Genomic DNA, 288358 nt, shown 5'->3' with positions numbered 1-288358 from the left:
TAAGTGTGAGGTAGAGCATCACTGTAGGAAAGTATCACCAAAGCACTAGTAGGGATTAGTATGCAAACTGGTTTCAGGAAACTAAGTCTGGCCTTAATACTGAGCATAGGTTTGAGGAGGTAACACTGAATGAAAGGGGATCAACTGGTAGTATCTCAGGAGGAAGAGAATGAGAGCCAGGGTGCCGGTGCCTACCTGCAAAGGTACAGATGGATACGTCACTGAAAAGTCACTCTTTTTTCCACTGAAATTAGTAATTGACTTGCTTGAAGTAAAGAATCACAGTTAAAAAGTGTTAGAGTTGAAAAGGTCTCTGAAATTTATACCGTCCGATGTATTCATTTTACAGAGAGACAAATTGTGGCTGAAATTAAGAAGGCATTTTTATTAAAAATATACTGTACTTTTACTTATCCCTTTTAATAAGAAAATCTTGGTGAAGTAGATGATTTTCTAGGATAATGTAACTTAAATATGGACTGAAGATCAAATATAGAAATATAAATGAAACAGTAAGAAGTAAAAATGTATGCCAAGTAATTACTTTCAAGAAAAGGTGCTAAATCCAAATGGTTTTATGGGTAATTACATCAAATTATTTTTTAAAAGATTTTATATGGGGGGACCTGGGTGGCTCAGTTGGTTAAGCGTCCCACTTCAGCTCAGGTCATGATCTTCTGGGTTTGTGAGTTCGAGTCCCATGTCAGGCTCTGCATTGACAGTGTGGAGTCTGCTTGGGCTTCTCTCTTTCTCCCTCTTTCTCTGCCCCTCCCTCGCCCATGCTCTCTCTGTCTATCAAAATACATAAATAAGCTTAAACAAAAAATAAAACATTTAAAAGAAAAGAAAAGAACATCTCAAAACCGAATAAGATTTACCCTAGTCATGTAAAAATAGTTCAACAACACATATTCATTTAATTCAAAACAATATTAAATCAGGCTTATAAAAACATGACATCATACAATAGACACCTATAAGATACTTGATAAAAGCAACACTATTTTGTACAATTTTTTAATTTTTTAACTTAATATAAACAGCATCACCCCCCAAAAAAAGATAGGAGTAAAAATTTACTTTTTTAACAGGATAAATATTATGTATCTCAAGCAGTATCATGTAGCTCATGTTAACAGAAATATTTTTCATCTTTTATAATAACCTAGGAATAAGACAGGCACATTGATGATCATTATTGCTAATATGCTTTTTTCTTGAAGTTTTAACCCATATGATAATATAAGGACTAAGATGAACTTCAGGTATTAGATTCCAATCATTTATTATTGTAATGAAACAAAGTAATAATATAATAATAATAAACATGAAAAGCCAACATAATCTACTGAAAAACCATTAGAAACATACAGAATTTAGTAAATCAGAATCCAGTAGGTATGCAAAAAAAAAAAAAAAAGCAAACACACACACACACACAACCTATTTCTTACATACCTACAAAGCCAATTAGAAAACATGGGGAAACAGGACACCTGGGTGGCTCAGTCAGTTAAGTGTCCAACTCTAGATTTCAGCTCAGGTCATAATCTCGTGATTCATAAGTTCAAGCCCTACATTGGGCTCCTCACTGGCAGTATGGAGCCTGTTTGGGATTCTCTCTCTCTTTCTCTTTGTCCCTCCCCAGCTCACTCTCTCTCTCTCCTCTCTCTCTCCTCTCTCTCTCTCTCTCTCTCTCTCTCTCTCTAAGAGTAAATAAACTTTAAAAAACAGCATTTAAAAAAAAAAGAAAAGATGGGGAAATGACCCTAGTCATAAAATTGACATAAATTAGCAAATATGTTATAATAAATCTAGGAATAATTATAATAATTGTTCCCACTTATTTCATAGCTATTACTATATCAGGCAGTATGATAATTACCTTTACATATATTATCTCATTTAATACTCAATATTCTCTTGTGAGGTAACCACTATTATTAATCTCGTTAAGAAAACTTATATTTCAGAAAAATTTAAGTGACTTCCTTAATAAGTAAATGTACAGAAACTGAAGATAACTTTATTTTTTTTTAATTTTTTTTAACGTTTATTTATTTTTGAGACAGAGAGAGACAGAGCATGAACGGGGGAGGGTCAAAGAGAGGGAGACACAGAATCTGAAACAGGCTCCAGGCTCTGAGCTGTCAGCACAGAGCCTGACGCGGGGCTCGAACTCACGGGCCGCGAGATCATGACCTGAGCTGAAGTCGGCCGCTCAACTGACTGAGCCACCCAGGCGCCCCTGAAGACAATTTTAAAATGTTACTGAGTGGCCTAAAAGAAAGCCTGAATATATTGAGTGGTATGTTATATCTCTGGATGGGAAGATTCAATTATCATACCATATCAGTTTTCCCAATATACATGTATATGTGTTAAATTCTAAAGTTTATTAAAAAATATAAGATAGCATACCTCCAAACGTCTGCAGAAGGGAAAAATGAAGGTGCCTGAGGAGAAGTGTCAATCATGCATATTTGGATGTGTAATGTAAGTTACCGAAAGCTGCAAGACTGGATGGAATGGCTTAGGAAAATATTTACCATACATATTTATGTGAAAAAACCAGACGCAGTATTTTCACTGAGACACCATTTCTTGAGGTGACTGTGTTTGCAGCACAGCCTCATTCTCAGCCTGTCTCTTCTGAGAGCTTCCACCCCTGCTTCAAAGAGACCATGCCTTCCTACGGTATTTTTCCATCTCTTGGATTAAATAATTTTTGTAGGTGGGGTGCCCCAGAGTCTTAAAGTATTGTGAAATTTCCTGACTCAAAGTATTTTCCATAATCTTCATTGCAGGGGTATGTGTGTGCGTGTCCTGGATGTCCATTCAAGACTGAGGAGAGCCCTCTGTAGGCTACGCATTTGTCAGCCAGCCTCACGGAGAGACCAGTATTGGTCCTTGTGTGACCATCTACTCTCTGGTCCCATGACTGGGCTGCATTTCCCAGACTACCCTGTTAGGTGTGGCCATGTGATGAAGTTGGAGCAAGTGAAATGTGAGAAGCAATGTCTGTTATCCGAGGCCTGGCCTATCAAAGGCTCCCTGCTCTTTCCATCTGCAATGGCTTGATATAAACACACATGGAAGACACTTACTTAAGACAGAAGGAGTCTGGGTTCCTAAATCTCTGCCTAGAAAGGAATTGCCCATGACTAGGAACACCTGAGTTGGACTTGAGGCCCATGAGAAATAACCTTCTATTGCCTTAAATCATTGAGGTTTGAGGGTTACCTATTAACAGAGCTGGTAGTATTGCCCTCATACAGCTTTGTAGTAATACAACACGATAAAGATTATACCTTCTCATACCAGAGCACAAATTTGCTACAGTAGCAGACTGAGAAATTCCCCCAGTTTAGATCATATATGAAGGTCAAAGAACATCCTACTCAGCATGTTCACCAGCACAGATTGCTAGAGAATTGATTCCTAACTCCTAGTGATCAGGTTACTAATGTTCGTAAGGACCACATCAACTAGTTTCTACTTTGGTTTCTGAAGGATAGAGAGGGGATCCCGGGCTGCCTGGGTGACTCAGTCGCTTAAGTGTCCAACTCTTGATTTCGGCTCAGGTCATGATCTCACCACTCGTAGGATCGAGCCTCGAGTCGGGTTCTGTGCTGAGAGCATGAAGCCTGCTTGAGATTCTCTCTCTCTCTCTCTCTCTCTCTCTCTCTCTCTCTCTCTCTCTCTGCCCCTCCCCCACTCGTGTTGTCTCTTAAAAAAAAAGAGGGGGGGATCCAAATGATCCCAATCTCCTTTAATGAGAGAGCAAGGATATTTGATAGCTGAACAAAAAGGATATAATGTAATGGAACATAACACCTGCAGGCTGGGTTCAAAGTGGTCCCAGGACCTCCTGCATGCACTTCCTATGTCCCTGCTACTAAGTCATCTTTGGGCCCAGATCTTTCTGCTTCTCACTGATTGCAGGCCAAGCTTCTTTTGGCATGGCCATGTGCATGGCTTGTTCCCAAATGAGGATATTTAGGTCATGACATTTTCAAGGTTTTATGTTATAAAGTGTTTTTATGTGCATGGCATTGTAGTAAGTGTTTTGCATATATTACCGTATTCAATACTCAAAACTAGTCTGTAATACAGTCCCACTATTATATCTACCTTACAACTGAGGGTAAGTTAAATTTATTGGTGGTCAGCTTCTCAACTGGGGAGAAAAAGAACAGAGTTAGGGAAAAAAGGAAAAGTAGCATTTTCTTGGTTGGGCTAGAAAACATCCCAGTAAAAAAAAAGCAGGGAAGATACTGAAGGGAAGGAAAGTTTTAACATTGATAAAGAAGGCCCACCTTATATCAGACTATGGGTTGCTTTATATCATCATTGTTACTGATTTTTAACTTTTTTTTTAAATTTATTTATTTTTGAGACAGACAGAGCACGAATGGGGGAGGGGCAGAGAGAGAGGGAGACACAGAATCTGAAGCAGGCTACAGGCTCTGAGCCATCAGCCCAGAGCCCGATGCGGGGCTCGGACTCACGGACTGAGAGATCGTGACCTGAGCTGAAGTCAGACACTTAACCCACTGAGCCACTCAGGCGCCCAGTGATTTTTAACCTTTAATGTGGTTTCATGGCCCACCTTCCTGATTATTAGGAATCCACTGACAGGAGAAAAGCCCTTTGTGTACCAAAATGAAAAGCCAACTTTTCTCAACCAATCAAAAAGCCTACAATTCATTTTATACCATGCAAATAATAGATGAGCATATTGAACACAGCAGCTGGCAAGTGTGTCCTCAGATGCGAGTGGAATTCACTCTTCAAGTACACAGCAGGACCCAAATTAAAGCGTCGGGCTACTAGCTTATATCTTGTGACCACAGATGCTCTCCACGCACAGAGGGATTGAGATGAGCCACCTTTCCCTAGCTTCTCTCTCTTTGACGTGCAGAAGAGATGAAATATAGGAGCACTACAGTCCCCAGTCTGCACCAGGGCTCCTCCCTGTCTCCACCCCATCCCACAGTTTACTTGTCGAAATTATACCTCCGCAGACCCAGTACTTCACCACCAGCCCCCCATACTTCAGGTCTTTTTCACCTTCTGGACTATATACTGGGTTAGCCTCCATATTTTCTGTTGTTGCAGACCTTGGGTTTCTGTTCAGAGTAGAGGAGAAACAAGGTACTTCATTAAAATTCTTTAGGAAAGAAAGTTTGTTCTCCTTCAAATGTGTGTCAATATTTGCCACCAATCATCACCTCTTTTTGTCACCACAGACCTTCCAAACACCAGGAAAAATTACAGTATATGTGTGTGTTAACTATATCTTTTTTTCCTCTCCTCTCCAAATTTTTATAAGAATTTCAAGGGAGTTGAGAACTGCAAAATCACCATCTCAAATAAGAAACATAATTATTTTGAAAGAGGAATTAAAATGTGTGATATTTTTCAACACAAATTGTTATTAGAGAATTTTAGACCCTTATCATAGTCCTTATTCTATGTTCTTGCCCCTTGATCTGAAGCCCTTAAATCCTACTTAAATAGGGAAATGATTCAGTATTGCTTAAAAACACACTTCTCTTGGCCCAAATAACCTGGCCTCCTATTAAAAGCACTGTGAAAAACTCTAGACACTTGGGTCCTAATGGATAACTTCACATGAAATGATGGGGAGAATTCTCCTGAAAGACTCAGAAGCTCCCATTCAGGGATGGGGTGAATCAAGGTTAATTTACATTTCTGAACCTATTCTCTGCATTGTTGTAGGCTGACACAGTTGAGTTTCTAAGAGACAACCAAAATAATATAGTAAGGCACAACTGTAATGCTATTAAAAGCCAGGAATAGCCATGATTAATTACTACCAAAGCTGAAGGGAAAAAGGGAGGACTCCAGGACTCATTTAAATTATATCTATCATTGGGTTTAGAATAAATAAAATCCTTGCAAACCTGGTAAGAAAGAAAGATTGATAGAGGACAAATGGTGTTTGCTATTTAGGAAATTGATACAAGCTCTTAATCTGGAGAACATCTGAGATGTATTTGAGTCATTTGCCTTTGTTTTGCTTTATTTTAAAAAAGTAAACAAAACTGATTCTGTTCATGTGTTTCTGGCACATGCTGTGCCAGAATAGATGGCAAAGGCTGTGAGCAACTTACATGGTATGCATGCACTGGACCTGTCTTTGATGATCATCAAAATCCCATAGAGACAGACTTGCATATAGTGTATGGGGTGAAAGACAGAATTGTGTAATTATGCAGTGCATTGGAGCAACGGATATAACCGGAGCAGACAGCTCCAACCCCAACTGACCACTTCGGCTTGAATGATCCACTCACCTATCTGGCACCTTGGATTAAGCAGGTGTTGCAAACTCATCTCTTATCATGAGATGGTAGAAACGACCCAAGAGATCAACTCTGAGTTTATTAGGGAAACGATCACATATATTTGTGGCAGCTTTTATTTCTCTAAAGTGAATTGAATCAAAGTGAGAGCCAGAGTATCCACAGATCTACATAGTCCAGCTATATGTACCACAGGCTGTCCCATGGGCTGCCCCACATGCCTCCCACTGAAGCCTTTTGACCTTGGGCTCAGGGAAGAATAACATCAATGAGCACCACTGAAGCAGTAGCTAATGACTGATGAAAGCTTTCTATTTATCACACATGGTATTTTCATGTGTTATGTTATTTGACTTTCTGAGTTGTCAAAATGAACCCCCAAGGTCCCACAGCTAAGAATGGGTAGCTGAATTCAGTCTTAACTGACTTTAGGCAAGATTGCTGGGAGAAAAATAAATCTTTATTTTATAGAGCTATCTATAATATGGTAGTCACCAACAGTTCCTTAATCCAAAGTACAACATAAAAAGAAACAGAATTGATACTATTTATGACCAACCAATGGCTGGTCACTATCTCTCTCATCTGAGGTACCTCAAAATAAAGTTCATCATTAATGCATCCTCCCTCTTCCCAAGTCTTTCACCAAAAACTGAAATTCTCAATCAGTAGTTGCTAAGGAACTATCTTTAGGGTTTCACAATCTAGAATGAAACCATTCAGATAATCAATGAATGAACATGAATACTTTTAGCATCATGGCTATGCATCAAGCAGTATTTCATGGGGGAAGGTTCTTACACAGGACATTCAGGATGAGAGATATTTCTAAGGTGAAACAGGTGTGTATGCAGAGTAGAATAACATTTTACATACAGTTTGGTTTCTAAAGTCATCTCAGAAAACAAAAATCAAATACTCTGAATATTGCCTGCAAAAATTTCCTAGGAAAATGGCATATTGGAAACTACTCCATCTCACACCAGCATTGGCTGAGACAGCTCTGTCTTCATTTGGGCACAGAGGAAGGGGCTTCCTCTGTGTGGGAATGTGTTGTCTAACAAGGGCACACCCTCTAAATACTAGAATGCCACTCAGTGTGGCTAAATAGTGCTTTTCCTGCCCCTAACCCTGAGGCAAATGCTTACTGGGTGGGTTATTTTAGGTCACTACTTAAATTCTCCTATCTCCTCCTTGCTTTCTTCCACTCACACCCCTTCGCTTTCTATCTCCCCCCACCAAGTATATTTAATTGAATTCATTAAAGTTAAAAGTGCATATGACAACCTGATTAAAAATGGGCCGAAGACCTTACCAGACACCTCACTAAAGAAGATATATGCATGGCAAATGAAGATATGAGAAGATGTTCCATATCATATGCCATTAGGGAAATGAAAATTAAAACAATGAGATACCACTACACATCTGTTAGAGGGACTGAAATCCAAAACCCTGACACTGAATGCTGCTGAGTATATAGAGCACAAGGAAGTCTCATTCATTGCTGGTGAGAATGTAAGATGATACAGCCACTTTGGAAGACAGTTTGGCAGTTTCTCACAAAACTAAACATACTCTTCCCACATGATCCAGCAGTTGCCACTCCATGGTATTTACCCAAAGGAGTTGAAAACTTCTGCCCACTTAAAAGGCTGCATGTGGATGTTCATAGCAGATTTATTCATAATTGCCAAAACTTATAAGCAACCAAGAGATGATCTTCAGTAGGTGAATGGATAAAGAAACTGTGGTACCTCCAGACAGTGGCACATCATTTGGCATGAAAAAGAAATGCACCATCAAGTCATGAAAAGACATGGAGCAAACTTAAATGTTTATTCCTACATGACAGAAGCCAATCTGTAAGGTCACGTATTGTATGATTACAACCATATGACATTCTGGAAAAGGAAAAACTATGGAGACAGTAAATCAATCACTGTTCTGGGGGAGGGAAAGATGAATAGGTGGAGTATGGAGCAATGACAATACTCTGTATTACACTACAATTATGGACACATGTTATCACACATTTATCCAAACCCACAGAATGTACACCAAGAGTGAATCCTAATGTAAATTATGGACTTGGGATGATAATAATGTGTCAATGTAGGCTTATCATTTTTAACAAATGAACCACTCTAGCGAGGAATGTCAGTGATGGGAGAGGTTATGGATTATGCATAAGTGGGGACAAGGGGCATATAGGAGAAACCTCTGTATCTTCCTCTCAATTTTCCTGTGAATCTAAAACTTATCTTAAAAAACAAAAGTTATTTTTAAAAAGTACATATAAAGTAAGCTCACTTTACTTTGTTGACTCCTACCTACACAAGCATGAAACTAGCTGGTGAGTGCACTACAGCCTTGTTTTGATAAATGATCAGATTATATTGAAAAGGCTAGAAAATGGTCCTCTGCTGTGCCTCCTACAGTCTTTGTTAAATTAGAAAATAGCTTTACCATATTACCATTTGTGCTGGAATTATTTAGAAATAATAATGATGATGTATTGAAGATATGATGAAAAATAATAAAGAGAAAAAGGAGGAGGAGGAGAGGGAAAAGGAAGGGTAAGGAGAGAGGAAGAAGCAGAGGAGGAAGAGGGACAGGGAAAAGGGAAAGAGGAGCTAATATTCTAATATTTATGGAACCTTGATCACATGCCAGGCACTATGCTAATTGTTTTACTTGGATTGCTGGAGATCCTACGACAACCATATGAAGTTGGAACAGTTTCCATCACTCTCAATTTAAAAATAAGAACAGTGATGCTTAGTAACTTGCCTGAGCTAGTAAGTGATAGAGCCAGTATTCAAACCCAGACAGTCTGGCACTAAAGCCTGTGCTCTGAACAATCATCACAGCGTGTGTCTTAGTCACTTCCAATTTTATCCTCCCGAGTCTATCCTCACTCCTCTCACCACCTTAATTTATGTCAGTCATTAAATCATGAACATTCTGCCTCCCAAAAACTCAGCTCCTCCTGCACATTCCCAATAGCACTGCTAGACTCAGCCTCTCACATGAGTTTTACCAATTGATACCTACCTACCTGGCTTCTTTCCTATTTCTAGTCTTCATCTCTGCAAACTATTCTTCCCAGTGCTGACAGAGTGATACTACTAACCAGCCAATCCCTCTTTATTGTTCCCTGTATTAAACCAGCTCAGTCTCCATCACTGCAGAGATACAGTCAGGTTCTTTAATGTGGCCTATAGAATCTACTGTGATCTTGCTTCAGTCTACACTTTTAATCTCATCCTCTTCCAAATCCTCACACCTACTCCTTGCTTGGTTATATCAAATGACTCTTTTTGCTCCCTTAAGTCACTGTTTAGCCAGTTCCTTCTGCTTAGAGTATCTTCCCATCACCTGTGTTCAGCTCCTTCCCTTCCTAGAAAATTCTTACCCATATTTTAGATCTCAACTTGAATGGTCACCTCTATTGTGATGTTGATCCTGGCTCTACTAGGTGAGGCACACACTTCCTTTTCTTAAACTTTTTTTTTCAACGTTTATTTATTTTTTGGGGGACAGAGAGAGACAGAGCATGAACGGGGGAGGGGCAGAGAGAGAGGGAGACACGGAATCGGAAACAGGCTCCAGGCTCTGAGCCATCAGCCCAGAGCCTGATGCGGGGCTCGAACTCAGTACCGCGAGATCGTGACCTGGCTGAAGTCGGACGCTCAACCGACTGCGCCACCCAGGTGCCCCTGACACTTCCTTTTCTATTCTCTTATAGCTGCTATGCCTTCCTCTGTGATAGAACTTAACCTCTTGTGTGATTATTGTCTGAGTGGAGGCCTATGAGCTCCAAAGAGCAGTCACTATGTAACATTCAGGGCCCCCTGTATCCCAGTCCCCACCTGTATTTGTATCCTTATCCTCACCACACATAACTGATGTGCCTGCTATATTATTCTAACTCACATCCCTCATATGCCTCATGATTTATTGCTTCTGTGTGGTTAATTGGTTAAGCCATCCCTTCTATCTGGATAGATTCCCCCAAATCCTCACCTACCAACACAATGTTTATATTTTTGGGTGCAGCCCAAATATCACCACCTCCTCAAGATTTTCTCTACCCAGAAGTAGTCTCTTTTCTTTGGAACTGCCATAAAGCTCTCTGAACTTTGGCCTCATCTCTCTGGCCTTTTGTAATTTTATACTTTGTATCAAGCTCCTCTGTGTCCATGTCTTAGTTCCCAGTTCTAAATCAGTCCCTTGATTCTTCTATTAGAAATTATGTCTTAGTCATATTAGTTTAAAATTCATAGCCAATCTACTTCTCCTTATTTTCCTCCTGTCCTCAAGCCCAGCCAGGTATAATGAATGATTAAATCCATATTAGTGACTAGCCATGTTGGTCATGCCATTCTCATCCTCATATCCCCCTTTTGCAAAGAAAGGATTAATGGCAGCAATGGTGGGCTAAGAAATGGTTAATATAAAAGCAACTGAAGGGTGCCTTTTGGTGTATGCTTATGGGTCTGGTTTACACCAACACTTAGTTCTGTCTGTTCTCAGTGTATGGAAATGAGAGTTGATAAAACCTTCACTGAAGAATAACAATCATCATAGCTAACATATGCTGTGTTTACTATGGTCTGTGCTGAGCATCTTGGATGAATTTGCTGATTCTTCATAGCAATCCAATAAAGTAATACCATTGCTAATTTCACACCTGAGAAAATCCAATTGTAGAGAGGTTATGCAACATATCTAAGATCACAGATCTGGGAGTAAAATCTATGTCTAACTCAAAGCTCAACCTCTTAACCAGCATACTCCTCTCTTTAGAAGCTTTTATGTCAGACATCAGAACCTAGCTACCTTACCATAGTAGAAGAATGAGAGTGGTAATGTTCCTTTCTGTAGAGATTTATTTAAAACAAAGTTTCTTGGGGCACATGGGTGGTTCAGTCGGTTGAGCTGCCAGTTTAGCTCAGGTCATGATCTCATGGTTCATGAGTTCGAGCCCCGTGTCAGGCTCTGTGCTGCCAGCTCGGAGCCTGGAGCCTGCTTCAGATTCTGTGTCTCCCTTTCTCTCTCTGCCCCCTTCTCTTCTCAGGCTCTGTGTCTCTGCTTTTCAAAAATAAATAACGATTAAAAAAATTTTTAAAAAGTTTCTCAACCTTAGCACTATTGAGATTTTGGGCTGCATTAGTCTTTGTTGTGGGGGTCTGTCTTGTGTATATCAGAATATTTAGCAGTATTGTATTCTAGTCTCTATCCATTATATGTCCACAACTTCTGTACCTTTCTCACACCCCCAGTTTTGGCAACCAAAAATGTTTCCAGATGTTATCAAACCACCCCTGATGAGAATCATTTGATTTAAATGAAAAGAATGGCCCCTTCCCCTTATTAGGATATTATATCCTAATCACAATTTAGGAAAAATGCTAAATAAATGATATTGCAAGAGAAGGAATTTCAACTAGAACAATTAATCTCATCTGAGTGGCCATTAGGGGAGAATTTCCTGAGGTGTTTTCTTTAACATTCATTAACTGTCCATGCGAAGTGTATCAGAACCTTGGACAGCGGTTAGGGCAGCTGAGGCATAATTCTTTCAAGAGATAACTGAGGACCAGAGGCATGCCTAGGACATTTAGTCCACGTGGAGCCAATTTCCAACATTTCTACCCGAATGAAATCCAGTTAAAATGGTCATTGAAAGTATTCTTTCAGAGGAATAGCCAGAAAGAAACCCTTTGAAAGGAAATATGTGGAAAAGGAGAGAGGCCACCTCAAATTTGCCGTGGTAACAGGGCCAGGTGTTTTCATGTATTGCTCAAGTGTGAATTCTAGTTTTTTAACAATTAGTAGTGGGGCGCTCCCTTCCAAACTCCCATCTGCCACCACTACAAGGAATGAAGGCATACCTCTCAGCCTTGGATAATTCTGCTACTGTACCCAACAAAATATTACAGGTAAGTAAAGCCTGAACAAAGGGTGAATTAACTGGATTAACTGAGGGACTTTGCACTTTTAAAAGGGACAAAAGCTGAAAAGCTAAGGAATTTCTTAAAGTTCTAATGTTAGAATCACAGCAGTGACTTTGGAATTCTTAGCTTGGAGTTGGATGTATTGAGGGCATTCTTCTTATCAGCACCTCAGATTTTACCTTGAAGCCATCACCCTAGTCTTCCTGCTCACCAGATGAGATTCCATAATTATAATGTAACTCCGAAGCTGACTTGATCAACAATACAAGGATACCATGAAAAGTACTATTTCTATGGCTTATTGTGAAGACTATATATAAGGAAAGGCATGAGGTATTCTCCTCATGTTAAGGACTTGGTCACATTTTTGAAGAATGTTGATTTTGAAACTTACTGTTGTAATGGGAATATTGGAAATGATATGGAAAAATACTAGCTTCTCCCCTTACCAGCTTTGTGACTTGAGACATGTCACTCAATTTCTTTGAACCTCGGTTTTCTCCTCTATAAGATGAAGCTAATAATACCCATATTGAAGAGTTGCTGAAGGGCAATGTGATTTATTTTCTCCTTTTTTTTTCCTTTTGGGCTTTTCTGTGCTTACCAGGAAGTGTATAAACTGTTTAAGGACATTGCATATGATATTATTCCAGTACAAGGTGGTTTCTCTCCCTTTCTATTTATTCATGGCTGTATTCATTCACCCGGTACATTGATTTTCTCAACAGCTACAGGCAGAAAGAAACCCTGAATACTCAGTCCTATTCACTTTGTACAGCTCTTTCATGCATTCTGTGTTGTCCAAATGTCTTATTTTCTATTATTTATGCTGCTGTCATTTCTATAAGACCCCACATAGGTTATACTTTGTCAAAACAGGGACACCTTTCAGATTTCATCTGCTGGCATGTTTTGGCATCCTCTGAGAAGCTGAGAAGCAATATGCTGAGCTGTCCACAGAGGGCTGGGCAGTTCCCTCATCTTCATCATTCCATTTTCTGCCCTCGTCTCCCAAGGTTCCAGAAAGTAACAGTAAGGATAGATAGAACTGCCCAGAAAAATATGGTAAGAAAAGGAATTGCTTACCAAGATGATATTTTTGAGACCAAAGCACCATTTAAATGGTGTTTGGCTGAATTCAAACTTCACTAGCATCTCTGTTATCTTAAAAATATGTCATTTTGGGGCGCCTGGGTGGCGCAGTCGGTTAAGCGTCCGACTTCAGCCAGGTCACGATCTCGCGGTCTGTGAGTTCGAGCCCCGCGTCAGGCTCTGGGCTGATGGCTCAGAGCCTGGAGCCTGTTTCCGATTCTGTGTCTCCCTCTCTCTCTGCCCCTCCCCTGTTCATGCTCTGTCTCTCTCTGTCCCAAAAATAAATAAACGTTGAAAAAAAAATTTTTAAAAAATCTGTCATTTTGTTCTGTCCTAGGACATGTGCTGACAACAAATGGTATTTCTCAGTAACTATTCAAGAGAAGGCTATGGGAAAAAACTCCAGAACAAGGAGGCCAACAGCATCTTTCAATCCATATAATCTGTGAATTAGGGGTGATTTTAAACATGAGTTCCTTGGATCCGTAGAATTCTTTAGGAATGCCTATGTGGGGCCACCTCAGAAAACCATGTAAAGAACCTCAGTTTGGGGCTCCTGGCCTTCCATATCTCCTTAAATCAGAGTAGATCAGTGTTAATCTATTATAATTATTCATGCATGAGATTTTTAAGGAAACAGCTTTATTACTAAAAAGATATGAAACACATTTGAAGTGGTGCCTTTGGAGCTTTGTGTGGAAGCCTCCAATCCCTCCCTAGACTAGATTTATTTGTGGTTCTTGAAAATCACTGACTTCAATAGTTAGAAAAATGCGAATTATGTTTAGGGGAAAGAATGAAAGTGGTTAGAACCTGGAGGTTCCCTGAACTAGAAAATTTATGAAAACCAATTGCTTTCTGTATTTTTTTAACAATACAGCTCAGAAACATGGTATTCCTCACTATCATCACTTCTCCCCTTCTCATTCGTAACTTAATCCAGTCTTACTTGACTTCCGTCTTCATTGCACTACTAAAATCAAAGTCCACCTTATCATTAAATGAAACAAACATTTTAGTCCTTATCTCACTTGATATCTCATGGCAGCATTGGATATTGATGACCACTTCCCTCTTCTTGAAACCATGCTGATCCATTAGACTTCATGGTCCCAAATAGACCATGTGGCTGTCCTTCTGCCTCTCATCCATTTCCCTTAGGTATTCCTTCTTCTCTCATCCTGTCAATTCTGTCCTGGGTTCTCTTGCATCAGTATTCTGTCTTCTTTGGAGGAACTCATTCACTGCCATGATTTTAATTACACCCAATTGCTAATGACTCTAAAATATTTCTTCCAACCCTGAGCCGTAGACCCACATATCTTCATTTTTATTTCTCACAGACACCTCAATTTCAAAGTGGCCAAAATCTATTTCATCATCTTCCTTATAACCTAACCCTACATTTTTAGCAGAGTCCTCACTACCACCACCTGCATAGTTGCCTAAGCCAGAATCCTGAGCATCATTCTTGACTCCTGAATCCTCAACTGCCATTTCTCTCTCCTCCTCTCTCATGTTGAATTAATCATGGGGGCACCATTTTGATTCCTAAGCATTTCTCATAGCTTTCTGCTTTCCTTCTTCTGCACCTCCAGTTCTTAATATAGCCCACTCTCATCTGAATGGCAGCAATGACTTCCCAGTTGGTCTCCCAGCAGCCATTTGTGCCTTCTTTAATCCAGTCTCCATATTTTAGGAAAACTGATCTTTCTAAAACACAAAGTTAATTACACCTATGCTTTACCACCCTTTAATTGTTCCTCACTTTTCTTTGGTAAACTCAACCACTTTACATGGCTTATAAGATAGTGTATAAGATTAATCCTTCTTAGCTCTAAAGCCTCATCCCTCAGTATTCTGTTGAATTCTGAATTTATACATTCTCCTTGTCCTACGGCCTTTTGATGTTTTACTCTAGGCTTTAGCTGGAATGGACTTCTCCTAGTTCTTTACTTATCTACTTTAACTACTTTAATATCTCATTGTACATATTCCTGCAGGAAGTGTTAACTAATTGCCCGAGCCTTGATGAATTTCCCACTCACGTGTTTCCACAGCCATTCTTCCTTTCTGTATACGAGTATTTATCCCATTGCATTGCCATTGTCTGTTTACCTTTTTTATCCCCCATCTAGACTGTAAGTTGGAAGAAGACAGAAATCTGTTATATCCCTAGCACTTAGCATTGTGCTTGACATTCAATAAATAATCCCCAATAAATGAACAAATGAATGCGCCCTAGAGAACAAAGAAGAATGTGTCTTAGTAATCTTAAGATAGGTGACATTTGAGGTATATAAAAAGAAGGAACTAAAAATAGGCAAACAGTGGGGAATTTGGTTCCAGCATAAAAGGGATCATTTAATATCATTTGAAGTATGAGCCTTGTAAATCATGTAAGACAAGATATGCAAAATTTAAAGAGTTCTGGAATTGACCACATAAATGTGAAACCAGGCTACATTTTTTAACTGGACATCGGGGACTGATATGGAAGAAAAAAATGTTAGAAAGGGAAAACTTAAAAGTAACGAAGACTCCCAAACATAAGCCCTAAGCCTTGAGTGGGGACAGTGCTCAATCAATAAATACTACACAAATACCTTAGACAAGTAAGGGCTATGCTAGGTCCTCAGCATTCAGAAATAGGTGAGCCATATTTCTTGATTCAATGAGTTCAAAACATTGAGAGAGAACCACAAACAATAACAACAATACAGCTAGGAATGAAGAAAATACTGGAGCTGCATACAAAAGGGGCCATGAACTCTATTTGCAGGGAGACTTCCAGATTACAAGTGTACTAAGCCATGAAGGACAGATGTAAGCCATGAAGGACTAGGATTTAAACTGACAAAGAAGAGAGGTAGGGGAACATTAGGAAATTCTGGGTGGGCAAAGCAGCAATCACAAGACAAGAATCGAGGGAAAGCATGGCATGTTTAGGAATGGCAAACATACCCATGAAAACTGTCATAAAGTTCATGGACAGTGGTGGGAGATGATGAAACTGAACAGCCAGTAAAACCCAGACCTTGACTACCATGCTAAGGTGACTAAAGGCATTGAGAAAACACCAACTTTTTAAAGGAAATTAGTAACAAGTCAGTTGTAACTTTTAGAAAATCCCTTTAACTGAATGGAAAGTAGACAGACTAGATGAGACAGTGCTTAGAGAAGGGCTAAAGCCATAATCCAGATGTCCTTGGGTGGCTTCAATCATAACTGGCTGACTCAAGGAAATGACAGAGTCTGTGTGGTGGGGTAGGAGGTGGCTGTGTGTGTAACAGGGGGATATGTGGAAAGATAGGAACTGAGATGCGATTTGCACTTTTCCAAATCCTGGATTTTGTCATGAGTAGAGCCTTAGCAATCTTATTCTTCTGCACAGTTTGAAAAGGTCAAATTCCTGAATTAATTCCATGAGGTGAAGGGCAACTCTAAGAGATGATAATGAAGCATATTACAGGAAATTAAACAAGGTATTTCTTCATCTTTAAAATGACTTTGTGCTACCTAAGTAAATCCATCTGCCAGATTTCATCTTGTCTCTTTAGAGAACTTCCTAGATGCTAAGGCAGTATCTTTCCTCAACATATCATATATGAAATATTAAAATCCCAGGTAAATACAGAATACTAAATCAATGCATTTGTTAAAACATCAATACAACAAGAACAGCTGGTTTGTTCCCTTCCCTGAAAAAAAGAAAAGTCTTCCTGAATGTTCCTGGCAGATCTGTCATCTCTTCCTCAAGCCAAGTGACAAGTGAGTTATACAATGGGGCTTCAAAGGGTTCTAACCATATTGCACAGCAGATGCTCTGAAACTATTATTCAGAGAGTCTGCCCAGGCCCCCTATTGCCCTCTGATTCCCTTGAAGCAATTTATGACCTACTCTCTCTTTGCATCAGTTACATTATGACTACATTAATCTAAAAGACGCATTAACCTCACCTCTACTTCAATTTCCCTGAATCCTCACCCCCCAATACACACACATACTTCACATTGTACCACCCATATATACACATTAGGCTTCCTTTATGGATTGGCTAAAGCAGGATTCTTTCAGAAATATATTAGTACCAAAATGACCCATTTGATATATGCTGAACTTTTACCTAATTCACTAGTTCTGGTCCTTTCTGCTTTTGTTCCACCGTAAATCCAACAGCTCTCATTCTGGAGGATAATGATCTTTCTTCTCATTTCCAGTTAATCTTATTTCTCAATCAATCTCACCTTAAAATTAACCCAGGTTATCACTTCATATGATGTTTGCCATATGTGAAATTTCTATAGACTGTCCTTAGATCCACATTTTGGAGGTACTCAATAGTGTTGGTTATAGTGCTACTTTCAGTGAAATCCTATCTTTGACATATTGAGACTACAAAATACTTTGCATTTATAGATCTTGCTGAATTCATGACTATTACGTACACAGCAGCAAATCATGAAAATTAGAGTTGGGAAAGTCTTATTAGGACTGAAAGTCCATCCCCAGAGGCTATGTGAGAATGCTACTTACAATTCAACATTTATTAAGCTCCAAAATGCACTAGGTCCTTTACAAAGCAAAGAGCTGGACAGAGTCAGAGTCTAAGTTATTTACAATAACACACCATCACTGTGTCCATTTTTCTCTTTAAAGGACTCCAGAAATGAGGCTTCTAATGTTTTCCACAAACGATGCTATGGCCTGATATATTTTTCTGATGAAAAGTCTTCCTGGTATCTAGCCTATGTACTCATGTGAAGAGGAGTTTAATTCACCTTCCACCACTAATAATCAGAAGCAAAATAAACCTAAATAATAGGAACACTGGGAGTAACTTCTTTCAGTGTTTCACTGAATTTCCTTTCTTATCTTCAAGCAGGAGAGAAGAAAACCAATGCTCAGTAAACAGTGCCTACAGATTTTATAAAAACTGAATAATTAAATAATGTCTCTATGTTCTTTCGCTTCTCCTTTAGCTTTCTCCCACTTTTGATAAAAATACATCCATACAGGAGCACCTGAGTGGCTCAGTTAGTTAAGCATTTGACTCTTGGTTTCAGCTCAGGTCATGATCTTGTGGTTCATGAGTTCGAGCCCCACATTGGGCTCTGCACTGACAGTATGGAACATGTTTGGGATTCTCTCTCTCCCTTCTCTCTCTACCCCTACCCTACTTGTGCTCTCATACTCTCTCTCTCTCTCTCTCTCTCTCTCTCTCTCTATCTCTCTCTCAAAATAAATAAACTTTAAAAAATACATCTGTACATATACCTATCACTTAACACAATATCTTGACCACTGCTTGGCACATGAGAAGCATTCGATGAAACTTTTATTAAGTGGATGCACAATAAGAAAAATTTTTTTTTCAATAACATGCAATTGTGGTATGCTTGACTCATCTTTGTATTGTTAGGCTAAAAGTGCTAGGGAAAAATATACTAGGAGTTTCAAGATTCACCATGCTTTTGAAAATCTGCCGGTGCAAATTACACAGCTCCTTACAGTACCTCTAAAATATACAGATTCACACATGGGATTCTACTCCTGAAATCATTATTCCACTATATTCTAATTAACTGGGATGTAAATTTAAATAAGTAAACAAACAAACAAACAAACAAACAAAAATTCACAAATCAGAGTGTAAGTCAACTAACATTCATGCCAGGAATTTTGATTACCATTCAAAAGTTATTTTGACTAAAATAAACCAATGTCTATTAAGTGAGAAGTTTTAAAATAAAATAAAATCAGGGCACTAGAGTAGTGGGAGCTTTCAAGTGAACTAATCTTGGCTCTCTTTTTTTCACTGAGTTGATTGACCTGAGATGGTATAGATCTCAGATGTAGACTATTACTTAAATAAACACACAGCTGCTATAGAAACTATATAGCCAGTTGATGAACTGAATATATTACTACATCTTAGCACTATTTTAGTACCAGGATCTATGTGTTCAATGCAAATTCCTCAGGCTGCAATTTATAACCCATTCTCTCACCTTGGCTCTGGAAAGACAGTGATAATTATATTTAACTCTAGAATGTTTCTTAAATCTCATGATATTTACCATATATTAAGTGAGACATTGATATTCAATTTTCCTGCCAACGGGAAGATGACACTGTTGGAGTATTTCCTTTTCCAAATGCTCTCCATCTATCACACCCTTTCTCCTATCTGCCTTACTTCATCCCCATCCCCAACCAAGCAAGGTACACATGGAGATATATCATTAACCTATTTGCCTAAAAATTGAAAAACAAACAAACAACTATTAGTCATAAAGGAAACTTGATATTCTGAAATCTATAGCCACTGGAGGTGAAGAAACAAAGTGTGAAAATATTTGCAATCAAAAGTGCAAAGATCTTCATTATTTAGATTAAACAGTAAGAAATGGAAATAAACCTTAGCTGCATTTGAAGGCCAGCTTATGTAGATAGCTATGGAAGAAACCTATAATAGCTCTGGTGTGCTGGTCAGAAACATGTGGTCTCAGATCTCCTATGAACTAACCATGCAAACTTCAGAAACAATGCACATGCCTTTTCTTGGTTTTAGTTCACTTACTTGTAAAATAAAAAGAAGGACCTAGATTATTCCCAGGTATTTTGCCGCTAACAAATTGCATGTTTTTTAAAAAAATTTTATTCCTTTTTAAAAGTTTTTTAATATTTATTTTTAAGAGAGAGACAGACAGAGAGCAAGCTGGGAAGGGGCAGAGAGAGAGGGAGACACAGAATCCAAAGCAGGCTCCAGGCTCTGAGCTGTCAGCACAGGGCCCAATGCAGGGCTTGAACCTACGAACTGTGAGGTCATGATCTGAGCCAAAGTCGGCCACTTAACCGACTGAGCCACCCAGGCACCCCTTTAATTTTTATTCTTTAAAAAATGTTCTACAGCTCTTGATATAATATAGAGGATATGATTTGACTCTTGGTTTCATAACTATGTACAATAAAAATTTAATATGACATTAAATATCCATATGAGGAACGGCATTCCTAATGAGCATTTGCAGTTAATCTTTGTCACTTTGTCACATCCCTGCCACGAAGGCATCACTGCCTTCACTTTACAGATGAGGAAACAGAAGCTAAAAAAAATATAAAGAATTTACTTTGTCACATGGTATAGTAAAGAGTGGAGCTGGAGTCAGAACCCAGGTTCTTTACATCATACCAGAATGAATCTTCAGCAATGAGTTAGAGTTTTAGTTTATAACTAAATTATTAGTTACTTACTAACTGGTAGTTATAAATTTATAACATTTATAATTTTCAATGTTTTATTCCAGAAGCCAATGAAACATAATAGTGGTACTTAATATATTTGAGCCTTTTCACTGTACCAAACACTGCTCTAAGCAATTTATGTGGGTTATGTCATTTAAATTTAGTTGAATCCTGGGGTGTCTGGGTGGCTCAGTCGGTTAAGTTTCCAACTTCAGCTCACATCACGCTCTCCCAGTTGGTGAGTTCAAGCCCCACACTGGACTCTACTCTGACAGCTCAGAGCCTGGAGCCTGCTTGATTCTTTCTCTCTCTCTCTTTCTCTCTCTCTCTCTCTCTCTCTGCCCCTCCCTGCTCATGCTCTCTTTCTCTCTCTCTCTCAAGAATAAACATTAAAAATTTTTTCAAATAAAACTAACTAACTAACTAACTAAATAAATAAATAAATAAATTTAGTGCTGTCCTAAGGGGGAACAGAGAAGTGGGCAAAGAGGTCAAATCCCATAGCAAGTGAGTATGAGTTCACATCTGAATACCTATCCCAGGTTTGAGAACTTGCCCCCCTCAAGCTGAAGTTCTTTCTTAAGCAAATGGAGGAAGTGTTTACAAAGCTGAGTCACTGCAATTGTTACCTGAAGGAAAAACATTTACTGGTATTGGTCTCATTATCAGTCCTATTTCCAGGCATATCCGAAAATAGAGTATTTGTTCCAATCACGGTTTTCTTGTACTTCAAGTGCTCAAAAGCATTTTCAGGAACCATTGGTTACTGCTGCTCATCCCCCTGCTTGGCCACCTGTTGTAACTCCAGTCCTCATCTGTAATCTGTCCCCATTCCATATTTAACCTGTGAGGGGTATCTGATCCCTTTAAGATTTGTATAGATCTTGCAACAGTGAAGACTTCATTATTTTCAACAGCTGAGTATTTAACAAGTGACACATAAATTAGATATGTGTCAATATGTACTTCAATGTATGTTAATGTACACAAACCAAGAAGTAAGTGTATGGATAAAAAAGCAGAGACCCTTTTGGTTTTCTTTTCAAGTGCATCTGAACTAGATTTTCAATTTTTCACATGTCAAATTGTTGTAAAGTTTGGCATAGCAGAAAAATTGAATGTTTGGGAAGGACCAGTTTGCTTTTTAAGGAAAAGAGTCACTCCAAACCCTGCTGACATGTTACTCTTTGGTAAGACTTGCATTTATACTAAATATGCCTAACGTATCATCTTCAGAGGGTGGAATTCACAGTCTCCCGTGACCTGGAAACGCTAAGTCGTTCATTTCCTCAGGAGAGTATGCATCTGGCTGTGACATGCTGAATAAATCCATCATATTTCTATCAGAAAATAGTATTCCAATTTAGATTGCTTAACCCAAACAATCATATTGTGCCCACAGATAAAAACTGACATGAAAGAAAACGAACTATTGACTGAATTTAACAAACGTTCCCTTTTACCATCTTCAAACAACGAGTTCATTACATGGGCCCACTTCCCAAGTCAGTCTGTATATGCCAAGAGGGTTGGGAAGTCCAAGAAGATTTTCACCTTACACAGTGAAGAGAACAAGTGGCACTTACCCCAATTTTACATCCTCCATTTAATAAATATTGGCAACTAATTTTGATTGTTCATCCTCCAAAATGGTGAGAATCTGGGACTATCTCAACAGCTCTGCAGAATGTGTTCCTTCTGTTTGGAATGCTCTTCCCCCAGGTATCTGCACAGCTCACTCCCTTTTATCCTTCAGACCTTTGCATAAACTTCATTTTATCTGTGAGGCTTACTCTAATCAGTTCATTTTAACCTACCACTGCACTCCCTATCACTTTCTCAACTTCTGCTTCTCAATAGCACTATTATATTTGATTTTCTACACATCTTTTCTGTTTTTAGTGTCTCCTCACACTAAAATGTAAATTCCAGAAGGGCAGAGAGTTTGACTGTTTAGCTCACTGCTGTATCTGCAGTGCCTAGAAGAGTGCCTGGCTCATAGCAGGTGCTCAATAAATATTTATTTGTTTGATGAATAAGGGAATGATATCCCCCAAATATAGGTTTGCAACACTTATGGTAGATCCTATAACATCCCAGTTTTATATATAAATAGAGCTCCTCGGGGCACCTGGGTGACTCAGTTGGTTAAGCATCCAACTCAGGTCATGATCTCATGTCCGTGAGAGAGCCACACATTAGGCTCTGTGCTGAGCATGGAGCCTGCTTGGGATACTCTCTCTCTCTCTCTCTCTCTCTGTTCCTCCTCTGCTTGTGCTCTCTCTTTCTCTCTCTCAAAAATACAGAAACATTATAAATAAATAAATAAATAAATAAATAAATAAATAAATAAATAAACAAACAAACAAATAAAATAGAGCTCCTTATCAGGGATACAATCTACTAAAAGGCTTATTTTCTTTTCAAAACAATTATAAAAATGTTGGTTGGAACATCCAGCATCTTTTTTTCAAAGACCTCAAAAGTCCAGGAACCTCATAAGTTGCAGTGATTTGTGTCCTAATCTTGATCTATCGCTGTCTCAGCAGGGTGACCTTGTCCAAATCACTTAGAATCTTGGAACCTCAGTTGTACAGGAATGAAAATTAAAGAACACAAAGTAAATGGTGATTGGTTTTGTTCCATACTCTCAAATTCCATGATTCTTAGGGTATATTCTTTCTTCATTTAGTATTTCATGTGTATAGAGCATATACTGGTTAATTAAAAATCCAGACAAAATAGAACACTTGCTCAAAAGATATAGAAAATAAGCAATCAGGAAGATCTGTTATCTGGGCTTTCATATAAAAGTTTATATATGGAATTTATGTGAAAGTTATTTAAAAAGTCAAATGTTTTAGCTCCTTTGTCATTACCTCTGCCATTGACAGCTCTGAATTTGTGAATTACACCCTACATAAGCACAGTTCAAAGTTTCTTTTCTCATCCAGATTACAAAGCCACTGAATTGTCTTTTCATCTTGGATGCTTCATTGAACATACTATACAATTTTTCAACACCATAATTTGATCTGAGAACATCTGCAAAAAATCTGGAATGCATTTTTCCCCTTCTCAGCACTTGACTTCAAGCCTCACATGTCAGACATTCTTCCACAGTTTCTGTGACATATTATTGGGCAAACCATCAGCAATACTTATGTTTTGGAGAGTGCCAATATGAACAGGAAATGAGCCAGGTTAACATCATCATTAACAGAATCTTAACTACCTGTTCAACCTATGGATAAATCTGCTCTTTTAGAAATAATAATCTTGCGGCATTTTCCTCACTGTTATTCTTCATTTGAAATTGTTTCTTAAGCACAATCAAGATTATTTCATTCACATATTTATTTTCTCAAATAATTGAAACTTCCAGGAAAGAACTGCAAGGCATTCCCTGGGGTCACTGTCTTAAAAGGTAAGGAAGTTCAACTAAACATTCACATTTTACCTCAATCATGCACACACAATAGCTAATGTTTCCTTTCTCTTATTGTATTCCTTCACTCTAGGCCTTATTCCCTCCTTTCCACAAAAATTCACCCGGAAATGCCGCCACTTCCTTTGATGGCCCCTCCCTATTTTCCCCCTTCCTTTCATATTTGCATTTGATCACGCCTTTATTTTCATCTTATTTTCTTGTGGATTTCTAGCTATCTGCTACTTTTCTCTGCTCTTCCTATGTATCTTGGAAGATTTTATTTATTTTTGGTTCTGACAGATTAGGTGCATTAAACAGCTGAAATTTACTTTCTCATGATTCTGGAGGCTGGAAATTCAAGATCAAGGTGTCTGTAGGGTTTCTTTGGGGGCCTCTCTCCTGGGCTTGAAGATGGCTGTCTTTCTCTGTCTCTTCACATGGTCTTCCTTCTGTGTGTGTCTGTGTCCTGGTCTTTTATTCTTATAAGGATACCAGTTATATTGGACCAGGGCTTATCCATGTGACCTCATTTTACCTTAATCACTACGTTCAAAGTCCTATCTCCAAATACAGTCACATGTCTTGGGTGTTAGGGGCTAGGATTTCAACATATGAATTTGAGGGAACACAACTCAGCCCATAACTGGTTCCTTCCTTCTCTTTTCTCTTTGATTATTCACCTACTATTTTTCTATGGTCTCCTATTTCATTTTTATGATTTATTTATTTACTCTGGTCTCTATTCATTAGACCGATCCCTTTTTCATGCCCCAGGGACAATCTTATCCCCACTGCTCTCCAGAGACACTCAACCCCAAGAATCCCAGCAACAAAAAAACACTCTGGCTTTTTGTCTTTAGACCAAAGAAAGGAGTTTGAAGATAAGATGTGGAAGTGGTCACATATGGCTCCTCCACTCCAAACCAGATGCTGGGAGATATCATCCAGCCAACATATTGCCACAGACAAAAACGAGAAGGGGACAAAAAGGCCAAGCTGCCAGATTTCAAACTTTGTATTTGTTTCTATGAAGGGTTAGAAGTATATTGTCAATTTTTTTTTCCTTTTAAACTTGCTGCTGACTCATCACACTTAATAACTGAGCAGAAATATATCAGTTCTTTCACTTTCATCATCCTTAAAGAAGGAAAAGCAACTAATCTTATCATTATCCGCTCAAACACTACTCAGTGACTGTGCAGCCACAGAACTCCAGAGAAGCTCTCTGGAGGTCTTCTTACTCAGAGGTGTGGTGGGAGCAACTTGCATTCCTGACTAGCCTTCTCCACTGTAGGAGTCTTAACTCCATTCTTTTGCTCTGAGTGTTTGTTGAATTGGAGCCTTTGTTCTTTTCCCCAGTCTAGCATGTATAGGAGAGATGCTCCTGCCCTGGAGACATACCGTGCTGTGTTCAGTCTGTTCTGAGTTTCCCAACAGGCAGAAAAAGCATATGCTTAGGGCACTCTGCAAGGCAGGATCATCAAAAAGATGTTTGAAAGAGTTTTATATTTAATAATGATATCTCTCCAGAAAAGCATTAAATGGGCCATCTTTGAGGGAAAAAATTCAATCTTAATGGACTTATTTACTTTTATTTTACATCTTGGTATTATTATTTCATAATTTTTAATTACATATCTCAGAAGAATGGGCACAAGATAAGATTCTTGGTACTATTCTTTCTAATTGTCTTAGTCCGACTCATTTTATATTTAAAGTACAATTAGAAATTAGAAGTTATTTATTGTAAGAAGTGTGAATATAACTAGCATTTTAACTACTCTTGAATAGAGTTAGTTTTCAAAAGGTATTAAGTTTAAGGCATTGAAAAAAGGCATGATTCAGAATATTCACTGGCTCTGGTCTTGCAGCATTTTTATTTCATTGTGGATCATCCGTGTATTTTTCAAACTCCCTTAAGTTCTTATTTATTGATGTGTCTCTAAGTATTTAGTTCATGGGAACTGATCCAAAAAGAATTGCAAGGGTGCCTCATTGAGGATTAAAGCCATAGAGTGACAACTCAATCCTTGGCCTACCTCCATCTGGAGGCTTCAGTTCCATGTAGACACCAGCATGTATCCTCTCCCCATTAGAGAGAATTTAAAGAAGTCTAGATTAAGAGTGGAAAAAAACCATCCAATTAGCCTATTTGCCCTCCTTGGTCTCAAGGTCCAGTAACTGAGTCCCAGTACTGGTAAACTGCCAATCTCCCAGTCCCTCTGGGATTGTAGCCTTCCTCCAACTCATACCAAAGGACTTACTTTCAACAACTACACCACAATGTCTCTTCACAACAGAAGCTCATTCAACTTAAAGACAACACTGGGGAGGACTTATGGCAAACGTTAGCCCCATTTTTTGAGGTATCATCTACCAGTTTTTCAAGTGAGGAAATTAGTTCAGTGACTTGCTCCAAATCCCATCTGATTTGGCATATATTGTCATTATCTTAGCTCTACCCTTTCTCCCAAACAACACCCTCTTCCCTGCTTCCTGTTTCCTGCTTTCCACAAAAAATTTGACATCCAATTAAAGCAGTACATTTCAAATGAGATTTAGATACCCAGGAACTATTTAAGAGCAAAAATTGGAAAAAAAAAAAAAAAGAAAAAAGACACAAAGTATCTTGTTTAGACATTAGAGCAGTTCATGCCCCTGTACTCCAATATAGACTCCATGCATCCTTCTGGATAAGAGTGACCTCTTGCCCCACTCTTGCCCTTATCATATCACTTACAAAAGGCCATGGTTGAGAGTCAAATACTGACTCTGGTCTATGCAAATTGAACATGTCTTTTGTTCAACAATTTACAGTACGGTTTTCGTGTTGAGAGCCACAAAGCTCAGAAAGTAAAGTAAACACTAGAAAAATTTAAGAATCGGCATTGCATTTACTGGGATGCTGCTTTTGGTTTATCTAAATATTTTCCACTCAAATGAACTTTAACTTTAAATGACTTGTATATAGTGTATGTCCTCATCTCTACAAGAACCACTTGAATAATGCTGTAATTAATATGCATCATCACACAAATAGGCCCTGTGAATATAAATACACTCTCCACACAGCGTACCTACATTTGTACTTATTCTCTAAAATAAACAGCAATTGATGCAACTGGAGTGATGTGTACAATCTGCAGCAGAGTACTGAGCATGCGGAATGTACTAAAAAAAATGCATTTGTGATGGAGCCAATATTAAGCGCGCAGCAACATGACTGATGGGAGTTCTCTGTAGTAAAAGTCCACAGAGTGGGAAACATCTTGCTGTGTTATTATACAGGGCAACGTGTGAAAGCTAATATATAACAGTTGTAGAAGCAAATGATTTGAATGAGTCTCTATTCAAACCTCCAGAGGGCCATAACTGATTTTCTGTTTTAGTTTTAGTTTTAAATCAGAGCAAAGCAATAACAATTTAAATAATCTTTTAAGGCACGGGCTTCTTTTTGCTGCTGGATATGTCACTTTCTGGGGAAAGAGCTAAATGGTCAGAGTACCAGCATGCTGTCTTTCTTAGCAGAAAAGGAGGAAGAAGGAGGATTTATGAGTGGCCTTGGAGTCTAGTTTTCTGTAGGATGACACCTTTGGCAAATGAAGAGGGGGACTCACGCCTATCCTCACAGTGTGGTGGGGAATAGTGATAGGGAAACTGAGGCAATGTCCTCAAATATCTTCATTTTAGGGAAGTGCAATTTGAGATCCAGAAAAGCAGTGTGACTTACTTACGATCACACAAGTACCTTAATGGCAAAGCCAGGCCCTTAACCAAACCTCTGAATCCCCTGCCTCTGCATGCTTGGTATTTGGAGATGAGGCAGAAATTGAAGATTGTCAACTTAGTGTCAATTTATGAAGCTACAAAAGAATTCATATCTGAAAAATCCTTTTTTTTTTTCTCATACAGACACACCGACCTCCAGAACATGAGGTCGAAAGTGAGCACTGATATCCAAGGGGCGGGCCAATTACCATTAAGAAATCTGTTCTTTCTATGTGCTCCAAGAGCTGTTCACACCCAGCTGCATAACCTCACAGGGCTTTAGTCAATGGTTACAGGTCACTCGTCTGCCATGGTGCTCTGGAAAGTCATAAGGCAGGGCAGAATTTCTGGGTCAGAAAGGATCTGAGAGGCCATCTATTCCAATGTCCCACCATTTCCAGAAATCTTCCCTGTCACGTTACTAATACTAGATGATGGTTCAGCCTTTGTTCTAGAACTCCCAGTGGCAGAAGCTTGCTATATTCTGAGGCCGTGTGACCCATCCCATTGTGCTATTTATCTGGAAATTGGTGACCAGGACTACAAAGTATGGTTGTATAAGCATTTTGAGATGTGTACAGCAATGTCCTGGTGAGTAAAACAGTAGCAATGCCAATCTAGTAGCCTTCTGTTCTAAAGTAATTGCGTCTACCCGGATGGAGGAGGATTCTTTGTACAAAAACATCTGTCTCCCAAGCTGGGTTTCAGTGAAGCTGTCATGGACTGGGAGGAAGAAGGGAGAAGGGAAGTTCAACATTTTCCAGTTTACACAATCACTAGTGGTGGTCTTAGTGGCAATATGTATAATGTTTATAGACATGAGGGGAGAACTGACAAGAAAAGGCCGTAAGAGAAGTGTGCTGATGTGGATACTGAAGCCCGGAAGTGATTTCTCCAGCGCGGTAAGAAGATAAACCAACTGTTTAGTCTTGAGCCACCAGTGAGCTTCTGCGCTCAACAAAAGTCGAAGTCTCCGGGACCTTTTAAAGATGAAGGGAAGCGGTACTTGGGGGTCTTTGACTGCACAACCTCAAGGGTGAAAGTGAAGATTGTGCTGCTAGAAGTCCACTATCCTGAAAGTTCTCCTAATGTCAGACCAGTTCCTTGAGCATCCAGATCCAACCTAACTTTCAGGCTTCATTTCCTGCCATTTTGATACCTCCCTCAACTTAGTCACCACTCTTCACCAAAGTGACACCATCTACATTCCAGCCACACTGTGCTCTTTGCCATTGCACAAACACCTGACTCTTTGGCCTACTATCCCTCCATGCTAAGCTCTTTCCTCTGATTTGTCTAGCCTCTCCCTGGAATTGCCTTGGCATGTTTCCATCCGTAATCCTGGATCCAGCTCAGTAGGTATCCCCTTTGAGAACATGTCTTCCTCCAGCTGTTTCCATAACTCTCGTGTCTCAAAGATGGGTACTGTTTCTTATTTAATTTCAAATATCTCTGGGCCCTTGATATTTAGAATGGAGAAATGAATATCTTGTTATATCCATTTCCAAATCAGGGCCATCTGAAACAGGCTTTCACTGGACTTTGCTTTTATGTGGCTATAACTTTCCTACACTATCTTCCACTAGTTTTATTCTCAAATTCTTGAGATTCCAAATCTGTGCATTCTTTAGATGTTTAGTTTCCTTATTGAAAATAGAAATGATGATGTAAATATCTCATCGGTTTAGAGGATTAAATGAGATAATGTATGTACAATGCTTAGCAACGTGCCTGGTATATTAGCAGGGGCTCGATTATTATTGGTTTATATTCCATTCCCATGGTGCATCTACTTTTGGATCAGACTAAAGCGGGATTTACTAAATCGTAATGACTAACCTTCTAAAACTAAGTTAGAAAACCACTGGCATTAACTAAAAAGAAAATAGATGTAAAATCTTAGAAGAACATGAGCTTTGCTTTAAATTGTGACCCACGTCTATCATAGCAGATGATTGCTCTGTTGATGTTTTGGGGAACTCACTTTCAGGTCGAAACTTTCTGAAACCCACGAATGTTTTTCAAAGACTCAGGACTGTTAATTCGAACTAGAAATGAGATAATAGTGTGTGACTAAATACTTGCCTTACTCTTGGTCCATCTCCTTTTATGGCTTCTTGCATAAGTTAAGTCCCTGCATTATGGAGGAATCTCCCTAATGCATAGTCTAAATATTTCATATGGGATTTAAAATCTATAATCATTGCTCTGAGTTTAGTTGACATCGGAATCAGACTATCTCCGTCTTCCACATAAAATTCACTTTATTATAATTTTAGGTCATAGGTCATGATTTAAGTTTTACCTTCATGAGGCTAACTCATCTCTGTTCCTTGCAGCCCCCAGCTGCATCATGTTTTTTAAATCCACTTGCTTTCATTTAAAATCACTCTAAAGCATATCAGAATGGGGCCCTGAATGTGTTTTTCTAGTTAATGAAAACCAGTATCACTGCCACATCCGTATATCTCAAAGAACACGTTTAATCTCATCCTGATCTGTCACAATTATTTGTCAGGCTGAGAGCTATTGATTATGAATGGTAATTACTTGCTTAAGGAATCCCTCCCCAGGTTCTGAATTTCAAATCACAGCACCTTTGGGCTTGCTGCAGAGGCTGTTCCTTGGACAGAGGAAAGAGGAGGTAACTGAAGTGGCGAGCCTTTCCTCTGGAGGCTGCTGAAGAGATTGATGAAATCACAGATAGTCTTTAACCAAATACCAAGCCTACCTGACAGAAACCACACAGCAATTCAAAGGGTCCAGGAGTAAGAGCAATGCATTTTAAACATACTCCCAGCCGTTGGTCTGTCAGTAACAAATTAGACTTGTCACTTTCTCCAAGCAGATTTAGTAAGGACATTACCAATGTTAATGATCTGTGCTTGCCACTAGAGGAAGAAGCTGGAAGCAGAGTTTGGTAGCGCCAGGGGAAACCTTTCATTTTCCTTCCATTCTTTTCCTCTGGCTGCACGGAAGCAAGACAAGGGCTGCTTTTCCATAGTCGTCCTTCTCTCAAGTTTGGGAAGTGTCAGATGATATGAAAATTTCCTTTACATTCTACTCAACAGACAGGCCAACACTTACCCACTGTTTACTCCTATGTGTGAGTTCAATTTAGGACTGTCAGGGGAACGAACCTCCAAGAGGAGTGTGTGTGTGTAAATGGAGGGCTTGTTGTACAGGATGCGGGCTTTCCCAGGTTGTCCCTGGGGAGGTAATGTTTTAAGAACAGTGTGTTTAAAACAGGATCCAAACTCCCCTGGACCCGGCTTTACTGAATCCCATTTTCTAGAGGGAAGAACTTGAAACTAAAGTGCAAACAGTAGCCCAATGCTGTAATGATGAACTACCCACATGGCACATGTTCACCGTTAGAAAGAAAACTCCTTTCATTTATCCCCAATAATTAAGGATTTTTTTCCTTTAATGCATAGATGCAATGCCAGTGATAAGTCCCCTTTACTTTCTTAAAGCGTATTTTTCAAAACTTATTCAGAAAAGCAAACAATGGTGAAAATGGGATGTCTCTCCAACCCAATTGTGGTCATTTACTTAGTAGTAGATATGTAGTAGATAATGGAAATCAATCCATCTAAAACTACCAAGTTCCATGGGGCGCCTGGGTGGCGCAGTCGGTTAAGCGTCCGACTTCAGCCAGGTCACGATCTCGCGGTCCGTGAGTTCGAGCCCCGCGTCAGGCTCTGGGCTGATAGCTCAGAGCCTGGAGCCTGTTTCTGATTCTGTGTCTCCCTCTCTCTCTGCCCCTCCCCCGTTCATGTTCTGTCTCTCTCTGTCCCAAAAAAAATAAATAAACGTTGAAAAAAAAAATTTTTTTAAAACTACCAAGTTCCAGTAATTATTTCAGGGACCTAAAGTTCAAAATTGAAAAAAAAAAAAAAAAAGAAGAAGAAGAAAAAAAAACTTAATGGCTATGGCTCAGGTTGGAACTGGTTGAAAATTAATTTCATCCAACACCCATAGAGGTTATTAGATATAAGACAGACTAAAATGTTGCATTACATTAAAGGAAAAAATGGGTTTCAGAGAAAAGACTATAAGTCTGGCTATATTAAAAGTGGACTATTTATAAATCAAAGTCTCCTGAGTTTGTCAATAGTTTTGCATTTACTTTTAAGATCAAGCAACAGGTCACGTGACTCACAGGCCTAGGCCCAGAGACCCACAAATGAGTTAATAAAAACCATCATTAAGGGTGATTCAGGAGGGAAATGTATTTCATGTTCTTGATATTCTAAGATCTTTTTTTTTTTTTCTTATGGCTGTGGGGGGAAAAAAGATCAATGACAAAGAGAGCATGGATCAAAGAGACAGACTTTGCTGTGTTCGTTTTCCTATAGACTTGACTGAGTCTGGTTTGCTTTCAAGCTCTGAGTTTGCAGCGGCTGGGTAACCGGAAAACGCCCCAAACAGAGGAAGCAAAACCGCAAAAGTCCAAACAGGCAGCTTGAAGGAAGGCTTTCAGAAACAGCTCTGGTTTACTCCCGCCTCCCCCACCCCTTCTGTATTCCAAGCCAGCACCTGCCCCAGCACCAAAGCAGCAATCAAGCCGTGTGTGCGCTTCTTACCATAAGCTAACACCTTTCTTTGCCTTGATTCCTGGGCTTTGAAGTCTTTTACTGCACACGCACATACATCAGGTTGAATTTCTACATGGCAAACTTCAGGTTTGTTTTTTTTTTCCTAAGATTTTTTTTCTTTTTTTTTTCCCCCTCTCTTGTCTTCTTGTTGCTTTTTTTATATACATTTCTTCAGCATGTACTTCACCCTCAATCCTATTTTCCTTTTTAGAGCTGTCGTCCCTGACTAGCCATTCTTAGTCAAGAGATGACTAAGTTCTGGGAGGCATCTCCCACTGGGAACTCTGCCTCCGTGCAAGCAGGTTTGAATTGCAGGTTGGCTGCATTTTTGATAAGTCCTGAACATAATGTACTATCAACCAGGGATGGAGGAAGCCAGTGGCATTTGGACTGAGCCACTCAAGGAACATATTTTTCAGACATATTGGATTTTGCAAAGTCTGCATCGGATTTTGCCCCACAGGTGTACTACTTATTTATTCCTTTAATTTCCAGGCCTTTGTGGATTTAAGAGGGCCGGAATCCAGAGGAGCAAATTACAATGAAGACTTTTACAGCTCTGCTTAAAACCCAAGATGCAAAGAAAATCTAAATGGATGTCAATTCTGAACTTAGTGACAAATGGTCTATTTCCAACATGCTGTACAACTGTGCTCAAAATCCAGGAGTAAGCAAAGGATAAAAATGAAGTAACACACACCAGTATATGTATTTGCCAGGCTTTGCCGTACTAGCAGCAAACTCAGTATCTTGGTGGATAATAACACAAACATCTACTGCTTACTCACAGGTCTGTGAATTGGGTGTGGCTCTGCCGGGCTCAGCTGGGCTTGGCTCCAGGCTACTATTTGTCTTGAAGTCTGCTCTGCTGGTCATATCCTGGGAACTTCAAGGAGAACTCAGGGAATAGCCACTATTTGGGATGTGCTGCTGACAGAAGACAGAAATTCAAGACAATGAGCAGAAACATAGAATTCCTCTTAAATGCTTCACTTGGAGCAGGTATAATATCACCCTGCTTGTATTTCGTTGTCCCAAGCAGGTCACATGATCAAGCCCAATGTCAATGGGGCATAGGAAATATAGTATAATAATAATAAATAAATATTTGGTCTTTGTTCCTGGTTCCTGGCATAGATTTCCTCAAACTCTCAGAATCTACTATCTTTTATATGCTAATTGGATGACTCATGAGGAAGGGGAGCCCTAGGTAGCTTCAAGATGAGTGATGGTCACATGAAAAACCAACAATGAGAATGCAGAGTAGAACTTTTAGCCTTGTCCCCATGAGGGTAGAGGGACTTGCGACTGAATTCAATCAACAACATCCAGTAATTTAATCATGTGTTCCTATATGATGAAACCTCCACAAAAACTCCCATGATGGGGTTTAGAAAGCTTCTGGGTTGAAGAATGCATTGATGTGCAGTGAGGCACGAAGTTCTGTGTCTCCCCACTCCCACTTTGCCCAATGCCTCTCTTCCAGTTGGCTGTTTCTGAATTGTATCCTTATAAGAAACCAGCAACATAACTGAAGCACCTTCCTGAGTTCTATGACTCATTTTAGCAAACTATTAAAACTTGGGGTTAGGGGTGTTCAACCCCTGAGTTGGTACTCAGCAGGAAGAAGTGCGGGTAGCTTGGGGACCCCATTTTCAGCTGACATCTGAAATGGAGACAGTTTTGAAGGACAGAGCCTTTAACCTGTGGGCTCTACACTATTGATGGGTGGTTATTGTCAGAATTGAATTGTTGGCTACCCAGTCAGTGTTGAAGAATTGGAGACTTGGAATGACATATTTGGTGTCAGAAAACACCACACAGAAGGATATTTTAATCACAGGGAAACAAGGCTTAGTACTTATGAGCAAATAATATAGTCCACCACAAGGTACTTTGGAACAGATTTAAATACATTACAAATACTTAGCACTATTGAAGGTCCTCAAATCCCAATTTCCCAGTCTACTCCCCACCTAAATGCAGCAAACAGTATCATCTCCTATTTCATAAAAACATCAACATCATTCAGCATTAGCCAGAGGAGATCCTTTGTTTCCCAGTGAACATTTCATATAACTTGAAATGATAAAAAATAAGAATTATGGGGACATGGTCTGGGTCCCTAGGTAGGTTTCAAATACTTGAAGGAAAATATTCTATCACTATGCTATCACTATACTCCCTGTACTGACCTACACAAAATCTGACACATACACAGTGCCAGGTATGTTTTGCTCATTGATAACCTATAGTTCTTGGTGGAAGAACTTTTACTCTTATGTGTGGAGTTATAAAGGCATTTACTTAAGAGTGTTTAAAAGACTCTCCCCAAGAATGTCATATATTTGTTTTCTCAAACTCTACACAGATCCCTGGCTTGTCTTCAACTTAATTTACAGAGTCAAAAAAGAAAGACAAAAAAGGTAAAAAATAAATCTAGCATAGTCCTGGGCACTTATCTTTCCTTAGTGCCTTTGATCCTCATGACAGCTCTATAAGGGGGATATTACCACCCTTGTGTTCAGCCCCAGTTTTCCAGATGAGAAAACTGAGACTCGGAGACAAATGTACACAACTAGCATGTAGTAGAACCGACACTTGACCTTAGTTCTATGTAACAAAAGCTTTTCCTTCTACTCAATATTTTTCTATAGCAAAAGTCCCAGGCTCAACCTTGTTGAAGGAAAGACTAAATAAGAAATGTTGTCATCTATATTATGAAATCAATAAAATGTTACCTGAATTTGGAAAAGAAAGGGGGCAAAGTAAGACTATATTAACCTGGATAAAGGAGACTGATGGTAGAGATCTCGAACATAAGTTATTTTTTCATAACTAGGGTTTGTTTGCTCATTTCCCAGACCCCTCTATGTGTCTTACACTCCACAAGTATACAATAAACAACCCCTTACAAGTGGGCAGAAGACCTGAAGAGACAATTCACCAAATAAGCACATGGAAACATACCCAATATCACTACTCATTAGGAAAATGCCAATTAAAACTATAGTGAGATATTACAACATACCCAACAAAATGGCTAAACTAAAAAAAAGAAAAAGAAAAAAGATTCAGACAACAACAAGTATTGAGAACAATGTAGAGTAACTGGAACTCTCATATACTGATACAAAGTAAAATTCTATACCAAATTCCACAACCACTTCATAAAACAGTTTGGTGGTGTTCTAACGTTAAATAAACCATATGATCCAACTATTTGGCTACTAGATATTTTACCAAGAAAAATAAAAATATATGTGTACAAAAATACTTATACACAAATGTTCATAGCAGCCTGATTTGTAACAATCAAAAACTGGAAATGACCCAAAGATCCATGAAAAGATACATGCATAAATAAAGTGTGGTATATCCATACAATGGAGTACTACTCAGTGATAAAAATGATCTGTGGATACCCACAACAACATGGATGAATCTCAAGATATTTATGCTAAGCGAAATAAGCCAGACCATCTAAAAATTATATAATTCATGTGAAATTCTAGAAAATGCAAACTGATTTATAGTGACAGAATGTAGATCAGTGGTTGCACAGGGATGGGAAGTAGGAGACATAATAAGGAAGAATTAGAGCATGAGAAAACTTTTGGAGGTGATCAAAAATAATTTTTTAATTTTGATTGTGATGATATGCTCATGGAGGTATACATGTGTCATAACTTATTAAATTATACCTTTGTGGTATGTGCAATTTACTGTATGCCAATTATATCACAATAGAGCTTATTTTTTTTAAAAGTGCATCATATTGTAAAGGCATGTTGTAAAGAATAAATGATTTCAGACATGAAATCTCAGAACAGCATCTGACACATTGTAAGCACTCAATACACACTAAGATCTTACTATTATTGTTATCGAGAGGGATGCTACAGAATCATTGCTAGCATGAAGTATAATCTGAAAAGATCTACTTTCTACTTCCTGTGGCAATTGCCTTCGTATGTCACTGCTCAATCACAACAGAGTGGACAAAAATCTACGGCAAAGATTTAAAACTAACTCTGACCAAAGAACATTTTCTCATGTCTACATTTCACAATCTGAGAGGTATATTAGGAAAATAGAATCTGTTTTGTGTGAAGTAAATTTTTACTACCAAGGAAGGCTCTTGATAAACTTTAATGAGACACAATAGTTTAGCATTACTGAGCTCAGAAGTTTAAATTCTCTCCCAACCATCTTCCCTTTCCACCTACCCTGAATTCTGAATGAGATTCAAAAGTTCTTGAATATTCTATTCTTTCTTAGGGAACTGAAAGTGAAGTTAGCCCAGCTCTAAGGTTTATCAGAATCCACATGTTTTAGCAATTGTTTCAATTTCCTAGGTATTATAGAAGAGAAAAACTATCTTCTCTTCACTCCTTTACTTGTACACCATGGTGTTCTAGTATCATTGCTAGGTGGTCCACCTTCATGGTGCGTGGATTGCTGCTGAGACCCAGAGATCCTATAAAAGGGGGCCTCAGAAATATAACAATTTCAAGTTTCTCTTTAGGTTGGAGCCATGGTAAGAAAGGATGTGTGCTATGAGTACTGGGGACCGGCCAAGAAAGTCACAAGCAAAGTAGCTGCAGGCTGCGTCTTGGGTGGGAATGTACAAGTGACTGCATTTGAGAGTTCCTCACTGAATGATTTTTAAAAAAACAAGCAAACAAACAAAAAACCCAAAAAAGAAAACAAAACAAAAACCTGGAAGAAAGTATAACTCTACAAAGATTAGGCTTGAAGAATATATTCGTGTTATCAATATTTCTAAGCTTCTTAAATACACTACCTTGATAACTTTCATCTTCACTATTTAATAACAAGATCATTGCTCTCAACTTTGTCCCAGCTACCTCATACATACTCTATCCATTTTATTGGTTAATAGGAGAGGGAAATAATGTGAAATTCGTGTCATCTTTGTCTTCTTCAAGTATGAATTTTACCACTTTTGCCACCTTTTTAAAGCAATGCTCTGTGTGGAAGTTTAAAGAAGATTGAACTCAGGTTAGATCAAATGTGATCCTTGTCTTCATATCTCAGAATAAACAAATTGCAACTTCATTGAAGACAGGGAAACTATCTATCTCACCAATCCTATTCCCAGTACCTAGAACGTAGTGACCAATAGACCACACTGTTCTTAAAAGAGAAAACTTTTAAGAGACACCCCCCCAAAATCCTATTTCATACAGTGTGAAATAGGTATTCATTCCCCTTTATTTTATTTTATTTTATTTATTTTTCAACGTTTATTTATTTTTGGGACAGAGAGAGACAGAGCATGAACGGGGGAGGGGCAGAGAGAGAGGGAGACACAGAATCGGAAACAGGCTCCAGGCTCCGAGCCATCAGCCCAGAGCCTGACGCGGGGCTCGAACTCACGGACCGCGAGATCGTGACCTGGCTGAAGTCAGACGCTTAACCGACTGCGCCACCCAGGCGCCCCAATTCCCCTTTATTTTAGATAGGAGACAGATAAGAATACAGATGATGAGTGATTTTCCAAAGAACAAAAAGCTAGTAGGTCATAGAGCTTACTATTTTTATGTCAACATTTTACTGAAATTTAATAAGCATACATAAATGCCCATGTGTCATAAGTACATGGCTATATAAATTATCACAAATCAAATACCTCTATGTAACTACCACCCAGATCAAAAAATAGAAAATTTTGTGCACCCCAGAAGCCTTCCTCATGTTCCATCTCAGTAAGTTCTTTTCCATAAATTAACTACTATTCTAAGATCTAATATCATAGATTGGTTTAGCTTGCTTTTGAACTTCATTAAAATGGAATGATACAGCATGTTCTTTTTTTGTGACTGGCTTGGTCCACTCAACATGATGTTTGTGAAATTCATGCGTGTTGTCCATGTAATAGCTTGTTCACTCTGCTTGTTGTATTATATTATAAATATACCACCATTTATTTATCGTTTTACTACTGATAGATGTTTAGGTTTTTTGCAGTTTGAATGTATTACAGATCATGCTACTATGAATACTCATACATGTGTGTGTATCTACTGGGTATATACCTAGGTACGAACATGCTAGGTCCTGTGGTATGCATACAGTCAGCTTTAGGAGACGTTGCCAAACAGTTCCTAAAATGATTGTCATACATCTCCACTGGCAGTATATGAGGGTTCTAGTTGTTCCACATTCTTGAAAACACTTGATAATTGCATTTTAGCAATTAGGGTGAGTGTGCTATGGTACTTCATTGTAGTTTTAATCTGCATTCCATGATGGCTAATGAAATTGAACACCTTTAGATATATTTATTCACTATATGGATTACCCTTTTGTGAACTTCCTCTTCAAGAGTGATGTCCATTTTTTCTCCAGTGAATTTGTTTTCTTATTGCTTTGCCAGGGATTTTTGTATATCCTGGATGTTAATTTTTTGATGGAATTCTGTACTGTGAATATCTCTCCCCACTCTGTGGCTTGCCTTTTTATTTTCAAATATATATTTGATAAATAAAAGTTCTTAATTTTAATAAGTTTCCTTTTAAAAATCATTTCTTTTACAATAAGTACTTTTTCTGTTCTGTTTAAGAAGTTGTTGCCTACTCTAAGATCATGAAATCATCCTCCTGTTTTCCTCAAAAGGATTAATCATTTTATCTTTCACATTCAGATGCACAATTCATCTAAAATTTATTTTTGTGTATAGTGTGGAGTAGGGGTTAAGATGCATTTTCTCCATATGAAAATCCAATTAACCTTATACCATTTACTGAAAAAAAAACACCCTACTTTTCTACCATTTCTTTGCAGTGACAAGTTTTTTTTAATAAATCAAGTGTGTATGTATGTATAGGTCTCTTTTTGGACTCTTTAATTTATTCCAACATCTTGATGTCTTTCCTCACACTAATAATATAGTATTTTAATTATGTAGCTTCATGCTAAGTCTTAATATCTATTGGAGCAAGTCCTCTACCTTTTGTCTTTTAAAGTTTGTCTTGTCTCTTCTTAGACTTAGACTTTTCAAAATAAATTTTAGAATCAAATTCTCAGCTTCCAAAACAAAACAAAACAAAACAAAAATCCTTCTGGGATTTTGACTAAGACAGCTCTGAATTTAAATAATTAATTCGTCGGGAATTGACATTTTGAAATACTGAGTCTTCTAATTCATGGATATAATAATTCTTTCCATTAATTTGGGTCTTTTATAATTTATCTCAGCAAGTAGCATTCAGCATAGAATTTGTGTCTATATTTTACCAGATTTATTCCTAGATAATTGATATTATTTATACCACTACATGCAGTATTTTTAAATAAATCTCAAAGAAGATTTATTTTAGATGATTTATCGAATACAATTGATTTTGTATGTTGACCTTGAACCCTCATTAAATTATTACTTCTTTTTTGTTGTAATGAGCACCGGGTGTTGTATGGAAGTGTTGAATCACTATGTCATACACCTGAAAATAATATTGCATTGTATGTTAACTAACTGGAATTTAATAAAAATTAAAAAAAATTATTACTTCTTTTAGTTTTCTATAGATTTATCTGTTTATCCTATTCACACACTAAGACCTTGTATGAATAATACCAATTTAATTAATCTTTCCAGATCCTTACGATTTCATCTTGTTTTCTGACCTCTGTGCATTGCTTAAGATTTTATTAAATATTGAATATAAGTGGGAATAGTATAAATCCTTATCTCATTCTCACTTTTAGTTGTTAGTAAGACATTGTTAAGTACATTATTGTTGGCTATTTTTTGATAAACACTGATCTTATAAGATTAAGAATGTTTGTTTCTATCACCAATTTCTTTTTATTATGAATGGCTATTATCAAATACTTCTTTTTATATCTCTTGAAATGAGTACATTATTTTTGTCTTTGTTGTATTTATGTAGTAAACTCTATTGATTGACATTTTTAATGTTAAATCAAACATGCAATCATAAAATAAGTCCAATTAGTTTGTGTTATAAGAAAACATTCTTAGATATAGTTAAATACAGTTGGATAATATTTTATTTAAGATTTTGCATCCATGCTCATGATTTGCTATCTATAATTTTTTTTGTATTGCTCTTGGTACAATATTTTTGTACCAATATTTTGGTAATAAAATTATCCAGGTTTCATATGAACATTTCCTTTTTATTCAATTCTCTAAAAGAGTCAGTGAAATTTTGGTGTTTTTTAAGCATTCTGTCCACTTCATCTAAATTTTTTAAATTGTCAGCATTACATTCTTAAAAGGATATTTTTTATTAAGTATTTAATTTTAATTCCAGTACAGTTAATATACAGTATCTTATTATTTTTTTAGTATCTGTAGGTTCTGTCGTGATATCCCTCTTTCCAGTCTTGTATTGGTAATATGTGCTTTTTCTCTTTCTTCTTGATCTGCCTTACTCAGGCTTTAGTAATTCTATTAGTCCTTTTTTTTTTTTTTAAGATTTTTATTTTTAAGTAATCTCTACACCCAAAGTTGGGCTCAAACCCACAACCTGAGACCAAGAGTTGCACGCTCCACCAACTGAGTCAGCTTGGCACCCCACCATTAGTTTTTTTTAAGAACCAACATTTTGTTTGTTGATTTTTGTCTTTTGTATATTTGTTTTCAATTTCACTCATTTCTACATTTACTTTGATTCTTTCACTTTTTCTACTTCCTTTGGATTTATTACACTGTCCTTTTCCTAACATCTTGATTTTGATTCTCAGGTAATTGATTTTTAGTCTTTCTTTTACAAGATATATTTCCCACGAATTATGCTCTAAAAGTAGTTTTCATACCTCAAGTATTAGTATGTTGTATTTTCCTTGTCACCCACACAGCAGAATTTAAATTTAAATCCAGAATCTTTTATTCTCATTTAGAATTCTTTAAAAAAGTATAAAGTATACTATTCTTTATTTCTTTGTCACCTATAAATAAGCAGTATTCAAACTTTTACATGAAAATATTCAGATACAAAAGTGAATAAAATCGCCATTTTCAGTTTGCATATTTTGTGCCAATAAATGGTCAAGCTTTTTCTTTTTTTATTTAGGTTTTTGTATTTAATATTCACAACCACCTTGGGAGGTATGCATTATTATCTCCTCTCTACACATGAAGAGACATGCACAAAAATTGTTGAAGGGACTATGTCTATCCCACTTACATGCAGTAGAAGCAGAATTTGAAAATAAACAGCATAGGGGCACCTGGGTGGCTCAGTAGGTTAAGCATCTGACTCTTGGTTTCGGCTCAAGTCATGATCTCATGGTTTCATGAATTCGAGCCTCACATCGGGCTCCACGCTGTCAGTGTGGAGCCTGCTTGGTATTCTTTCTCTCTCTCTCTCTCCTTTTCACTCCTCCCCTCCCCAATTTGTGCTATCTCTGTCTCTCTCAAAATAAATAAATAAGCTTAGAAAAGAAAAGAAAAGAAAAGAAAAGAAAAGAGAAAAACAGGATAAATTTCTCTAGCTCTAAAGTCTGTGTTCTTTTCCTTTCATTCTCTCCCACTCCATGCTGCTTCTATCCATATGCCATGTGTTGGAGGGACAGAATCTAAGAATCACAGAATGAGCAATGTGTCTTAGACCCTTACACTTTTCAGATAAGAAAACTAGATTCCAGAGATGCTGTGTGGCTCATCAAAGGCCATTCTGCTAGTAAATGGTTGAGCCAGAACCAAATCTAAGGTGTCCTATTTCTAAATCGCTTCCCAGTCCACCTGCCAGGAACAGGCAGTAGTGCATACGTAACCGCTCAGTTCACCTGGCTGCAAACCTTAAGAAGAAGTTATTTTGTCAGTATTACTATAAAAGAGTACAGAACATGGATATTATTCCCCATTAGTCCCTCAACAATATTTTAATACCTTCTACAAAAGTTTTCTTGCCTCTTATTGGTAGTCACTGAGGGGAGTTAATATGGAGAGTAGAGAATGAGAATTCCAAAGTTGTCAGTAAGGGCATTTCCAGGAAGTGCCAGAAACTGTAATTTGGGTTTAATTACAGTTTCTTGTCAGTGTTTTCCACTTGTCAGTGTTTTCCATCTTTTGGCCTCTGGAACTTTCAGTAGCTTCCACCCCTGCCCACTGGGGATTCTATGAAGGGTACCCAAACCTTTCATGTGGGGTCCCTGTGGACTGTCACAGGAAAGAGGAGATTGTAGCTGCATGATTTAACCTCTCTTCACTCTCCATACTCCTTGCCAGAGAGAATCTCTGTCACATCAGCCTTAGGCAGAGATGAGGCCAGTAAGAGAAACTATAAACTGTAAAACTCTATTCTGAGAAAACACATCATCCAATGAATGCCTTGTAGCTTTTGCCGAGAGACAATAAATGTTACTGCTCTACCGTAAGGAGAAATGAGAAATCCCATTCCCAAGGGAGAGAAAATACATCTCCACGTATGACAAGTAGTTAACATTATGGATAGCATCTGCCTGTACTCTTATCATGATGTAAATTTGTTTCCTATTCAGTGGCTTGAATAGTAACAATAATATTGAAATATGAATGAAGCACCAGATACAAATTTTATTACAATTTCCATGGTAATCTGATTGGGGGTGGGGGGAAGTTTAGGAGTGAAAAAAAGCAGATAACAGTTAGTCAACTCTAGTATTTATAACCTATATTGGAAAGCCAATCTGTTTATTAATAATGAGCCAAATGCTTCTTGGAATGAATGATTTTTTTAAAGCTTTCCCAACATCATATAATCGAGGTTTACATAAAGTCCCTGAAGTGGTTTGAACTCACATGTTGACAAGATTGTTTATCTTCCCTTTTGGATGAATCATAGAATGAAATTTTGGCTACAGGCTCATAAAACTATCTTATGCCCTTTTTTTCCCCCTAGAAGTAGACATACTGGTTGTGAGGTTCTGGATAAATCTACTTCAGATTTATCCTAGATATTAAGCTGCTCAGAGACAGGACTCATATTTCTTATGAACTCAGGATAGTACATAAGTCTAGGTGTGTTTGAAGGTGTGCATTGACAATACTGAATTGGGGTCTTTTAAGACATATGGGATGATAATGGAACTCCTACTTAAAGTAACTCTAGCATTTCAAGTGGACATAGGAAATTTTGTTAATTATCTTTTTATTCTTTATATCCATGGTTTCCTCGGGCTTATGGCCTGACTTTTAGAGAGCTGCTCAGTTTTACTGTAGGGCTAACTGCTTTTCAGAAATGAAGATATCTGTTTACTCACTGCTAAATTAGACGCTTGTGAATCCTTACTTGAGAAAGGAAAGCATTAGACATGTGGCAGAAGCCTTAGAAGTGAGGTTACTGGATGAAAGCACATGAACATTTGCATGTCGTGGTGAGAGGTAAAATCAAATGTGGTATTTGATTCAATTATGGTGTGGTTAATAACAAAAACCATAATTTTAAGTAATATTTTTTCTAATATAATAAGTTAAACATAGGTGCTTGGAGGGCTACAAAAAATTAACAAAGTGAGAAAGTCAATGCATGTGCTGGAAAAATATATGTTTAAGTCTTGGCATTAAAAAGATCAGTTGTGAGGAAACGTGAGTGATGGTGGCATTGTGCTGCATGGAACATAGGGAGAGATAAGGCTGTAACTCAGGTAAGGACAAAAAGAGTTGAGAGAGAGAGAGAGAGAGAGAGAGAGAGAGAGCAAATGTGCAAGCAAGCCAGCAAATGAGAGGTCTGACATTCTGTATTATTACACTGTCTTGTAACCATCACCTCCAACACTATTTACCCCAATCTTCAACAAAAGATCAAAAAATTTGAAAGAAGTTTTTTTTTAATGTTTATTTATTTACTTTGAGAGAGAAAGCAAGCAGGGAGGAGCAGAGAGAGAGGGAGAGAGTGAATCCTAAGCAAGCTCCATGCTGAGCCTGACACAGGGCTCGATCTCAAGAACCGTGAGATCATGACCTGAGCCGACATCAAGAGTCAGATGTTTAACTGATTTGAGCCACCCAGGCCACCCTGAAAGAAGTTTGTTTTTTTTTCTTTAATAAGATCATATAATTAACTGGGGTTTGTATTCAAGGAGTTGCCAAATTTTGTAAAGACTAAAGGCTAAAATCTTAGAGCTCAAGAGCAGTGAGAAAGAAAGAGAAACAGAGACAGAGAGTGAGAGAGAGAGAAATAGAGAGACAGAAAACTGGGAAAAGCACAGAAATAATAAGTGGTCTTTAAAAGATGGTCAGTCCTGGGGCGCCTGGGTGGCGCAGTCGGTTAAGCGTCCGACTTCAGCCAGGTCACGATCTCGCGGTCCGTGAGTTCGAGCCCCGCGTCAGGCTCTGGGCTGATGGCTCAGAGCCTGGAGCGTGTTTCCGATTCTGTGTCTCCCTCTCTCTCTGCCCCTCCCCCGTTCATGCTCTGTCTCTCTCTGTCCCAAAAATAAATAAACATTGAAAAAAAAAATTTTTAAAAGATGGTCAGTCCTGCTTTGGGAATTTGGGCCCAGTGTCACGGATCTTTGAGTGGTGGCAGGGCAGGGAGCAGCTAAACGTTTGGACCACAGTACAACAAAATTGTACAATTGTGTATGTGTATAAATATAGATATATGTGAATATATACACACACACGAGTGTATATATATATATATATACATATATACATATGAAGGTATTTACATATATATAAACTATATATTTATGTGAACATCTGCGAAAAAATTATTTTTTGTGTGTGAGGAATTATATTAAAGATTGATAATGGTTGTCTCTCTGGGGATGATGTTATATGAGATTTTCATTTCTATCTTTATTTTTTTTATTTTTCCAAATTTTCTACAATTAATTTTATTTTAATACATACATTAACTATAACTTTTCTAATGAAGTCTGAAGTTACTAAGCATGTCTAGCTAACCTCTGTAAAGGAAAGAACATGAGCACACTTTAATGACCTTTAAATCAAATAACACTCCCACTTGCATCATCCTAGTTGTTTAGAGATTCTATTGGTAATTTCTTTTTTTTTTTAATTTTATTTAAATCCAAGTTATTTAACATATAGTTTAATACTGGTTTCAGGAGTAGAATTTAGTGGTTCATCACTTACGTATGACACCCAGTGTTCATCCCAACAAATGCCCTCTTTAAAGCCCATCACCCATGTAACCCATTTCCCCATCCACCTCCCCTCCAGCAACCCTCAGTTTGTTCTTGGTATTTAAGAGTCTCTTATGGTTTGCCTCTCTCTCTGTTTTTATCTTATTTTTCCTTCCCTTACCTTGTGTTCATCTGTTTTGTTTCTTAAATTCCACATGAGTGAAATCCTATGATACTTATCTTTCTCTAACTGACTTATTTTGCTTAGCATAATACACTCTAGTTCCATCCACGTTGTTGCAAATGGCAAGATTTCATTCTTTTTGATCAGAGTAATATTCCATTATATATATTCCAGAGTATATTCATATATATATATATGAATATGAATATATGAATATATATATATATTTATTTCTCACATCTTCTTTATCCATTTGATGTGATATATTGGTACTTTCTAATAAAAGTAACAATTTTTACTATTTAACTACATTAGATTCAATTTTATTTAATGCCTCTGTTACTGTTATTTCTTGCTTCTTGCTTTTTTCCTCAGCATTCACTTTTCCTTATGCATTACTTTTAAAACATCTTTCAGTAAATTATGAATGGTTAACATTCTTAACCTTCTTCTATCTGCAAGTGTCTTTATATTCTCCCCTATTTTTTAATGACAGGTTAGGTGGGTATAGAATTCCATGTTGCCAAGTATATTCCCTTCAAGCTAGAAAGACATTATTTCATTGTCTTCTGCCATTATTACTGCTGAGAAATCTATGGTCAGTCTACTTTTTTGTTTCTAGATAGAAATCTGCCATTTCTGGGGTGCCTGGGTGGCATCTGACTCTTGATTTCTGCTCAGGTCATGATGTTGTGATTCATGGGTTTGAGGCCAACTTGAGATTCTCTTTTCCCTCTCTCTCTGTCCTTCCCTTGCTCACTCTCTGTCTCTGTCTCTGTCTCTCTGTCTCAAAAATAAACTTAAAAAATAGTTTTAAAAATCTGCCATTTTCAGTATCAATTTATTTTTATTTCCACATTAAAAAAAATCAGATATATCACACATACTGAAAAGTGTTTTGTTTGTATACTGTTTAAGGAATAATTGCAAGGTGAAAACTATATCACTACTGTCTGGGGCGTGACTGGGCCATGCCATAAAATATCACCACTATCCTGGAAGCTTATGGTTTGCTCCTTCTCAACCACATCTCTTCTCTTTTCTCTAGATGTAACCAATATCTTTACATTTAGGATGGTCATGCACTGATTGTTTTTTAATTAAGATCAGTTTTATCCATTACATGTACCTCTAAACAATATAGCATGGTTTTGCCTGCTTACAAAAAATACGATTAAATGCTCCAAAACAGATGAAGACCCCTTCCATCTCCACTAAGGACAGAGCCAATTTCCTCTCCTTTCATTCAGTTTTCTGGTAGCTTTTTAAAATATCCTCTTTCTTGCTGGTGTGCAGTTTCACTGCAATGTACCTGCATATTATTTTTATTTATCCTTCTTATCATATAGAGTACAATTTCAATCTGAAACTCAAGTCGTATTTTAATATGGAAAATCCTTACCCATTATGTCTTTGAATACGGTTTCTTGGAAAGCCCCTCCATCCTCATTATTAAAATCATCTTATATACATGTTGGTGTCTCAAAATCTATCAATGCCTCTTAATTACACACTCATATTTAAAAAAAAATCTCTGTCTCTGTGCTGTTCTTTGTAATTTAGTACTTAGTAGTGCCTTTCAATTCATTAGTTTTATACCTGTGCTCAGCTTAGAGTTTAAATATTTTTAAAACAATATTTATTTCAGTTATTACATTTCTTATTTCCAAGATTTCTAATGTTTTAAAAAATATCTTCTATCAGTTCTTGTTTCTGTATTTTTCTTTTTATATTAATAGTTCCTGTACATTTATCTCCTTGATTATATGAACATTTTATGGAAGTTTTCAGAAAGTTTTATTAATTTAATCTCATGTAGAGAAAATTTAAGGAAGAGAATTTCTCCTTTTTTCTCTTCACTAACACCTACTCTCTAGTTGCTGTATTTGTTTGTACTCAGTCTCCACCAGACTCCCGGGTCAGAACAAAGTCTGATATTGGTGATCTGAAGATAGTACAGATCTACCTACTGAGCCCATGAGTGTGTTGGTTCAGATTTGGTCTCAGGTCTACATCCATGTCCCTTCATCCCTTCCCTAGAAATACAGCCCCACAGAAGCCACAGATTCCAGCAACTGCCAGCACTGGCAGTTTTCAGCTTCCTTTCACAAAGGAGTTGGGGAAAAGGGATACCACACCGCAGGCCTGGTTTCAGCTTATAACTTCATGTTTTACCTATCACCATTAAGTGTTTGGATCCACAGAGAAGCTTATTTCTGAAAATCATGTGTTACTTTTACACCAAATAATAATATAATAATAGTATGAATTTGTTTTAAACACAACTGAGGGGCGCCTGGGTGGCGCAGTCGGTTAAGCGTCCGACTTCAGCCAGGTCACGATCTCGCGGTCCGTGAGTTCGAGCCCCGCGTCGGGCTCTGGGCTGATGGCTCAGAGCCTGGAGCCTATTTCCGATTCTGTGTCTCCCTCTCTCTCTGCCCCTCCACCGTTCATGCTCTGTCTCTCTCTGTCCCAAAAATAAATAATAAATGTTGAAAAAATAAATAAATAAATAAATAAAAAAACACAACTGAATGTGAGATGCATTGGCCACTGTAGTGAAAGTCAATTTTAGGATAATCTAAGTACAGAAAGGTGATTTGATCTCAGGAGATAGACGACAATTTCAGAGTGGAGGTGTCCACAATTAAAACTGATTCCAATCTCTTCATTTTAAACATATATATTTTTAATTTTTAATGTTTATTTATCTTTCAGAGAGAGAGATAGAGCATGAGTGGAGATGGGGTAGAGAGAGAGGGAGACACAGGATCTGAAGCAGGCTCCAGGTTCTGGGCTGTCAGCACAGAGCCCAACTCGGGGCTTAAACTCAACTGCAAGATCATGACCTGAGCTGAAGTCGGATGCTTAACCAACTGAGCCATCCAGGCACCCTGTCCAATGTCTTCATTTTAGAAAAGTAGAACTGAGACCCAGATAGGCTGTGGGTTGCTCCTCTAACATTTAGATCCCAAGCATGTAGGAAAGATGGGCAGGGTGATTTCATTCTTGCACCAAGGCAAAGTTTGAAGATAAGTTTTTAAGACGAGATGTTTTCCCCCTCAGAAATGCTATCCCGGGGCCAGGCGAACTTGTCTACATTAGGGAAGGCAGAAACTAAGAAATCAAATTGTTTCTAACCTACACCGTGACTCAAACAGCAAGGCTGAAGGAGTGAGGTCAATCAATACGTGTGTTATTGCATTTAGTCCTGGCTCGAACACTACCACAGACAAGCCTTCATTCTGGTTTCTGCTCCTTGTAACCGCAAAAGTCTGTCCAGGTACCTTGTGCTGAATTCTTATTGGTAATAGTCTTCCCCCCTACTGGAAAGTGTCAGTATTCTGTGTATGAACAAGGCTATTCAGGTCTATAAATTGATTTCCAGGAGCCAAGTGAGAACCTCTTAAAGTGACAAAGTCAAATTAACTTAAAACACACACATTGAGAGAGTAAAGCAATGGGGCGGTGGGGGTGGGGAAACACATGAAGATCTTGCTAAATCCTCTGAGTTCCTGATCCACTTCCCTATGGAAAAAGCCACTGACAGTAACAGTAAACCTTCCAAAAGCACATATCACTTAATAAATTTAGATTTCCTTCCCCTTCCACTGCAGTAACCAAATGTAATATTAAAATCCTAATAATGCTTTCTGGTTCCCACATACCTTACATAACTTAATTCTCAATAAGATGATGGGAATTATAAGATTATAATCATCAATAAGATGATTCTAATGGATCTGGTGGTCTCCACTCAAATCTCCCTGCCAGGACTTATAACCCATCCAGCTGCTGCTGAGGGAATGTTAGCTCTGACTGCTCTTACCTGCCTTCCTCTAAAGGAATTGCCTTTGGCCTCAGGAACTGCCACACCTAAGACTTCTGCCTCCTTCCAGGATGAGGACTACAGCCACCTCCAAAGAGCATTCATGTTATTAATCTGATAAATGTGTTCTTTGACCTCTCTATCAGAAAAGAAGTTCCCAAGGAGTTCTTGCTCACCTGGGACTGGACAACAGAATGCATTCACAGGGGCACCTGGGTGGCTCAGTCGGTTGAATGTCTGACTTCAGTTCAGGTTATGGTCTCAGGGTTCCTGAATTCAAGCCCCCAATCTGCCTTGATGCTGTCAGCATAGAGCCTGCTTTGGATCCTCTGTCCCCCTCTCTCTCTGCCCCTCCCCAGCTCATGCTGTCTCCAAAATGAATAAACATTTATTTTTAAAAAATGCATTTACAGTCACATCTGCTATCTCTTCCAGCCTCCAAGCGGTCCTGGACCATCTGGCCTTTTAACAAAATATTACATTGGTCCCTCCTATTTATAAAACACTAATGATCAAAGTGAACAAAAAATGGCAATTACATTGGAGACCTTGCTAAGTATGTGCTTGGTTGGAAGGAAGACAGACTCTCTGAGCACTCTCAAGCCCTACCATATTAGTAACGTCATGAGGGGGTTGGTAGTCTGCGTGTGCTCAGATATCCTCTCCAAAGTAAAAGAGACACTGCGTCTGGCACCTCCCATCACTAAGAAGTTAAAACTTTTTGTCTCTTGTAGTGCAGACGTTTTTAATTTTTAAGTCCAATTTATCAATCTTGCAATTTTTTTCATGCGTGGGTTATCTATTGGGTGGCTTATTTAAAAGTCATCACCAAATCCAGATAGTCTAGATAGTCTCCAATGTTGTCTTTTAAAAAATTTTTTTAAACATTTATTTATTTTTGAGAGACAGAGAGAGACTAAGCATGAGCAGGGGAGGGGCAGAGAGAGAGAGAGAGGCACAGAATCCGGAGCAGGCTCCAGGCTCTGAGCTGTCAGCACAGAGCCCGACGCGAGGCTTGAACCCACGAACCGTGTGATTGTGACCTGAGCTGAAGTAGGACACTTAACTGACTGAGTCACATAGGTGCCCCTCCAATGTTTTCTTTAAGAAGTTTTATAGGTTTTCATTTTCATTTTAGGCCCATGATCCATCTTGGGTTAATTTTGTGACAGTTGTAAATGTCTGGGTTTAGTTTCTTTTTTTGACAATGGTTCCATATCACTTGTTGAAAAGACTATTCTTTCTCCATTGAATTGCTGCTGTTCCTTTTTCAAGCATCACTTGATTATATTTTGTGGTCCTACTTGTAAGCTCTGTATTCTGTTCCATTGTTCAATGTATCTGTTCTTTTGCCAATACCATGGCGTCTTGATTACGGTAGCTTGACAATAAATCTTGAAATTGAAAAGTATGAGTGAGTCCTCCAGCTTTGTTCTGCTGCTTCAGTATTATACTGGCTATTCCTGCTGGTTTGCTTTCCATATAAACTTTAGAGACAGCTTGTTACTATCTACAAAATAATTTGCTGAGATTTTGATTGGAATTGGGTTGAAGTTATAGATCATGTTGGGAAGGATTGATATCTTAAGTCTTCTAGTTCATTAACATGGAATATCTCTGCATGTGCTTAAAGCTTTTTTGATTTCTTTCACCAGAGTTTGTAGTTTCTCACATACAAATTCTGTATAGGTTTTGTGAGGTTTATCTTGTTTCATTTTTCGAATACTTCAATAAATGACATGTGTTTAATTTTAAATCCAAGGTGTTTATTGCTGGTGTATAGAAAAGCAATTGACCTTTGAATATTAATCTTGTATCCAGCAAAATTGTTATATTCAGTTATTAGTTTCAGGAGTTTTTTTGGTCAGTACTTTGGGATTTTCTACATAGACGATCATGTCATTTGTGAACAGACATTTTATTTCTAAAAGTCTCCAGTGTCTATAACTTTTATTTCCTTTTCTGTCTTCTTGCATTAAATAGGACTTCCAGATTGAATTATAAAAGGAGTTATAAGAGGAGACATCATTGTCTTATTCCTGATCTTGGAGGGAAAGCTTCAAGTTTCTCAGCATTAAGTATGTTGTTAGCTGTAGGGTTTTTGTAGATGTTCTTTATCAAGTTGAGGAAATTCCCCTCTATTCCTAGTGCTGAGAATTTTTAACACAAATGGGTGTTGAATTTTGCCAAATGCTTTTTCAATATCTATTGATATATCATGTGGTTTCTCTTCTTTTTCTTGTTCATGTGATGGATTATGTTACCTGATTTTTGAATGTTACAGCAGCCTGGCATAACTGGATAAATCCCACTTGGTGTAGTGTATAGTTCTTTTTACACATTGCCAGATTTGTATTGCTAATATTTTGTTGAGCATTTTTGCATCTGTTCTCATGAAATATATTGGCCTGTAGTTTTCTTTTATTGCCTTTGAAACCTGGTTTTGGTATCAGGGTAATGCTGGCCTTACAGAATGAGTTAGAAGGTGTTCCCTCTGTTTCTATCCTCTGAAAGAGATTGTAAAGAATTGGTATAATTTCTTCCTTAAGTATTCGGTAGAATTTGCCAGTAAACTCATCTGGGTCTGTTGCTTTCTGCTTTGGAAGGTTATTAATTATTGATTCAATTTTGTTAAATTTAATAGGTGTAGGCCTATTCAGATTATCTATTTCTTGTGTGGGAGTTGGCAGATTGTGTCTGTTAAGTAATTGACCCATTTCAACTTAGTTTTCATATTTGTGGGCATTAGTTATCCAAATATAGTTATCTAACTATATTTTAAATATCTATGAGATCTGGTTTAATGCTCATTTTTTTCATTTCTGACAGTAGTAATTTCTGTCTGCCTTTTTTTCTTTTTTTTTTTTATTGGATCCACACCCAATGTGGGGACTTAAATTCATGACCCTGAGATCAAGAGTTGCATGCTCTACTGACTAAGCCAGCCAGCTACCCCATCCTCTCTTTTTTTACGTAGTTAGCCTGGCTATAGGCATGTCAATTTCATAGATCTTTACAAAGGACCAGCTTTTGGTTTTGTCGATTTTTTCCTATTGATTTCCTGTTTTCAATTTCATTGATTTCTGCTTTCTCATTATTTCTTTTCTACTACTTACTTTGGATTCATATTAGTTTTTTTTGGTAATGTCCTCAGGTGGAAATTTAAGTTATTGATTTTAGATCTCTTTCTTTTCTAATATATTTATTCAATGACACAAATTTCCTTCTAAAGACTGCTTTTGCTGCATACCAAAAATTTTGAATAACTATGCTCCATTTTCTTTAGTTCAAAATGTTCTGGAATTTCTCTTTAAATTTCCTTTTACTTGTGTGCTTTTTAGAAGTGTGTTGTTAAATTACTACATATTTTGGGGGATTTTCCACTTACTTTTAAACTGAGTCTTTATATTTAAAGTGGGTTTCTTGTGGATAACATACAGCTAGTTCTTTTTTTTCGCATTCTGAAAATCTCTTTTACTTGACTCATTTAGACCATTCATATATAAATTGATTACTGATATAATCGTATTAATATCTTTCACAGTTGTAACTTTTCTATTTGTTACATTTGATGTTTTCTTTTTCCTTATTTTTTTTTCCTTCTCTGGTTTTAACTGAACATTTTATGTGATTCCATTTTATCTTCTCTTAGCATATCAATTATAGTTCTTTTTAAAAAAATATTTAGTGGTTTCTCTTGCATTTGCAATATATATTTACAAATGAACCATGTTCACTTCCAAAAACATTATACTGCATCACATGGTGCAAGTACCCAATAACAAAGTACTGTTAATTCTTCCCTCTCACCAGTTACTATATTGCTGTCATTTATTTCACTATCCATATGCTATAATCACTCAATAAATTGCTATTATTTTAGACAAAGTTGTCTTTTAGAGCAATTAAAATAGGAAAAATAAAAGATGTGTTTGACCTTCACTTAAGCCTTCCCTGATGCTCCTACTTTCTTTATATGAATTCAAGTTTCTGACCTATGTTATTTCTCTTCTACTGGAATTTCTTGTAACATTTCTCTCAGGACCAATCTGCTGGTCGTGAATTCTTCAGTTTTTATTTGTGTGAATAAGTCTTTATTTCTCCTTCACATTCAAGAGTCATCTTGCTGAATATAAAATTCTAGATTTATGGCTTTCGTCTTTTAGCACTTGAAATATTTCACTTCACTCTCCTCACTTGCATGGTTTCAGACCAGAAGTTTGCTATGATTCTTATGTTGGTTCTTCAATAGATAAGGTTATTTTTTTCTCTGACTTCTTTGATTATTTTTTTGTTTATTTTCTCATTGAATATCATATGCCTAGGTGTCATCTGGCTAGGCTGCTCTTTATCCTTGGTATAAGGTGTTCTCCTAGCTTTTGGGCTCTGTGGTTTGATATTTGTCATTAGCTCTGAAAATTCTATTATTATTTGAAGTATTTCTTCTGTTCCATTCTCACTTTCTTCTTGTATTCCAATAATGTGGAAGTTATATCTTTGATTTTTCCCAGCTCTTGGATGTTTTTTTCTTTTTTTCATTTCTTTTCTCTTTGCAATACAGTTTGCTAAGTTTCTTTCGGCATAATCAGGCTCATTGATTCTCTTCTTGAATGTGTCTAGTTTACTGAGGTGCCCATCAAAGTCACTCTTCATTTCTGTTACTATAGTTTTGATTTGCAGCATTTCCTTCAGATTTTTCTTAAGAGTTTCCCATTATCCATTTACATTATCCATCTATCTTTGCATGTTGTCTATTTTTTCCATTAGACCCTTTAACATACTATGATAGGTATTTTACATTCCCTGTTTGACAATTTCAAAATATTAATCATATCTGAGTCTGGTTCTGATGCTTGTTTTCCCTCTTCACATTGTATGTTTGCCTTTCTTTTAGCATGCCTTTTAATTTTTGTTGAAAAGCCTGATATGATGCATCAGGCTGAGGAACATGGGCCTTTTGTGTAGTGTTTTATGTTCATTTGGCCTAGTGGTCTCTGTTTCACTTTTGCTATAGTTGTTCTTTCCAGAGGCTTCAGATTCCTCTAGTGACCCTGCTTTTGGTATAGTGGTAAATTGTGAACGAGGAAAATTGTTCTATAATCTATGGTTAAGTCTCAGTCTTTTAATAAGCCTGTGTCCCTGATCTGTGACCTTTACAAATGTTTCTTTCTATCTGCCCCCCCCCAATTCTGCCTATCTTATGTGAGACAGGAAGCCTAGAAAGGACTATAGTTGGATAGATTCCCTTCTTCCAGGTGACATAAGTCTCAGGTAGTATGTTAGAAGGTGGAAGAGGGAGAGTAAAGCACCCTCCAGAAGAAGGCATTTTGAGACTGAAAAAAAAAAATGAAGCAAGCCCATCCATACCATTTGCACAGTTTTATTCAGGGTAACTTACTAACAAGGGGGATCAGGTGGGCAGGCGAACCAGAGGGTAAGCAGATATTCTCTGCCTTATTCTCTGCTAACTCTGGACCTTAATCTCCAACTTTTATAAAACAAGGGGCATGGTGGTGAAGTCACAGGGTAGTTATCTAAAGTGGGACCTTCTGTGAGCCAGTCATCTCTACTAGTTACTGAAACAGGGCCTTCTGTGCATCACTTTAGGGCAGATCAGATCAAGCCTTCCTGCATTCTGGTCAGGGCATACATTAACCTCCACAGGGCCTGGAACTCATAGCCCTGAAAGAGATCATTGCACAGACATGAACAAGAATGCAGGGCCCAAGATGGAATGTGTGTGGTCATCCCTCCTGCAGTAGTTTTTATCCTAGAAAGTAGGCCTTTGGGAAAATAGCCAGAATATGTTTCAAAATGGGAACTTTTCTGCTCCCTCTACCAGAGCTATGAAAGTCTTTCTTGGTTCTTCAGCGTGTGAATCTGCTGGGCGTCTGGAAGGCAAAACCTACTAAAATGTGGTGGTTCCCATAACACTGTGGCCTCCAGCAGCTTCTAATTTTCATGCTAGCCCATATTCAGCCTCCACCAATCTGTCCAAATTACCATTTAAGTATTCCTATCACTTTATTGCTCAAGTGACCACTATCCTACATGAGAAGGTTTTGATTGACTCTCTGGATTTTCCTGTGTCTCCAGATTTTGGTGTGGAATTTCATCCTGAGACCTCAGCTCTGCCATAGGTTAAAACAAAAAAAAGTCATTAGTTTCAAGTTTGTTTAGTTTGTTGTTGTTGTTGTTGTTGTTGTTGTTGTTGTTGTTGTGAGGTTAGGAGTGATGACTTCTAGTTCCTTTTTTTTTTTAAAGTTTATTTATTTTGAAAGAGACAGAGACAATGTGAGGGGGGAGGGGCACAGAGAGAGGGAGAGAGAGAATCCCAAGCAGGCTCTGTGCTGCCAGCGGATGCAGGGCTCACGAAACTGTGAGATCATGACCAGAGCGAAACCAAGAGGTGGACGCTTAACCAACTGAACCACCCAGGCACCCCGACTTCTAGCTCTTTATATGTCAGAGCTGAAACTAGAAGTCTCCCAGTCTCTTTTAAAAGTTAATGTCATACAAAAAAGAGGGAAGGACGCCTGTTCTAAAGGAAGAGATCATCAACATAAATACTATCCAATAAAATTTGTGTTATTTTATTGGATCCTTGTTTAGACAATATGTTTTTTTAATACCACATACTTTGGGTACAAATGGGAACATTTTAATATGAGCTTGATGCTAGATGCTATTTTGGTGCTCTACTGGTACTGTTAATTGTTATTTCAGAAACTAGGCTTATTGTTTAAATGCATTTTGAAGAATTTAGGGAAAATGTCATGATACCTGCAATTGACTGTTAAAAACCTAGAACCAAATGAAATATAGCAAAATGTTAGCAAATTATTCAGTCTAGGTGATGGGTATAAGGATGCTCATAACATTATACTGCCCACTTTTCTAGATGATGAAGTTTTTTCATTCTAAAACTTTAAAATAAATTTAAAATATAATAAAATGAATAAAATTTAAAGATAAATGTAAGATAAATATACCTTGCCATGTTAGTGAGTATAAAATTGTACATATGAGAGAACAAATAAAGTACAATGCAAGGCACATAGAAGGTGCTCAGCAAGTGCTATATAATATTATCCCCTGACTGGGATTTTCTATTCTAAAATAAGGATTTATTTGCTCTTGTAGAATAAATAATTTGGTTTTGGAAATTTGTTTCACTTCACCTAACACTCATCTTTTTAGAGTAATGAAGGGTAAATCAATGGTTATTGTCAAACAAACCCTATTAGTATGAATGTAGCATATGTTGGTGTTATTGCAGCCTAATGATAAATGACAAATAAATGAGGTAGACACGTACAATACCATTCCAGATGTGAATTTCCTGACATTTGGTAGGCATCCATTAGGTGACTAATGCTTACTGAAGGATTGGCAGGTCAGGACATTTCTTGAGCTTCTCAGAATGTTCCAGACTACAAAGATATGCATTACGAGGTGAACATGCACTTAACATATGAACAATTTACAAACATGAAGTTGTGTGTCTTGTTACCACCCCATTAGGATATTTGACAATTTGATATTCTATAAGCTATAAATTGCTTTTGAAATCAGTGGGAACCTAGGAACCATCTGGCAGAACTCTTCATTTCAAAGATGAGGAAACTAAAGCTCAAGGAAATCAAAAAGACTGTCCAGATTAGAAAAAACAAGACTTTCAGTTTGCAGCTCTATGTCCTGATATACACAACACATTTACAGAGGATGCCTTAAAAAAAACATAAAAAAAAAAATAAAAAAAAAAAAAAAAAACACAACTCTGGATGGGACTTCAACATACTTGGAAATTATTTTGTATTGTATTTTCAAGTGATTTTGGTCCCATCAAATATACATTTATTAATTGTTTACCATGTGACAAGCAATCAGAATATTAAGAAAAATGAACCATATTTCTTACTTCCAACAAGCTCACAATATAAGTGTGTAAATTAAATGAACAATAGTAAACAAGTCAACTGAGAACTCTGGAAACACGAATAGAGAGGAATGGATTATGCCAGAGTTGGCCATGTGAAGACAGTAGATGCTATAAAACAAATGGGTTTGATCTGGGTCACAAGGACAAGAAGTATGTATTCATTGGATGAAGTAGGAGAGTCAAGGGACAACATGTGCAATGGCACAAAAATATAAAAGTGTTTGGAACCTTTAGAGAAAGTTAAAGCATGTGGTCCATTTTTGTGTGTGCAGCAGGAAAGCGGGATATCAGGAGATGACTTTACCAGCAATGGTCCTCAACTATGGCTGTGTATTAGAATCCCCACATAACTTTCAAAAAAAATACTCATATCCGGACTCCACTTCCAGACCAAATTATACCTGGAAATCTCAGGGTGGTTGCAGGCATGGGCATTTTAAGAGTTATCTCAGTGGTTTTTGTGTGCAAGGTTGAATACCAGTGTATTTGGATCATATTTATCTATCCAAGATCAGATCCTGAATATTTAATGAGTATTTATTTCTGAGCAGGTAGCCTTACTTTAAGACTTACTTTAAAACAGAAAACTTTATCTGATGACTCAAGAATCTAGCTTTTGCCAAAAGCTATTGTAGTTGTTAAAACACTTCCTGATTCTCTGTAGTAAAATGAACATCAGGGGGCACCTAGGTGGCTTAGTCAGTTAAGCGTCCACCTCTTGATTTTGGCTCAGGTCATGATCTCACGGTTGGTCGGGCTACTGCAGAGCCTGCTTGGGTTTCTCTCTCTTTCCCCCTCTCTCTGCCCTTCCCCACTCACATGCATTCTCATTCTCAAAATAAGTAAAGGTTTAAAAAAAAATAAGGGAAAAAAATACAGTGAACGTCAGAATCAGGATAAGAAATTACTTAAAATTTAAACACACACACACTATTTCCCCAAATCTAGCTCCTACTCAAATATCTAATGACAATAGTAATGAAGAAAGCCCAATGTAGGCCATTCTCAACTTCCCTGGATTTACCAAATCTTCATATACAATCCTAATTTAGAAGTTCTCCAGCAGGGCGCCTGGGTGGCGCAGTCGGTTAAGCGTCCGACTTCAGCCAGGTCACGATCTTGCGGTCCGTGAGTTCAAGCCCCGCATCGGGCTCTGGGCTGATGGCTCAGAGCCTGGAGCCTGTTTCCGATTCTGTGTCTCCCTCTCTCTCTGCCCCTTCCCCGTTCATGCTCTGTCTCTCTCTGTCCCAAAATAAATAAATAAAAATGTTGAAAACAAAATTTAAAAAAAAAAAAAAAAGAAGTTCTCCAGCTTGCTTTAATTTGATCATTTCAATTTTTATTCATTAAAAAAATATTTATTGCATATCAATTTGTGCCAGGCACTGAGGCAAGTTCTGAAGACACAGCTGTGAATAAGCCAACCCATTTCTGCACTCACAGAGCTCACAGAGGACTTCATTCTTTCAGTTCACTTCAGCACTTAATTTCATCCTCTAATTCTCAAGCAATACAAATAACTCACAAAAATGTGGGGTTTGATTAAAATATGTAATTCTTTTACATCCCCCTTCCTATTTCCCCTCTTCCTTTCATCTTCTTGATTAATCTCTTAAAAAATGCCACTGTCACTAGGTGTCTATCCCTGTGCAAAAATCTCCAATAGATCCCCATGGCTTACTGTGGTGAGTTTGTGGTTGTTTTTTAATTTTCTCTTCCATCCCACCCCTTTTTGAGGATTGTTGTTGTGTCAGCTCTTGTTATTGAGATGAGTAGGGCACATTTCCAAGAACTATTAGGATAGATAATAAAATACAGTTTCCTTACACAAACTGCAGCCATGCCTGACCACACAGCCATTCAGCTTTATCAACCCCTGATACAGGAACATTAGTGCACTCAATGTTGTATACAGAGTTTCTACATCACTGCCTCAAGTCTCTTTCTTCACCCTGTTCTCCCACCTAACAGGTCCCAGTGTTTTTGGCCTCTGCCATTCTCCATCAATTAAATTTTTTTTTATTGAAATATTGCTCACATTATTTTCATCTTTATTTACCTCAACTAATCCATTAGCTTCTTGAGGAATCAGGTCTGTATTTCATAAAAATGTGTGCATTATTGGGGCACTCAGTCAGTTAAGCATCTGACTCTTGGTTTTGGTTCAGGTCATGATCTTGTGATTTAGGGATTCAAGCCCCACGTTAGACTCTGCACTGGCAGCGTAGAGCCTGCTTGGGATTCAATCACTCTCCCTCTCTCTCTACCCCTCCCCACTCATGTTGTCTCTGTCTCTCTCAAAATAAATAAATAAAACTAAAAAAAATGTTTACATTATTCAGGGCACCTGTAAGTTGTGGGCAGCATAGGATGAATGCAAGAGCTTTGGGTTTGGAATCTAACAGACCTTGAGTCAAATCCGGTTTAGAATCTGACAGATTTACAACTCTATGTCTACTAACTTTCCACTAAGGGAACATACCGCAGTGAAGAAATTCATGAGTTGTTTACCAGTTAGAAAAAGAAATCAAGGGCTTTTAAATGGTAGAAAAAAGGTATTAATAGAGGCTATGCTACTTAATCATTGAAGACTAGCATTATGTTAGAACAGAATGAATCCATGTGTCTGGCTCAATTAGTTGAAATAAGTCCTGTTGTGCATGGGTAAAAACAGTGTCTTCAGTTAGGTCCGATAGGGTCTAGAGTACTAAGATCATTCAGATTTTGTGTCTTCTATTTGCTTCAGCTGTTTAGAGTGATTTATGAAACATGATAGCGAATTTTGATATCTACTAGGAAAGTGCCACTTTAAGTGGAGAAGAAGAAGAAGCCAAGCTTACTGACACCTTGAACTTGGAAATCTAGCCTCCAGAACTGTGAGAAAATAAATTTTTGTCATTTAAGCCACTCAGTTTGTGGTGGCTTTGTTATGGCGGCCAAACTAATACAGAATTTGGTACTGTGAAGTAGGGTACTGCTGCTGTAACAAATGGTGGAAGTGGCTTGGAACTGAGTAATTAGGGTAGAGGCTGGAAGGGTTAGAAGAGCATGTTAGAAAAAGCTTAGACTGCCTTGAAAAGACTGTTGGTAGAAATGTAAACATTAAAGGTACTTCTGGTAAGAAATAAGGAACATCTTCCTGGAAACCAGAGGAAAGGCGATCCTTATTACAAAGTGGCAAAGAATTTGGCTTATTTGTGTCTTAATGTTTTGTGGAAAGCACAACTTGTAAGTGATGAATTTGTATATTTAGCTGAGGAGATTTCTAAGCAAAGTGTTGAAGGCATGACCTGGTTTCTCCTTGCGGTTTGTAGTAAGATACAAGAGAAAGGAGATAGTTTTTTAAATTTTTTAAAATGTTTATTTAATTTTGAGAGAGAGACAGAGTGTGAATGGGGGTCAGGCAGAGAGAGAGGGAGACACAGAATCCAAAGCAGGCTCCAGTCTCTGAGCTGTCCACACAGAACTCCACGCAGGGCTTGAACTCACAAATGTGAGATCATGACCTGACCCGAAGTTGGATGCTTAACCAAAGGAGCCACCCTAGAAGATAGATTTAGAGCCTAGAGTCCCTAGAAGATAAATCTCAAAGCTAAAAGGAACCAGAACTTGAGATTTAGAAAATTATCAGCCTAATCATTATGGTTTTCATTTGCATTTCCCTAGTGGACAATGATGTTGAATGTCTTTTCATGTGTTTATTTTTCATCAGTTTATCCTCTTAACTGAAATGAAATGTCTATTCATGTCCTTTGCCATGTTCTAATTGGATTTTGTTTGCTGTTTTCTTGTATTTTTTGTTTTATTGTTGCATTTTAAGAGTTATTATCTTAAATATTTGTTCTTTGTTAGACATATGGCTTACAAATATTTTCATCTACTTGAAGGATCTTTCAAGAAGAAAAATGAGTTTAATTTTGATGAAGTCCAATCTAATTTCTCCATAAAGGATCATCGAGACTATGGATCTTCAAGTTACTTTGTGTCAAGTTTATTTTTCCCTAGCCTTAAATCCTAAAGATTTTTCTCGTATACTTTCTTTTCTGAAAGTTTTATATTTTTCTGTTCTCATTTTAGTCCATGATCCATTTTGAGTTAATGTTTGCATGAAGTGTCAGACTTTGGTTGAATTTCATTCCTTTGCCTATGGATGTCCACTTACTGCAATATTATTTGTATTAAACGGCTATCTTTTCTCCATTAAATCACTTTTGCCCCTTTGTGAAAAATCAGTTAGTCATATTTGGGGCTATTTCTTGGTTCACTTTGTGTTCTATTGATCCATGTGTTGGTCCCTATGCCAATCACATACTGACTGGATTAGTGTGACTATCTAATAAGTCTTAAAATCAGGTAGACTGAATCCTTTGACTTTACTCTTCATTTGAAAGCTTATTTTAGCTACACTCAAGTTATTTTGCATTTCCATACACAATTTAGAATAGTCTTACCTAAACCTACAAAATTTTTTTCTGAGATTTTGGTAATAGTTGTATTAAACCTGCTTATCGATTTAAAGAAGCTTGACATCTTTACTATGCTGAGTCTTCCAACACATAACACAGTATGTCTCTTCCTTTATTTAGATATTCTTTAATTTCTTTCATTAGCATTATGTAGTTTTCAGGATACAAGTCTCATACATGGTTTGCTAGAATTATACTAAAGTATTTAGTTGTTTAGGTGACTATAAATGGTATTTCATTTTTAATTCCAGTATCCATGTGTTTGCTACCAGTATATAGAAACACTATTTTTTATGCTTATCTTATATCCTGCAATCTTCCTCAACTTAACCATGTGTAGATATCTTGTTATCTACACATAAAAGGCAGTTTATTTCTTCCTTTCTAATCTCTTGGTTTTTACTTCCTCTTCTTGCTTTATTACACTGGCTAGAACCTCCAATACCATATTTAATAAGAGTGGATATCCTTGGCTTGTTCCTGATCTTAGGGGGATCCTGTATCCCTGGAATAAATCCCACTTGGTCACAGGTATAATTCCTATTATAAACTGCTGGTATCTATTTGTTAATATTCAGTTAAAGATTTTGCTGTTTGTATTTATGACATATGTTGCTCTGTAGTTGTTTTTTTTTTTTTTTTTGTACTTGGGATCTGGTTTCTTCTGGTCAGATTAATCCTAGTTTCATAAAATAAAATGAGAAGTGTTTCTTTCTCTTCTATTTTCTGGAAATGGTTCTTTAATAGTTTGCCACAATTCTCCAGTGAAACCATCTAGCCTAGAGGATATTTGAGGTGGACGGGGTTGGGGGATTATTAAATAATGAATTCAATGTGTTAATAGTTATAGGGCTATTAAAATTATCTATTTTGTATTTGTAAGTTGTGGTAGTTTATGTTTTCTCAGGAATTAGTCCCTTTCATCTAATTTGTTAAATTCATGCATGTAAAATTATTTCTAATAGTTCTTTATTATCATTTGAATGTCTGCAAGTTCTCTAATGACATCCTGTTTCATTCTTGACATTAGAAATTTGTTTTGCTAGAATTTTGTCACTTTTATGGATATTTTCAAAGAGCCAGTTCTTTGTTTCATTGGTTTTATCTATTGCTCCTCTGTTTCAGTTCCATTTATTTTTGCTCTTATCACTATTATTTCTTTCCTTCTACTTGTTTTGGTTTATTTTGATTTCCATTTTCTAGATTCTTCAGGTGAATGCATAGATTATTGATTTGAGACTTCTCTTCTTTTCTAAAGCATTCATTTAATGTTATCGCTCTCCTTCTCTGCACTGCTTTTGCTGTGTCACACATTTTTAATACGCATTTTCATTTTCATGCAGTTCACCATATGTTTTGATTAATCTTCAGACTTGTATTCAGCCCATAGATTATTTAGAAGTGTGTTGTTTAGTTTCCAAATGTTTATAGATTTTTCTGTTATCTTTTTGTTATTGATTTCTACTTTAATTCAATTGTTAGAAAACACTCAATCTGAGGGTTTTTTTTCCTTTAACTTTGATGAGGTTGGATTTATGTTTCAAATATGGTTTATTTTCTATGACAGTGGATTACATCTCTTTCATTCATGGTATTGAGTTCTATATGTATGATGATTTTCTGTCTAATTGTTCTATTAATTATTGAGAGAAGGAGGTTGATTTCTTCAAATATATTTGTGGTTTTTATCTATGCTTGAAGTTCTATCAGCTTTTTAAAAATATACCTTATTTTTTAGAGCAGTTTTAGATTCACAGCAAAATTGAGTAAAAGTACAGAGATTTCCCATCTATCCCCTGTACACACAACATGTACAGCTTCCCCCATTAGCAACATCCCCCACCACAGCAGTGCATTTTTTATAGTCAATGAAACTGCATTGACATATTATAGCCCAAAGTCCATAGTTTACATATAATTACATATAATATCAAACACCTTTAGTTGTACTTAGAAGAAATAGAGAAAAGTATGTCTAATTTATCTTCCCAGAGTGGGAATCCCATGTAATATTTTTAGAACATAAAAATTCATGCAAAAATCCATGGAAACAAAATATAAAAAAAATTTTAATGTATTTATTTATTTTGAAACAGAGTGGGGGAGGTGCAGAAAGAGTGGGAGACAGAGTGAACCTTAAGCAGGCTCCTCACTGTCAGTGCAGAGCCCCAGTGTGGGGCTCAAACTCACAACCCGTGAGGGCATGACCTGAGGCAAAATCAAGAGTTGCCACTTAACCAAAGAGTCACCTCAAAACTTTTAAATAAAGACAAGATTAGTATTACAGTATTCCCTCTTATCTCAGGCTCCAATATAGCCCCATTACAGCACTGTTATTGATCCTATCTATATTTAAAAACTTAGAATTTACTTTCATATAACAAAGAAAACAACAACCAGTGGCTTAAATCAGAAAAAAATTAACTTCTTTCTTGAATAGAGGAAGTCTTGAATCAGCAGCTCTAGGCTGGAAAAGAGCTACATGGCACTATTAGAAATTTGGACTCCTCCCTGTTTATTACACCATTTTCAGCTTATGGCTCCCTTTTCAAGGTCATCTTGCAGGTATGCATAACTGTGTTGAGGAAGAAGGAGGAAGAAAAGCACAGACAGACAGAAAGGCACAGAATTTTCCTGGTAAAGATTCATCCCTTTGCATTTCTAACTGGCAAAGAATGTTGAGAATATAGTCTTTTATTCTACATTGCAATGTGCTCAGCTAAAAGTCAAGGTTCTCTATCTAATGAAGAAGACACCAGATGTTAGGGGAAGGATTAGCAATCTCTACCATACATTGAAGATCTTATTAGATCCCAAAGTCTGAAGGAGGCTGACCCAATCCCTATTTATTTCCTGATTCCATAAATATTAGAATAGCAATAATAATAAATAGCAATAATTTTCTTAGGAGGAAAACTGCAAAGTCAAACGCACCAAGTATACATGCAAAAATTCTATGGTACTTGCATATTGAGAACTGTTGGAAAATACCAGGACTAACCAACAGATCCTTCCTTCCCACCCTCTTCATAAGGCTGACTTGGAAGTTCTCACTTATCATCCTGATCAATATGAATGGGTGATATTTTAGATCTAATTCACTGATACAAAGGGCATAGGCTTTATTTTCCCCCATGTTAGTCCCATTGCTCTGGATATCTAAGAGGGAAGTTCTCAATGGCAGTCAGGATACTATAGTTGATGTCAATATATTCGCATTTCCTGAGCTTAAAGTCCCTCAGTTCTCACAGCTGACAGCTGTATAGAGGTGACTATAAAGTTTTCCAGGGCAGTTCATCAGTCCTGGAGCAGCATAACTATTTGAAGAAGAGCCACATATTGTAAGAATTTTGAACAAGACCAATAGTTTTGTTCTGTTTTGTTTTTTGCGTCACCCAAAACAGTGCAATATCAGTATGGGAGCTCCAAGGGCTGAAAAGAAGCCACATTAAATTGTTAAATGAAAACTCATAAAGCCATAAATGTGCAATAGAGGATTTTTTTGTTTCAAAGCCATAAATAAATAAATAAATAAATAAATAAATAAAACCACATTAAAACTATAAAGCACACATGGAGTAAAACATATCATTTTAGTTTTCCTTACATATATATATATACACACACACACACACACACACACACACAAATATACATATATATACATATATACATACATATATATACATATATGTGTATAATTTATAGATTTCATTTAACAAAGCTTCACTAAAGATAAATCAGAAAATATTTTAGTATACTTCAATTTGTGAGAGGAAGGGCAGAAAAAAAAAAAAGGAAATAAGAGTGGAAGAGACCCTGTCAATTGGAAAACACTATCCAGCTGTTAGGAATAGCACCCTGGTGTCTCCATAACATAAGCGCTAAGCATGTGCTACTATCTCTCAGAGAGATGAAGATATTTCCCTGACATTGTACATTTAAAATGTGTGAGAGTGGGGGCTCAAACAGATCTAAACATTCTAACTGCAGAAAAACATGCTGCTGCCCATGTATGAGGACATAGAAGGCATGAAGAGAAGGAGAGCAAAAGCTACAACTTTTGCTGGTCAGTGCTAGAGACCAGAAGACAGTCAGATATGAGGGCAGCTTAAGGGCCCCAAGTATTCATAAATCACTGATATCAAGCTCTGCTATCCAGTAAGGATCTCAAACTTTCTTTCACCTCCTATCACTTTTTTTTTTTTTGGAACTGTGACATCCCTGTGTACTTACTATTCATAATTCTTCAATTCTGTTTTATGCTTAAGCTGCATTAAATACCCACAGTGGTGAATTAGGAGAAAATTGTCCACAGGATTAAACAAAAATGGCCATATCTATTTAACCTAAGGAGAAAATTAAATGAAGTTAAGGTCTCTTTCCTCCTCAAGGCTGATGGTTTCTCACCCTAATTTATGGGGAAGAAGGAAAAAGCCATTCTGTACCCAACTCCACCCATAATATGACTTACACCATACAGACACTGGAGGGGCCAATAATTGGCCAATTTGCCTTTGGAGAGTTTCCAACTCTCCCTCTCAGACCTGCTCACTTCTATTTACTAAGTGCTCTCAGTGTGTCAGTCACTTGTTCCAGGACACTCCTGAAATGGTATTGCATGCCCCTCCACTCTAATTTTCCCTTTATCTCTGTTTTATAATTTCCAAAATAGTTTTGTAATTCTTTAGCAATTCGTTAGTATTGAATATTCTTATGAGAGATGTCATACTTAACAAGAGAACCTGGGAAAGAAAATCTCTTAATCCAAAGTTAACACCTGCTGGTAAACAAAATATTGTGGAGAAAATAGGTAGAGATGTAGGGACTTCCAGCCACTCCCCAGGGACTTCTGCCAGGATGAACCTGCTTCCAAGGGCAAAATCAGGAGACACCTCACTATCAACAGCTTGCTGACAGTCCTTACAACTTGAAGGAAACACATGGAACATGGTCATAGTCTTTATTCTGAAGCTCTACTGGATTATCTGGATAATCCAAAGACCAAGGGACTGAAGATGAAAAAGGAGGTAATTTTCCAATGGGAAGAAGTGTCACAGCTACAATCCTAGCCTCCTGGACTCCAGGAGATCTCTTTTGTGTTCCACATTGCCATTCAAGATGGCATAAGTAGTAAGAGAATTTATGTGGCATATCAGAAGCTTGAAGTAAAGTATAAAATGCAAAGTAAGGGCACCTGGGTGGCTCAGTCGGTTGAGTGCCCAAATGCAGATTTCAGCTCAGGTCATGATATCACAGTTCATGGGTTCGAGCACCTTGTTGGGCTCTGACAGTATAGAGCCTGCTTGGGATTCTCTCTCTCTCTTCTCTCTCTCTCTCTCTCTCTCTCTCTCTCTCTCTCTCTCCCTCTCTCTCTCTCTCTCTGCCACTTGCCACCCTTTCTCAAAATAAATAAATAAACATTTTTCAAAAATAAATAAAATAGTAAAGCAATTCTAAATTTTTCATGTAACTAGAAAAGACCCTGAATAGCCAAAGTAATATTGAAAAAGAAAAGCAAAGCTGAAGGCATCACAATTCTGGACTTTAAGCTGTATTAATAGGCTATAATCATCAAGACAGTATGGTACTGGAGCAAAATCAGTCACATAGATCAATGGAACAGAATAGAGAACCCAGAATGGGACCCACAAATGTATGGCCAACTAATCTTCAACAAAGCAGGAGTATCCAATGGAGAAAAGACAATCACTTCAGCAAATGGTACTGGGAAAACTGGACAGTGACATGCTGAAGAATGAAATTGGAACATTTTATTACACCATACACAAAAATAAATTCAAAATGGATGAAATACCTAAATGTGTGACAGGAAATAATTAAAATTCTACAGAAGAAAATAGGCAGCAACCTCTTTGACCTTGGTCAGAGCAACTTCTTACTAGACATGTCTCAGGAGGCAAGAGAAACAAAAACAAAAATGAACAATTGGGACCTTATCAAGATAAATAGTTTCTGCACAGCAAAGGAAAACAATCAACAAAACTAAAAGGCAACAAACAAAATGGAAGAAGATATTTGGAAATGACATATCAGATAAAGGGTTAGTATCCAAATGTATAAAGAACTTATCAAACTCAACACCAAAAAAACAAATAATCCAGTGAAGAAATGGGCAAAAGACATGAATAGACACTTTTCCAAAGAAGACATCCAGACGGCCAACAGACACATGAAAAAATGCTCAACATTACTCATCATCAGGGAAAAGCAAATAAAATCCACAATGAGATACCACCTCACACTTGTAAGAATGGCTAAAATTAATTCAGGAAACAGTAGATGCTGGAAAGGATGTGGAGAAAGGGGAACACTTTTGCACTGTTGGTGGGAACACAAACTGGTGCAGCCACTCTGGAAAACAGTATGGAGGTTCCTCAAAAAGTTAAAAATAGAAGTACCCTATGAGCCAGCAATTGCACTACTAGGTATTTATCCAAAGGATACAAAAATGCTGATTTTAAGGGACACATGAACCCCAATGTTGATAGCAGCACTATCAACAATAGCAAAGTATGGAAAGAGCCCAAAAGTCTGTCGACTGATGAACGGATTACGATGTGATATATGTAAACAATAGAATACTACTTGGTGATCAAAAAGAATGCAATGTTACCATTTGCAACAACGTGGATGGAGGTGGAGTGTATTATGCTAAGCAAAATAAGTCAGTCAGAGAAAGACAAATATGATTTCACTTATAGGTGGAATTTAAGAAACACAGCAGATGAACAGCAGGGAAGGGAAGGAAAAATGAGATAAAGCAGAGGGAGACAAACCATAAGAGACTCTTAAATACAAAGAACAACCTGAGGGTTACTAGAAGGGAGGTAGGTGGGTGGGCTATATGGGTGATGGGCATTAAGGAGGGCACTAAGTTTTATATGTAAGTGATGAACCACCAGGTTCTACTCCTGAAACTAATACTACGCTGTATGTAAAGTAACTTGAATTTTAAAAAATAAATTTATAAATAAATAAATAAATAAATAAATAAATAGCAAAGCAATATATTCAGTTACAACACTGTAAGTAATCCAATTTAAGAAACAGTTCTTTCCTTTGTTTGCATTTACTCTCTAAGATGCCATCAGGTATCTGTGGCATGGTCATAAGATTTGGAACCAAGGAGATTAATTCACTATTTTAAAGGGGGGAAAGGTATTTATCTTCAGAAATGTTAATAAAAATAGGTTGAAATGTTGAGTATCATTCTTTCAAGTAAACTAACATTATAAATCTCTTTCAATGTGTCTTATCCTCTTTAAAATAATTCACCGGGAAAGAATGATATCTCCTCATGCTTTGAATGGGTTTAATTCTCCTCATTTGTCTCCTGACTCTCAGCTGCAAAAGATATTAAAGACCAAGGTAGGAAGTGATGTTCTTACATAAAATGGTATTTTTGGTTTATTCAAAATGTTGCCCAATCTAGAAGACACCATAATCCCAGAACAGTTATCAAATTAGGAAACAGTTCTGGGCTGTCCTGTCATTTGATATTTTCTCAACTTCTCTATTTTCCAGCCTTAGAATTCATTTGGGTTTTCATCAAATTTGAAGAATTATCAAGAAGGCAGGATTAAGAAACCTAGTGTAGGTAGATTGTCTGTTCCTCAGAATATGGGCAACCCCTACTAAAAGTTGATTCTCATAACTTTTTGGCGGGGAGGGGGGTGGGGGGAGACCAAATTGAATAATTTCTTCATTAAAAAAAAAGTACTCAAGACTTTGAGATTGTACTGTCTCTGGCTGAATTATAAAGGCTTTTATAATGCAATGTCCTTTAATGTTGACAACATTAACAATTATTTTTACATCTTACTTAAATTTCCTGAATTTTTTTCTAACTTTATCAGATATAATTGCATATAACTTTGTGTAAGCTTGAGGTGTAAAATGTGATTATTTGATACATGTATATATTACTAAATGTTTACCACAATAAGGTTATGTAACACATCCTTCACCTTGCATAATTACCATTTTCTTTTTGTTGTTATGGTGAAAACATTAAATCTCTACTCTCAGGACAACATTAAAATACAGCACAGGGTTAGCTGCAGTTACCATGATGTACCTTAGATCCTGGGAACTTACTCATCCTATAAGTGAAAGTTCATACCCTTTGACCAACATCTCACCATTTCCCCTGTCCCCAGCCCCTGGCAACCACCATTCTACTATTAGTTTCTATGAGCTCGATGTGATTAAATTCCACATATGAGATTATACAGCTGATATTAAGAGTTAGGAACCCCCATGCATAGCCAAAACAAACTCTTAGCTAAAAATACATATATTTGCACAGAAAAAGAGAATATTTACTAAAAGATATTCATTCTTCACTTAAAGTTTAAAGCATTAAATATAAAAAAACCTAAAATTCATGTGCCCTAAGATATGAAATAGATTTTAAAAAGCCAAAAATCCTACTGTATTGAATCATATAAGTCAGTGGAATAATCCAAAAGCAATTACTTTCTCAAATTAGAAACACTACTTTAGCAACATGGTCTCTGATTCAATATTTGGTGGGGATTCATGCCTATATGCATGAGTGCTGCTGAGCCAGTATGATCCAAGCACTTTAAAAACCTCTTATATTTTCAGATGTAGGCTGGCTGTGTGGACTCAAGTAGGAGCCATGAGAATTGCTCTGACAATTAGAAGTAGAAGAACAGAGAAAGTTTGATAAACTAAAGCTCAGAAAATTTTTATGATTCAAAATGATGACATATTTTAAGGTAGAAATCAATCATGTAGATTTCATTTCTAGATTTCTAAGAATAGATGCAGAAGAGGATGCCAGGTGTGGATGGAGGCCCCCTTCTTTCCACGGATTACCAAGCAAAGCAGCTTATTGAAAAGCAGCGGCCAACACAGAGACAGAGAAGAATAGTGTCCTACGGTTCACAAATATGTGTTCAGCAATAGGCACTCTAAGCTAACAAAAAAATGGCTGAAGATTGCTGGAGAAATCTCAGAATACTTCATGGCAAAACTAAGTCTGTGAAGGTTAATAAGAGATGTCACAAAAGAATCAAAAGCGAAGAATCTAGAATTCTGAAAATGCATAAACAGCCAAAGTCACTAAGATGTTACTGACTTCAGTGACTGAAAGGGAATTGACATTTGGGGAGCATCTCTGACGGAAGACAAGATACAAGATGCTTTAAACATTGTTTCTTTTAATTTTAACGGCCCTGAAGTAGGTATTATTAATCCTCGAGGCCACAAAGTTTATTAATAAGTTATAAAGTCAGGATTCAAATCCAAGCCAGTGAGATTCCAAATCCTAAGCATTCTCACTGCATTGCTCTACTTATGTGGAAAAAGCAGCAGGCACTTGAAAGCTGGTAAAATTAAGTTAGGTAAATTACAGATGCATCCATGCTTTCATACATAATTCTGCTCATATAATTTACTTTACACACCTACTTGCAGAAGTCCAAAATATCATTCACAAAGTTATTTAGTATTGCATTATTTGCAATAGTAAATGTCTGGAAAAACACAAAATGTCTTCTGTTAAGGGAGTGATTGAATAAGACATGATGTATTTGTATGTTGAATTAGTATGCAGTAACATAAAAAGAATGCCAAAGACAATGAGAAAGAATGAAATATGGCCCTTTGTAGCAACATGGATGGAACTGGAGAGTGTTATGCTAAGTGAAATAAGCCATACAGAGAAAGACAGATACCATATGGTTTCACTCTTATGTGGATCCTGAGAAACTTAACAGAAACCCATGGGGGAGGGGAAGGAAAAAAAAAAAAGAGGTTAGAGTGGAAGAGAGCCAAAGCATAAGAGACTCTTAAAAACTGAGAACAAACTGAGGGTTGATGGGGGGTGGGAGGGAGGGGAGGGTGGGTGATGGGTATTGAGGAGGGCACCTTTTGGGATGAGCACTGGGTGTTGTATGGAAACCAATTTGACAATAAACTTCATATATTGAAAAAAAAATAAAAATAAAAAAATTAAAATAAAAAATAAATAAATAAAAGGCAAAAAAAAAAAAAAGAATGCCAAAGATAACTATATGCTTACATGGGAAAATCTCTAGGAAAAAAACCATTAATTAAAAATGAGGTGCAGAGCACTGTATATAGCATGCTAACATTTGTGTGAGGAAGGAGAGGAAGTAATAATACACATATATACTATATTATTTATATGTAAATATAAATATATACACTTACAAAGATATTCATCAGAAGAAACAGCCAAAAACTAAAAAATGAAATGGTTATATAGAAGTGGTAAAGGGATATGGGGCTCAGGGACAAAAATAGAAACTAAATTTATTTGATCTTGTAATTTACTTTTTAACTGTAAATCTGGATGCTCAATATCACTAATCATTAGGAAACTGCAAATCAAAACCACAATGAGATATCACCTCATAACGGTTAGGATGACAATAGCTGGCAAAGATGCAGAGAGACTGGAATCCTTGAACACTGTTGATCAGAATGCAAAATAGTTCAACCTCTAAGAAAACCATGGAGGTTCCTCAAAAAATTATAAATGGAATTACCATCTGATCTACCAATCCTACCTCCAACTATATAAGCAAAATAATTGAAATCAGGATTTCAAAAAGATATTGGCACTCTCATGTTCATTGCAGTATTCACAATAGTCAAGATATGGAAACAATTTAAGTGTCTATGGACAGATGAATAAAGAAAATGGAATATATGCATACAATAGAATATTCAACCTTCAAAAAGAAGTCAATCCTATTATATGCAACAACATGGATAAAGCCTGAAGACATTATGTGAAGTAAAATTAGCCAGATACAGAAGGAAAAACACCACATGATTTTACTTATATAATGTATCTAAAATAGAAACACAAAGGAAAATGGTGATTGCCAGGGGGTGGGGGGAAGTAAAATTGGAAGTTGCTATTCAATGGATATAAGATTTCAGTATACAAGATGAATAAATTGTAGAGATCTGCTTTATAAGAGTGTGCCTATAATTAACAATATGACATCATACACTTAAAAATTGGTTGAGAAGATAGATCTCATGTAAAGTGCTCTTGCCACAATTAAAAAAACCCTGATAATCCTATTTTAAAAAATAAGTACAGGGGCGCCTGGGTGGCGCAGTCGGTTAAGCGTCTGACTTCAGCCAGGTCACGATCTCACGGTCTGGGAGTTCGAGCCCCGCGTCAGGCTCTGGGCTGATGGCTCAGAGCCTGGAGCCTGTTTCCGATTCTGTGTCTCCCTCTCTCTCTGCCCCTCCCCCGTTCATGCTCTGTGTCTCTCTGTCCCAAAAATAAATAAACGTTGAAAAAAAAAATTAAAAAAAAAAATAAGTACAATAACAACCTTAAACTTTGTTCTGTAGTTTAATTTCAGTGTTAATATTTATTATTTTGATACTTGTGAACATTGTATTATGCTACAAATAAATAATTATTTCAACATTATATGTGTGATTTCAATGTATGGAAAAAGAGACACAATCATACAAAGTTCATAAATAAGTAAATTTTCTGCTGTGTTGAAGAAAATTATGTAAACTCATGATTTTTAGAAAAATAGTGTATCCATGAAAGGATATGCCATACAGCAAAAGCAACACTAAGAGGGAAATTTATAGCTTATATTTAAAAAGAACATGAGTTATAAATGAAGAATTTAACTTAAAGAACTAGAAAAAGAAGAAAAAACTAAGCTCAAAGCTTGCAGAAGGAAGAACATAATTAAAGTGGAGATTAATAAAATAGAGAATTGAAAAACAATAGAGAAAAACAATGAAAACAAGATCCTTCTTTTTTCAAAAAGATAACAAAATTAACCATCTTTAGCTGAATTCACTAAAAAGACTAGAGTAAATAAAATCAGAAATTAAAGTAGCTTACATTATTACTGACTTACAGAAATAAAAAGGTTTATAACCTAAAAGCAAATGTACAAATTTCTGTACACACACAATCTACTAAGACTGAATCATCAAGAAATGGAAAATCTGAACAGACCAGTAAGGAACAAAAATACTGAGTCAAAACCTCCCAAAAAAGAAAAGTTCAGGACCAGATGCCTTCACTGGTGAATCCTACCAAACACTTAAAGAAGAATTGACACAACCTCAAACTCTTCTAAAAAATTGCAAGGGAGGTAACACTTCCTAATTCTTACTATGAGGTCCACATTATCTGGATTTAAAAGCCAAAGACACTACAAGAAAAGAAAACTACATACTAATATTATCTATGAATATGAATCCAAACATCTTCAAAAAAATACTAGCAACCCAAATGCAACAGCATGTTAAAATGGTATACCATTGACCAATAGGGATTTATACCTGGAATGCATCGTTGGTTCAACATACACAAATCAATGTAAAATGCCACATTAACAGAAAAAAAAATCCCATATGATTATCTCACTTGATGCAGAAAAAGCATTTAAGAAATTCAACAACTTTTCATGATAAAAACTTTCAACAAATGAGAAATCGAAGGAAACTACCCTAATGGAATAAAAGTCTTATATGAAAAACCCATAGCTAACATCATACTCAATGGTGAAAGTCTGCAATTTTTCCCTCTAAGACTGGAAATAACACCAAAAAAAAAAAAATGCGTACTTCTACTTAATGTAGACCTGGAAGCCCTAGCCAGACAAATTAGTCAAGAAAAGTAAAGAAAAGGCATCCAAATTGGGAAGGAAGAAATAAAATCATTTCAGTTCACAGATGCCATGATCTTATGCGTAGAAAACATTAAGATTAAAACAAACACACACAAAACCAAGCAACTGCTAGAACTAATAAACTAGCTCAGCAAAGTTGCAGGATACAAAATCAACATGCAAAAATCAACTGCATTTCTACACACTAACAATGAACAATCTGAAAAGAAAAAACATTTTCAAGGGTATCCAAAATAATTGAAAACAGTGACTCAAACATGTAGTTATATATCCATGTTCATAGCAGCATTATTCACAACATCCAAAAGCTGAAAGCAATCCAAACATATGTTAAAGGATGAATGGATAAACAAAATATGGCATATATATGTGTGTATATATGTATATATTGTAGTATATATACATATATATTATATATAATATAGTACATATTATATATGGTATATATAATGGAATATTATTCAACCCTAAAAAGGAAGAAATTCTGGCACATTCTACAACATGGATGAGTCTAGATGACATTATACTAAGTGAAATAAACCTAGTCACAGAAGGATAAATATTGTAATTTCACATTTATGAGGTTTCTAGAGTAGCCAAATTCTAGGAGCATGGTTGCCAGGGACTTGGGGAAAGGGGAAAGGGAAAGTTAGTGTTTAGTGGTAGGGAGTTTCTGTTTGGAAAAATGAAAACAAGTTCTAGTGATGGATGGTGGTGATGGGTGCATAACAATGTGAATGTACTTAATGCCACTTAACTGCATGCTTTAAAATGGTTAAAATAATCAATTTTATGTTATGTATATTTTACCACAATTTAACAAAATAGCTCATTGGTGATGCTGAGTACTTCATGTTGCATCATATTTGGAGTCATAAAATGACTAGTTGCTTCATTATTCATAATGATGATAATCAGATTTCTCCATTTTTCCCCTTACAGTTGGGAAATAATCCATGTGGTAGTATTTCTAACACCATCAACATTTAATATATGATGCATGTATGTGTGCTTATGTGTATGCATGCATGTATATATATGATACAAATAGAGCAAAATGTTTCCAATTGTTTGATTCAGGTGGTGGGTATATGGGGGAGTAACTGTACTGTTTTTCCCACTTTCATATATTTAAAATTGTTGGAATTAAATGCTGAAAATGCAAGAGGTTATCTAAATTGTATTAAACAATTAAAGAGGGCTTTGATAATCTCCACTACCAATAGCTTTCCATCCACGTTTTCCTAGTATACATGGATTTGACTGTTACAAGCTGGTAATGCTTGTACCTGTAATCTGTGATGAAGGTGATGTTTTTCTTCCCACTAGATTATAAGCAACTTGAATATAGCAACAGAATTTTTTGTTCTTTTTGTCACTCCCTTATAGTACCTATGCATACACATGACTCATGAAAATTGCAGGAGGGAGGTGACAGATTACAAAATATGCCACAGTTCTCCACTCTGTCCTTTATCCATCCCCCTTTGCAATGTGACTTTATAGGACTTCCCAGCAAGAGGCAGAACCTATCCCCTAATCCTTTGTATCTTTGCTGTACTTGCTTTGATCATAGAATGTGGTAGAAATGAAGGTGTACCAGTCCTGAGCCTACTACTCAAGAGGTCTTGCATACTTCATTGTCTTTCAGAACCCTCTCGACTGCCATGGAAACTGACATAGGCTAGCCTGCTGTGTATTAAAAGATAACTTGCTCTAATGTCCTTAATATCTCAGCTAATAGGCAGCCTTAGAAGGAAAGCCTTCTGGCTGACCAGAAGCTGACCACAGCTGCATTACTGAACCAAGCTGGGAGCAGAATTGTCAACCCACAGAACTGCAAGTTAGTGTTTGTAGTTTTAAGTCACTCTGTTTGAGATGGTGTTTTACATAGAAAAAGATAACTAATGCAAGGGACAAAGGGGAGAGATTTAGGAAAAGAAGAGGAAGAAGTGGTCAGGAAGGGAAAAACAAAAGGGTCTGAGCCATGAATAACATTTTTCATGGAAGTCCTGAATGCTGTATTTTTTAATCAGGGCTGCTGTTCCACTGGTAGCATTCTGCAAAGTCACAAAAGTTATGTTGCATTTCTTCTATTTTATTAACCTTCAGATTTGAAATATCCACACAGATAAAAGAGGTAATTATATTTCAGGAGAAATGTCTTCACTTGCTATTAGTTCATATGCACAGAAGCAGCATCCATCTTCCAGCAACGGTAGCTACTTAGTCTTTTCTAGCACTTTTCTCTTTGATTAAGCCCATACCAGAACAGCATTGCTTTCTTGTGCCTATTAGAATACTGGTGCTTTACTTTTTTAAGGCTGTTGACAATATCAACTGAGGTAATTTTTTTTCAGAGAGATAATAATCAGGTTCCTGAAGCCACATGGATTCTGGACTCCAATCTGAAGCTACTAATTTCTTCCTCTACCCTCACCATATACTTCCTCTGAGCATGTGTGTGTGTGTGTGTGTGTGTGTGTGTGTGTGTATTAGGAAATTAATGATGAACATTGTCCAGTGAAAAATACTAACAAAGAACAGGAAAAAAAACTTATTAGTGTCAAAACTTAGAAAAGAGATATTTATGTAACCCGCCATTGGAATGCATTGATACTGTGCAAGAGCCTCAAAGAATATCTATGGACAGAGATTAAGAAAAAAGTAGGGGGCGCCTGGGTGGCGCAGTCGGTTAAGTGTCTGACTTCAGCCAGGTCACGATCTCGCGGTACGTGAGTTCGAGCCCCGCGTCAGTCTCTGGGCTGATGGCTCAGAGCCTGGAGCCTGTTTCCGATTCTGTGTCTCCTTCTCTCTCTGCCCCTCCCCCGTTCATGCTCTGTCTCTCTCTGTCCTAAAAATAAATAAACGTTGAAAAAAAAAATTAAAAAAAAAAAAAGAAAAAAGTAGAAGAGGTAAAATAAAAGAGATGTCAAACCCAAGGATCACTAAATTGCTTGCCCCTCTGCTAAGCATTTTGAAAAACTTGAAGAAGGCTGGGAACGAAGAGGATGTGCAGGGCAGAGATGCTTATGTTATAAGAGAAAAGACTGGAGAGAAACAAGAAAAGTGCGATAGAGACATCTGGCCTGATTTCGCTTCTGACCTCATTTTGGCTTCAGCCACCTTTCTCTTAGATATTGATTTCTGCATTCAGTGGACTGTTCTGATAGATCAAAATAAAATTATTAATGCCAACAAATTTAATTATACTTACCAGTATTCCTCTGACCAATCAAGCAGCCAAGCTTGGGTAGTCAGTGAATGCACTTCCGTGGCCTTCCCCACCCCTCCTTCACTCCAAGGTAAAAAGGGCTGGAGGAGACCAATAGTTCTCAACACACATATACGGGAGAATTTCTCTAGATATTTTCATAAACAAGGTAGACGTGTTTGAGGGTGGGGTCTGACAACCTGGATTCAGAAAACTCCCCCAGTTAATTTTCCTATAGCCATCTAGATTTTAGTTCATGACCAGATTTTTGGAAACTGCTGGACAAGATGAAGTTAAAGTCAAGATTCTATGATAATTGTATTTGTAGAGCTTTTGGTAGAGTAAGTTAATTTCTGTAGAATTCATTAGGGCACTTCCATAAATATACCATTTGAATGAGGCTCCAAAGCAGAGAACACAAATACCAATACCTACAGAATGAAGTGAGCAAGTGGAAAGTGTAAAAAACTGGAGAAGAGTGCCCTCTCTAAAAGTCATAGCATATTACTGCCATTTAGGAAGGAGGGTGTAGTATGACTTTTCAAATACATCCAGAAATCCAGACATTTAAAAGTGGAATTTCCTGATTTTAAAGTGTTAACTCATTTTTTAAAACTTAAAAAAAAATCCTTGGGCCCAACTGTATGTTTCTCTGGTCTTGAACATGACTGTCCTATAAGCTACCTTGAAGTATCTGCAGATGCTATGTTGCTTCTGTGAAATCCCATTCGGTCATAAACATTCGGAAGTATTCTAAGTGTCAAAAGACTTTAAGCACAACAAGGAAATTGCCCTAGACTGAATAGTGATGAATCTTTCTTTACCAAATATAATTTTTCACCTTGGTAAACATTAGTGTATTATGACCTCATCCTAAAGACAGTCTGATAGGGGGCTCAGCAACACCCCTCTCCCCACACATAGACCTAAACATGCACATACTTTTCCCTTTGAGAGTCTATTTGTATGACTTAAATACATGGGAGTTTGCTTCTCGCTGGAGGAGGGCACATTATACAGGGATACTGGGTGTAATAAGGTAATGGAGCAGTGACTACCACTCTCAGTGTCTCCTGAACCACAGTGTTTCAGCTCTTGCAGAGAATAGCATTAAAACCATGGGATGAAACAATTCTTTGAGAGACCTTGGTGAGACTCTGAACCCAAAGAGTGCCCAAGTGAGAAAGTTTTTAACACAGAATCAGGGTGTGAGGTGCATTCTCTTTATTTCTCTTTATTTCTCTTCAGATTATCACATGGTTCCACTACCTGGAAGACTCAGAGAAAGTACAGCTTCATTTGGAACCTCTAAGATGTTGCAGCCCTTAGTGGGTTGGGGTCAGGGATTCAGCACCTTATGGAGAGCAGCAGTAGCAGTGACAAATGTCCTACTTTGAGTCACCTGGCAGCAGCTACCACCTATAAAGAGACCAGAGTCGATATAAGACAACTCATTCCTGCAGACCAGTGAAACCAGCCAGGAAACAACCAGAAAATTGAAACGATATACCTGGCACCATGGCCATCTGTTGCCCTATAGAATGCATTATTCACCCTAATGACATCTACTAAGACTGAACTAAGCCAATATACCCATTCAGAGTCGATAGGTTCTTTTTGGTGAAAATTGGTTGCCTTCAGGAATTAGTGTTGATCGGACACAGTTACTCCCTCTTGCAGTGTCATAATTAGATATTATGTTTTTTTTTTCTAAAAAGCAAGCACCATACCTAATTCTGCCACAAGTACCAACATTTATTAGCAAGCAAAATCAAAACATGCAAGTAACCAATCTTGCAAATTTGAAGTCCTCACTACCCTTCTTCCCACTCTGCCTCTGTAGGCAAGCCCCATGCCTGAAAGGTTCGTCTTGCCATAGCAAATACTTGGATAGTGAAACCAGCTACACGTCTGGTTTGATTAGAGCAAAGAGTTGTCTATAAAGTGGGGAATTCAGAAATAAGTAGAGTTCTAGACTTAGGGAACTACTGAAAAAATATTAGCCTGCTGGGATTGTCAGGCTATTAATCATGCAATGGTAGATTTTTCTGTACAAATCTTTCTGTTTGACATATATTGACACTATTCATTTCTCCAGTGACATAATTTAATATTATTTATGTTAATTAATAAAGTCTCTGATGCCAAGCCAGACTATGATATGTGAAGCACTTTCTATAGTCCCCTCTGAAGAGAGCGTGAATTGTGGAATAAGGTTTCACATTCTAACCAATCACCTGTGAAATATTCTGAAGTGTAAATTACTGAGTAGCACACTTCATGTTATGTGACCACCCCTGAAGTATAGATTCATGTTAATTTAGACATGCATATACACCTCACCCTTCAAACTGAAGTACTTCAAATAAAATTTTAGAGTACTGTTTTTAGCCAAGTAATTCACTTTTCAGTAAACTCACTTTACAGTGAAAGAAACCAAGGCCATGTTACTATCCAATCCATCATCTAGGAGTGGCTAGCTCTGTAAAACTGCAGAATGGCTCAGTAAGATGCAATGTTCACCGATGCTATATAAAACAGACACAATGTTAACTAGCAGAAAACACCAAACAAGACAGGGGTGTTGTACATAGATTCGGTATTCACTCTATACCAGCAACCAACAATGGAGCTCTTCTTCCTGAAGGTACAGGTATGGGATTCAAGAGGTCAGAGTGAAAAGATCCTTTCTTAGTTTTGCACACATGAGCCTCACAAAATTTCATCTTGAGAAGCAGCAAACCTATCCCCCCTTGAAAATCAACATCAATTTCCTTGACCAATATTCCAATATCACAAACCTCCCTTCTTCCTGTTTAATCAGTTCCTGGAGAACCCCAAGATAGCCAGGTGCATATTATAGCTTCAGATTTAATAGAACCACTGTTTAGCTGTTTAGTGGAAGCACTATTCTCCTGCAATACTAAAATCTTCAAACCGCGGGAGTCCAGGGTCTATCTTGGTACTGGACAACAGAAAGAGTGATATACAGCAGTAACAACACTTTGTTTCCTGACCATTATTTGAGCCTCCTTTCAATATTTGGGGAATCACTCACATTAATGATCAAAGAGAGGCAGAGCCTACCACCCGTTTATAGAAGCTCAAGTATTTCCTTTTCAAGATCTTTTGTAATTACCACATGGGCATATGATCAAATAGCAAATAACAAGCATTCATTCTCGAACTTGAATACAGAACTGGTAGAGCAAAAAAGCAAGATCAGAGGAAATTTCTCTGAAAGTAGATGTGGGTGCATCCAGTTTCCAAAAGCACCAGCATCTGGAGTGCCAGAAATAGAGTTCATTCAAAGGCTAGGATCACTATGGCACCTGGAGTTCACATTAGTTTCCTACTACCATATAACAAATTACCACCATCTTTTTAGTTTATTCTCATGCAATTTTGTAGGTCAGAAGTGTGGGTGGTTGACTGATTTCTCCACTCTGAGGGTCATAAGGAAGGAATTGAGGTGGTGGCCCACTTGTGCTGTTATCTGGAGGCTCTGGGGAGAGTCTGGAACGGCTCTGCCACAGCACCCTGTTGATTTTGTATGTATCCATACAGGCCATGCCGGCAAAGGCTTAAACCACAGCTTATCTGAGCCTTGGCAGAATGCCTCCTAGAATAGATGAGGGTAGGAAGATTATAGGAAGCATCTCTGAGGCCATTTCCCACTGGACCTATCTCCCCTGGGAGGCGTTCATAACACAGTTGCTCAGCATCTTCTAGATTATGATGCGGTATGGGACTTTCTTTCCTTCCACCTTCTCCCCTCAAAAACAGAGTTGTAGGATATAAAACTGCTTATCTATACCCTAAAATTTGCTCCTCAGCAATGAGATATTCCACAATTCACATTATAGTCATCTGGTCCCTTTTGCTTAGACATTGTCTTTTTTGGTGTGTGGAAAAAAACACCATGGGAGAACAGATCCTTTGGCTAATCTTCCTTTTGCTGTTTATGCAGGTAATAAACTGCTATCCAAAAGAGGCTCACTGTATCTTTACCAGTAAAAACAGACTGGTCTTAATCTTGACCTTGACTTGTCTTGGGTGTGCTTGAGGATCCACTTCCAAACTCATTCAGGTTGTTAGCCGAGTTCCTTGTAGTAGTAGGTTGAACTCCCCATGTTTTGGCTAGCTGTCATCAGCAACCTCTCTCAGCTTCTTAAGGTCACTTGTACCCATCATCATGTTGCTGCCTCCATCTTCAAACCAACAACGGTGCAGAGTCCTACTCATGGTTCAAATCTCCCTGACTTCTCCCCTGCCACTCTCTTCTGCATCCAGTCAAAAAAAAAAAAAGTTATTTTAGGATTCACATGAGGAAATTGGATCCACCTGGATAAAATTAGTAGACCATATCTTAGGGTCTAACACCTTACATATATCAGCAAAGCCCCTCTTGCTATGTAGAGCAACATATTCACAGGCTCTGGGGGTTAGGATGTAGACATTCTAATGGCTCCATTTTGCCTGCCACAATTGGCAATGATGTCGGTACCCCAACAGATGAGATGTGTGGCACTGTTCTGACTCTTACTTTGGCTATGTGGTCCACAAGCTCCGTTATCCAGCGCTCTCACCTACTCAAGCTACTGTGAGGTCCTCATGTGTAAAGATACACATGACTTCCAGCACTGTTGACAAGTACTGCATGAAATTTCTTAGGGCCTAAAATTCTTTTACAAATAATCACAGCTTATAGACTGGCTTACAAATATCTTTCTTCATAACTCTTTAGCAGAAACGATAGCTTATACCTCCGTCTCCTTGTTGAGACAGCTCCACCTACGACTTGTGGCATCAATGTCTATAACTCTACTTTATGAACTATTTCCTATATTCCTGCCTGCCCATTATAATAGAAAGCAATTGACAAAATATGTACCCAAAGACCAGCACTTTGCTTCTCATTCCCAATGAGAAACTCCCAGCCTGCTTGCCCTCCCCCAGTCCTATCCCCAGTCAAGACTAAGATGAATATCATCCGTAGCTGCAGAGAAGAGTCTCTCCATATCATTTAGTTAATTTATTGGGAGTATGCTGGAACTAGTTGTTCCTCTTCCTCCAGGGGATCCTCAGAGGTAATCCCACGATTAATCCCAGGTAATCCCTGCTTACTTAAAGACCACCTCTACCATACTCTTGTCATTTTACTGCTACCTCCACATCCATTCCCCATACCTTCCTGCCCCTGCAAAGCCTCTACTCTGCACCTTCAATCCCCTCATCTAGGGACAGTAAATCCTCCAACTCTTCACGACTTTGCCTTTACTGAAAACTGACTCTCTGCAAAGAACTCCATTTTCTCTTTGGAGGCCTCTTGTCTCCCTCTTTCATTCCCACACCCTGCAGGGCCAGGAAGCAGTATGAGTGTTCTCCTCACTCACACTGTTGCTCCTTCCTCTTGAGATAGCCCAGCTCCTCGCGTGCTTTGGCCATCAGGATATCCCAGAGGTGCCACTCTCCTCATTGCTGTCATCTACCTTCTCTCATTCCCATTCTGGAAGCCTCTACTCACATTCCACCTTCTTAGTAGAGCTTCCTATGACTGCCACATCAGAAGTCACTCTCCCTCCTCCCCATTTCTTCTCTAACTCCTCATCTTGCTCATTTCCTTCATAGAACTTGTATTGTGAGATGTTTTATTAATTTGTCATTCCATTCATTTAGTGCATGTTCCTCTTGCTAAAATAAGGGAGAGTCCTTGTCTATTTCACAGGTATATCCTCAGTACCTAGAATAGTATCTAACACTTCAAGTAAAACTGCCTATCTGAAATTGGGTTAAATAGCTATACATGTACCTCATAGTTATATGAAGTTCTACCTTAATATTTTACCTAAATAGCCAATTTTTCAGATACTATTCATGGAATAACAGGCTTCCTGTTCCCTAACATGCAGTGTTTTTTCTATTATATATTACATATTTACCTAAGTTCTATTTCATGATTTTCCACTCTGTCACTTGGATGTATACATATGCCTGTTTTGCCAATCTATTTTTAATCACTGTAATTTTATAAACATTGTAATAACGGGATAGGGCAAATTATTAGTTTTCCCCTTTAAACTCTTCATAGGAAGTCTTTTCCAGGTGAACATTAGGGTTCAGACTATTAGGGTACTTTTGATGTTAAATAAAAGTGGAAAAAATCATTTTAAAAACCCTAAATTTGATTACATAAAAATATAAATTTCTATACATGGGAAAACATCAGAAACAAATGTGGGAGAAGTATTTCAACAATATGTAGCAGTATTTGTGTAGGAGTCAGGCAGATGCTATGATCCTCATGACCTTGGGTCATACCATTTCCCTGGAGCTCTCTAGCCCCTACCTGCTGGCAGGCTGCCCAACTGCCACAGAATGCTTAGGAGAGGGAATAGATGTTCAAATCAGTCTCTTACTTGGAAGGATCTGGGAATTGGTCTGAAAGTGAGAATAGGAAGCTTGACGGCATTCAAATGACTGGTAAACTGGACAGAAAGGAGAGCATTAAGGAGTATGTGGGAAAGAAAGTGCCAGAGCCTAAAGATCAGTGAGAAAACTGGTTCCAAGAAAAGTGTGAAGCTGGCCTACTCACTGCCTGCCATAGAAATACCTCCACTCTTGGATCACCGATGCTGTCTGAGGAGGAAAGGCCCGGCCTGTGATATAACTGACAAACTCAACTACTATCTAGTATGGGAAACCTTTTCCGAAGAGCTGGTTAAAAAACATAGAGAAACCTACCTGCTTGCCAACGAGAGAGAAGAACCTCCGTGTTGGTTAGGGAATGTGGGGAATAGCAGTGGGCTCTTTGTCAAGTACTCTGAGCCATAAGGAGTAACCATCATGGAAACATACAAATGTCTGATCTTTATGTTAGTTCCTCCTCTTCCCCATCCAAGTCCCTAAAAAATAATGTGGCAAGAGAAGCCCCAGAAGTGCTTCATCAAGAAGGGTGAAGCTCTGAACATTAAGATTTATAGAATGGCAGAAATTTGCAATTGCTGGTAGGTGAGGCCAGGACATCTATGAGTTACAAAGGAAAGAGTGGAAAGGTTAATACTGTCTTTAATATAAAAGATATTCTTAACACTGAAGCAAAGAAAGGACTGCCTTTCCAATGGGGAAAAAAAATGTCAATGGATAGCCACAGATAATTTCCTAGTGAATGGAGGAAACTGGAGAATGTCACCCCAACACATGCTTCTTTGACACAAAAATTTTAAGCTGAAGGCAATTAAGAAACAGTAAATGCAGAAAAAGCTCCCCTTTTCTAGTTAAAGGCAGGATATAAATTCTTCTTTCACTGGAGATAAACTCTGATCAGCCCAGAGAGGACACCAGAGGAATCTGCAAATAAACCTTAGTTAAACTAACCTTTATCTTCCAGTTACTTCTTCACCATTTACTCCCTGTAGCACAAAACCCTTTCTCTTGTCAATTCCTCACATGTTTACTGTTTATAAAGCTTCCTGTTCTGGTCACTTCTTTGGGTCTTCATTTTTTGTATTGTGAAAGTTCCATGTACTGTAAAAATTCAATAAAATTTGTATGGTTTTCTCCTGTTCACCTGTCTCCACCAGTGTCATTTCCATACCCAGCTAGGGACACTAAGAGGGTGGAGAAAAACTTTTTTCTGCCCTACCCGAAGCATTATGACTTATGAGTGCACATGTACAAATACTCAATTTAAAAATGAAAGAAGAAGGGGCGCCCAGGTGGCTCAGTCGGTTGAGCGTCCGACTTCGGCTCAGGTCATGATCTCACAGTTTATGAGTTCGAGCCCCACATCAGGCTCTGTGCTGACAGCTTGGAGCCTGGAGCCTGGAGTCTGCTTCAGATTCTGTGTCTCCCTCTCTCTGCCCCTCCCCTGCTCATGCTCTGCCTCTGTTTCTCAATAATAAATAAACGTTAATTTTTTTTAAATGAAAGAAGAAATAAAAATTAAAATGATAAAATACACTAAATATTTGAAACATGTTCAACATGACAGTGTGGGTGAAAGAGAGAAGACCCAGGAAATCTAGTAGGAGTGAAACAATACAAGCTGTCCAAGAAGAGATTTGACGATTAATATCCAGCGCTTAAAAATGCTCATATTCTTTGACATAGTCATTTCACTTTTAGGACTCAATCTAAGAAAATCACTAGAGAGGGAAGAAATATTTACAAAGACACTTACTGCAGCACCTTTGTAATAAAAACATTGAAAACCTAAACAGAGAATGACGAAATAATTAAGATAATATAATATGTATTACACAGCCATTGAAACAATGTTTTAAAGTAATTTTAGGGACGTGAAAATATTTAATGTCTAATGTACAATAGAAGGAGGAAATAGGATGCAAAAGTGTATAGTATGATTACCCACAAGCCATAAAATCACTGAACTGTACCTCAGACATCACCCAGGCCCCAGCAATCATTTTATGGATGAAGAAATTAAGGTTCAAAGAAGAAAGTAAGGATGAGAGAGGATAAATGACTTCCCCCAAAGTCAGAGAGGGAGTTCAGAGCAGACAGGGACCGGAAGTTCTAGGTACCCCCACTCCTCATTCATAGTTCATGGAATTTGTTCCCATCAAGTTCTTGACTCGCAGTTTTAGGGATTTCTAACCTCCACCAGCATTGCCACACCTCTCTCTCATTGGCATTTCCCTTATCAGCCAGTTATGACTCAAAATCAGGCTGCCTTATCTCTACATCCATATCTGACTGGAAAAAAGTGAATCCTTTTTTAGCCAGTTTGCATTGTCTCTTCTCTAAATTATTCCGTTCTTATCTGTACCATATCATCAACGCTTTAGGAAATATGCATTCCTGAGGGAAATGCCCCAAAGCCATCTCAAATTCACAAGTTTGAAAATACTGCTATTACATAGCATTTCCTCCATAAAATGTCATAAAGTATAACTTAAAATTTTAAGTGACCCCCTTAGACAATTAATGATTCCATAAATTTAGTACTAAAGTATTTTATATAGCTATTAAAATAAATTCCGGTGGAAGCAATTGCCGAAGTAGTTTCACAGATTTGCTTACTCTTGTTTCTCTGGAGAGTACATCACAGTTCTGAGTTGAACTCACCATTTGACTCCTTAATATTATTTTCTGGCTGAGAAACATAAACTGTGGAGTCACTTAACTTTCATCCCAACCCTAGTTGTTGACTTTCTTTCAAGGTCATTTTTCAAAATATATGAATGTGGGGTTTCAGTTTAGGTTTGTTTGTTTGTTTGTTTTTAACTCAATCACAGGCAGTAGTAAATAGATGGTGCTACGTAGAGAAATGAGTTAGTCAAGATTTAGATACTGGGAAGCCCGCTAAGTTCATCCACTAAGAGACTCGCCATCTTAGCCCATTCTAGAACATTAAGTTCAAATTTACGAGCGCTGTTAAGTTACTAATTACTACTACATGTTCCTAAATAATTGAAATTTAAAATGTTCTCCTTGAATGCCAAGAATCCACTCTATTTCTGTTTTCTTATGGGTTTTGATTCCCAGTAAGACACTTTATAGTCTATTTTTACTATCTTATGCCTAGCTTATTCCCCTTCCAATTAGTGTAGATAGATATTTTGCTTCTCTTCACCCCATTTCCAGCATAAAACAGTTGCTCTGACTTGCCCACTTGGCTGTCTGACATGAGCTCCGCAAACGAAGCTGGCTCAGATTGTTAATGGGACAAGAAAGTAAAGTCTAAAATCCATGTTCTTGGGACCCATGTTCTTAGGTCTTACACAAACAAACCTTCGCTTTCCCACATTATCCCAAAGGGGATGCTTTTCTCTATATTATAAGAGATTAAAATACACCGTGATCTATCAAGTCTTCTCACCAATGAAAACAGAATGAGAAGCATGTCATTTAACATCATGAATGAAAGGGGGTAAATTTCATCTTTAATGTATACTGGAGGCATCAAGTCCCATGGTCCCTTGCAATAAAGTTCAGATGAACACTCTAATCGTCATGTTCTTCCTTCCTTCTGCAGGAAATACCAGTTCACCTCAGAACTATTCGACAGGCATGTCAAAACATAGTCTGGCTTTGTCATGCTGAAGACTGTGAAAGTGTCTACCTTGTGGTCCAATGAGCCAGAAACCTAGACTGCTTACAGGTGACACCAAGCTGGGATCTGTCCATTGCTACTCATATACTTGGGGATTTGAACAAGTTAATTACTTTGATTTGAGTTTACTCTTTAATATTTTTCTGGTATAAATTTGCTTTGGTTAAAGGAATATTTTAAAGGTTGTTTTCAATGATTATAATAAAATTCAGCAACTGTAACTCTTCAAGTCTAGTAAATAAACTTCCACTTTATTTATCTGATACATACTATGCAGGCTTTACCACTGTTCCCATGTGGTAAACAAGTCCTCACAATTTTACCTCTTAAATACACATCCGTCCATTCTTCTCTGACTGTACCAGCATTATTGAATATCACACTGCCATATTCTCTGACATGGACTTTGATGATCATTTTCTTTTTTCTTCTATTTTTAAATGTTTATTTATTTTGAGAGAGAGAGAGAGTATTCAGGGGAGGAACAGAGAGAGAGAGAATCCTGAGCAGGTGGCACATTGTCAGCACAGACCCCGAGGAGGGGGTTGATCTCAAAAACCATGAGATCATGACCTGAGCCAAAACCAAGATTCAGATGCTTAACCGAATGAGTCACCCAGGCGCCCCTGATGATCATTTTCAATTCAGGTCCCCCATCAATTTCTTCAGAGTTTCTCACTGATTTTTTGTATGTTTTCCTCCCCTGTACAACTATCTCCTCCACTAAACTCATGTTTTAAAATATGGACAGATTTTACCAGATGCTATGGAGGAAGCAAAAGAAGATATACAAATTTCAGCTGATTTTTTTTTGATTTATCAAGATAAAATCAATAAAGAAGAGGTTAATCCTTACTGCCAACCAATCAAGGAACTTGCACGTTAAAAACATATGTATGGAAGGGTTAATCTTATTCCAGCCACCGACACCAAACACTGGATGGCAAATGATGTATTTAGGTTCTAACTCCTTCCTGATGCATCTTGAAGCTATGGGGCTATTTCCCTGTTCTGCTCACATTCTCTGGAGTTGAGACCTTCCCGATGACCTGGGCCAACCTTCCACACTCCACTCCTTCCTGTCTTCTAGGGGACAGCAGCATCTTCAAACACCACAACCTCCTAATCCGACTTTTTAGGAGAACTTTCCTCTGTGTTGGCTGCAAAATGCTAATTAGGTGTGGTGACTGGCCTCGTCTCTCCAGTGTGCTCTGTCTTCTCCTCTCTCCATTCCCAGCTCCATTCTTTTCTCCTTAGTCTGAAGGTCTTCCCTTAGATACAATGTAATTTCCAAATTAGAGTGCTGGAGGTGATGGGGTAGTTACACAAGGCCATAAAAGATCCTTCATTAGCATCAAGTCCCCTTTGTAAGGAACCCTGAGGGCCTGAAGGAGGAAGGAGGTTTAACCTTTCTGCAGGGAAGAGCCTCAGATGCTGAAGATTTCACCGCCCAACAGAAAGGTGGCAGCTTGCAACAAACCAGTCTGCAGAGCAGTGTTGCTTAACGGTGATGTAGATGAGGAAAAGAATTTTCCACACTCCTGGGGTCTCTGGCTGGGTATGACAATTAAACTGATAAAACAGATGAACAAGAGAAAAGCATACACAATAAAAATTGAATTTTTTACATTTACAGGGGAGCCCTCACAAGAGAATGAAGGCCCAAAGAAGTGACCAGAGCAGGAATCTTTTATACCTTTTGAACAATGAAAAATACATGTGTGGAGAATTGACAAGATGAAGGAGTTTGGGCTAGAGGTAATAAATAGTGAACTACATGGTGAATTCCCTGTCTCTGGTGATAAGAATATCTTCTTTCCTCCAAATATGGGAAGATAGCTTTCACATAGGAGTTTTATGACCTGTTGCAGGGGAGAAGGGCAAGGGGCATGGGAGGTCAGAGTGACCTTCTTGCTTCTGTCATTTTAAAAAAAAATTCCTAACAGTATTTAATATTTTGAGACAGCATGCCCTGAACCCCACCAGTGAGAACAGATTCTGGAGTCTACTAGACTGCAGACTGGGCTTTGAATCAAAATCACCACTTGTTAGCTCAGAAAACTTGGACAAATTGCTGAATTTCTCTAGACCTCAAGTTTTTAATCTCTGCAGTTGTGACGATTTCGTAAGACAATCTACACAAAATGTTTAATAGGGAACCGTATGCTCAGTAAATGACAGCTATTATTATTGAGTGTTCAAAGTGCTATCCCACTGGAGGCTTAATACTTTAATTTACAAACTGCTTTCTTCATAGCAATCTTGACCCTCATGCAATCTATGAGACAGACAGGGTAGATATATTATCTCCCAGGAGACTGGTGGGTGTTTCTGTTTTTGTTTTTTTTCCCCCAGATGCAGTAAGTATCAAAATCAAGACTCAAAGCCATCCCTTGAGGGTCCAGGGCACTTGCCCCTGGCCACAAAAGACCTCTTGATTCTCCAGGGGAGGAGACACCATCTACAGAGGCCATGATTCCCTTGTGAATAATGTTTCTAAATAATGTGTAGTAGTGTGTTTCGGTTGTTTTAATTCCAGCTACTTGATTCAGCCAGGCAGTATTACAGCTAAGAAGTCCACCTATTATGTGCTGTCGGTTTAATGATTCTAGAAGCAGGTGATTTCTATTAGAAGGCTAGTGATAGGGGCTCCTGGGTGGCTCAGTTGGTTGAGCGACTGACTTCAGCTCAGGTCATGATCTTGCAGTTTGTGGGTTTGAGCCCTGTGTTGGGCTCTGTGCTGATGGCTCAGAGCCTGGAGCCTGCCTCGGATTCTATGTCTCCCTCTCTCTGCCCCTTCCCTGCTCATGCTCTGTCTCTGTCTCTCAAAAATGAATAAATGTAAAAAAAAAAAAAATAGAAGGCTAGTGATAGACTGACCATTAAGTAGAAATGCATGTTTTTCAAACTAGGAACTCTCAGCAAATAGGGAAGCAGAGCAGGCTTGTCCCCAACTCCATACCCAATAGAAAGGCTAGTGATGTGATGATCTGGTGTTGCCTGGCCAGGCTAGGGTACTAAACTCTGCACACCTCCACTACCTACTGTTGCCTTGTTCCAGAAGTGAGACATATATGGAATAGTAGGATGAGGGAGACTGACAACCAGTGTCTGACAGGGTCAGAAAGAAGAGTCTAGAAATCAAAAGGGCTCCCAGAAGCTAATTTTTCTGCTACAGCGGGGATCAGGAGGAACCCAAAAGGCAAGTAAGAGGGTCCATCTTTCCTACAGAACCACTGCCTTTCTGGAAGAAATGAGTTCAATTGTTCCTATCTTTCTGTGCTTTGGTCTGCGTCATAAAATTAAACGGGAAACATTCTTAAGATTCTCTTGCCAATTTCTTGATTTCTGTGGTGAACTCTGCCTCTGATTGAGATCATTCTTGTAAGGTGGTCTTTGCTACAAAAAAGCTCATGCTAAAGAAGATATTTTGAGTGGAGAAGTAATACCATTTATTATTTTTGTTCTTTTCCCAAGCTGACTAATCCACGGATGATGCTTCAGGGCAAGGATTAACTTTTGCAAACACAAGTTACAGTTTTCCTGACATACAAAATCCAGGGAGTAAAGGCATCCTGAGTAACCTTTCCCAAACCATTAAGATTTATGTGCACAGTCCTAACTTCACTCCCTCCAACTTCACCGAGGTGAGCCAAGGTATTTGCAAACAAAGGAGAGCCACAGGCTCTCCTTGATCTTGATGTTATCCAGGACTCCCTCCTTCCTCTTACTGTGAGCAGGAACTGCACAGATGTAATTTTCCAAGGGTTTATTTGGATGTATCCCAGGGCTAAGAAGCCTAACTTTCCCTTTAAAACAAAAACAAAAACAAAAACAAAAACAAAAACAAAAACACTCTTCAGGGTAAAAGTTAGTTAATGTTGCTCCCTAGTGGCAAGATTTCCAAGGAGCAATCTTTGGTGAATAACTGCACTGACACTTGCAAGGCAAGGACCTGGCCCTTGACACCACTGATTACAGGCAAGTGTAAACGTGGAGAGGAGTGCTCTTACTCTCTCAACGATGGCCATTCCATGGAGTTTGACTTTCTCAACTAGCAAATAAATTCTTGCAGCCAAATTGCTACGCTTGCTCCTTTCACTATCTCTCTTGGCCAGAAAGGATTTGATCCTTATCTCTTTTATAGCACTTTTAGTTTTCACACCATCAGTTCAGTGCCTGTTAGAAGTGAGATTAAAAGATATTTTTAAATATTCAAGAGGCCCAAAGATTTTACCAAACAAGCTCACCATCAGTCTTTGATGACTACTCAACATCATAGGCTTATCATTTTTCTCCAAAATCCTATGCCTTTGCATGGGTTGAGGCAGGTCTATTTTCACAAACTAAAGAATAAATTCCTCTGCCCTGGTCTTAGTTTCCTCGTTTTTAAAAATAAATGAGGAGGACTTAGGGATAAACTGATTTAATGTTCAGTAATTCTTGTGCCTCAGTGCTCATCTACATAGTTTTTGCATATTATATTCCAAAGGGCCTTTACTTCAAGGACATCTTGAGAAAAGAAAGTAAATGTATTAATGCAACAGTTACTTTCACTCTCTATATCAAGGGCATTGCTTATGGAGGCAGTTTTTAGATAAATGCAATTAAAATCACAATACTGATGAAGAAAGTCAGAAATACCAATAAAGAGAGCAACATTATTCTTTCATGGGAGAAATAATAGAGCTAGTGAATATGCAAAGTTGTGTCCTAGAAGATGGTAACCAGTTTCAGAGGACTTCATTTGCCTCGTGTATGTACCTTGTACCATTCGTTGGGATTTTCCTTAAAACATGTAGATTAAAATAAATTTGTCTTTACAAAGTAGTTTTGTATCTATAGAGTTTTAGTTTCTCTCCTGAGAATAACTGGAAAAGTGCTGGGCTCTCCTCAAACCAAAGATGGAGCAGGAGGTCAGTCTGTTCTTTCGTCTCCTGCCAAAGCTTGCAAGGAGACAGTGGGGTTTGGAGATGAGTGTCTGGGCGAACGTGTCAATTCAATGGGAGCCGATTCAGAAGAGACAGCTTTCATCTCCTGTGCCCTTGGTGACAACTCCGTTTTTCAACCTAATCTTCAAGTTGGGTAAGACTGCCCAGAGACTCAAAGAAACACACATTTCTTTGAAATTATCATGGTGGAAGCACATTCACCTGGCAACCAGCTGCCGGGACAATGCTTGATGACTCTCCTTAATCTTTTCAATGTTAGACTAATAATTCCAAATGGGAGCAGTAGAGAAGATGGGCAAAGGGATGACCTAGTGACCTCTGCATTGAATCCCTGGCCAGAATTGCTGGTTCGAGCTGCCAACGGTGAGCCTCCGCTTGTGTTTCTCTCACACCACTTTGCCTGGTGGGCATTAAGCATTCTGATGAAATCGCCAGCTTCATGTTCGGCTGGCCTGATTGCTGGAGAGACTGCATTATTCATTCTCACGGAAAGATTTTTTTAGTATTCTCGAGGATCCATAGAGATTATATTTTAAAAAATACAAAAACTCCAGAGTTACCAACAGTTTAATTTATCCCTTCTATTCTTTCCAAAGGGGCAGAGTCAGAAAGAGCCTGAAGAGAAAATGGGTTTTTGGTGAGACTGTTTGGAAGCCCTGTATTTTATATGATTGGGTGTTCCTCTCTTTGTTCTCAAGTTTCTGTTTTTGTTTTCTCCTTTTTATTTCTCTTCCAGAAGGGTCCTCCATTCTTCTAAAAAAAAAAAAAACAAAAAAACCAAAAACAAACAAAACCTGGCTGCCAGCTAATTCCCTGTGAAATACTTCCATCTACTGGCCAAATGGAGAAGGCTCACGTCTTAACTTTTGGTTGTTAATACTTGTACCAGGATTGAAGACCACCCTCCAAACATTTTGTGCACTAATTAGGAACCACAAATGAGAAAATTAAAAAGATTGAGGAAATTCTCCACTTTGCACTTAGAAATCCTCTAATATATTTGATATACATATGGGCTTACGTATGCAGTTTGCAAACACCCAGAATGAGGCATAACTGCAGTACCACAGAAAGCAAATTAGTGAGAAAAGGAATGGGAGGTTGGACAGGGAGCAGAAGAGCGGGTGTCTCTGGCAAACCGGTTAGCATATTTCTAGTCAGATCACACGGGGAAAGAGGCTCAGGGTGCAAAGATGGAATCAGAGACTGTGACCAACATAACCATATTCCCTCTACGGAGAAAAATAATTCTGTGAGACCCGAGAAGAAATCAAATTGAGTGAGTTCCAAGTTAATTTATCAGAGAGGACACCTCCTCAGTAAAAAGCCACTCAGAAAGTCTTCCTTTGTGTTCATTTTTTTTTTTAAAGACTCCATCTAGAGGATGCGGTTAGACACTTGGTATGTGGAAAAGAGTTTACAATCTAGTCGAGTCATAATCTAGGATTATAGAATCAAAGATTCATGTTTTGAAGCTGGTAACAATCTCAAATACCAGTAGTAGCCCCCTCGTTACACTAATGAGAAAATTAAGATGGGGAAGCATAAGAAGTTTGTCCAAAGGCTTAGGCTTTCAGTAGTAACCAACAAATCTGATGAAAAGAGAAAAACATAACTCAAGGTTTCTGGATGGATTTTCACTACGATTACATTGTTTATAATATCAGCGTCTCCAGAGCTGATAGTTTCTAAATACAAACCCACAGACTCACCAAAATAATGTAGATATTAGATTGAGTAAAAGTGCCTACCACAGTGGAACGTCTTGCTCTGGTCTGTCCACTAAGAATAAATAGGAGACAACAGAGTGAGTTAAAAAGAACAGTGAATTTTTTAAAGCGCAGGTCATGGATCTCAATCATATTCCCTCAAAAATAAGCCTTTTCTAAAAGCAGTTCATTGACTATCCCTCCTATTGCATGACACTTGAGGAGAGTTAAACCAAAAGTAAAAATGAAAACTTAAGAAGGTGAAAGGTAAAGAATCAGTGACTAAAAAGCTTCATGTAAACACCTTGAGGGACTTATAATCTGTTAGTAACATTGCCCAAGCTATAGATACATTAAATGTACAAGAAGATGTTTACCCCAAAAACCTGATATATTTTCACTAGCATGTGAGTGTTCTGTGGAACTGAAACCATCTTCATCCCTGACTTGAGACTATGTTCTGCCATTGAGGCACCACCTGAGCCTAGTACTTCTTAACCACTATGTTTGACAGACAGGGAGGATGTTCACTGGGGTAGGAAATGAATCTCTGCTTGTAGAGACAGAAGGTAGGGTTATACAATTCACTAGGATGGGTGGATTTAGGCCCTTAAAAGATAACATTATAATATGATTATTACTTTGACAAGCATTACCACACACACACACACACACACACACACACACACACACACACACACTCATGAGTGCTGCTACTTACTTAAAAAATGAAGTTCTTACTGACGTTTGTCAAATCTGGCACATTTCTTGAATGGTAAATTTTTTAATGTTTAATGTTTTTATTCAATCCCATTATAAATTACAATTTTTCCAGAATATTTGAGTGCCCAGAGGTAAATTACAGAGAAGTGTACAAAGTGAAGCTGTTTTTCTAATCAAATCACTGCTACGTTATAAAATTGATCTGAATGGGGGAAAAAAAGTTCTTCAGTCATGTAGTCTTCATTTCTTAGATGGAGTTTCAAAGGCACAGCATGAATGGTCCCAAGAACAACCCAGAAGTACCAGCTGGAAATGCAAGGTAGCTTTGGAAGGTCCTCGCCCTCGTCTCCCACAGGCACGTGAGCACCTGTTACCTCCTGGACCGGACGAACGCCCGCCGGCTTGTCTCCGGCAGCCAACACATCTCACCTGCAGCAGAGTGTTCTCTGTAAGCCAGGCTGACCCCCTTATAACTGGGATTCGGTCACTTAACTTCCTTCTCTGAAACCCTTCAAATATTTCCTCTTGTTTTTGGGGTGTTTGTTTGTTTGTAGTTTCTTATCCTAAACTGGAACACAACACAAGGCCTTGCATGATCTGGTTCCTTTCAAAGGCAGCTGGCCTTCTCTGGGGTCATTACTGTCCATCCAACCACCGCCTTCAGGATGCCGTCCTCCTTCCCACCCTGGCCCACGATGGTGCTGTGAGCACTGACGGGAGGGCCAGCGCTTGCTGCCAGCCTCTCCTGCCCCCTGGGGGATTGGGCTGAGGTAGCATGCATGTCATGCTTCAGACCTCAGTTTCACGCACAACATGCTCACGGCAGCTTCTGGATTCTCCTAGATTAGGATCTTCCTTCCACCCCTTGTTTTTGTCCCCCACTTTTTCCAGTTGCTAATTATAAACATGTTCCTCAAGTTAATTGTAAACGCTTTGAGGGGATGAACTAGGTTTGTTTTGTTGACCATTGTGCTTTGACTGTGCTGAGCACATAGTACACACTCAACACACACACACACACACACACACACACACACACACACACACACGACAAACATTCTGGCTGACAGAGATAGCCAACATAGCAGTTATTTTTTCGTTAAACTATCAAGTGCAAGGAGACTCCTTTCTCAGTTGTTGTAAAAGGTAAAGTGGTTTCAAAGTTGTCCGTGTCTCTAGTTCTGAACGCTTAATTGCTACCAAGCTACAAATGGCAGCTTTTCCTTCATCGCACACTTCTACCACAATAACTCCGTAACTCAGAAAAGTTATCAAATTTGAACCTGTTACAAAGATATTAATGCTTTGAATGCCACTTGATCTAAATCATATGCCCTTTCCACTACACCACTCGACACACATACTACACCACTCGACACACATACACTGCTCACACAAGCACACACGTCACCATGCGCACAAACACACACACACACACACACACACACACACACACACACACACACACACTCTGGGCGCATGTCCACACCCCCCGCACACCATGTACCGTGCGTACATAAACGCACTGCAAGTGGCACGCTGCCTTCACGAAACTAGTTTGTAATGAGAGGTGGGAAATATGGAGTAGAGAAATAACTTGGGTTAAGGTCCATGCACAGTCAGCATTTCCTCCACTTAAATATTTTTAAGGATCTAGGATTTTACTCATTCAATCACCAGATGTTTATTAAGATCAAGTGACTTGCCAGGCATGTGGCATGTGCCTTACTTGACACAACCTACTCAGTAATGAATAAAACAAGTATGATTCCTAAGCTTGTGGAGTTTACTCTTAGGAGGGAAGACAGAAAATAAACCAGGCGACAGGAAAATACTGTAATTATAAGAAGCGCTATGAGGAAAGGGCTGTAAAGAATACTGACCGGCCCTCCTTTCGGCAGGATGGTCAGGAGAGTGTGATGAGACATTTACATGGAGACCTGTAAAGAGCAGCTGCTGGAGACACGGGTGTGTATTTTACGCAGAGGGAGCAGTGTGTTGGAAAGACCTGGAGAAAGAAAAGGCTCTGCACATTCTTGTAGCCAAGATGAGGCCGTGTGGACAGAGCACACCGCAGATGAGAAAGTGCAAGTGTAGGGTGCAGGGGGACCAACTATCCAATCTACCCAGGACCAAGGGTGCTCTCAGGGTGTTAGCATCTCAATACCGAAGCTGGGATAGTCCCAGAGAAGCCAGATGACCCAGACACCCCAAGTTCAAGATAAATTTGGACAGACTGACTTTGAAACCATCTTCACATTTCTTGACTCCGCTGTGGAAACTAATATTACCATCACCATAACATAAAATTAGAGGGCCAAACTAGCTGGCTGTTTCATTGATACTGAATCTTTTTATTCTCACAGGACAATTTCTGGGAAAAGGGAAAAGATGTCTAGATAGCATCTTGGAAAGAACTGGTAATACTTTGACAACATTAAATAGAGAAAGTTAAGAAAATTTCATTGATGATGATAGCTTAACCACTACTTAAGATGAATCAGACTAAGTAAATGAGCTCTAACTTGGAAACTGTGATCTTATTTTCCAAATAGCTACAGGCGCCTGCACCCGTGTGTGTATGTAATATAAACACATAATTTTTCCTTCCTTCCTTCCTCTCCTTCTTCCCTTCCTTCCTTCCTCTTTTCTTTATAATTAGTGCCATCCAGAAGAGGAACTGAAATAGTTAATGGTTATCCTTGCTTGTTTTGTGTTTTATGCCTTTCAAATACGATAATACGACCTTGTTGAACCCCCATAGTAATTCCATCAAGTATGTTATTATGTTACTTTCAACATAAGACTGCGAAAAGTAAAGTGACTTGTTAGGCATTACACAGCAACTGAATTCAGGGCTCCCAACTCTTAGACCAGAGTCCTTCCTAATATTGCCCTAATGCTAGCTTCATGACTAGATTTTGTGAAAATTATAGCTCAGCCTAGAATAAGGAACTAGAACTGTGGCAGCAGTTCTAGGAAATGTTATAATTCTCTTCTAGAAATAGTCTTCCACACAGAGCAGAAGCATGGCGAGCTCCAAAGGACAATAACATTTCTCCTGGGTCTCATCACCTTGTGTCATGCCATCTTCACAATAACTGGAGGTGGGGGGGACTAGGCCTCCCATCAGGCTGACATTTTGCCTGTCACTTGTGTGCACTGAAAGGCATGACATTTCCTACACCTTTGAAAACATCATAAAAAATAAAGGAAATAGTTCTCATTCTGAACTTTACCTCTGCTGGACCAAAGTGTTTGCTGACAGGGCAGGGATAAAAGCAAGAAAGGGGAGGGTTCCCTAAAGAAGAGATAAGGGGAAAATTCCTGGGCTCAAATATTTAACAACTGACCAATGCTTGTACTGGTAAAATCACCTTCTACAATACCTGCACTATCGTGCCTTTCTTATTGACGAGCTAAACACAAGTCTTGAAGTATTCTCTCATCTGTCTGTCCAAGATCACTGAGAATGTGGCATCTGCTCCAGTGAAGAATCAATTCACTGACACACAGATTGCTGGATGCCATTTCACTCTAAGTTATTCTGAAGGTGTCTGCAACAAACCAAATATATAGCCCATTGACCATAGCCATGAAGGCTATAATTTCCTCTAGGTCAGAGAGAAAGTCCATAACAGAATCAGACCTAGAATTCTGGTCTTCTGAAGACCCATGTTGTGGACCCTGGTCTTCTCCTTCTGTTCATTCATTTGCATCCTCTGAGTCAGCACTGTGGTGGTTAGCTGACCCTTATTCCTGGGATCACTCATTGTTATTACCCCTGGCATTAGGACTCAGTAATACACTAAACTCTAACTTCTGGAATCATTACCATGTGATCGTGACATCACAGAAGCCCAACAGTTCCGTCTGCTGATTTTTCAAACCAAGCTGCAGAGTGGTAGTGGGGAAGACCTGAGAAAATGGCCTGCTCCATTGAGATCCAAGCAGCATTTATTCTCTCCTCCTTTGTGACCTTCTTCGTTGGACTCCTCATCTTATTCATATTCAGGCTAATCTGGAGGACCATCAAAAAATGGCAAAACATCAAGGGAACAGGAATTATCTTGGTCAGTTTCCTTATTTGGGATCGCACTGTAAGAAGATCTAGACAGGTCTGGCAAGTGATTGTGTTTAGAAAACAATATAAGCTTCACTCAGCTTTCATGAGCTAGCAGAGCCAGCTCTAATTTGGTGCTGATCCTCCACTGGGGTGGAAAACAGGACAGCAGGTCACCATTCCAAAACCTGCAGGTACAGAGCTATGCCTCTCCTCCCACCACTCAGAGAAGCAAATGCTTTGAATGGCTGATGATGAATGGTAGCTCTGGAAACAGAGGTCGCTATTCTGAAAAAACGTCCACAAACAGTATGTCTATGTCACTATTTTGAATTTCAAAACGATGGTTGTGCTTGGTACTATGTATGAGGGAGGCAAAAACGAACATCAAGTCAAGCTTACTTTCACAAATCATGCATTGTAGGATACAGATGCACTGACACAGGTAAACTGCCTTTCATAAACCATGTTAACCCAATACACTGAGTTCATACAGAAACCCATGCATACATGCACATGCCATACAGTCACAAATGCAGACACTTTTCACAAGCAAACAAGCTTTGCAAGGGTGGGTGGTGTTGAGCAACAGCTGGCAAATGATCATAATGAGAGTAATGGTATCGTACCCAGATAAGACTTTGCTTAAGAGCTTGAAATAAAACTCTCCAATGCTAGATAATGGCTGTTCTATTACCAGCAGTCAAAGGCAAAGGGCTTTATTAGGCCCTGTGTGATTTGTTTCCAATTTTTTCCCCAAACTTTGTTTTTCTGATATTGTAATTTCCATAATAGAACACATTTCACTTGTGCATTGTAATTGATACTGAAGAGTTGCTTAGAACATTTCTCTAAACGGCAGAGGCACCTCGATGGTTCAGTCGTCGGACTGAGCATCCGACTTCAGCTCAGGTCATGATCTCACAGTTTGTGGGTTAGAGCCCTGCCTTGGGCTCTGTGCTCACAGCTCACAGCCTGGAGTCTGCTTCAGATTCTGTGTCTCCCTCTATCTCTCAAAAATAAATAAACATTAAAAAAATTTCTCTTCATTGTAAACGTTGACATAAAATAACATAATTTGTAATAACTTGGTAACTTTCTAAGGTCATTGGCAATATCATAAAATGGAATTCAGGTTTCTTCATTTAAGATGTACCAATACTGAAGTCCAGACATTTTGTTGTTAAACAAGTTCCTTCTAATATTAATTATTTGTAAAGACTTTAAGCAGTGGCATAAAAAGTATGGAAAGAATTCTCAGGTGTACTTACTTCTTAACAAGACTGATAGAGTACACAAATGAGTAATGAGTGTGGTGAATCTGCCTTCCACCTTTTTTCTTTTCTCCCAATGCACAAATGAATTGGTAGATTCGTTAAATCTCCTTAGGCTTCTGCTCCAGGAAATATATCTTCTTCCCCTATTATATTTATTTTTGTGTGGTTACAAAATATGAGAACCCATTTGTCCTAAATATTTGCTGTATATTTCACTTCTTTTGGGTGTAATTCATGTCTACCCTTCAGTCCAGAGGTGTCTTTTAATTTCTAATAGGAAGCAAATACAACAAAATGTAAAGAGGTAGGGTCCAAAGCAGCCAAAATACTATACTTTTATGGTTTTGAATCCTGAGGAGAGAATTTGATACAAGTTGAGTGACTTCTCAGCAACTTGTTATACTTAATTGAGAGGTTTTCTCTAAGCCTTTGGGAAAATGGCCTAATGCAAAAAATGTCACAACTGTCAAAGTTATCTTAAAAGTTATTTGGAGTCATAGTTTTCTCCTTAAATGTGCATTTTTAAAAGGCTTACTACATTCATAAATATGATTTTATTATATCTTAGGGTCAATTTGTTTTCCCACAGAAGGCTCTAATTTCATAATGAAATTCAAAGGAGTGTTCCATATTAATGTTATATTGAATATTTTTTTGAAAAAAAAATCAATTCTCAGACAACATCTCAGGAATGCACATGAGTCATACGTATTAGAGGGCAAATCATTGATCAAGATATGGATTCTATCAAATAGTTATTTAATGAGACTTCTTTTCCTACCACTCAGAAATTATGAGTAGAAAAATTAAGCCATTTCAAAATCCTGGCTCCATATACAATGAGTTTTTCCAAAAGTCAGAGGGTCAGCATGGTGTGATCAATCCTAGCTCACTTCTATCTTTCTTGGTGGTAGCTTATCAACAGATATGGGGACCAGTTCAGACTCCAGCCTCTCCTCATTCCCTGCTTATGTTTCTTTATCAATAGATAGTGGATTTAATCACACTTACTTTGTCTACCTCATAGGGTTACTATCAATTTTAAATAAAATAATTAAGGCATTTTATAAACATGAGGAAGGATTATATCAGCAGGATGTGATACCAGATAAGGAACTAAAAGCAACACAAAATTTCTGAAACTTTCCTTCTTTCTCAAAACAAAAATTAGGTACTTAAGTAATCACTAAAAATCAATTTATGATCTTTTTGTCTTTGTCCACGTATCTTGATAGAAAAGGGTAAGACACGTCCCCACAGCATGAAGAAGCGTGCTACTCTCAATCCTGACCACTACGATAATGTCAGCTTGAAGGGTCTAGGACTGAGTGTATGTGAGGAAGGCATGGTGAGGACTTCAGAATTCATCATTAAAAAGCGGTGCAAAAGATGAATCAAATGCAAACCCAGTAAAATTCAATTCATGAAATGCTGAACAAGCAACTTCAGCGTTCTCTGGGTTGGACAAGGTGGAACAATTTCCAGCTTATACCACAGCAGGAGGCTCCAACATACATAAAACAGATTACTTTCTCTGAGATTCAGCTCACTCTCAATTCTTTCCTCTTGTGTGTAGGAACTACTCTTGAGAAAAAGCACCGGTAATAAACATTTGAAAAGTCTCCACTTCCATGGAGTATTTCGGAATCGTATAGAAATGTTGCTTTCAGCACAGACCTTTGTGGGGCAAGTGTTGGTAAGTACATTTTCATGGTTAGCTTGCTAATGTACTTTAGCCATGAATGTAATTGTCAGTATATATAATTCTATCGCCCAGGTAAGCATCTGGTGTTCCCTGGTGGCTTTATCTAAAATATCTAAAATATGCCTCCCCATGGCCATCTCCCTTTGTCTACCTTCTCTTCCATTAGTCTTTTAATCTGAATATAATTACTTGGCATTGTATTTCCTATTGATCATCAGGGGATATGCTAAAAGAGAAGCTTTATTAGCACAAAGGTTGCATTCAGTTTGTTGCCTCGAATGTAGACGGATGTCTGGCATAAATATGATGTTTGGTGGGTCATCTGGCCTGAAATGTGTAACCCCTCCTTTGATTCTAATAGCTTTTTTTCTTCCTTATACAAACTAGTCTTTTTGCCTCGTTACGATGGTATTTAGTGTTTTACTACCTGTCTTAATCTAGGTAATTCATACATGTTAAAACTTAATTCAGACATAATCTCATAGGGGAAATCTTACTTTATCTCCATAATAGGCTAAGAGTCCATCTCTAAGCTTCTATATATTCATTGCACACTGCTATTAAAATTACCTGTGCATATGCCTGTCTCTTTTAGTGTACTGTGAGCTCCTTAAGAGAACAGACTATGCCATGGAAATGCTTATATTCCATTGTCTGGAAACAGAAGATGCCCTATAAATGAATGAATTGATCTGAAATAATAGAAAATAGAATCTATAGTGTGAGGGTATGCTGCCATCAGATGGTGGTATGGTGGAGTAGATGTGAGCTAGAGATTATCCTCTGGTTTTTTTTGTAATTGGTGAAAACAGTGCTCTTTTCTGGTTAATGTTCATTCAGATAGAATTATTTTTAAAATTTATTAGGAAGTACATAATCTCTTCTGATAAAATCTACAGGGAATGTGGAATCATCTGAACATTCCTTTTTCTTTCTTCTAGTTTTGCTCCCTTTTCTGAAATCCCTATCAGTATGACCTGTTAGAGAAGGATTCTTTCTGATTATATCAGTGATTTCTTAGCTAGGATCTCTTCAAATGCTCAAATAATGTGTGACATATGAGGATAATATTGGGAATAACATATTAAAGGTCTCTGGGGTGAGGGAGAAGAGAACCTATACCATCCACCATATACGCATTGCATATGGGGAATGGGTGAGTAAGGAATGATCGATCATTGATTACATACCAATAAAAATTACTTCTTAAAATAATGGAAAAAAAATTTTTTTCAACTTGTTATAGCTGATGATTAAGTAGTTGGAACAACAGAAGTAAAGGTTAGAGAAAGGTTAGATTAGAATAAACACTCTAGGCATTGATTATTGAAAGGCATAATCGAGACCCTCAGTAGGGGTGCCAAGCAAGTATTCTATGAAAGGCTAAGAAGAGAACAAAAGAGCCTGTAGATCTCCTTTCCATCCTTCCATTCTTCCTTTCTTGGTAATTCTCTTACCTACTTCTTTCAATAGATATTGTTTGCCAACTACACACAAGGCTGACATTCTAGATATGGTGAAAACACAGACAAGAGTTTTGCACTCCCGGGACTTAAATTCTGGTGGGGAATAGAGATGACAAATATGTGCATAAACAAATAAGATAAAATTAATATGGTGATGAATGGTATTGGGATTATGACTGATGTGTTTGAGAGTCTTGGTGGAAATGGAGTTATTAGATCGTATCAGATACAGTGATCAGAGAAGAAATCTCTGAAAAGGTTTTGAGAAATTCTCTGAGACATGAAGAATCAAAATATAAAGCAATTAAAGGGTGGAAGAAACAAGGTTATCGACAGAGAGAACGGTTTATGGAAATAAAAAGTTCAGCTTACTGCAAATACCACAGTGGGACGTGCATGCTAGAGGTCATGGAGGGCAGAGGAGAATGAGGTCAGAGAGGAGACAGGAGAACCAAGCAATGCTTTGTACTTCATAGTAAGGAACTAGGCTATTCAAATGGAATGATTTTACTCTAATGCAAAGGGAAGTCATTGAGGGTTTTTTGGGCATATGGTTGACATGGTCTAATTATGTTTTAAAAATTCAAGAGGCACTAAAGTTTAAAAATAAAGGAATTATCAAAGGTATACCAGGCAAGTGACAATAGAAATCGGGAGTACATTTTAATATCAGATAAGTTTGAATTCAAAGCAAGAAAACAATAAATGAAGCCAAGTAACCTGTCTTAGTCTCCTATGATCACTGTGAGAAAGTACCACATGCTCAGTGGCTTAAACATCAGAAATTTTTGTCTCGAAATTCTGGTGGTGAGAAGTCTCAGGTCAAGGGTTGTTTGCATCTGAGGTTGTAAGAGAGAAGTGGCTCTATGCCTCACTCCTTGCTCTGCTGGTTGGTTAGCAATCCTTGGTGTTCCTTGGCTCATACATGCACCCACACCTTTGACCTTGTTTTCACATGGCATTCACATAATGTTTCCTCTATTCATGGCTGTGTCTAAATTTCCCTTTTCTAAGGACACCAGTCACAATGATTGAGACTCCATCCTCATAACCTTATCTTATCTTGAATACATCTGCAAAGACCCTATTTCCAAACAAGGTCACTTTAGGTGGGACTGAGGGTTAGGACTTCAACATATCCTTTGTGGGGGGTGGGGGGGGGACACAATTCAACACACAACCTTCATAATGATAAATTAACAACCCTCAACCGAGATAGAACATCATGAATATCACCACACCAAAAATATGACTCTAAGATAATAATAAAAATTATAAGAAATAAAAAAGAAATATTAAAAACACATTGGTAGTAGGAGCTTTTAGTTCACCTTCCTCATATCAGGACTTCATAAATAGAAAGGAAATAATGTTAAAAAACAAAATTCAACCAAGTAAACTTGAAGATGTAATTGATTTTATTAACCAATTCATGAATTGAGCAGCATCCCATGTAACAAGCAGAGGGATGCTCCGAGGAGTTGTACAAAATGGAAGGTCTTCATAGGAAGGAGAGTGGGGCAAGGAAGTTATTAGTAAAAGAAAAGAAAAATTGTTTCAGGCAACATCACCTTCCCTTAGGGGTTAGAGCAGGGGGTCTTACCATGCAGATTACCTCACTAGTGCTGGTCAGGAAATTCCAGACTGGTTTAATATTCCATTCCCTGGAATGGCTAAAACTGCTATCGGGTTAGGTATTAAGTCTTTACGGGTCTTAACATAAGTGACTCCATTTTGCACCTGTTTGTTTTTAACAATAATAAGCATAAAGAAGACCAAAGTAACTTAATTAATAACAGAAAGCTGATTGAAATGATGAAACTCCATATGCAGAAAACAGAAATTAAACTTACAAGTGTCTATGAACTATTTATAAATATTCAGCATATTATCAGGCCACAAAAAAAGCCAGAATTTTGAAACTTACAAAGTACAGACAGCCAACATTAACTGAATACAGCACAATAAATAAATAAGAAAATAATAACCCAGAAACAAAAGAAAGAAAAATGAAGATCTTACAGCTAACAATTGTTACATTTCCCTCTCTCAAAAGACGCTTAACTCTGAAAAATCAAAATAACACTTGTGGTATATTTAGATCATAAAAATAATGAAAACACCACATACCCCTTGCACCTAGAGTATAAGATGGGAGTGGTTCTGAGTTAAATGTCTAACAATAAAAACTTGATAAATAAAAATAATTAAAATCAATGAATCAATCTCAACAAGTTAGAGAAAGAAAACACATTAAATCTACACAGAATAAATATAAAAAGAGTCAGAAATTAACGAGTTATAAAACAGCTGATTATTTGAAGCAAACAATAAAAACGAGAAATCAATAGCTAGCCTCACCAAGGAAAAAAGGGGGGGGGAAGCACAAATATGTAAGAAATAAGACATTGAGGAGTAAGTACATTGATAAGAAGGAAACTGAACACTGTGTAGGCAATTAAATTCGAAAACTAGATGATTCCTTAGGACAATATAAATTACCAAAACTTATCACAAAAGAAAGAAACGTAAACATCAAATATCTGGAAGAAACACAGATGCTGTCAAAGACCTGCATCACCATCACCACCACCACCACCCTTCTTCCCTCCATCTATGGGAGACCTAGATGATTTTAAGGTCTAGTCAACCAGATCTTCAAGGATGGATATCCCTAATGCAAATTAAGCAGTTCCAGGACACAGAAAAGAAAGAAAGAAAACATTCAGTTTTCTTTTTCAATGAAGGCACAGTGTCTGTATCAAAACCCCTAAAGATAACAAGTAGAAAAAAAAATCTACAGATTAACGTCCTTGATATTTAGAGGGAGGATACTTGGCCAACCACCCAGTGGAAGAACAAGAGGAAGGAGGAGGAAAAAGAGCAGAAGGTGAAAAAAAAAAAGAAGAGGAAAAGAAAGGAAAAGAAAAAGAAGAAAAATGAGGAGAAAAATTCCAATAGTCAAAAGGAGAAAATATAGTGTCTTCAAAACAGGACACCTTCTAGAAATCCCTCTGTAGATTAAAACATGGCAAAGTACTGATCAACACTGCAGCATCAACGGGCTTGTTGTTTTAGTCATCACAAAGTTTTTATGTTTTTACAACTATCTTTTCTTCTGCATTAAGTTTTTTTTTTAATTTTTTAATGTTTATTCATTTTTGAGAGAGAGAGAGAGAGACAAAGCGTGAGCTGAGAGGGGCAGAGAGAGAGGGAGACACAAAATCCGAAGCAGGCTCCAGGTTCTGAGCTGTCAGCACAGAGCCTGACGCGGGCTCGAACTCACAGACTGTGAAATCATGACCTGAGCCGAGTCAGACGCCCAACCCATTGAGCCACCCAGGACTAGTTTTAAATATAGTCCTATCCCTAAACAAGCTGTTCCTTTTTGAGTGGAAGTGGGCAGAGGGGTTGTGGCTAATTGTGTAATTGACTGCTTCTTTGTTGCTTAGATGGCTAGAACAGTTTAGAACTAAAAATGTGGCTTATCTTTAATAAGTGTGTCTATTTTTGACATCATTCTAGGCACCATTTTATGTGCACATTCTGTTATCCTGTTTTCCCTTGCTTCTATTTTTTCAGGCAATCTAGCACTTTATGTTTCTTTGTATTGTCTTAACTCCTTCCCAAAAATGTGTAATCTTTTCTGTGAATATGTAATCCCTTCTGTAAATGTGTAAATAAGCCCTTAACTAGATCAATAGTTGTCAATCTTAGTATACAGATGAGCAAAGTATATAAATGAGCAAAGAAAGCATCACCGTTTGTTTGGAAATGAGAAAAAAATATTTAAAAAATGATGCTGGAAAAACTGACTAAAAACTTATTTCCCTGGGTTTTGCTCATTTTCATAATGCAGTAATAGTTCTAGGGGAAAAGAAACATAAAAATACTAGATCTGTTTCTTCATACATTGTATCCATTGTTTATGTTACAAAAATAAAGTTTAAAAATCTTTCCCACCACCTTGAGATGAGTTGTATCTTTATGTTTTATTTTGCATTTCATTATTTCATATTTTATATTTAATATACCGTCAAGCATCAGGCACCTATTTTGTATGAGACTATAGTTTAGAGATCTTTATCATATGAATAGAGAAAAGACTGACAGGAAGTACCACACAATATTCACACTGATTATTTGTGCATGGTTACATTGTTTGCCTTTTTATGCACATGGCACATTATTCAAAAAATACCAAAGGGTGCAGAAGTGAAAACTTAATTTCTTCCTTACCCCTATCTCCGTCCACTGCTACGAGCTTCTTCCTTCAAACTTGAAGATTCTCAGTAACATTGTCAGATATATTTTCTTTGGGTGTTTCAGTGACTTAAAACAACTTTTCTCCTCCATAAGTTGTATCTCTAAAATTTAAATTTTGAAATAAAAGAAGCTGTTATTCTTGTGGCAGTCCTTTGTGAAGACTAGTAAAATGAATAGCAGCCAGCGAAGGCAAAATGAGATGTGAATTCAGGTTACTGTGTTGATCTCTTGTGTCTTTAAATTGGAATACAGCCTGAGCAAGTGGGATAGGAGTTTCCAAAAGACTTCTAAAGGGCCAGCTTTGTTCTAGATCAATTCTCCCAATTCTCTTCTTTGGGTGCTAGTTCCTAAAATGGATTTATCTTAGGACTTCTCACACCAGTTCTCCTCTCCATCACTCTTTTAAAATCCATTTTGCAAAACAGAGGTATTACCATTACCTCTTTTTGATAAATGAAGAATCTGATGCATAGAGAAATAAAAGGTAAAAATTATAAAATGGGAATGAGAAATACTATCTATGGGTAATTTCAATGAATAATTGTGTTAATATATGAGAATGGACTAACATATAATAATTACAAGACTCACTAGTTAATAATATACACGTATGCCTAGCGTATAATACATATATAGGTGGAACTATTATTAATATTTTTATAAACAATACTCAGCACTTGTCTCTATAAACAAAAAAATGATTAAAATTGAGGTTGAACCCTTTCTCATTTTAGCAACAAGTAATATCTTTAATTAATTGAAAACAAATCTACCTCATTTGGATAAACTTTCCATGCAGTATTTACCATAATTTGTAGTATAGTTACATTGCTTTCATCAGGTGTGTCTAAACAATATGATAATTCAATGTGGAAGACAGTAAAAAACACATTTAGAGAAAGGTGTCAGAAAATTTAGATGTCCTTTTAGTTTCTTGCACCTATCTTGAGATTACAAACCTGTTCTAGGTGTTAAGCAGTAATTACCGAATCAACATGATAATATACATTATAAAGCATGATCATGTTATGCTAAGCAGTAAATACTGAATCAACATGATATACATTATAAAGGTGTTAAGCAGTAATTACTGAATCAATATGATAATATACATCATAAAGCATGATAATCCTAAACCCAGGTTTTTGCCAGTTGTCCTGGTGTACCTGTTTATAGGATCGCTTTCATTCGTAAAAGTTTACATACTTGGTATGATAAATAATACAGTCTCTTTAGTTTCAAATGGAAAGTTTTGTTTTTTTTGAAGCCAGAAGTCATTTTCCAAGGAAAAGGAGCCAGTAGAAGGAATGAAAGTTTGAAGGTCTCCTTGACTGCTGTAAGGACCAAAGTCCACTTCTGGTTAGAAAGAACACTTTTCTTTTCTCTCTATCCCTAATCCACACCATTCCTCTCCCATGATGGGCCATGTTCCTCTCCTTTGGTTTTATTTAGCCTTGCTGGGGACTTTTATATTTCATACACATTTGTGTATATAATTAATATCTTTTTTATCCTTCTTAATTTCAATATCCCATTTTTCCCATTTGTTTAATTTCATTCCCCCCCCCGCCTCCAGTCAGTTTTAATAAATGAGGATACTACGTAACAGGGTACCCTACCTGTTCAGGGCGAGAATTTTTTAATAAACCTTTTCTGCTTCCAAATCTGCGTCTTTTCCTATCATCCAAAAGTCCACCTGAAGATCAGGGAAGAGTTGACTGGATGGACTCTGAGTTTATTGGGAGAAATCCCCTCAACGACATGTTTCTCCTTTGCGAGACTTGAGTCAGGGAGAGCAAGTTCAAGCCCCAAAAGAAGGCTTAAGGAGCAATCAACACGCTCCTGCGCCTTGTGAAGCTTGCCCTTAAAAGGAACATCCTCAAGCTGCAGGTTATTTCTCCACGTGGCAGAGGGCCCTGGGCTCCTCCTGGGGCCTCTACCCGCCCTCTACCAGCAGCGGTTTCGGGCCAAGGTGTGCCGCTGGCCTCCACCATCCCAGGTTGCTCATGCTTCCTTCTAATCACCTGCCTTGGTTGTGGAGAGCCGCCAGCAGCTGGCGCGACAGCTTCTCAGGCCCCCTCCCTCCGCTGAAGCTGCTTCTCCCAGCACGCCAGAACAGGAAGACGGGCCGCACTTGGGTCAGCTGCCCGTGCAGGGACCAGGTAGAAAAGGCCACCCTTGAGGATGGGGACAGCCCCCACAGGCTTGGGGATTTCCAGGATCTGGTGGAAGGCGGCCTAGGAGTTATGTTCAATGGTCAGCTGTCCCTCTGCAGAAGCAGAGCGGCACAGCTCAATCTGCTCTCTTTGCACAGCTCCATCGTTAGGAGTCTGGCCACAGGACTTGTTTCCTCGTGTTCGTCAGTTTACTGGTCACTGGGTCTCCCAGCACCGAGTTTATTTTCGCTGTTGGGCCACTTTGATGAGCTGAGTCTTCCTGCGCTGGTCTCATACCTCCTCCTCAGTCAGCTTTGCCTAAGGTTTGCGATAATATTCCCCGTCCAGCAGGGAAGCCCAGTATTTGAAACCACTACGTCTGCGCGCACCTCCAGGGCCCAGCCTGAAAGCTGCAGGACGGCACTGCGCATGCCGGCCCGGGATCCCACCGCGCTTGCGCAGCCTGCATGCGGCACGCACGCGCTCTGAGCCGGCCCGTCTCTCCGGTTTCTTGGGTGCTATTTGTTTTACAAAAAATTTTCCTATGAGTTCTTTCTTAGCCATGTCTCCTAGATTTTAGCAAGTAGTATTATGATTTTTATGAATGCCTAATTTGTCGTAAGTTGTTTGAAACTTTAATTTTGATTTCTTGTTTGAGTCATCATCCATTTAGAGGAATGCTGTATGTATAAGCTTTCATTTCCTTGGGATAGAGTGGCTATCTTTTCCACTTTGGTAAAATTTATGGTCCAAGAATACTACTGCCTTTATGATTTCTGGCTTATGAAATTTATGGGGAAATGCACTGTTGCCTAGTACATGTTCAATTTTTATTACTACTTAATGGACTTTTGAAAGAATATGTATTATGTTTGATATAGAAGCACTATTAATTGTATTATATGTGTTTTCCATACCCCTTAATTATTTGCTGACTGAAAGGGACATGCCAAACATTTTTATTTATGATTTTGTAGTTTTATTGAATATCTTGTAGTTCTATCGAATATATTCATCTTGCATTTCTAACCCATTTTAAATTATATATTTTATATAATATCAATTAGTGCATAAAATTATCTTTTAAGTCTTTGCTTGATTGTGCCTTTTATCTATATGAAATATTCATGGTTCTCACATTTAGTGTTTTGGGTTTTGTTTTGTTTTTGGCTTGAATATTTTCGAATACTTTGCCTTCATTTTATTCATACTTGATTGGGATGTCTTTGCCCAGCTATCTGTCAGTCTTTTTCTCTAATTTCCTGTTAACTGTGTCTCTGTAAATAACATGGAGCTGGATTTTTGTTCTCTTATTGATTTAAGAATTCATTTATTTGTTGATTTATCAGAGGAATTTAATTATTCTCCTTTATGGTAATTTGTTTTATTGGTCTTCATAATACTTAGAGATTGAATTTGCTACATAATAGAATATCTAAATATCAGTGGGTTAAAAAAAACAAATGGTAGATAAGTTAGCAAAGAAAAGGAAAATGGGTGTTAGGCAGGTAAGAGCTCTGTCCCAGCCTTGGTTTCTTATCTTACTAGAGAGGCCAGAGATACCTCGTGACTGAATTTTGAGAGACTTGGACTCAGACACGGGCTCCTCCACTTCCTATTGTGTAATCCTGGGCAAATTAATTTTTCTAAATTAGATTTCAGTCATACAATATGAATAACCTCCTTTAAAGTATTGTAGGGAGACTTATATGATAATAAATATAAACCATTCAGGGTATACTAAGTATTGACCATTGGCTGACATTTTTGTTTATTAAATATTTTGTATAATTGCTTTTTTAATAGGATATGGACACACTAGGTTAAACCAAGTTCAGAACAAACTTCCCATTCTATATTTCCTCTGTGTATCTCCACATGTTTTTTTATTTATATGAAATTTATTGTCAAATTGGTTTCCACACAACACCCAGTGCTCATCCCAACAGGTGCCCTCCTCAATGCCCATCACCCACTTTCCTCTCCCTCCCACCCTCCATCAACCCTCAGTTTATTTTCAGTTTTTAAGAGTCTCTTATGGTTTGCCTCCTTCCCTCTCTGTAACTTTTTTTTCCCCCTTCCCCTCCCCCATGGTCTTCTGTTAAGTTTCTCAGGATCCACATAAGAGTGAAAACATATGGTATCTGTCTTTCTCTGTATGACTTATTTCACTTAGCATAACACTCTCCAGTTCCATCCATGTTGCTACAAAAGGCCATATTTCATTCTTTCTCATTGCCGAGTAGTATTCCATTGTGTTTATAAACCACAACTTCTTTATCCATTCATCAGTTGATGGACATTTAGGCTCTTTCCATAATTTGTCTCAACATGTTTTATGTCTGTATCCTCCATGTGCATGAGATCTTTGGTTTTTTTCCACCATACCACCTATCCTTCCTTCCAGAAATTGTGAATGAATTGGAACATTCAGTTCCAGATTGCTGTTGTGGCTTTTTGTTTGCTTGTTTTTAGCACTGTACGTCTGGTAAGATTTTTTTTTTTTTTAATATTTGCTTTAGAGCTAAAAATTAACTTTACCAGTTTTATTAGGTACTTTTTTTTTAATGTAACATGTTTTATCTTTCATGTTTTATTTTTATTAATGTAACATGTTTTCTTTTCCTTGAGTGTTTCCCATTTTCATTTGCAAGGGAAAGTGTGGGTGGTATACTTTCATACCTTGAATGTCACACAAAAATAGTTTTTTCCTTGCTCTCGCGAGTGAACACCAGTCTTCTTGGGTGTAGGATTTTTGGCTTTCAGTCCTTTTTCCTAAAATTTCTATAAATGCTATTCCAGTATCTTCTAGCACTTAAGGCTACCTGCTAGATACAAACCTCAGGTCTCTCAGCTCCAAATCTACCCTGTGCTCTCTGCTTTGTGATGTGAGGCCAGGCCTCAGTTATTACATGTGTCCTTTGTCAGCTTGCTTGTGCTCATAGTTGAGCTCTGCCAACAAGGGTGTGAGAGGAGACAGAAAGCCTAGGGATGGATGTTTTGCATCTGTTTTTTTTCTCAGCCTCACTCAGGCAATAGCTTTTCACTCTGGTAGCAGTCCGTGGTTCTGGTTTCCAGTTTTTCCAACACTGCCAAAAGCAGGCTCACATCATCTCCTCCTCAGAGGTGCCATCACCAGCCAGGCCAGCTAGGACCCTTCCTCCAAGGTCTGCAACTCAATTCCAAAGGGCATCTCTTTTAAGATCTAATGTTGATAATGCTGACCTCTTTTTCCTTTTTTGTTGGTAACTTTTTCAGTTAAGTTCTGTATTTTGAGATCATTGGCGAATCACATGCAGTTGAAAGAAATAAGATAGAGAGAGCCCAGTTACCCTTTACCCAATTTCCCCCAATGGTTGTATCTCACAAAACTACACTATAATGACAGCCAGGATATTGACATTGATATAGGCAAGCTACAAAACATTTCCATAACAAAGATCCCTCATGTTTTTGGTTTTGTTTTTGTTTTGTTTTGTTTTTACAGCCAGAACCACTTCCTTCCCATCTTAACACTCTTCAACCATGGCAACCAACAGTCTGTCTTATATTTGTTACTTTTGTGATTTTTTTTTTGTGAGTTGATTCATCCTTTTATTTTTTATTTTTATTTTATTTAAATTCAAGTCAGCACACAGTGATACAGTATAGTCTTGGCTTCAGGAATAGAACCCAGTGATTCATCTCTTATATATGATACCCAGTGCTCATCCCCAAAAGTGCCTGCCTTAATGCACATCACTCATTTAACCCCTTTTTGTTGATCTCCCAGACAACCCTCAGGGTGCAGCTTCTTTCAGTTACTACCTCCCTATAACTCCCATATTGTCCTTCTACCTTTCCCATCCTCCGGTGCTGTTTATTAGATTTTTAGAATCCCACTAGGAACACTAATTGTAATTTGACCAAGTTTAATTACATGTTCTGTATTAGTGTTTTCATAGAAGGTCATTTCATCTCTTTCCTCTGCTTGATCCTCCTATTTTCTTACATTTCCCACATAACTGGCATTTTCTATTGTCTGCTAATACTCATTCATGAAGATTTAGAGAATTCAGTGTGCCTCGTTTACTGTGTTGGCTGTTACTTGTGTTCTCTAGGTACACAAAACTATCTACCAAGTAAATTGGCGGTTTTAAGCCCCACTGTGGAAATCAGTCTCAATTTACTGTGTGTTTTCCCACACAGACAAACATGGGAGATCATGCTGTGGCCAGCAATTCTGCAAACAAGGCTTTCTCTGGAACAGGTCTCACATTTTTCTCTGACTGCTTTCCCGGATGCTTCTGGAAAAAAAATAGTGTTGCCGCTGCTAGCCAAGAGATTCCCCAGCAGTGATGGTGTGGCTTCAGAGTCTCCTCCAGGCCTCTCTGGCTTTGTGGCTTCACCTTTAGTCTGTGGGCTCAAGTGGAGGCCTTTCCACCCCACAAACAACCAATGCTTCCAGATTTTGCCCGTCCAACCCAAGAAAAATTTACACATCCCCTCGGAAATCCCTCCTAATATCTGTCTGACTCGGTGAACAGTGTTCACAAGATGTTAGCTCCCAGTGCCTACTTTTGGTTGGGTATACATTTTCCTGTTTGTTATATGTTATTTCTGGATAATATTTTTTAGGTTTGTGGCATGAGGTTGGTATTTTTCTTAGTTTCAATGAAACTAACATTTTCTCTTTTGGGGTGGGAAGGGGGTTAATTTCTGCGGTTTAGAGGATTGTAAACATATGGCCTGTTGTCATCTTTCTGGAAGCTTTGCAATATATGATTTATACTTGAAAAATCACTAAAGAGATTTAGTGAAAGAGAAAAAAATCATGTGTAAAGACAAGAAAAAGATTTCGTGGAAGCTATTAATCGTTATCAATACCCTGAGATAAATGTATATAATCTCCCAATATCCACTCCCAGCATCTTTTCTGAGCCTCAGAATACATTTCTAACTAACTGCTGTTAAACCCACAGACTTAGTAATATCTCCATCAACACCTAATGTAAATGTTAAAATGGAGCTTATAGTCAATGGTGAGACCCCAAGGAAATAGATGCCAGTAACTCCCAGGTATTAAATAAGCTGCAATATTGTCACTTACAAAGCCATTGGAAGAAAACCATTTGAAGCTCTTGGCTCTTACCCAATGACATGTAAATTATGGTAAGTTAGTTCTTTATATGTTTTGGATACTAACCCTTTATCAGATATGTCATCTGCAGATACTTTCGCCCATTCTGCAGGTTGCCTTTTAGTTTTGTTGATTGTGTCCTTCACTGTGCAGAAACTTTATTTTCATGAATTCTTAATAGTTTATTTTTGCTTTTGTTTTCCTTGCTTCAGGAGACATACATGGTAAGAAGTTGCTATGGTTGATGTCAAAGAGTTACTGCCTATGTTCTGTGCTAGGATTTTGATGGTTTCAAGTCTCACATTTAGGTCTTTAATCCATTTTTAATTTATTTTTGTATATGATGAAAGAAAGGGTTCTAGTTTCATTCCTTTGCATGTTGCCGTCCAGTTTTCCCAACATCATTTGTTGAACAGACTCTTTTTCCATTGGATATTTTTTCCTGCTTTGTAGGAGGTTAATTGGCCACACAGTTGTGGGTTCATTGCTGGGTTTTCTGTTCTGTTCCGTTGATCTCTGTGTGTACTTTTGTGTCCGTACCATACTGTTTTGGTGACTACAACTTTGTAATATAACTTGAAGTCTGGAATTGTGATGTCTCCAGCTTTCCTTTCCTTTTTCAAGGTTTCTTTGGTTATTTGGGGGTCTTTTTTGGTTCCACACAAATTTGAGGATTGTTCATTTCTGCAAAAAATGCTGTTGCTCTTTTGATAGGGATTCCATTAAATGCATAGATTTCTTTGGGTAGTATAGACATTTTAATAATATCTATTCTTCCAATCCATGAGCATGGAATATTTTTCCATTTCTTTGTGTTGTCTTTAATTTCTTTCATTAGTGTTTTATAGTTTTACTCAGTACAGGTCTTTCACCTCTGGTTAGGTTTATTCTTAGGTATTTTATTGTTTTGGGTGAAATTGAAATTATTATTGGTTCATTAATTTCTCTTTCTGCTGTTTCACTATTGGTGTATAGAAATGCAATAGATTTTTGTATGTTGATTTTGAATTCTGTGATTTCACTGAATTCATGTATGTATCAGTTTTGGCAGATTTTTGGTGGCATCTTCTGGGTTTTCTATATAGAATATCATGTTATCTATAAATAGTGAAAGTTTGACCTCTTCCTTGCCTGTTTGGATACCTTTTATTTCTCTTTGTTGTCTGATTGCTAGGACTTCCAGTACTATTTTAAATAACAGTGGTGAAAGTAGACATCTCTGTCTTATTCCTGACTGTAGAAGAAAAGCTTTCAGTTTTTCCCACTAAGGATGATATTAACCGTGGGTTTTTCATATTTGGCCTTTATTGTGTTGAGGTATATTCCCTCTAAACCTAATTTGTTGAGGGTTGAACAGATGTTGTACTTTGTCAGATGCTTTTTCTGCATCTATTGAAATGATCATATGGTTCTTATCCCTTCTTTTATTAATGTGGTGTATCATGTTGATCGATTTGTAAATATTGAAGCACCCTTGCAACCCTAGAATAAATCCCTCTTGTTTTTAAATTTTTTTTAATGTTTATTTATTTTTGAGAGACAGAGAGAGACAGACAGACCACAAGCTGGGGAGGGGCAGAGAGAGAGGAAGACACAGAATCCCAAGCAGGCTCCAGGCTCTGAGCTGTCAGCACAGAGCCGGATGTGGGGCTTGAACTCACAAACCGTGAGATCATGACCTGAGCCGGAGTCAGATGCTTAACCGACTGAGCCACCCAGGTGCCCCTGGAATAAATCTCCTTTGATCATGGTAAATGATTTAAGGAATTTATAAAACTCAACACCCAAAAAACAAATAATCCAATTAAAATGTGTAGAAGACATGAATAGACGTTTTCCCAAAGAAGACATCCAGATGACCAAGAGACACATTAAAAGATGCTCAACATCACTCATGATCAGGGAAATACAAATCAAAACTGTAAAGAAATATCACCTCACACCTGTCAGAATGGCCAAAATCAACAACACAGGAAACAACAGGTGTTGGCAAGGGTGTGGAGAAAGGGGAACCCTCCTGCACTGTTGGTGGGAGTGCAAACTGGAGCAGTCACTCTGGAAAACAATATGGAGTTTCCTCAGAAAGTTGAAAATAGAACTGCCCTATGATTTAGCAATTGCGCTACTAGGTATTTACCCAAAGAATACTAATTCAAAGGGATATATGCAACCTGATGTTTATAGCAGCATTATCTACTATAGTCAAATTATGGAAACAGCCCAAGTGCCCATTGACTGATGAATGGATAAAGAAGGTGTATTGTATATATATATATATACAATGGAATACTTGTCAGCCATAAAAAAGACTGAAATCTTGCCATTTGAAACAACGTGGATGGAACTAGAGGGTATTATGTTAAGCATGATCCGTCAGAGAAAGACACTGTATGATTTCACTTGTGGAATTTAAGAAACAAAATAGATGAGCAAAGGAAAAAAGGGAGTCAAACCAAAAAACAAAAAAATTTTTTAATAAAGTGTATGTATTTATCTTGAGAGAGAGAGAGCAAGAGAGTGAGCACAAATGAGGAGAGGGGCAAAGAGAGAGAAGAGAGGGAAACCCAATCAGGCTCCGCACTGTCAGCACAGAGCCCAACACAGGGCTTAAGCTCACAAACTGTGAGATCATGACATGACCTGAGCCCAAATCAAGAGTCAGATGTTTAACCTATTGAGTCACCCAGGCGCCCCACAAACTTTTAACTATAGAGGACAAACTGATGTTTACCACAGGGGAGATAGGTAGGGACATGGGTAAAATAGGTGACGGGGATTAAGGAGGACACTTGTGATGAACACCAGGTGATGTATGGAAGTGTTGAGTCAAGATATTGTACACTTGAAAACAGTATAAAAACTTTAAAAAGTTAAGGTAAGTTGGAAATAGCAGAGGATTTTTGGAACAAGTTCTGTTGTTGCAGAGGTATGGGAGTGCTTCCCTCTCACATCAAGCCTAAGGAAAGGCTTAAGAGGAACCACTCAGAATTTCCAGTCTGCATCTCTGGGAACTGTGAGGACACAGAGGACTGACATCTGGTTCGTTTGTGGAGAGGCGCTGTTGTTGGGCTAGCTGCTCTATGGAGGAGAAGTTGTCACACTGAAGATAGTCTGTCCTTTTACTATTTGTTGGGACAAAGAATGGTTGAGCTGTTCCACCTGCCAGATAGGGGTCACATGTGAGAGTCTTCTCTTGCCTGCTCAACTAGGCATCTGGAGGGGTAGGAATTCCAGCAAAATAAAGGCATGTGAGATGTACTGAGAAAAGAATTGTGAGCAACCAGTTCAAGAACATGCTTCCACCCAATTTAAGGGAATCGCAAAGGGGACCCTTAGTGATTAAGTATTATCCAGACTGCAACCCTTCTGCCCTTTCCCCTTGCATTTCTGATCCCCTTTATTTTCTTTAACTTTATTTTCTTAGCATGTAACTTCTAACATACCATGTAAGTTACAGATTCGTCATCTTTTTTTTAATGTTTGTTTATTTCTGAGACAGAGACAGAGCATGAGTTGGGGAGGGGAAGAGAGAGGGAGACACAGAATCAGAAGCAGGCTCCAGGCTCCGAGCTGTCAGCACAGAGCCCGACATGGGGCTCGAACTCACAGACCACAAGATCATGACCTGAGCCGAAGTCGGATGCTCAACCGACTGAGCCACCCAGGTGCCCCGTAGTCATCTTTGTATTTTCTAGACGCTAAGATCCAAAAAGGCAGGGATCTTTGTACATGTTGTTCACTGATAGTTCCCAATCACCAGAATGATATTTGGGTCATGATAGGTACTAAAAAAAAAAATATTTGCCTAATTTGAATATGAATTGAATTGGTATCTCCAAAGAGCAATGAAATAGCCCATGCAAGTAAATATTAAACACCTCCCCTTCCCAGACCCCCAGGGTGAGAGCATAGTGATCTAACAGCAGTCAAGTCCAGCGTTTCCTTCTCTGATCTCCCTTTTCTGTTCATTCTCTAACCTTGACCTACAATTCTGGAGAGGCTGGAGGTGGCTTAGTCAGTGTGCAACTAGAAACAAAAACTCAAAAAGGGTTAATAGGGAGGAGACTGACCTTTTTCCCAGTACAGGTAACCTGCCCAAGGAACACCTGAGCTGGAAGGGAGTAAAGCTTTAATTGTAACTAAAATTCAGTTCTACTATTAGTATTACTAATAATATACTGGACTGAACATAAAAAAAATGGCTGGAAAACTATAAATGACTGGAGGAATGTTTGGTTACCTAAAGTTGACCTGAAAAGTCATGGAGGCTGCAAAAGGTTTCATCCAGATGCCTTGAGGGTTTGGAATGGGAAAACTTCTGATAACATTCCACCAGCTCTGCTTCTTCCATAAACCAGGCACATTCGCATGTTAAACACACTCATATTCTTTTCCTCATTTACAGCACATTCCCTCCTGTCAAAATCCTGACTATCCTTTTACATGGACATGTTGGGACTGTTTCTTCTCCAGTATCACAGACATTTCAAGTCCAGAGTTTATGTCCAATAGCCCTCATTTCCAGCATGTAATAAAGTGCCTGACACATTTAAAGCACTTAGTAAATGTTTGATGAGTGAAGAAATGAATAAACGATGGGACTTCTTGAGATCAGAAAGCTTTATGAGCGGTAGGAGGGACAAACTTTATTCTAAAGTATATAGGAATGAAAATTACATAAGTAAAATGAGTGAGTGTGTGTCATTTATTGAAGACCTAGTAAAAGGTCCAATTAGTTTCTCTTGAGTGAAAGAATGAATGAATGAATTCATGCATGCATGCTAACATAAACGAATGTGTGAAAAATGGCTGCATATATAGGCAAGGTTAAAAGAGTAAACACAATTTTGTTGGTTTATTTATTCATCTATATATCAATAAAATTATTTGGTCCTTATTTTTTTTGTTTTTCCAGATGATCCTTGTATTTGTACTAAGCATTGGGTCTCTCATAATCTATTTCATCAACTCTTCTGAGTGAGTAAAATCCCCAGTCATCCTTGTCTTCTGTGTCATTAGGTTGCCAGGTAATTTGGAATTTTCTGCCGGGAATAATGTTTAATATGCTTTCAGGCATACACACATATAAACTCATTAAAAAAGGGGGTGAGTGTTCCCCCCATGAAGCACTAAATCTAGTTTCACCAGAAAATGCATGAGTTTCCCTGCATTGTGCATTGCTACGGGCTGTGGTGCTGTATACACATCTATTTTAGAGTCTCTGAGACTAGAAGCCTCCAGCTGTGGTCTCCACCCTTGGACCACTCCTGAGGGTGTTCTGTGTCTTTGGAATCCTTAAGTGTTGAAACAGAATGTTTATAGTTGTTTCAGGGTTTGTCATAGGTTTCAAACAACTTTGGATGGGTTTGAAGAAGGAACATGCTAGATCTCACCTGGGATAAAGGAGCAAGTTATTGTCTGCTCTTCTCTGAAGCCATTCTCATCTTCTATACCCAAGTTAGAATGGTTTCTTGGACACAGCCTAATCTAATCTGAGCTCCACGCTGATCAGCTGGGAATTACACTGGATTTCTAGCTGAAGTAAAATTGGTATTATGGGGCCACAGAAGCCAGGCAATTTTGGAAATGCTAGGGAAACTAGTAGTCTTTGCTTTGTGAACTCCTTACTGACCTTTTAGGAAATTTTCTTTACATTTGGGTTCATATCAGTCCATTTGACTTAGTGTAGGTCTGTATGAGAAGGGCACAGATGTCAAAATGTCCTGGCTGGGCAGATAGTTTTGCAAACCAAGAAGAGCCACATAATCTCTGTGCATCTGAATCCTCATCGATAAAACAGAAATAGAACCAATGAACTCTATGAAAGGACGAACAGGTAATTGTCCTGTTATTTTCAGCTCCACATGCAGTCCTGTGGTTTTGTTTGTGCATACCTTTCCTCCCAAGGGAAAAGTAATTTCCTTAAAATGTGAACGTAAGTGTCTTGGATTAACCATTCATGGTGAATAAATAGAACATTGCCTACTCTTTATTTGGTCTTCTATAGTAAAACTTTTAAAATGTACATCTGTATAAATGGTTCTTATTTCTTTTCCAGCCCTGTTGGAAGCTGTTCTTCATACCAAGACAAAACCATCCCTATTGATTTGACTTTCAATGTGTTCTTTAGTTTCTATTTTGGGTTGAGAGTAAGTATCTATGGAAAGTGGGAGGAAACAAATGAACACAACAGGTGCAACGTAAAGAGGTCTTTATGTGCCTTAGTTGTACAATCTGCCTCTGTTTTCAGGCTCTACAGCTAGAGGGTGTGTGCCCTAACCTGTCCAATGTATAAAGAGACATGAAAACTCTCCCTTGCACTTAACACTGTATCTAGGCCAAAATTCTGGTGCAAATGAAAATGATTCCTTTGGATACCCTGTCACACTGTCCTCCTTATTGGCTTCCCAACCTACCACTGAGAAAACTTTACTAATAATCACAAGCTAGGAAACCTGAGGAACAGCCTCTGAAATGTCATTGGCTCAACCGATTCCACTGATGGGACATGTGCCATATAATTGTATAAAATACATTAATACCTTTGTTTCATTTTTGTTACACTCATCTATTAAATAGTTCTATCATTCCATAGACATTTATTGAGGATCCATCATAGGTCTAGATTTCAACGTATTTATCCATCACATGTTTATGGGAGACTATATATATATGTGTGTATACACACACACACACACACACACACACACACACACATCTGTATTTTTATGACCTTCCTTCAAAACTTAACTCTGACCACACTGACCATCAAAATCTTTTTATAGTAATTTATCCCTCTATATATGCTTGCTTTCTTAATCCAAATAGGGAAGCTCATAGACACAGGTCTTGGCCAGCCAAACTTCTAGATAGTTGTACTTTTTCCATTAAGGGCCATTCTAAATCATGTATTTTTGTTCACAAGTAGGAGGCTTTAGGGGCACCTGGGTGGCTCAGTTGGTTAAGCGTCTGACTTCAGCTCATGTCATGATCTTGCCGTTCATGAGTTCAAACCCCACATCAGGCTCTGTGCTGACAGCTTTGGAGCCTGGAGCCTGCTTCAGATTCAGTGTCTCCCTCTCTCTCTGCCCATCCCCCACTCACACTCTGTCTCTGTCTGTCAAAAATGAATACATGTTAAAAAAATTTTAGGAGTGCCTGGGTGGCTCAGTCGGTTAAGTGGCCGACTTCGGCTCAGGTCATGATCTCGCAGTCAGTGAGTTCAAGCCCCGCGTCAGGCTCTGTGCTGACAGCTCAGAGCCTGGAGCCTGTTTCAGATTCTGTGTCTCCCTCTCTCCGACCCTCCCCCGTTCATGCTTTCTCTGTCTCAAAAATAAATAAACGTTAAAAAAAATTTTTTAAAGGAGGCATTATATAATTCTATATATCAGAAAGCTCTAAGAGCATCAATAGGTTCAAAGTGTTTATTCTGATATGTCAGTGTTAAGATCTGGTGAGTAAAATGGGTTCATGTTCATTTACTGAACACCCATTAAAGGAAGTTCTTTGTAAAAAAAAAATTAGAGTTTATTTATTTATTTTGAGAGAGAGGGAGAGAGACTGAGAAGGGGAGGGGCAGAAAGAGGGAGAGTGAGAATCCCAGGCAGGCTCCATGCTGTCATCTCAGAGCCAGATGCGGGCTAAGAGATCATGACCTAAGCCGAAACCCAAGAGTCATGCTTAACCGACTGAGCCACCCAGGTGCCCCTGAAGGTACAGTCTTTATATAAATACATATTTATCTACATGTCTATACTAATATATATTCAAGTACATAGCTATCTGAATACACATGCGTGTGTATGTATAGGTATGTAATAGATTGAGATCAAAGCTTCAGTTGAGTGAGATGAGTTAATAAAGCCACTGGTATGCTCATTTTAAAATTCTCGAGGGTAACAGAATATGGAGTCTTTTGTTTCCATTTCATAGTTTGTGGCAGCGGATGACAAGATCAAGTTTTGGTTGGAGATGAATTCAATTGTAGACATCTTTACCATTCCACCAACCTTTATTTCTTATTATTTGAAGAGTAACTGGCTAGGTAAGTGCGTTGTGGGAATCAGGTGTAGTCTCTTAAAAATAAATAAATAAATTTAAGTCTTCCACTTTCACTCATAAGTATCCTTCATTTCCATTTTTTAAATGGCCTAAATGCCATTTAAAAACATTTTTCACCATGATTATATGATTTTGTAATATATTTTCAAAACTGTTATTTTTTTAAACCTCAGTACCTGGTAACGTACCTGATGCACAGTAGGTGACACTGGTTATTTATTGTTTGTGGACTGATTCATCCACTGCCTGAGAGACAAGGTCCAAACCCCCCATCCCCCTGAGGCACCTATATGCTAGAATCCCACGTGGACTGGAAGAGATGAAAAGTCTCCATTGGTCTCTCAAAGCAATAAATCATCATATCCAGACAGGCTGTGACATGTTAGATATCTATCTAACTGCTTACTTTGTCTTTATGGGCAGTGCATGGACATTAGGTGGCTTCTATCAGTTTTTATGGAATTTTATATTATTATTTATTACCTATCCAATATTCCTTGCTGTTGTAATTATCAAACTACGTAAAGTAAAATATCATGGGAAAGCTGAGGAACAGACCATAGAGATTCTATAATCAGGAGTTTAAGTGGTTAATAACTAATTTACTGTCTGTTCTAAAGAGGAATTCTATAGGGTGAAATGTGAGTAGTGCTTATTATATGCGAGGCCTGCTCCCACATGCTTTCTGTGATTAGTTCAACAGCCCTATGGGCTAGGTACTTTTAATTCCCATTTTGTAGATGAGGAACTATAGACATGAAGGGAATTGCTTTAGATTACAACAGCTGTTAAGTGTCAGGGCCAGGATCTGAACTAGAGCTCATGCCCTTAAACCTGTGGCCTTACATTGTATGTGAGCATCTCAGATAGAAAGAAGGTAAGTAGTCCCGATTGTGTTACAACCCTGACTACTTCCGGAAGTGACCCTCTTCTTTTTGGCAGATTTGTCCTTTTGATTGCTTTGTAGGTTTAAGGTTCTTAAGAGCTTTGCGGCTGCTAGAGCTCCCTCAAATCTTGCAAATTCTCCAAGCCATCAGAACCAGGTAAATGCTAGCCCTGCCGTAAATCCTGCTTGCTTGCTGGTTTGGATTAGGAAATTAAAAATGTAAACTGAACCTTCAGCTCCTTTCCCATCAGAATTTCAGTGTAAACCCCATGAAATCCCTTACCTCCCAAGATATTATTCATCCCCTTACTCCTGTTGTATTAATATCACATGCTGACTAGGAAGTTGACAATCATTTGAGTCTGTTTTGTAGAGCTACATTGTGTAAGTCCATTTAGACTTTAATTCTGCCTCCTCCCCCCCCCAAAAAAAATTAAAATAAAAGCAATCCAAAGGTTTTGGTTCTATATACTTGCTATCATGAATCACGTCTCTTCTATCTAGGAATGTGAGACAGTTTTTCTGACCATGAGGCACCCAGTAGCAGCAATGAAATCGCTTACAAAAATAGAGCTGCCTAAATGTCTCAAAAAAAAAATTGCAAACTACCTTTGAGCAGCAATACTTCTAAAGTGTTATGCAGTTTGGTTTAATGTTACCCACTGAAAATCTTCATGCTTCTATGTTCTCCCCAGAAACATCAAATTTTATAGGCCAGGTGATTTCGCTGCTAGGCGTTTGTGCATCATGGAGCAGTTGGGATTAGAAAGGGCTGTTCTTGTGTAACAGGTAACCCTACCTGAAAACCACAGAAATTTCAGCTAAACTCTAGAACTTTACTTAGGACATAGGAGCTTGTCCAATCCTCTTCACTGAAAGAGCCTGGTATGAGTTTAGCGAGACATTTCTGTGATCTACTCAAAATTCCATTTTGCAGACCCATTCACTGGATTCCCAGGACACTGCACTTTGTACTGTTACTTTAGACAATGTGGCAATCTATTAAATTTAGTTTATGATGATACATATATATTTGTAAAAGCAATATAATATCAGGCTGGTGGATAGCATAGCAAAGTGTAAAATTTTTGAACAAGCGTGTGTGACTGGGTATGTTCAGAACTGGGCATCTCAGACTCTAATGTGCATATGAATCAAACAGAGGATCCCTACAACAATGCAGATCTGTAGATCAGGGGTGGGGGCTGGGATCCTCCATTTCTAATAATGCTCCCATTATTAGAGTACCATTGCTTCTGGCCCATGAACCACACTTAGAATAGTCGGATTTTAGAGGACTTGTGTTGTTCTGGAATCTGTCTGAACCCAACAACTTTTTGTCTTTCTTCCTCTAGCAGTTCAGTGAAGTTTTCCAAACTGTTATCAATAGTCCTCAGTACCTGGTTCACTGCTGCAGGATTCATTCATCTGGTAAGCATTTCCTCAAACTCTCAAGTGTTTCTGGTCAACATGAACATCTTTTCTTTAAAAAATGCAGGCAGACCTTCTGAACTCCTGTCTCTTTCACTGTAACCAGTGTGCAGTTTATCTTTTTACCTCCCCTTTCTTGGTCTTCTGCACTCCCATATTCTCCACAAATATGTGTTTCCTACACCTCAAGGTATCTATGTTCCTTCCTTCAATATTCAAAACTTGCTCTTAAGAAAGGATCTAATAAGCTTACACTTCAAAATTATAAGCAGTAGGTGAACCTTATTGTTGTATCTTCATAGGAGTCTCAGCATTTAAAAAAAAAGTCAAAGAAATGAAAGCAGTGAGAAACTGTCACACTTATGAACTAGGAGAGTTGTGGGAGACAAATTGCTAGGTTACAAAGGGGAGCTTTAGGGCTTTCTCAGTTCTCCCAAAATCCATCTGCATATATAGCTGCCTCCTTTGCCTGTAGGAGAGGCTCATTTTTTTAAAATTTTTTAAAAATTTATTTATTTTTGAGAGAGAGAGAGAGACAACTTGAGTGGGGGAGGGGCAGAGAGAGAAACAGAATCCCAAGTAGGCTCCAGGCTCTGAGCCATCAGCACAGAGCCTGATGCGGGCCTAGAACTGACGGGCTGTGAGATCATGACCTGAGCTGAAGTTGGATGCTTAACCGACTGAGCCACACAGGCATCCCAGGTGCCCCAAGGCTCGTTCTTATCCCACATAATCAGAGTTATAATAAATGGATTTCAACAATAAGGAACAAACTCTTGGACTTCATTGCTTGAGGATAGTTGAGGAGCAGTCATTGAAAATGCAGAAATTGAAATAGTACGTTGAAAGCAAAGGTCTTTGAGAAAAGGAAACAAAACAAAAAGCACAGCAGGAATCTTTTTCACTTGAGTCCTCTCAAAATTAATTAAAGCATTAATGGTAAAACGGAAAAAGAATTTTAAAGTTACCATCTTCAGCTGATCAAGAAAAATGTCAAACACCAAATGCAAACCATGATCTGAGCCTTCAAGAAATCTGAAACCAGCCACATCCCTCCTCCATCCTCAAGCAGGAGAGAAATTTCCTTGAAAGAAGATCACAGTAGTACGAGTGGATCCCTGGATCTAGAGGGTTGCACCTGGGTGCATGGGCCTGCCATGGGAGCAGCAATCATCAGTGTCTTTCTGGAGACCTGCTGGCCATCACAGAATGGTAGGCAACAGTGCTCGAGGAGAAACTTTTTTGTCATCAATAGCAGTTCCCCATGAAGGGCTCTTAGGCTGAATGTGGCCTATAGACCTATTTTGTCTGACCTAATTATGTTTGTATTTTCTGTTCTAATTTTTTATTGCTTTCTAACTTTTACAGAGAGCTCACATAAAATCCCAGATTTCTGGATTCTTTGGGAAAATACAAAGTTTGGCAATCCGGTTTCTCAAGGCCACTACCAGTCCTAGTTGTAGACTTGATGCTCTCTGTTAACAGTATGTGCTCTTGAGTTGGACACAGCCAGGCTCACTTGAATCAAAGTCTCTTGCTTAACCCTTCTAAGCATGTGAACCTTGCTAGTCACCCAGGTGAGGAGACCTCCAGCAAGGATGTATGCAGAGAAAGAAGAAGCAACCAGATGGCTTGTGACATAAGGGGATCCACTGTGAGTCACCCCAATGTCTGGAATGTTGAAAGCCTAGAAGAGCTATATCCCAGAGCGTAGAAAATGGCAGATTTGCTTGGGAGGATATTTGAAATGACAAACCAAAATAAAAACTATAATTGTCCCAACTCACCAGCTGCACATATAACTACTGGCCTTCACCTAAAAGTTGATACCCTCAGGGCACCTGGGTGGCTCACTCGGTTAAGCATCCGACTTCGGCTCAGGTCATGATCTTGTGGTTTGTGAGTTCGAGCCCTGCGTCGGGCTCTATGCGGACAGCTCAGAGCCTGGAGCCTGCTTCAGATTCTGTGTCTCCCTCTGTCTCTACCCCTCCCCCACTCACACTCTGTCTCTCTCTCCTCCAAAAATAAATAAACATTAAAAAAAAATTTTTTTAATTTGATACCCTCAAAAGGTGAGTGTTAACCACAAGTAATCAAGAAGGGGCCTATGCTTAAATTCTGCCAAAAATAACAAGGGGGTATAGTGGAGAAAAGAGAGACATCAGCATAACAACAGTTATTTAATATAACACTTATAAGAACAATAATTACAAGATAATTTGTCCAAGGAAACGGAGAAGAAAAAAAATCCATATTTGAGAAAAAATGCAAATAAAAGGGCTTAAAAACTAAAAGTACTAATTCAAACAAAATACATAAGGTTTTAAATAAAAGACTATTAAACCGTAGCAGGAGTTGGAAAACAGGCTGAATGATATCAGAGAAAAAGAAGAATGATATCAGAGGAAAAAGTATTACAGAGCTGAAAATGACATTAGAGGAAACCAGAATGTAATCAAACGTGACACAAACATGCTCAGGAACATAGTGGACAGGATTGCAGCAATGTGACATGGAAAAGAACAAAGGCATTCCAGCAATGTCAACTGAACATACTCTAAAATTAGTGTTCCTAGAGCAAAGGACAAGACAGGTGACACCAGAAGAAGTCACCAAAATAAAGTCTTGAATCTGTGGGTTAAAAAAAATTAATGTTTATTTATTTTTGAGAGAGACAGAGACAAAGCGTGAGTGGGGGAGGAACAGAGAGAGGGAGACAGAGCCCCCCCAGCAGGCTCCAGACTTCGAGCCCACAGCCGGATGCAGGGCTCAAACTCACAAACTGTGAGATATGACCTGAGCTGAAATTGGATGCTTAACCGACAGAGCCACGCAGGCACCCCTTAAATCTGTGGGTTAAAGGGTATATCATGTCCCAGTGTTGCAGGATTCTTTAGCTCAATACCCAGGGAACCTTGTCTTGCCACTTCGAAGAATAAAGAGGAGAACACAGAATAAAATGAACAGCAGGCAAAAGTTTTTATTAAAAAGTAAGAATAGTGGAAGCAAGGGTAGTACAAAAGCTCTTTTTGAAGATAAGGGGCACATGAAAGTGAATGCCCCAGATGATAGGCAAGAGACTTTATTTTATAGGGTTTTGGCCCATTCCTTTTTCTTTTTTCCCTTTGTTTCTTTTTAGGTTCTTTTTTTTTTTTTTGGTCTGATAACTGTAAATGCAGACTTGTTTATTCCTGAGGGGAAACTGGGGCAGGAGTAGGTGGTGCTTGTTACATTTGTAAGGAAAACTTTGTGTCTGAGAGAGTTTTCCTCATGGTCAGGCCCAGGAGAGTTTTCTCCGAGGTAGTTTTTCTCATGGGTAGATGTTCCTAGCATTCTTTTCAAATATGTGGTTTGCTCGCTCCCAGGGACCGTCAAGTCCCAGCCTCTCCCTTTCTGCCTACTGAATCCTATCTTTCCCTCTCATACCAGGAAAAATGACACAAATTATTTATTCCAACCATATTATGGAGCAGTTTACTGATTTTCAAGGATAAGGAGAGAATCCAAGCAGAACCAAGCAAAGTCTATAAAAGGGGGAGAAATGAAACTTGCCTCGGATTTGTCAATGTCCATTGATACCAGAAGGTGATAGGGTAGGGTCTGCAAAGTTGGTGTGAAAGTATAAGCTATCCTGTCATTTTAAATATTCAAGAGAAAATAGCACCCAGGAGTCCCTTTTAAAAGCATATCTCGGGGGCGCCTGGGTGGCGCAGTCGGTTAAGCGTCCGACTTCAGCCAGGTCACGATCTCGCGGTCCGTGAGTTCGAGCCCCGCGTAGGGCTCTGGGCTGATGGCTCGGAGCCTGGAGCCTGTTTCCGATTCTGTGTCTCCCTCTCTCTGCCCCTCCCCCGTTCATGCTCTGTCTCTCTCTGTCCCAAAAATAAATAAAAAACATTGAAAAAAAAAATTTAAAAGCATATCTCGAAGGGTGCCTGGGTGGCTCAGTTGATCAAGTGTCTGACTCTTGGTTTCAGCTCAGGCCATGATCTTGCAGTTCGTGTGATTGAGCCCCACGTTGGGCTCTGCGCTGGCAATGTGGAGCCTGCTTGGGATTCTCGCTCTCTACCCCCCTCTGCCCCTCTCCTGCTTGTATGTGCATGTGCTCTCTCTCAAAATAAAAATAAATAAACTTAAAAAATAAGTACCTTGATGGTAAAATCCAGCCATATACGAGATGAATCAAAACTAGGAACTCAGGAATGAGGAAACCATGATATAAAGTAATGGTGGGGATTATTGAATGAATTAAAAACAGCGCTAAGGCATAGCCAAAGGAATTATGGCTGCAGACTAGGGCACACATGTACCATGTAAAGATAACATAACTTGTGTGAGTGATGGCAAGGTAAGAGGAGAGGGGGGAATCCCCCTAGCGTCCTCCATAGCATTTCTTATCTGAAGTTGAACAATGTCAAGCTTGAAACATAAAATTTCAGTTCTGAAATATGAAGTTAAAAATAGATGATAACTCAGTATCTTAACATTGGTCCAAAATCCTTTACCTTAACTTTATCTTATCTCCCATCTGGGTCTCTGCTCACATGGTTTTAGAGGAAGAGCAGAGTGGACAAGGGGGCCAGCAGCAGGCCACCAACTCTTGGAGAGTGCTGGGAGGGAGGGAGGGAAGAGGTTTGAAACACTAAATACCCCCAAAGAGAGTGAGCTGAACCTTAAAAATGTTACTTAATTTATTGTGAGGGAGAATTCCAGGTTGCAATAAACTTAGTTTTAGTTTATACAACAGGTTGTACCAGGATACGATCTAATCCCTGTGCTATGATGCTGTTAACAGACACTATGGGGTTTCAGCTTAAAACTGTCTCAGGGAACTCTTTTAATCCTGAGGGAATATATATGACATAATCTGTGTGTTTTAAACTGGTTTTCTTAGAATGTACTAGTCTCAGACAACAGTGAAGACTCCAGAAGTTAGTGGAAGCAGATTAGTAGACTTTGCAACAAAACCCTCTGCCAGCTTTGGGAGTTAAGTGTACGTGTATGATCCCTTTCTTATTTTGGAATAGGGTATTATAAGGAGTCCATACTCTTAACCTACTCCTCAAACTTAAGAAAAGGTCACTTTTAAAAAGTGGTCAAATACCTGAGCGAACTATGTTATTTCTAATTTCTATTTTAGTTCTTTTTCTTTTTTTTTTTTTTAGAATTTTTTTAACGTTTATTTATTTTTGAGAAGAGAGAGACACAGCATGAGCAGGGGAGGAGAGAGAAAGAGGGAGACACAGAATCTGAAACAGGCTCCAGGCTCTGAGCTGTCAGCACAGAGCCCGACATGGGGCTCAGACTCCCGGACTGTGAGATCATGACCTGAGCCAAAGTCAGATGCTCAACCAACTGAGCCACCCAGGCGCCCCTCTATTTCAGTTCTTAACAACAAAACAAAAAAACCTACTTTTCCAGGCATCTCTAACATCTTAACATTTTTGCTCTAAATAGAAATGGAAAACATCCAAGAAATATGTAAGATATTTGGGAAAAAATGTCAAAAAATGGAAAAAGAAAGGAAAGTTGTATACATTACATAATTGTCATTTATAATATTAATAATATATGATATATCATATATTTATAAGTTTATATATACCACAAATACATAGTGCCATTGCCTAAGTTACTCATTTTAATATAAAAAGGTAATCTAATGAGTTTAATTTTCTTAAAATGTGAAGACTTAGGGAGAAATCAGAGGAAATATTCTTCAGAGGTTTTTTTTTAATCACTGAAAAAAAAATTTTTTTTTTTTGGCAGGGAGTGGCGGTGGGGAATAATGTGGAAAATTTGTTTGCTTTTTCTTAGACACTAGCCTTCATTCTCTTAAGCACATTGAAGTGAAGTGCTCATGTAAGTGCTTCCTTTTCAATAATAACCCTGAGCTACTGGTAAATAAGAATAAATAATAATTGCTCGATTTCAGAACCTGGCTTATCTGAGTCTCATGGCTGTAGAATGCAGTGATTTGCCCAAATAAAAGGAAAGAGATATAGGCAGCCAGTACCCCTGGGGAGCTCTCCAAATGTGGGCCCAACCTACATCCTCCCTCAGAGTTCAGCAGTAATCGCAGTGAAGAAAACAAGACTTCATGATCTCTACACACACTTTGCAAACCCTTTAACACAGGCTAGGAATCATTAATATTTCATTTGGATTGAATTAAGTGAAACTAATCCAATGTTTTTCCTATTCTTTATAAACATTCCGTTGGATTCCATTCAGAGACCTTTCCTGAATCTCCTCTTTTTGAACAGGTGGAAAATTCTGGTGATCCCTGGCTCAAAGGTAGAAATTCACAGAACATATCATATTTTGAATCTATTTACCTGGTCATGGCAACAACGTCAACTGTTGGCTTTGGAGATGTGGTAGCCAAGACATCCCTAGGACGGACCTTCATCATGTTTTTCACCCTGGGGAGTTTGGTGAAGAATATTTTTAATATCTTTGAATATAGCTACATTAACCCAACACATGTAGTTAATGGTGATAAATAAAGCAATACAGGTTTGAGAGTGAATGTTGCATTATTCAGAGCAAGTGTGAAATGAAAACGGAAAGATACTTAGATCCCATGTTTTCCAAACTGCATCCTCTGGAGCACGTGATTCAATTGCATGATTGGCAAAGATGAGGATGGCAGACAAAGGAGAGCAGACTTTATTTATTAGTCTGCATTGAATTGAGCAATCCTATATTCCTTTACCTCTTGCCCATCAGACTAAAGTCTTTCTTCCAATGAGGAAGGGCATTTGAGATTTGATTTGAATGAGCCAAATGAGTAACTCTCTCTGAACTAGCATTTTACTTCAGATATGTGAACATCTGTGCTTGGTTCAAGAGTGTATCGTGGACAAAGGAAACCTCTTTCAGTTACTTTAACTTCAGCTCCTTAAAAACCGGTAACAGAGTTCTCCCCTCCAGCTTTCTGATACTCCCCTGTCCATATTATTACATCCCTTCATTTCAGTCATTTCCCCTAAACCTCTCTCTGTCCCACGTTTTATTTTTTTTCTAAGCCTCACATAGTATCACGTCAGAAGAGTCAGAAGTGCAGTTAGTTGTGACTAGAGGACAAAAGGGACAGGAAGGGTGCCTTACCACTTGTCTTTGCTTTCATAATTTGGAATGCTGCAAAGCATTTTATTTGATTTAAACCAAATCCAAAGGTCAAGGAAGAAAAACGGCCTGCCTTTTGAAATACAGTTCACAGATAAGAGAAAGTTTTATGCACCTTCTTTCTCTTTTATAATCTCAGAATTTTAGAATGTCCTTGAGAACAATGAGATCTGGGGGTGCCCGGGTGGCTCAGTCCATTAAGCATCCAACTTCAGCTCAGGTCATGACCTCACACAGTTCATGGGTTTGAGCCCCTCATTGGGCTCTATGCTGACAGCTCAGAGCCTGGAGCCTGCTTCAGATTCTGTGACTCCCTCTCTCCCTGCCCTGCTCATGCGTGCTCTCTCTCTCTCTCTCTCTCTCTCTCTCTTTCTCAAAAACAAATAAACAATAAAAAAATGAAATCTAAGATTTTATTTGCTGATCATTTTAGATCCTATTTGCGAACTATGTCCCTGAAATGGTGGAAATTTTTGCTAACAAGAGGAAATACACCAGTCCCTATGAGGTGGTCAAAGGGAAGAAGTAAGTAGCTTTCAAGCATAATTTCTGCCTAGAAATTCTACTAGTCACATATCTCTTTAAAAATGCCTGTCGCTTGGCCTAAAGTGAATATATTGGCAAGGTCCTTCATTTACTGAAGAGGGTTGTGCTAAAATAAATACCATAAGATGATATTTGGTACTTGATAAAAACAACTATGTAGATGCTGGTAAGAGCAGTAAAACAACTAAAATGACAGATAATATTATCATTCCCTATCAAATATTAAGTGTGGCAATATTTCTGCATCCCTCATCACTGTGCTCTTAACATCTATTACTGTTCTGTTCATTTTAATCATGTGGTTAACTTACGGCTAATTTCACATAATGGATCAAATTAAAGCCGCAGTTCAAATTTAAAATAATTACTTCGACTCTGTGGTCTCAGCCAAAATTCCACTAACACCATATGGGGGCTCATTCACAGGCAGAGGTTTGCTGGAGTGAAGAGAAATTTCCACGTCTTCTACAACACTTCATAGATCACCTGTTTTGTCCATGTCACAGCCACCTGTTCTGGGAGGAAAATGGAGTTGGAGTTGTTTTTTATCATATTTCTCTGTGATGTGTTATTTCAGTATCCACTATGGTTTTCACATCTGAGAAGGAGGGAATGTATTGGAGATCTTAAATTGGAAGCAACTCTTTTTTAGTCTCTATTTGCTGTAGAGGAAAGAGGTCCAGTGGAGATAAACTCCCTTGGAGTGGTCTCTTAGCACAATTGGATGAAAACCAAGATTGACTTAGGAGTCTGAAGAGGAAAGTAAAAAAAATAAAAATAAAATAATAATAATAATAACAACAATAAAATGAGTGAAAAATAAATATTGAAAACATGGAAATGAACTAGATAAACCAAAGTCTTACGCAGTTCATCACAAGAAAGTGATGCGGGACACATGCCAAATTAGCCCAAAAGGTCTGGAAATCTTAAGGTTAGGTTAGGCTACATGTATGCTTTTAGTTTCCTTAAAAGAGTAATGGAGGGAAAAATAGCTTATTTAAGTGCATTACCTAAGGAGGTTGATAGCTATTTTTCATGATAAAAGTTGAGATTTTTACACCTGTCCTTGATGTCTCTCCATTGGACTCACTTTTTAGTAGCTACTAGATAATTTTCAGTGCGGAAGATAAACCAAAATAATCCAGAATGTACTGCCACCTCTGCCATAGTATTGGCTATGAGAAAATCAGTGAAGTATTTTGAGCCTCTTTTGTTCCTTTGAAAAAGACTAGATCAGCTAATCAGGAGTCAAGTGAAAGAAATCAAGTGAAGTAACACATGTGCAAGTCCATTATAAGTTATAATAACTATGAAAAATGTCACAATTACAATAGTTATTATTGTATTCCTGAAAACCTACGTGTTATTCAAATGTTTGGATTCATACCCAACATGGAATGAACTAGGGACCATAGAAATCTGATGTTTCTTTTCTCTATTGGAGATGCAGTCTTCAATGTTTCTATTTTAAAAATCTGGGTAATTCAAATACCAGATTGATTTAAAGCTAAATTTAAGCTAAATTTAGCTCTGCGTCTTGACAGGAAGATACTTCTGTTTCTCAGATGATCCACCTCACATATTCTTGCCCCCTAGGTTCATCGTGGTCTGTGGGAACATTACGGTTGACAGTGTGACAGCTTTCCTACGGAATTTTCTCCGCCATAAGTCAGGGCAAATCAACATTGAGATTGTTTTTCTGGGAGAGTAAGTTTATCTGTACCATTCACGGGCTCTAAATTAATCCTTGAAATATGTGTGCATTTTTTTAATGGAAAAAAATTACCCTCGCAATATTCAGAGGAAAATTAGGAAATAATAATAAGCAAAAAGAGAAGAAAAGGCAATCTTACGACCAGAGTTAACCTCAGAGAATATTTTGGAATATATCTTGCCTGATGTTTATCTGTATATGTATTAACGTTGTTAAAGAGATTTCCTATCATTTACTCTTATGTGACAGTGATTTTGTGCACAAGTCTGGCATTCTTTCTAATTGCTCTTCTGTTAATTCTCAGAATTGGAAATGTGAGTTCAAATAGATGCAGAAAGGATTGTTTTTAATGATGTTTTTATTCTATGAAACTTACATTTCCACAAGTAGAGTCCAAGTCAACTATTTTGTGAACCCCCTAGAAAACGCATACTTAATAGGAAAAGGTTTTTAAGTAGGCAAAATGGTTTCTTATCATTTTATTTTACAATTTTGGTTCCCAGTGAGATTGAACAATTTTTGTATGTTTTGACCATTTGATTTTCCTTTTTTGATGAATGAAGAAATTTGTCTTCATTTCTCATATCTGCTTTTCTATGAGGATGGTTATCTGCTGCTTTACTGACTTCTCAGCGGTCTTAATGTATTTTGATATTAGCCTTTTTGTGTCATTTGTTGTAAATATTTTTCTCTCTTTGCCTGTGTGTGTGCACGCAGAAGCATTTGATTTACATGTATTATAACCCATCGACTCTTTCATTGTGGCATCTGGCTTTTCTGACACTCTTTGGCCTCTCTGTTCTAGAATTAAGCAAATATTTCTCTAGCGTTTCTATGTTTCCATATTGAAATATTTTGTATTTAAGCTCTCTGGAATTCATTTTGTGTAAAGTGTAAGGAACTAACTTCTTTATTTTGTTCAAATGGTTTATCAGTTATCCACACACCACCAAATAAGTCAGGCAGATTGGAAAGGGCATTTTGATCTTGTACAGGATCATATACAGGATCACTTCCGCCACTTCCACCTTCACACATTTTATAGTTCAACACTTTGTTCCTTGTACGTTGTGGCATGTCCAGTCCCATACAACTTTGGGCTCCCCTGTATGAGATGACCAACCAGCATTTTGAACTCCTTCATGGTGCTACATTGAGGGACAGCCAACAGTTCTATTTCAGTGTAATTGCCTGCCTGTCTTTTCGGTAATTTGTATGTTACTTGAATCCTTATTTTAAAAAATAGTCAAAAACCGGGCTAAAATTAGTGATAAGGGGCTAATAATTATAATCCAGTTGAGACAAAAAGGAAATCATTAGATGTATTTACTGTTGTATGGACTAGTGTAGGTTATTATAGGTACTTGTCAAGAGAACGAATGAAATTTTTTAAAATTTATTTTAATGTTTATTTATTTTTGGGAGAGAGAGAGAGACCAAGAATTAGTGGGGGTGGGGCAGAGAGAGAGGGAGACAGAGTCTGAAGCAGGCTCCATGCTCTGAGCTGTCACCACAGAGCCCGACGTGGGGCTCGAACCCGCCAACCAAGACATCATGACCTGAGCCGAAGGTGGATGCTCAACTGACTGAGCCACCCAGGTGCCCCTAAAACAGAAATGTGAGATTTTTTAAATGGTGCAAAATGTTGGAAGCACTCATCTAGAATTTTTCCCATTACCTACAATTTTTTATGACTCTTCAATTCATATCCTCCACCAGACATTCTCTGTGGCTCCATATTCACACAACTAAATTGCTTACTGAATATCTCCATCCCAGAGCTTCAAAGGCCCCTCAGACTTAACATTTTAAAAAACAAACTCATGATCTTATATCTCTCTCTCCAGCTAACAAGGCAAATACATAAAAGAAGGAAAGAACACGGCACTTTCTGTCTCAGCAAATTGGACCTTATCAGTGCAGTTCCTAAAAACAGAAAGCAAGGCATTGTTTTTGCTGCTCCTCTCCCTTAAGCCTTACATATACTTGCATCAATATCATCAATTTTGTCCCCTAAAGAAATACTAATTGTGTCTCTGCGCCACTCTATATCCACTATCACAACCCTATTCAGTTAATATTTTGTATCTCCTTAAGTTCTGGAAAGGCCACGTTATTGATTTGTGCCTTTTTCTCAGAAACTGTTCTCCTGCTGTTATAGGACTGGTTTGTTCTTATTCTTCAGCACTCAGAAACAAGGCCAGATGTTAGTATCACCTAACCACATGGATTAGTAATAGAGGATAGATGTTTTCCTACAGGGGATTAGGAGTTCTGTTAAAGCCACTAAATAAATACCATGAACTCTAAACCAAAGTCAGTCATCATTTTACATCTTTGGTACTATATTCTTTGCCCAGGGTTCCTCCTTCCTTGGAATTAGAAACATTATTTAAGTGCTACATGGCCTATACGACTTTTGTTTCTGGATCTGCACTTAAGTGGGAGGATCTGAGGCGAGTTGCGGTAAGAACTAGTTGTTTTTCTTCTGATTATCCTAAGCTGCAACAATTAAGATGATAGGATGTATTTCTCTTTCAAAAGTATCAGTCCACATGCTTAAATTGGTGGGAATAAGACTTCCTCAACATTAAAAACTGATCATAAAGGAAATGTAGCTATTGAATCTCCAAATCCTCCTTGATAAATGTCAAGTAGACAGCACTGTTTACCTACACTTAACATTTATTTATTTCACTAAATTCTCTACTTATCTAGAGCAGTTTTATTTTAGCAGTCTAAGAAATCTGAAAAAGTTATGGATGGCAAAAGTGTGTTTAATCTTATCATTGAATAGAATCCTTACCAGACACAGATTTCCCAACTTTTTCTAAACACACTGATCTGCTTTCTGATAAGAGAAACAGAAAGGAAAATAGCAGAAATCCCATTAAGGATGGATGAAAAATAATGAGCAAAGGCCAACAGTCTAGACAGCTTTCATTTAAGATCAAAGCACGTTTCCTCCCATGTTTTAGATTTCATAGAATCACATAAACCAAGGGCTGTAGTTTTTTAAATCAGAGATCTCTAGAGTTAACATAAAGAATTGAAATAGAAAATGACAGGCTCAGAATAATCTTTCTCTTTCCCGCAACTCAGTATTGTAAGTGCCACTTCAATAATTTTCTATACCCTTAAGATTCAGAATCCACAAATACTAAATGATGATTACTTTGGGTCAAGCATACCTCCAGTTCCTCCATTCTTTGCTGTCCTGAGAGGCAAATCAATGTATAGGAAGTTGCTTAAAAACTTCATTTTGGATAATAGGAAAAATATAACTATGTACTTTGCCTGTTTTAAAGCAGTCTTGCATCTGTGTTGGAGACCCTATGCCCAGGTCTGTCCCCTGCAGCACTTCCAGCCATTACAGCATCTACAGGACTCTGATCCTGCTGTAAGGACATCCTTATCACCACTCCTTCCCAAGGGTGTTCTCTCTCTTATGGGAAATTTTATGATAAAACCACAGGGAAACCCAGAGGGGGAACACTAGAGCATTTCCTATGTAATTAACAAGATGGCTGCTGTCTAATCTTGAAGAATAGGTGGAATCTGCAGAAGCATGCCTGATTATAGCCAACCCTTTGTGCAGTGATTCGCATGCTGAAGACACTTCCAACATTATGAGGTAAGAAGCTGGCACTGTTTTATATGCTTCAAGATGATTTTATTTCTACCTCTTTTAAAATAAAGCCCAGTGGCCCAGTGCATGGGACCAAATAGGAGAAGATGTCATCTATTACAGCACTAGGTTCATTATATTCCAGGTTTCTGTCTATTTTTTCTTTTTCTTTCTTTTTTTTTTTGCTCCCCAAAGCTGTGTGGATGCAAAAATAGAGTATCCTGAGTATCTTTGTGCTTTTCCATATACTTTCCTAAAGTTTCATATGGGTAAAAGTTATTTAAAATTTTTTTCTTATGTTTATCTTTTGAGAGACATAGAGAGACAGAGCACAAGTTAGGGAGGGGCAGAGAGAGAGGGAGACACAGAATCTGAAGCAGGTTCCAGGCTCCGAGCTGTCAGCACAGAGCCCGACACAGGGCTCGAACTCACAAACTGTGAGATCATGACCTGAGCTGAAGTCGGATGCTTAACCGACTGAGCCACCCAGGCACCCCAGGTAATAGGTATTTAAGTTTAAAAAGCAAGCATACCAATAACTGATAACTGTTCAGATAACACCGTTAATAAATAACATCTTTAAACCTCTAAAAATAAAGATGCCATTTTCTGATTGGTGAATCCTATTAGTAGACTTTATTTATTGGAGTTTTTCTCCAGTAGTTCTGGTGAAATATTGTGTATCATTTGCTATAATGTGCTTGTGATTATTGGCAAATATCTTCCAGATGACTAGAATTGGTATTACTGTCTTTAACTATGAGCTGTCTGTGAGCGGGAACTTGACTTGTGGTGATAGTTTCAAGCTATCATGGTGATGGCAATGGCATTGTGCCCAACCATATGAACTTATGGTCCCCAGAGCATAATAAACATACATAGCTAAAGGTGATTCTACAAACAGCAAGAAACAGTTGAGAACATATACTGTGCATAATACAGCATATATGAGTTGGACCTCAGTCTCTTAATATGTATAATGAGAACGTTGGGTAAGACAGTCTATGAGCTACTTCAAGCTATAGACAGAAATGCAATCACTGTTTTTTTTTCTGTAATTAATGTATTTGAAGGCTAAAATACATGAAACTGTTGATTTCCTCCTCAAGAACTGGTTTCAGAACACCATAGTCTTCTAGTACCAAGAGCTGACCCTTCCATAGATTACATTTACTAAGTCACTAAAACAATATCATCCTTTACTGTGTATGCAATTAAACAGAACATTATTAGAAGACAGCATAATCGTGCATTTTATATGTTGTTTTATTATTGCATACTGTACATCACTGATGAGCATATTTGTTGTTTATGTAGGGTTCTCTCCATAAAAAACTATAACCCTAATACCAGAGTCATCATACAGATACTTCAATCCCATAACAAGGTATGGTAACCATCTAGCCTACCTATCATCCCCTTTTAGTCTATGGAGTTGAATAACTTCCTTTGTCTAAATAATAAAACTTATTAATTTCTCACAGGTCTATACTCAAAGATTTTTTTGCCAATTGCAGGTGAAATAAGATTTTTAATCACTTAAAAATGCAAATTCATAAAGAGGTGTACTTTCATACTTTAGCAGCTGCTACCTGAGGGTCTAACTACTAATCCACCTAAATCTAGATGCTGATATCCTTTCCTTTGGGACACTGACCTGCCTCTCTTGGCACACCTATGACTACTTGGAGCCACTAAAAATGAAGTAGCCTGATTAGACAATCACAGAGGTTTGAGAGACAACCAAAAGCTAGGACAGGGTTGAGCAAAAAGGTTCAACTCCTACACAAGGCCATTTCTTCAAAACTGAGAGAGATGGCTATTTCATCTAGTGCAGAATTTCAAGGGGAATGAAGAAACAGAGGAATATATTCTAAATGAAAGAGTAAGATAAGACCTCAGAAAAAGACCTTGATGAAACAGAGATGAATGACAGAGTTCAAAACAGTCATAAAGATCCTCACTAAGCTATGGAGAAGAATGGATGAAGAAAATGAGAACTTCAACAGAGATGGAGTATATAAGAAAGTAACCAAATAGAAATCACAAGCTGAGGAATTTAGTAACTGAACCAAAAAAAATACAGTAGAGGGGTTCAGCAGCAAACTAGATGAATCAGAAGAATCAGCAAACAGGAAGACAGGGTAGTGGAACTCACCTAATCAGAGTAGCAGAAAGAAAAAAGAATGAAAATGAGTGGGGACAGCTTATGGGACAATATCCATTGGGTCAATGTTTGCATTATAGGCATCCCAGAAGGAGAAAAACAAAGAAAGGGGCAGAAAACTTATTTGAAGAAGCAGTCACTGAAAACTTCCCTAATCTGGAGAAGGAAACAGACATCTACATCCAGGAAGCCCAGATAATTTTAAATAATATGAACCTAAAGAGATCCACACAAAAACTCATTATAGTTAAAGTGTCAAAAGTTAAAGACAAGGAGAGAATCTTAAAGCTGGCAAGAGAAAAACAACTTGTAATGTCTAAGGGAACCACTGTAAGACTAGCAACAGATTTTTCAGCAGAAACTTCACAGACCAGAAGGGAATGGCCTGATAGATTGAAAGTACTGAAAGAAAAAAAAAACCCTGCCAATCCAGAATAGTCTACCTGGCAATGTTGTCATGCAGAGAGTTTTTCACACAAGCAAAAGCTACAGGAGTTCATCATCATGAGGACAGTTTTATAAGAAATGATAAAAAAAAAACTTCTTCAAGCTGAAAGGAAAGGGCATCAATTAGTAACAGAAAAAGATAAGAAAGTATGAATCTCAATGGCAAAAGAAAATGTATAGTAAAATTCAGAATAATCTAATGTCGTAAATGTGGACTAATCACTTATGAATCTCATACGAAGGTTAAAAGACGAAAGTAGTAAAAATAACTGCAGTACTTAGTAAGGGATACACTAAGGGATATACCAAATGCTACAAATTGAGATATCAGAAACAAAATGGGGTGGGGGGGGGATAAAAATGTGGTTTTAGAATGTGATCAAACTTAAGTTGTTAGGACTTAAAATAGATTGTTATAAAAATGAGTTATGTGAGCCTACTATGAAGTAGCCACAAAGGAAAAATATATGTAGATACGCAACAAATAAAAAGAAAGGAATCTAAGACCTACAGAAAATCATCAAATCACAAAGGAAGAGAGCAAAAGAGGAAGAAAGGAACAGAGCATTGACAAAACAGCCAGAAAACAATTAACAAATGACAATAGGCACATACCTATCAATAATTACTTTAAATATAGATGGGCTAAATTCTCCATTTATAAATGATTTAAATTTTTTTTAATGTTTATTTTTGAGACAGAAACAAAGCATGAATGGGGGAGGATCAGAGAGAGAGGGAGACACAGAATCCGAAGCAGGCTCCAGGCTCTGAGCTGTCAGCACAGAGCCTGACACAGGGCTCGAACTCACGGGCTGTGAGATCATGACCTGAGCCAAAGTCAGACACTCAACCAACTGAGCTACCCAAGCACCCCTCATTTATAATTATATATATAATTAATATATATAATTATTATATATTATATATTATATATAATTATTATATATATTAATTATATATAATAAAATATATGGTCTATATAATGGAATTTTGTTCAGCCATAAAAATGAAGGAAATTTTGCGCTTGCTACAGTATGGATGGGCCTTGAGGGAATTATGCTAAGTGAAAATAAGTCAGAGAAAGACATACCATATGATTTCATTTATATGTAGAACTTTAAAAATTAAAAAAAAAAAAGCAAACCCCCCCCCTCAAAAAATTCATACAGATAGAACAGATTGGTGATTGTCAGAGGTGGGGATGGGGGTGGTGTTGAGGGTGGGCAAAATGGATGAAGGGGATAAAAAAGAACAAACTTCTATTTATAAAACAAATAAGTCATGGGAATATAATGTACAGCATGGTGACTATAGTTAATAATACTTTATTGTATATTTGAAAGTTATTAACAGTAGGTCTTAAAAGTTCTGATCACAAGAAAAAAATAATTGTAACTATTGGGGTGGTAGGTGGTAACTAGAATTATTGTGGTGGTCATTTCACAACACACACATTGAATCATTATCTTGTACACCTGAAGCTAACACAATGTTATATGTCAGTTATATCTCAACGAAAACAAGGACAAAAATAAAAGTTGTAGGTTCAGGGTAGTATAAGAGGTCTAAGTCATTTGACCTGATTTCGCAACTCTCAGTATTTCTATTTTATTTTTTTTTCCACGTTTATTTATTTTTGGGACAGAGAGAGACAGAGCATGAACGGGGGAGGGGCAGAGAGAGAGGGAGACACAGAATCGGAAACAGGCTCCAGGCTCTGAGCCATCAGCCCAGAGCCTGACGCGGGGCTCGAACTCACGGACCGCGAGATCGTGACCTGGCTGAAGTTGGACGCCTAACTGACTGCGCCACCCATGCGCCCCAACACTATTTCTATTTTAAAAAGTGGGAGCAGTAGACCACTAATAATTTTTAAAAGCTGAATTTGTTCTAATACCTTCTACTGACACAGGCACAACAAATTTTTTCAAGTAAAACAAATGCAAGAAAGCACATTCATTCTGAAAAAACTTTCTTGAATTGTATTTACTCATAATATTTGACCTACTTTCTACTATAAAACAGGTTTTTCTGCCAAAGATTCCCAGCTGGAACTGCACTACTGGAGACAACATCATCTGCTTTGCCGAATTGAAGCTTGGATTCATGGCCCAAGGCTGTCTGGTGCCAGGTTTATGCACCTTTCTAACGACTCTATTTATTGAACAGAACAAAAAGGTAACTTTGTAAATTGTTGAATCTTGGCTTTTTTCCCATGTCCTCACATAGTTAGGATCAGAAATATGAAAAAAAAAAATTGAAGAAGGCAAGAAAGCCCCAAGGAATCAGATTTGACTTCCATTTGAACGGCAAAGTATTGAGAGATCTAGACTGCAGTCCCAGACATTACACTGACCTTGAAGAAGTTATTTATCTTATTCTTGTCTAAGAATATTTATCTGCAAAATAGAAATAATGTCTTTGCTTCCTACCTGCAGTCCAAGATGCTGGGAATATAAATGTAGAAGTACTTGGAGTTACTGAACATAGAAATATAAATAAGGGCACCTGGGCAGCTTGGGTGGTTAAGTATCTGACTCTTGATTTCAACTCAGATCATGATCTCACAGTTGGTGAGATTAAGCTCCATGTAGGGCTCTGCACTCATAACATGGGGCCTGCTTGGGATTTTGTCTCTCCCTCTCTCTATGCCCCTCTCATGCTCTTTCTCTCTCTCTCTCTCTGAAAATAAATAAATAAACTTAAAAAAAGGAATATAAATAAAGACTATATTATTAATGGAAAATCATCTATTTAAATATAAAGTAACTATGTAATAATTGATATAATAATAAATAATTATATTCATTGAACAAATAATAATACAAATAATAATTACAATCTAATTTTTCAGGTTATTTTGGGGACATTCCATGCAGTAATAATAGTCACCACTATGAATGCCTTCTATGTTATTGATTTTAAATACATTATATTTCTCCTTGATAATATTTTAAGATAGCATCCCAGTAATAGGTCAGTGAAGCTAACCTGATTTTATAGGAAGTTAGTGAGTAGCAGAGGTAGAATTGTCTGACCTAATTAATGTCTTACCACTATGCTTGATGCCTGTGGTTGTTAGGTATCTACTCACAATCTCGCACATCAGGTCCTTTGATACCTTTGAGTCAAAATAAGTGGCTTGAAGGGACTATTAGGGTGCTATAGTACCAAGTATGGCCTTTGAAATGTCACTCCCATGAAATATTCCAGGAAAGGCTCTAACCCTCAGCTGGGCCTGGTATCCCATTGTCCAGAGGCTCTTCAGAGAGTCTGAGAGTGACATTTCCTCTTCATTTAATTATGAGTCCACACATGACTTCTTTTATACTCAGTTTCCCTCTTAGCCTTTTTTTTTTTGCATTGTATTTCCTTTTTTAATAAATTCAAAAAACTTTTTGCATCTTTTCTGTTTTCATCCCTGGTACGATATAAAAACAAATAAACACCATGAAAGATGCTCTGGCCAGCAGAACACTAACTGAAAAACAAAGGTTTCTTCTGTAATTCCTTCTGTGAATGTGAGGAGATATCATATATAGATAAATAGAAATGACCATCAGGCAGCAGGAAATGAGCCCTGGTGCTACTACAGTGAACCTGCATTAGCCTTATCTTAGTGGTCACTGTGTAAGGCTTCGCAAATCACTTGTGAGGAAATTGTCTCTGCCTGTGTTGTGTCCTTACAAAGTGCAAGATAACCACGATATCTGTTGTAATGACTCTGATACTAATCTCCAGGGCTAGAGAAAGTAAATGGAATGAGAACCCACTATGAAGACTTCATCTCTTTCATGGAAATAGAGGAGGAAGAAATGCAAACCAACCCTGTATTATGTTGTTCTTCTTGATGTGTAATCTGCAGTTGTAACCTCCTCACTGAACATGGCCTGTCAACATTCATCTTAAGAGGGCTTTTGGGATATAGGAATTGAGAGAGATTATTTGGAAGTGATGTCTAAAACCTACTTTCAGAAATCTTAAACTGGGCCCCAGATTTTGTAATTCTGTACTCTGCTCTGGTTTATAGATTCCGTAATAAACTGTTAAGTTAGGTTTAACAGCCAGGACTCCAGTGTCTTGTGTTCCATTTTTGTTGCATTGGACACTTATTTTCTCTGTCAGTTTCTTTATCAATAAAATGAGAGTTATGAAGGAAACAATCAGCAAAACTAAAAAGCAGTCTATGGAATGGGAGAAGATACTTGCAAACAACATGTCTGGTAAAGGGTTAGTATCCAAAATCTATAAATCTATAAAGAACTTATCAAACTCAATACCCAGAAAACAAATAATCTGGTTAAGAAATAGGCAGAAGAAATGAATAGACGTTTTCCCAAAGAAGACACCCAGATGGCTAACAGACCTATGAAAAGATGCTCAGCATCACTCATCATCAGGGAAATCCAAATCAAAACCATGATGAGATACCGCCTCACACGTGTCAGAATGGCTAAAATTAACTCAGGAAACAACAGATGTGGATGAGGATGTGAAGAAAGGGAAACCCTCATACGGTTGGTGGGAATGGAAACGGATGCAGTCACTCTTGAAATTAATATGGAGGTTCCTCATAGAGCTAAAAACAGAACTACCCTATCACCTAGCAATTGCACTACCAGGTATACAGAAAGGATACAAAAATACAGATTCTAGGAGGTCAGTACACCCGATGTTTATAACAGCCTTATCAACAATAACCCAACTACAGAAAGAGACCAAGTGCCCACTGACTGATGAATGGATAAAGAAGATGTGGTATATATTTACAATGGGATATTACTCAGCTATCAAAAAATTGAAATCTTGCCATTTGCAGTGACATGGATGGAGCTAGAGTGTATTATGCTAAGCAAAATAAGTCAGTTAGAGAAAGACAAATACCATACGATTTCACTCACGTGAAATTTAGTTAACAATACAGATGAACATTTGGGGAGGGGAAAAAAAGAGAATGGGAGGAAAACCAGAAGAGACTTTTAATGATAGAAAACAAACTGAGGGTTGCTACAGGGGAGTTTTAGTGTGTGGGTGGAGTTAAATGGATGATGGGGATTGAGGAGGCACTTGTGATAAGAACGGGGTGTTATATGTAAGTGATGAACCACTGAATTCTACTCCTGAAACCATATATGACACTATATGTTAACTACCTAGAATTTAAATAAGAATTTGGAAAAAAATAAAACAAAATAAAACCAAAAACTTTCTTTAGGCTTGAAAAATAAAATAAAACAAGCTATTAATCTCATAATCTGATTTTTGTAAGTATTATGTTAATATCTGTAAAACTTATGAGTACTCAGATTAAAAGACCTTGGATCAATGGTATGTGTTTCACTTGTATTAATTATATGGTGAGAAATTATAGTCCAAAGAGCATTTCCAGTTGCTTCAAGGCACAGAGCATTGCCTTAGGCTTAAACTTAAATTAGATCTACTCCAACTTACATACTTGAGCTCCCTGACTCCACTATCTAAATCCAAAATCCATCTTATCTTCCTGTTTCCCTTTCTGATCTTTAAAAAATGAGCACAGGAAGTCTTCTCCATCTCTATCATTTTTTTACCATTTTTCAAAAACTGAAACATTTGGCTTAGAAGTGCCAAGCCAGTTTTTTCAGTAATTGGAACTTAAATAGGGACCACCCAGTGAGAGGAGCCCTTCTCAATAGAAGAATTTAAGAGAGTGGAAAAAGGCAGGAGATTCAGCTGAATCTTGGAAAGGGAGTTGCAGGGGAGAGTGCCTGCCTGGACTGCCTGATAAAATTAGTCCTTTTTTGTAAGGCAGGATTTGTGTGTGTGTGTGTGTGTGTGTGTGTGTGTGTGTGTGTGTGTTTTATTTTTTTTTTTTTTTGAAGCTGCAAGATGGCCATCTGAGGAGTATTTCTGAACTGGCCTTAACTGTCCACAGCCACACTGTTTCAGAGCTTCCAGAACTTCCAGACATTGACCTGGGAGTCTGGGGTATAAAGGGGCCTGTCCTGCCATGTCAGGGCAGTGTGCTGGGGATTCTTATGCAGAATGGGGAGAATGATGGGGATGTACATAGAGCACAACAAAATTCCAAGTTCTTACACAAATACCAGGGATGAGTTACCCAGCAGCCCTCACCCTTCACAGGCTGTATTTAGCCTTTTTGAGAGATACCCTTCTCCCTTCCCATCTCCCTCTTCTCTAGAAACCTATTGTTGCCCTCAATTTTTATATTCCCATTTCCATTGATCAGGATGGCCACTTAAATTCATTTGAAGCTATGAAGACTTCTGATGCTGGGCAGAACCCATGCATATTTTTTTCTTTGTGGTATATGGCTAGTCAGTAGAAAACTAATATGTTAAAAAAAACAATCTTGAATAGCCATATCCATGGAGAGACAATTTAGATACCATATTATCCTTCTTATCTTACTGTTACTGACTCAAAAACTAGTCTATCTTGCTGAAATTATTAGAAAAATTCCAGTTTTCAACAAGGAGCCTTGAATGCCTCTGGGAAGAAATCAAGTCATGATGCTTTTACTTCATTCTGAACTCTCTAGTGTAAATACTAAAGATGTATGTTAGAGTTTAAGTTCTTCCTTTCTTCAGTTAACCCCTAGGACAAATCTCTCTTTTATGACTTAAGCACAACGAGCGCTGGTTTGCTGCCTAGCAGGATATACAACTTGAATTATAATATCCCATATTGCATGGCATTGTGCTTCATGTCACATGATTGTGTATTCCAGGTTTTTCCTAAACAGCCCTGGCAAAAACATTTCTTGAATGGCCTGAAGAACAAAATCCTGACTCAACGTCTCTCTGATGACTTTGCTGGAATGAGTTTTCCTGAAGTTTCCCGGTAAGTTAATAGAAATACCTTTCCTCATTCTTCTTGAAGTGACATTCTTTTGACAGTGCTCACTGGGGGCTCACTGTAGGCCAGGCTCCATGGTAGATGTTGAAGTTGTGGGAATGAACATGCCTGAGTCTCTACAACCTAGAACTTTGCAGTCTGTGTGGGACAGTTTTGTGTCTGTCACAGTCGTCATGTGGGCTGGGACTTACTTTAGAATGGATTCCACATTTGGGAGGGTCTTTCTCTGCTGAGGTACTAGTGTTTTCCCAGACACAGAGCACAAAGTGTTGGTCATGTTCTTGTGAATTAGCACCCTGCCACCCTCTTTCCTCACAATTTCATGTCTTCCTTCCTAGGCTCTGCTTTGTGAAGATGGGACTCATGCTGATAGCCATCGAACACAAATCCTTGTTTCGTGGTTGCTGGTACCAATAAGACTTTGAATCTCTTCAGTTTTTTTTTTTAAGGGAGAATCTTTATGATTAAGACTTTTACAAAAATACAGCCATAACTAAGGTTTTGCCATTTGTTGAGAGCCAGCCTGTTGGGCACCCAGTCTGCTGTGGTGCACTTAGTACTGTCTCTAGTGACTGGGGTTAGAATCTAATGATTGGGGTTAGAATGGTTATCCTGATGGGTAAGCACGTACTTTGCCTTTGTTGTTATGGCCCTCCCCAAGTTCTCATGAGCAGGAGAGAGAAGTGGTCTCCTTCTCATATCTGTTCCTTTTAATGTATTACCAGATCTTCTAAGTCTTGACCATCAAATAATACTATGAGTTAAAATTATTTATGACAGAAGATGCTCCCACAAATTGTAGCCTTAGAAAGTAAGCTACAAAATATGGCAAAATAAGAATTTGGCCTACTGAACAAAGTATGCTGTTGGTAGGGTGGATAAAAGAAAGAAGTAACACTATTAGATCAATGGAATTTCTTGAAAACCCATAATGGATAATATGAGAAGTAAGATAATTTATCATGTAATGAAAAAGGAAATCCAGGACAAACAGAGAATCAGCTACAAGGATACAGAGATAAAAGATACTAAAAAATAAGAAAAACTAGAGGATTAAGTGGGATGAGGAACAAGAAAGAATATTATATTGGCTTGTGTGTGTGTGTGTTTAGTGGAAAACTAAGTTGAATTAAATTGGAATCAACAGAATAAATTCTGATCCTGATTATGATTTGCTGGCCCCATGGCACTGGAGAAGTGTCCATCTTCTGTAAAATGAGGAAGTCATTCTAGCTCTAAAACTGTCATTACCAGGAGCCTTAGAATTACAGGGAAATATTAACAATTCAATAAGTTTGAATGATAGCAGATGGACTACAGAGGGCTAATTTTATATGAAACGTTGAAAAGAAAAATTGAAGTATAGAGGATTCAGAATGTAACTGGGCTAAAGAAGTGAGTGGAGTACTGTACAAAGGAAGTCACTAAAGAGAGAATAACAAATAGTATTGTCTGGCTGTCTATATTCTAATTAATCCTGCTATACTCAAGAAAGTCTCGAAATCTAATCCTTGGACAAATGGCTCTTCTTCCGGAAATAGGTCATGGTAAAAAAGATGGGAGTCTTAGAACCATAACCCAGGCAGTTTGGGTTTGAGACTAGCTCAGAACTTGATCAAGTTTGAACGTTTTTGGCCTTCAACAACCTGGACTATGTAGTAGAATTATTTGCAAAACTTTCAGAGCATGTAGATTCCAAAATCCCACTTCTTAACTCTATAAAATTAAAATCTCCAAGGGTGGAGCCAGAGAATTTTCAAAGTTCCTGATACAGTCACTTTATTCACTGGGATTTGGAAACTGCTGGACCAAATGGTCTTTGAGACCCTTTCCAACTTTAACATCCTCGATTTTGTTAAACTTTATTATTAGGATGGCTATGGGACATCACAGACCAGAAACATGACCATTTATTATGTAGCTAATTTCCACATATATTCAAATGTCCTGGTGCTGTGTACTACCCAGCATGCAACTACCCTCATGAAAGAGGAACCTGCTCCAACTTAAATTTAATCTTGTTTTCTCACCGAAGAGTCAGGTGATTCAAAAGGATTAAATCCTGATACGGATAATAGCTGTCTTTACACCTTTACTAGTTTATGACCAACAGTGCTGTAGGCACTTTACTTACATAAACTCTTGAATCTTTACAACAATGGGTAGAATTCTTAGTCCCATTTTATAGAAGAGGAAGATGAGGCCCCGAAAAGTTAAATAATTTTCCCAAACTCACGCCAGTCCCAAGTGGCAGAGCCAGAATCTGAACTCAGCCTGGCTCTGGGGACAGTGCTTCTGCTCACTATGCTGTGCTAACTCCACTACAGCCACAAAAGGAAGGAAAATAGGGTATCTCAATGGCTGGGTGTTTTAGACTAGTATATAGGAAAAACTGGTGGTGTTGGGGAGGGGGAACCTATCTTTTCTCATCTTTTATTTTCTCTTCTCATTGATACACTTGAATAGACTTTAAAACCTGAAAAAGCCCTCGATAATCATCAGGATTTGTCTTAGAGGATAATTTGTCATCTGCTAAGAGATAGAGCTGGATCTGGCCCCAGTCAGATAATGTTCTAAGTTTTTTCCAGTAAGGAACATTCTCTGAGAGAGCAACTGGCCATGATTCATGGAGGGGGTATGGGAAAAGTTTGGAAAAATCTTCAACGGGAGTTCACCTCTTCTTTCAGATGTCACCACAGATATTATCATGACAGTATCTTCATAACTAATTATTTACTATGAGTTCAGAAGATGCCCCTTTAAAAATAGGAGATAAGAAGATACAACTCAGTTTATGCTTGCTGGCTGGTGAACATCAACCAGGGGTATTGGGGTAGGGGCACAAATCCATGTTCTTTTCCTTTCAAAGTTAAAATGGTTTGTTCTGCTCGTTAATGTCAGTCAGTGCATTTTTGAAAATGCCATCCAATATCTCAGGTAACAAACCACCTCAACACAGCTATTCAGCATCTTTCTACTCTCAGCATAGGGTGGAAGAGGTTTTGTGGTGAAACCCCTTTTATTTTTGTAAGGCTCTTACATTTGCACGTTACTTTGGAGTGCCCTAACAACAGAATAAGCTTTCCAAAATTAAGACTTGACTTCTTTCCAATGTTAATATAAAAGTTTTGTGTTTTAAAGGTGGGAAGAAGTACTTTCATTATGCACAAATGAAGTGATGGGAGTTTCAGGGTTATAAGACCTCACCGTGCTGGAGGTCTGAATTAAAGGAAATAAAAACAGGATATCTCAACAAATGGGGAGAAGTGTGAGGAATTCAAATAGTCATAATGTAGTACTGCATCAAGGAGTATCATGGATAAAATTTGTAAGATGTCATTTTCAAACACACAAACCATAAGAAAATAGAAAATCAAAGCATTCATGTAGCGGTAGAAGCTATTCATGTGGTTCCTACTCTCAAAAATCTTGCAATCAAGATAGAAAAAAAAGTGAAATCAAAAGAAATACATAAGTTCAAAAATTACATAGGCAAACAAAAGGAACCTTTGAATCCAGCTGGTTAACTAGACATCATTTACTTTTACAGGGCAAGTAGCCTAAGGATAAATACCACTAGCATGACCGAAAGACTTTCAACTGTGTGGCCGTGGCATTGGATAGCCTAAATTAGCAAGGCTTCATGCATCTTAGTTGGTTTGCCCATTTCAGATTCAGGACGCAGTCCAGCTCAGCTGGACTCAGCTCAGCTGCGTGCAACTCAGCAATCGTGTTGTGACGTGGCTCCCTTCTGGATATTTAGCAGCAATCAAAGAAATATAGTCAAATTCACTTCTTCTACTGTGTTTGGCCGTAGTTGCGGATGGGGTCCTATTAACTCTATAGCTTAGAGAATCCATTAGTTATGACAGAATGAAACACCAATTATTGCCACAGAAATTAAAGGGGGGAAATTACTGTGTTTTTATTTTCTGTTTCCAGTGGTCTGATGCTAAATCCACCTGCAGAAGTTAAACTGCGTAAGAACACATTAGGGTTCTTTATTGCTGAATCTTCAAAGGAAGTCATAAGGTAATTTTTTTATTACTTTATGGGGAGAAAGTCCTAAGGCAAATGCAACTTAATGGCAGACAGACTGAGCCAGTGCCACGCTTCCTTAGTGTTAAGCCTCACATAAGTCATTCTTCATTTGCTTTCATTGTCCAGAGCCGCCTTTTACTGTGCCAAATGTCACGGTGATGTCTTCATTCCTGAGCTAATTGGAAAATGTAACTGCAAAACCAAGATCCAGCGACACTTCCCAGGTAACTGCACTTTATATCTGGTTGCCCTCAGCCCAGCTTCCAGGGGCATGGCCAAGGAAAGAGGAGAGGTTCCCCCCTCTTAAAAGATAATGCCCACTTGAATTTGGCCAAGAAGTGGCAGATATTTCCCCACTGGGCATACAAGACCTGAGAATCAGTCTTTTAGAGCTGGAAGAAATCTTACTAGTTATCTAGTTAGACTCCTTCACACACAGGCAAGTGAGTACCAAGAGATTCAGTAGCGTGCAAAGTCCCGGAGCTAATTGGAGGTGCTTCCCGACTTCAGTCTCAAAGTTCATCCAGCCTGTATCCGACTGCTTGGTTGGCCATAGGCCACCTCATGGCCACTCTTATAAAAATTACTGCCTTACATTTACTTGACAAAGAACATTGTATAAATTTAAGGTGTGCAACATATTGAGTTGATATATTTATATTGCAATATGATTGCCATTGTAGCTTTAACACCTCTACTGTGCTACATTATTATCATTTCTTCCTTGGGAACAATACCATCCCTTGAGTATTCTGTTTCCTTAATGGATAATAGGGGGTTTAAAATTTACTCATTTTGACACAGTGATGAAGAAATGTAACTTTTTATTCTGTCTTACATGAACCCAATAGCTTACCAACAACCTTTCCCACTTAATAGCAGGAAAAGAGAAATGAATCTCAAGCATTCATGGTAACTTCCTCCCTTGTGGCTTAAAACTTAGTCTCTTCCAGGTACAGTAAAATTCTATGGGTAAAATCCTTAGTGTTTCAGCAATTAAACTTAATCCAAAATTTGAATTTCCTATCAGGACTTTTCTTATCTCTAAGATTATCTTCCCCTTCTCCCCAGTATTCTATTTAAATGCAGGAGTAAATTTGCTTAACATCATGGTTGTTCTTGTAGTGGATAGCAAGATACCCTTTCATACAAGTCCTTACCGGTTCCTGAGGTGCCTCATTTCCTTGATAAGTGTCAGCTTCTGTGACCTCTGCATCAATAACCAGTGTCAGCTCCTCCTGGCTTTAGGTCACCTTCTGTCATTTGTTACTAAAATCTATCCTCCCTACTATAGCCTCAGGTTTTGAGGTCTGCAGCATCCCTTTTCCTGTATCCCTAGGCTTTTCATTCCATATGTTATTTTGATCCCTCAGCTGTTTGGGATTTTTCAGTCTCCTGGTGTACATATGTCTGCCAGGAGGTGGGAGCCCTTTCAGGCCTTCTCTCTGCTTAAACACACGTGCTGGCTCGTCTCCTCCTCAGTAACCACCTTGCACTGTTCCTAAACCCTCCTCCAAGGACACAACACCAATGAAAATGAAACATATGAACACCATATGAAGCACCATATGAAAATGGAAACACATTTCTCATTTTCCCCTTTGCACACCACGAAACTATCATGTTTCCCTTGTCTAGCCCCTGCTCACCAACCTGAGACACAAGCTCTGTGTGTTGGGGATGGGGGGAAGGGACTGGGTCCCATCTGAGAGATCCGGTCTCTATCATTTTTTATAATAGCTTTATTGAGATATAATTTAAATACCATGAAGTAAATACTTTTAAAGTGTACAACGATTCAGTGGTCCTTAGTACGTAAGCAGATTTGTGCAACTATCACTACAAATTTAGAACATTTTCTGTACCTCTCAAAGAAATTCCACACCCAATAGCAGTTACTCATCCCATCTGCCCACACTCCTCACAGGCTCTAGTCTACTTTCTGTGTCTTAGGTTTACCTGTTTGGGCCATTTCATGAAAAGGGAATCAGACAGCATGTGGCCTTGTGTGTTGGGCACCTTTCACTTAGCCATCCTGTGGCATGTGTCAATACCTCATTTCTCTTTATGGCTGAACAGTATCACATTGGATGGGTATACTTCATTTTGTTCATTCATTCATCTGTTGCTGGACATTTGAATTGTTTCCACCTTTTGGATATTGCAGATAATGTTGCTATGAATATTGGTGTGCAGATACCTGTTTGAGTTCCTGCTTGCAATTTTTTGAGTATATATCCATAAGTAGAATTGCTAAATCAAATATTAATTCTGTGTTTCATTTTGTGAAGAACCCCCATATTGTTTTCCATAGTGGCTACATCATTTCACATTTGCACAAGCAGGACACAAGAACTCCAATTTCTCCACATCCTTTTTTTTAAAAATGATTTTCCCTTTAAAAAAAAAAAGGATAGCCATCCTAATGGGTTTAAATTGGTATCTTATTGTGGTTTTAACTTGAATTTTCCTAATGGCTAATGAGGTCGAGCATCTTTTTATGAGGATCTTACCGGCCATTTGTATATCTTTGAAAAAATGTCTATTCAAATCCTTTAACCATTTTTATATAGGGGTATTATCTTCCTAATATTGAGATGTATATGATCTTTGTATATTCTAAATACATGAAATGTATATTCTGCCAGTATTTTCACCAATTTTGTGGTTTGTCTTTTTATTTCTTCATATAATTCCTATATTTTGATGAAGTCCAATGAAGTAGTTTTTCTTCTGTTGCTTGTGTTTTTGTGGAATATCTAACCTGAGGTCATAAAGATTTACTCTGATATTTTCTTCTAAGAATTTTGTATTTTTAGCTCTTACATGTAGGGTGGTGATCTCTTTTGAGTTGATTTTTGTGTTTGATGTAAGAAAAAGATCCAACTTCATTTTTTTCACTGTGGATATTCAGTTGTCCCAGCACCATTTTCTCAAAACATTTCCACATTGAACTGTTTTAGGTACCCTTGTCAAAAAACAATGGATTGCAAAAGTGTGAGTTTATTTCTGGGTCTCAATTTTATTTCATTGCTCAGTACATTTAGCTCTACAATGACTTGACTACTGTAGTTTTATATTAAGTTTTGAAATTGAGAAATATGAGTCTTCCAAGTCTGTTATTTTTTTTCAGTATTGTTTTGATTATTCTGGGTCCCTGTATTTCTTTATGAAAATTCAGATAAACATTTCAATTTCTGCAAAGAAGCCACCTGGGATTTTGATTGACATTGTGTTGAATATGTAGGTCAATTTTGGAAATATTGCTATCTTAATAGTAACTCTTTGACTCATGAACATGTGATGTCTTTGTATCTACTTGTATCTTTAATTTCCTTCAACAATTTTCTATAATTTTCAGATAACAGGTTTTAGACTACTTTTGTTCAATTGATTCCTAAGTGTTTTATTCTTTTTAGTGCTATTATAAATGAAATTGTTTTCTTGATTTTGTTTGCAGATGATTCATTGATACTGTATAGAAATACAATTGAATTTTGTGTATTGATCTTATATTCTGCAACCTTGCTGAACTTGTTTTTTTAGCTGTAATACTTTTTTTGATGGCCTTTTCTTTATTTTTCTTGCCTAATTGCCCTGGAATAATCTCCAAGACAATGTGGAATAGAAGTGATAAGAGCTTATATCCCTGTTTTGTTCCTGACCTTAGGGAGAAAGCATTAAGTATGATGTTAACTGTAAGTTTTTCATAGATGCTCATTATCTGGCTGAGGATATTCTTTTCTATACCTAAATTCCTCAGGTTTTTTGTTGTTGTTGTTGTTGTTGTTTCTTTTCTTGACTTATAGTAGTTTTGATCTTTGTCAAATGCTTTTTCCTTTTGGAGATAAACTTGTGGTTTTTGTCTTTTATTCTGCTGGTAGAATATATTACATTAATTGACTTTATATATTAAGCCAACGTCCTAATTGGTCATACTGTAAAACCCTTTCCATATCTGCTGGATTTGGTTTGCTAGCATTTTGTTGAGGAACTTTACATCTGTATTCAATACAGATGTTGGATGGTAGTTTTCCTTTCTTTGGGGGAGTGATGTCTTTGTCTGATTTTGCTGTCATTGTAAATTTGGCCCCAAAGAATATGTTGGGAAGCATTCCTTTTCTTTGATATTTTGGAGGCATTTGTGAAGGATTAGTGTGAATTCTTTTTTAAACATTTCATGCAATTTTACCAGTAAAGCCTAACTTCATTTTTTTATTATTAGTTGAATCTCTTTACTTACAGATCTATTCAGATTTTCTGTTTCTTCTTGAGACAGTTTTGATGATTTTGTCCTTCTAGGAATTCATTCATTTAATCAGTTATCAAATTTGTTGACAGGCAAAGTATTGTATACATATATATTCCCTTCTAATCCTTTTCATGTTTGTCATGTCAGTAGTAACATCACCCCATTAATTTATGGTTTTTGTTATTTGAGTATTTCTTCATTTTTGAGACCAGTCTTGCCAAAAATGCTTGTCAATTTTGTTTGGGTTTTTTAATTTATTTTTTCTACTATTTTTCTTTTATTTAAATGATGTATAATTTTTATTATTTACTTCTTTCAACTTGATGTGGGTTAATTTTCTTTTCTCAATGTCTTAACATGAAAGGTTAGATTACTTCATTGATTTTTGATCTTTTTTTCTTTTTTAATAAGTAAAGGAATTAACATCAATAAAATTCTCTCTAAGCACTCTTCAGGGACATGCTGTATTTGTGATGTTTTGTGTTTTCATTTTCATTCATCTAAAAATATTTTATAATTTCACTTGTGATTTTTTGGGAGGGAGGACCCATTGGTTATTTAGGCATGTGTTGTTTTTATTTTCACATATTTGTGAATTTCTATAATTACTTTATTACTGATTTTTCATTTCATTTCGTTGTAGTTTAAGAGAATACTTTGTATGATTTAAATCTTTTTAAATTTTCTGATACTTATTTTATGGACTAGTATATGATCTATCCTGAACAATATTCAATGTATACTTGGAAAGACCATGTATTCTTCTGTTGTTGGGTGGAATGTTCCATAGATATTTGTCAGGTCTAGTTGATTTATAGAATTTTTAAAGTTTTCCATTTCCTTGCTAGTAGAACAATCGATAGTTGTCCTATCTATTATTGAAAGTGGGCTATTAGAGTTCCAGTTATTGTTGTTGAATTGTCTATTTCCCCATTTAAATATGTTAGATTTTGTATCATGTATTTTGGATTTCTATGGTTATGTGCCTCTGAGTCTGTTATGTCTTCATAGTAGATTAACCATTTTATCATTATAAAATGTCTTTGTTTTTAGTAATATTTTTGAATTACTATTTTTGTATTTTGTATTAGGTTCTATTTTGTGTGAAATTAGTATAACCACTCTAGCCCTCTTTTGATTACCATTGTCATAAAATATCTTTTTTCATCCTTTTTCTCTCAATCTGTTAGTGTCTTTGAATCTGAAGTATATATCTTGCATGCAGCATAGAGTTGGATCATGTCTTTTTTTTTTCCATTTGCCACTCCCTCCTTCTTTATTGCAGAGTCTAATCCTTTCACATTTAATGCAGTTACTGATAAGTTAGTATTTACATCTGACATTTGATGTTTTTTAATGTTATATCTTTTTTCTTTTTTTAATACTTTCTTTAAAATTTACATTTTAATTGGTTAACATACAGTGCAATATTGGTTTCAGGAGTAGAATTCAGTGATTCATCACCTACATACAACACTCAGTGCTCATCACAAGTGCCCTCCTTAGTACTCATCACCCATCTAGCTCATCTCCTACCTACTTCCCTCCATCAACCCACAGTTTGTTCTCTATCATTAAGAATCTCTTGTGGTTTTTTTCCCTGACTTCTTTCCCTCCCTTCCCATATGTTCATCTGTTTTGTTTACTAAATTTCACAAATGAGTGAAGTAATATGGTATTTGTCTTTCTCTGACTGATTTGCTTCACTTAGCATAATACACTATCTCCATCCATGTCATTGCAAATGGCAAGATTTCATTATTTTTGATGGATGAGTGATATTACCATTACCATTGTATGAATGTGTGTGTGTGTGTGTGTGTGTGTGTGTGTGTGTGTGTGTGTATACACTCCAGTTTTGTACACCCATTAGCAGACATTTGGGTTCTCTGCATAGTTTGGCCATTTTTGATACTGCTACTATAACATTGGAGTGCGTGTACTCCTTCAAATCTGTATTTTGGGGACCTCTGGGTAATATCTAGTAGTGAAATTGCTGCAATGTAGGGTAGTTCCATTTTTAATATTTTGAGCAATCTCCATACTGTTCTCCAGAGTGGCTGCACCAGTTTGCATTCCCACCAACAGTGCAAGCAGGTTTCCTTTTCTCTGCATCCTCATCAAAACCTGTTGTTTCCTGTGTTGTTAATTTTAGCCACTATTACAGGTATGAGGTGATATCTCAATGTGGCTTTGATTTGTATTTCCCTGATGATGAATTATGTTGAGCATCTTTTCATATGTCTGTTAGCCATGTGAATATCTTCTTTGGAAAAGTGTCCGTTCACATCTTCCACCCATTTCTTATTTGTTTTGGGGTGTTGAATTTGATAAATTACTTACAGATTTTGAATCCCAACCCTTTGTTAGATATGTTGTTTACAAATATCTTTTCCCATTCTGTAGGCTGCCTTTTAGTTTTGTTCATTGTCTCCCTCACTGTGCAGAAGCTTATTAACTTGATGAAGTCCCAGTAGTTCACATTTGCTTTTGTTTCCCTTACCTTCAGCAACATGTCTAGTAAGAAGTTGGTCTGGCTGAGGTCAAAGAGGTTGCTGCCTGTGTTCTCCTGTAGGATTTTGATGGCTTCCTGTCTCACATTTAAGTCTTTTATCCATTTTGAATTTATTTTTGTGTATGGTGTAAGAAAGTGGTCTAGTTTCATTCTTCTGAATGTTGCCATCTAGTTTTCACAACACTGTTTATTAAAGAGACTGTCTTTTTTACATTGAATGTTCTTTCCTACTTTGTCAAAGATTAGTTGACCATATAGTTGTGGATCCATTTCTGGGTTTTCTGTTCTGTTCCATTGAACTATTTGTCTGTTTTGTGCCAGTACCATACAGTCTTGATGACTACAGCTTTGTAATGTAGCTTGAAATCCAGAACCGTGATGCCTCCCAGTTTTGTTTTTCTTTTTCAGGATTGCTTTGGCTATTCAGGGTCTTTTGTGGCTACATACAAACTAGGATTGTTTGTTCTAGCTCTGAAAAAAATGCTGGTGTTACTGTGATAGGGATTGCTTTAAATGTGGAGATTGATTTTGGTTGTATAGACATTTTAACAATGCTGTTTTTCCAATCCATGAGCATGGGATGCTTTTCCATTTCTTTGTGTCCTCTTCAATTTCTTTCATAAGTGTTTTATAGTTTTCAGAGTATAGATCTTTTACCTCTTTAGTTAGGTTTCTTTCTAAGTATCTTACTATTTTTGGTGCAATTACAAATGGAAATGATTCCTTGATTTCTTTTTTTGCTGCTTCACTATTGGTGTATAGACATGCAACAGATTCCTGAATTGATTTCATATCCTGTGACTTTGCTGAATTCATGTATTATTTCTAGCAGTTTTTTTTTTCTGAAGTCTTTCAGGTTTTCTACGTAGTATATTAATGTCATCTGCAAATAGTAAAAGTTTGACTTCTTCCTTTCCTATTTGGATGCCGTTTATTTCTTTTAGTTGTCTTATGGCTGAGGCTGACTTCCAGTGCTAGTGCTAGGTTAAATAGTAAGGTTAGGTGACATCCTTGTCTTATTCCTGACTGTAGGGGAAAGGCTCTCAGTTTTTCCCCGTAGAGGACGATATTAGTTTTGGGTCTTTCATATGTGGCCTGTTGAGGTATGTTCCATCTGTCCCCACTTTGTTGAGGGTTTTTATCAAGAATGGATGCTATATTATGTCAAATGCTTTTTCTGCATCTATTGAAATGATCATATGGTTCTTATCCTTTCTTTTGTTAATGTGATTCATCACTTTGACTGTTTATGAATATTGAACAAGCCCTTCAACCCAGGAATAAACCTCACTTGATCACAGTGAATAGCTCTTGTAATGTACTGTTGATTTTGATTTGCTAGTATCTTATTGAGAATTTTTGTATCCATTATCATCAGGGATGATGGCCTCTAATTCACCTTTTTTAGTGTAGTCTTTGTCTGGTTTTGGAACGAAGGTAATGTTGGCTTTGTAGAATGACTTTGGAAGTTTTCCTTCTATTTCTATATTTCAGAGCAGTTTGAGAAGAATAGGCATTAATTTTTCTTTTTGTTCAAATTTTCTATTTCTTCCTGTTTCAGTTTTAGTAGTTTGTGAATTTCTAAGAATTTGTCCATTTCTTCCAGATTGCCCAGTTTGTTTACATATAATTTTTTGTAGTATTCTCTTATAATTGTTTATATTTCTGTGGTGTTGGTTGTGACCTCTCTTTCAATCATGATTTTATGTATTTGGGTCTTTTTCTTTTTGATAAATCTGGCTAGGGAATTATCAATTTTGCTTATTCTTTCAAAAAGCTACTCTAAGTTTTGTTGATCTGTTCTACTGGTTTTCGGTTTCTTTCTGTATCATTTATTTCTGCACTAACCTTATTATTCCCTTCTTCTGTTGGCTTTAGGCTTTATTTGCTTTCTTGAAATAAGCCTGAATTGCAATATACTTCCCTCTTAGGACTACTTTTTCTTCATCTCAAAAGTTTTGGACTGTTACGTTTTCATTTTCATTGACTTGCATGTATTTTTTAAAATTTCTTCTTTCATTTCCTGGTTGACCCATTTATTCTTTAGTAGTATATTCTTTAACTTCCATGTATTTGAGGGCTTTCCAAATTTTTTCTTGTGGTTGACTTCAAGTTTTGATCTGAAAATATGCATGGTATGATCTTGATATTTTTGTACCTGTTCAGGCCTGATTTGTGACCTAGTATGTGATGTATTCTGGGGAATGTTCCACGTGTGCTTGAAAAGAATGTATATTCTGCTTCTCTGAAATGTTCTAAATATATCTGTTAAGTCCATCTGGTCCAGTGTATCATTCAAAGCCATTGTTTCCTTGTTGATTTTCTGCTTAGGTAATCTGTCCATTGTTGTAAGTGGTGTGTTAAAGTCCCTTATTATTTTTGTACTATTATCAATGAGTTTCTTTATGCTTGATTTATATATTTATATAATCCAGCTTTCTTAAGAAATCCAGCTTTCTTTTGATGTCCATTAGTATGATAGATGGTTCTCCATCCCCTCACTTTCAAGCTGCAGGTGTATTTAGGTCTAAAATTAGTCTCTGGTAGGCAGCGTTATAAATGGATCTTGCTTTTTTGTCCATTTTGATACCCTACATGTTTTGATTGAAACATTTAGTCCATTTACATTCAGAGTAATGGTTGAACAGTATGAATTTAACAGTATTGTGTTAAATGTAGAGTTGGTATTTCTGATGATGCTCTCTGGTCCTTTCTAGCCTTTGTTGCTTTTGGTCTTTTTTTTTCCTCCACTCAAAAGGTCCCCCTTAAAATTTCTTATAGGACTGATTTAGTGGTCACAAACTCATTTAGTGTTTGTCTGAGTGTGAGTGGTCACAAACTCATTTAGTGTTTGACTCTTTGTCTCTTCTTCTATTCTGAATGACAGCCTTGCTGGATAGAGTATTCTTGGCTGCTAGAGTATTCTTTTTTCATTCAGCACATTGAATATATCTTGCTAGTCTTTTCTGGTCCCCCAAGTTTCTATGAACAGATCTTCTGTGTACCTAATCTGTCTTCCCTTAAAGGTGAAGGACCTTTTTTTCCCTTGCTTCTTTCAGGACTCTTTCCTTGTCTGTGTATTTTGTGAATTTGAGTATGATATGTCTTGGTGATGGCTGGCTTTTATTGAATTAATGGGAGTTCTCTGTGCTTCTTGGAGTTTGATGTCTGTGTCCTTCCCCAGATTAGGGAACTTTTCAGCTATAATTTGCTCACATAATCCTTCTACCCCTTTTTCTCTCTCTTCATCTTCTGGGAGTCATATGATAAGAATGTTATTATGCCTTAAGGTGTTGCTGAGTTCCCTAAGTCTACCTTAATGATCTCTGACCTTTGTTTCCTTAATCTTTTCAGCCTCATTATTTTATAATTTTGTCTTCTGTATCATTAATTCACTCCTCTGCCTCATCCATCCTCATTTTAATGGTCTCTATTTGGGTTTGCATCTCAGTTATAGCATTTTAAATTTTGGCCTGACTAGATTTTATTTATTTTATCTCTGAAGAGAGGGATTCTCTGGTATCTTCTATGCCCTTTTCAAGCCCAGATAATATCCTTATAATCACTGTTTTAAATTCTAGTTCAGACATTTTACTTACACCTACTTTGATGAAGTCCCTGGCCTTCATTTCTTCCTGTTCTTTCTTTTGAGGTGAATTCCTCCATCTTGTCATTTTGAAGGAAGAAACAACAACAACAACAACAACAATAACAATAATTGAATGAAGTAAAAATTTAAAAATTAAAAAAAATCAAATAAAGGAAGCTAGATCCTAAGTGTGTTTTGGTCTACTTGTTAAGAGAAGCTTGATAGAACAAAAAGAAAAGATAAAAGAATAGGAAAAAAAAATAAAAATTTTTAAATAATAAAATTTTAAAAAGTAACATAAAAGATTTTGCTCTTTCTGTATCCAAAAAAAAAAAACAAAAACAAAAGAAAAATAACAACAAAAACAAAACAGAAGCAACAACAACAAAAACCAACAAACATACGAACCATCAAACAAACAAAACCCAAATGAAGCTAGATCCTATTTCCCCTAAAGCTGAAACTTTGCAGCAGTCTATGATCAGAAGACTAAGCTCATGAAAGGGATTTGTGTTGTTCTTCTGGGGGAGGGACCTTCTGTTCCTAGTCTCAGGTAGACTTGCCCTAGAGATGTGCCTGGCAGGCACAGGGAGCAAGGTTTCGTGTAATGGCTCCATTGTCCACTTGGTGGCACTGTTCAGTTCACTGAGGTCGATCAGTGTTGGTGGGCTACTGGTGAAAATGTCTTCGCCCAACTCTCTAGTCTCTGGAGTGGGAAGTTCACGCCCTCACAGCCAAGAGGTCAATTACCCCCCTCCTGTGTCTCCCATTTCCATCAGCTCTGTGCCTTCTTCAAGTCTGTGTCTGAGCTGTCGGCTTACCAGGGGGCACTTCCCTTCAGAGTTTTTTCTTAGGTGTGGCTGTGGTTCAAACCCAACACTTCAGAGACCCCCCTCCTCCACCCCCAACAGTTCAGTCCTGGAGTGATCCTCTGGGGAAGGTTCTCATGTATGGTGGCTGGTACCAGTTTGTCCTAGGAAATGGTCACACTACCACGTAAGGGCAGGGGCTCAGAGTTTATGGTAAATCACAACGCACTGCCATCAGCAGGGCATACTCTCCTCAGCTGGCATCTTTGTTTCTATATGGGTGAAAATGGCAGCTTAATGGAGCTAGGTCTTTTGCTCATGGAAAGGCATATCACCTCTACCAAATACACTTCAAGCAGGGGAAGTTTTTCTCCTTGTGTGATCCAAGGGATCCTCAGATTGTACTGCCCACTCCCAGGGCTCTGCCCTGCTTCCTTAAGGAAGCACCACCAGGAGATGAGCTTGGAAACTTCAGACTCTGTGCTCTGCCATTCATAAAAATCTGGTGGTATTGAAATCCTCTTGTTTTTCCCCAATCAGTGGTTTTGGGGTACAGTTTTCTTGTGCAATCTCCTGTGCATGTTTTCACTCTTTTTCTCTAGCTACTTTCAGGGGGTGTGCTTTCTTGTGCAAACCCAATGCTCTGATTTCTCTCCCCCTCTGTCTTTCTCCTTTCCACAAAAAGGGCTTCCTCCCCTCTGTGGCACTGTTGTTCTTCTCTCCCACAGTTCACCTCTCCACACCACAAACCTGCTGCTTTCCCTCCCTTGAATTATGCAGATTGTTCTGTTAATCCTCATATCTATTTCCTAGGTGTTGAAAATGATTTGACATTCATCTAGCTGTCTTCAAGGAGGAGACAAGTCCTGGGTCCTCTTACTACTCTGCCATCTTAACTCTTCCTTTCTCATACCTGTTTTGTTTCTTAAGTCATTTACTACTTCCTTCTATTGTGTTAGATATTTTCTAGTCCACCATTTTAATTCTCTTGCCATTTATTTACATATATATTTCTTTTTCATTATTTTCTTGGTAGTTGGCCTGGGGTTTGCTGTTAACATAACAATGTATAGTAATCCTGTTTGGATTAATGCCAAATTAATTTCTGTAGTATAAAAAAACTATGTTTTTATATGTAATTCTATTTCTTCCCTTTAGGTTATCATTACAAATTATATCTTTATATATGTGTACCCATCAGCATAGCCTTGCAGTTGTTGCTTTGTATATTCATCTTTTGTTTAGGTTTATTTATTTTTGAGAGAGAGAAAGAGAGAGATCACAAGTGGGGGCAGAGAGAGAGAGGGAGACACAGAATCCTAAGCAGGCTCCAGGCTCTGAGCTGTCATAACAGAGCCAGACATGGGGCTTGAACTCACAAACCGAGAGATCATGACCTGAGCCGAAGTCGGATGCTTAACTGACTGAGCCACCCAGGTGTCCCTGTACATTCATCTTTTAAATCAGAAATAAAAGCGGTTACAAACAAACAAAAACCCCTCTGTTTTATTTTATATTACTTATGTAAATATACCTTTACCAGTGCTCTTCATTTCTTCATGAAGATTTGAATTACTGCCTGGTGTGCCTTTTATTTCAAATCCAAGGACTCTTATTAATATTTCTTGTAGGGCTTGTCTAGAAGCAATGAACTCTCTAAGTTTTTGTTAGTCTTAAAATATCTTAATTTATCTTTCATTTGTGAAGGATAATTTTATCAGATATAGAATTGTTTCTTGTTTTTTGTTTTGCTTTTTTTTTTCATTCAGGACTTCAAATATGTCATCCTACTGCTTTCTGGCCTCCATTGTTTCTCATGGGAAATTAGCTGTCAATATTATTGAGAATCCTCTGTACATGATGAGTCACTTCTTGCCTCTTTGAAGATTCTCTCCATTTCTTTGGGTTTCAATAGTTTATGAGGTGTCTAGGTGTAGACCTTTTGGAATTTATACTGCATAGAATTTTGTGAGCTGCTTAGTTGTGTAGACTAATGTTTTACATGTAATTTGAGAAGTTTTTGAATATGATTTCTTTAAGAATTCTTTCCACCCTTTCTCTTCTCTGCATCTGCACCTCCCATTAGGTAGGTGTTAGTACATTTATATGACATCTCAGAGGCTCTCTTAGGCTCTATTTTTCTTTATTTTCCTTTTCTTCTGTCACTCAGACTGGGTAATCTCCCTTGACCTATATTTGAGTTGCCTGATTCTTTCTTCAGCATGCTCAAACTTGATCTCAAATTACACTGTCTTTTCTTTATTTCAGTTATCCTTTTCAACTCCAGGATTTCTATTTTTTAATAACTCTTAAATTTTTATTGATATTCTCTGTTTTATGTTGTTATGTATTTCTTTAGCTATAATTTTTATTTCTTTAGCTGTAATTTCCCTTAATTCTCTGAACATACGTAAAATAGCTTTTGATAGATTTAAAGTTGTTGACTAATAAGTGCAAGTCCTGGCTTCCCCAGGGACAGTATCTGTTGATAGCCTTTCATCCTGTATGTAGATAGTACTTTGCTGGTTCTTTCCATGTCTCATAACTTTTATCAAAAATTAGACATTGAAAATACTATAATGTGGTAATTATGGAAATCAGATTTCACCCACCTCCTTCCCCAGTGTTTTTTGTTGTTACTGCTTATTATAGTTGTCATTGTTTGTTCAGTGACTTTTATGAACTAATCCTATAATGTCTGCATCTTTATCATTTGTGGCCACTGAATTCTCTATTGTGTTAGTTGAACAACCATGTAAAATTGGACAGAGATCTTGTTTAATACCTGCAACCAATAGGTCTCCCAGTATTTGTCAAGGGATTCCATGTTTTTGCTGAGGCATGCCCTCAATATTCAGCTAGGCAGTTGACAGCTCTGCTTCAGCTTTCGCCTCCTGCTTGCACAGAACATCAAGTCAGTTATAGGTGAGTGCCTAGGGTCTTCTCAGCATGTATACTTCTGTACACAGTCCTGAAGTCCTGGGCATGTGTGTTGTTGTTTACATTACTATTCCAGAGTTTTTCAAAGTCTGTATGGACAACTCAGTCCTCAGTTTCCCCTTTAAACTTCTTGTAGTCTGTTGTTTGCCCTATCTTTTATCCATTGCCTTAAGCAGCTGTGATATTAAAATGTGTGATACAGCTCACTGAGTAGAGGATTTTAGAACTAGGTAAGTTCAAATAAGGTTGAAAATATAAGCCATTCAAGTAGGATCATCCAGGGAACCACCACACAAGTCTAATAAGGACTCTTCTTTGGAAATAAGGCTTTGAAAGAAATGCGGTTCTACTCTGCTCCCTCTGGCACCAGGAATATGGGGCATTACTTTTTAAGGACACTGATTAGCTAGCGAGTTGGGGATGGGACTAATATAAGTTAAAACACCACAAATATTTCTAGTTTTACTGAGATTTATTTTTCTTGATTAAATGGTTTTTGGGTCACTGCTGGTTAGTTTTCAGAATTCTGAAAAAAATTTATCCTGACCATTTTTGTCAGTTTATTTTTTGTTTTTATGGAGGGCCAAACTTTCCAAAGTCTTTACCATTTGGGGCTGGGGGTGTCTCATTTTCATTTTTGAAAGATAGTTTTACTGGGTATAAAATTTTTGGTTGACCGTTTATTTCAACACAGTGAATATGTCATCCCACTTCCTTTTAGCCTTCATTCTTTCTGATGAGAAGTCATCTGTTAATCCCATTGGATTTCATTTGTAAATCAAGTTTTGTTTATTCCTTGCTGCTTTCAAGAGTTTCTTCTTATATTTGACTTTCACCATTGTTACTGTGATATGTTTGTGTCTGGATATCTTTATTTATCATATTTGGAATTCATTGATATCTTCAGATGTATAATGTAATAGACTAAGTAATGCCCACCAAAGATATCCATATCCTAATCCCTGGAAACTGTGAATGTGATTTTCATATGGCAAAAGAAACTGCAGAAATTTGCAGATTAAATTAAGGATCTTGAGATGGGCAGATTAGCCTGCATTATCTATGTGTAGTCTAATTATAATTATAAGGGTGCCTATGGAAGGGAGGCAGAAGAAGGAGATTTAACTACATACACAAGAGAAAAGGGCTTGTGGTAAAAACAGATGTAAACTGATTCAGAGAAATTGTTGTGCCACTGTCTTTGAAGCTGGAGGAAGGGGCCACAAGGCAAGGAATACAGAGAGCCTCAAGAAACTGGAAAAAGCAAGGGAATGGATTCTCCCCTAGAATTTCTGAAAGGAATTTAATGCCTTGATTTTAATCCAGGGAAAATTACTTCAGATTCTAAACTCCAGAACTGTAAGAGAATAAAGGAATGCTTTTTTAAGCCACAAAATTTGTGGCAATTTGTTACAGCATTCATGGGAAAATAATACTGGCATACCCCTTTTTGTTGTGCTTCACTTTAGTGCATTTGCACGTTTTGCATTTTTCACAAATTGAAGTTTTGTGGCAACCCTGCATCCAGCAAGACTGTTGGCACTATTTTTTCCAACAACATTTGCTCACTTCATTTTTTTGTGTGACATTTTGGTAATTTCTGCAATATTGCAAACTTTATTGTGTGTGTATATATATATTTTTATTTTATGTATATAAATGTGTATATATATATACATGTGTGTGTATATATATATATATATATATATATATATATATATTGATCTGTGATCAGTGATATTTGATGTTACTATTGTAACTGTTTTGGGGTGCCATGGACCGTGCCCATTTAACACATATAACTTAACTGATACTGTGCGTGTTCTGATTGCTCCACTGATGAGTACTCCACTCCTTCTCCTTTGTCCTCCTTATTCCCTGACACACAATATTGAAATTGAGCAAGTTAATAACCCTATAATAGCTTCTATATGTTCAAGTGAAAGGACAAGTCAGTTGATGCAGGAAAGTTCATTGTTTTATTTTAAGAAATTGCCACAGACACCCCAGCCTTTAGCAGCCACCACTCTGATCAGTCAACAACCATTAGCATCAAAGCAAAACCTTCACTAGCAAAAACGTTGTGACTCATTGTAAGCTCCAATGATGTTTAGCATTATTTAGCAATAAAGTATTTTTTTAATTAAAGTATGTACATTGTTTAGACATAATACTATTGCACACTTAGACTATTGTTTAGCATAGACATAACTTATACGTGCACTAGGAAAACAAAAAATTCATCTGACGTGCTTTATTGTGATATCTGTTTATCACAGTAGTCTGGAACCAAACCAACAATACATCTGAGGTGTGCCCATACTTGTAGATTAGTATTTTTCATCAAATTTGGGAAGATTTTATTCATTATTTATTTGAGTCTTTTTTTCTGCTTCTTCATCTCTCTCTCCTCCCTCTTATTGGTCCTGTCTTTACATGTATATGTTACATATAATATGAATCCACATTTTTCTGGAACTGTTTATTTTTCTTCATTATTCTCTCTCTCTGCCTGTCTCAATCTCTCTCTCTCTCTCTCTCTCTCTCCCTCCCTCCCTCCCTCCCTCCCTCCCTCTTGCTTTTACTCTTTTGGAAAGCAGTCTCTATCAATCTGTCGTTTTATTTGCTAATTTTTTTCTTCTGGCAGTTGAAATCTATTGTTGGGCCCTGTGTTCATTTCTATTCGCTACTGTAACCAATTACCATAATTTAGTGGCTTAATTATAAATTAACATTTGTCATATGTTATGGGGTCTGGCAGCATGGCTGTGTTTCTTTATGGAAGTTCTAAGGAAGAATGAATGGCCTTGCTTACTCAGGTTGGAGAGGCTACCAGCACTCCTGGGCTCATGGCCCCCTTCTGTCTTCAAAGCCAGCAATGTCTGGTCAGGTCTTTCTCATGTCGCATCGCTCAGACTCTGCTTCCATCATCATGATAACCTTTTTTGACTCTGAATCTTCTCCTTCCCTGTTCCATATTTAAGCAACTTCTGTGGTTACAATGGACCCACCTGGATAATCCAGGAAAATCTTTCAAGGTGAGCTGATTGGCACCTTTAATTCCATTTGCATCCTTGAATCCCTCTTGCCATATTGAGCATATTCACAGGTTCTGGGGATTAGGACATGGACATCTTTGGGGGAAGGTGTATTTTGTGCCTATCATAAGCTCCTTGATGTATCTCCTAGGCCTGTCATACCGAAGTCTCAAGTTGAGGTATCATCAGGGACACACTCCCTCCGAAAGCTCTCAGGGAGAATCATCCTTGCCTCTCCCAGCTTCTAGAGGCTGCTGGTGACCCCTTGCCTGTGGTAGCATCACTCCAGTTGGACTCCATGTTCACATGGCCCTTTTTCCTGTGTCTCTCTTCCATGTCCGTGTGTTCTCTTCTTGTTTTGAGGACACCAGTTTTGGACTTAGAACTCACCCAAAATCCAGGACGATTTCACTTTGAGATTCTTAACTAATTACATCTGCAAAGATTTAAGGTCACTATAGCAGGCAGCGTGGATGGCCATAACAAAATACCACAGACTGAGTGGCGTAAACAGTAGGAATTTATTTTCTCACAGTTCTGGAGGCTGGAGGTCCAAGATCAAGGTGCTAGCCAGCTCAGTTCCTGGAGAGATGTCTCTTCCTGACAAGTAGCTGGCCACCTTCTCACTGTGTTCTCACATGGCAGAGAGTGAGCTCTGGTCTCTCTTCCTCTTTTTATAAGGATACTAATCCTATCGTATCAGGGCCCTCATTTAGTGTAATTACTTCCGTAAAGTCTCCATCTCCACATATACTCACAATGGGAGTTAGGGCTTCAACATGTGATTTGGGAAGGACACAATTCAGTCCACTGCAGTCACATTCTGAGCTTCCCAGTGGACATGAATTTGAGGGGACACTATTCAGTCCATTAACCCTTCTAGTGAATAATTAACTTCAATTAGCGTACTTGTCAACTATAGAATTGCCATTGTTTCCTTTTCATAAAAAATTGTTTATTGTTATTGTCTCTTTGAAGAGACATTGTCATCATGCTTTCCTTCTTGAATCATCATTTTTTAAAGTTCTTTGAACATATTTGTAACAGCTGCTCTGAAGAGTTTGTCTACTGAGTCTGACATCTGTGTGTGTGTGTGTGTGTGTGTGTGCGTGCGTGCACGTTTGTTTTAATAATGTTCACTACTTACGTTGTTTCACTGAGGAACAGATCTGTGGAGCTGCTCATGTTACCATTCCACGTGCAGAACTAAAGGCTCCATCTTAACCTTGGCTTTATTTTCTCTGAATCTTTCAATTTCCGCATGAAAATCTAACACCATTTTGGGCATAAAAAGAAGCTATTCCTATGTGATTTCCTGAAATCCCTGTTGTCTGTAGGGTTGCCACTGAATGCTTAAGTCTGAAGATTGCTAATTAAATAGACTTCAAAGCCCTATTTTGGATTCAGAAGCTAAACACTGACTCTTACTGTGTCCTATACACGATGAATCTTTCCAGAGGCAAGGGATGAGGCTGAATAAATAGGAGAAATATCCCGTTAAAGAAAGGAGTGAAGAAAGAGAAAAAACAATATGTTTAAAGTATCCTTTCACTACACATGTCTTTAGAATATATGAAAATGTAGCATGGTTTCATGTAGTAGATGTGTTCCTGTAAACACAGTGTACAAACTTTTGCAAGCACAGTATATATAACACTCCTGTGCACACACTTCTGTCAGTCATTTTGCAAAACAAAACTGTTTTATAAAAATTAGTAATCACCACTCTATTTAGCCAGCTTTTATGTGTGGTTTTACTATATATTTTTTTAAAACAGGAAGTTGCTCTAGTATAAAGAGGGAAAGATTTTTGCCTAAATATAAAGGCTTGGCGATCATATTTGTAGATATGCCAAATTTTACCCACTTCTGTAACATGCATTTAATAGTATCTAGGTAGTAAATTAGTAAGACTTATACTCTAATGTTTGAGCTTTTCTGTAGTTATCACAATTCTCAGAATATTTGATTTTTCTCATAATAGGATCATTTCTTCTTCTTGCCCAGCACTAATCCTCAGTCACCACTCCTGCCATGTCTATTCCCTATGTCCAGGAGAACTTTATCAAATTATCTGGTACACAGATGCTCGAATAGTAGGCAGCTGTTCTTGGCTTTGTTTGCCAGACGATGGCAGCAGAGTACCAGGAAATGCTCATGGATCTGGCGGCTAGGGAGTAGGCTTGTGTGGGGAATTTGAATCCGGAGAGAGCTCTCAAGGAAATGTGCAGAAGAGGACATCACCATAGAAGGGGGCTCTTTGGCCTCATAGAAAAGTCATGATAGTATGTGGAGATTCTCCCAGCGAATTAACCTTCAAAAAGGGTCTAGGAATTTAGCAGTAGATGACAAAATAGAAAAATTTTCTGACTTTGGATTAGTACAAATTTCAGGTTGAATATTTCATGTTTCAGAGCCAGATGAAGAGTATCCCCAGTCCACTCTTTTCTAATAACTGTCTCTTTCTTGAGCTAATTGAGTTTTCTCAGTCCCACCAATTTCTTCCTCCTACTATGCTAATTGAGAGTTCAGAAGACCTGAATGCCAATGACCACTGATTAGCTGTGATTTAGGGAAGACGTGCTACCTTTTGGAGTCTCTGTGTTATTTCCAAGCCAGGCGGTTCTTGTCATCCCTGTGGCCATTTTCAATTCTGATGTTCCATGATTTATAATCCCTCTTTCCTTTGATCACTTCTGCTTTTTAAAACTGGAACCACACCAGAGATTCTCCACTTAAATTCATAAGCTTAACGTTTTAGAGAGGCAGCCCAGTGTGAAGAACATGGATTCTGCACTGGCCACCTCTTAGCTGTGTGACTTTAAGCAAATTATTTAAGCTCTCATTGTGCTTCAGATTACTATAAAATGCTGATGATAATATTACATCTCTCAGAAGATTAAATGAGAATATTAACACATAAAGCGTATACAACTGGAGTATATTAATATAAAAAGCATTAAGACCAGTACCTGGAAAATAGTAAGTATATGTATGTTAATTATCATATTACCTGTGGGAATATAAACCCAAAAATAATCTGATTATTTCTTTTCTCATCAATGAAATGCAGATGAAATAAGAATTAGCAGAGAAGTCCTAGCAGATTATACTTACTTTAACCCATTCCCTGATGTTTTGGGGTTCAGAGCAGGAAGACCAGTAGGGCTAGCCTTCAGATCAGGAGGACTTGTCTTTCTGTTTTTCTGCTTACTATAGTTAGGTAAATTATTGGGCAGGAACTTCTCCAGCCCTAACTATACAGTTCACTGCCTGCTATTTTACCACTGAAACCTCTGAAGCCTCCAGTCTTAGAGTAGGGGTCCTCTACCAGGGTAAGGAGGAGCTTTCACAGATCTTTGTGTGCAGTGGGATGGAGGAAATAAGCAGTATGAAAATGGCCCTGAGGAAAGTTGTTTCCAGATTTCCCTAATCTCTACTGCAGAGCACTGTTTTAGAGTCCTCATTAAAGTGTTAATTTTTGCAGTGGAGTCACACCTAAAGAAGAGGGGAATCACTAAATGGAGATTGGAGAGAGGATGTGAAAGAAGTCAGGGACAGGAAGCAATGATATGAAATGGTTTGGATCCATGGTCCAAACTTGAATGTACCCCACTTCACAGTTCTCTTTCGATTTGGCCCTGGGTCACTTTTTTCATAAACATCCAAGACTAAATGACCTTGTTAAGACAGGAGTCACCCCAGACAGTGTTTCCCAGGGAGGAGAATTGCAAACCCAGAAGGTTGAGATAGAAATCCCCTAATGAATCTATCAGCTGGTCTCTCTGGCTTGGCTTACCTAGCGACTCTGAAATCTGGTCAAAGCTCTCCTCCTGCACCAGTGGCCTTAGGTAGGCAAGAGAATAAAAGGGGTTCTTAGGTGACTCTTCTTCTCTAAAGCAGGGTCAGGGACCACATGCCCACTGAATTTCAGTAAAAAGGAAAGCAACTTGATAATAAGCCTACCAAGGTCATGTACAAATATCTCGTATTCCTATATTTGTGACAGTTGTTATTCTAATACTGTAGTTGAAAGTGGGACTCTGTTTCTCCATCCTTTGGTGTCTATCTCCACCTCAGCTGTGTCCCTCTTTATTTCTTATCCCAGTGATTACCATAGCTTCTGGGCTGGTTTCCCTGGATCTAGCCTCTTTTTATGCCAATCTATGCCATCTTTCATGGCTATAATAATTTTCTTGGAAAAAACTTCTGATCATGAATGGATATATAAAGAAATAAATAAACAGATGGATGAATGCTATCCCTCCTTTTGCAAGACTAAGGCATTGGCATGTTCTGTTGTCCTGCGTCTTCTCTGTCTCCTAAGAGTAGCGGTTCCTATCCAGAATACATGATACCACTCTTTAGGCGTGTCACAATGGTGGCCAAATATTAAATTTTGTAAACAATTGCAACAATTTGGCTTTTTAGGAAATTGTGGCAGATTCATGATTATCCAAATAATATAGGAATTATTTTTGCTTATTTGGGCGATGATAAGATTTCTTGGATGAGATAGAAAGGGTTAGAGTTACTGCTATCCATATATGAGGTATGTCTTCACATGCAGACCTATCATGTAAGCCAAAAAAGAAAATGTTTGCCCGTGGCTTTCAAGGGTATCACTTCTTGAAGAAGAAAGAAACGTAATCAAAATGTTGGCCTTTTACAGGGACTTTTTTTTTAAATAATTTACATATATTAGATACCATGTCCTTTTTTGAGGTCTGATGCTTTATCCATAAACCTTCTCTGGAATATCTGTAGGGAGGTCATAGGAGATCATGAAGGGACATTAACAGTCTAGCTAGAGTGTTAAGGCAAAAATCCATTCCGTTCTTTTCTTGCCTAAAATATGAAAAAATTCTTGCACATTGTCATCTGTAGATAGATAAAAATATATATTAAAATGATCAGACTGCCTTAGAATGTAATCAGAGAAACTTCAGTTGCTTATCAACTGCCTTGAGATAGAGGACTTTGGCTTCTGATTTCTATGGTATTCTTTGCTTTTTCCTCAGTCGTTTGAAGCAGCATAGAAACTGGGGGCAGGGGCAATAATAGATGTTGCACATTCTCAACTGTCCTGTCTGCAACCTGGTAGAGAGAACACTTCTAGACATTTTGTGATGGTCATTAGGATTACGGAATTCGAGTTGGAAGGGACCAGGACCAGGAGAGGTCACGTGTGCCAGTTAACCTTTCACTTTCAGGCAGGCAGCCCAAGGCCAGAGGTGTCGCCAGCCACCATACAGGCTTCTCTTTCAACCCCCACATGCACATACTTCCAGAACTGGGAAAGTTTCCAAAATTATACAGATATTTAACGTGTTTTCAGAAGAGATTTTGTTAAAAATAACGCAAGGGAAGATTCAAAGTTTTAGCAAAAATTTCAAGGGGTTCATACATAGCACTTACCTCACCCACTTATCCCCTCCCACTGTTTTTTAATACCTGGCAAATGTTGGCTGCCAAGTTAGGCTTTGAGAAAGCAGAGACTTCCCGAACGTTCCATCATTTCTAAGCCAGTTTCGGCACGTTGCCTTTTGCATTCCATAGTTCAGCTTTTATCACCTGTACTCAGTGGGTAGCCTTTAAAGATTGACAGTTGACACACCAATCCTCACTCAGAATTTTCTTCAGATGTTCTGTCCCTGAGCCATTCCCCCCAGGGCAAAAGGTAACCAGGAAATAAGGAAACACCAGTCAACCTGAAAACCCCCATCAACCCACCCTAGGTAAGTGAAGGCATCTGGGGATTACAGGTAGGGAGCAGTCTCATTTTAAACTTGACTCTTAGAACACCTGTGTGATGCAGTTACTGCTGATTGAAGCTGACAAATCCCATATCCAAAGGCGGTGTCTCTTCTTCCAGAAGTGTGTTTTCACTCAATTGATATTTTCCATGGATTAGAATGGGTCAGAAAGAATTACATCAAAAGAAGAGGGATACCAAGATGTCTTTGTGGCTCTTTCTGTCGGCCATTGTCCCAAACCAGGTGATATGTGGGTTTAAAGGTTTGCTCTACATGAATTCCTCATTTTGAGTAGTCTGAGTACGCAGATAATTCTTAAATTGACAAAGGAGAAAAAGGTTGTGTTTCTTTTCTCCACTTGGGTAAGCAAGGAGGAAGAGTAACAGTGATAACTACTCTTTGACTTTGTCCATCTCCTTGATAACTTCTTCTCAGACAGTTCCCAATCTCTGATCACCCAGCAGTCTGGTTCAGGCAAGCAGATAATGCAGGGTCCTTGAAGAGTGAAAGAGAAGCATGTAACTTCCAGGCATCCTTTAGAATGATATTTCTTATCACAATACTAAGTGCCAATTCTGATTGACCAATAATGATGTCCTAGCCCAGTGTGTTGAAAGAATTCCTAAGTCGAATCTGGGTTCTGGAATAAAAATGGCATCACTGGAGAAGTAATGGTTCATGTGTCAGGTTTTTTTTTTTCCATCTCAGAGGAGCTGAAAATAGCTCATTTCATTATTAAATTTCAAGCTTTCTTGCATTTATCTTCACAGTCACCCTTTGAAGTCCCAGTATCATTCCCATTTTGCAGGTGAGAAAGTGATTTCCCTTTGTATTATTTCCAGATTGGAAATTCACAAATATTTTGAGCCCTCGCCCATGCAAGATCAAGATGCTTCAAAAGCTGAAATTAATCATAAAGGAATCCTTCCTTGAAGGAAATGTAAAGCAAAGGAGGCAGTATCTGAGGAGAATAAATTATAGCCTGTGCAGAAGGGAAAAGGGACTTGCATAGTGATCCTTTCTTGGAGTCCCATAGTGGCTGTAGACCCTGTCTGTAACAGGAAGCTCCCTGGGATGCTACACTTGGGTGAGCTAGAGTGATGTCTTAGAAAGGTAGAGCAGCAACTCAATAGGTGCTTATTTTAGGCATCCATATGGTATTGAAATCCTCACAATCATTTTCTACCCACTCTCTAACCATGCAGAAGGAAATTGAAGAGATTTCTATAATCCATCCTCTTAGAATTAGTCTGTAGCTAAGGATCTCTACCCTCTCCCTAGTTGGGGGCCTAGAAATGTCTCAGGCAGTAGCAGTGGTTCAAAAATGCCTTGCAGAAAGATAGACTGGCTCATTAAGATTGCTTTGCTCTTGCAGGGACAACAATTCTGGTAAAGAGAGGCAGCATGAGGGAATTCTCTGATTCTACACAGAGTGATGATTTGCCATTTGGACAGGAAAGACTGATGAGCAACGTGAGCTTCGCCACCAGGTAAGAGCCTCAGAGAAACGATTCCCTCTCGTTTTCCGAGGATCCTTGGGCAATACCAATGTGATGTAAACCAGAATATTGGCTTTATCAGCCCTGATAGTGGCCAGCGGAATTGTTCCCCACCTACATGAATTCATCTCTGCTTCTCCCAATATCATTAAGCTAAACAAATATATCTCCTTGCAACATCACTCAGAGAAATTTATACTTGTGACAACCAAAGGTCATTGCCCAGTGTTCTCTCAGATCAGGTACCCTAGACAGGTGGACTGGGGTGAAATTTCAATTATTCCCAATTTCTAGTATTAATCCATCCCCTATTTCCAACAAACTGATGATGAGGTTGCTTTTGTTTTTGAATCGGCAAAATAGGGTCAAGAAATTCTTTCTCCCCCTCTCTTTTTCCCTGCAGTTCTTTAGTGCATTAAAATCTTGATTAACAAGAATGCAGGGTTGGCAGTGGAGGGTGATCTGTTCAGTTGATTTTAAATAGAGGGTTGATGGAGCACCTGGGTGGCTCAGTCAGTTAAGCGTCTTTAGTTCAGGTCATGATCTCGCAGTCTGTGAGTTTGAGCCCCAATGTTGGGCTCTGTGCTGGCAGCTCAGAGCCGGGAGCTTGCTGTGGATTCTGTGTCTCCCTCTCTTTCTGCCCCTCCCCTGCTTGCACTCTGTCTCTCTCCCTGTCTTATAAATAAATAAACATTAATTTTTTTTAAATAGAAGGTTAATCTAAAAGTTCTATTGCTTCAAAGTTCATTGTGAATAGTTTTGTAATATGTTGGCAACATTTCAATTTAGTACCTATACTATACTAGGAAAAATTTTTAATGATTGAGAATTGTGATTATCTGCAGGTAGATACTGTATTAACAGTAGAGTGTAGTCAATATGTACCGGCATTACATAATGTGGGTGTGGGGTAGGGTTAGGGTTAAGTTCAAAGGATGTCTAGTTACCTCAGTTTTGCTATATTAAATGAGTATGATAGTCATAAACACTTCTTGTTTTGTAACAATTGAATGAGATTAGTTATTTAAAGCTCTTTGATTCTTGGCTGACAGTAAGTACTCATCAGATGTTCCTTATTGTGATTATCAAGTGCTATACCTGGGAAGGTGCACAAAATTGGGTTGCATATGTAGTAAGTGTATAACCTATCAAGGATGTAGATTTTTAAATAAAATCCTTGATCTTGTTATTTTAAATAACTCACCTCCTTCTTTTATATATATATATATATATATATATATATTTAATGTTTATTTATTTTTGAGACAGAGAGAGACAGAGCATGAACGGGGGAGGGTCAGAGAGAGAGGGAGACACAGAATCTGAAGCAGGCTCTAGGCTCTGAGCTGTCAGCACAGAGCCCGATGCGGGGCTCCAACTCATGGACCGTGAGATCATGACCTGAGCCGAAGTCGGACGCTTAGCCGACTGAGCCACCCAGGTGCCCCACTCACCTCCTTCTTTTAATATATGAAGAACCATGCTTCTGTTTAACTGGGGATTCCAGAGAGCTGGGTCTGGTTAACAGAGGTTTTCACCCTACCACTCCCACAGGTGAGGCAGGTGTCACCGTCTGAGCCACCAAAGGTGCCACCTCTTCGTGTGCGCATTTTCCACATTTTCCAAGAGGAATATAACAGGCCTAGGAATTATAGCTTCTGCCCTTCCTTGCCTTCTATCTCAGTATTTTAGGAAACTGAGATAATCTGTGGGAAAGGATTAAGAACTTTGTGTGGAGGAAAGTGCTATGGAATTTCGGGAATTCACACTCTTAATGACAACAAAACAGCTATTCACTATAATTGAGGTTTGCAAGTTTCTTTTTTAAATGGTTGGTAAATAGGGATTTATTAAGTGCCTCTATGTGCTAAGTAGGCACTCTGCTTGATGTGTTTGGAGATACAGAAATGATGTTTCAACCCCCATGCAATCTAGTTGGGTAAACAAGTTGAATTTATGTAACATAAATCAGAGTTCAAATAAAGCAGTAGTCCTTGAAGTGCTACATAGATAATTCTGGCAGGAGGGCAATGGAAGAAGAGGTCAGTGAGGAGTGGATGGATTGTTCCAGAAAGTTTCCTGTGGCAGGTGGGATTTGGAAAAGTAGGAGAGAATGGGCATCTCAACTTGTGTGAAGGTCATGACATGGGCAAGGCATGGGGGAAACCCGGAGCCTTCCATGTGCCAGCTAGCCTGACCAGAGGTGAGAATGTGTGCTAGCATGTTGTATGAAAGAACATCTCAAATTTCTCAAGAATACTTTCTTGGCTATTGGTGTTGTGCATCTGTGTATTTGTGTATATGTGATGATTATGGTTTTTTTAATGTTTATTTATTTTTGAGAGAGAGAGGGAAACAGAGTGCGAGGGCACAGAGAGAGGGAGACACAGAATCCAAAGCAGGCTCTAGGCTCTGAGCTGTCAGCACAGATCCCAACGTGGGGCTCGAACTCACGAATCAAAAGATCATGACCTGAGCCGAAGTCAGTCGCTTAACCAACTGAGCCACCCAGGCACCCCATGTTCTGTTTATGTTAACGCGCAATTGTTACAAAAACATAATTCACATTTAAAAATTGCTTTTGAGACTTTAAAGACAACATTGAGGATAACACATGAAGTGCTTCAGCCATGCTTATGTGCTCATTTATCCTTTTCCACATCTTCTGTGATAATAGAGGATTGGCAAGTAATGGGTACAAAAAGCCATAGAAAATCCTTAAATGTAAATGTAGGCATTCAGTTTGACAGACTTTTCCTCATTATTCTGTAGTACAGTTACAAAAAAATCACTTATTGGTATGTTTTCCATTGTCTTAAATACCTGCACTGTCTATGGTAAATAAGGAAGTGGTTCAAAGCAGACATCTAAAAGGAGAATTGGTCTAGATGGCATGGTACATTCATAGATTGGGCCTTTCAGCCCTATATCTGGCCAGGAAATCCCTGAATATGCTTTAAAAACTCCTAAAGAAGGTCAGAGATCATGAAAGTTAGCCAGCCAGATCAGCTCTTAAAGATGATCCTTAATTCATCTGCACCTCTTAATTGAAAAGCAAGATATGTTCACATGAGCTACATATTTTTAAAAAAAATAATCAAAGTCCTGCTGGTTAGACAGTGATAAATACTTCTATATACATAAGTGCCATTTGTGGGTACATTTCTGTGATATTTCATCAATGGAGTTGGTTAGCTCAGTTGATTTAAGTACAGTGTTAATAGGATCAATGACAGATCCTGCTCCCACTTAGTACTATAAAATAGGGTGTGTTTTTGTTTTGTTTTAGTTTTTTCTTTTTCTTTTTTTTTTTCAGGGCAAAGATAACTCCAGCTATTAAATTGATAAACATATGTTCTGTGTAACAACAAGTAGTAAAATAAATTTGATGGCTTAATAGAGTTAAGTAGTTATGATTGGGGGAAAAATGTAAAATGTGTGGTGTGTGCTATTTGTGATCCGTTTTTGATGTGTTAATAGTATTACATTCACATACCCCAAACAGCATAACATTATTTATAGTTTTGCTGACAATGGCTTGGTGCTTTTAAAGATGTAATCTTCAGCCCACCGGTGGGTTTTCCAGTAAGTTGAGAAACTACCATCTTCTATTCTTAGTACTGAAGCAATACAGACAGCCCTAACTTATACAAAAGTTATAGTCCAATATTTCATTGTGTCCCTGGGGTCTTTCTCTTCCCATAGAATAAGCAATGTTATAAATAGCAGTTAGGTTCTCAGATGAGCACACAAAAGTCTATTTAATAGATGGTAGTTAAATGTGTATTTGTTGAGTAAGTAAACAAACACTAGCTCTATTCACTTGAGTTCTGTGTCGTTAAATCAAGGGATTCATGTAACATGAGAGAGTGAAGATGAATATTTCCTCTTTCTTTCCATGGTGATCCAGTGAGACTTATGCAAAACTTTATGATAAATAAAAATACATTTCAACTGCTCCTGGATCCCCTTTGCCCTCACTTCCAATTTCTTTATTGGCTACCCTATTTTGGGTGAGCTTGAGAGAGTTCTACCCATTTTACTGTTCTATAGTTATTTACCGAGTTATTTACTCTGCCTCTCCTATCAAAATCCACTTCTTCAGTAAAACTGATTTAATGAGGTATTACAAAGAGAAGATTTAGATACAATTATTTCATATCATGTTGTGACTGACCAGTAACACAATAACCACACTAAGTCATTCAGTATTTTTAAAAATAGGTGTTTATAAACTCAAGTACATATTGACAGATACCTAATCAAATGAACAAGAGGAAGCAGAAATATGATAGACCTGGGTCAGGAGAAGAAACCATTTCCTGTAAAAAAGATTTGTTTTCTTCGGGTATATTAGCCCTTCCCTAGAAATCCTCCCTCTGGGTCTGCTTTAATTCAACTGCTACAGACTATATTGAAATCTAGATATTGAACTTTCCTGTATAATTTCCCTTCCCACTATATCTTTGTGAAACCTGTGACTAAGATCATATGTAAATATGGTATCAACTTCATCTTCATACTCTCCATGTGCTTTTAGAGGACCGGAGACCATGCATGTCATTTTTTCTCTCTTTCTTAATATCCAACCCAGTCTTATCTCTTTAAAGGTCAAGCGTGTCACAGATATCGGTCATGAGCATTGTCCATATATCAGGCATGAACCCTGGATCACCATCCTCTTTAGCTTTTATGCTTCAGTTTCCTCATCTGCAAAATAGAGATACTATTAGGACCTAAATAATTGGGATAAAACATGCTGAGTTCTTATGGAGAGCCTAAATTGAGCAAGTGCAAAATGGGTCATGTTGTTGTTCTGCTCCCCCATCCTCCTCTGTCACTATTTCCCTGACTCTTAGGTTTTCATGCTTTTGCAACCAATTCCTTTCACACTCAGGGGGAGAGGGTGTGAAGTTCCAGACCTTCCACAATTTCATTCACTGTGTACCACCCACCATCCATAGCCCATCAGCTCAACAGAGTGTATCATCAGGATTTTCAGTGAAGACCTGTACTATGGGAACTCCCTCTGGTGCAGTCACTTTACCGTGTCCATATCTGCCCATACCTCACTGTTCCCCCTCTGGAACACTCTTTTCCGTGGCAATTCCAGCTCTCTCTTTGGCCGTTTCTCAGCTCCTTCCAGAACAGTTGATTTCATGGCAGTCTTTAGTTTCTGAGAAAATTACAGAGCATCCAGAAGAACTGCCATTATATCATCTGCCAGGCCAGAAGCTTGTTAGTATCAGAGGCACATCATCCATACGGACATGGGGAAATCCACTTAACTGGGAGAAATTGTTTCTCTTTGGCACACTCACTCCCAGCCCTTGTATAAATTATTCTCAGGGATGACTCCTGAGACATTTGCCCATCTAATCACTCACTTCCAGATACTATGCACCCTCACCCTACCCTCTGACACAGAATTAGGCAAGGAAGCTGGATCCTTCCTTCTGTTTTATTCTCAGTTCTACACACCTAATTGAATTCTGTGCCCCGGATTCTCCAGGCAAGAGAAGCACCATCCTGTAGACTGTGATGACTGAACTCCTACTGAGGACCAGTTTTCAGGGTCTTTCCAGAGTCAGAATATTGGATATAAATCACCACACATGGTTCTTCTGTATCCACATCCTGAGATTTCTATAGAAACTAAGCATATAATTGTCTGAGCAGGAACTATTTTTTTTTAAGTGATAGGATTTCTTTCTTTCTTTCTTTCTTTCTTTCTTTCTTTCTTTCTCTCTTTCTTTCTTTTGAGAAAGAGAGAGCACACAAGTGGGGAAGGGGGGAGAGAGAGAGAGAGAGAGAGAGAGAGAGAGAGAGAGAGAGACAGAGAATTTCAAGCGGGCTCTGCTCCACCAGTGCCAAGCCAGATACGGGGCTTGAACTCACAAACTGTGAGATCATAACCTGAGCTGAAGTTGGAAGCCTAGCCGACTAAGCCACCCAGGCGCCCGGAGTGGGTACTTTTCTTTCTTCGTTCCATATTAAGCTTTTGAAATGACTTTCCCTCTAGATAATCAGAGACTTCTTTATTTGAATAAAATGGAGTCCATAACTAGTAAATCAAAAGTGTTCTTTGATTATTTCATTCCTATATGCATATTGAGTTTGCCTTTACTATAGGATTTCAAATCATGTTCTAGAAATCCACATGTGCTTATACAGTATTATACAGTATTAACTGTATAAGCCAGCATTTGATCTACCTTTCTCTGAGTCCAGATAGCACTTATGTTTGCATTCTTGGAGATTCTAGAACCTCTGAAGTTGCCTTCCTCATTGCAACTGATGGCATTTGAATATGTCGGAACCCCTAGCAGGGGTGTGTGTCAGTCATGAATACAATACGTATCTTCATCAAGTCTCAGTAGAAAATACAAGGAAAATGGTAATACAAATGCATCATGCATGATTAGGGGTATAGATAGGTATGGGGATAGGGATAAAGATAGACATGCACCTACACAGGTAGAAATGATATTTTTAACCACAATGGGCCTGAATTCCAAAGATAAATGAAAGAGTTAGGGTGCTAGTAAATAGAAGAATAAGAATTTAGAAAGAACTTCTAGTTCTTACCTTGTACCTATAGCCAAAAATTGGATTTCTGAGAATCAAAGTGCTACGACTCTAGCAAAAATACTATAAAAGTGTGTGTATATATATATACATATATATATATGTATATGTATATATGTGTGTGTATATATATGTATATATACATGCGTATATATATGTATATATATATGTGTGTGTGTATATATATATGAGTAATTCATTAGGTATTCATTAAATAAATGAATTATTCTGATTATCAAACAATATTTTGTTGCTATTACTTAAAAATAGGGTTGCGTGGGTGGCTCAGTCAGTTAAGCATACAACTCTTGATTTCAGCTCAGGTCATGATCTCTCGGTTTGTGAAATTGAGCCCTGTGTTGGGCTCTGCACTGACAGCACATAACCTGCTTGGGGTTCTCACCCTCTCTCTCTCTCTCTGCCCCTCCCCTGCTCATTCTCTCTCTCTTTCTGTCTCTCAAAATAAATAAACATTGTAAAAATGTCAGCGGAATACCATGGAAAATTCAGCATATTCCTTCCATTATTCCTGTCTTCTTTGCCCTATTTGACTAGCTTAGGAGGCTGTAATAAAGGAGGGACAAAGGCCTTTTTTCAACCTTTCTGTTAACCTGTAGACAGGTCTTAAGAAAAATGAAGTCAAATTCTTCTAGGACTTGAGGGTATGGAAATTTCAATCAATGTAGCTGGGTGGGAAGATAAGGAAGCAGCTTTGTTAATATGGAAATAAAAATTACAGTGGACAGCTGATCATTTATGGAGTGTATATATTTATTTGCATTAAGTAGTTTTTACATGTTTTCATTCTTGTCATTTATAATCTCTTAAAAGACAGAGATGAGACCTTGTTTGTTTAAGGGCGTATATAAAAGACCAACTCAACAACACAAGGTGAAGATTATGGGAAGCTTAGTTTTCTGTTTAAAACTCTATTCAGGGCGCCTGGGTGGCGCAGTCGGTTAAGCGTCCGACTTCAGCCAGGTCACGATCTCGCGGTTCGTGAGTTCGAGCCCCGCGTCAGGCTCTGGGCTGATGGCTCAGAGCCTGGAGCCTGTTTCCAATTCTGTGTCTCCCTCTCTCTCTGCCCCTCCCCCGTTCATGCTCTGTCTCTCTCTGTCCCAAAAATAAATAAACGTTGAAAAAAAAATTAAAAAAAAAAATAAATAAAAAAAAAATAAAACTCTATTCAAAGACTAGAGACGTGACTTACATAGTTTCTAGGAAAAATTGTCACAGACTTTTTAAAAAAAATTTTAATGTTTGTTTTTGAGAAAGAGAGAACATGAGTGGGGAAGGGGCAGAGAGAGAGGGAGACACAGAATCCAAAGCAGGCTCCAGGCTCTGAGCTGTCAGCACAGAGCCCATCATGGGGCTTGAACCCACAAATCACTAGATCACGACCTGAGCCAAAGTCAGACGCTCAATGGCTGAGCCACCCAGGCTCTCTGGTTACAGACTTTTTATTCAGCATTCTTTGCTCTCTGCTTGACACTCACCACCATCCTTTTCTGGGATTTGTATTTCCCAGGTACTTACTATCCCCATCAACATCTGCTATTTGAACCAAACATCACTTTCAAAAAAATATTAGCCCTTCCAGAGGTAGATTTTTTTTTTCATCAGGGATCAGGGATTTCAGCTAAGAAAATCTCCCTAACTAGGGAATTTCAGGCATCAACCAGAAGGGGACATATGTTTTTAGGTGACCTTCAATAAGGGCCTTTCAGGTATATCTAAAATCACGCATCAGAGCCTGTTGTGTGCTATGGCATTTTAGTTTTTAGGTTGCAGCAGGAGTGATAAAGCAGGAGTCCACCAGACCCGTGGGTAAGGTGGGCATGCCAGAAGTGGACTGTCAAGAATGAGACTTCAGCTCTGTGATTTCCTACACTCTGTGATCATGAGCAAGGCACTTACTGAACTGTGGCTCAGACCCCTCTTCTGTCAAACAGGTGGCACCGACCTCACAGAGCTGATGAGAAGACTAAGTGTAAGATTCTTGGCCAGGTTCCTAGGCAAGAGTGAAACACTCAATAAATGTTAGCAATTATCAGGACACGGGAGACATGACTGTCCCACAGAATAATTGAACCCACATACTGGAGACTCACCTCAAAGCAGCTTTCTGCTAAAAACTTATTAGCATTCTTCATTTGTGTTACCACCAGTTGTATGAGTAGGAAAGACAGAGGACTTAGAGATAAATGTCATTTCAATTTAAATCTGAGGGGTGATAAAGCTGCTGCAGAACTCACCTTTAGTAACAGAGGAAGACCCAGTCCCTGTCTCCCCATGAAGCAATATGGTCTTTGCCTAGGTGGAACAATTACTTTTTTTAACCCTTTCCCCAAAGACCTAAGACTATAAGAGTTCCAGCCTATGTTAGTCCCGTGCTGGGCTCCTAAAGACCACGGTGGCTTAGACAGTGAAAGTCAAGGGCGGGGCCATGATTGTCCTCAACTCAGCAAGTGTCAAAGATGTTTACCTAACATATTGTTGACTTTAATGCAGTTATTTATAACTTTTCACCCAAACTTGCCAACAACAGTTTCATTTTGAGTCTGTAACAGTCCCTAAATAATTGGAAAATCTTTCTTGTCAAGAGAGGATTGAAAAAAGGCATCTTTACCAAACTCCTCCTCTCCCTACACTGAGACCCACTTCCCTTTCCCTCCCCGCATCCTGTTCTGTTCAGCTAATTGACAACGATGGCAAAGCAAACACGAGGCAGGCAAAACTTCAGGGTTGCTGGGTAGCCGTAGGCCTCAGCAGCTGTCTTCAGCACATGCGCAGCTCTCAGGACAATAAAATACTGTTCATTGCTTCTACCCCACAACCAATTAGGTCAGCTGTAAATATTGGAATTGCTTGATAAACATGCTGGAAGATTGTGCTGACTTGTTAATATAAGTGAAAATGTAATTAGATTTATAACACTTTTTTTCCAAACCATAATTTACAACAACAACAACAGAAGAAAAAAAAATTCCCTTGCAACCTGCTGAAATGCCATTATTAAAATGCATATGAAAAGTCAATTATGCCAGAGGGAGGTATTTAAGAGAAGTGAGTTTCCATACCCTGGGATTACACCGTGGGGATTGCATATTTCTTATTTATTTTTTTTCCCTGAGATTTTTGCTGCTGCCAAGTGAAAAGGAACAGATATTTTACTTATTTCACTCTGAGATATCGCTGCAGATAATGCTAAAACGTAAACTAAATAACTTGGCTCCTTGAAAACCCACTCCGTTCTCAAAGCCCCGAGAAAAGCCGAGTAGCCACCATTCTTGTTTTTATTTATAAGCCCATCTGTCTTTAAGCAATAGTCATATTGCTTAAAACATGTGGAAATGACATACTTTTTTTTCCCCTAAATGTTATTCTGTTTTATGTTCTAAATGAATAGATTATTATACATACTTCTGTGGAGAACCCTTTAGTAAAGACAAGAAACAACCCCTTATGTTTATTGTAAAACCCAGAGTTTCCTCCACTCCCAGGATCATGTTGGGAACACAGCTCCGCCCTCAGACGAGATGGCGTAGGGTGCTAGGCTGGCCCTTGACAGGCTGGGCGGCTGGGCCTTCTCTGCCTCAGGAGCCTCTGTCCATCAGGCAAGGCTTAGCCCTCGCCTGGAGGCTGTTTTCAACCCATACAGGCTGCTGCCTCTCTGCTTTCTGGTTTCCTCATAATGAAGTGTAGGTATTATTTTATCTCATCTGTGTTTAAGGTACCAGTGGGGAAAAGCTGGTTAAAAAAAATCATAAAGCAATTTATAAGTATGAGAGAAGCTGCCATTTTCAGTCTCAAACTTCCAGTAAAATGTTCAGTTTAGATAATGGAAGAAATTTTTAATACATATTTTTTAGAATTGCTTGTGCCTACATTGTGGATAAATTACTCTTTGGGGGAAGATTCTGGGGTTGCTATATGAGAATCAATCAATAAAGTAAATCACATATGTCTGTGCATATATATATACATATGATTTACTTTATACATTTATACTTCATACACACCTATGTATACATACATTACATGTATACATATTTACAGGAAGATCTAGAGAAGCCGGAAATGGGGAGTGGCAGACGTTACAGACTTTGATTTAGGGTAGCATCTCAAACCATAGGTATGTCTTAGTAACTGAGAACAATGTAGATGGTCTAACAACATAAAAATGTTCACAGTCTTTATTGATTGATTGATATGATTATTATGTTTAAGACTTTTATATTTGCATTTACCACAAGTAAGAACACATTAATATTTCAAGTGCTTAAAATAATATTTTATCAAAAGCATTTTCATACTGATTAGCTAGATTTGCTGCCAGTGAAATAGTCTGTGAGATTTTACAGTCAGCCAAGCCTAGTGCCTGGCTTTCCACTGTTTGTAGGGTAGGTCCAAATATTCTTGGGCCTTTCTAAATTAAATGTCCCTGATTTCAGTTTTTGCTCACCATGTAGGTATTGAGCTGCCAGGACCGTGGGTGATATGTTTCCTTTTTTTCTCACTTTATTTCTGTTTTAATCCTTGAGAAATCCATTTTGTGGATCAACACCAGAAACCAGTTTTAAGATACTTAGAGATGGCTCAGAGGGAGAAGATAACTGGGAAGGATTTGTAGAGTCAGGTCAAGTATCTGCTTGGCCTATGAGTTCAGTCTTCCAGGAACAACTCTCAGCACCCACACCCCACCCCAAGCCATTGATTTTCATCTGCATCCCTTAAGCTCACCCAGGAACAAACTCTGAGGTAGGGAAAAAAAAAAAATCAATGAACCCAATGGCAAAAGTTTCTGACCTCTTTATATGGATTCTAGCTGTCTTTTTTTTTTAAACAGTTAATTTATAGGAGGGAAAGGTGAACATATTATTCAATAAAACAGGCAAAAACCATCTTAGGTGAGTTTACATTCATCTGTTTTTCAAAGTCACGGGCCTATGTCAGGTGACTCTAAATCTTAAAGGTTATTTGGGACCAGGAGGAAGAGCACATGAGAAACGTTTTTACAGTCCACATAAGTAGATTATCTCTGTCATCCCTGACTGTATTCCTCCTTCCAGAGGGACTTTCATAGCCTACCTGCCCACTTGGAACATTTCCCTTGTTAGGGCAGTAGAAGTAAAGGAACGCCATTCCTAACCCATCAGTCTCTCACTCTTTAGCCAGATATTCTCAGGTCCACCTCCAGATCTGGGCATCTGTCACCAGCTCTTTTTCCTTCTTGTACTCGCCCTTTACTCTTCCTCATCTTACTGTTTTAACCACTGGATCTCATCGTAATGTTTTTCTAAGCCTGGAAATAACAGAAGATGAGAGAAGAGATAAAAACAGTGATTCCCAGGAGTGTGGCTGTATGTATGTGGGCACAGAATAAAATTTTCAGGGGATGGGAGGCCTCTTCAAACTGTATCCCAACCCGTGACTCTCATACCACCCCTGGCTGGCTTGTTTTCACTCTGAGAATCACAGTGTACAAGGCGAGACATCATTGACGGGAGCACTGAAGTTGAAAAGAAGTAATAAGAATTGGAGAAGGAGGAAAAGTAACAATTCTGGAACCAATTTCACTCTACCAAATGGGCAAACAATTCTAAAATTAATACTTTCCCCAAGTGCCTGATTTATAACCTGCGTCTCTTCACTGCACTCAGGAACACACTCTAAGGTAGGCAAAAACAAAGGCAAAACGAACAGTAAAACCAACAGTGAACCAATCTAGATCTATCAGTAGCCAACGTCTGGGCTGGCAACCCTGGTGAGAGGTAAGAGGAACAGGTCAGGAAGTTGGGAGATAGGTTTCTGTCCTGGAGTCAATCATTTGTCTCATTTTCTCTGTTTAACTCCTAAAAATATTTTAAGTCTCTCCACCCTTTCCATCTCCAATCCTCATCCCAACCCAAGCCACCATCTTCTTTCCCTGGACCACTGGTGAAAATGTTGGTTCACCCTGTCTCCTTCCATTTCCTCTTGTCCTTCCTCATCCATTCCTCTATTGCACTTAGAATGAGGTATCAAACATGAAAATTTTACAGTACTGTTTCCTTTCAGTGGTTTGTCAATACCTTTAGGAATGAGATCAGAATCCTTAATAATACCCTTCATCCTAAGGTCCCTGCCTCTCAGAAAACTCCTTTGGGCTCAAACAGTATTATATTTTCCCACTTTTCCAAATATGCACCATTCTCCTTTTCCTGCCGTGGACCTGTGCATATTCCTAGAATGTGATTCCCTTCTCATATTTGTCTAAGAAAATCCCACTCTGTTCTAAGGGCACTCCAAAACTCAACTCAAAATACTCTGGATTACCAAGCTACAAAGGGCTTTGTATTTGATTCATATCCAATAAAAATGTGGCTTCCCATTACAAGGAATGAAGTCCTTTCAAACCAAAGTGTGTCTCTCATGTGGTCTTTTATAAAGCTGAATCAGTGAAAAATAAACATTGTAATTAGTGTCCAATCACTTGCAAATAACAGAAATTCTTTTAAACTAAAGAAAGACAAAAAGAATACCTAATAAGGAATCACAGAACAGCAAAACTGTAAGGGAGAAAGCACTGCATGTTTTCCATTAAGACTGGAGCCAATAAGTTGGAACCTGTGTGCCCTGCGCCAGTGCTCTCCAGCTGCACCCCCAATGGGTCGTGGGCTTCATTCTCTGCACAGAAGCCTTCTGTATCCCTGTTCTGCAGAATCTGGCTACTCCTGTCCTCAAGCCGCATCCCAGTTCTGATACTATGAACTAGGTCACAAGATTCCCAGTATCCCATTTTCTGATCATAGGAAGAGAGGGTGTGATTTGCTCAGCTCAAATTAGGTTTCCTGACTTGCCCAATCATATCCAGGGAGTAGAGTCATCAGGAACAAACATGGCCACTTGTGGGGGATGAGGCAGTTCTCAAAGAAGTAGGGAAGTGCAGATAATGGGATCTACTCCCATTATCTACTCCATATAAACATAGGAACCATAATCACCGTAAGTAAACACATTTAACTAATATCATGTCAATTAGAGGATCTATAATAGACATAGATATAGATATAAATATGTATAATTCCGTGCCCCTACAGGGTACACAGTGTCATGGTGAACACTTGTGATGCCCATTAAACAATAAAAAAAAAAATCTATCCCCAAGGAGCATATGTGTGATATGCAAGGGAAAAGGATGCATCAGTTCATTGTAGAATGGATCAAATAAATGGATACACTTTGTATTTCCATCTACTATTTGGTGAGTGCTTTTGAGGTGCATTATGCTTTTATGGACTCATTAATTAGCAGAAGTTATTGCGCTAGAGATCAGAAAATGAGTGAAATTAATAAGGAAGGCTTCCTGCAGGAAGCAGATCTTGAGCTGCATTTGAAATGCCAAATGCTTTAACAGCTGGCGTACTGTGATCTGCATGAATAACAAATAATTAATGCAAAGTGAAGCAAACCTGATTGAAGGAAAACACAGGTTGGCTTTCCCCTCATGTGAAATTTACCTGGCAACTAGTGAACCATCGGGACTTTGCTCAAGTCACTTTCTCAAGTATTCTGGATGGCCTGCCTAGAATGGGTCCTGCAAAGATCGGTTTATGGCTCGGATATTTGTTACATTTTAATAAGGCTTGGAAACTTAGATGTTATCCACTGCAGCTGCCAATCAAGTACCTGCGTAAAAAGCAAGACAAACATAACAATAAATGCTAAGCACTCCAGTGTTCAGCAACTCTGGCAGGATGCACGGCAGGCTTTATGAATGTGTGAGAGTGAATATACAGAAGCTTGGGGAAAAGGTCATTGGTATTTTTGGAGCAATAAATCAAGTATGGAAAGATTTGCATGTTGGCTGTATAACATACAGGACTGGATTAGAGGGAGAGAATACTTTGAAGTAATATTTCTCTGCTGACTTGTTTTATTAGCTTCCTTTAAACATGTTACATTATTGCTTATAGAATTTCATTTACTCGGATTGGCAGCTTGATAAATACGTCTATTGGCGATGATTTGGATTGCTCTGGGCATTAATATTATTAAAACCTGTCACAAGGAAATGTCTGAAAGATGACTTACTGTAAAGATTACAGCATGAAATAAATCATCCAGTGGTATTTGTTACCATTTATGGCCTCTTGGAGCTGAGTCAATCCCTTTTTATGTTGCATTATTTTTCAAGTTTTTATAGCCTTACATTATATATTGCCGTCAGAAATGAACAGATGGGGTGTCGAACATGAGCTTTCTGAATAATTCCCACCCTCCAGTTATTTGTATGAAGGACAAGTGCAAAACTGTGCGTTCTCGAGCAAAAAGGGGAGAGAAAGAGGTGGAGAAGCTGCTGTTGAGGAAAAGGGATCCCTTTTGTCAGATTGTGCAGGCCAATTCCACCAGCTGGTTGGAATCCCTGACTGGCAGTCACCCTGTTTGGGTTTCAAGCAAGAGATGAGGTGGCCGTATTTGGCTCCAGCAAGCCAACAAATGCCATTTTCAAATGCATTTTCTCAGAGTGCCTGTCGCTGAGACACTTCCATGTTTGGAGGTGAATGTGTCATACTCTTACCCTAAAAAGCTGAGAAACTTGAAACACAAACACACAGAACAAGAAGACGCATTGGAAGGATTTACTGTTCTTTGAGTGAGTGACAAATATGCGAGCATCCTGTGGGGTGCACAAAGGATTCAAAGGATTCCGTGCAGTCTGAATTGTTCAGCAGGGCCCTTGGAACTCATATAAAAGAAAAGAAAGTCTCCCCAAGGGGGTTTTCGGCCGCTGATGGAGGATGCAGGAACAGAGGTCTCGAAGGCCTTGGACACCATGAGGCAAGGTGTGCCCTTGGGAGTTTTTAGCTGTCCCCCTCGGATGGGACCAGGCAGCTGCCTAATTGTCACATGAGCCCCTCTGCAGAGTCCTGAGGCCTTGCCACCCTTGGAGACAAGAGAAAAAAACAACCCGCTAAAAAGCCAAGCAGTGGGGGGAAGTACGTGTTAATTTTTCTCACTTCTCTACTTATCACCACATCAGTTCTGTCAAGTACCGGCATGTTGTAGAGGAGCATGTAATAGACACGGAGTCTAGGTGTTGGGAATCCAAGTTGTTGCTTAACGTCTTAGGACTATGAGTGAGTCGCCTAATTTCTCATCATCATAAAAAGTGGATGAGAATATTTTTACTATTTACCTCATGGTGTTGCTGTGAAGTCAAATCATACAACACACACACACACACACACACACACACACAATTACACACACAATTGATTGGCTCCTACACCTGTCAGCAAGACCCTTACCTTCTCTCTGATAAAGCTCTACATTTTCCTGAGTTTATCAGTCATGCTCACTCATCTCTCCATCCCCAGATCCCTTAACGTCAGATCTCCCTCCATTCTCTCTTAAAATTTACAGTAGGTGACTTGTAGACACCTAATGTGAGCTTCGGCAGCCCCTTCCCCAAGACCAGACCCATTCTCTCATGCGGTACCACTGGCCCTCTTGTCCCCCATCTCTTCCTCTGTGTCAGCCTCCCAAGGACCTTCCACCTTTGCTTATTTGTCACATTTGTGTGAGGATGCCATCTGGATACATCCGTGTCATTGTTGCCATTTGCCTTGCTACCCAAAACCACCAGGGGCTGAGGGAGGAACTGCTTCAGGTCAAAGTTCACAGCTTTGCTGCCTTTCACTTGAGATCTCAGAAAGTTTTCTGCCCCTAACCCAAGGAGAGAGTACCAAAGGGTAAATTTCAAATAGCTACTGAGTTTATAAAGGCAGTCAGTTATGCAGAGTTGAATTTATGTACTCCTGTTAGAAATGAGCCTCTCTCCTTCCCTCCCACTACCCCTCTCTCTTCCTCACCCACAGTCTCTATTTTCCCCTTTGTCCCCACAAAGGAACATTTGCATAAGCCCCATCCCCAGTCCAGCTGATTGGCAATGCTGAAGGCCCTACAACTGATATGTAAATGTGTAACTCTTGAATCTTAGATCTGTCTCTGAAGTGTGCTTTTCTTTTTTTCTTCTTTTTTCATCTCCCACCTTCCCTTCTTTCCTTTTCCTATTCCTCCCTTCTTTTCTTTTTCTTTTACCTTTTAAATTTTATTTACTTTTGCTTTCCCAGACATGTATCGATTGAGTCATCAAAGTTCTCAGGCTCTTCTGAGTAAGCATCTTGATGTCTCTGTTTCTATATATAGTAACAGATTGTCTCAGATGAGACTATGATTCACCAAACTAAACCACCAGTTGATGACCTTTTACATACTCTGGAAATTTAGTATGGACCTGCCTTCAATGTTCTTTCACCCAGTCCCATGATGAGAAAACTGATGTTCACCAATTTCCCCATCAGTCTGTGTCCTCCCGCACTTTAGAGAAAAGAAGCATGACACTAAGCTCAAACCTGACTCTCTTGTTCACTGGCAACCACACAATGTCTCTAGGCTAAGTCCCCTGTCTGCAAATTAGAAAGGAGGTAGACATGGTCATCTAAAGGCCCTTTAAGCTTTAAGTTATCACTTGCTCCTGGTCCAGCTTCCATATCTTGAAACATCCTCATAGTAACTGATTTCTCCTTGTGGTATTTTGCCTTTTGTAGAGAGAAAGGATTCCCCTGATGATACTTACTAAATCTCTTTCTCTGACCAACTCCAAGATAATACCTCATGCAGAGTTTACAAATCCTTCTTTGTTTTGGCTCCCATTTTAAAAAGTTCTTATAAATCCACTAAAACTATTAAATATTAAGCCATTTTCTAAACTGTTTCAAAGATGTGTGTGTGTGTATGTGTGTATTGTGTTGTATTGGATGTGGGGTCAGGAAGAGAGACAGTATGACCCAGAGTGACCTGACATAATAAAGTTTCATAGTAATGTCTAATTACTGCTACTCACCTCTTTATTATTAATTCCACAATTCCGGCACATAAAATAACTTAATCATTTTCAGAATTTGCATGACTAATGGAGTGAGTTCTGATAGAATAAGGATAAGTTTCATAATTAGGTTTTGCCTGGAACTTGTGCAAACCAGTCTATTTATAATTTGGTCAGCTCCTGATTTTTAATGAGGGCACTGAGAGTGACTGAAGCCTCTGGCAGCATTCACTTCATATTTTAATTACCCACAGTAATTCTGACAATTACACACATGTCATAAATCACACCATAATGACCCATGAAGAAAGTATATTTAATTACCGAAGAGGGAGTTCTCAGATTAAACAGGTAGATGGGATGTGCTACGGTATGAACCATATTTGAAAACTGAGCTGGTTCTGTGACCTGGAAGAACCAGCCTCTGAAACTTGCATTATGGAGAAGAAGGAAAGCCATTGCCAAATTTCCAGTTTTAGCTCCAACATGTAAAGAGCTTGGAAGTCATCACTCCTGTCCTTACAACAGGAAAAACAAAACTATTCAAACTGAAAATTAAAGACTTTTCTTCACCCATCCGAGAGCTGAGGTTTACAGGACAAACCATCACCCTGAAATCTGGAGAGTCACGGCAGAGATACACCTACCTGAGGAGAGACCCAGTGGACCCAGACACTGGTGTGAGCTTAAATGGTAATTTTGGTGAATGGACGGATGTTGAGTGCAGATTAGGTGAAGAGTGAGAAACTCCTGGGGGCTGCACGTTTACAGGAACATCCACACTTTTGGGGGTTTTACCTTCAGGAACTCTACCAAATTCTCACAGTAAAGAGCCAGAAAAAATACTTCAACAACTCCGACAGCAGAAGGGGAAGAGTAACTGTAGTGAAATACACCCCGGGGTTCACCATAACACAGGCTTACTCCCCAGGGGAAAAGGTTTTACCAGTGCCTGCCTCAGGTCAGGGAATGGAATTTCTCCCACTTGAGCCCTGTATAGCCTTCTTGCTCATGTGTGGGGAGCAGGGTAGAGCTAAGATACACTTGTGAAGATCACAGGACTACTAAAAACAGATTTAATCACAAAATTATGTAATCTTCCCCTCTCCTGTACATTACTACCACACCAACAGGTCTCAGCTATAATGACAGTGGATTATAGTTGAAAATGTTGCAAAGGGCATACTATGCAAGAAACAGTCCTTAGAGAAACCCAAAGACAGATGAGACAAAATCAAGGACACTAGAGAGGAATTTGAAGCCTCTGGGAACTTCAGCCACACAGAGCATTAAACATAGTGCAACTGCTAGCCAGATTAACATAAAGCCTCACACTCACATCTATTTACTTTAGTTGTTACTACTTAATACATCATATCCCATTATAAAAACAAAGCAAAACAAAAAGCATGCTAAACGGCAAGAAATAACACTATTTAAAGAGACAAAGCAAGAATTAGAACAAAACTCAGATGTAATTATCAGACAGGAGATTTAAAATGAGTATGATTATGGGGCTCAGTCAGCTAAGCGTCGGACTTTTGACATCGGCGCGGGTCATGATCTCACAAGCCATGACATTGAGCCCTGCATTGGGCTCTGTGCTGATAGCAAAGAGCCTGCTTGCAATTCTCTCTCTCTCTGCCCACCACCCTTCAAAATAAATAAGTAAACATTAAAAAAAATAAAATGAGTATGATTAGGAGTGTCTGAGTGGCTCAGTTAAGCGTCCAACTCTTGATTTTGGCTCAGGTCATGATCTCAGAATCTGTGAATTCAAGCTCAGTTGTTAGCATGGAGCCTGCTTGGGATTCTCTGTCTCCCTCTCTCTCTCTCTGCCCCGCCTCCACTCACTCTCCCTCTCTCAAAATAAATAAATAAACTTAAAAAAAACTAAACAAAAATAAATACAATGAGTATCATTAATATGTTAAGGGCTCTAATGAAAAGAGTAAGCTACATAGAAGAACAAATGAGTAATATAAGCAGAGGGATGGAAATTCTAAGAATCAAAAGGAAATGCTAGAAATCAAAAACACTATAACAGGAATTTTGAAAAAGATGCCTTGATGGGCTCACTAGTAGACTGGGCAAAGCAGAAGAGAGAATGAGTGAGCTTAAAGATATGTCATCAGAAATTTCCCCAAGTGATATGTAAGAAAAAGGAAAGAAGAATGAAGAATCAGAGAAATACTGAAGAAATATGAGACAATTTGAAATTGTGTAGCACATCCATTTTTGAATAAAAAGGGAGAAGGGAGCAGAAGAAATATTTGAAGTAATACTGGCTGAGAAATTTCCAAAATTAATGACACCAAATCACAGATCCAGAAAGTTCAGAGAACACCAAGTATGATAAATATGAAAATATCTACAATTATGCATATCATATTCAAACCACTAAAAAACAAAAACAAAGTGAAACTTGTGAAGGAAAGCAGAGGGGAAAAACCAGACTACTTGTGGAGGAACAAGGATAAGAATTACAGTGGTCTTTTTGTCAGAAACTATGGTAAGAAAGAGAGTGAAGTGAAATATTTAAAGTATTGGTAGGGAAAAGCCCATCAACCTAAAATTTTATATGCAGTGAAATTTTCCTTCAGAAGTAAAGAGAAAAATACTTTTTCAGATGGACAGAAACGTAGGGAATTCATCACCAGAAGGCCTGCCTTCTAAGAAGAATCAAAAGAAGGTAAGAAAGTAAGAAGGTCTTTTCAGGAAGAAGGAAAATGATATTGGTCAGAAACTCAGATCTACATTAAAGAGCATTAGAGAAGGAATGAATGAAGGTAAAATAAAATACTTCATTTTTGTTTTCAGTTTCTCGTTTAAAGTACTGACAGTAAAATTGTATCAGTGTTGATGGCGTATACATACATGAAATGAATAAAAGCAATGTCATAAGAGAGGAGATGGAAGAATCAGGAATACTCTTGTCATAAGCTACCAGCACAAAGCATTATAGTGTTATCTGAAGGTGGGCTTAGATTAGTCAAAAATGTATATTGCAAATTTAAAGGCAATTTAAAAATTTTTTTAATTTGTTTTGTCTCTCAAAACAGATGAACGTAAGGGAAGGGAAACAAAAATACTATAAAAACAGGGAGGGGGGAAAAACAGAAAAGACTCATAAATATGGAGAACAAACTGAGGGTGGCTGGAGGGGTTGTGGGAGGGAGGATGGGCTAAATGGGTAAGGGGCATTAAGGAATCTACTCCTGAAATCATTGTTTCACTATATGCTAACTAATTTGAATGTAAATTTTAAAAAATAAAAATAAATAAAAAATAAATTTTAAAAAAACTTTAATTAAAAAAAAAAGAAGTACAAGCAATATCCTAAAGGAGTTAACATGAATTAATATAAAATTCCCAGTTGAAACCAGAGAAGACAGAAAAAAAAAAAAAGGTATGAGAGAAGAATAAATGTAACAAATAGCAACAATTACAAACATGGTAGGTAATCCAATTATATCAGTGATCAATTTAAATTTTCATTTTTAAAAATTTTCTAAATTAAGTTTATTTGTTTTGAGAGAGGGAGAGAGAGGGTGAGCAGTTGAGGGGCAGAGAGAGAATCCCAAGCAGTCTCTGCACGGTCAGCACAGAGCTGGATGAGGGGCTCGAATTCAAGAACTGTGGGATCATGACCTGAGCGGAAAACAAGAGTTGGATGCCTAACCAGGCACCCCTCAGTTATCACTTTTAATAAGAATAGTATAAATAAAACAAGTAAAAGACATATCATCAGTGTGAATAAGGAAACAGAACCTAAATGTATGCTAACTATAAGAAACCCAGTTAAAATTTTTTTTTCAACGTTTTTTATTTATTTTTGGGACAGAGAGAGACAGAGCATGAACGGGGGAGGGGCAGAGAGAGAGGGAGACACAGAATCGGAAACAGGCTCCAGGCTCTGAGCCATCAGCCCAGAGCCCGTCGCAGGGCTCGAACCCATGGACCGCGAGATCATGACCTGGCTGAAGTTGGACGCTTAACCGACTGCGCCACCCAGGCGCCCCAAGAAACTCAGTTTAAACATAAATATTTGGACCAGTTAAAAATGAAAAGATGGAGAAAGATAACCCGTGCTAATACTAATGAAAAAGAAAGCTTGAATTTTATCAAAGAAGATTCAAAACAAGGAGAATGGATAAAGAGGGACATTACTTAATGATAAAGAGGTCAATCCTTCAAGAAGATATAATGATCCTAAATGTGTATGTACCTAAAAACAGATCATCAGAATACATGGAATAAAAAATTGATAGAACTGAAAGAGGAAATAAACAAATCCACTCTTAAAGTTGGAGATTTAATGACCCCTTTTTCAGTAATTGATCAAGTTAGCAGAAAATCAGTAAGAATATAGTTGCTCTAAACAGGATTATCAATCAACTTGATCTAATTGACATTTGTAGGATACTTCAACAATAGCAATATGCACATTCTTAAGTATACAAAATAGACTACATTCTTCAGGGCCATCCTACATTCTGGGCCAATACATTAAGAAATTTAAAGGAATCATAATCATACAAAATCTGTTTTCAGAACTCAATGGAATTAAATTGGAAATCAACTACAGAAAGAGCTAGAAACCGCCCCCCCCATATGTGGAAATAAACAAATTTTAAATAACATATAGGTCAAAGAATAAGTCTAAAGGAAATGTTAAAATGTTTTGAAGAAAAATGAAAATACAAATTCTCAAAATTAGTGACATGAAAAAAGGCAGTGCCTAAAGGGAATTTTATGACACTGAATGAATTATGTTTAGAAACGAGAGAACTAAAGTCAATAATCTAAGCTTCTACCTTAAAAAGATTAACTAAACAGAAGAAAAGTAATAATGAAATTAGAGGATAGGTCAATTAAAATTAAAACAAAAAACCAAAATGGAATCAACAAAACCCAAAGGTAGTTCTTTGAAAATACCAGTACAATTTATAAACTTCTAGCCAGACTAAATGAAAAGGGGTCATTAACTACTGATTCCATGAACATTAAAAGGATAATTTAGAAATTCTATTAAATCTCTGCAGAGAATTTGATTTAAATGATATGGAACAACTCCTTGAAAGACACAAAGTACTAGGGCATCTGGGTGGCTCAGTAGGTTGTGTCTGACTTCGGCTTAGGTCATGATCTCATGGTTCTTGAGTTCAAGCCCTGCACTGGATTCTGTGCTGACAACTCAGAGCCCCGAGCCTGCTTCAGATTCTGTCTCCCTCTCTCTTTGCTCCTCCCCTGCTCATACTCTGCACTTCTCTCTCTCTGTGTCTCTCTCAAAAATAAATAAGCATTAATTTTTTTTAAAAAAAAGAAGGATACAAAGTACCCAAACTCACACAAAACTCTTTGAATAGACCTATCTGTATAAATAAATATAGCCAATGATTAATAGCCCCCAGAAGTTTTTACTGGTGAATTCTACCAAGCATTTAAGTAATGATAATAATTCTCCACAATCTCTTTCACAAAATAGAAATAAACTGTATACTTCCTAACTCAGGACCAACATTATCCTAACCAGATACAGATATTATAAGAAAGGAAAACTATAGGCCAGTATCTCATAGGAACATGTGCAAAAATCCACAACAAAATAAAGGCAATTGAAATGTAATAATATGTAAAAAGAATTTTTATTATGACCATTTAGGATTTATTCCAAATGTAAGGCTGGTTGAACATTGAAAAATCAATCAATGTAATTGTCTATATAGCAGACCAAAGAAGAAAAATCATATAATCATTTCAATCAATGCATAAAAAGAATTTGGCCCAATAATAACATTCACTCATGATTAAAAAGGAAAAACTCCGCCAACTAGGTGAAGAGAGGCTAGCTTCCTCCACTTGATAAAGAATATCTATGAAAAGCATATGGATAACATCATATTTAATGACCAGAAACTGGATGCTTTCCCCTTAAGGTCATATACAAGGCAAGGATATACCCTCTTATCATTCCTACTTACCAACATACTGGATGTTCTAGCAAGTGAAATAAGGCAAAAAAAGGGAAAATAAAAGTTACACAAATTGAAAAGAAAGAAGTAAAATTATCTTTCTTCTCAGATGACTATCTCTGTAAAAATCCAAGAGATTCTACAAAAATATACTTGCAACTATTATGTGAGTATAGCAAAGTCTTATAAGACTGATATACAAAAACCAATTGTTTTCTCATATCCAAGCCACAAACAACTGGAATTTGAAATTTTAAAAATACCATTTACAATAGTGTCAAAAGAAAATTACATAGCTCACAACATATGTATAGGATCTACATACAAAAAAATAAAACTCTGATGAAAGAAATTGAAGAAGAGCTAAATAATGCAGAATGATTCCATATTCATAAATTGGAACACTCAGTATTCTTAAGATGTCAGTTCCTTCCAACTTGATCTATAGCTGCAACACAATTCCAATCAAAATTCCAGTGAGCTGTTTTGTAGATATTTACAAAATGATTCTAAAATTCATTTGGAAAGGAAAAGGTCTGCAATAGCCAACACAGTATTGAAGAAGAACAAGGTTGGAGGACTCATGCTTCCCAGTTGCAAGGCTTACTAGACAGCTACATTAACCAAGACATCATGGTACTGGTAAAAGAATATACATGTTAATCAATATAACACATAAACTCAAAAATAGGCCCACACAAATGTGATAAATTGATGTTTGATAAAGGAGCAAAGGCAATTAAATGGAAAAAGGATGGTGTTCTCAACAAGTAGAAATGGAACCATTCAATGTCCACATGCAAAAACCAAAACCAAACAAACCTAGATGTACACGTAAATTATACCTTTAACAAAAATTGGATCAAAATGTATATCTAAATGTAAAATTCAAAACTATATATCTTCTAGAAGAAAACATATGAGAATGGCTAGGGGGAGTCGGGTTTGTAGATGAGTTTTTAGATAAAACACCAAAAGTACAATCTAGGAAAGGAAATAGTATAAGGTCAATAAATTGGAATTGATTAAACTCAAAAGCTTCTGTTCTTTGAAAGACACTGTTAAGAAAATGAAAAGATAAGCCACAGGAAATATTTGCAAGCCACATATTTCGTATAGGACTTGTGTCCAAAATAAACAAAAATAACTCAATAAGAAAAACAACCTAATTAAAAATGGGCAAGTAGCTCAAAAGTCACCTCAATAAAAAAAGGGATATACAGCTGGAAAATAAACATATGAAAAGATGCTCAAGTCATTTGTCATTGTAGAATAAAACATTGTGAGATACCATAATATAACTTTTCATTTGACTAAAATTCAACAAAACCAACAAAACCAATTCCTCCAACTGTGTAGCAACAGGAACTCTCATTCATTGTTTTGGTAATGTAAAATGGCAGTCACTTGGGAAGAGAGCTTGGAGATTTCTTACAAAACTAAACATAGTCTTACCATACAATCCAGTAATTGTGCTCTTAAGTATTTACCCAACTTCTTTGAAAATGTATATACACATGAAAACCTGCATGTGAATGTTATAGCCGCTTATTCATAAACATCAAAAAGTACAAGCAATGAAGATACCTTTTAATAGGGGAATGGATAACAAACTATGCTGTTCAAAGAATGGAATTTTATTCCATAATTAAAAAATATAAACTATCAAAACACAGAAAGACAACAAAGAATCTTAAATGATTATTGCTAAGAAAAAGAAGTCAGTCTGAAAAGGCTACATATCTTATGATTCAAATTATATGAAATTCTGGAAAAGGCAAAACTATGATAGTAACACCAAAAGCCATTACCTACCCATTTAACTCAGGCTACATGGTTGCCTATAAACAAGATAAAATTTGTTTAAAACAAAATACGTTTTGAAACATAGCGTGGTATTTCTTCTCTCATGAAATCATTATCCTGCAGAAACGCTTTTTTTTTTCAAAGAATTTCCAATACTTTTGCCTTTGTGAATGCTGATATCAGTGTTTAAGTGGGAGAAACTGACAATATTTGCTTGCTTTCAAGCCCTCTCATAGGTTGGTATTCTTATCATATTGGTTATTTGCCATTCAATGGAGTCTGTTTTTCAGTTTGATCGGCTTTAATTTGGCCTTCTAGGAAAGGATGTATGCCAACCAAATGGTCATATGTTACTTTACAATACTCAAGGTACATAAATACTCAAGTTGGCATGGCCAGTCTATCTCTCCTTATTCACAGAACAACAGTGGGATCTTGATCAAGTTACCTAGCTTCCTAAAATTCCTCATTTGAAAATAAGGTGATTGCAGGATTAGCAATAATCAACGTGAATCGCCTAGCACAGTGCCTTCCAAATAGTGCTTACTCAATATGTGGTACCTATTATAAAACAGAGTATAATCTGAAATTTGTTTGAAAAACGTGAAATTATAGCAGAATGAGTTAGTTGAATGATTCTTAGGCTAATCACAGCCTGTTGCATCTACATGTCAGGACCAGAGCTTCCTTTCCAACCTATTGCCAAATGAGTTTGAGCCCAAGAGGGAAGGAAACATTTCCTATGGGAAGAGTTTAGATAAGTGATTGGCTCCAGCTGCTCTTCATTTCCTAGGCTAAAGGGACTTTATTTAGAGAATATTTCTTTAGAAATGGTATTTATTAAATCCATTTACTAAATTATAATCTTATTCAACCTGCTATCTTGAACATTTTCCCCTGGAATCTGGGGGTATTAGATAATCTCTTGGTTTTTTTTCTCTAATACATCCAATGGTATTCATCATGTGTGTATTTTATTACTTTAAATTTTACCTGTTAGTTTATGGTTTGGTGAGGGTGCCCATCTCACTCTAATCACCATGTACCTACAAATAGATTGGAATTTCCCTAACATCATGGAAAGTGAAAGCTATAAGGAAGTTGAATTTTATTTTGAGTTTAAATTCCTTAGTTGTAGGAGAGATGCTGGACTTATAACTCTTGAACCAATAAAATGTGGCAACACAACTGGCCAAGTTTGGAGATACAGTCAATGCCTGTCATCATTCAGTCTCTAAACACTAAGTCAACAAATATTTACTGGAAATTTAATAGATGCCCCCAGTAATTTTAATGTGGAAGACACTATGCTGAGTGCCTGGACACGCATGTGATCTCTGTTCTCATGGAACTCAATCGAACATGTAAGGCCTTGGAGTGGAAATGTGAACAGTGTTTCATCTTCTATAAATGTCAACATTATATGAGATATTCATTACAAGATTTTCCACCCTCCATGAGTCAGAAGTCTCAGAATGAATCATTCTGGATAACTTTGCCTAGAACTTACTTATCATTTAATAACTTCACGTGGAAATAACCCTAGAAACATAGGATTTGTGATTTTTTATGGAATTCCTGATTCTTTGTGGAAGAATGTGTTGACTATAGCTGAACTTTTTCTAGGCTACTCAATTATCATTATGACTGTAGTCATCATATGTATTATGGCACACAGTACAGTTATAGTTTATTGAATTGGAGGAGAATTTGGCCCTCTAAGAAAATAAACAGAATACTATAGTAGTACTATAATACACTTAAAAATTAATGAAGAGTACAAAATAAATAAAATACTTTTTCCTTCTTGTGGCTACTTCGTATTTTTATTGAAACCTTTATTGAGATATAATTCACATACTTTAATCTTCACCCTTTAAACTGTATAACTCAGTGGTTTCAGTCACAGAGTTGTCAACTATCATAAATATCTAAATTCAGAACAGGTTCATCATTCTCAAGGGAAACTTCATAGCCATTAGCAGTCACTTCCCATATACCCCTTATACCCTCTGGTAATCACTAATCTACTTTCTACTTTTATGGATTTTCCTATTATAAATATTTCATAAAAATTGAATGATACAATATATGGCCTTTTGTATCTGGCTTCTTTTTACTTAGCATAATGTTTTCAAGGTTTACAGCATGTCAATCCTTCATTCTTTTTAGCACTGAATAATATTCCAATGTATCAGCCCACTATATTTTGTTTATTTATCCATTGATAAATATTTGGGCTGTTTATTTCCTTGGCTCTTATGAATAGCTGCAATGAACATTTGTGTCTAAGTTTTATATAAACACATATTTTCAATTCTGTTGGATATAGACTTAAAAGTATAGGATATAGCAATGTCTGAGAGTTTCAGTTTCTCTAACACTTGTTATTATGTGTCTTTCTTATTATAGCCATTCTAGTGGGTGTAAAGTATCTCATTATTTTGATTTGAGTATCCTGATGGCTAATAATTTTGAGCATCTTTTCATCTGCTTAGTGGTCATTTGCATGTTTTCTTTGTAGAAATGGTTATTCAAGCCTTTTTACCCATTTTTTGCCCAGATTGTCCTTTTGTTGTTGAATTGTAAAAGTTACTTATATGTTCCTGCTTAAGTTCCTTGTCAGATATATTATTTGCATATATTTTCTCACATTTCATTAGTTGTCTTTTCACTTTCTTCACGGACTCCTTTGAACCACAAAGATTTCCAATTTAATGACATCCAACTTGTCTGTATTTTCTTTTATTGCCTGTGCTCTTTGGTGTTATGTCTAAGAAACTATTGCCTAATCCAAGGCTTTGAAGATTTACACCTGTGTTCTTCTAAGAGTTTAAGCTTTTAGCTTTTACATTTAAGTCTTTGATCCAGTTTGAGTTAATTTTTGTAGAAGGTGTAAGAGAAGGACCTGGCTTTATTCTTCTACATGTGGATATCCATTTGTACCAGTAATATTTATTGAGAATACTATTCTTTTCCCCATTGAATTATGCTTGTTCTCTTTTTGAAAATGAATTGGCCACTAATGAAAGGGTTCATATCTGGATTATTAATTCTATTCCATTGATCTATATGTCTGTCCTTATGCCACTAACATAATGTCTTGATTAATATAATTTGCAGTGAGTTGTGAAATCAGGAAGTGTGATTCCCTAACTTTTTTCTTTGTCTAGATTGCTTTGGTTATTCTAAGTTCCTCAATTTCCGTATGAATTTTAGTACCAGCTTGTTAAGTTATCCTAAAAAAAAATACAGCTAGATTTTTTTTTAAGTTTTCTTTTTTATTTTATTTTATTATTTTTTGTTGTTTTATTTTATTTTATTTTATTTTATTTTATTTTATTTTATTTGAGAGAGAGAGAGAGAGAGAGAGAGAGAGAGAGAGCTCACACAACCAGGGGAGGGGCAGAGGGAGAGTGAGAGAAAGAATCTTAAGCAGGCTCCATGCCCAGAGCCCAATACAGGGCTTGATCTCACAACCAAGAGATCATGACCTGAGCCAAAATTAAGAGTCAGATGCTTAACTGACTGAGCCACCTAGCCACCCCTACACCTAGAATTTTGACACAAACTGAGTTAAAACTTCAGATCAATTTGAAGAGAATTGCCGTTTTAATAATACTTAGTCTTTCAATCCATGAACATGAGATGTCTTTCTCTTTCTTTAGATCTTCTTTAATATCTTTCAACAAAATTTTGCAGTGTTCATTGTACAAATCCTGGATGTCTTTTGTTAAATTTATTCCTAAATATTTAAATTTTTTGATGCTGTTGTAAATGGAATTGTTTTCTTAATTTATTATCAGATTGTTGATTGCTAGTATATAGAAATACAATGTATCTTTGTTTATTGATATGTATCCTGAAAACTTGCTGAAGTTGGTAGTTTTAATAGATTTTTGCGTGTGTATTCCTTAGGATTTTACGTATAAATGTAAGATTGTGTCATATGCAGATAGAGTTACTTTTACTTCTGTTTCTCTTATCTAGATGTCTTTCCTTCCTTCCTTCTTCCCTTTTTCTTTTTCTTTTCTTTCCTTCTCTTTCTTTCTTTTCTTTCTTTCCTTTTCTTTCTTTCTTTCTTTTCTTTCTTTCTTTCTTTCTTTCTTTCTTTCTTTCTCCCTTTCTTCCTTCCTTTCTTTCTCCCTTTCTTCCTTCCTTTCTTTCTCTCTTTCTCTCTTTCTTTCTTTCCCTGATTGCCCTGGCTAGAACCTCCAGTACAATGTTGAAAAGAAACAGTGGGGTTTGTTGGGGCACCTGGGTAGCTCAGTCAGTTGAGAATCTGGCTTTGGCTCAGGTCATGATCTCACAGTTTGTGAGTGTGAGCCCTGCTGTGCTGACAGCTCAGAGCCTGAAGCCTCCTTCTGATTCTGTGTCTCCCTCTCTCTCTGCCCTCCCCCTCTCGCATTCTGTCTCTTTCTTTCAAAAATAAATAAATGTTAAAAAAAATTAAAAAAAAAAAAGAAACAGTGGGAGTTGGCAACTTTTGTCTTGTGCCAATCATACTGTTGTCGTTTTCTTTTTTCCTGGCATTCAAGATTCTTTCTTTGTCTTTGGTCTTCAAAGTTTGATTATAATGTAGCTATTATCCTACTTGAAGTATGATGAGATTTTTAGACATATAGTTTAAGGTTTTCATTTAATTTGGGAAGTGTTTGGTCATTATTCATTCAAATATTCTCTTTGCCCCTTTCTCTCCACTCATTCTGAGGTTCTCATGTGTAAGTTGTTTTCTGGTTTTCTGAATCTCTGTTCATATTTCTTCATTTCCCCCCTATTCTTTATATTAAATAGTCTCCATTGACCTATATTCAAGTTTGTTGATTTATTTGTACCAGTTCAAATCTCTTGTTGAGCCCCTCTAGTATAAATATTTCCCTCCCCCAAAAAACAAATAATCCAATTAAAAATGGGCAGAAGACATGAACAGACATTTCTCCAAAGAAGACATATAGATGTCTAATAGACACACAAAAGGATGCTATACATTACTCATCATCATCAGGGAGATGCAAATCAAAACCATAATGAGATACTACTTCATACCTGTGAGATTGGTGAAAATCAAAAACATGAGGAACAACAAGTGTTGGTGAAGATATGGGAAAAAAAGGAACCTTCATGCACTGGTGGTGGAAATGCAAACTGGTATAGCCACTGTGGAAAACAGTATGGAGTTTCCTCAAAAATGAAAAATAGAACTACCATTTGATCAGTAATTGCACAATGGGGTATTTACCCAAAAAATATGAAAACACTAACTGAAGGGGAAATATGCACCCCTATGTTTATTGCAGCATTATTTATAATAGCTAAACTATGGAAGCAGCTCAAGTGTCTATCAATAGATGAGTAGATGAAGAAGATATGGTCTATACACAATGGAATGTTACTCAGCCATAAAAAAGAATGAAATCTTTCCATTTGCAAGGACATGGATAGATCTGAAAGGTGTAACAGTAAGTGAAATAATCAGAGAAAGACAAGTACCATACAATTTCATTCATATGTGGAATTTAACAAACAAAACAAATGAAAAAGGGAAAAAAGAGATAAACCAAAAAACAAACTTAACTATAGAGAACCAACTAGTGGTTACCAGAGGGGAGGTAGGTGCAGGATAAATAGGTGATGGAGATTGAGAGTACACTTACCATGATGAGCACTGAGTAACATATAGAATTGTTGAATCACTATGTTGTATACCTAAAACTAATATAACACTGTATGCTAACTATACTGGAATTAAAATTTAAAAAAACTTAAAAATATATTTTCAGTTATTATACTTTTCAACTCCAGAATTTCCATTTGGTTCTTATTTTCTATCTCTTTATTGATATTCTTTATTTGGTGAACATTGTTCTCATAATTTTCTTTAGTTCTTTAGACATGGTTTCCTCATTTTTGAAATTGTATCTATGATAGCTGTTTTAAAATCCTTGCGTAGTAAGTCCTGGGTCTGGGCTTCCGCGGGGACAGTTTCTATTGACTGCTTTTTTGCTACTTTTTTGCTATGTATGGGCCATACGTCCTTGATATTGGTGTCTCATAATATCTTGTTAAAAGCCACATGTTCTTAATAATAGAAATCAGCAACTCTAGAAATTATTTCCCCCCTCACCCTAGAGTTTGCTGTTGTTCGTGTTCCTGTTGTTTGTCACAAAAATTTTCTGAAATAATTTTTTTGAAGTCTGTATTCTCTGTGGTATGTTGACACTGAAGTCTTTACACACTCAGCTTTCTGGTTAGCTAATGATTGCACTGAGATTCCCTTAAATGCCTCGAACCAATAAATCTCTCCACCTTTGCCAAGGGGCTCTGTGTGCAGTTGGGGAGTGCCTTCAACACCCTAGCAGTTTACATCTCTGTGTAGACTCTCCAGGGCAGCCACAAATAAGAGATCAGGGATGTCTCAAGTCTCTTGGGCATCATGTGCACAGCCCTGTACATGCGTGTGCTTCCTTTTAGATTCCTAGAATGAATAAATCAAGGCTTGTTGAGCTCCCATGGACTCCCCCTTCTCCACTTTTGCCATTTAAGGAATTTTTGGCTCTCCTTTTGTTTGTTACACTGTATCTGCAATTTAAAGCAACTGCTACTCCCCAGTTTTGGAAAATTCTCCAGGAGTACTAGCTATTCCCACCGAGGAAGCTCCGAATCAGGTCATATGAAGACAGACCTTTATTTGTGGGTGGGTATCTCCAGGAAGCTTTCATAAAACTCAAACAATGACATTTTATATGGGACTTTTGGGGAGCCCAAGATCTGTTCTTCCCCCTCCAGTGGCCTGCTAGACTGCTGATTTTGTGGATACTGAGATTGTGAGGCTGTTGGATTCTAAAGCTACTTCAGAACTGGGAAGAGGGGAATGAGATTAAGGCAAGTTAAATGCACAAATTCACTGGGTTTTTTGTTTGTTTGTTTGTTTGTTTTGTTTGTGTTTTGTTTTGTTTTTTTGTTTGTTTTTTTGACCAAGACTCTGCCATTTTCCTTTAACTAAACACTCCTTAATTACTTGAAGCCTCTGGTTAATTTTCAGAATTCTGAAAAAAGTTGACTTTGGAAGTTTCTGTCCATATCTCTTGCTTTTATGAAAGAATAGATTTTTGGAGGTCCTTACAGCCATTCTAGAAGTACTTCTTCACCATAGCTACTTTTTCTAGTTTTTCATCTTCATATTAAAATTGCCATGATCCTTTAAACTGATATAAACCATCTCTTTGCAGAAACTACTCTCTTCAACAATAATTTATCATTTCTAATCTGCAAATTAAAAAACCCAAACATTTTAGAATTATAGATAAGCATGCACAAATTTAACATTAACAAACGCCATAGGGACTTTGTGATATCTTTGATCTGTGCAAAAGTTATTTTTAAATGATGCCAGGATGTGTTCTAGCTCAGGGGTCAGAAAATTATGGCCTAAGGGCCAAATCCAGCCCACCACTTATTTTAGTATGGCTTGAAATGGCAGGACAGTGTGTTTAATTTGCAGTGACAGTATAGCTGTGCTAAAAGAATGCAATGTATGTTGATATTATCAGATTAGGTACTTATTACAGTATTCCCTATTACTGTAAAGCACTGCTTTAAAAAATTAGAAAATTTAAAAAGACTGTTTAATCACAGTAAATTTGCACCCAAAGTTTGTTTATGAGTAGCTTATTTGGTAACCAAGCAAGAGAAGTCATTTATTGATGGTAAGTCAATTAAATTGTTTTTGCAACAGCCAGCAAGGGTGTCCAGAGAAAATATAATGGTGTAATGCTATTAGCCCTTCAGCGGAAACAGTTGCTTGAAGAGTTGACATTGGGAGCAATAACAATAGTTAATTAAAAAATAAGCCCAAAGATTTTGAGTGGTTTCCTTTGGCTCTTTGTGAGTCAACAAATGTTACTGATACTGTCCAGTTGTTTGTTATTAAGGGAGCCAATGCTGAATTTGAAGTAACTGAAAATTAGCCTCTGTGAATAGTCTGCATGGCACAACTACCTGTGAAAATATCTTCAAAAAAGTTGAGAAAACACTAAGCCAGTACAATCTGAAGTGGAACCCACTAAGATGTATTACAACTGATAATGGTAAAAAATACGTGTAGAACAGAAAAAGAAAATCCTACTTAGAAAAATGTACAAAGCTTGTGAATGCAAGGTGTGTAAACACTGTGGTTATTCATTCTAATACCCATAGCAGGTGTTTTATGGGAAATATGTGAATTTATCATATTTGTTTGGTCAAGAGTGTCAATGGTGAATTTCATTTGCTCTCATGGACACTATTATTAGTGCTGTGAATTTTTCTCAGAAATATAAACTGAGTATTTGATTTGCCCTACCACAAAGCAGTTCAAGAGCTTAGCATTGAAAAGATTTAATGTGATTTTTTGAGCTGTGGGTCAAAACAAATTTTTCTGGAGAACTGCCCTCAAGCACTATCATAGAACACTCAGCGGCTTCAAGACTTCGCATTCACTGATGATTTTATAATGTTTCTTAATGAAACCAGCATCAAATTAAAAGACAAAACAAAGCTTATATGCAAAACTTATTCTGTCTAAAGTCTTTACAATTATCATTCTTTGAATCACAAATAATGCCATACTTCTTTCTATACTTTCCATCATGTCAAAAGTTACAAGAAGTGAGATCATTATCTCCACACACATTTGGAGTGGGCATATTTTCTGATCTCAGTTCCAGGAATGTTTTTTGGTTTTGGTTTTGGTTTTGCATTTTGTGCTGTTTGTTTGTTTGTTTGCTGTTGTTTTTACCTTGATGCAAGTGCAAAGGAAATTTCTACGTTTTTAAGTTTATTTAACTATGCAGTTGAGGCATTGCCACCTAAACTTCCATTGTAAGTGATTGATCTGCCATATAATGACCTGCCAAAAGACAAATATTGAAAGAAGAGTTTAATATAATTCTGTAAATGCCTTCTAAGTGATGCATATGCTCAATTAGAATCATATGCTCATGGGGTATGATCAGTATTTGGTAGTACCTATCTGTGTAAACAGACATTTTCAAAGATTATATATGTTAAACCTTATTAGGGTCAGCATTAACATAAGAACATTTGCAATTAATTTTGATGACAGAGAACACTAACTATGAATGCCAATTAAGGAAGATCCCTTTAAAAATTTCTTTGTTTTGATTAGTAGATCTGTAATACAAAAATATATTTATTAGTAGTAGTAGTAGCAATAGTAGTAGTATATTTTGAATACTATCAATGAGAGATTGTGAAAATTTAATTTCTCTCTTATATAACTACCTGCATAATACCACTTTTGCATCTTGGCCTGCGATATTTAACATACTATCTCCCCAGCCACTTCACAGAAAAAAATTTGTCAATACTTTTCTAGATAGGTAGTTGACCAGTATTTCATTAGATGTCTGGAAATAATAGGTAAAGATTAATTTTAGGATAATTTCACAAAGGCAATAATTCTCATCCCGAACTTTTACTAAAAGTTTTGAAGTTAAAAGGATATTGAAGAGGTTGGAAAAGTAGAGAGGCAAATAAGGAGTACCCACATAAAGAGCAATTTGACTCTACAATTATATAATCTCAATTTTCCACTGAAACAAACAAAATAATAATGATGATGATGATGATGATGATAATTTAAAAGATTATTTTGTTTCAGTGGGAAATTGAGATTATATAATTGTAGAGTCAAATTGCTCTTTATGTGGGTACTCCGTATTTGCCTCTCTACTTTTCCAACCTCTTCAATATCCTTTTAACTTCAAAACTTTTAGTAAAAGTTCGGGATGAGAATTATTGCCTTTGTGAAATTATCCTAAAATTAATCTTTACCTATTATTTCCAGACATCTAATTGAGGAGGGCACCTTTTGGGATGAGCACTGGGTGTTGTATGGAAACCAATTTGACAATAAACTTCATATATTGAAAATAATAATAATAATAATGATGATGATGATAATTTAAAAGATTAAAGAATCAAAGAGTAGAATAAAATAACCATTAAGACACCTGAAACCTGGTGTGGTTACTGTTAGACTTTTCCCAGCATCCTGAGTGAGAGAGAATAGGCTCCTTTCACATGCTCTAATGACTGAGATGGGGAGAAGATTTCACAGAGCATATAATTTCTTTTTCCTTTCACAGAGTGATGAGAGCTCAGATATAACTTGGAATCTATTTCCATGGAGATTTTGAGGTGGAGGAGAAAGAGATGATAGGAAGGCAGTTGCATTCTTTCAAAATAGTCAAGAAACTACTCATCAGGAAGGCAGATATCATTTACATTTGTATTAAGTGTCTATGTAATTGTATACAGATGCCAATTTATTAAGCCAGAGTTTCTTAGCTGAAACCTTTGACAGTGCACTATTTGGAGTCTTCCACTTGGTCTGCATGGGCAGCAAAGAAGAATAGGCATGCACTTCTGCCTGTTGGGTGACTAATGTTGGACCATCGGGTGTTCTTGTCCCTGGTGTGAGATAGGGCAATAAAGATACAAGGCAAAACTCACTTACCAACATGCACAGGTTCCATGGCACGGGGGACATTTAGGTGAGACATACAAAGGAATTTTATTGCCAAAATGTGTATATATGTGCGTGTGTTTGGTGGTGATTTTTAAATTACAGCAAAGTTTCCAGAAAGTTTATAGGATCATTCTCTCCTCTCCTCTCCTCTCCTCTCCTCTCCTCTCCTCTCCTCTCCTGTCTCTCTTCTCTTCTCTCTCTTTCTCTCTCTCTCTCTCTCTCCCCCCCCCCCCCTTCCTCCCTCCCTCCTTCTCTCCCTCCTCTAAAAGGCTGGAACTAAGTAAAGAATATTGCAAAGTTCCTTCTGGAGCTTAAGCAGTAGAGGTAAGAGGTGGAGCATCCAGATGGTTTCTTGATGCAACAGGCCTTGGCTTCAGGAAATCCAGATGTGAATGTTACCTTTATAGTCACATATAAGAAAAGTTAAGGACTTGATGTGCTGCAGAAACTCAATTTCAAATTAGAGGTGAACAGAACAAGAGGAACATTCTACTTCTTTCCTCCTTCGTTCTCATTCATCTTTAACTTAAAGAGCTAAAACATAGGGAACCTCTAAGGAGAGTGCTTGTGACCCTCCTGCCTTGTTAAGGCCATATCACTCTGCAGATCCCCTTCTATGTCCCCCATGTGAGGGAATAAAAAAACCTGACTCTACCTTTCATCCCTAATAACAGCCCCGCTTTAATCACTTCTTGTTAAAGAACACTAACCACAGCCTTTTCCCTCTCCCACCCCCCAGAGGCTCCTACTTCTAACTTTTCACCTTTAATCAAGGCACACCACTTAAAAAAAATAGCCTTCATGTAGTCCATTGAGCAGAAGGAGGGCCCCATGTCATGAGTGATCCCAAGTGGCCTCCACCGCCATTATCTCCATCGCTTCTTGACAGGTCACTGGTGCTAAGTAAAATGTTACAACACTCAGGATGCCTTTATTCAACAGCCTTCCCTCCAGTGATGGCTTCCAGATGGGAGGAAATTTTAAAAGCCTGTGACCCTCAACACATCATTAGGTCCTTTCAGTGTTTCCAAAAACCTGTAGTCCCCAGCACACTAATAATCTCTCCTTGTTGACATTCAGCAACAAGAATGTCAGAGAAACTAAGGAATGTAGATAAGGAGACTTCACAAATAACTTCCTATTTAAAAAAGAAAATCCAGTAGCATTCATGTAACCTGCAATTATTTTTGTTTCCTCTGCACAGCTTGTATCTTTCAATTTGATAGCCCTCCCTCACCTCACACACACACACACACACACACACACACACACACACACACCAGTAATATTTTGATGGATGCTATTCTTTCCTGTCCTAATTTCTTCAGTGGCGGGGGGAGGCTGTTATTATTATTGATAATTGCCCAGACCAAGCTTCTCACCCAATGCATGAGGAAATAATTTTTGTCATGCTAATCTCTGACCCAGGCTCAATCCCATAAAACCTCAGAAACTATAAATACAATGAAAAATTTGCTAGTTTGCAGATATTTCAAATTCCTACTTCCTACCTCCATATCCCACCAAAAAGGCAAAAGTCTTTTGCCTGAAATTCTCATTTGCTTCAATAATGTGTGTCAGGATCAAAAGTATCAGTAACTGACTTGATCTTTCTGTTGCTAGTCCACAGAGCAGAGAAGATTGTATCCCAAACTCTGGAAAATAGTTTTCATTTAGGTCAACCTCTGTGTTTAGAATGTCACTTGATATTTAGAAGGTGTTAGGCGGGGTGGGAAAGATGACCCTAAAAGTATAGCCTCATGCTGAAAAGATGGGCTGTGGAGACTGTTCTCCTGAGATGTGAGGTTTGCTCTGAGCCCCAGGCTCCTCTACCCACAGCACAAACTCCAGCCTTTATTAAAGGTACCTACTGCTTTGGGTCATGCCTCATTTGTGCTCAAATTGTAGGAAATCCCAAATGCAATATCCATAAAATATAAAGGGATTTAAATGAGGGTCTGTCTGGGGAGTGGGTGAGGAAGAGGGAAACTGTCTTTTTTTATCTTTCTCCTTGATCATCTGTCTGGTAACAATTTAAATTCTGAGGTGCCTACATGTATATTTTCACAGAAAGTGCTCTGCAGAAAGCTGTCAGTTTATACCCATCAGAAATAAAGCAAAGCTTAACAGAGAGATGCTCAAGTGAAAGCTCAGATGTGGGTTTATCTACTAGAAGCACCATCTTATTATTGTCTTCACCTGGTCTGGGACCACTCTGACTTGTGTCTAATTTCTAAGCAAGATGGTGGGGAAAAAACGGCTTTGTGGAGATTTTAAATTGTAAACATTGAAAACAGAGGCCATAGATTTGATAGACTCCATCTGTAAAGCAGCATTTAAAGGCAAACAGAACACTCTATTCACAGTTGATTTGGTTTACATTAGAACACAGTCTACAGATTATGTAGACTGAAATAAGATTACACTGAATACAATGATACCCTGAATTTTATTATGTCTCCTTTTTAAAACGCCATTCACAGATTTTTTTTAAAACAAATCATACCTACAATCTTTACTATTAAAGTTTATAATACCACCATGTTTTCTTATGCAAAGAATCAAGAGACAGGAACCAGAGGCAGGAGGTTGGAAGATAGAACTCACTGGAACCTACTTGTCTTAAAACATATGGGGCTCTGACCACCCAACTGTCTTTCCTTCCACTGAACATCAACCAAATCCGCCTACAAGCAAAGAGGCAGGTTTTCTGGGCATAGTGTTTCAAGTGTTTTATTCTCCCTTCCCTTTTCCTCCCTCCCTGGGAGCTTTTTCCCATTCTGGTAGTAGAGGGTCCAGTTTTAGTGCTGAAAGTCTCCTGTACTGGGAACCTCCAGTTCTGAACACACAGCAGCAGCCACTCCCGTCCTTTCCTAGGGTTTTCCACAAGGCGGAAGAGGGCATGATGATTTAGAGATAACCACCAGCCTGCTGCCAACATATGGATTATCCCCTGAGATTTCATGGCAGGTTTTCTTGCATTCTACCTTGTGGTAACAGAGTCTCAGCAAGGATATCTGGCCAAGCTGGTCATTAAGGTGCAGAACCAGGTGCACACTTTGCCTTTCTCATGAAGAAGGAAGTGATCACCGAGGCCTTTCTAACAAGGACAGGGATTGTGCTCTCCTCCTTCCTGAGATTCTTACCTGGTTTCTTGGTCCCAAAAGTGTCTGAGACCTCACGGGAACCCTCTCCATTTGCTCATCTATAGGTTCCTAGGGGAATGGACTGTAAAAAAATAACCCAAGTTTTTAAACCTTAAGTTTCCCTCAAGGTAAAAAATAATGCCTTATTATGAATAAGTGGCAACAAGGTGAAACCCAGAAAAATGAAATCGTAACGTGGCCATAAAGGGTCATATTTGAAAATTTGACTATAGCACCTGTGTAGTATGTGTAAATGTGTGCAAGACATAGAGAGAAAGAGACAGGCACAGGATAGAGTGGGAAGCACTGGTTATATAACTTGGCCCTCACATTCCCAAATTTTAGGTGATTGTCTTTTTCCTAGAACATGAAAGGTGGTAGTCAGAATTGACAAGCAATTAGTATTTTCAGATTAAGTTTAAACTGAATCACCTTGTCACTATACACGAAGTCATCAGAGAGAAGGCAGCTGTAGCCTTCAAGATACAAAGTCCTTAGTAGTACCAAAGGGATCCTGGAACAGAAGATATTCCCTCCATTTTTGGTGGGAACTTGATCACCACCTTCAAGGTACAGTTTCAGTAGCGTTTTCCAAAGACTGAACCAAGAAGGGCACTGAAACTCTTGGGCACACTGACACATTCCTCCCCACTCCTTCCCAACGCGCAGCCAAGGGGCTTGTCCTTTCTATGCTAAGCCTTTAAAACCTGTTACTTTAACTCAAGTCTTGAGCAAAAAATACATTGTTCTGCAACCAGGCCAGAAAACTCTCCTAAGAATTTACAAGCCACCTATGGAGTTTTAAAAGGGCTTCAGATAGAATGGTTACATGCCAGGTTTCCTAACACATCCAAAAATGTGGCCTGCAAAAGAGTGAGAGAGAAAAAAGAAATGTTGGTGCCTTTTAAACTTTATAATAGATACCAATGAACAGTGGAGGATATCATCCACTGGTAGATCATCTTCAAGAACAATCTAAGTCAAGTCTGTAACTTCGAGGAAATAATGATAGCAGACTTAGAGTCTTGGAAACTGTATTTCCTGACCTGACACTGACACCTACCCCACCTTAACGGAGGATTTCCTACATGGCTTGATCTCTCTCTTCCATCAGATGTCACCATTGGAAAATGAAGGCACATGGTCCTTCACTTCTATTTTCCTTTAAGTGATAGGATTCATACAGGATAAGTTGCTATGTACATGGAAGAATAAAAATACTCTTCGGAATGGTTCCAGGGAGCAGAGAGGAAAGAGCCTGCCTTCCTTAGCTGGGATGTGTTCACGCTTGTACTCAAAAGATAATTGGCTTCGTGCATATGAAAGCAGCTTCGAGGAAGGCAGTCATCAGCAAGGAAAGCTAGAGCCTTCATCCCCATGCTGCTCTGGACATCCACCAGTGGACTGGCTACAAAAGCTGTTCTCACCCAACACACTAGACCTGTCAGCCTCTGAATATGGAAATCAGAGACCTGACTCTGAGAGGAATTCAGAATTCGATGCTTCCTGGATGCTCCCAGGTGGAAGTGTCCTACTTTGCTTGCACAATGAGAAGCCCATCTTGTGACCAGTGAACTACCCTGCCTTCATCCTAAACATGTCCGCTGAGGGCCCTCTCAGGGAACTCCTACCATATTTCTTGCCAGTTTCTCCTATACAGAAAGGTCCTTCACCCTGGAAACTTCTACCTCTGGTTGGGGTGTGGCTTTTCCTTTTTGCCCTGAATGACCAGGATGGTGTTCTGTGGCACCTCTTGCCTCCAATAGCATCAACCTTTATGTTCTAATCTTCATTTCCTAGTTATAAGACTGCTAGTGCTGCACATTCCCATAGGTGATTTATTATTCTCTTTAGGAAGGTATATTTCTGCAAGGATCATGTCATTTGCAAGGCATACGACAGAAGGGAGCTTTAGTTAAGAGATGGTGAAATAAGTTGCATCAGGTTTTGCTTGGCAAGGACACCAGATGGATGCCTTTATGATGAAGTGGGGCTCCTCCAGCCTTTTCTTTTATGCAGGTCTCCAACAGGTGTTTCCTCTAAGGCATATCTGTTTTCCATAACATCAGAATGAAGAAAGATGTTGTCTGTGACAGCTTGGGTACATAGATCATGCTTTTATTATGATAGAAAAGTGTACAGCGGTTGATTTGGTATCCCGAGTCAAGCTAAAATGTGCAGGGGAGAAGATTATTCTCCTTTTGCCTAAAAGACCAGGAGTCCTCGTTATGGGGATGGAGGAAGGGGCAGGAAGAGGGAGCAGGAGGGGAAAAGTGAAAAGGCTGAAGAAAGTGACCAGAAGGAAAACAGTAGCAGTTTTTGCACACTTGAATGAAGAGAGCGGAGAGCAGGAAGCCACCTCTCTGAAGGTAACCCGGGTATATTATATCAGTATCTGAGGGATGGTGTCTAGGAATCTACACGTGGAGAGAAAAGTAGGTTGTATGAATGAGTATCATAGCCAGTTCTCCAGATCCTGATAAAAATCAAAAACAGACTCATCTTAGGTATGTCCCCTGGTGAGTTTCTTTAACAAGCCTGGCATAAAGCCATCACCACGGTTCTATCTAGTACCATTAAGAGAGCCTGTATGGCTCTTAGAATTAGGAGTTAGAGCTCCCGAGTTATGGAATTTGTACACAAATTCTACGAGCCGTATTTAAACCACCAAAAGCCATGTTAATTTGAAAGAACAAGATAACCCATTTTGGTCAAACTGACCTTGAGGCTTACGTTGCAACATTCTCTGGCTAGGTAAATGACTAGAATCCACCAGGTTTATAGGGAGTCTTAAATGGTGAGGAAGATAAAGGATTGCACCTCAGTCTTGGCCAATCTCATTGGCAATAAGCTCTTAATTTCCAAACCCTTCTCCCATGGCAGCTTCTCTGTCTGGGTCTTCTGACACTTCTAAGCTGACAATCTTAAGTTTAAGTAAGTTCCTTTGTCTGAAAAATTATGACTTAAGATAGCAATTTAGAAACCGACTTGGTTAAAGACATCAAAATTGCTTGATAATTATCTTACAGTCTGAGCCTTTGGGCCAGGTGTTGAATAACAAGCTGTATTAATTCACAGAAAGAAAAAAAAACCTTCACCTGCAGCACAGAGTGCAATATGTTGTATTTCTCCCAGGATGTTTGATAAAATCTCACAGGAGAGTACTCTCATAATGTACTCATTACTGGGGCCGAACCTATCATGTGACATTGTACAGTATGTCCCAAAAGGCGTTTCAAGAGATAGTGACAGGTATTTTTAAATTAGTAAATGAATATATCAAATAAGTAAATGGTAAACGTGTGTGTGGTCTAACAAGTGTGTGAAACACTGGATTATATAAACTTTCAAGGATTTCTTTTTTGCGAGACTTTTCTGAACCTTTCATACACTAAGGCACAGTGTCAATCTCAAAGAGAGGGCATCTTTTTCAAAGGTTATTTGACTGCAGAAAGCATTTCCTCAGGACTTCTCCAGTTACTACAATTCCGTGCAACATGTTTTTTAGAAAAGGCATTTCTGTCAGAAGAAGATGCATTTATGCTATGGTAACAACCACAAAATCTTAGTGGCTTAGCACCACAAAGGTGTATTTCTTTTTCCCGTGACACGTCCAACACAGGTCAGTGAGGCCAGGGCCCTCTGCTCCACTTGGGTGTTCATATTGTCAGGCTGGCTGGTCATCACTTAAGCAGGTTACGAGAGAGCCTGAAGAATCACACAGGAGTGTGTCACTACCTGAGCCATCACTTCTCACATTTCATTGGTCGGAACTGGTCATGTGACCCCACAGCTGCCCATATACTAAGGAAGGAAAGGGAAATTGGGTATTCTGAGCACCAGTAATGTCAACCTTAGCAGTATATTGAAACACCAGCTTTACGGTTTGTTAGCACTTTGACTTTTATCCATAAAACAAGGAGTGGTCTTTAAAGTGTCTGGCAGAGACTACAATGATCATTAAGTATTTCAGTTACTCCCTATGCTCCTCAACCCTGTTAAAGCTAGCAGGAGCCATCTGACTAGGTTTGGCCACTGGAATGTAAGCAAAAATGATGGCGTGTCATTTTGGGCCAATGAAATTAAAAGCCCGGTCTTGGGGTGCCTGTGTGGGTCAGTGGGTTAAGCGTCCAACTTTGGCTCAGGTGAGCCATCTCATGGCTTGTGAGTTCCAGCCCTGAATCGGGCTCTGTGCTGACAGCCCAGAGCCTGAAGCCTGCTTCAGATTCTGTGTCTGCCTCTCTCTCTGCCCCTCCCTGGCACATGCCCTGTCTCTCTCTCCTTCCAAAATAAATAAAATGTTAAAAAAAATTTTTTAAAGCCCAGTCTTGATTCTCCAGTTCTTTTCCCTTGCCTTAATGACTGAGAAGGATGTGAGCTCCAGGTGTGTGAACCTAAGATGGTATAGCCTCTGTGCCCTTAAAGGTTGGGATGGCTGCATGGACTACAGGCACCTGCTTACCTGAGGAAAATACATGGTGTGAGTGAGAACCCGGGTTATGTTCAGTCCCTGGAATTTTGAGGTTATTTCTGCAGACTAAGCCTTGATTCTCCTGACTCAAATAGTCTCTTTCAACTCCGAACTTTCTGTGCTTCCAGAAGGGTTTCCTCTCTTCTCTACTGAGCAAATATGCATTCCTTTGGATGCCAGGAGATTTTTCCAAAGATCGTCTAACGCTTTCAGTGGTTGAGCATATCCATGACAAGCATTGTGCCCAACTCCAGTGTGGGGTGATTACATGGAGGGCTTTGCCAAGACTGAAACCAAGATCAGAGCAGAGTTTAGTCAAATGTAGGCCAGGGATGGAAGCTGTAAAGAATGCAAAACACATGGAGTAAGTGAGGATGTTTCAACAGGGCCTCATATTCAACAGGGCCTCATACACAAAGATATAGAAAAGAGAAGGGGGGAAAACAGGCCAAGGAAAGAGACCGCATTCATGACTCAATCTCACAGCCTTTTAAATTCTATATTCAGGTGCCCAAAACACCTCCCATGATTTCTTCATCACTGCAGTAGCAAAATTAAGAGCAAAAATAACTACCTTTAAGGCAGTATAATGTAAGGTAAAAGGAGAGACTGATAGGTCTGTTAAATACACACACACACAACAGGCTTAGTATGTCTTCAGCTGTGATACACTCATTGGTGTCCTTCAGACATGAATCTTTATTCGGGACTCTCACAGACTGAAGGTCACTTTCCTTGTGTTGTTTGCACTTTGAGTGCAAGGTTCTAATGAGTCTGACATCTTGGCTTTGTTACATTAGTGCCCCAAATGTTCTCAGCTAACTCTCCATTCTCCCTACTTAGGGCTTTTCTGTATGAACCAGAACCGGGTTGTGACCAGCTTGATGACAGCGGCATGTTTCACTGGTGCAGAGCAATTGCTTTGGACAGAGTGATTCTGGTAGGTGATCTTGCACCAAATCTCAAATAAAATAAAGCTAGTCATCTAGGGAAAGTAAGTCCTTACACTAGTTATAAGCGCCTGCCATTTCTCTTTGTACACTGTGAATTTCAAAGGAAGGACACATTCCTTTCCACCCATATGAATTGTATGCAGGGTAACAGATGTAGCATTTGACAAAGACGATGTGGGTAATATGCTGGGATTTGAAGCAATCAGATCAGATTGTTCAACTACTTTTTCCCTCCTTTCAGGGTTTAGCTGAGTCAGTTATTTAGAATAATGTTCTCCTGACACTTTGCTGTTTTGCTAGTAAATCTAATTAATTTCAGTGCACCAGGGAAACCATTTACAAGAACTCTGAAGCCTTTCTTTTTTAAAAAGTAAATAAACATTTTCCTAATTATTGGTTTTAAAGTTTGGATTTTCTATAGTGGTTTTTCTTAAAGCCGGCTGTACTTAAGCGTAATACATTAGGCAAGAGTGTATCTCCCAGATGCATGACCTGGATGAATCCTAATAGATATTAGAATCCTGTCCCTGCCTCTGTTTTCTCAAGGAAATGAACTAACTCAATTTACTGAAATGCCAGCAACTAAGATGTAAAAAGTCTGTATCCTAATCCAGGCTCTGACACCTGCTTTCTGGATCCTCATCTATTCTCATTTTCCAGAGTTAGCATAATCTCAGTGGTTTACTTGCAAGCAGTAGTTGGTAAATATAACTAATAAAAGTGATTATATGTTGTATGAACCCTATATCATTTTTTCAACTATGACTAATTGATAATTATATCTTTTTCTTGCTTTCCAAAATTAGTTCAGTTCACTTTTCTTCTGTTAGACACACACACACACACACACACACACACACACACACACAGCTCTTGTGGCTTGGTACCAGTGTCCTGACAGAATATGTTCCAATTTTTGTAAAAGCCTGATCAATCATTTGATCAGAAGCACAAAATTGTCAGAACTGTCATATCAACTAGAACACTATTAGGGTTGCGGCTGAAATTCACCATTTCAGCAATGATGTCTTATTCTAAACTAAGCAAAATAAACTCCGTTGAGTAGGAAGATAAACATGTTTTCAGTGGGAGGGAAATCATTAGAAAGGTTGAGAAGTTGGTTGCAGATGGAGGTATCCAAGAGACCAAGAAATAGAAATGGCAGATGTTTTATCATACCTACTTCTTAAGCACAGAGACAGGTTGCCATGATAGATAGCTCCTTTCTGACGCTTGATGTAGAATATAGTTCAGGACACCAACTAAGTCTTTTGATAAGTTTAAAAGGGCTTCTAGTTTAAGAAATTCTAAAGGTTTTGAAACTTGTGACCATAGAGGAGAAATGTCCATACTGCAGAATTCAAGGGGTCTTCGAATTTGGTTTGGTTTGTGGAAGGGCCAAGTGGAAGTGGTTGGCCTAAGTTACTTTGAACAAATAGTGCACCCTCCACTTCCTCCCAAAGCTGCCATCTTTCTCAATTGGGAGACAGTTTTGTGCCACAGTTTGTTGGAGAAATTGCCTCTCTAGCTGTGCCCATTAATGCACTCTGCCATGCATCTTGTTTCTAATTGTTTAGTTCTACTCAGAAGAGCGATAGTTGGACTTCAGGCATGTTACATTAAATACCATTAGAGGCTTCATTATTCAAGTTACAACTAATCGGATTAGTGAGAGACAATTATTTAATAGATTTGGTTAAGATTCACATCACTCTCTGGGAAGGCTCTCCAGACAAGTAGCTTTATTTCCCCTCACAGGGCAATTCCCTCTGAAAAGAGAGTATTTCCTCATATATGCTAATTTGACAAACTAATTGTGGAGATGTCAGATGTTACTTATTTATCTGGTTAGATTTTATCAGCCCGTGTTTCACAGAAGCTTGTCATTTAACCCAGCTAAGGACGGGCGTGAGGGAGGATGATGTATCCATTTGAAGTATTCTGAGTCTTCATGAGCAGACGAATGTAGAACACACTCATACATGAAATGCTTTTAAATGCATTTAACTTGTTCTCTACCACCTTTCAAGAGTCCTCCTCTGAAACTCTAGGAATTCAATAAGATTCAGAGTTGATTAATAGGTATTGAGCAACAGCTAATTATTTGAGCATTACATTTTCAATATGGTATTTAATTTCCACAGCAGAATTCACTCTTATTTTTAAACCATTGAAACTTACAGAAATTGAGGGTGAGAGGGTTAAACTAGTTTGTTCATAGTCATACAAAAGAATATAGAATCAGGTCTTCCTCCAGATCCAGTGCTCCTTCCAGCCCATCCCAGTGTCACTAGAGAAGACCTTGACTCATTCCCTGGAAGAAATCAGACAAAGGCTCAACATGAGTTTCCTACAGGAATATCATCTCTCTCTTTTTTTTTTAAGTGACATTTATCATTCTTAAAAGTCTCTGTGAATGTGGGAGAAACCTAACCTAAATATTTGTCATGTACATTATTATTTTCAACTTAGAGATATTAAAGAAACGTTAACAACTGGTGCTGCTGATGGTAGTGCGGGACATGTATAAATGCTTGAGTTCAGATGGAATTTTTGTGACCTTTTTATTTCTTTTGTGCACTTTGCATAGGAATTTCTTCAACTTTGCAAAGCATCTGTTGAATCAGTTTGGTGTATTAGGTGGAACCATATAAAATGACCAATATTCAACCATTTTTGGCCCATGAAAAGGCAATTTCACATGTTCCAAACTAATGGATATTTTCGTATATACAAAAATCCACTGAAAACTGAAGAATTTTGTACAACCTGACGTGATTTTCAGGGCTCACTAGAAAACATAAATTTAGCAAAGGAACTTGTAATGTTTTAGCTTTCCATTGAATCTCACTATAGCACATACAAGGCCAAAAACATGTAATGACAATAAAAGATGTGTTCCCCATTTGGTTCTATGATGTCACACCTCAAGGAATGACACTTACTTGAGTTTTAATTGATGTACTCCAGGCTAATAAAAGACTTTAAACAGTGGAGTCAGAAGGAACTCCACAAAAAGATAAAAAGTAGAATTGCCCAAGGCAGATAAATTCCATTTTTATGAGCAATTTGCAGAATTACATTATCCTTGTGGAAGTACTCCTGTGGATGTACCTAGAAGTATTGGTATGAGGGGAAGGAGCCCTCTTTGAAGGACTCTCAGCTTGTTTCTAAAACTGACCAGACTCTGGCCTGCTTATGCTTAGAAACGAATGGACAAGTCAAAACATGAGTTTCGGAACCATGTGGTAGCATGTGTCTTTGGAGATGCCCACTCAACGCTGATGGGGCTTCGGAATTTTGTAATACCCTTGAGAGCTAGCAGCTATACCCGGCAGGAACTGAAGGACATTGTATTCATCGGATCTTTGGATTACCTGAAGAGAGAATGGGTGTTTCTCCGGAATTTTCCCCAGATATACATTCTTCCTGTAAGTGTCACATAGAGTAAATATTTGTATTCACTAATGGTACTAGCATTAATAACAAAATAATAGCTTATAGTTATATAGTGCTTACTGCTATCAAAAACTATTCTAAGCATCTTACATAAAGTAACTCATTTAATCCTCAAAGTAATCCTATGGGGTAGATTATGAAAGTGTTGAACTTTGGGCACAGAGAGAGTAAGTAAGCTGTCCAAGTTTACACCACTGGTAAGTAGCAGAACTAAGACCTAAATCTAGACATTTTGGCTCCTGGGTTTATGCTCAGGATCCACTGCATGTTATGTTTTATGTTTATTATTATGTTTTATGGCTTTTATATAACTAACAGTTTCTCTGCATTTCTGAATCTGATTCTGACTTAATAGCTAAAGCTAATAGCTAAGCCTTTGTGTTCCAACTTTCTCGTCTTTTCTGGAGACACATCTAATCTGTAACACATAATGCCATACAGTCCTTGATAGATGTATGAAAAGGAAGAATTCGGTTTACATTTATGAGAAATGGATCGGTTCTGCATATATGACATTGTGGTTGTAATTGTATTTGCTCTGAACCTTTATAGGTCTGTATGCCATTGTATCCCTCTCTTTCCCTGGATTAAAAAAAATATGGCAGTGTGAAATGCACCAAAGCATGTAATATTTTTCATGAAATGATGCTGGCAATGTGTAATATTTTTCAAATTTCAAAAATGGTTCCGTCAAGGAACAAATTTCATTTCCCTTTAAAAAAGGCACCAAAAGTTCTCTGCACTGCACCCTTTTATTAGGCCAGAGAAAGGAAGACAGGGAAAGAACCAGAAATCTCCAGATCCACCTAGTATTAGGAATTACCAGTATTCTAGTCTAAGCTTCCTGAGGGCGGGATCAGATCTATCCCTGTGTCTCCACCAAATTGGGAAAGAAGTAACCACCACTATGCTAGTTAACCCAGAGAGTAACAGGAAAGGTCAGCTACAAACAAAATTGTGGGATGCAAAATTTGCCTTTAGATCCATAACTTCTCCTTTCTCTGAATGTTTCCTGTTATCCCTACTGTTATCCCTAATTTGCTTCTCCCACTTGAGTCATATGAATGGATGTGGGCTCTTCTGTCTCCACCCTCCTTTGGCTCATCCAGACTTGCTCTCAAGAAAGGGCCTGTGAAATTTAGTCACACTAAGATATTAATGATCAGTGAAGCTAAATGTGTTCAAATATCAGGTAGCTGAGTCTTGAAACCAAGTCAATGGAGGCTAGAGAGGGTTTGGCTGAAAAATTGGCATCACCCACAAAGAGCCATTACCCTGAGCCATTACCCTGAGCCATGAAAAATTCCCTCCATCTGAGAAGTCCCTCCTCTACTGGGTTTTCTCTCATTAGGGATCTGCACTCTTTCCTGAAGACCTCCGCGCAGCCAACATAGAGGAATGTTCCATGTGTGCCGTTCTATCCTCCTCATCCAAGGCATTGAGCAGCCCAGCTTTGGTAGACACAGAGACCATCATGGCTACCCTCAACATCGGATCACTGCGGGTTATCTGCGCTCCCCATATGCCTGAAGAACCATGTAAGAACAACTCCCTGACAGGAGGAGGCTAGAGAGAATGGAACAAGGAAAGAGAATTAACTCCTCTCAGAAGTATTTTGATAATGGGGAGGAGGAGACATTGAACCAGATAGCCTTGAAGTTCCCTTCCAACTCTGAGAATTCTATAATGGAAGTAGCAGACAGTCCAGTCCTTGGGGATCCTAAGTCAAATGAAAACTATGTCTGTATTCTAAATGGAATGCATGTAACACTGTTTTCCAATTTTAAGAAAAATCACTGAATTTTTAGTGCTGTTTTTGTTGTTGTTATTAAATATTAGTTAAGATAGAAATTGGCATATTATTATAATTAATAACATTTAGTAGTAGTAGCAGTAGTAGTATCAATCCTCATTGGATCTTAGAGTTGTTTCCATACTCTTCCTAGTTTCATGTTTGAGAGAATGAAGTATAACTCTCTCTTACTCTTTGAAGATGTTTTTAATATATGAATTGTACAAGATTATCTCTAAGGTCCCTTTCAACTTCTACAGACTAAAAATGTTGTATTGCAGCTTCAGATTGGAAAGAGATGGTGAGAAGCAGGATCTGTTCAGGATGGGGATCAAGTCTCTTCCTCCTTTGTATTCCTCTTAGTTCCTAGTACAACTATGGTCACTTAGACGCTTACCACATACACACTGAATTGCAACAAATAAGCCAGTAAGATGGACTCTTGAGCCCTTATATTTGACTGTACCCAAGTGTTCAAGGTAAATTCCCACTAAATATTGTGGTTTTCCTTCTCCTCCCAAATAGGAAAAGGCTTACTATTAATTTGTTTCCAAAATTGAGTACTAGACACTCAACCTAATATGAAAGTACTATTTCTGAAGAATTTTCTGTATCTAAAACAGATTTTCAACTCAACAAATAAAAGTAAATCATGGTTGGGTTTCCCTGTATCCAGCCATTTCCCTTGGGAATGTTGATCCTCTGTATCAGGATCAGGAACTTAGTCCTTTAGCCACATAGCTGTTGACCACTTTGCATGGAACTTGGAACAGTCAGACATCAACGGCATCACAAGGCTTTCATGATTATTGTTTTGGATAAAAATGTTCATGAATCAAATTAGGAAACCAAAAGAACTCTCTCTGACTCCTAGGTGCTATTGCTAGGTGAGAACATAAAAGGGTCTTGGGACAGAGGAATAAATGAGCAATCTAGCCTAATCTCTGGTAGGTGAACTGAGCCAGCTACCTGAGATACCCTCACTAAGCAATGAAAGCCCACTCAGCACCCAGAGTTTCAGGGTGATTTGCAAAGCAGGCTAATAACAAAGCACTTTATGAATATCAAAGTGCCATGGAAATCCAGACTGAGGATGTATGAACCATATCTCTGCTGAGCAAATCAAAAAATGCTGTTGTGCTCTGCCCATAAAACCTTAGCTTAGCAATTAGGCTCACTCAGATTTACACACAATTTGTGTGTGATATATGTGTGAGTGGTGTGTGTGTGTGTACACACCATGCTTATAACTTTCTATAATTGGACAAAGAAGTATTCACTTTAAAGGCAAAGTCATCAGTATACAAATGAAAATGCCCACTTAAGCCTGGGATAAACTGACATTGGCCATTGAGTTAATCATCTCGGTGACTTGTCCTTCCTATCATTACTTTTACTTCATCTCACATCTTATATAGGCTAGAAAGAGAGAAACCTATGGATTTAATTCCACTTTCCTTTATTTCTAGTGATTTTTATCCCTTTGCTTATTCATTAATTCAACAAAACAATGTTGATTTGGTATGATGTGCCATGTACTCTGTTACAGGCTAGAAGGATGCCCTCAAAGGAGAAAGATTAATTGGTAGAAGGAGGTAAAAGAGAGAAGGAAAAAGGTTTGGAAAGGGGCAGAGAAAATGAAGAAATATCAAAGTATTTCAATTGTTATGAAGTATGAGTACATGCTTTCCCCAAAGATAAAAGGAAAGGTTTAGAGAAAAATGTATTGTGGGAGGCTTGCAAGGTTTCTTTTAGGGATATCATCATACCCAACTGTGTGACCAGGAAATGGAGACCTCGACAGGCTCTACTGCGCCACCTAACGAAGGTCACTGAGTCTGCTTATCTGCTGGCTATAACATCAGTAAAGTCACATTATGAGCACCCAAGAATAGCAAAGGATCATTACTCAGATTTTTCATCAATTACTCTGGCATTATGGAAATCTACTCAGAGTTTATATAGAGAAATTCTGAAGCCTTGAAGAAGCCTATTTGGCTCTCTTAACCATTCTTCCCATTTCATGTGAATACCATTCTTGTACCATCCCTAAGAGATAGAAATGAGAATATACACTTCCAAGAACTGACAGTATAAAGGACTATGAAATTCTGCCAGGAGTCAGAAAACCTCTTGCATGCTGAGCACCAACATAAGACTAGCCAATGGGCAGTTTTCTCTCCTTTCCTCTAGGACAGGGGTTATCAACCAGGGGCAGTTCCCCTCTCCCCTGCCACCCTTCCACCCAGAGGTCATCCGACAATGCCTAGAGACAGTTTTGGTTGTCCCAACTTGATGGGATACTATTGGCATCTAGTGAGTAGAGGTCAGAGATGCTGGTAGACATCCTATAATGCACAGGACAGCCCCGCATGATTTAAAATAATAATAATAACAAAAAACTTTTTGGTCCCAAATGTCAATAGTACCAATCAGAAACCTTGCCCTAGCATATCTGGTGAGACTCTTGTGGGATAAGCAGGCTTTTCCACATCTTCGCAGTCATGATAAACTTATATGTGAAGGCCATCTAGGACTACCAAGGCTATTCCATACAGTGATTCACCAAGGGATGTTGGGAGTTGGGAACAGCAGAGTGAGGACTTTCTTAAGGATCCGTAAGAACACCAGGCCTCCTGGACATTTCTGTGGGAAACTTTAGGTTTTCCAGTGACGTTCTAATTATTGCCCTGTCACATCACAGGGAGAGCAGGTTGGCAAACCTAGGTATTGAACTAAATAATCTGTGGCATAATCTAAACATATAATGGTAATTAAGTCTGACAACTTAATATGCTACTGAAATTTAAATGTACAGTAGTAATCTACAATTAAGCAATCTTTTATAATAGCACCCTGCCAGACTGGAAGATTTCAGGTATAATACTGTGTACTATTACATAGCAAAAATATTGACAATTAGTGAAATATATCCAGGCTATGATCTGACACATACTCAAATTAACCATTGCTCTACAAGACAAGAGGGAGTTAAGGCAGAAATTCAGTTGCTGTCCTTCAGCTGGTGTCCAAATCAGTTATTTCAACTGATAACCATGTGTGTGCACCTACTAAGAACATTTGAGATCGAAGCCTCTGACTATATGTACTTAATTCACAGATTTGATAGGACTGTGGTAAAATCCTGATTGCTCTATAGTTTCCACTGCTCACAGCAGCCAGAGGGATATTTTATAAATATTTAACAGATAATGTCAGTTCCCTACTTTCAACCCTATAATGGTGACCCATGACAATTATAGGAAAATCACACAGGGTTTTGGAGGCCAATTGGGAGTTTGAATTTTCTCCTACTTCATCTTATTTATACTGACTCTTTCCTGCTTTGTATCCCTTATCCAATTCCCTCTGCCTGGGTGGCTGTTCTCTATCCCTCAGGACTCCATTCCAACATCCAAGAGACCTCTCTTCAAACCCTATCAAAGCATCACTTCTGATGAGATCATTGTGCGTGTGTTTCTTTTTTAAGTGGACCCCAGCTTCCCATCTCTCTCTTCCCTTTTCATCCTTTACATTTTTTTAGTGTGGCTTGGAGACCAGAACTCTGGTGTTCAGCTGGGTTTTGAACCTTCCTGTTGTTCCCTGCAAGGTAGCACTGTGTTTCAGGCTGGTGCCATGCATTGCTGTGTTTTGGAGTCGAGGCCCACAGAGGAAGTGAGTCGAGGCTCACCTCCTAACACAGGAGGGAAATCTGTCTGTAAACTGAAAGCAAAGCTCAGAGGCCCCAAGTCACATCATGCCCATCTTTAAGGAAGTCCCAAGGGATTTAGGATTGAGTCAAGCCAACCAGAGATGGGAGGCAGCCAGTTCTCCTAAAGAAGAAAGAAGACATGAGCATTGCCTCATGGGCACCCGGGTACCCAGAGAATATCTCAAAGAAGCCAAGAGCACTAGGAGCCAGAAACTAGTGGTAGTATCTCCAGAAGCACTGGTGGGGAAGCACCACCATTTATTCATGGTTCCCTAAAAGTTCTGCAAGCAAATGGATGTGGATTGAGGCACAGCCTGTCTGAGCCATTACCCAGCACTACCACTCCATGCAGAATAATCATATTTTACTTTTTCATCAATAAGCAATGACTGGGAGAGCTTCACTTTTTTGTAGTTCATTTGAAATGCCATTTAAAACACACACCACTTCTCAAAAGGAAATGCTGAGGAGGCCCCAATTTTTTTCCTTAACTTTGTTAAGATAAAGCATCAAGTAACATGGCATGCATTTACATCCTTGCCAAGTCTTAAAAGCCACTTTGTTTGCATTTATCAATCTCTTTTCTTTGTTGTGTGTGTTCACAAAAGGGACTTCAGAGTGTTTCACTGGATTTCCTGAGAAACCAAAATTCCGAAGAATCCCCATCCTCACTGAACTGAGTAAGTTGTGTTTCAAGGATAAAATTCAAGGGATAAATCTTTGTGATCTAAGAATCCACAGTCAAAGGACAGAAGAATCAGAATGGGGCCCAGACAAACATTAAGTGTTTGGACATTACATTGGGCTTTTACACAGCTGGTGACATCATCAAGCAGAGCCTGTTGTATCTGGGTGTCAGGGTGCAGGAATAGCATCTGCCTTCTCCTTTTGTTCAGTGACCAGGAGGAGATCAGCCACTGACTCAGTCTGTTTGGAGGAAATCTTTTGTGGGAGGGACCACGGATTTGAAGACTTCTAGGAAGGATCTCCCAATACTCACTTACCTACCCATCATGGGACTTTAAATCAGGCATCTTCCTTTCCTGTAGTGACACCAGGGCTAGGATACCAGGGTGATGCAAATGAGGCACTTGGGGTACAGATTTTAAGGATGTGTCCGCTCCTGGGGTTCTTAAATTTTGTGTCCCAGGTACCTCCCTTGGGTCATCTGAATCCTGGCTCTGAGTGATGCTCTTCTAAAATGAAAATACTTCATGCAGAAACACCAGAATAAGCTGTTATCTCTCACCAACACCATATGGAAAATGCACATACATGAGACTTTCCTGGATGTGAGGAGCTCTGAGGGTGGGAAGAGTAGGGAAGGCAGCGAAGGTACCTGTGCATTTGGGGATACATTTTTAAGACAACAGGGGACACACTGGGATTTAATAATAGCAATAATTGATGATAAAAGGGGAAGATACGAAAGAGGGGCATGGTGTCTTTAGCACAGATTAGAACCTGAAGCTGTCAACTGCAGTTTTTACTTAGATTTTATTTTTCTACCCTTTTGAGCCATCTTCAACCCAAGGTGTAGATACACTAAGGACATTGATTAGAAGACTGTGATGTAAGTTGGAATGGTTAGGAGAGGACCAGCAAGGTTTTCCCTGGCCCCAAAGTGCATCTGGTCACCATCCAGGGACTTACAGCTTTGTTGAACTAAAGACTTTCTGGCATCAGGTAGCCCTTGTCAAATTAGTATAACAAATCACCTGTCAGCTCCCTCAGTTTTTTGTTCTTTGGCTGGCTGGAAAAGGTCAAAATGACATGAGAGCTGCAGGCCTGACTGTCAGCACTTTGGTACAGAATGTCCAGTGGCATACAGGAAAATGGCTAGGAAAGCAGAAGCCAGTAGTTTAAGAAGACACAGCGAGATTTGGACAAGGGCTCCTGGAGTATGTGTGTGTGTCGAGGGTTAGAATGCAAGGAGAAAAAAGTGTATGTGCATAAGAAAGGTGGGTAGATATTAGTCAGACATTGCTCATCTTTTATAAAACCATGGAGTGATTTGAAGAATTAAGGAATAATCCAGTCTTAGTTAGGAATGTATTCTGCCTTGTGTGCCCAGGAAGTTTGGTTTGATCTGTAATCTGACTGTCAAGAACTGTGAAGGATGTAAGTAAGACCTTATGTTACTTGCAAACCATTAAGTTGACCTGCCTCAGTTTCATGGATACTGGAAGAAGACACAAGACCCCTGGGACAGAGATAAAGAACAGTTTATTACTCAAAGCAGTGGCAATAGCCAGAGTACCATCAATTTTGTGCTGCTTGCCCAAAGCCTCATTCCCACAGGGTGACATGACAAGGGCCAAATAATACCTGTATGAACAATGGATTTCTTTGTAGGAGAGAAACCATGGGCTTTGGGAACCAGAATCTTTTATAACAGGCAGTAAGCTTGATTCCCTTTGCTCTGGTGGGAGATATTATCTCTGTCATCCAAAGCTATTTGGTCTTCAAACATTTTTGAAACAATAATCTTGGAACAACGGCAATCAGTGCTTCTGTTTGTACTCCCAACAATGACCAGTTGCATTTCCTTCAGAGGCTTCCTACAGGGATCTGAGTTGCAGCTGGGGCAAGTATAGACATGCTAGTAGATAATTTGGCCACTTCTACAGGGGCCCCAATTAGGAGGATTCTCTAAGACCTATTACTCAAAGTATAGTCCATGAATCAGCAGCTGGAAGCTAGAAGCTTGTTGGACACCTAGAATCCCGTTCTTACCCCCAGACTTAGTGAATCATAATCTGTGTTATAACAAGATCCCCAGGTGATTCATATCCACATTAAATTTTGAGTGTTACTGCTTTAGCTTATCCTGGACCCAGATAACTCTAAAAACCCAAGTGAATACCAAGGTATCTATGATGTAGTGTTATGAAAAATGCCTTTAATTGGGGTGATCATATGTTCCCATTTATGCCTGTTGTCCCAGTGCAGTTATTGAGAGTGCCCCTTTTTACTTCCAAAAGTGTCCTGCTTTGAAAGGTAAATTATATAAAGGTGACATTGGAGGCATTTGTTTGGAGGAACTGGGTCAAGGATATACCCTTGATGATGAAGGTACCCAAGACAGATACATGTCTTTAGGGGAGGAAGATGCTTGGAAAGAAAAAAAATTTATATCTATATCTGTATCTATATCTATATCTATATCTAATCTATATATATATTAGATATAGATATATAGATATATATCTATATCTATATATAGATATAGATATTAATATGATATACTAAAGTAAGGGCAGATCCCACATTGGCCCAGAGTAGACATCAGATCCTTTGATCAATGGTCACCCCTTGGCCTGCTTTGTATGGCAGTCTCATATTCTTAAGCTTGTCTGCCTGCCTTTCTTTTTTTGCTTCTTTGCTTTGCAGAAAATCCTTCCAATATCCACTATATTGAACAGCTGAGTGGACTGGATGAATCATTCTCAGGAACAAACCTGCATCTCAGCACATCCTTTTCCACTGGCACCGTCTTTTCTGGCAGCTTCTTGGATTCCCTCCTGGCCACAGTAAGTGCAGCTGAGCTGAACCTGTGAACCAAGCCCCTTGCAGAGGGTAGAAAGGATGGTTAGGGCTTAGAGAAATGATGAGAATTCCTCACAATTCTGAGTTCTCTTGGAATTTCACAAAAAATCTTGTTCAGATACATTGTTTCATCTTTTTTCACAACTACCTGGCAACGGGAGCCAAATGTTCACATTTTCAAAATTACAAATGTCTTCTGGCCCTTAGAACGAGACCACTTGGTACCAGGAAGAATGAGCACCTAAAGAGGAGGGTACCTACCTTTGAGCTTCAAGTGCATCTTGGCAGACCAAGCTGTGGTGTCAGAACTTATGAGATACTCCTTTCTCCTCTCTCTAAAATATCTTCAACAGCTTATGCAGGACTCAGCCATAAAGGGACAGGGGGACTAGGAAAAAAAGCTTTGGCCTTTGGCGATATGAGTTTTGTTCAGAGCTATGTTGACTCTCCCTCCATGTCACCCCTCTCCTGGGGTGCTTTGTTTTGTTTTGTTTTGTTAACATTTATTTATTTTTGAGAGAGAGAGACAGTGGGAGAGGGGCAGGAAGAGAGAGGGAGAGAGAGAATCCCAAGCAGCCCCATGCTGCCAGTGCAGAGCCCGATGCAGGGCTCAGACCCACAAACCGTGAGAACAGGACGTGAGGAGAAATCAGGAGTTGGATGTTCAAAGGACTGAGCCACCCGGGTGCCTCCTGGGCGCCTGACTATGTGGTTGGTCTTCAGCTCTCAATACTTCTTTAGCTTCTGAGCATGTCCCTTGCCTCCGCTCCAGCATTTCCATAAGTAGAATTAAATGCACTGTGAGAAAACCTGCTCTATGCAGGGCACACTGTTCTAGGTGCCAGGGGTACAACAGTGATGAAACAAAAGTCTGTGTGCCCACGTAGAGCTTAGGGTAGTGGAGGAGATTAATGTAAACATGATAGCCGCGCCTGGGTGGCTCAGTCACTTAAGTGTCCAGCTCCTGGTTTCGGCTCAGGTCGTGATCTCACAGTTCATGAGTTTCAGCCCACATCGAGCTCTGTGTTGACAGTGCAGAGCCTGCTTGGGATTCTGTCTCTCTCCCTCTCTCTCTGCTCCTCCACCACTTGTGCTCTCTCAAAATAAGTAAATAAAACTTAAAACAAAACAAAACAAAACAAAACACTAACCTGAAAAATAAGGGCCCTATGTGGCATGTCAGATATAAGGGCTAAGGCAATGTGAGATAAGAAATGTGAGGGTTAGGAAAGGAGTTGCAAGTTTCAGTGGCGCGGCCAGAGAAGGAAGGCAGCACTGAAGTCGAGGCATGCAAGGCCAGCTCTGGGGAAGAAGGGAGTTGGTGTCATTCTGATCTTGGGAGAAGAAACACTGCAGGCAGAGAGGAGAAGGGAAAAGGCAGTGAGGTGCAAGTGCTCTTATGTTCAGGGAGTTGGACTAAAACACAAAATCTGTATGTCACCATTTGTGAACGACTGCAAGAACCCCTCCACAGGAAACCTGGCTGCCTCACAGACTCCTCCCCAGAGTTTCCAAGGGAAGGGCTGCGGAGCGGCTGAATACCAGTGTATAGACGCACAGGGCTCTGAAGCCAGTTTGATAGACTTGCAGCCTTCTGTAATTCCGTGTGGAAAGGGCATCATTCCTGAATTGTGCAGGTGCCTCAAAGGCACAGATTGCACTTTTTAGGGGAGTGTGGCTGGGCCATAGGCACTGCCCTCATGGCAGCAGGGGATTATGTTGCCTTGGCCTCTGCTTCCCTAAGCCTTGTGGGGAAGGGGTGTCATAAATCCCATCCGGTTCTCAGAGAGAGAAAACTATGTCAGTGATAGCTTAACATTAAACAAGTTGGTAGACTATGAATTTCCCAAAGGTTTAGGCAGCATTCAGCCTTGACTGAGCCAGGGGCCCAGTCAGGTGACCTTGCTGGGAAGATGGCTCTGTCAGAGAAAGGGTTTTGTCACTGTCTGTCATTGATATGTCAGTTCCCTTGCCGGTAATTAATGACTTGAAGTGTCAGGCAGGAGGTGACTTTGGATGAACTGGACCGTCTGCAGGATACATTTTCAATGGGGTTAAGGTCCCAGGTCTCTTCAGAGATCCCTAGATGACAGGCACCTTCGTGCCTTAAATTCAACTGGAGCCTTAATTAAACTCCACTGGCCCACAGCAGCAGGAACAAAGTCACAGACTCTGCTTAGAACTAGTGGGAAGAACGGGATGGGCAGAGAAGGGCTAAGAGAATAGAAATAAAAACAAATGAACATACAACATAAGCCAGCATAGGAAACACAAACTCGGTCATGAGAGCCAGCAGCTGGGCCTCTAACCACTTACCACAGGACCTGTGACCTCACTGAGAAGTACCACCTCCTCCCAGGCTACCTTCAGGTATTACACCATTAGGCTTCTCAGTGGGAAAGGACAAGTTCATCCTCCTGGAAAAGGAAATAAGCTATGTAAGAACTCAGGAGTCTTTTCTGAGGCCCTACAGTGAAGTCTGTGGAAGAGAGAAAAAGCCACACAACTGAGTCATATGAGGTCACAAGCCACACTGGACCCTCACTTTGTCTGCAAGGACAGGGGTGTCTGAGTGGCTCAGTTGGTTAAGCATCCCACTTCAGCTCAGGACATGATGTCACGGTTCATGGGTTCAAGCCCTGCGTCGGGCTGTGTGCTGACAGCTCAGAGCCTGGAGCCTGCTTCAGATTCTCTGTCTCCCTCTCTCTCTGTCCCTCCCCTGCTCGCACTCTGTCTCTCTTTCTTTCTCTCTCTCAAAACTAAATAAAAATTAAAAAATAAAATTAAAAAGACTAGCACTTGGTCAACAGAACATAGGGTGAGCATAGCAATGGAACTTTTATGTCAAAGGGGCTGGCTTGGGTCTTCACCCTCTGCATATCTACCTAGTGACCTTCTGCCCCAGCTCTTGAATCCTTAATGATGTACAACACAAAAAAATGAACACACTTTAATACTATTTAGAGCTCCAGCCCCAAATCTCTGGCCACGAGAAGCTGAACTAGACCTTTGAAAATAATCAGGTAACTGCCCACCCTTGTTTCCTTTGCCCTGACGTCTGGTGCTGCAGGGTCCACCTGGCTTTCTAAGGGTGGGGTGACTTCCCATTGTCTAGCCACATAGAAAGAAAGAGGCCACAGGTCAGACCTGAGCCTCCAATTCTACCGTCTCCCCTCTTCTGAGTACCATTTGATGTTGGCTGGCCTCCTGACCTGACCCTTGGTCTTGCGGAAATGAGAGCAGTGGCCTCGGACTATGTTCGTCACCATTCGGCTTTATTCTCCATTCTTATCAGAGCTTCTTCTTACTCAGAGGCGGGGGAGAAAGGCAAGGATCTTGGTCTCTACTTAAAGTTAGGATGGCAGTTGCAAGCTCCGTCCGTGGTTATCACTCCCTCCAACCCATCCCCACGGCAGGTGCCACTAATGGTCAGTTTCTTTGCCTGCAGATCACACCTGCGGCTTTTTCTCAGCACAGACCTCATGGCAACTTCTTCGAATAAGTTCTGTTGTTAGGGTAATATTAGGAATCAGAGCAATAACTGTGATAGGAATAATAATAACATCTCTGAAGCACTTACTTTGGGTCAAGGTCTTTGCTAAGCGCATTACCTGCAATACCATGTTGAATTCTTCTTTCAACCCAATTAGGAGAATATAATTATGAGCCTCATTTTACAGATAAAGAGTCTGAGGCTTAGAGGGATACATAAAGTGCCAAAGTCACAGCACTTACAGATGACAAGCTGGTTTTCAAACCCTACTTTCTGTGATTCCAGAGTCAGACCTTGCTGTCAGAGTCCTGTCCTTCCAGAAATCTTTGTGATTATGAGTAGCCTTCCAGTGCATTGACTTTCAAGTTTTGCCGAAAGGGATCTGCCTTCCAGCGTGCTCAGGAGCTGCTGAGCAGACAAGCAGCGGGGGGGTCCCCCTGGCACATTCACCCCGTCAGGGCACCCACACACACCTGTACCCCTCCCCCCAGTCACAACAACTCAGCTTTCATCTGCACTGTGTGTGAGGCTCTGCCTCCAATTTGATTCGAAGGAGAATTTCTGTTGTTAAGAAGATCTGGAAGGTCACTCCTAGAAGTTAGAATATGGGACCCATAGAGAGAGGCATGAAATGGAAGGAGCAGAATCCCATCTGCTGCTCTGAGACAAGATATCCAGTTTCCGGTCCTGAGTCCTGTGTGAGGGACAGGGGTCCACCACCCCACCCCATTTAGCATGTGCCTTTTGCCTCATAATGCCCCTTCCCAAGAAACACCTTCCAAGCGGTTCTTAGGACCTGCCACCCAGATCAGGGCACCAAGAGATCTGTTTCCTGCTGCTGCATGGTCAGAGGTCACAAGTCAGAGCTTGTTCCCCTGATGCCCATACTACGCAGAAGGGCAAAGGGGAAAACAGACGCATTCAGAACAGATTCCCCTCAGGACACGCCGCACCCGTGTCTGAAACGAGATTAGATCGCCAGTCTGGACTTCTCCACCTTTTCCTCTGCCCTCCCTTAATAAACACAAAGGAATGAAGGTGTGGGTCCCAAGGATGGAACAAAGCTTGAATAACGTGCTGTGAAGTCGTCACTGCTTATACTGAAGTTTTGTTTTGGATTTCATGTCCTTTTTCATTCTATCCCCTGATACACCGGTGATTTTTTTTTTTTCCAATGTAAAATAATAGTGTTTCCCTCCAAATCGGACACAGCTGACACTACGGCTTCAAGTAGCCTCTGGTATACTACTGTAAACTGCCCCAGATGGGAAAACAGTCCGGTGAAACATAATTCACATTCACATTTAATCCTCTCTCAGCTCAATACTGTAAAAAAATACAAATGTGGAGGGGCACCTGGGTAGCTCAGTCAGTTGAGTGTCCGACTCTTGGTTTCTGCTCAGGTCATGACCTCACGGTTCATGAGTTCAAGCCCCACATCAGGCTCTGCACTGACAGTGTGGAAGCCTGCTTGGGATTGTCTCTCTCCCTCTCTCTCTCTCTCTCTCTGCCCCTCACCCCTGCACGTGCACGCTCATGCTCTTTCTCTCTCTTTCTCCCCACCCCCCTCAAAATAAATAAATAAACTTTAAAAAAATATATGGAGAGACGCTCAGATCCATAAGCAGGACTCCTGTATGGCTTTATAACAATTGGGCTTCAGAACTGGACATGAACGTAGGCAGCAATTTCCTTACTTGTAAGAAAATTGCGGCTCACAGAAGGTATGTGACTCCCTTAAGGTCCCTCTGCTGGTTACTCGCAGTTTTCCTACCATGTAGCCTCATTTTCAATTAGAAATATTTGATAAGAATGGTTGGTCTTAAAGCCTTTGGAGATGGATTTTCAGAATAAAAAGCAGAAAGTAGCTAGGGTGTTACTATCTATGTTATTAGGAAATGTTGTAGGTTATGAGACAGACCTCAAGCTTCATTGTAGCTAAAAGTGAAAACACTTTGGGCCTCAACATTTTCTAACGCTGGAAGTCCAAATTCTACTAAATCTGATTATATCAGAAACACTATCCAAGTTTAAAATATGTGAAGCACATTTCAACTTCCATATTTTCTTGAGAAAGAAAAAAAAGAAAGGAGGGAGGAAGGAAGGGAGGGAGGTGAGGGGGGCGGGGAAGAGGCCAATAGGAGAGAACCCAGGATAATAAGAATACTAGATGAGCTCTCAGAATAAGGGTGACATGTAAATCCCATTATTTTCCCCAACATAGAATTGCAATCCTTTTGAAGTCAAAACTGAAGAAATGACATATTCAACAGCTAAGCCTCTCTCTGTTAAATATGCAAAGCACATGTTTCCCGAGAGCCCTTGACACCAGAACAACCCTAGAATTTAGACCTTTGCTTTCATCAGTGGAGAATTATTCTAACATCATTATGTTTGATCACTGTACACTATGGCCAGTTGTTCTTAAACGGATTGTGGCTCAACCTGGATTTACGTCCCCTGTTCACCCCTGGATTTCAGTGAGCCAGTTCTGGAAGCTCCCTTCTAGGTGGTAGCAACATGGAACAAAGAAGAAATGTAAGGAGAAGACCATCAGTCAGGGGATCCCCTCAGTCAGGACATTTGAAGTCATCTTTTAATTCTGAAAACTACTTTAGAACTTATTTTCCTTTTATTCTCTCTTAAGTCATATAGCTTGTATTATTTCCTAGGCCCTCTTGTCCCAATGGCCTCTACGTTTTGCTAGAAATATTTGTTTATTTGTTAAAAATCAACAGCCAATTGCAGTCAATATTCGTACAGCTTTGAACACCTGCTTTGTTCAATGCACCCCCGAGAACATGAATGTTAAGTAGACAAAGTCTGTCCTCGGAAAGAGCACATCATTTAAGGAAATGTTGCCCAGAATGATCTGAGCACCAACCAGTGGCAGAACCACTAGAGGTGGCCTTTAACTTTCTGATTCCTACTCCTGTCCATAAGTTCTGATGCAGTAAATCTTGGATTCCAGAAACCCACACTCATGAATATCCTTCCAGGTGATCCAGATACATGAGAACCAATGTTGAAGAGAACAGAACTTAATAATGTGTGCAGTAGATCTATTTCATCCCACAAACAATATTCAAAGGTGGTATTATCATGTCAACTGTAAAGGTTATGAAACAGGTTTCTGAGAAGGAGCACATGAATTTTCCAAAAGTATTCAGCTAGAACATACCAGTCCAAGATTCAAAGTCAAGAATGTTTCAGAAAAACTACCAACCTTAAAATACAGAAAGATGAAATGAAGCAAAAGCCAGTGGCTGTGGGATCACAAAGAAAGGAAAACTTCATTCTGATGAAGAGATCCCCAAGTTGATGAGCGATCAGATGTTCTAAAGCAAAGGCATGAAGGAGTAAATATGTAGCTTCAGCAACTGATAGACTATTGAGCACTGGAGGGCACCATTCACAGAGGAGATGAGCTTGGTTTTACAGCAAGGGTTATGACACTGAAGGTTTTAGGAGGTGTATGGCATGATTTGATTTGTGTTCGAGAGAATCTCTCTAGAAACAGTTTGAACAAGGATTCCAAGTGAGAAGAAAAACAAGACGGGAAGACAGGTAAACAGGTTGCTATCATAATTCAGTCTGCAGAAGATGAGTCCTTGAATCTGAGAGTAGAGAAAGTGAATGGCAACATTTCTAAGACAGTAACAATTGAGTTCATTACTATTATTTTTTTTTAAGTTCTTATTTGCTTATTTGGGGGTGGGGGTCAGGAGGGGCAGAGAAGAAAGAGAATCCCAAGCAAGTAAGATCATGACCTGAGCCAAAATCACGAGTCAGATGCTTTAACCAACTGAGCCACCAGGTGCCCCATTGTTTTTAATAAAAAAATTACTAGCTTTTCTATAGGTACTATGTAAACCTATGAATTATCATGTCTACTGGAGTAAAAGCCTAATTTCGATAAAACAAAAAGTATAACGCTTAAAACTCTATGTATTCAGATTTGAGAAAATCTGATGGGTAACGTATTCCAGTGCTAATTACATGTATGCCAATGGCCAGTTTACACTGAATATGGTAGGAATCCTTTGGAAAAGAAGTTTAAGAAAATAGCTAGGGCCAGGGGCTCCCTGGGTGGCTCAGTCAGTTAAGTGTTTGCGAAACACTTGGTTTCGGCTCAGGTCGTGATCTCACGGTTCGTGAGTTCGAGCCCTGCATCGGACTCTGTGCTGTGTCAGCATGGAACCTGCTTGGAAGTCTCTCTGCCTCTTTCTCTGTCCCTACCCCACGTGTGCTCTCCCTCTCTCTGTCTCTGTCTCTGTCTCTCTCTCTCCCCCAAAATAGGTAAACTTAAAAACAAATTAAAAATAATAAAATAGCTAGAGTTATTCGGACTCCAGGTGGTTTCAAAATAAGCAGTTCCCCACATGTCTTCCTTTGGTTTTATTTTGATGCCAGACATTCCAAAAATTCCATCCATTTATTCAACCCTTACAATTTTGTGTTCTAGCTCCACACAAGAACTGTGGGAGATCTAAATATCAGTAAGGCCCAAGGCAATACCTGTCCTCAAGTGGGTCACAATCAAAAAGAATATAAGTAGATTCACATCCAGAAGATTCAATTATAGATGACAGTAATCATGTCAGTAGTCCCTAGGGAGGAATTTATAGACGTCTCATTAACTACATAGTTTTAAATGTCTGTTGATGATTATTAGGGTATCTGTGGCCTGACATACTCCTCTGCTATTTTTGGAAGACATCCTTGGTGTCAGTATCATTTCCCATTTTGTTCTTCTGCTACAGTGTAAGCCCTGAGGGAGCAAGAACTGGGTCACTCTGCACCTTGCCTAACCCAGTGCCCTACCTGAACTGCCAGTTTTTAGTTGATTTTAATAATGGTAATGAGGGGCACCTGGGTGACTCAGTCGGTTAAGCGTCCAACTTCAGCTCAGGTCATGATCTCGCGGTTCGTGACTTTGAGCCCCGAGTCGGGCTCTGTGCCGACAGCTCAGAGCCTGGAGCCTGTTTCGGATTCTGTGTCTCCCTCTCTCTCTGCCCCTCCCCCGCTCCTTCTCTGTCTCTCTCTCTCTCAAAAATAAAATTAAAAATAAAAATAAAAATAATGATAATGAGAGACCCTGTTTTGTGTCATTTGATCTATTTCAAACAGTGATACCCCCCCCCCCTAAATTTCCAAGGCTATACACGTCCACAGTTTCTATGCTGGTTCTTCTGACTTTGCACGTGGCTTTGTCGTTGCTTTCCAGGCCTTCTACAATTATCACGTCCTGGAATTACTTCAGATGCTGGTGACAGGAGGGATAAGTTCCCAGCTGGAACACTTTTTGGATAAGAGTTTCTGTGGGCTGACCCACAGCTGCACTTCGGTTGTGTCTGGAAGAGCGCGGTGTAAGCTGGGGCTTCTGTCCTTAAACCAAACCATTCTGTCTGACATTGAAGTGAGTCTACTTCTACCTTAATAAAGGTTCCCCCTTCCTTACCATTCTGGGTTTCTGAAAATGACTCAGGCTATTTGGGTTCCTAGATAGCCTATAGCATAAAAATAATAACAAGCAATAATACAACCTTATACTCATATTTTATAATTTACAGTGCATTTTCATGTGCTATCTTTATTTTTTACAACAATTCCAGAAGGTATATAAGGCAGTCGTTTTCATGCCCATATTCCAGATTAAAAATCCAAGTCTGCAGGAAGCATCTGAGAGGTCTAATAACTTTGTACCTTAGCAAGGGTATTAATAATAACTCTAATAGTTAATATTTACTGAACATTTTCTCTGTGCCTGTCTGCTTTGTTTTTCTTGTTATTGTTGTTTATTTAATCTGTCCAAGGATTTACATGGTAGGTATTGTTATTAATTGCATTGAACAGATCAAGAAGCTGAGACCCAGAGAAACAAGGACTTACCTGAGATCACATTTTGTCCCACGGGAAAAGCAGGGTTCCCTCCAAGGCAGTCTGACCCAGGGTCTGCCCACTCTTCCTATATCTGAGCTGATAAAGAAATCTGATCATGCCAGCTGAAATCAGGCAGAAGGATTCTGTGTTTGAGTCTAAGACTCTGATTGGGCTAAGTAGTGGAAAATGCTTGAATTTTCCTAGCCCACTGAGCTAGTGAGCAGTAGATTATGGCAAGGGGAAAAGCTAATTAAGGAAGATTCCAGTGAGGCATCTGGGTATTTGTTGGTCAGATTGGGGTCTAGCCTGGCAATGAGTAATCAACTTATCAGTGCCTTTTGGTTTAGCTTTAACTGACATTACATTGAGCTCCCCACCAGTTAGCAGGGGCAGGAATTTATAAGGAAATATTTTTCGTTTGTTCAGAGGACATCAGTAGAAAGAGAAACCGCTTCACAAGAAGCAATTTCTTCTAGGTGTCTATACTTGATATGTCTTAATAGATACTGACAAAAAGGGAAAGCCCATGCTCTGTACATCTGAATTCCAGGTGCAAACAACATTGCCAAGTTCCCTTAGCACAGTCTGGTCCTTGGCATTTCTGTGGTCTTGGGTTCCTCACCTGAGAATGACTTACGAGTGACTATCAGCCCAGGATAACTGCCACCAGCAACTGCCTGTTACTATCAGAGCTGACAGTGGACTGGTCAACACTCCTGTCCTTCCTTTCTCCACTTATATCTTGTCCTCATTTTGTTCTTTACCCTATAGCATCACATAATGAAACGAACTGTTCTCAAGTGACTTCACTGAATCCCCTTGCTGTTACTTTGACCATGTTGTCTCATGATGCCCTTGTTGGGTATAGCCTGAGAACAGTGTCAGGAGGAATGCTCGGGACTGTGTGCTATTTGGAGAGTAGGATAAGAAAACCACTCTCTTGAGTTCACTTTACATCCCAACCCATTATATCGCTTGAAAACTGAATTTCCCAACCTGTTACTCATTGTTACTTCTTACTGGTTACCAAAACAGCGGTAGTAATAAAAACTAGCATAACAACATGCTCCACCACACCCACGAGGGGCTCTGGAAGACCACGTGATAAAAACAATCACTGGGATTAGAGGCTCAAAACTATTCATAAACCTAATTTCCTACTTGACAATGCCACCATAAAAGATATTAGGAAATGGCTTTTGGGTCTTCCAAACTTTTACTGCAAGGAAAGATAATAACTTTCCAGTAAGTGCTTGTTATTGCTTAATTAAAGTGCCAACAGACACATGTTTTTCTCTTTTCTCCCCAGCCAAGAAAGACATTTGGGCAAGTGTTCTGTGGCTCATTAGATAATTTTGGAATCCTGTGCCTTGGCTTATACCGCATGATAGATGAAGAGGAGAACAACCCTGAAGAAAAAAGGGGAGTATGCTACCTTGGAAAGTGGTACCCATCTATCCAAGCATAGGAGCCAAAGCTACTTTATTTTATGTGAAAGAAAAGTCCAGAGCTGAGGGTCCATGCTTACAAAGAAGGGTCCAGGGGGAGTAGAGAGTGATGTAGGAATAAGGAAGCATGGGTGTGAATAACATGAATGAACTGATGATTGGGATACAATTACTACTGACTATGTAAGGAGAATGGTGTCTGTGTCCCTAGTGACAGCTAAAATGTAGACCCAGATTTTAAATCAGGGTTCTTTTGTAACTTACCCCTCATCCATCTGTATGCAACTTTTTAAAGCTAAAAGCCACTGGAAAGATTTACTTGTTTTCTGCTGGGCTCCTTGGGTAAATGTTTTTGGACTGCCTCATTTCTAGCCCATTTGGCTTGGTATGTGTAAATTGTGGGAGTGTTATGTTCATATTTCAGTTGAAACTAAGATCCACTTGATAGCAGCATAGGAGAACATAAAGGAAATGTATGTGGAAGGCAGAAGGGGAAAAGAGAGGGTACAGTCTACTGGCAATTCAATAATGTAGGTCCAAACTAAGATTCTCACAGTGGGAATGGACAGGATTCAGTCCATTTTAATTTCTCCAAGGAGAAATTAAAAACAATAGAGTGGAAGAAGATAGAAAGAACCTTGCTCTCGTTTATAGGGAGAAAGAAACCAACTTCCTCAAAGTAGAGTAGTCTTGAATGGAAAGAAAACTTTCTGCTCATCAGAGAAAGGCAGGAAAAGAATGGGTGCCAAGGCAAACATTGCCATACCATGTGCTTAAACGAATTTGTATGTAACACCAGGATCTCTCAGTGAAGCATAGTCATAGCCGTTGCTGAGAGAAAAGATGGAGGAAGTATTACAGGGAGTTGGGAAAGAGGTAAAAGTGTAGGTTAGCTACTGAGAGTAATAGAAGAACTTTGTTGTAGGTTTGTAGAAGCAATACCCAACTCGAAAATGAAAGGAAAAGGGATTGAAAGTCCTGATGACGTTAAACAGTGGATGTACTTAGAGTGCAAGAATGAAAGGGGACAGAATGATGGGAAGTGACAGCCAGAGAGTGATTTCTGGAAGCATGATATTTGAGAGGTGGGACATGTCAAGAAATGATGACTTCCAGTATGTGCTCAGGAAAGTGGTTTGGAGATAAGATTCTTGGGTAGTGGAAAGGTGCCTAGCTCTTGGAGTTGTAAGCCACATAAACATTGCAGGCACATGAAATGATAGTGGTCCTAGAGCTTGAAAGAAAAAGTATCCCAGGTGCAAGAGACCTAAATAAACATGGAGGTCTATAGATGATACTGATGAATCAAGAGGGATGGTGATATGGCTATAGAGTATGAATCACGAAGATGTTGGGGAGCAGTGATGTTCTGGAAGCAGCACTGGGAAGCATGAATGATGCTGGTTTCTCTCTTTCTCTGCCTGAACTCCATGCCCTTGCTCCAATACTTCTGGAAAACCTATGGAACATGGTAATAGGGAAAATGTACAGCCCCTCTTTGAGAGGACATTCTGGAAGGAAATAATATTTCTGTTTCAAAGGGAATATGTGGCTATAGTAGATCTTATTTAAACTATTATATATAGCACAGGGAACTTGACAGGAAAGGAAAAAGGGGAAGATTGTTCAGTCAAAGGAGGTCAGAGGTGCACTGAGATGGGCGTTGAGGAAATACGAGGTGACGATTTGGGGCAGTGATGAAGAAATACAGGATGAAAGACATGAAAAGTTATTCTGCCTTATTCTGCCTCAGTGTTCTGACATGAATGCTCGTGTAGTAATTCATTTAACTCACATTTATTGAGGATTTGCTATGTAGCTGCTACTGTGCTAAGGCATCCTGCTGTCCTATAAACAGGACCAGGCTGTGGGTATTCTTTAAGACTCACTGACATTCACTATTTGCTTACTAGTCAAAATTTCCAATAAAACTGGTTTATTTTTTTTTTCCATTGGCCACACTACATTCTGTGTGAAAGCTGGTGGTGTAAGTATTAGGGTAGGCCTAAGCCAGAATAGAAATAGCTGGAATGTATGTAATCTGCTTTTGATAAAGCTTGGCCAAGTGCTCACTATTGTGCCAACTGAGTTCATTAGTGTAGTGGGTATTAAAAACAGGGAAACTTGGAGTCCAAAAGTCAATTAGAGATCAATTGGTCCACACCTCCATCCTATCCCTCTCCCATTAAAGAGGTGAAAAAAGCAAGGCCCAAAGAAGGGAGATGCCATGCCTAACCAAGGTCAGAGACACTTGGTTTCAGAGGCAGAAGTGAATGTTAGTCTCCTAATTCCTACTCTGAGGCTTCAGTTATACTGTGCCAGGGGTATTTACTATTACTCAGAAACCAATGAGGCAAAGCAGAACAAAAACATTTCCTCCTCTGGCCCAGCAGAAAGACTTCCTTGTTTTGGCCATCACCCATAGCCATGCCATCCTGGCTGCAGAGAGGCTCAGGAGTCATCTTTGGCTTTTCTTACAGGTTTGTGATTACCCGGCCACCCAATAACTTTAAGCTACTGCCCTCGGATCTTGTGTTTTGTGCCATCCCTTATGGCACTTCTTGTTACAAAATGGATGGTACTTCATCTCAGAGTCCATATGAAATAATCAACATGGTGCCACTGGCATCAGAGACAGTTACAGAAATAAATTATTCTCCTATGGTTGACCCAGTTAACCAGACTACAAAACAACCTTTGACTACATCACTTCATCATTTGCAGCCAAAAACTATTTCTGTCAGTGGTTCTAAGCAAACCGTCTTACCTCACAGCAGTAAAATGCCACCCCAGCCACGTTTAGGTGCAACTGAAACCGTGAAAGAAAATGAGAAAGGAAAAATGAAGGAAACCACAGAGGAGAATGCCCCTGCCTCTTCAAAATCAAACTAGGCCCGTTGATATTCTCCACAAGCCTTTAGCTTGCTACTTGTAAAGCATCTCCAGAGATGGTGACTTTGGACAGGAAAATAAAAATGAAAAGATGCCTTTTTTGTGCCCATTGCTTCGTGGTTGATGAGCAAGCCCACCCAGGGGAGAGGCAAAAGTCTGATCCAATCCCACTGGGTCTGGAGTGATAAATAAAGAAATACATGATGAATGCTCTGTAAGAAAATTTCCTTTCTCTGTGTCCCTCGAACAGAAAATATGTTAGAATGAGCTGTGTTAAAGAGGCCCTACAGGAGTTGGGTTCCTCCAGTCAGGGGATAAAAAGTGAGCAAGATAAAAACAATGAGGACCTAGACACAGGAGACAAGAAATAAAAGAGCCCTCAAATGAAGAATCTTACATTCTTTTTCCTCAAGCAGGCCAATAGTAAACCAGTATATTTTCTCCTTCTCTTTATTCCTCACACTTTTTCCTTCTTCATCTCTGTCCATAGGAGGTGAGAAAGATCAGATGGGGAGACACCAGTTTGAATCAGAAACCAGTTTGTGTGTAACTAAGACCTAGGTATATGCCTGGCACAGGAATGAATATTAGCATATCCTGAGATAGGGTGCCTAGGTGAAATCAGGCAGATAGAAATACATGACCTTCCACATTCTCTAATCTGAGAATAAAGACATCATTGCATAAAAAGTATACAAAACTTCCCCATGTTCCAAAATGAACCATTTACTCCCAATTGGTGGTCTCGTAACGATGACCTCTGTATGTAACACCTTCTTGTGTTCCAGATACAACACAGGTAAAAGAGAAGAGGAAAGAAAATAATAAACTGTATTTCTGATATATTATTTTAAATGATGTTTGTGATATCCTTGACATTCTTAACCCCTTTGCTAATTTGGTATTAGTACCTCCACTTTACAAAGGAAGCAGCTATGGCACAAGTAGGGTTGCTAGATCAAAGAAAAGATACCCAGTTAAATCTGACTTTCAGATAACCAGTAAATTTTTAGTATGAGTGCATCCAAATTATTATACTTTGCTAGCAAGTGATCAAATCACCTTTTGAACCCAATTGATTTGACTACAGCACTTGCAGACATTCTGCATCCAAGCACACAAATAAAAGAAATGAAACAAACCAAAAAGAAAGAACATTCATCCACAGGAAATAAAATTTTATATTAGTTAAACTTAGTTTGTAATAAAATTAATTCAGTCTATGTGAGGGAAAAAAGGAGTAATTGTAAGAAAAGTTGTCAGAGACCAAAGAGATTTTCTTTTCTTTTTTCTTTTCTTTTCTTTTCTTTTCTTTTCTTTTCTTTTCTTTTCTTTTCTTTTCTTTTCTTTTCTTTTTTCTTGTTTAAGCTTACCTGAGTCATCTTTACCTTCACTTTTTACAGACTGGCTTTTTTGTTGCCTTTCATTACACGTGGCAAAGTATATTTTCTTGCAATTCCACATTTATAGATAAGAGTTGTAGGTGCATCAGAGATTTAACTGGCCTGTCTCTGTCTCTCAAATCCTAATTTCTGAAAGAAAGTATGTAGTGGGTTCAGCTTTGGCCACTCAACCACAGCTATCAATGGCTGAGCAGCAGGGCATCTCCAATGAAGGACTTTTCTCAGGGATGAAAGGGAAAATGGTTCATGGTCTGGGAAGACACTGCACCAAACATCTACTGCAAAGGCAGGATCATTCCTTCTCCCCATTCTCTGCGGGATCTTTTACACATAAGAGATTTGGTAGGAAAAAATATTGCTGAGAAAGAAAAGTATAGATTAGTCCTATGCATATTTAAAATCCACAAATCTGCTGTACACATTATCAACCAATCTGTTCAGCATCTGAATCTCACTTCTCCAGAGTCAAAGCTGATCCCACAAATGAGCTCGTTTCCAACACAGCAGAGAATTTAGAATGAGAAACTCTTTATTTTTTAGTATTTTAGGGGAACAATTACCAGAAATATGGCTAATGAAACATTGAGGTATATGCACTACAGCCAACATTTGAGTGTTGTTACTGCCAGTCTTGATAAACAAAATTGTCAGAATACCCCTAGACTCCTGTGCAAAGTGATTCCATAGCTCTAGAACAAAACCTTTTACTTATAAATGGCAACATTTTAATACAAATCATGACACTAGATCCTCTAGCAATATAGTAGATTCTTAATTGATAATGATTATTCAGAACTTTATTTCACTGAAGTATGGTAGACACACAATATTACAATACAGGTGTATATCATAGTAGTTCAACAACTCTAAATACTATACTATGCTCACCCACAAATGTGGCTTCCATGTGTCACCACACAACACTACCACAATACCATTGTCTATATTCCCCATACTGTACCTCTTATCCTCATGACTTACTCATTTTATAACTGGAAGCCTGTACCTTCCACTCACTTTCACCCCTTTTCCCTCCCTCTCCCTTATGGCAACCACCAATTTGTTCTCTATTTATGGGTTGTTTCTACTTGGTTCATTTGTTTTGTTTTTTCAGATTCCAATATAAGTGAAATCATACGGTATTTGTCTTTGTCTGACTTATTTTCACTTAGCATAATACTTTCTAGGTCCATCCATCTTGTCACAAATAGCAAGATCTCATTCTTTTTTTTTGTGGCTGAGTAATATTCCAGTGTGTGTGTGTGCGTGTGTGTGTGTGTGTGTGTGTGTGCATGTTTGTACACATACATACCATACCTTCTTTATTCATTCATCTATTGATGGTCACCTAGGTTGTTTTCACATCTTGGCTATTTAAAAACTGCTGCAATAAATATAAGGGTACCTATACCTTTTTGAATTAGTGTTATGGTTTTCTTTGGGTAAATATCCAGTAGTGGAATTACTGGATGATAGAGTATTTCTATTTTTAATGTGTTGAGGAACCTCTATACTATTTTCCATAGTGGCTTCACTGATTTCCATTCCTACCAACAGTGGAAGAGGGTTCCTTTTTCTCCACATCTTTACTAACACTTGTTATTTCTTTTTCAAAATAATAATTCTCACTGGTGTGAGGAGATATCTCATTGTGGTTTTTATTTGCATTTCCTTGATGATTACTGATGTTGAGCATCTTTTTGTGTGTCAGCCATCTGTATGTTTTTGTGAAAATGCCTATTCAGGTCCTCTGCCCAGGTTTTAGTTGGATTATTTTGGGTTTGGGGGGGATGATCTGCGTAGCTTATATATTTTGAATATTAACCCTTTTTATCAGATATGTCATTTGCAAATATTCTTCTATGCAGTAGGTTGCCTTTTTGTTTTGTTGATGATTTCCTTTACTGTGCCTAAAATTTTTATTTTGATGTAGTCTTAATAGTTTACTTTTGTTTTTGTTTTCCTTGCCTGAGGAGACATATCTAGAAAGATGTTATGACCAGTGTCAAAGAAATTGCCTGTGTTTTCTTCTAGGAGCTTTATGGTTTCATGTCTCACATTTGGTTTTGTTCATTTTGAATTTATTTTTGTGTATGGTAAAATAAAGTGTTTCAGTTTCATTCTTTTGCATGTAGGTGTCCAGTTTTCCCAGCATCATTTATTGAAGGGACTTTTTCCCCCATAAATGAGAAGCTCTTTACCAATTCTAAAAAATTGTAAAAATGATGTGTTGTCATTATATTTTATCATAGATTGACCACATAAGTGTGGGTTTATTTCTGGGCTATTTGTTCCTTTGATCCATTTGTCTATTTTTGTGCCAGTACCATGCTGTTTTGATATTGTAGCTTTGTAGTATATGTTGAAATCTGGGATGGTGATAGCTTCAGTTTTGTTCTTCTTTCTCAAGATTGCTTTGGCTATTCAGGGTCTTTTGTGGTTCCATACAAATTTTAGTGTTCTTTGTTCTACTTCTGTGAAAAAATGCTGTTGGTACTTTGATAGGGATTGCATTAAATCTGGAGATTACTTTGGGTAGTACAGACATTTTAACAATATTAATTCTTGGGGCGCCTGGGTGGCTCAGTCAGTTAAGTGTCCAACTTCAGCCCGAGTCATGATCTCGTGGTGAGTTCGAGCCCCGCCTCGGGCTCTGTGCTGACAGCTCAGAGCCTGGAGCCTACTTCTGATTCTGTGTATCCCTCTCTTTCTGCCCCTCCCCTACTCATGCTCTGTCTCTCTCTGTCTCAGAAATAAATAAACATTAAAAAATTTTTTTAATAAAATAAAAAAAACAATATTCTTTCAATCCATGAGCATGGAGTATCTTTCCATTTGTATCATCTTCACTTTATTTCATCAATCTTTTCTAGTGTCTAGAGTATAGGTCTTTCACTTCCTTAATGATTATTCAATTATTACTTATAGAAGAACTGATACAAAGACAAGAGAAAATATGCAAGGAACTTAATAGTTAATAAACAATATGTATGTAGGCCAGTAGTTGCTAAGATTTTTTGAGGCTTTGACTCTTTTGAAAATTGAATGAAAGGTACAGGCTTCTTCCTCAGAAAATTAATATGTGTGTATATTCCACAAAATTCATCATATAAGTGGGAGGGAGGTCATGGATCACCCTATAGCCTATTAATCCATTGTCTTTCTAAATCCCTGATATGGGCCTTCTATAACCACTGGAGTGGTGACCAGAAAGAAAATAGGGCAGGGGAGTCAGGAGACAGGAGTACTTGTTTCAGGTATCTAATTAAACACTTATGATCTTGGACAAGTTCTTAAACTTTTCTCAGCTACTTTCCCAGCTCATTTTATTTTTTTTATAAAAGCAGAAAGTTAAACTAGAGGATGCTGAACATTACTTCCATACTCTTTCATTGAACACATATATCCATTCACTGTCTACTGTGTATCAGGTACTGTGCTAGATGCTGAGGAGAGAGCAAGACAAAGTTGCTTTCCCCATGGAGCATACACTCTATTTAGAGGCAGAAAATAAATAAGTAAATGGGCAAGATAACTATGTATTGTGTCAAATACTGGGAAGGAACTAAGCATATTGATGTGATCGAGAATGTGATGATCCAGGACCACTGAAAGGTGGGAAGAATCCTGTGGAAACACTGTTTTAGGAGAGAGAACTTGGCATGTACAAGAAAAGAAAGCAAGCCAGTATGGTTACAGGATAAGGAACGAGCCACAGGAAGAGTTACATGAGATGATACTGGGAGAATGGGTGGGACCTGATTAAGAAAGATTCTTAGACCATGAAAAACAGATTACATCTTATTCTAACATGTTATTCTATCAATGAGAAGCTCTTTAACAATTTTAAAACACTGTAAAAATGATGTATCATCATTTATATTTTGAAAGATCACTCTGGGCACTTATGGTTTCAACAGTATGACTAACTGAATTCAAGTGGATTTTCTTCCTGCTACAAATTCTCAGAAATGCTAGGTGAATTACAACACAAGAATTTTTAAACATATAGCAGTTTTTAAAGGAAGTAAAAGCGGGGCACCTGGGTGGCTCAGTCAGTTAAGTGGCCGGCTTCGGCTCAGGTCATGATCTCACGGCTTGTGAATTCGATCCCAGTGAAGGCTTGTGAGTTTGAGCCCAGTGTTGGGCTCTGTGCTGACAGCTCAGAACCTGGAGAATGCTTCAGATTCTGTGTCTCCCTCTCTCTCTGTACCCACCCCCCCGCCCACGCTCCTTCTCTCAAAAATAAACCAACATTAAAAAAGTTTTTCAAGAAGTAGAAACTTCCAGCCAGAAGCAAGAAGGAGGTCATAGTCAGAAAGAGTGTCTGTGAGAGATAGAAGACTCATCCATAGGACTATTTCGTCAATGGCTGTGACTGTAATGCCACGTGGAGCCAGGAAATACAGACGAGAACTGAGACCTAAGGTAACCATCACGAGGGAAAGCTCAGCTTATCTGTGTAAGAGGCAATCAACAGGCTCCTCATACTGACCCAAGAAAGGAACAAGAAAATTTATCTCTGCTTAGGGATGTTGGTGTGAAAAACACCTATCATGAGAAATGGAAGCCCCAAGCTCACATTATATGTAAATGTAGTATCCCCATTTATATGCCATGTGGCAGGAATTTAAAACTGAGAAAGGAATGGGAAAAAGAATCTGATTCCAGGCAAGCAACTTCTTGAGATAACTGGTAGAAAGAAATGAATAATGCTTTGCAGGAAAGAATTTTAAAACTCCATTTGTGTTTGGGGAGGAAGGGGGGAGGTGGTCATGAATTCAAAACTTTCTAAAAACTGACAATATGCCCACAATAAAAAATTAGAAATGAAATGAGAAATTATCCTCATAAATCAGAATCAGCAGACAAATCAAACAAGAGAGTTAGCATGACCCCAGACTTTGGATATTAGAACAATCTGAAAAAGACCATACACTTAAAATGATGAAAAAGGTTAAAAAGATATAATTATAAATCATGATGAAAGAAAAGGATACTGTGGAAAAAAAAATGAGCAGGCAGGGTTGAAAAAGAATCAGAACTTCTAGACATGTTGATTACATTAAAATTCAGTATGTGACTTAAGCAATGTTACATATAGATAAATCTGAATCATTTGCATAAAATGTAAAATAAAGATATAACAAATGGAAAATATGAAAGAGAAGTTAGGGAACATGGAGGAGAGAATGAGAAAGGCTAATATATAAAGAACTCAATTTCCAGACAGGGAGATAATGGGGAAGATGCAAAAAAAAAAAAAAAAAAAAAAAAAAGTCACAAAATTTTTAGAATTGATAAAATACAAGAATCCTGAGATATCAGAAGTCCAGTGAGTCATGAGCAAGACGTCTATATGTAAAATGAGTCTACATATAGACATAGCCATACTTAGACAGAAAAGCAGATTCCCTATAAAGGGATTTCCCTTGAGAAATTGAAGGGGGAAAAAAAAGGTTATGGACCAGTAACATCAAAATACTGAGAAAAAAATAGCAAAAGTGAATTTATAACCTTATACACATGCGTATAGATAAATACACATAGTGTAATAGATAAAAATTACCTAAAAATTCATGACGTAACCTGCTCAATTTAGCAAATTAAAAAATAATAGTAAACTAATAAAAATCTAAAGAGATTTCACATCATCTTTGGCACTTCCCAGTGGACTTGTCTGGAACAGGAAAGCAGAACACCAGTTCACAGTCTGCTAATTTCATCTTGAGAAACAGCAAAAAATGCCCTCTATCAAGTGGACTGTTAGCCTTAAAGAAATACCAGAGCGACATTTGCACAGAACTGAGGAGTAGGGCAGTTAGGTTTAAGATGACGCTGGAGGAGAATATGCAAAGATCTCTCTAAGATTTGCTCTCCAAAATGTGGTCCCCAAACCAGCAACACCTACATTACCCGAAAGTAGGCTCTGTCCCAGACCTCCTGGATCAGAGTCTGCATTTTAATAAGATCCATAAGTGATCCATACATTACAGTTTGGATTAATATATATGTATATGTACTATGTAATATATGTCTGTAATATATGTTACATACCCACACATACACACATATACATATATATATATATATATATATATATATACACACACATAGATTACATGTATTTTATATGTGTACATAATAGTATATCTAATATATATTAAATATTCTCATATTCACATACATACAATTCACATACACACATACATATGCAGACATATGTAACTATACCCACATCCACATATTTCTGGAAAATAAAAAGATTGGAGGTTTGGTTTTAATGAAAGCTGCCTCCTTCAACATTTAGCTCTTTGGCATATTAGCTTCTATTTAAGACCCATAGTACATTCCAAACACCTACAATGAACTATAAAATCCTCAAGCTGAGTACCTTCAAACTGTAAAGGAGTCAATGGAGGTTGGAGTTCAGTGAAGTTGGTGCATAGTTTCCTGGAGGGACAGTAGCCTACAGCTCAAAGCCATGAGTTGTTTCTTGCAGGCCAAGAGACAAAAGAGCCCAACCTCTGTAAGTAATCCTCAGTTTCTCGACTGGCATGCTTAGGGAGACATGGAAAGTGAGGAGGAGGAGGGGGGACAGTAAGAAGAAGGAGGCTTCCAGGGATGGGAGGGAGAGGGAGAAAAGGCCCCTAATGCTAATTAGGTTTGAAAGAATACAGGATGAGTCTAGCCACTGCGTGCTGAGCAGAAAGCTACCTGAGCAGCTGATGGTAAGTTCAGACTAAACTAACTACAAGTCCCCTGGGGACGTCACAAGGTAAACCTGATCGTCTCTGTCATTTACAATCATTATCAGGCAGGCTGCTTCTGTAATTTTACTGGGGAGCCAATTAACAGATCCCTGCAGCTAGGGGGAAATGTCCCAGCCCTCCTCTTGTTTTTGAAAAGGAAAAAAAGCAGCTTTTGTGTGGCTGTCTCCTGACTGTTTCTTGTAAAGGCAGGAGAGAGGGTAACTTCAGACAAAGCAGTGACTCCTCAGGTCAGGTGAATGGTTGAAGTCAGCCTGTTCTCTGCCTTAATTTACTCTTTTCTGTAGCAACCTAAATCAGCCTCCAGATAGCCCAGCGAGCCTTGTTTCTTTCTTTCTGAGGTATGGAAATGCTGTCCATCTTTCACTCTTTCTTGCCTTCAAGAAAATATCTTAGCAGCATTTCATCTTTCAGGAAAGCAGGGAAAGGCTGGCTAATGGTACTGAGAAGAAGGCAGTAAAGAAAGGCCATTCTTATCTTCAATTTATTATTCAGCCCCATCTTTCCCCTGATACATCCTTTTTCTTGTCCTCTTGTCACAGGCAGTCTTTTTTAACTAGCTGTCTACATTCGCTACTTTATTTCCACATCTCTGTTTCCCTACTTAAGCCACCCCAACCTAGCTGTCATCTCCATTATTTACTAAAAATACTCTTTCAAGATCACTAATTACACGTAAGTCACTCAATATAGAGAATTAGAACAGTTAATCACACTTTTCTCCCTCCATCCTGAAACTGTCTTCCCTTGACTTTCGTGATAAGACAATCTTCTAATTTTCCTTTTGCTTTTTTGAATATGCATTCTCACGGTACCTCCAGCTTGCCTTTTATACAACACAATTAGGTATTAGCATTACTCAAAGCTTGATTATGGACCTCCTTCTTTTTTTACTCGGCGGGAATCACTAAGCAATCCAGATAATTAAAGAAAATTGGAGAGCATATACTGATCAGTATACTGATCTACTGAAAAAAAAAATTTCCAGATTATTTTTTCAGAGAAATTGAGAATTCTGCTAGGGAGGGGAAAATTGGCATTCAAGGCCTGGCAAGAGGATGGGCTAGAAAAACAACCTTTGCTTTCAGCTGACGTTCTTGAAAGGTCCTACTTTAGGATTACTTCAAACTAGAAATAGAATAGTTCTCATAAAGCCTGAAGTCAGCTTCAGTGCCTCTCCTTCCCTGATTACATCAAGGTGATCAATCCCTATTGTAACTACCTGTAAGTAAAAAATAAATAAACCCTCTCTGCTGGAAGTTAGTATTATTCAGAGTTTCTACACAGTATCTAGCACTCTATAAAAATGATTAGAGTCAGTCTTATCTCTGCCTTAATTTATGCTTTTTTTCTAGCAACCCAAATTAGCCTCCAGATAGGCTCCCGAGCCTTGCTTCCTTCTAGTGGCTGAGATATGGCAACACTGATAGTCTCTTTTATTCCTTTTCTACCTTCAAGAAATAAATAATAATCTAAATTATTACCATGAATGACAATACAGAGATTCAAATGACCAAAAACCCAAAGAAAAGAAACAGGTAATGGAGACAAAATACAGATGATCTAGATAGAATAGAGAAGACATACTTTAAAGTAACTGTGATTAATATGTCCAAGAAATTGGGTGACACTTACATGGGGTCCAAGAAAATGGGTGATGCTTCTTCCTCGCTGGGGGCAGTGAGGATGGGTAACTCTAGTGTGACAGGTACAGGGATTTCACCTGGTTTATAACCACCAATGAGACAGATCAGGAAGCTATTGAAGCAGTCCAAAGGGATGCTGGGATGCTTCAGTGCCCAGAACCAGCTGGACAAAGTGGAGCACGATAGCAGAAAAGAGGCCCAGAAAAAGGCCTCCACAGAGGCCAGATGGAAGGACACTATCTATTTGTGGTTGGATGGGGTGTTGTACAGGCCTGAACCAGCTCCACAAGACATGGAACAATGTCAAACACATCCAGAAGTCCTTGCCAATGTCAGCAAAGACTGGAGACAGAGCCTCAGTGCCACTCAAGGACATGAAGTATTCAGAGACCCTCAAGAACATCTCAGGCCCCCAGATTGTGAGGGAGACCCATGATCTCATTGAACAAGGGGCTTTTCTTCAAGCCTCCCAGAAGCTGATCGACCTGGAGTGTTCACTCTCAAGAAGGGTTGACATTCAAGCAGTCCCACATGAACAGCGGGAACATGCACAACATGACCTTCACCCATGGCTACTTCGGGAGTATGCAGGGGCTCTCAGATGAGCTGGTCAGGCAGATGTTGATGGTGCTGCAGAATTTGCTGGTCATCATCTCCTGTGACCCCACTTGCTGGTCTCAGTCGTCAGGATTATCAAAAGGAAGAAAAATTGACCAATGTGTATCTGACCAAAAAAGGCAAACTAGCTTTATATCTCCCTAGAGGCCCAAGAATTGCAAGGAGAAATTGGAAACTTGGATGGAAACTTGACTGCTAGAATTGAGGACACACAGGAAGACCCGAGGGAGTCCAAAAAGACGTGGTTCATCTGCCATCTGGAAATCATAAGTATGTCCTGGATGACCCATCATTGCCACAAACCTAATGGTTGAGTGTTTCCCTCCCCAGTGTGAGATTTTCGGAAGCCATCTGAACATGTACAACCAGACCCTGAGAACATGGATGCAGGAGCTCAAGTCAGAAGACCTAGAAGCAAATGAGAGCAAGAGCCTTGTTGACATGGGTCTCAAATACCTACACAAGCACAGAGGTGATGGAGAATATGGAGCTGGCCCCGAAGTAGATGTCAATGCCCTGGAACCTTTACTTTCTCCAAACGTGGTCTCTGAGCTGCTCCACAGGTACATGTCAACTCTCACTTCAGACATTATTACCTGGCTGCAAAAAGCACTAGAAACAGACAAGAAGACTACATAAAAGGGACTGATCCTGAAGCTGACCAAAGTGGGTACCACCAGGTGCTTCCAGATGTTTGAACAGATTCTTGAAGTTGCCACTCAGATAAGTGAAGACTTGAAAATAAAAGTTTGTTACACAAACTAGTCTGTGCCTTTAGCAAATGGATTCATTTTTAAGTAAATCCAAAGATGAAGTTCAGTTGTATCGAGAACGGCTGAGAAGTCAGCAGTGCCTACACTATGTTCAGTTTATGAGAGCCATGAACAACTACTGTCAGAGCTTTAAAGAATTTATAGTTGGTTTTAAAAGGAAGTATTTCAAAGAATGAAGTGCAAGAGGGCAGATCTCTGAGCCAACCAAACATGGGTGGAATTCAGACACCATTGTAAAGGAGGGCTGCAGGAGCCTGCTTCGGGAGGTCTTCCTGGATTTAGAACAACATCTCAGTGAACTGATGGTAAAGAAGTGTCTGTTAGGTTCAAACACTGTGAATATCATCTGTCTCACTATGGAAGAATATCTCAATGATTTTTCCAAAAATTAAAAGCTATGTAAAAAGAGGAGGATGACAAGTGGGATCCCCGTGGGCCATGATGCCGGGGCATCTTGGAGGGTGCCAAGAGGGTGGTCAGGGAGGCTGGGCAGTTCCACTTCCTGTTTGGGAACGTGGCTTCTGGATTTGGTAAAGATACAGGTGAGTACGGTGACACCATCATAGCCACTGCAGAAGTTATTAAGCTCACTGACCCTTCTCTGCTTCATCTGGATGTCTCAACTGGTTAGCAACACCCAGATTTCACAGATGACCAGGTCAGCATGCTGCTGGTAGAGTGAGGGGACACTGGCCTGGAAGGACATGAAGCAGGCCATCTCAAGACCCTGGAACAGAATCCGATGCAGGTGAATCCAAACCACATGCCCATCTTCAAGGAAATAACAGTTGCTGGTAGAACATGGCAAAGCTTTTCAAGTAACCTTTGGTTTTTAGCTTTATGTACATTGTTTGCACTCATCATCCCCACCCTCAGAAATATATTAAAGCAAAAGTGACTCTCCAGGGGTCACATTAGATGTTTTAGTCCCTTGTACCTGTCTCTGGTAAGCATATTTGTGAAGTGCCCAGGGACATGGTTTCTTGGAGAACAAGTACTCTTCTGTTCTTCAAGCATTCTCATTTTTGTTGTAAACATCTTTATGAGGCAAGATTCTGATGTGAAATGCCTTGTGGTTGATTGTTTATCACAGTGGTGAAAATATATGTGGAGGGGAAAGAGGCCCTGCCTGCATTCACCTCTTGGCCTTTGCTCATTTTTTCATGTAAGACTTCTAAAAACTCTTCTGCTTAATAAAAGAGTCTGAAGTCATTCAGAGAAATGAAAAAGACAAGGAAAGAAAAGCCAGCCATGTATATGTGCTGATAAGAAACAATCCCCAAATAATGTCAAAATTGGTATTAAACTGTATCTATAATCTTTTATATTAACTTCTACCATTTACTATTATTATATTATGATATTTTTTATGTCAATGAATATTATTGGAAAACAAAGAATATTTGAATTTCTATAAAAATGTTTACACACACAAACACACAAGAAAAATTGGGTGACAAGATGGAGAAAGTTACCAGAAAATGATGATCTGTCAAAAATTATTTAAGAAGTATACGAAGTAAAATTTTATGTAAAAAGATGGGTTTAACAGATGTTTGGGTAAAAAAGAAGGTAAAATTAGTGACCTGGAAAATCAGTTAGTAGAGAGTTAGGAGGTACTGATGAAATTGGCTACAAAGTCCCCCATTGGGTTAAGTGGGAATATAACATATATCACCACCCCTACCTTGTTCCAGTCTTTTATTGTGGGATTAGTTTCTACAGTTCACTAAGGGATGAGGTATTATTCTTAGTTTACTATCTTGGTAATGAGGGGAATTTCCAAAGGTTTCCACTTAGTGCTTTCTGCCTTAATGACACTCACCTCCATGGGTCTAGAGTGCCAATGTGTGGATCTTGCCTATTCTCAGTTTGTCTGTTCCAACCATGTATAAAGGAACTGTGGGGAGAGAAAAGCACAGGTTGAATCAAGTTACTAACTAGGCCTGTTGAGAGTTGGGCTCAAGTTAAGAATCCATTACCTGATCATAGTAAGCCTCCACTATGGGCCACAATGGCATTTTTGGTAGGCCTGAGTATTTCCTTTTTCCCAGAATATAGTCACCCTAGTAAATAGCCTCTTCATGTCCAGAATTAAAGTTTAACTAAAAAAATAGTGAAATAAGCTTCCATATAAATGGAGATATTTAGAGATTTTAAGAATAACTTCTTTCCCAACTTTATTGAGATATATTTGATATATAAAATTGTATGAGTTTAAAGTATATGTGTGCATATATATACGTATATATATATATATTGATGTACGTATGTATTGCAACATGATTACCATAATAAGGTTAATTAACACATGCATCACCTTACAGAGTTACCTTCTTTTTTGTGCGTGGGAATATTTAAGACTTACTCTCTCATGCTCTCTCAGCAACTTTCACCTGTATGTTACGCTATGTTTAACTAGAGTCACCATAGTGTACATTAGATCCCCAGAACTTACTTATTCTGGAAGTTTGTACCCTGTGACCACAATCACCCATTTCCCCCATCCCACAGCCCCTGGCAGCCACCAATTCACTCCTTGTTTTTATGATTTTTTTAAGTTTCTGCATAATATGAGGTCATCCAGTATTTGTCTTTGCTGAATTTTTTTCACTTAGCATAATGCCCTCATATATGTTGTTACAAATGGCAGGATTTCCTTCTTTCTTATGACCAAATAAGATTCCATTGTATATGTGTACCACATTTTACTTATCCACTCATCTGTCGATGGGCATTTAGGTTGTTTCCATGTCTTGGCTCTCATAAAATGATGCAACAAACAAGGGGAAGTGCAAATATCTCTCCACTAATCCCTAATCACTAATAAGGTAGTGATTTCATTTCCTTTGGCTATATATCCAGAATTGGGATTGCTGACTCATATGGTATTCTATGTTTAAATAGAATTTATCTATTTTGGGGAACCTCCAAACTGTTTTCCATAGTGGCTGCACTAATCTACATCCTTTTATGGTTCCATACAAATGTTAGGATTGTTTCTTCTACTTCTGTAAAAAATGCCACTGGAATTCTGATAAGGACCTTTAGATGGCATGGAAATTTTAACAGTATTAATTATTTCTGTTCATGAATATGGAATATCTTCTCATTTATTCATGTCTTCTGCAATTTCTTTCATCAATGTCTTATAGTTTTCAGTCCATTTTTTGAGGCTATTGTAAGTGGGATTGTTTTCTTCATTTCTCTTTCAGATGTTAAATGGTTGGTGTAAAGAAACGCAGCTGATTTTTTCCATGTTGATTTTATAACCTGCGATTTTACTGCATTTATTAGCTCTAATAGTTTTTTAGCAGAGTCTTTAGGGATTTTTATATATCAGGTCATGTTGTCTACATACAGGATCAGTTTTATTTCTTCTTTTTCTTATTTGGATGCCTTTTATTTCTTTGGTTTGCCCATTTGATATAGCTAGGACTTCCAGTACTATGTTGAATAGGAGTGGTGAGAATAGGCTCTCTTGTCTTTTCCTGATCTCAAGAAAAGATTTCAACCTTTCACACTGTTTTGTAGCCTTCAGCCTACAGATCTTTCATCTCTTAGGTTAGACTTATTCCAAGGTATTTTACTGTTTCTGATGCTATCATTAATTAGTTTGTTTTCTTAACTTCCTGTTCAGGCTGTTCATTGTTAGTGTATAGAAATGCAACTGACTTTCACATGTTGATTTTGTATCCCACAACTTTACTGATTTTATTATTAGTTCCAACAGGCTTTTCTACATGTCAGATCATTTCATCTGCAAACAAAGGTAACTTTATTTCTAATTTGGATGTCTTTTCTTTCTTTTACCTGTCTAGTTGTTCTGGCTAGCACTTCCAGTACTATGTTGAATAGAAAGTGAGAATGAGCATCTTTGCCTTTTCCTGAGCTTTCCTGAAAACTCTCAGTTTTTCACCATAGAGTATGATGTATGCTATGGACCTTGCATATATAGCTTTCATTACAGTTAGGTAATTTTCTTCTATTCCTTGTTCGTTTTGACAGTTTTTATCATGAAAGGATGTTGAATTTTGTCAAATGCTTTTTCTGCATCTAATGAAAGGATCATGTGGTTTTAATCTTTTATTCTGTTAATGTGGTATATCACATTAATCGATTTGTGTATGCTAAACCATCCTTGCATCCCAAGATAAATCCACTTAGTCATGGTGTATGATGCTTTTAATGTGCTGCTGAATTTGGTTCGCTAGTATTTCGTTGAGGATTTTTTCATCCATGTTCACTGGAGATGTTGGTCTAAAGTTTTCTTTTCTTGCAGTGTCTTTAAGTCTGCCTTTGGTATCAAGGTAATACTGGCCCCAAAAAACAAGTTTGGAAGTGTTCTGTCCTCTTCAGTTCTTTGGAAGAGATTGAGAAGTATTGACACTAATTCTTTTTTCTTTCTTTTGCCTTTCATTTTTTTTGTTTGTTTTTGTTGTTGTTGTTGTTATTGTTTTGGAGTTGTTTTGTTTGTTTTGTTTTGTTTTTGTCATTTTGGTTTTTAGGGTTTTCTGGGCAGTTTTTGTAGTTGTTGTTGTTCATTTTTTGTTTCTTCATTGTTGCTGGTAGAATTTATCAGTGAAGCCATCTGGCCCTGCACTTTTCTTTGTTGGAATTTTTTTGACTACTAATTAAATCTCCCCACCAGTTTTAGGTCTGTTCACATTTTCTATTTCTTTGACTTAGTCTTAGTTGTATGTTTCTAGGAATTTATCTATTTTATCTAGGTTATCCGTACCACATCATCTTGCATTTCAAAATGTTCTTCCATAATCATTTTTCTTGTTCTAGATGTATACCTTAAGAAATTCTTTTAGCAAGTGTATGGTGATAAGCTCTCAAAGTTTTTATGTCTCTTTAAATATCTATATCTCATCTTCATTATGGAAAAAACTTTCTTAGGTATAAAATTCTTTGTTGAAAGTTATTTTCTCTAAATACTTTGAAGTTGTTATTCCACTGTCTTCTGGCTTACACTGTTATTATTAAGGAGTGTGATGTAATTCCAAATATCTGCTCTTGATGTCTTTCTTAAGACCTTTTATTTGTCTTTGTTTATCCTATTATAGCCCCAGATATGAATTGCTTTTTATTTATTTTGCCTAGAATGCATTGTTCTAGTGAGATTTTTGTTTATAATAGGAAATTTATAGCCATTGTTTCTTTAGATATTACCCTTCTTCCCTGTTATTATCTATTTCTGGCCCTTACACTAAGACATGACTTCTATATATTATAATGTGTCTTTCATTTTGTTCATTCTGAGTAGTTCTTTGACTGTATTTTTCACTTTACTAATTGTCTCTTCACCTATTAATAACCTCTATTTAATTCTTCTACTCAGACTTTTAAAAATCCAGCTATTAATGTTTGATTTCTACACATTATAGTTGTATTCTTTTTCAATTCTGTGCATTTAATTTTGATAGTATCCTTTTTAATGTGCATATTTGTGGTTGTATCCTTTAATTTTAGGTTAGCATTTTATACATACAATGCCTGACAATGTTTTGTCAATGTTTTAGTCCTTAGAAATCTAATTTTTGTTTTTTGTTTCTGCTGACTTTCATCATCACCTGAATTCTCTGGTCTTGCTGATATTTCATTCAAGCTTATTATTGATCTTAGTCTGTGGAATCATTTGGATCTAATTGTGAAACTTTATTTGAGAAAGAATTTGTTTCTAACGTTTCCAGTATTTAGAAAGCACCACTGACTGGAATCACTTCAATCCTACCAACCGCTCTTCTCTCCCAACACACACACACGTACACACACACACACACACACACACACACACACACCACAATTAGTGCATAATTCCAAGATCAGCTTTCTACCTCCTGATAGCACCTTTGTAACAGTCATATTTAGGTCAATTGCATCCATGCAGGATGTCCAGTATTTGGTCTCAACAACCTGCTGCATTCCTGAATGTAACATATAGATTTTTATTTGTATGTTTGTGTCTCTGTTTTAAGGTGTGGTCTGTGGAGAACTCCTCTATCTCTTATGCAGCCAGCAATGCCTCAATGCATAGTTCCTATGCAAGGTATATTGGTTTTTGCAGTGAAAGGGCCCTTCAGGAACACCTATCAACTGTAATGACAGAAGCAAGAGTTCTAGTTTATTTTGGCTAAAAAGCAAATGAGCTGTTTTCATGAGTAGCTCTGATAGACTCTGGCCAAAAGCAGTGCTATGGAGGGGTCAGGTGAAAGTATGACACAGGGATGGTGTAGGTGGAGGCCAGTGAATTCAGTTATCTGTGAATTTCAAAACTATCTGGAATTATGAGGAGTGACAGTTTGAGAGACTAGGAAAGAAAAAAACACTCTTGACATCTACATGTACCTTCTTATAGAAGGTTTTTGTAGCACAGATAGTGGCTTAGTGACTTCGCAAGTCAGATTGAATACTGACTATGTAAAGGGAGCACATACAGCTTATGCCATAAAGTTGTTTATTTGCATCTATAGCTCTGTACATATATAATTCTCACATTGCTGTGTGTTCCATGTTATTGGTCTCTCCACCATGACTTGAGTGGAATTGATATTGGAGGAGCAAACTAGTGCCTTTGCAGCTAGGAAGAGGCTAAGTTCATGGCACCCTATATCTGGCTGTCTTCCACCACAGCAAGAACTGTTCTATTATTTTGACTTTTTGTTGTCCTGGCTTCTTGGCCTTGCCATAAGTTTCACTTCAATTGTAAAGCTAGAAAACACATGCCCAATAAGCCCTGGAGTTTCCTAAAGGGACCAGAAGCTTGATCTGGGGCAGAAGAAGAAACTCTGACTCCTAACGGGGCCTGTGTAGTTAGAGATTTGATGTAAAAGTCTCCACTGAGAGACATTCAGAAAGTAACATACACTGAAACAGACTTTTCTCTACAAAATTATCAATACTTAGTATTGCTACTGGCATTTGAAATCATGGATCTAAGCAGTAATGTTATCTAAAAAATGTAGATTACAGACACCAAAAATCATATAGGATGTTGTCTACATAGAGGGAGCAGGGCCCTTGATCACAGACATTGCCAGTGGTTACATCATTATTATATTTTGAATAGGTCTAGAAGGCTGGGTCACTTGGTATGGTGGAAGGGGAACGGGGTTACTTAAGGTAATGACTGTTTACCAACCACCATGGAAGTATTGTACCAAACAGTATCGCCACACAAGTACATACTAGCCACATATCAGCTCTGGTTCTAAGAAATCTAAGGTACTTGCCATTCATTTAGAACAAAACTTTCCAGTCTGTTAAACACTAGACCAGTTCTTTTTTTTTTTTTTTTTTTTTGAGAGGCTTCTCTAGAAGTCTCTATCACTTTCCAGATGACATATGGGATATTTATTTCATCATGTGGCTGAGATTTTTTTGAGAGTCCTCATAATTTTTTTCCGTCAAGGTAATTGGTAGTTGTTTGACTTATTTCCTTACTCCCAGTCATTTCTTCAACTCATCCCAGTTGGCCTTCCTGCCAGATGACACCCTAGAAACGATTCTTCTCAAGGTTCCAAGTGACCCACATGTTATTTGGTAGAGGGGCTAACTTCCTGTTTCATTTCATAAGATCTCTCAGCATCATTTTACATAGATTATCATTGTCTTCTGAAAACCCCTTCTTCACTTTTATGACACCTCATTCCCTGGGCTTTCTGCCTTTTCCACTGGTCACTCCTTCCAGGCATATTGAATAGGTCCCATTATCTACTCTTTCGTGTAGGAAAGTTCCAGCACTCAAACCTAAGCTGCTTCATCTTCCCTATGTTTATTACCTTCCTTAGTAACCTCATTCAAGTCTCTAACTTTACAGATCTTGATAACTTTAAAATTTGTATCTTCAACCCGTCTGTATGTCTTGAGTCCCATGCATCTATTAATTTCAACACCAGGATGTCTGATAGTATGTGAACTTTAATATGGCCAAGAGAAAACTACTGATTCTACCATTCCCTTGGCCCCAGTCCTTTCTTTTTGCATGGGACTGCAACTCAGTTCACTCCACCCACATGTACCCAGTTGCTCAGGCCAAATGAGGAAGGCCTTATCCTCACCTCTCCTTTCCTCCAATCTATATTCAATCCATCAGCAAGTTCTGTCACTTCTACCTCTAAAACATGTCTTGGTTTCATCTACTCATTGCCCCCCTGTTGCCACCACCTAGGTCCTCACTTCACAATGTTTCCTGGCCTCCTAAGAGATCTTATTTTAAGTAAATTTGTTTTAAGTGAGATCTTTTTAAAAGACTCATTGCCCCATTCACTGCTTTGTTTTCAACACTTAGACTAGCGGTTCATACACATTAGGTGCTGAATGGATATTAGATGGAGAAATTAATAATAAACATGAGATTTCATACCAAAGGAATAGCTTTCCCTAGCTTTACAAAAATCTCACTTCATTCACAAATGAATTTATAATTTGTTGTCGGAACATATGTCCTGAAGTTTGATACCACTAAAGGCATGAGCAAAAGCAGTTCAGAAGAATAGAAACTCATTGTTTTGTTGCTGCCAAAGGTGTTCTGGGTCTGGGCATCTGCACACATGGGCTTCTAACCTGAGGCTCAGAGGAAGTCTTCGTAACTCGCTGCTTGAAGTTCATACCCCAAGAAGTCTGGAAAGAATTGTTTTTTTAAAAATGTTCTTCTGGGGGCGCCTGGGTGGCTCAGTCAGTTAAACGTCACACTTCAGCTCAGGCCATGATCACACGGCTGGTGAGTTGGAGCCCCACGTCGGGCTCTGCGCTGACAGCTCACACCTGGAACCTGTGTCAGATTCTGTGTCCCCCTCTCTCTCTGCCCCTCCCCCGCTCATGCTCTGTCTCTCTCTCTCTCTCTCTCTCTCTCTCTCTCTCTCTCAAAAATAAACATTATAAATAAATAAATAAATAAATAAATAAATAAATGTCTTCAAGAAGTGTGTCCTTTTGTAATCCATGCATTTAGAGTAGATTACTAAAAGCTCCACAGTTAAGAGAACCTACCACTTTCTTAAGTCACTCCAGCATTTCCCAGATTCCCTTCTCACTGCATTCTCATCTTATTCTTGCCTCTTAATAACCCACCAAACAAAACAACCTCATAAACCCTCATTAGGCAAACGTTGTCTTCCTCCTGGGGTGAAAGAAAGTCTGAGCACCAGTTATGTGTGAAATGCAGGATGAAGAAAAGAATCTGAAGAGAAGGTAGAGAGGCCAGTCTCCAGGTCTGGCTCTGCTGATTTGTCTGGCATGAATTTGGAGAAGTGGCCTAACTTCTCAGAACATTTTTTGACTCAAGAGAGGTTGCTAATAATGACTCCCTGACAAGGTGCTTGTGAGGTATAGGCATATTCTCTCTGGGATGGTGTCCATAGGTAAAGTGCAGGCCCCGTGCCTGGAGCTGGTTGGTGTTTGGAGGCTGCTTTGTTCTGGATCTTCCCTCTAAGGGCTCTATTTTGTTGTCTATCAATCAACTGTAACTCGCGCCCAGTGGCAAAACATGCCCCTTCCCAGGATTCAGACAACGTGAGGACAGTAAGAACTGGAGGAATCCTGAGAAAGTTGTAAAAAGGCTCACTCGTTAAATGAAACATGGCTGAGCGGAGTAAGTCACACCGGAGAAAATTAACATTTCAGAATGAATTAATAGACGGAGGTGGATGGTTTTTCTTCATCATTTACCTACTAGATAAATCTGGCCACGTCTTTCATTAGTTTGCTGTACTTTACCAGGGAGACACTCTTGGATTTGCAAGATAGTGCACAGACGTGTGCTGCACAGACACGTGCTGCAATGCCAAAGGAGTAGAAAGCAAGCAGGGATGGGGGTCAAGGGGAGGAGTCGTGAGTTTGGGGAAAGCAGAGATTTGATTCTGAAGAGCAAACCGTTACTGGGTCAGGGCGGCTTTTGCATAATTCTATTATCGCCAGGAAGAGGAGAAATAATCATATTAGGTGTGTGCGATACTGTTCAGCGTGGCTTGTCTTACCTTACTTTTGAAGTCAGACAGGTTTAAATGCTTTGTGTGAGTTGTTCAGAAGGCACCCAATCTAAAAGGCAGGTGCTGCCAGAGCAGAGCAGGGAAGTTTTTGATGTTGACAACGACATACATTCTTGCGCAGAAAGGAGTAATCCATTCGGTCACAGTTACAAAAAAGTTCCATGTGTGCTGCTTTGGGGAACAGAGGCAGTGCCATCTGGGAGGGTGGCTTTCAGGCAGGCCAGCTGCAGGGCGTCAGCATGTGGTGAGCCAGTTCATGAGCAAGAGCATCCCTTTATCCAGTCCCCCCGTCCTCCATGTTGAGAAGTGGGCATTCCCATGAGCAGCTGCATGGCATTGCTGTGGGCATCAGCTCCACCTCACCTTCTGTTTACGGAGTCTGGGCATCTCGTCAGTTTGCATTTGGTTTCTGCATGCCATTGCTCCTCTCTGAGGTCCAACACAGTCTGTAGCAAGGCCCGGGCCCATCTGGGGCTCAGCTGATTCCAGGTGAGGCTTGTCAGAGGCCTCCCCCACAATGGGCCAGACATGGGCAGGGAAGCATTTTCACTTGGTCCCCACCATAGAGTGTGGGAAGGAAACAAGAGCTGTGGTCTTGTGAAATGTAGTGGTGAACATTTCTTCCCAGCTCCAGGGATGTTCGTAGCTTGAAACCGGCCATAGTGGGAGTACTTGCACCATGGAAATCATCAAACTCTGCAAATAGGGGTTTTTGTTTTTACCGTTTGAGGGATGGTTGTTAAACACTTGCCAGCACAATGCTGGATGAGGTGCAAGGAGCAGAACGTGGGAGCCTGGATTTCAAAGTCCTTAATTACCCCTCTATCCCCTATCATAGAGCCTTGCTCAAATGTCTCAGCCGAACCTCTCCTGTATAGTTTGACAACTGCTTCCGGCAGTGGCCAGCCACAGAAGGTTTTGTGTGTGTTTTTATTTTCAATCATATTTGTATCTTAGAAAGGTAACCCTGACCACAGTGTGTTGGGTAGACTGAAAGGGTATAAAATCAGAGATAACATCAGAGGCAAAAGAATCCGATGGTAATCTAATTGCCTTTGTCCATATAAAAGATGATGAGACCTGAACTAAGGCAGGAGCAGGGAATAGGAGAAGCGAGGACAGATATAATGAATAAATCGTAGAGAAACGGAGTCGGCAGGACTTATCAATCGATTGGGTGTCGGGATGAGAAAAAGAAGAGTAGACGACAACATCCAGGTTGCACACGATCTCACCATTCACTAAGACAGACTTTGGTGGAAAACCGATGACTTATGTTTAGAACCAGCAGAGATGCCTGGGAGGCAGGTAGAGGGGGCCGAAGCTCAGAGGAGCAGAGTTGACCAGAATGCGTTTTGACAGTCAGCAGATGGTGTCAGGTGACAGGGGTGATCAGGGGCCATTTAGGGACAGTATGAAGTGAGAAGAGGCCCAAGGAATAAACACAAATGGAAAACACAACATTTAAGGTACACACAGTGAAGTAAGAGTCAACAGAGGACAGGAGTGAGATTGGTCAGTGGAGTAGTGGAGAGAAGACAGAAGCAAAGAAGGAAGAGAGAACTGGATGGTCATTAATGTGAAATTTGGGGTCAAGATAAAGAAATATGACATCAAATGAAGAATGCATCAGGTGTAGCTGGGAAGATTGTTAGAGCCTTTTGCCACAACAGCGTCTGGGCATGCAGGGGCAGAGGAAGCCAGACCACAGGTGTTTGAAGAACAAGGGAGAAGAGGATGGAAATAATAGAAAACAAGCGAAGAAGCAAGCATTCTGAGCTTGGGAGGTAAGAAAGGGCAAGGAGATGCAGGATCAAGGGAGGACTTTATTTTTAAGATAGACAACAGACTTGATCATAATTTTACACTATACAGAAGGGACCAATTGAGATGAAGTCACCGATCTGGGAAGGAGGAAGGGAGTCCCAGATGCAGGAAGGTCCCAGCTGAGACAGAAGGGTCGGGCAAGAGCACAGGTGGAGGGAAGGACCTTAATGAGAGAAATAACATCTCTTCCTGCAAGACCAGAAGGATGGGTTCAAGAATAAATGCAAACATAGCTTTCCGATTGCTGGAACTTGAGGGAGCTTGTACCTAATATTCTGTTTTGTTGGGAATAAGCACTGTGGGGAATGGGGGATTTTAAGCATACATTACACTTTAATGCTTTAATACAGAGGTATAATTACATTCCAGAGTTTTTGTTTGTTTTTGGTGCAGTTTGTGCCTCCAGAGCATCTGTACTCTGGCAGACATAATAGCACATCTCACACCACGTCACTGTTGCTCATTTGATCACCTGCCTTTCCATGTTGCAATAAACCTAGACGGAGGAGGAACAGTACTTGTAGCCTAGCAGAGTGCCTGAAGTATAATGGGTGATTAACAAATATTTGTTCACAGGTGAATGAGTAAATGAGTACTTATCGGCATTAGCCCAATATTCCCAACTGAACTGTAAACTCCGCTGGGTCATAAATTTGGGCGGGCCTCAGCATTTTCAGTATACAGGAGCTGCACAATCAGGATGAATTGAAATGAACTGGGCTGCTTCAAGACCAAAGTGTCAATGTGAAAGTGAGTGAAGAAGGTCATTCCAAGGGAGAAGCTCGCAATGAAATGACGGAGGAGGAATGGAATGCAAACCTAACTAAACCTATAGAAGAAAGTATCACTTCCTCCTCCTAACAGCTTCCAGTTATTTGTTTTTTTCCAGTTCTAGGGGAAGTATCCTTTGAGCATCCCAGTGTGTAATGTCTTCTATTTCTTGAGGGGATCAGTGGGTCATACAAGATTACCATGATCTCTCACCCATCCTGTTCTCTGGCTTCTTGGACCTAAATCCCCATAGTCTAGAAACTGACGCCCAGAGAAGGTAACCAATTAGTGTCAGATATGTCCCTGAGTTGTGGTTTTTCTGGTTCTAAAGCTGTGCTCCCCTGCACTGATGGAGAGAAACCCTTCAGACAGGCAGTAAGAGGCAACTCCTCTCCGCGCTGCTCGGAGGTGTCCCGTAGCAAATGATAGTGGCAGGGAAATGTCTTAATATAGCGTGGTGTTTAGCATAATTGATGTTCAGATGCACTGTTGGTAGAAACAAGCCCAGTTAATTGGTCTCTCAACCTACATTAGCTCTTGCATTGCAGCCAATTAGGCGGGGGCCAGAGGGCCCTTTGCTCGGCCATTAGAGCCCTCCATGCCGAGGCTGGGAAGGTGCTGGCAGTTGGGCGGCAGAGACGGTATAAATGACCGTGATGAACTGCGTGTACATCTGCACCACAGCCGGAGCCATCTGTCCGCTTAGGAATGCAAGACCTTAATGACCAATCTTAAAGGTGAAAAAGAAGGAAGATAGCATTCAGGAGAGGAAAACCGGGGCTCTCCCAAGAGGTGCGTGCCAGAAGTCTCTCTGAAGTGCATAGACTGAAGGGTATAAACCTAATACTACTCCTACAGCAATATTCCTAATGAACTAAATGCCCGTCTCCGTTCTCAGAGCGTGTGTTGTTGGAAATAGCCTGGATGCATTTCAAGGAGACACTGGAGGACTGCCGCTCAAAGTGAGGTCTGCAGACCAGCGGCATCACTGCCATTTGGTCAGGTGTTAGGGACGCAGATCGCGGGCCCGCTCCCGACCGGCTGGACTGAAATCTGTATTGTAACAAGATGCCCAGGTGTTCTGTAGGCCCATTAAAGTCTGAGAAGCTGTAGGCCAGGGGTCAGCCAACACGTTTTATTGGAACACAGGGCATCCATTCATTTGCCTCTTGATTATTCTGCTTTCACCCGACGACAGGGTTGAGCGGTTGCAACAGAGACCTAATGTCCCGCAAGCCTAAAGCATTTACCCTCCGGCTCTTTACGGAAAGAGCCGGCAGACCCCTGCTCTATGCAGGAATCTCTGTAACCAGCCCATGTGGCTAACATGCCTGTCAGCCCTTGGAGGGCAAGTTAGTACCAGATATGAATTTGCTGTTTAAATACTGTGGTGGACATTATAGGCAGATGGAGCGATATATGTTAGATGACATTGATCTCAATTCTGGGAGCTTAGGAGTTTTCTAAGTTTACACAGACACTTCAGCAAAAGTTGGCAAAAGCTTTAAACTTTCTGCTACCTTGACGGAGTCGGATGGCTCTTTCATCTGGTACTTGTAATAAAACAGTCACCACATTTCTCTGTTGCATCCTTGATAGCATATTCATTGTGACTGGAAGTATTAACTTTTTTCCAAATACACCAAGATGTAGCTTTGACTTTATGCCAGTGTTTGGGGATCATTTTATACCCAACGAATTACCCAAAGAGACAGCATTCTCCCCGTCTTGGTTTTCACCAGGGCAAAATGTTAAAACAGGTGTGACTGCTCTGCTTTATATATAGCAAAAGGATTGCTGAAAATGTGCATTCCTTAGTGCATGCCATAAAAGAGCTTATGCAAAGACCCACAGAGGACTTCAGTGACTAATGGGGAGGAAGAGGCCTGCTAAGCCAACATTACTGGAATCGCCAAGGTATTTTGATAGGAGATCCTGGCCAGGAGCTTCTAGGCTTGCACTTGCAAGAGTATTAAAGAAGCACCTCATTGTGTGTTTTAAACCCTTGGAGTTTTCCCGAACTTGTGCTTTCCAAGTCTGTCCCCGTCTCTGTCCCTGTCTCTGTCTCTCTCCTACACACGCACGCGCGCACGCACGCACGCGTGCGCACACATCCCGATAAATGCTGGGCTGCAGCCCCAGACTCCAGACGCGTGCATCCATCATAATTGCAGCACTGCCAGCAGTCATGTAACTGCTTAAAGACCTCAACAGCCTTCTGGCACTTAAAGGGAAAAAGAAAAAAAAAAAAAACCCATCTAATTAATCACAGGTGAAACAGCTTGGACTGTCTCCAAAAGCCCCAGAATTTACTGCCAAGCTTTGATGCTAATTTTCTTTCTAAGTAACCCCCTAAAGAAATTTACGATTAGGTAATTAAAGTAATGAATAAAGAGATACTTAGGTGGAGAGAAAGGAGGAGAGGGAAAAGTCTATTATTTCCATCCTGCAATAAACGCATCTGGGCATGCGTCATTTGTGAACCCCAGCGTAAAGGTCCCCGAGTGGCTTTCTCCTGAAGAATATTTTGAAAATCAATATTTGAAAGACCAAAATGAGGCGTATAAATGAAGCTGGGATCAGGTCACTCTTGCTAGGGCCCGTAAGACAGAGAAGGGAAGGAGGAAGGAGGAGGGCTGCCTTTCTGCCAGATACTCTTGACTATTTTTTAATGCCACAGCTTATACCCTACAGGGAGGTTGGTGATGCTTTCTCCCTGTGAGCCAATTGGCGATAGCATCACTGGGTTGGATTTAGGGATCTCACTGTCCTCATGTCCCCCATGCCTCCACTGGGACAGATCTGGATTTCTGGGTTTAATTGGTTGGAAAAAAAATTGCTCCAATCTTTTGTTCAGCAAGTATTCAGAGGAGGGCTTTGGATTTTATCACCCCATCCCTGATCCTTTCGTCTGTCTCTGACACTCAATATTGGAACACCCCAGGAATGGGAGTTTTAGTTAATTGGCTACTTAGGTTTCAGAATTAAACAGAAATACTCCTTATTGAAACGATGAATTAAACAAGTTTCTGCTAAACTCCAAAGTGCCTAAGGCTTCAATCCTTGGTGTAAAACCTTGCTATCAACTATTTTTCTGTGTTAATAAATATAGTGTAATAAGCATAATGCTTTTTTAAATAATTCAGGATCTTGAATTTTTGATTGAAAAACTCTATGCTCTGATTTATGTCTACCTTCGATACAGTTTATAAGCTTCTTGCAAGCAAAGATCTGAGGAGACCCCCATTTTGTCTCCTCCCCAAGTCTAGGAAAGAGTGAGTACTAATTGTACCATAGGTTTATATAAAGAAGGTATTGGGGCACCCGGGGTGGCTCAATCGGTTAAATGACCGACTCTAAGGTCATGATCTCCCAGTTCGTGGGTTTGAGCCCCGCATTGGAGCCTCCATGGGATTCTCTCTCATTCCCTTTCTCTCTGCCCTTCCCCCACTCACTCTTTCTCTCAAAATAAACTAAACAAAAAAAAAAAGAAAGAAAGAAAAGGTATAGGAGATTGTACTGAGTAAATACTGACTCAAAGATACACCCTGGAAATTTAGTTCTTGTTTTTTAAATGAAGTTACCATATGAATCCATTTGTTTACTTTTTCCCCTCCTGAAAGGGGAACGCTGAAAATAATGGAATCCGAATTTTGATTTGAAAGTGAGGTTAGAGATTTTATGGTCTTAAGCTTCACTCAGAGCTGAGAGGACTGAGGCTCAGAGAGGTGACTTGGTTTGGCAAAGATGCACAGCCACCTCGTGGGTGGGTGTTTATAATTACGGACTCGGACTCAGAAGCAGGATATATTTGCATTTGTAAACTGCTCTGCTATTTTCCAACCATGGACCGGGAGGAACGGCTTGCTTTCTGGGCTTCCTTTTCTGACCTACAAAATGAAAACAGTAACATTCTTGAGTTACAATAAGGAGTAAATGAGCTGTTAATATAAGTAAGATGCTTAACATCATGCAAACACTAGAAACGACTTAGCTCTTCTTCGATTTACTGATTGATTGATTGATTGATTGGTTGGTTGATTTTAATTGTTATATATTTAATTGCAATTTTATTTTTATCGAATGGATTCCTTTTCATTATTCACAACGCCTTGCTGCCTTCCAAGGGAGGTAGAATCATGGTCTAAGGTGGCTCTTTGTTGTCTCAAGGCTAGATGGGGGTGTATGTTTCTGTTTCGGGGGAACTGGACCACAGCTCAGTTGCTTTGTGTAAGAAAGAGCCACACATTTGAGAGCCCTCCAGTTCAGAGCGCCATCTTCTTCCCAGCCAATAAGTTCTGAGCTTCATTCCTAATGGAGGAGTGGGAGATATCTCCCCCCAGAGAAAGCACTTTTAGGACATGAGTGAACCAGAGAAGAGAGGTGGAGGGCAGGACTGGAGATCATCCCGGGATTTGGGTTTCTTCCTGGTCCTCCTGATTCAACCAAGGATCGAAGGTCACCATCTACTCACACACCCATCTCCCTGTTGTGTCCCCCAAGCCCTCAGAGGCCCAGGGCCCCGTTTTCCTCTGAGCATCTACCTACAAGGCCAGGGAAGTGGGGGAATCCGGCCAAATGGGAATTAAAAATGACAAAAGAGCTGATTAGATCTGAGGTGACAAGAATGAGAAATAAAAGCCATTAGAGCCCATTTGCAACGTGCCCTCTGAGAGTCAAGTTTCAAGGTGTTCCTCGGAAGATTATTAATGGCATGACAGTGTTTTCCGTGCAGGGATCTGATACGTGAAATAACACCAATGTACGCACATCGCATTCTAGATGGTAAGAGGGGCCTGCCCTCATTTATTTAGTTGCACAGATTTGAAGAGACACCGTAATTTGGCTGTCAGGACCAGGGCTAGTGTAAGCCCCCAGTGCTTGGAGACACAGATTTCCACAGCAAATGGCTTTCTTCTATAGCAGGGCTGGGCAAACTATGGCCCATGGGCTAAACCTGGTCGGCTGCCTAATTTTTTTAAGGGCAATGAGCAAGGAATGGTTTTTACAGTTGAAAATGGTTTTAAAATATCTAAAGAAGAATACATTATGACCTATGGAAACTTTATGAAGTTCAACTGCGAGTGTCCATAAGTGAAGGGTATTTTGGAATATAGTCACACTCATTCATCTACGCGTAATCTATGGTTGCTTTTGGGCTGTAATGGCAGAGCTGAGTAGTTGTGACAGAGACTCTGTGGCCTGGAAGCCTAAGTTAGTTACTATCTAGGCCTTTCTAGAAAAGTTTTCCAACCCCTATTGTATAGGATTTCTCTGCCAAACTCCTTTACTTTGGAAACACAAAAAGAGTCATCACTTAGCAAAATACTATAAACGTTTTCTTTAGAAGAATATAGCTTCACTTTCTGAATGTTTATTTATTTATTTTGAGAGAGAGAGAGAGAGAGAGAGAGACAGACAGAGAGAGACAGAGAGAGAGAGTGCAAGGAAGGGGCAGAGAGAAGGGGGAGAGAGATAGATTCCCAAGCAGGCTCCACACTGTCAGGGTAGAGCCTGACTTGGGGCTCCATCTCACAAACCATGAGATCATGACCTGAGCTGAAACCAAGAATCAGACACTTAACCAACTGCGCCCCTACAAAACTAGGTGCCCCTATAAAGCTTCACTTTAGAGTCACAGCATGGAAATCTGTTTATCCACCCCTCCCAGAAACAACCACCCAACCCTGAGAGCAAGAAGTTTCAGGTTCCTTTAAAAGTTGCTGGGGTTGAGGCTCACCAGGCCTGTGGCCATTCAGACACACAGGAAGGCAGCAGTCCCAAAAGGCAATGGAGACATCCTTCAGAAGTCCTCTCCAAGCTGTTGATCAGGAATTTCCTGTAACTGGAGCCCTCCCTTGTTTTACTTTCATCTGTCGAAGGTGGGGGGGTGGTGGGGCCCAGAGAAGACGTAAATCCTAACAAGCTGTGCGTCCATCTTCGGGTCATCATGCTTTCCTATCTCATTCCTATGCCTGGACTCTTTTGCAAGGGCATTTCTCTCCTCAAAAACAACGACGGCCCTCAAACGGCACCACCAAGGCACTTGTCATCCTATGGTCTCAGAGAGCTTACAAAATCTTTTCCCAGTCAGTTTTCATTAGTGAGAGCAAACGTGGTGATCCTGAGGTGGAGAAAGACGTTGCTGTTGTTTGGAGGACAGAACGGATGAAGGTCGACAGTGAAGAGCATGAGCAACACCAGCCCCTGCGCCTCCGACACCACATTTCCACAGGGTCAGTCCCGAAGCCCTTCCGTCAAAGACATGTTCGGCAGAGCTGGCAGCTGCCAGTGACCAGTGAGCTGATCGTCCGAGAAGACAGATGTGTTTAGTGTTCCTAAATACTACAGGGGAAAAGATAGGACATGTCAAAAAGGAGGGGCACACAAAACAAAGGGGACTTGTGAGGGCACACCGCCTGGGCAACTTAATGGATTGGGATTGGAACTGAGTGAAAAATGGGGTTTAAATTGCACTAGTCAAAGAGGGGAATTGATGGAAATTTTGTGTTGAGAAAATCCTTAAAAACTGAGTTATTTAATACCTTCATGATCATGAATTGGTGGCAGACCCCATCCCCTGACTTCCTAAAGGAATGCTTCTTCAAGAAAATAAAGAATAGACAAAGGACCTTTAGCCAGTGCCTCAGTTGCTTGAGGTGAGAAGTTTTGTACTTTATGACTGTTGAAACATAAAGTGCTTCGGAGGTAGCCCTGTCTTTGGTGAACTGGAGGGAGGAAAAAGAGAGGGATTTTGAATGCTGCTCTTTTATCAGGAGAGACAAAATTTGGACAATCTCACCCTCAGACTAAGGGAACCACGACAGCTTTGGTTGTTAAGGCTCCTCTGCAGGATAAACAGTCTCTAGATTGAATTGTGGAAGGCAGGTCAAGTGCCCCCCAAGAGGACCCTGCACCTAATGCAGGAGTTGGATCGTCAAAATTACTTTTCTTCCTCTTTAGTTTTTAGAAATGCTTGCCTATAGATCATCCCAGTAATTTTTCTTCTCCTTTCCATAGTGCAGCATCTCTTCCCGATGGATGCTGAAGTTTCTTTCCATCAAATTTAGAAGGACAAAAAAAAACCCAACTTGTTTTGAACGGTGACCTCATAAAGGTAGATGGGAGAGAAAGTGTGGGATTAATTTAAATGACTTCAAAGCATCTTTTGTGTTTTCTCTCGATTTCCATCTTTTTAAAATGCATCCCTCAGTGATAAGCAGGTGCTGTCACATCCAACTGGATAGGAATTGTGAGACACTCAAATTAATGGTCTTGCAAAAAAAGTAGGTCATATAGGAAGCTGGCAGAAATGGCATCTGAAAGCAGGAACCGTGACATAATGTACCCAACTCACGAATAATATCACAGTTGCCTCAGAGCATCACAGGGAGACAGAGGCCCTCTGAGCAGGGACTTCACTGTAAATAGTGCTCCCCATGCCTCCCTCTGGGGGTTGCCAATAGATAACCTACTGGAGGCTGGAATGTCACCTGAGGAGGTCCCTGCCTCGGGTGCTCTGTACAGTTCTGCAGATGCCATCAAGTTCCTGTCCTCTGAAAAATGCTGTGGATCCTTCATGTCAGTGGGTTATGTCCAGAGCTTCAGGGCAAGTATCCTAATAATTGAGACCCCTGCCGTTTCTTCCACCTGGCCATCCGGCCAATAGAAGGGCAGCTGCACCAGAGGCTTGGTAGTAGGCATGCCGTTCTGCTTTTTGCCTTCCAAATGGCCAGAATGAATCTTCCAAGAGGCACAAGACCATCTCTAGCCCAGAAAATATCAACAGATGCATCAAGGTGAGAACAATTGCTCTACTTAGGTATTAATGTATACTTCTGTATATGGAAGGCAGCTACCCTTCCTCATGGAGCCATGAATGTGTACATGTTGTATAGGGTAGCTACCCTTCAGGAGAAAAAAAAAAAAAAAAAAAAAACCAACCACTAATTGGCAGTGTGCAATTGTTATAATTAAAAGCCTCTTTGACTAGAACAAAGTTTATTCCTGTTGAAACTCAGAAGAGGAAAAGGTGGCTGCGAGTTTCACCCGAGAAATGTCAGCAGGTTCCAACTCGCCTTCCTTCTCTGTTCTATTCTGACAGTCTCGGGAAGCCTGAAACCCCTTTGACACTCACCACAATGATGACAGATCCTCCCTGAAGACTCTACAGCCGCAAACAAATGCATTGTTCTCCTTGTCAACCCACTATTGAAAGGTGATGCACAGCCGAGCTGCGATTGGCCTCATTTGTTAGTGTTAGCAAGCGTGAGGCTGAAGCTCATTACCCTGAGAAAAGCGAAAGCCAAGAACAAGTTCCTGAAATCAGGCTGCAGGATCAGGGACCTGTCAGCAAGCCTGGAGTATGAATGTGCCACCCTGGCTGGTGACTGAGGCCTGCTTGTCCCTCCCCGCACTCCTTCCCACTCCCACCTTCAACAGCCTGTCTCCAGAAAGTGCCATGGCAGGGGTGTTTTTGATCCAGAACATGGATATTCAGCTTTTCAGCCCAGTTTTCTTTTTCATCGTATATACTGCCTCCCCACAGAGCAAGAAGACCCAGTGACTATAACTTTCAGGAGCACTTTGGACCTGTGGCCTTCTCAGGAGTCGTCCTGGTCCCTTTGCAGCAAAGTCTTACCCATGTCAACATCACACACACGATGGCATTCTATAGTGTGCACTGGAAGACTTTGACCCCCTTGAAGACCCCCTTTATTAGACTTTGACCCCCTTGAAGACCGGGGCTTTGAGGATGGGTGTGGGCCAGTGGGGAGCCTGGGCTTTGGCCTGGATTCTACCAAATGCTCAAGGTCAACTCCTGAGCCTTTCCAAGACTCAGTGTCCCCACCTACACAATGAGGGAAAGAACTGGGGAATTTTCTGAACTGAATTGTGTCCTCTCCTAAACTTCTATGTTGAATTTCTAACCCCAGTATTTCAGAATGTGATTGTATGTAGAGATAGGGTCTTCAAAAAGGAAGTAAGATTAAATGAGGTCATTAGTTTAGTGTCCTTATAAGAATAGGAGATTAGGACACAGACATTTACAGAGGGAAACAGGGGGAAGTTTATGTAAGATACAAGGAGGAGAAGAGGGCCATGTACAAGTCAAGGAGAGAAGCTTTAGAGTAAACCAAGCCTAAGTCCGTTTCTGCTGCTGTATATATAAAAAAAATGTCATGAACTGGGTGGATTTTAACAACAGAAATTTATTTCTTGTACTATTGGAGGCTGGAAATCCAAGATTAGGGTGGCAACATGGTGCCCTCTTCTGGGCAGCAGACTTCTCGTGTCCTCATGTGGTGGAAAGGATAGGGATTTCTCTGGGACCTTTTCTAAGAGCACTAATCCCGATCATGAGGGCTCCACCCTCCTGGCTTAACACTTCCCAAAGGCCCCACTTCCTAATACATCACCTTTGGGTTTAGGGTTTCAACATATGAGTCTTGGAGGGCAGAGGAGACACAAACATTCAGACTATACTACATCTTGATCTTGGAATTCTAGCCTCCAGAATTTTAAGAAAATAACTTTCTACTGCTTAAGCAACCCAAATTGTGGTACTTTATATGGCAGCTGAGATATTGTGATCTATAAGAAATATTTTTTCCGATGACCGAAATGTATTTCTCATATATATTTGTTGTTCATCCACAGTTCCTGCCTCACAGCTCCTGAACCCTTGGGATTTCCTAAGCAATAAAGACAATGGGAGCATCTTTTAATGTATCTGGTGTCTTATTTTCAGATTCTGAAATCTTCAGAGCCATAAAGGCAAAATTGATGTCTTGTTATTCATAACAGACCCTTTCCACCACAACTGGGTTTATGTTAATGAGATGATTTGGGGAAAGTACCTAATGGGGGCTGGTTGCCAGGGGAAGCAACCATGAATAGAGAGGGTTGGAACTTTCAGTCCTACCTCCTGACTTCAGTGAATTGGAGAAGGGCTGGAGGTTAAGTTCAATCACCAATAGTCAACGATTTTTAATCAAGTATGTCTGTGTAACGAAGCTCCCAGAAGGAAGTGATTCAGAGAATTTCCAGGTTGGGAAACCCGAATATTTCCATGTGCCACCATGCCAGACCCCAAGCTCCACAAGGACAGAAGCTCTTTGTCCAGGACCTTGCCCTATGTGTCTCTTCATCTGGCTATTGATTTGTATCCTTTAATATCCTTTGAAATAGACCAGTAATCTAGTGAGTGAGTGGGTTTTCTGAGTTTTGTGAGCTGCTCTAGCAAATTAACTGAACCCAAGGAGGGGGTCACAGGAACCTTTGATTTATAGCCAGTCGGTCAGAAGCACAGATAACAACCTGGGCTTGCAACTGCCATCTGACTTGGGGGCAGTCTTGTGAGCATCTGATGCTGGCTCTAGGTAGATAGTGTCAGAATTGAGTTAAATGTAGGACACACAACTGGTGTCCTGAGTACAGCTTGGTTGTGTGTGTGGAGAACCCACCCTCCACAAACTGGAATTGAGTCCAGAACCCAAAATAGCAGCCCCTAGCAAACTAATACAAGGAGGTCTTAGCTAGAGTTCTTTTAGCCCCTTTGAGAAGGTGCTGAAAGCTAGAGACTCTCTGGGAAAATGTGAAATATACAGAAATTTATAAACCATTCAGGGCCTCAGTGACCTACCTATGGATTCTTACTGTCCTGAGGCCTTCTGGAAGCTTGGTTGATTACTTGATTTTTCATGAGGCAGAAACAGAAAGGCAATAAAATCTCAGATGATAGTGAGACATTTCTGTGGACATAGGCCTTTAGGAAAAGTTAAAATCTGAAAATAAAGGAAGCCACGTTCCCTGAAAGTAACTTCAGTCCCTTAACTTAGGAGAAAAAAAATTAATCTTTGTGTTTTTTTTATCTTTGCAGACATCAGAATACCCCCCCCCCCCACTTAGAGCATTCTCCTTACTTTTCCAGTTTTGCTTGAAAACACAAATAAATGAGGCAATCTTAATATGCTATGATATTCAGGAAAATTTCCCTTTTCTACCCAGATCTAAAGGATGAAAACATTCAACCATCTTACTTTAAAGGAAAATGGTGTGCGGTGGGCAAGTAAGGAAGTGATTCAGTTTCCAGCTCTAAAATGTTTACCCCTTTAGGGGTGCCTGGGTGGCTCAGTCGGTTAAGCATCTGACTTCAGCTCAGGTCATGATCTCCCGGTTTGTGAGTTCGAGCCCTGCATCGGGCTCTGTGCTGACAGCTCAGAGCCTGGAGCCTGCTTTGGATTCTGTGTCTCCCTCTCTCTCTGCCCCTCCCATGCTCATACTCTGTCTCTCTCTGTTCCTCAATAATAAATAAACGTTTAAAAAAATTAAAAAATAAAATAAAATAAAATGTTTACCCTCTCCATCACAGAACCTTTATGAACAACTAAGCGCTCAGACTTTAGCTAGAAAATTCCTATACTTGGCATGTTTATCCTTCTTCTTCCCAACCTGGTCTCCCACCCCATGGTCCACAACTTATCGCCACTAGGACTGAATATTTCTGGTTCTAAGATTCCCTCCACACTCTCTTTTTTGTACCCACCTCCGTTTCCCCATTCTGTAAAATCAGCAGGTTGATAAGATCTCTATGGTCCCTTCCAACTGAAAAAAAAAAAAAGCTATGATTTTATGATTCTCTGAATCCCAGTGCTGTGGTAGCTCTAATTTCAGTCTTGTCTTTAATTCTTTGCTTTGCTTCACAGAGCAGGAGAATAGCTTATGTTGCAAAAATGCATCCCAGAGAGGAGGGCCCCAGGGACCAGGAACAGGGTGAAGGCAGGCGGGGCTAACATGGAGCACAACAGCCTGACCCTATGTAGGAGGAGGGAGGGGCCTTGAATGAGGGTTGTAGAAAACCTTGCTTGGCAATTTGGCTATGCTGATAATTACAGGGCAGGGAAGTTGGGAGTGAAGGGACAGTGATGGACATTTGGATTAAGAGAGCTGTTCCAGGGGTAACTTGGCTCTGTTGGAGAATTGGGAGAGCTGGCAGAGAGCCAAGGATAAACCTTGAACAGAGTTTTAGGAGATAATCCACATGTCCTGTGCACATTGCTTTTTTTTTTCTTTTTTTTTTTTTTTTTTTAATAGTGGAAGGGAGTTTTTCTTGACATAAAATGGAAGGTCACTGGCTTACTCTTGCACTTAATGTAACAGGTCTCAGATGCTCCTATCAGACAGAACCCAGGATAAGTAATGCATAACTAAAGAACTTCTGTAAGAATTAAATTAGATAAAATGGGCAAATGCAATTTGGAAGTTGTCATGTGTAAATCCAGTGAGGCAGGTGTGTCACAGAAAAGCACTGGTTCTGTAAACAAAACAAAACAAAAAGATCTAAGATTTAGCTTTGCACTTGGCATTTAGTGAGACCTTGTAACCCAACCTCACACTTTAAAGGTGAATGGAGGTTGTAATTGTAATAACAATTACAGGATGAATTGGTAATAATAAAAATAAATCTCCTTTCAAAAAGGAACTACATTCTCCAGCAACTTCAGCTTTCTTCTTGACTCTGAAGAATTTTCTCCCGTAAGTTCCCTTTCCATGATGGACTTGGCTGGGTCAGTGTTCCGTTCACACTAGCTACAAATGGCACTTTCCGATGTCAAAGTTCTGAACCAAACTCTACTGCATCCTTTAAAATTGTCCAGTGAAGAGTCATTCACTCTGGTTCATTTACCATTTTTTTTTTTAGGGTCTCCAAAGGGCGTCAGAAAAGTATTGAAAGAAACTGGGCAGTCTTTTATGAGACTACCACAAAAATGATTTCCATTGTAGCATTGGTTTAAATATTATATTTGTAAGTGTTATGGCCATACAACATACAATACATGTTGTAGAGACACAATGGGTATCTCTGGCGATGGAATTATGGGTGATTTTTGGCACTATATATATATACACACACATATATATGTAAATAAATATGTATATGTAATTTTTTTGTAAGTGTTCTTCAATGAGCATGTATTTTTCTTTTGAATTATATTTAAAAAAAACATTACAATTGGGGACGCCTGGGTGGCTCAGTTGGTTAGGTGTCCGATATCAGCTCAGGTCTGATCTCACCATTAGTGAGTTCGAGCCCCGCGTCAGGCTCTGTGCTGACAGCTCAGAGCCTGGAGCCTGCTTCAGATTCTGTGTCTCCCCCTGTCTCTGACCCTCCCCCACTCACACTCTGTCTCTCTCTCTCTCTCTCTCTCTCTCTCTCTCAAAAATAAATAAACTTTAAAAAAATATTAAAAACAAAAAAAATTGTCCCTAGCCGTGGTTGAGTTAGGCCCATATCTTGTCCAAGGATAGGCTCTTCTCTCAATTACAATTATGTCTCTTTTTTAACTCAAAGGCTTCAGTGGCCCTTTAATCCAAAGGAGAGTCTTCTCCTGAGGTGTCCATTTCCTTAAAGATATCTGGGAAATGCCAGTTGAGAGAGCCACTCACTTCTTCCAGAACCCGTAATAGTTTTGTATTTCCCCTTCCTTTACAGATCTTTAGCCAAAGAGTAAGGGCCTGTTTTATATCAATGTAAAATCAAGCACAAAATCAGAAGTGCTTGGAGTACGGAGAAAGTAGAACTGCCTCAGGGTTGGGTGTTGCTGGGTTAATATTACGAAGAGAGAGAAGGCAAGGGCATTAAGGGTGCATACAAGAAAGTAATTGCAGTGATGGACCCTGGAATCTAAGCTGGTAACAGTAAAATGAGTTTACTGTGGGTGGTGGGCTATAAAGAATTAGTGAAGGGGCACTTGGTTGGCTCAGTCTGTTGAGCGTCCGACTTTGGCTCAGATCATGATCTCACAGTCCGTGAGTTCCAGTCCCCCGTCGGGCTCTGTGCTGACATCTTGGAGCCTGGAGCCTGCTTCAGATTCTGTGTCTGCCTCTCTCTCTGCCCCTCCCCCGCTCATGCTTCTGTCTCTCTCTCTGTCAAAAATAAATAAATATTAAAAAAAAAATTAGTGAAAAGAGCACTGGGCTCAGTAAATTGGCAATCCTCATTAACCCAAAGTCTTGTTCGAATTGAGTTGCTTAGAAGAAACAAGCAGAAGTGGAAGGAAGTGGTGATCAAAGGGTGGGAGGCTGGATGCCAAGATTGGGGGATAGTACTATCCTTGATCATGATAAAGACTAAGCCATGACCAAGGGAGTGTGTGGCTAAAAGGGAGTAGAGATGCATCCATACTGAGGAGGATGATAAGGAACCGAGAGGCCAGGGTTCTAGATGGATATTCATACCTTAAAGTTGAAGTGACCAAGAATGAAAACAAAAGCAGTGGGGGAGGGGAGCCCCCCTGGTGGGGGAGGGGCAGGGAGGAAGCAGTGCTAAATCTTCGGGAATGAAAATGGAAACCCCAGAGCACAGTCTGTAACTGAAGGGCAGATGGTGTGTGCTTCCAAGGGCAGGTAAAAACAAATGCCTGCAAGTTGCAAAGTGGGGAAGGCGGGTCGTAGTCAAGCCCAAGGCTCTCCTGGGAGGAAAAAAGCAGCCCCCACTTAAGAGCACCGTGCCCTGTGGGCAGCCAGTCTTCAGCTAGCACAGGAAATTGAAGAAATCAGAGAAGAATATGAACACATACCAGTTTCCTAATGGCAAGCACACTAGGAAAGGATTTTTTTTTCCTTTTTTTTCCCCTTTCAGTTTCTTTTTTATTTATAAATAAATCTATTTATTTAAATTCAAGTGAGTAGGATTTGAAGGGATTGAGAAGGGTGAAAGCCTGAGGTGTGTTGGAGGGTAAACTGAGACATATGAAACATTTTAAGAGTTTATTTGAACAAAAATCATTTTGAATCGGACAAGGCAAAATGGAAATGGTGGGAAGTGCTCTAAAGACAGGAACTAGGGGAAAGATTTTATAATGAAGATGTGGAAGCAAAGCAAGGAAATGATCTGATTTGGTTACAGCTTAAGCATTTGCCTTATTTGGAAAAGTCTGGTTGGCTGTTTGTGACTGGCAGCCCTTAGGTTTTGATTTCTTAACCTTGAGGCCTTTCAGGCTTAGGTGTTGATTTACTCTTGTGGGCTCTTAAGGCACAAAAGCCATCTCAGTGTAATGGCTTCCTTGTTTAATTAAACAGGTGGGTTAGTTAATGTACAGAACCAGAGCCCTATGGGATGAGAGTATTGGCGTCAAGGGAGGCTTAGAACTTTTCTGGAGAATGAGCTACAGAAGAACGTTGAACAGAACCCCTGGTCCCTTGTAATCAGCTGAGTAAATCTCCCTTGGTGTTGATCTCTCCAGAAGCCTGAAGGGAAGAGATGGGACCACGTCAAGGGGTGACAGATGAGTAGGAGAATAATGCGTGTGGCACTCTCTCTCGATCACTTCTATGGATTGTTTCAAAGTCTGGGTGAAGGTCATGAGGAAGACTGGTGTTCTTTGGAAGGGACCTGCCATGATGTAAGGGCAAAGTGTTTTTGTCTTCCCCATTAAGAAAAAAAATTAAGAAGACTCAACCACAGGAAGCCCGCTCGCATGCTCACGTGCCCATGGAAACAAATCGAAAAACCTACAGCTGATTGAGGAAGCTTGCCTACTGCCTAATCTCTTAACCTTCCCACAGCAGGCAGGCCGGGGAGGTGGGGGGAGGAGGACTAAAAGCCCCACATCCCAGGCAGCTAATGGCTTTTCCTTTTATGCCATGCTTTTCTAGTGATTTTATTTATTCTTTGGGTTAAGAAAAGAGTGAGAACTGGAAAAAGGAAGAGGTCTGCAACAATGCCCAGGCCAGCTGCAAGGGGAAATGGGACCCCTGTAGCAGAAGAGGTACATCCATGTCCAATCTTCCTGAAAGCCAGCCCTGTTTTCTGTTGCCTTGTGGCAGACACATGAGTGATTTATTGCTTCTAACGTCTCTTAGTTTGTAATAAAGTTTTCAGCAGCTCTTTTTAGTTGCTGCAACCCCTGCCCCTGCACACACACACACATACACACACACACACATACACACACAGACTTCACTTTGTTCTTTTTTCACAATGTCAACTCATAAAGCTTTCATCAAGTCAACCAGGTGGAAAACTCCCCTCGCTGAAAGAAGCATTCAGTCAGGGTGGTGGAGGCGAGCCATTGGGCAGAAGAGGGGAGTGGTTGACAAGGTGGGGGAAAGAAGAAAGTGTGCTTCTGGGAAGTTTTAGGTGAGGGGAAGTGAGTATAAGCTGCCCCAGGGTGTGCCCTCACAATGAAAGTTCTCCTCTCCTTTGCATGCCCCGCCCGTAAACATTCACAGAAGCTGACACATCGGTCATGACAACAATGGGGGACAAAATTCATAATATGTATTTTCAAAGAAGTAGAACTTTGGACCTAATACCCAATGCTGATATGAAGACTTAAGCAAAGTCAATAATCTCCCCTGGGCTACAGGCCAGCATCTTGTGAGGAGGTTGGTTTCTGCTTCCTTCTGGCCCCACTCACCCCCTGGTTCCCATCTCCAGCTCTGCTACACTCTGCCATGGTCATGCCAGTCACTGGACCCTCTCCGGCCCCTCAGGGCCTTTTCAGCTCACTCAGTGTCAGCCATTAAGTACCATACAGCCATATGGGAAGGAAAAGTGTTGCTAGAATTATAAAGAATTTGGAGAATGAAAGGCCTGGAGTGATGAAGAAAACAAGGAAAGGCAGAGTAAGATTTATGATGTCATTGTGGCTTAGGAGTTGGGGAAAGGTTGAGTATGGCCAGACCCCATATTTCCTGGTTCTCCTCACAAGAGGTTAATTTAACGGACACTCCCTGAATTCCTAGGATCCAGATGAAAGCCCCATGATAAATTGAGGATTTCCAGGGATCCTGTGAAACACCTGGATGTTAACCTCGTTCTTGCAGAGATCAGACAGGGAAGACATCATGACGTCTCTGAATTCTGGTATTTTCCCCTCTAACTTATGATAATTGATGAGAACATAGACTACCTATTGGATGTAGCAAATTGACTTTGTCCCAGAGCCATGTTGTAAACCGGAGAACAAGAAGCGGTGAAGTAGGAATAGGAGAGAATACCAAGAGAGACACACAACTGCATCCATACTCTTAGCAGCTGGGTTCGCCCTTCACTCTCAACTCTGATACCCAAAATCTGAGTTTCCAAAAAGTAACATGCTGATACAGATGAATAATGGTACTACCTCAACGACATTTCCTCTTTTCCTTTGGTTTTCGGCATTTTGAATACAGCATATGGTTATTTTTACTTATTTTGATTCGGTATTTATCCTGCTTGGAGTTCATGGAGTTTCCTGATCTTTAAAGTTATGTCTTTCACCAAACTGGGCAAATTTTCGACCATTATTTCTTCACATATCTTTTTTTT

The 288358-nt window shown here is 38.8% G+C and overlaps 1 protein-coding gene and 1 pseudogene across 3 annotated transcripts; both read left to right on the top strand.

Moving 5' to 3' along the window:
- The first annotated feature begins 99200 nt into the window (after window positions 1-99200).
- KCNU1 (potassium calcium-activated channel subfamily U member 1) lies at window positions 99201-247399 on the top strand. Of its 3 annotated transcripts, XM_047854822.1 has the most exons (27): window positions 99201-99377; window positions 102221-102340; window positions 120272-120333; window positions 121415-121505; window positions 123289-123400; window positions 124385-124460; window positions 125659-125734; window positions 131998-132168; window positions 133296-133387; window positions 135008-135118; window positions 137486-137591; window positions 138677-138759; window positions 140071-140140; window positions 143396-143548; window positions 148101-148213; window positions 148567-148635; window positions 152171-152260; window positions 152396-152493; window positions 176544-176658; window positions 220901-220997; window positions 224217-224441; window positions 225821-226007; window positions 230582-230653; window positions 233367-233506; window positions 242243-242434; window positions 244208-244320; window positions 246827-247399. In XM_047854822.1, exons 1-27 carry the CDS (start codon window positions 99231-99233, stop codon window positions 247236-247238), a joined length of 3393 nt encoding a protein of 1130 aa, XP_047710778.1. In that variant the 5' UTR covers window positions 99201-99230; the 3' UTR covers window positions 247239-247399. The 3 variants fall into 3 exon arrangements, with proteins under 3 accessions (XP_047710778.1, XP_047710779.1, XP_047710780.1); XM_047854823.1 differs by lacking the exon at window positions 131998-132168; XM_047854824.1 differs by lacking the exons at window positions 99201-99377; window positions 102221-102340; window positions 120272-120333 and adding an exon at window positions 121106-121192.
- A 9497-nt stretch (window positions 247400-256896) lies between these two features.
- LOC125164745 (exocyst complex component 3-like) lies at window positions 256897-279435 on the top strand (annotated as a pseudogene).
- The last annotated feature ends 8923 nt before the right edge of the window (window positions 279436-288358 follow it).

This window comes from Prionailurus viverrinus, chromosome B1 (genome assembly GCF_022837055.1).
Source record: "Prionailurus viverrinus isolate Anna chromosome B1, UM_Priviv_1.0, whole genome shotgun sequence".
In the NCBI taxonomy this organism is placed as follows: Eukaryota; Metazoa; Chordata; class Mammalia; order Carnivora; family Felidae; genus Prionailurus; species Prionailurus viverrinus.
This window is presented reverse-complemented; position numbering and strand designations above follow the sequence as displayed.

Coding starts and splice junctions, on each gene's coding strand:
- KCNU1 (XM_047854822.1), top strand. CDS start 99,231: ATGGCCTGCTCCATTGAGATCCAAGCAGCATTTATTCTCTCCTCCTTT. Junction 120,334..121,414: donor TATTTCATCAACTCTTCTGA/GTGAGTAAAATC, acceptor TTTCTTTTCCAG/CCCTGTTGGAAGCTGTTCTT. Junction 244,321..246,826: donor AACAACCCTGAAGAAAAAAG/GGGAGTATGCTA, acceptor CTTTTCTTACAG/GTTTGTGATTACCCGGCCAC.